Here is a 204,683-nt window from a genome sequence, read left to right as displayed (position 1 = left end):
CTCGCTCTCCCCCCGCTCTCCCCCCTCTCCTCTCTCCCTCTCCACAACCCCCCCCTCTCACCTCTCTCCACTCTCCCCACTCCTCCCCCCACACACTCCCTATCTCTCTCTCTCCCCTTTCCCCCCTCTCTTCATCTCTACCACTCTTCCCCCTCACTCCTCTTCCCCCCCCTCTCTCCTCTCTCCTCTCTCCCTCTCTCCCTCTCTCCCTCTCTCCCTCTCTCCCTCTCTCCCCCTTTCCTCTCACTCTCTCCCTCTCTCCCCCCTTCCCCCCCTCCTCTCCTCTTCCCCCCCTCTCTTCCCTCTCTCCCCCCTTTCCTCTCTCTCTCTCTCTTCTCCTCTCCCCCTTCCCCCCCTCTCTCTCCTCTCCCCCCCTCTCTCCTCTCTCTCTCCCCCTCCCCCCTCTCTCTCTCCCCCTCTCCCCCCACTCTCCCCTTTCTTCACTCTCTCCTCCCCTTCCCCCCCTCTTCTCTCTCTCCTCTTCCCCCCTCTCTCTCTCTCCTCTTCCCCCTCTCTCTCTCTCTCTCCTCTTCCCCCTCTCTCTCTCTCTCTCCTCTTCCCCCCTCTCTCTCTCTCTCTCCTCTTCCCCCTCTCTCTCTCTCTCTCCTCTTCCCCCGCCCTCTCTCTCTCTCCTCTTCCTCTCTCTCTCTCCTCTTCCCTCTCTCTCTCTCTCTCCTCTTCCCCCCCTCTCTCTCTCCTCTTCCCCCCTCTCTCTCCCTCCTCTTCCCCCCTCTCTCTCTCTCTCCTCTTCCCCCCTCTCTCTCTCCTCTTCCCCCCCTCTCTCTCTCCTCTTCCCCCCCCTCTCTCCTCTTCCCCCCCTCTCTCCTCTTCCCCCCCTCTCTCCTCTTCCCCCCCTCTCCTCTTTATCTTATCTATCTATCTATCTATCTATCTATCTATCTATCTATCTATCTATCTATCTATCTATCTATCTATCTATCTATCTATCTATCTATCTACTGCCCTGGCTTGCGTATGGACTGTGTACAGCGAGGGCACAACCTCCAAGGTTGACCCCCGACCAGTGAGGACATAGAGTGGTCTGCATGCTAGGCTGAAGATCAATGCTGAACATTATCAGCTTAAGTGCCTCTCAGCAGGCTGCTTCAATCGAAATCAGACTATTATCACTGACGTATGTCAGAAAATCTGTTGTTTTGCGGCAGCAGTACAGTGCAATCCAAACACCTATAAGTAACAGTAATAAATAAAGTGTAAGAAGAGAGCAGCAGAGTGAGGTAGTGTTCATGGACCATTCAGAAATCTGATGGCGGAGGAAAGACGCTGTTTCCAAACCACTGAGTGTCTCTCTTCAGGCTCCTGTACCTCCTCCCTGATGGTAGTATTGAGAATGAGGGCGTGTTCTGGGTGGTGAGGGTTCTTTATGATGGATGCTGCCTTACTGAGGCATCGCCTTTTGAGGAAGTTCTCGGTGGTGGGGAGGCTAGTGCCCATGATGGAGCTCTCTGAGTTTAGAACCCTCGGCAGCTGTTTCTGAACCTGTGCAGTGGTCCCTCCATACCAGACACTGATGCAACCAGTTAGAATGATCAGGGTGGGGAGAACGATCAGTCTCCTTGGCATTACCACTTCCGAGGATCTGTCCCTGACTCCAGCACACAACTGCCATTACAAAGAATGCATGACAGCACCTGTACTTTCTGAGAAGTTTGTGAAGATTCGGCATGTTATCTAAAACTTTGCCAAACCTCTGTCGATTCATGGTGCAGAGTATATCTTTGCCTGCTATGGAAACACCAATGCCCTTGATTGGAAAAGCCATATAAAAAGTAGTGAATATAGCCCAGATCATCACATGAAAGCAGCATCCATCATCAAGCCAGGCTCTCTTCTCACTACTGCCATCAGAAAGAAGGTACAGGAGCCTCAGTGCCCACACCACCAGGTTCAGGAACAGTTATTACCCCCTAACCATCAGGATCCTGAACCAGCATGGTTAACTTCACTCAACCCAACCATGAACGGATTCCACATCCGATGGACTCACTTTCAAGGGCTCTTTCGCGCATGCTCTCAGTATTATTGCTTATTTATTTATTTGTTTATTTTTATTTTTGTATTTGCACGTGGGTTGTTTGTCTTGTGTTTTTCGTTGATTCTGCAGTGTTTCTTTGTATGTATTGTGAATGTGCACAAGAAATTGTTTGTGGTGAGATATGTACTTTGATATTAAATTTACACTGAACTTTGAGGAATAGGCGTTTCTGCCCATTAAATCTATAAACACATCCCATATTTATTCTCTACGTCTCCTGACAGATTCTAATCTTCGCCTACACACTCAGGAGAGTTTATAGCAGCAGGCAAACCTTTCAGACTACATGTCTTTGGGCTGTGGGAGGAAACTGGACCACTTGGGGAAAGTCGTGCTGTCACAGCAGGGGAGATCAGCATAGAACCTGGGTCTCCAGAACCACGTGACAACAGCTTCACTAGATGCACTGTTACGTCGTTCTCACAGCTATGATCCACTTGTTGACATGATTGGATTAAAGTGTTCTGTGATTGTCAGCTGGTTGGTGTCACCCTCTGATTGGGTTAGAGCTCTGTGACTATTTTGCACATGGGTTGTTTGTCTGTACTTGTGTGTAGTTTTTCATTGACTCTATAGTGTTTCTTTGTGAATGCCTGCAAGAAAGTGAATCTCAGGGTTGTATATAGATAGATAGATACATACATAGATAGATATAGATCCCAAAGGAAATTACAGTGTCACAATAGCATTATAAGTTCACAGATATTATTATTAGAAGAAAAGTAGAAAGAATAAAGAATAAGTTACCTCAAATAGGAGGGGGGTCATCACTTCCCCGGCTATAGGTTGACTCACTGTAGAGCCTAATGGCCGAGGGTAAGAATGACCTCATATATCGCTCTTTGGAGCAGCGCAGTTGTCTAAGTCTATTACTAAAAGTGCTCCTCTGTTCAGCCAAGGTGGCATGCAGAGGGTGAGAAACATTGTCCAGAATTGCCAGGATTTTCCATAGGGTCCTTTGTTCTATCACAGTCTCCAGTGTGTCCAGTTTGATTCCTATAACAGGGCCAGCCTTTCTAATCAGTTTATTTTGACTATTGGCATCTCTGGTGTTGAAGCCATTGCCACAGCACACCACTGCATAGAAGATTGTATTGATTATGGTGTCAAATGTATTTTGATAATAAATTTACTTTGAATTTTTGATTTACTTTTCTGCAAAGGGAACACATAGAACATAGAATAGTACAGTGCATTACAGGCCCTTCGGCCCACAATGTTGTGCCGACCCTCAAACCCTGCCTCCCATATAACCCCCCACCTTAAATTCCTCCATATACCTGTCTAGTATAAACTTCACTAGTGTATCTGCCTCCACCACTGACTCAGGCAGTGCATTCCACACACCAACCACTCTCTGAGTGAAAACCCTTCCTCTAATATCCCCTTGAACTTCCCTCCCCTTACCTTAAAGCCATGTCCTCTTGTACTGAGCAGTGGTGCCCTGGGGAAGAAGCACTGGCTGTCCACTCTGTCTATTCCTCTTAATATCTTGTACACCTCTATCATGTCTCCTCTCATCCTCCTTCTCTCCAAAGAGTAAAGCCCTAGCTCCCTTAATCTCTGATCATAATCCATACTCTCTAAACCAGGCAGCATCCTGGTAAATCTCCTCTGTACCCTTTCCAATGCTTCCACATCCTTCCTATAGTGAGGTGACCAGAACTGGACACAGTACTCCAAGTGTGGCCTAACTAGAGTTTTATAGAGCTGCATCATTACATCGCGTCTCTTAAACTCTATCCCTCGACTTATGAAAGCTAACACCCCATAAGCTTTCTTAACTACCCTATCTACCTGTGAGGCAACTTTCAGGGATCTGTGGATATGTACCCTCAGATCCCTCTGCTCCTCCACACTACCAAGTATCCTGCCATTTACTTTGTACTCTGCCTTGGAGTTTGTCCTTCCAAAGTGTACCACCTCACACTTCTCCGGGTTGAACTCCATCTGCCACTTCTCAGTCCACTTCTGCATCCTATCACATCAACTACAGTTGGGGCTGGTGGAGGGAGAACAGGGGGTCTCTCTACAGAATTCACCACCTCTCTGTTGTCAGGAGCAAGTAGGACTGGAGGAACAGCAGGTGAACAAGCCAAACACAAACAGTCTTTCTGCGCACATGAACATTCAACATTTCTTAAGGAGGAAATCGTGAGGAGACATGAGTGAGGTATTTAAAACCATATAGAAAAGGCAAACAGCAGGAAAAAATTTGCCCTATCAGAGGTCCAAAGTTCAAATTAAATGTATGATCAAAGTATATATACGTCACCATATAAAACCCTGAGATTCATTTTCTTGGGGCATTCACAGTAAATCTACGAAGCACAATCGAATCAATGGAGGACCACACCTAGCAGGAGAGACAAACAACCAATATGCAAATACAAAAGAAAAAATAAATATTAATAATAATAAACAATAAGCAATAAATATCAAGAACATGAGATGAAGAGTTCTTTAACGTGAGTCCATTGATTGTGGGAATAGTTGAGTGATGGGCCAAGTGAAGTTACCGCCTCTGGTTCAAGAGCCTGATGGCTGAGGGGTAATAACCTGGTGGTGTGAGGCTCCTGCACCTTCTTCCTAATGGCAGCAGTGACCTGGGTGGTGGGGGTCTCTGATGATGGATGCTGCTTTCCTGCAACAGCGCTCCATGCTGAATGGTAGTGAGGGCTTTACCCGTGATGGACTGGGGCCGTATCCATTACTTCTTGTAGAATTTTCTGTTTCCATCCAGACTGTGATGCAGCCAGTCACTACACAAATTTAAGGCAAGGAGTAAAAGACTGAGAGGATTCTGAGGGGGACATTCTTCACCCAGAGACTGTTCTGTAGTGGCTGATCACATGGAGATACCACAGCCGGCGCAGAGAAAAGCTACACATAGAATGGGTATTCTGTCCTCGCTCGCGTTTCCCATTTTCTTACACTAGACAGATTGGTAAATTTCAGTCATGTGTAGTTGCAGTTTGGAGGTAATTTTATTACTCACCAGTGCATTACAGTACACAAGGAGCTGATGTAAAAAAAAGGTAGATTCACACAAAAGGTAGATTCAAATATTGATTGAAAGTCCTTTGTCTTCTAACAAATGCTTCTAACTACCAAATGAAATGTACAAATTACATAAACTGGTGGAACTGTTGATGAAAGCTAATCACTTAACAGAACAATGAGTAATCAACAACACAGTGAACTTACAATTAAGCAATGAGATCATTAGATATAAAATAACAAACCACATCAGGAAGGACATAACACTCCTCGCCTGATATCTGTAAAAGATGCCACCAACTGAACTCATGGCATTCACAGAAAAACAGCATTAGAGTCAATGCTCCTGATCAATTGATTAGCACAGGCAAATACTGAAGAATAATAAGACCATCAACTGGATTTGAAATACAGAAGTAAACTTCTGTGCTTCAAGAGGGATCACTACCCAAACTTTGAAATAAGTCAGTTAGTTGATATCAAATATACAACTGAGAATTCAAAACAAATCTAAAGTCTGTACATTGACTTTGTTTTTACAGATTTGTAACCAGAGTTTAGGTTTCAATTATTTTCCGACAATCTATTTTTCCATTTATACTGTTCGTTTTCTTCTAACTAAGTTCAGGACGTTTCTTGAGCCTGCATATCAGCCAGAAAAATGGCTGCTTGCTTGCTCACGGTTGACCTCTGTGCAAAGGGAGCATTTGGAGACTCATTACATTGCTTGAATACTTTGTGTACCTGCATGATGTCTCTTCCTAATAGGAGCAGGATCTCAGCCTTTGAGTTGAGTGACGGTATCTTACTGGCTAGGGACTTGAGGTGAGGGTTGCAAGTCGCTGTTTCTGGAGTGAAGATTTCCTTTGTCACACTCAATAAGTGTGAGGAGAGCTAAATGAGTCTTTCCATCAACAGATTCAACAATGAAGCCTTTCGCTCTTCATCCAACCATCTGTGACGCACCTGCATGTCTTAAGTACGTAAGGTGAGGTGCCATTGGTTATGTTGAAGATACTGAAGAAAGATGATTTAGCTAGTGACTTACTGTTCTGATTATCCAAGACAATATACATCCTCATCCTCTTCTGACGGTGGCATTGATGAGGCAGATCTTTGAACATGACTTCCTGGTGGAGTTTTCCCCATGGACTTCAGTACAGGAAAAGGTGGCAACTAGAGAGGAAGGGATTCATCTCCCTCCCTGCTCCGCCATGCTGTAAGGAGGCACAGTAATTGTGTTGATCTTACAGACCAGGTAGGTGGGCCAACATGAAGAGCTGTGATGTGTTTGTTGTTGTCACATTCTGAGCATGGGATGACGGCATTACAGTCCCTCGCCCGGCGGCTGGTTGAAGAACAGCAGCAGAATCATATGGAGTGTTCTTTAAAGAAGGCCCTTCGCTCCTCCAGAGGGTTCTCCTTGAAGCCTCCACACTTCCGATGTAGAGAGCATTGATTGTTAGGATCTTCTGACGTTTCAGAATCACCCCCTTGGACAGTATTGTCCACCTCAGTTTTGTGCACCATGACAGGATCTCTAACAGGTTTCTCTAAGTGGTGTTGAGCCACTGAGGTGGTCACAGCAAAGCTGGGGTCATTCCTCATTTCAGCTTCATCCCAGATGAAACTAGAAAAGGAGAAGGGTGGGAAGCTGATTCCACTTTCCAGTGGTTCCCTTTAACATCTATTTCCCCTGTAGACTAAAGAGGAGTTTCTCCAGGATGGGACTAATTCCTTGTGCAGTGTTGAGGTAAGACAAGCCAGGTAAGTAGCAAGTAGCCTCCAACTCCAATAGCAGGTCTCCTAGCTCTCACAGACGTTGGAGCTCCCTGCTAGAAATCTTGGTGAAGGACTCAATTCTGTTGAAGAGAGGAGGTTCCATTGCCTCCACAGATCTGTAGCACTCTTCCACTTTTTGCCAGACCAAACTGAGAGCAGCAGTGGGTGTTTGATGCGAACTGACAGAGATGTGGATGGATCAGGAACAGGAATGGTTACTTCAAGCCCTGGGTTTTAGATGTTTCAGAAAGGACAAGGAGGGAGGCAAAAGAGGTAGGAGCGTGGCACTGTTGATCAGAGATAGTGTCATGGCTGCAGAAAAGGTGGATGCTATGGAGGGATTGTCTATGGAGTCTCTGTGGGTGGAGATTAGGAACAGGAAGGGGTCAATAACTTTATGGGTGTTTTTTATAGGCCGCCCAATAGTAACAGGGATATCGAGGAGCAGATAGAGAAACAGATCCTGGAAAGGTGTAATAATAACAGAGTTGTCGTGATGGGAGATTTTAATTTCCCAAATATCGATTGGCATCTCCCCAGAGCAAGGGGTTTAAATGGGGTGGAGTTCGTTAGGTGTGTTCAGGAAGGTTTCTTGACACAATATGTAGATAAGCCTACAAGAGGAGAGGCTGTACTTGATCTGGTATTGGGAAATGAACCTGGTCAGGTGTCAGATCTCTCAGTGGGAGAGCATTTTGGAGATAGTGATCATAATTCTGTCTCCTTTACAATAGCATTGGAGAGAGATAGGAACAGACAAGTTAGAAAAGCATTTAATTGGAGTAAGGGGAATTATGAGGCTATCAGGCAAGAAATTGGAGGCTTAAATTGGAGACAGTTGTTCTCAGGGAAAAGTATGGAAGAAATGTGGCAAATATTCAGGGGATATTTGTGTGGAGTTCTGTATAGGTACGTTCCAATGAGACAGGGAAGTTATGGTAGGGTACAGGAACCGTGGTGTACAAAGGCTGTAATAAATCTAGTCAAGAAAAGAAAAGCTTACAGAAGGTTCAAAGAGCTAGGTAGTGTTAGAGATCTAGAAGATTATAAGGCTAATAGGAAGGAGCTTAAGAAGGAAATTAGGAGAGCCAGAAGGGGCCATGAGAAGGCCTTGGCGGGCAAGATTATGGAAAACCCCAAGGCATTCTACAAGTATGTAAAGAGCAAGAGGATAAGACATGAAAGACTAGGACCGATCAAGTGTGACAGTGGGAGAGTGTGTATGCAACCGGAGGAGGTAGCAGAGGTACTTAATGAACACTTTACTTCAGTATTCACTATGGAAAAGGATCTTGGTGATTGTAATGATGACTTTCAGCATTATGAAAAGCTTGAGCATGTAGATATTAAGAGGATGTGCTGGAGCTTTTGGAAAGCATCACATTGGACAAGTTGTCGGGACTGGATGAGATGTACCCCAGGCTACTGTGGGAGGCAAGGGAGGAGATCGCTGAGCCTTTGGTGATGATCTTTGCATCATGAATGGGGATGCAAGAGGTTCTGGAGGATTGGAGGGTTGTGAATGTTGTTCCTTTATTCAAGAAAGGGAGTAGAGATAACCCAGGAAATTATAGACCAGTGAGCCTTACCTCAGTGGTTGGTAAATTGATGGAGAAGATCCTGAGAGGCAGGATTTATGAACATTTGGAGAGGTATAATATGATTAGGAATAGTCAGCATGGCTTTGTCAAAGGCAGGTTGTGCCTTACGAGCCTGATTGAATTTTTTGAGGATGTGACTAAACACATTGATGAAGGAAGAGTAGTAGATGTAGTGTATATGGATTTCAGCAAGGCATTTGATAAGGTACCCCATGCATGGGATCCAAGGGGACATTGTTTTGTGGATCCAGAACTGGTTTGCCCACAGAAGACAAAGAGTGGTTGTAGGTGGGTCATATTCTGCATGGAGGTCGGTCACCACTGGGGTGCCTCAGGGATCTGTTCTGGGACCCTTACTCCTCGTGATTTTTATAAATGACTTGGATGAGGAAGTGGAGGGATGGGTTAGTAAGTTTGCTGATGACACAAAGGTTGGGGGTGTTGTGGATAGTGTGGAGGGCTGTTAGAGGTTACAGCGGGACATTGATAGGATGCAAAACTGGGCTGATAAGTGGCTGATGGAGTTCAACCCAGGTAAGTGCGAGGTGGTTCATTTTGGTAGGTCAAATATGATGGCAGAATATAATATTAATGGTAAGACTCTTGGCAGTGTGGAGGATCAGAGGGTCTAAGTCCACAGGACGCTCAAAGCAGCTGCGCAGGTTGACTCTGTGGTTAAGAAGGCATATGGTGTGTTGGCCTCCATCAATTGTGGAATTGAATTTAGGAGACAAGAGGTAATGTTGCAGCTACAAACGATATATAGGACCCTAGTCAGACCCCACTTGGAGTACTGTGCTCAGTTCTGGTCACTTCACTACAAGAAGGATGTGGAAACCATAGAAAGGGTGCAGAGGAGATTTACAAGGATGTTCCTGGATTGGGGAGCATGCCTTATGAGAACAGGTTGAGTGAACTCGGCCTTTTCTCCTTGAAGTAATGAAGGATAAGAGGTGACCTGATAGAGGTGTATAAGATGATGAGAGGCATTGATCGTGTGGATAGTCAGAGGCCTTTTCCCAGGCTGGATTGGTTGCCACAAGAGGACACAGGTTTAAAGTGCTGGAGAGTAGGTACAGAGGAGATGTCAGGGGTAAGGTTTTTTACTCAGAGAGTGGTGAGTGCATAGAATGGGCTGCTGGCAACAGTGGTGGAGGCGGATACGATAGGCTCTTTTAAGAGACTTTTAGATAGGTACATGGAGCTTAGTAAAATAGAGGGCTATAGGTAAGCCTAGTAATCTGTAGAGACATGTTCGGCACAACTTTGTGGGCCAAAGGGCCTGTACTGTGCTGTAGGTTTTCTATGTTTCTATGTCCTTAACCTGCTTGCATGCTCAGCTGACTTGGGCCCAAGCCACTTCACCAGAAGGTCGAGTTCTTCACTAGGCTTAAGGTTGAGGTTTTCAGTGGAATTGGAGAATGTGGACTTCCAAGCCCAGTAATTTTCTGGCTTATCATCGAATTTGGTGAGTCCAGCTGTCAGCAGGTCACGACAGGCTAGGAATCTTGCAAGAGCTGACACTTTACGATTAGGTTGGGGTTCATCTGGGGCGTGGTGCACCTTACTAGGTGGCCGAGCAGCGTCACCAGGTGTGTTATTCCACAGTACGTAGGAACCCTGGAGTAAACTACTACATGGCTGCATGTCTTCTTTGTATCTATGGGTGAGTCAGTGACTGGTCATTGGATATTTTTTGACAGTTGCCTGTTCAGGTGAGCATGTGGGGGAGGTGGTCTCTGTTCTGTCCCATTTGGGTAAAAGGTGTCGAGTTGCAGGGTGTTATCCTGAGAAAGAGGAGCTCCCCCATTTCAATTTTTAGTGGCTAGCCTAAGTCTTCGAGTCTGCTGGTGGCTGGGTATAAGCAGATAGATCTTGGTCATACTTCATAGTCCCCTCAGCTGAATGACACGATGAGATTAATCCAACAATGTCATTGTCCCCTGGCTGCTTGCTGCCCACCTCAAAGACTTTGACTTTGGCCAAAGTATGTTTATGTTACCATATGCTACCTTGAGATTCATTTTCTTGCAGACATTTACAGGAAAATTAAAGTAGTACAATACAATTATGAACTTTACGTAAACAAAGACGGACAAACAACCAATGTGTAGAAGAACAGAAACTGCATATAAAAATAATACTGACAATATGTGCTGTCAAGTTCTTGAAAGTGAGTCTGTATATCATTGAATCTGTTCAGTGTTGTGGTGAGTGAAGTTATCCAGCTGGTTCAGGAGCCTGAAAGGTCATAACTATTCCTGAACCTAATGGTGTGAGTCCCGATGCTCCTGTATCTTGCAACAGTGAAACCAGAGCATGGCCTGGATGGTGGGGGTCCTTGATGATGGGTGCTGCTGTCTTGTGGCAGTGGTCCTTGTGGATGGGGAGGGTTGTGTCTGTGCACTTACATGATGTGCTGCCACAAGTAGCCAGGGAGAGATGCTGGAAAACCACGTAAATATATAGGCAGGAGCTCCCATTCTCGTGTCCACCCACCTCGTTCAGAAGGGTGTGCAGAAAATAGCCAGAGAGCTCCTGTCTAATGTCGCATCCGGACAAAACTTGCCATGTGGAGTGGCATCCCCATAGTTGCATGAAGGTGGAAAGACATTTACACAGGGAATAAATGTGATCCTGCATGGTTCCCCAACATCAGACACTGCACATCATCTCATCTGAACTGGAATCCCTGATTATGTCACCTGGTAACCCACCACACACACACACAAACTAAATCGGTACTGGTTGTCCATTATATCCAACGGTGGCAGGAAACCTGTGCAGGGGAGTTTGTAAGAGTGGAAAAGCTGTTGCAGTCCCACTCGCTCAACCTCAGAAGTCAGGGTCCAGTGGTACAAGTAGTTGTCACAACTGGAGTTTTCCTTGTTTGCAGAGGATAATCATAACTTTTGTACATCGAGATGCCCTTTGTTCTCCACAGAGTGTTGAAGAGCCACCGTCCAGTCATTGGATCTCACAGTAGATCTCATCCCCTCAGTCTGCCAGAGCTGACTTTGCATGCTAGGACAGGCATCTCCCTATCTCACTGGGGTATGAAGCCTGCGAGCTACCCTCACCTGGTTTAGCCAGCCTATTGAAGTGGTGTGTCGTGATCTGGTTGCTGTTTCATTCAAACAGCTGCTTGGAGCCACAGGTGAGAGCTGAGTGTCCAGCGGAGACCAAAGGTGAGTGAGCTGCCCTAATTTAGACATGACCGCCCCTTCACCAGAGGTTCTACCCCTCCCTGGACAGCACACCCCACACCTTAATGAAACACGCACATCCTTGACAATTACTCACTGACACTCTCATTTAACTTCATTGACTAAGAGAACCCATTTACTCAGGTGAGATGATGGGCCGTACTTGTCACACTTTCTCCACTAATCTATGAGAACTCAGTGACCCTCGGGACAGCAGCAGAGATGTCGGCTCTTCCACAGATAGAAGTCAGATTCATACAACAGACCTTTCAGCCCACTGAAACTGTGCTAACCACCAGGGACTCATTTCAAATATTCAAGTACAATATCAAAGAATGAACAACCTTGAGATTTGTCTGCTCACAGGCAGTCGCAAAGCAAGAAACCCAAAACAAAACTATTAAAAAAAGACCAACCCCCAATGCAGAGAGAGAGAAAAAACACAAGTTACGCAAAAAACAGCATTCCAAACTGAATTGATTCCTTCGATCCGAATCCCCAGAGCAGGCCCAAAGCCCCGGTATCAGTTCATATTCACGGGGCAAATAGCTGCAAAACTCACAGGCATGAAGTACAGTACCCAGGGGCAATCTCACAGCCTCAGTGCCACAGAGAGAGAAGTAAAATCGGCCCACTCTCGCCTCAGATCCCGACACCCTGCCTATCCAGACCATTGTTTAAATTATCCAAACAGTGGACTGTGCTTTGCATTAGGACCTGAGCCACAACACAGCAAAATGCACCAGACCTAGACCGCGTGGCCCAGCGTTTCACTCTGGGTCTAGATTCCGCCGCCCAGGGCAAAGCTGTTCTCGACCTCTCAAAATAGATTTGGTGCTTACAGAAATCTAATCTTGCCTCCGGGTTATTTGGATATGCAACAAAACTCGTCTGCCTCAACTTCTCTCTCCAAATTGCTCACTCCATTGCCATTGATTTTACAATGTACCAGCATGGCTCAAATCCACTTTGCCTAGATCTTCCTTGTTTGCAGTGATAGTTGACTACAATTTACTTCAGAACAGACGTTATTAGTAATCCTGAGGTTAGAGACCTGTCTCTGTGAGTGAATGTGTGGGAGGGAGGGAGGGGTCTGTCCTGGGGTGGGAGACCTGTCTCTGTGTGTGTGAGGGAGGGAGGGAGGGAGGGGTCTGTCCTGGGATTGGAGACCTGTCTCTGTGAGTGAGTGGGAGGGAGGGAGGGAGGGGTCTGTCCTGGGGGTGGGAGACCTGTCTCTCTGTGAGTGAGTGAGTGGGAGGGAGGGAGGGGTCTGTCCTGGGATTGGAGACCTGTCTCTGTGAGTGAGTGGGAGGGAGGGAGGGGGTCTGTCCTGGGGTGGGAGACCTGTCTCTGTGAGTGTGTGTGAGGGAGGGAGGGAGGGGTCTGTCCTGGGATTGGAGTCCTGTCTCGCTGTGAGTGAGTGGGAGGGAGGGGTCTGTCCTGGGGGTGGAGACCTGTCTCTGTGTGTGAGTGAGTGGGAGGGAGGGAGGGGTCTGTCCTGGGGTGGGAGGCCTGTCTCTGTGAGTGTGTGGGTGGGAGGGAGGGAGGGGTCTGTCCTGGGGTGGGAGACCTGACTGTGTGTGAGTGAGTGGGAGGGAGGGAGGGGTCTGTCCTGGGATTGGGGACCTGTTGGTGTATGTCTGAGTAGGAGGGGTCTGTACTGGGGTGGGAGACCTGTCTCTGTGAGTGGGTGAGTGAGTGGGAGGGAGGGGTTTGTCCTGGGGGTGGAGACCTGTCTCTGTGAGTTGGAGGGAGGGAGGGAGGGGTCTGTCCTGGGGTGGGAGACATGTCTCTGTGTGTGAGTGGGTGGGAGGGAGGGAGGGGTCTGTCCTGGGGGTGGGAGACCTGTCTCTGTGAGTGGGTGGGAGGGAGGGAGGGAGGGTCTGTACTGGGGGTGGGAGACCTGTCTCTGTGAGTGGGTGGGAGGGAGGGAGGGAGGGGTCTGTCCTGGGGTGGGAGACCTGTCTCTGTGTGTGAGTGGGTGGGAGGGAGGGAGGGGTCTGTCCTGGGGTGGGAGACCTGTCTGTGTGTGAGTGGGTGGGAGGGAGGGAGGGGTCTGTCCTGGGGTGGGAGGCCTCTCTCTGTGTGTGAGTGGGTGGGAGGGAGGGGTCTGTCCTGGGGTGGGAGGCCTCTCTCTGTGTGTGAGTGAGTTGGAGGGAGGGAGGGAGGGGTCTGTCCTGGGGTGGGAGATCTGTCTGTGTGTGTGAGTGAGTGGGAGGGAGGGAGGGGTCTGTCCTGGGGGTGGGAGACCTGTCTCTGTGAGTGAGTGAGTGGGAGGGAGGGAGGGGCTGTCCTGGGGGTTGGAGACCTGTCTCTGTGTGTGAGTGTGTAGGAGGGAGGGTGGGGGTCTCTGTCCTGGGGGTGGGAGGCCTGTCTCTGTGAGTGTGTGGGTGGGAGGGAGGGAGGGGTCTGTCCTGGGGTGGGAGGCCTGTCTCTGTGAGTGTGTGGGTGGGAGGGAGGGAGGGGTCTGTCCTGGGGTGGGAGACCTGACTGTGTGTGAGTGAGTGGGAGGGAGGGAGGGGTCTGTCCTGGGATTGGGGACCTGTTGGTGTATGTCTGAGTAGGAGGGGTCTGTACTGGGGTGGGAGACCTGTCTCTGTGAGTGGGTGAGTGAGTGGGAGGGAGGGGTTTGTCCTGGGGGTGGAGACCTGTCTCTGTGAGTTGGAGGGAGGGAGGGAGGGGTCTGTCCTGGGGTGGGAGACATGTCTCTGTGTGTGAGTGGGTGGGAGGGAGGGAGGGGTCTGTCCTGGGGGTGGGAGACCTGTCTGTGTGTGAGTGGGTGGGAGGGAGGGAGGGGTCTGTCCTGGGGGTGGGAGACCTGTCTCTGTGTGTGAGTGGGTGGGAGGGAGGGAGGGAGGGTCTGTACTGGGGGTGGGAGACCTGTCTCTGTGAGTGGGTGGGAGGGAGGGAGGGAGGGGTCTGTCCTGGGGTGGGAGACCTGTCTCTGTGTGTGAGTGGGTGGGAGGGAGGGAGGGGTCTGTCCTGGGGTGGGAGACCTGTCTGTGTGTGAGTGGGTGGGAGGGAGGGAGGGGTCTGTCCTGGGGTGGGAGGCCTCTCTCTGTGTGTGAGTGGGTGGGAGGGAGGGAGGGAGGGGTCTGTCCTGGGGTGGGAGGCCTCTCTCTGTGTGTGAGTGAGTTGGAGGGAGGGAGGGAGGGGTCTGTCCTGGGGTGGGAGATCTGTCTGTGTGTGTGAGTGAGTGGGAGGGAGGGAGGGGTCTGTCCTGGGGGTGGGAGACCTGTCTCTGTGAGTGAGTGAGTGGGAGGGAGGGAGGGGCTGTCCTGGGGGTTGGAGACCTGTCTCTGTGTGTGAGTGTGTAGGAGGGAGGGTGGGGGTCTCTGTCCTGGGGGTGGGAGGCCTGTCTCTGTGTGTGAGTGTGTGGGAGGGAGGGAGGGTGGAAGGTCTGTCCTGGGGGTGGGAGACCTGTCTCTGTGAGTGGGTGGGAGGGAGGGAGGGAGGGGCTGTCCTGGGGGTGGGAGGCCTGTCTCTGTGTGTGAGTGGGTGGGAGGGAGGGGCTGTCCTGGGGGTTGGAGACCTGTCTCTGTGTGTGAGTGTGTAGGAGGGAGGGTGGGGGTCTCTGTCCTGGGGGTGGGAGGCCTGTCTCTGTGTGTGAGTGTGTGGGAGGGAGGGAGGGTGGAAGGTCTGTCCTGGGGGTGGGAGACCTGTCTCTGTGAGTGGGTGGGAGGGAGGGAGGGAGGGGCTGTCCTGGGGGTGGGAGGCCTGTCTCTGTGTGTGAGTGGGTGGGAGGGAGGGGCTGTCCTGGGGGTTGGAGACCTGTCTCTGTGTGTGAGTGTGTAGGAGGGAGGGTGGGGGTCTCTGTCCTGGGGGTGGGAGGCCTGTCTCTGTGTGTGAGTGTGTGGGAGGGAGGGAGGGTGGAAGGTCTGTCCTGGGGGTGGGAGACATGTCTCTGTGAGTGGGTGGGAGGGAGGGAGGGAGGGGCTGTCCTGGGGGTGGGAGGCCTGTCTCTGTGTGTGAGTGGGTGGGAGGGAGGGGCTGTCCTGGGGGTTGGAGACCTGTCTCTGTGTGTGAGTGTGTAGGAGGGAGGGTGGGGGTCTCTGTCCTGGGGGTGGGAGGCCTGTCTCTGTGTGTGAGTGTGTGGGAGGGAGGGAGGGTGGAAGGTCTGTCCTGGGGGTGGAGACCTGTCTCTGTGAGTGGGTGGGAGGGAGGGAGGGAGGGGCTGTGAGGCCTGTCTCTGTGTGTGAGTGGGTGGGAGGGAGGGGTCTGTCCTGGGGTGGGAGACCTGTCTCTGTGTGTGTGAGGGAGGGAGGGAAGGAGGGGTCTGTCTGTGATTGGCGACTTGTTGGTGTATGTCTGAGTGGGAGGGGTCTGTACTGGGGTGGGAGACCTGTCTCTGTGTGTGAATGAATGGGAGGGAGAGAGGGGTCTATCCTGGGGTAGGAGGTTTGTCTGTGTCTGTGGGTGGATGGGTGGGAGGAGTCTGTCCTGGGGTAGAATTGTCTGTCCTGGCATTTGCAGGCTGATCCACCACATCATTTCACTGAACATTTCCATGTACATGTGATAAATAAATGAATTGGAATTTAATTCCTCTGCCCTCAAAGCTGTGAGATCCCTCGGTCACCTACCCTTGCCCAACTAACCTTTCTTGTACTCTCATAACTTTGGGTAATGTGGCAGCCCATCACCCTGGGGCAGTGGTCATTGACAGTAGAGTACCAGTTCTCTATCCTGGGCCACTCTTTCAAGTTCTCCCCTGGTGTAGCCCATCTTCAAAGATCCTTCCTCTCCCAGGGATGTGGTCTTGGGCATTTCTGTAGCTCTGGGTTTTTAACAGGATGAGGTTTCTGGCTCCATGCCCAACCCTCCTCCGTTTGCAGCCAGGCTTGGCAGAGTTCACAACCCTGGTGCTCTGCTGTTCAACACTACCGAGCTTCCAACACACAGGGGCGAAGATGTGCAGTGTTTGTCACTAGCTCAACACCAGGACCTCTCGAGACTGCAAGAGGGGTCAGAGGTGTAGGCCCTTCTGTATGTTGTCCTTACCTGGGCTCGAAAGCTACGTTCGCACATCACTGCACTGGAGTTTCTATGTCATACCATCCACACGTCTGGCACACCCTGGGTAAGTCCTTGGCTCCCTTGCAGAGGCTTACACCGCCACCGGGATCCAAGCACCATGCTGCATAGGGGGTTGTGCCCTCTTGTTCCAACTCCAGCAGCTCTCTCCGTGATGTTCGGCTTCCCAACTGTTTTCTGTTATGTCCGCAGATTCTGATTTCTCCGTTGGAATGTCAAACCAGCATTAAAAAGCGATTATCTGCAAATCCCTTCTTAAACCTTCTTAACAGATGAAAATAGACGCTTTAAAACCTCGGGCACCAATCCGACCCACAGCAGGCGAAGAAACAACCCAGAAATCCCTCCAGCTCTGACCCTATCCCCACCTTCGGAAAGATGCAGAGCTGTGGAGCCTTCCACCAACCAGCTTGGGATAAGCTGTTTACCCCTGGGAAGGATCATTACACAATAAACCTGGGATTTTTAACACCAGGAGACATAGGAACAGAATTGGGCCATTCGGCCCATTGAGTCTGCTTCACCATTGCATTATGGCAGATCTATTTTCTCTCACCTTTGACAATCTAATGAAGAACTTTTCAAACTGTTTTAAATATACCCAATGACTTGGCCTCAACAGCCACCTGTGGCAATGAATCCAGATTCACCACTCTGGCAAAAAAAATCCTCATCTTTGTCCATGTATTCTGAGTCTCTGGTTCGAGACTCCCTCAATCTTTGATGTTATTCTAAACTCCAGTGAGTACAGGCCCACAGCCTCTCACTAATGACCAGACACGGCAGTCCAACTTTTTAAAAAGCTTTAACATTCAGAATGTGGCATCCTTGTTCAATGCCCACACTGAACTCGCATTTAAGTGTTAGTTGAGGTCAATTTCTTAAACCACTGCAGTTACTCTGAAGGTACACTTGCTGATTTATGTAGATATTTAGAGACAGCACAGAACAGGCCCTTCTGCCCCATCAAGCCGCCCTGATTTAACCCTAGCTGAATCACAGGACAATTTACAATGACCTACTAACTGGTATGTCTTTGGACTACGGGAGGAAACCAGAGCACCCAGAAACGGAACTCCACTGCTGAGCTGTAACAGTGTTGCGCTAACTGCAATGCCGCAACGCTATCGTGCCGTCTCCAGCTGCACATACTCCAGAATCTTTCAATGGGCTACAGCCATACTAGGCTGAAAACGCCCGATTTCAAAAATTCAAAGTAAATTTATCATCAAAGCACATGTATTTCACCACATACCACTAAGAGCAATTTTCTTGCAGGTCTTTACAGTAGATCAAAGAAATGCAATGGAATTAACGAAGAGCTACGAAGGCTGACAAGCAGCCAATACAGAAAAGACAACAAACTGCAAATGCAAATTAAAAAATAAACATTATTGACAGCATGGGTTGTCAAGTCCTTGAAAGTGAGTCTATCTGTTCTGTTCAGTGTTAACTTGTCTGCTCTCAGAATCGAAGCAGGATCATTCGTGCCTGTTTTGTACATCGATGGGAGATTGCCTGGGAATAGCAGTTGCTGTAAGCTTGTATTTTGGCAGTGGAATGTGTGGTGACATTTGCAGTAGTATTTCAGGTGAGTGATCTATAATCAAAGGCTTGGGGAATTGAAGGACTGTACAGGATAGTGTTAAAGGCATGGTGAGGAGGTACTACCCTCCATTATCAGTCTGGTGGTGTAGTGGCATCAGCACCGGACTTTGAGGTGAATGGTCCCTCGTTCGAATCTAGCCGGCTCCTCGTACGCTTTCCATCTGTGCTGGGCTGACTTGGCATCATAAAAAACAGTCAAATGCTACAGAAGCAGCAAAATGCTGCCTGATGCACGAGAAAGAAATTATCAGCTCAGATATACAGAATGAAAATTGAACACAATCAAGGCATATTTGAGAGTGCATTTGTAATTTATTGATTCAAGTTTTGAGTCCTATTGATCTTTTCCAACTGGAGGGTGAAGTCCATCTTTAGGAATCAGCAATGGTAACAAGCAGCACCCGTATATCACACCATCTGACCGGACCCCTTCCAACCCTGTCTACAAACAGTGGACAGTATTTAAACAAATGGACCTGTCCCGAGGTCCAACCTTGTTCACGTCGTTTCCCGTCTGTGGAATCCCCACGATCCTCCCAAGCATGTCCAGGGCAACCGCAGACAACGCTCGTGGCCTCAGTCTGTGAGAGCAATCAAGGCCTCTACAACATTTCCCAAATGCTCCCGCAAGCTGCGCTCAGCTGCAGTCCGAGAGATCTCCATCTCGTTCATCTGTGATAGAAAGGCAACATCCATCATTAAGGAACCCATCACCCAGGACATGCCCTCTTCTCATTGCTACTATCAACGAAATGGTACAGGAGCCTGAAGACACACACTTGACATTTCAGGGACAAGCTTCTTCCCCTCTGCCATCAGATTTTTGCACTACTTATTTTATATGTATATATATATAAAATTCCTTATTTTAATTTATAGTTTTAAAATTATGTATAGCACTGCACTGTGCCCGCAAAATAGCAAATGACATGACACATGCCAGTGATATTAAACCAGATTCTGATGCTTCATTGCTTTAGAACACTGCTGTTGTCTCTGAGTTGGCGGGTACACTACACGCTGAGTGACCCTGAACCGGCAGAGCATCAAAGGGCCAGCTCGATGCTCTCTGGGAGTGGGAACACTGCGGAGGAAACAACTGGGTTCACCCTTTCCAGGAATTTGAATGTCCTCAAGGCAACATCTGGGGCTCAGACCATAAGACATAGAAGCAGAATCAGGTTGTTTGGCCCACTGAGTCTAGTCCACCATTCCATCTTGGCTGATTTATTTTCCCCCTCAACCCCACTTGCGTGCCCTCTCCCCATAACCTTTGACATCCTTACTAATCAAGAACCTATCAACCTCTGCTTTAAATATACCCAATGACTTGGCCTCCACAGCCATCTGTGGCAATGAATTCCACACATACACCAGCCCCTGGCTAAAGAAACTTCTCCTAATTTCTGTTCTAACTCTAGCTTTGGTTTCATAGAGAGGGTAGGAGCTCGGAATTGAACAACCAAAACAAGAGGGGCTGGGAAAACGAAGGTTCAGATTGTAGAATGCCATCAACAGCACTGCTGGTCTAGATTAGGGCTCAGGTCCTGGGATGGTGCTTGGAGAACTTCTGGTGCACACAAAACCCATCACCTTATCTTGTGCTACTTCCCAGTAATGAGGGTTGAATGAGATCGGAAAGCATTGCCTCCAATCTGGCCCAAACTGTAATCCTCTACATCCTCAAAGTCATTGTGGACCAACTGCATACTGCACATTATACACCAACACTTACAATGTGCAGTTTGACTGCTGGGCTTCTACAAGCTACTCAGTCTTTGGCCTAGTTCTTCTATGGCCAATTCCCATACTGCGTGTGTATTTTATGTGTTTGTGTGTGTTCTACTCTGCTGCGACTCTGAACCACATCTGCCCATAAGGAAGCCCCTAGCAGGACCTCCAGAGAAAAGAATCTCTGCAAAACCAAAGCTGATCTTGACACGGGGCAAACTGAGGGCAAGTTTATGACCTTACGCGTGACTTACTATGAGTTCGACATCTTCTTTCTTTATGATGACTTTTGCCAGCTCCTTCTCCCTGCAAATCAAAAAGAGAACAGTCACTGTACATTCTTCGCCTATTCGTAACATTTCCAGGGGTGACAGCAATGAGAGAAACGGAACTGGATTGCAAAGGGGAAGAAGATCAGGCTTAAGAAACTTCTCATCTCCGTTCTGAAGGGACATCCTTTTACTTCAAGGCTGTGTCCTCTGGCACTAGACTCTCCCACCACAGAAAACATCCTCTCCACATCCACTCTATCAAGGTCTTTCAGTATTTAAAAGTGGGCTTTAAAAAGTGGCCCACTTTCAGGAGCGGGCAGCGGAGTGTGCAGCAGCAGAGTGCTGGGCTTTGGCTCAGCGGGCTTCGGCGCAAGAGGACTTTGGCAAGAAGAAATCAGTGAGCCTGAGTACGTGCTTTTCATTTATTCTGACTAATCTGGGATCAGGTAATGGGGGAGACAGTTAGAGCAGTGGTGTGCTCCGTATGCAGTATGTGGGAGGTCAGGGTCAACACAGTTGTCCCTGATGACCACACCTGCAATAGGTGCATCCAGCTGCAGCTCCTATCAGACCGAGTTAGGGAATTGGAGCAGGAGCTGGATGAACTACGGATCATTCGGGAGGCAGAGGCAGAGATAGATAAGAGTTATCGGGAGGCAGTCACACTGAAAAGACAGGAGGTAGGCAAATGGGTGACAGTCAAGAGAGGCAGGGGGAGCAGACAGAGAAAGAAGCACCCCTGTGGCCGTTCCCATCAAAAATAAGTATACCGTTTTGGATACTGTTGGTGGGGATGACCTACCAGGAACAAGCTGCAGTGGTCCTGTCGGACCCTCGACTAGGAAGGGGAGGAGGGAAGAGAAGAGAGCGGTATTGATAGGGGATTCTATAATCGGGGGGCGGACAGGAGATTTTGTGGGGAAGATCGGGAGTCTCGGATGGTATTTTGCTTCCCTGGTGCTGGGGTCCGAGACATCTCAGATCGGGTGCAGGTTATTCTCAAGAGGGAGGGCAAGAATCCAGATGTTGTGGTCCATGTAGGGACCAACGACGTGGGTAGGATGAGTGAGGGGGTCCAGCGTAGGGAGTTCAGGGAGTTAGGTGCGAAGCTGAAGAGCAGGACCTCCAGGGTAACAATCTCAGGATTGCTACCTGTGCCACGTGCGAGTGAGGCAAGGAACAGGAGGATTATAAAGATTAATACGTGGCTGAGAGGATGGTGCAGGAGGGAGGGCTTCAGGTTTGTAGATAATTGGGCTTTGTTCCAGGGAAGGTGGGATCTGTTCCGAAGGGACGGTTTACACCTAAACTGGAGCGGTACTAACATTCTTGCAGGGAAGTTTGCTAGTGCTTCTTGGGGGGGGGGTTTAAACTGAATTTGCAGGGGGCGGGGATCCAGAATGTGAGAAAGGATAGCGAGAGGAAGAATAAAGGACAGGTGGGGACTACACGGTTCCGGAATATTAAGTGTGTAGTAGAGAAAGGTGAGGCGGAACAAGTGATAAGGAGGACACATGTACAGAGGGATGGTCTGACGGAGCATGGAGTTAAATGCGTTGAAAGAATAAGTAAATTTAGGAAGGACAACAAAATTCTAGGGGCGTATAGCCCGATGGGAGTTCGGGGAGCTGGGTTAAGCACAATAGGCAGCGATTCAAACAGAGAGAGGAGAAATGGGCTAAAAATTCTATATCTGAATGCACGAAGTGTCAGAAATAAGGCGGATGAGCTTGAAGCTCAGGTGCAAGTGGGTAACTATGATGTTGTTGGGATAACAGAGACATGGCTGCAGGGAGATCAGACCTGGGAAATGAATGTACAAGGGTATACGTGCTATCGTAGGGACAGAAAGGTGGGCAGAGGGGGTGGGGTGGCCCTGTTGGTGAGGAATGAGATTCAGTCCTTTGCAAGGGGGGACATAGGGTCAGGAGAAGTAGAGTCTGTGTGGATAGAACTGAGGAACAGTAACGGCAAAAGGACCCAAATGGGTGTTGTCTACAGGCCACCAAACAGTAGCATGGATATTGGGTGCAAGTTGAATAGGGAGTTAACATTGGCATGTGGCAAAGGTAATATTGCAGTAGTTATGGGGGATTTCAACATGCAGGTGAACTGGGAGAATCAGGTTGGTGCTGGACCACAGGATAGGGAGTTTGTAGAGTGCCTACGGGATGCATTCTTGGATGCAAGAATCCAAGAATACAAGAACGGCTTGTATGAGAGCCGACCAGGGACAAGACTATTCTGGATTTAGTGTTATGTAATGAACAGGATTTGATAAGCGATCTTGAAGTAAAGGAGCCATTAGGAGGTAGTGATCATAATATGATAAGTTTTTATCTGCAATTTGAGAAGGATAAGGGCAGCTCGGAGGTGTCAGTGTTGCAGTTGAACAGGGGAAACTATGGAGCCATGAGGGAGGAGCTGGCCAAAGTTGACTGGACGGATAGCCTAGCAGAAAAGACAGTGGAACAGCAATGGCAGGTATTCTTGGGAATAATGCACAAGGTGCAAAATCAGTTCATCCCCCAGAGAAGGAAGGATTCAAAGGGGGGAAAGGGGCCACAGTGGTTGACAAAGGAAGTCAGAGATTGCATAGCATTAAAAAAAAAGGAAGTATGACAGAGCTAAGGTAAGTGGGAGGACAGGTGATTGGGAAGTTTTTAAGGAACAACAGAACTTAACTAAAAAGACAATACGGGGAGAAAAAATGAAGTACGAACGCAAGCTAGCCAGGAATATAAAGGAAGATAGCAAAAGCTTTTTTAGGTATGTGAAGAGAAAGAAGATAGTTAAGAACAATGGTGGGCCCTTGAAGAATGAATTGGGTGAAATTGTTATGGGAAACAGAGAAATGGCAGAAGAATTTAATAAGTACTTTAGATCTGTTTTCACTAAGGAAGACACAAGCAATCTCCCAGATGTATGGATGGGCCAAGGACATAGGGTAACAGAGGAAATGAAACAGTTTGACATTAGGAAGGAAACGGTGATGAGTAGACTGATGGGACTGAAGGCTGACAAATCCCCAGGTCCAGATGGTCTGCATCCTAGGGTACTAAAGGAGGTGGCCCTGGAAATTGCAGATGCATTGGTAATCATTTTCCAATGTTCCTTAGATTCAGGATCAGTTCCTGAGGATTGGAGAATGGCTAATGTTATCCCACTTTTTAAGAAAGGAGGGAGGGAGAAAACAGAACTATCGACCTGTCAGCCTGACATCGGTGGTGCGGAAGATGCTAGAGTCCATCATTAAGAATGAAATAGTGGCATATCTAGATAGCAGTGATAGGATTGGGCTGAGCCAGCATGGATTTACCAAGGGTAAATCATGCTTGACTAATCTGTTGGAGTTTTTCGAGGATGTAACCAGGAAGTTAGACGGGGGAGATCCAGTGGATGTAGTGTACCTCGATTTTCAGAAGGCATTTGATAAGGTCCCACATAGGAGATTGGTGGGTAAAATCAAAGCTCAGGGCATCGGGGGGAAGACATTGACATGGATAGAAATCTGGTTGGCAGATAGAAAGCAAAGGGTAGCGGTGAATGGGTGTTTCTCGGAATGACAGGTGGTGACTAGTGGGGTGCCACAGGGCTCGGTATCGGGACCACAGCTGGTTACAATTTACGTCAACGATTTAGATGAAGGCATTGAGAATAACATCAGCAAATTTGCTGATGATACTAAGCTGGGTGGCAGTGTGACATATGATGAGGATGTTAGGAGAATTCAGGGTGACTTGGATAGGCTGGGTGAATGGGCAGATGACATTTAATGTGAATAAGTGTGAGGTTTTTCACTTTGGGAGTAAGAACAGGAAGGCAGATTATTATCTGAACGGTGTAGAGTTGGGTAAGGGAGAAATACAAAGAGATCTAGGAGTCCTTGTTCATCAGTCACTGAAGGTGAATGAGCAAGTGCAGCAGGCAGTGAAGAAGGCTAATGGAATGTTGGCCTTTATTACAAAGGGAATTGAGTACAAGAGCAAGGAAATCCTCTTGCATTTGTACAGAGCCCTGGTGAGGCCACACCTGGAGTATTGTGTACAGTTTTGGTCTCCAGGGTTAAGGAAGGACATCCTGGCTGTAGAGGAAGTGCAGCGTAGATTCACGAGGTTAATTCCTGGGATGTCTGGACTGTCTTACGCAGAGAGGTTAGAGAGACTGGGCTTGTACATGCTGGAATTAAGGAGATTGAGAGGGGATCTGATTGAAACATATAAGATTATTAAGGGATTGGACAAGATAGAGGCAGGAAATATGTTCCAGATGCTGGGAGAGTCCAGTACCAGAGGGCATGGTTTGAGAATAAGGGGTAGGTCATTTAGGACAGAGTTAAGGAAAAACTTCTTCTCCCAGAGAGTTGTGGGGGTCTGGAATGCACTGCCTCGGAAGGTAGTGGAGACCAGTTCTCTGGATGCTTTCAAGAAGGAGCTAGATAGGTATCTTATAGATAGGGGAATCAAGAGATATGGGGACAAGGCAGGAACTGGGTATTGATAGTAGATGATCAGCCATGATCTCAGAATGGCGGTGCAGGCTCGAAGGGCCGAATGGTCTACTTCTGCACCTATTGCCTTTTTCACAGGTTTCAATGAAATCCACCCCTCCTCATTCTTCTAAACTCCAGTGAGTACAGATCCAGAACCATCAAACGCTACTCATACATTAACCCTTCTATTTCTGGAGCAGAGCAAGGTGGTTAACTGGGTGAGTGTTTGGTGGGGGGGGGGGGGTGGAAGAGGGCTGCTCGTTGGAATATTCTGGGCATTGAGGGGTGTGCGCATGAGGTGGAGTGATCCCAAGCACAGGTTCACAGTAGCTGAAGTTATTGCACTGACAGAGAGGTGGGAAGCACAGAAAGATTCAGAAGCGTTCTTAAGGTCATAGGGCTCAATGAGCAGAAATCACAGTCCTTGGAGCTGGGAGTTATTGGAGAACAGAAAACATATGGTGGAGGGCACGATGACAGAATGCTGATTTTAAATCAGTGCAAGACATAGTGAGGGAAGGAAGCAACCCGCTTCAGTGGTGGGAACCTGATGATAGGAAATGGATGAAGGTCACAGAGCAGAGGCTGCACTTTGTGAGAACAAGAATGGTTTCCAAGCTGAGACTTGCATTCCATTGCCCAAAATCATTCCTCTCCTCTCCCACAACCTGGAGATCAGCATGAGGCTCCTCCACACAAGCTACTTATAGTGAAGACCAATCACCCTGACAACTGCCTGACCTTTACACAGACAGGAAAACAGCAGATGGCAAAAAGTCAACACATTATGGGCCGAAGGGCCTGTACTGTGCTTTTCTGTTCTGTTTCTAACAACTTTCTACAGGAGCACCATCCAGCATCGAGTCTGGCTGCATTGTGTGGAACGGACGCTGCAAGGTACTGGAACATAAAACGCTAGAGCAGGCATTCCTAATTTGGAGTCCATGAACCCCTTGCTCAATGGTGTTGGCTGAAGACATAGAAAAAAGTACAAACCCTTGCCCTAGAGGATAGTAAAAACCTCTAAGGATCACAGTCGTTTCCACCCTCCCCCCCCCCATTGGTGACATTTACTGGGAGCGTTATATACAAAGGGCCCAAAGCATTGATGATTCCTGCCACCCATCCCACAATCTCTGACCGACTGGGAGGTACAGGAGCATCAGGGCTAGGTCTGCAGACTATGCAAGGTTCTCCTCTCAGGCTGTGAGACTAATGAATCCCCGCCACCACCGAGCTGTGCTGCACACTACCTGCACTCTGAATGATATCTTATTAACTTATTTCTGATAATATTTCAGTTTATGTGCTGTTATGATGTATGTTGTGTGGTCCTGAGGAATGCTATTTCATTTGGTTGTATATATGTACGGTCAGATGACAATAAACTTGAACTTGATGTTCATTAAGTCAACTGCAGATTCCAACCTTTCTTGTTTGGCTTTCTGTTCCCGGGATCTCCTGTCTCCAATGACAGACATTGCCTGAAGAAAAACAAGATGACAACTGATAATTACTCCCACATCCCACCTGGGTTCCCAGTCCATAGTCTCCCACCTTATCCCACATCCACCTCCTTCCCCAACAACAGAGTTTCTCTGCAGATCAAGCCTGCTCCACCATTCAGCATAAATTTACCTTTGCGTCATTCAGAAATTGTCGGGTTAAACAGAGGACAGTGAAGGGGAGGAATGGAGAGGATAGTGATGGGAGGGGAGGAATGGAACAAGTGGACAGTGACAAGGAGGGGAGGGATGGAATGAGTGGACAGTGACGGGAAGGAGAGGGGAGGGATGGAGAGGATAGTGATGGGAAGGAAGGAATGGAATGACTGGACAATGATGGGAGGGGAGGGATGGAATGAGTCGTGAGCTGCGGCTAAAAGAATGCCATAGGGGAGCTTAACATCAAAGGATATACTTTGTATCGAAAGGATAGGCAGGAATACATAGGCGGTGGTGTGGCTGTGTGGGTAAGAGATGGAATTACATCTTTAGAAAGAGGTGACATGGGGTCAGGGAATGTCGAATCTTTGTGGGTTGAGTTAAGAACCTGCAAGGGTTAAAAATCCATTATGGGAATCATATTTAGGCTTCCAAATAGTAGTCACGATGTGGGGTCGAGATTGCAATGGGAGCTGGAAAAGGCATGTAATAAGGGTAATGACACAATTGTAATGGGGTCTTCAATACGCAAGGGGATTGGGATAATTGTGTTGGTGTCAAATTGCAAGAGGGGGAATTTGTTGAATACCTATGAGATGGATTTTTAGAGCAGCTTCTGCTTGTGCCTACTCAGGGAAAAGCTGTCTCGGATTGGGTGTTGTGTAATAGCCCAGATCTTAACGTAAAGGAACCCTTAGGAGACAGTGATCATAATATGATTGAATTCATACTGCAATTTGAGAGAGAGAAGCACAAGTCAGATGTATCAGTATCACAATGGGATAAAGGGAATTACAGAGGCAGGAGAGAGGAGCTGGCCCAGGTGGATTGGAGGAGGATGACGGCAGAGCAGAGATGGCTGGAGCTTCTGGGAACAGTTCACAAGGCACAGGATAGGCATGCCCCACAGGAGTATTTCTCAAATGGCAGGGTAGGCAACTGTGACTGATAAGGGAAGTTAAGGACTTCATAAAAGCCAAGGAAAGGACATATAAGGTAGCAAAAGTGACTGGGAAGTTGGATAATCGGGAAGCTTAAAATCCAACAAAAGGCAAGCAAGCAAACAAGCTACAAGAAGGGAAAAGGCAGAATATGAGGGCAAACTAGCCAATAATATAAAGCAGGATACTAAAAGCTTTTATATAAAGTGTAAAAGGGAGGTGAGAGTTGATATTAGACTACCGGAAAATGATGCTGGTGAGGTAGTAATGGGGGGACAACGATATGGCAGCTGAACTTTATGGGTACTTTGCATCTGCCTTCACATCAGTGTTGTGCCAGAGGTCTGTGAGTGCCATTGCTATTACAAAGGAAAAAGTGCTAGGCCAACTCAAAGGTCTTTAGGTGGATAAGTCACCTGGACCAGATGGACTACATCTCAAAGTCCCAAGAGAGGTTATTGATGCACCATCAATAACTCTCAGAGACGGGAGGTGAACGATAGGCTTTTATTAGCAGCAAAAGGGAGCACAGCATCTTGGAGACTGAGGAGGGAGCAGTGCCTCCAATCGCCTTTACCCAGGGGTCTGTGGGAGGAGCCACAGGAGCAGTCAGCAGAGGGGCGTGTCCAGACAGGTATACATAGTTTACCACAGTTACTGAAGAGATAACAGATGCGTTGGTCATGATCTTTCAAGAATTACTTGACTCTGGCATGGTCCCAGAGGACTGGAAAATTGCAAATGTCACTCCATTCTTTAAGAAGGGAAGAATGCAAAAGGAAATTATAGGCCAGTTAGCCTAACCTCAGTGGTTGGGAAAGTGTTGGAGTCGATTATTAAGGATGAGGTTTCGGGGTACCTGGAGACTAATGATAAGTCAAAGTCAGCATGGTTTCTATATAGGGAAATCTTGCCTGCCGAATCTGTTAAGAGTTCTTCAAGAAGTAACAAGCAAGGTGGACAAAGGAGAGGCAGTGGATGCAATTTACTTGGATTTTCAGAAGGCATTTGATAAGGTGCCACACATGAAGCGGCTTAGCAAGATAAAATCCTATGGCATTACAAGAAAGATACTGTATTGACATGGATAGAGGAATGGCTGACAGGTAGGAGGCAGCGAGTGGGAATAAAAGGGGCTTTTTTCTGGATGGCTGCAGGTGACTAGTGGTGTTCCTCTGGGGTCAATATTGGGACTGCTACTTTTCACATTGTTTGTCAACGATAGACGGCTTTGTGACAAAGTTTGTGGATGACACGAAGATAGGTGGAGGGGTAGGTAATGCTGAGGAAGCAATGCGATTGCAGCAGGACCGAGACAAATTGGAAGAATGGGCAGAAAGTAGCAGATGGAATACAGTGTTGGGAAATGTAAGACAATACATTTTGGTAAAAGGAACAATAGTGCGGACTATCATCTATGAGGGGTGATTGATAAGTTCGTGGCCTAAGGTAGGAGTCAATTTTATTTTTCAACAGTCCCCTCCTACATTTACACACTTAGTTCAGTGGTCATGGAGCATACGGATCCCTTCATTGTAGAAGTGGTCCACAGCAGGGGTGATTGATAGGTAGAAGGAGATGAGTTATACCTCTTGTCACATGCACGTGCAGTGATTATGCAGAAACGCATCTCCTTCTACCTTAGGCCACGAACTTAACAATCACCCCTCGTAAACGGGGAGAAGATTCAAACATCAGAGGTGCAAAGGGACTTAGAAGGACTTGTGCAAGATTCTCAAATGATTAATTTACAGGTTGAGTCTGTGGTAAAGGCGGCAAATACAAGGTTGGCATTTATTTCAAGGGAATAGAATATAAAAGAAAGGAGATATTGCCGAGGCTTTATAAGATACTACTCAGGCCGAACATGGAGCATTGTCAACAGTTTTGAGCCCCATATCTCAGAAAGGATGGGTTGTCATTGGAGAGAGTCCAGAGGAGGTTCAAGAGGATGATTCTGGGAATGAAGGGGTTAACATATGAGGAGCATTTGGCAGCTTTGGGCCTGTTCTCACTGGAATTTAAAACAATGCAGGGGGATCTCATTGAAACCTACCAAATGGTGACAGGATTAGATAACATGGATGTGGAGAGGATGATCCTTATGGTGGGGGTATCTAGAACTAGAGGACATAGACTCAAAATTGAGGGTGACCCTGTAGAACAGAGGTAAGGAGGAATTTTTTTTACGCCTCCGTACCTCTGAGCAAGCAAGGAGAGTGCTGAATCTCTGGAATGTTCTGCCACAGACTGCAGTGCAGGCCAAGACCATGGGTATATTTAAGGCGGAAGTTGATGCCATCAAAGGATCCGGTGAGACAGGTGCACAGGGTTGATTGTGATCCGCTATCAGCCAGAATGGAATGGAAGTGTAGGCTCGATGGGCTGAATGGCCCATTTCTGCTCTTATGTCTTAGGATCATATGAGTGGACAGTGATGAGGAGGAGGGGCGGAGTGAACAGTGATGGGGAGGGGAGGGTTGGAGTGGACAGCAATGGGGAGGGAGGGAGGGAAGGAGTGGACAGTGACGGGGAGGGACGGAGTGGACAGTGACGGGGAGGGAGGGATGGAAGGAAGGAGTGGACAGTGACGGGGAGGGGAGGGATGGAGTGGACAGCGACGGGGAGGGAGGGATGGAGTGGACAGCGACGGGGAGGGAGGGATGGAGTGGACAGCGACGGGGAGGGAGGGATGGAGGGACGGAGTGGACAATGACGGGGATGGAATGAACAGTGATGGGGAGGGGAGGGATGGAGTGACAGAGTGGACAGTGACGGGGATGGAGTGGACAATGACGGGGATGGAATGAACAGTGATGGGGAGGGGAGGGATGGAGTGACGGAGTGGACAGCGACGGGGAGGGATGGAGTGGACAGTGACGGGGAGGGGAAGGATGGAGGGACGGAGTGGACAGCGACGGGGAGGGGAAGGATGGAGGGACAGAATGGACAGCGACAGGGAGGGACGGAGTGGACAGTGACGGGGAGGGATGGAGTGGACAGTGACGGGGAGGGAGGAATGGAGTGGACAGTGATGGGGAGGGGAGAGATGGAGGGACTGAATGGACAGCGACGGGGAGGGGAGGGATGGAGGGACGGAATGGACAGCGATGGGGAGGGGAAGGATGGAGGGACGGAATGGACAGCGACGGGGAGGGAGGGATGGAGTGGATAGTGACAAGGAGGGGAGGGACGGAGTGGACAGTGACGAGGAGGGGAGGGATGGAGGGACGGAGTGGACAGTGACGAGGAGGGGAGGGATGGAGGGACTGAATGGACAGCGACAGGGAGGGAGGGATGGAGTGGATAGTGACGCGGAGGGGAGGGATGGAGGGACGGAGTGGACAGTGACGAGGAGGGGAGGGATGGAGGGACTGAATGGACAGCGACGGGGATGGAGTGACGGAGTGGACAGTGATGGGGAGGGAGGGGAGGGATGGGGGACAGTGACGAGTAGGGGAAGGCTGGAGGGACGGAGTGGACAGTGACGAGGAGGGGAGGGAGGGATGGAGGGACGGAGTGGACAGTGACGGGGAGGGATGGGGGACAGAGTGGACAGTGACGAGGAGGGGAGGGATGGAAGGACTGAGTGGACAGTAAAGGGGAGGGATGGGGGACAGAGTGGACAGTGACGAGGAGGGGAGGGATGGAAGGACTGAGTGGACAGTAAAGGGGCCATCAACCTCCCACCCTCCACACCACTCCCCGGGCCTCACAGTCTCCAGGTCCGAGCTGAGGATCTCCTTCTCTTCGGCATAGTCGGTCACCCGCTCGAGGTCTGCGGCGCCGCTGTCATGTTTCCGCGGTTTCTCCGCCGGCCGCTCCGTCTCCTCATTTTCCAGGTCCAGGTCGCCGTCTGCCTCCGCCATTACCCACGCCGCCGGAAAGGCCTGTCTTGGCGCCGGCACGCCGCCGGAAGGACGTCAGCACGTACGCACCTGCCCTCACCGCTAGGTGGCTCTGTGGTGGAGGGAGGCGGCCTTGCGGTCCTTCCGCCGTTGCACACAACCTTTGCATTTTCTTCCTGAACTTGATGCAACAGATGTAACGCCCTCATCCACTTGAAGAAATCCCTGGCCCCATCACCACAGAGAGTGGATGAAGGGACAGTACTCAGATCCTTTGCTCTCCTTATTGAGTCCATGTGGAGGACTGGACTCAACGCCACCTTTTTGGCTAAACATTCGGCCATTCTATCGGACACCTCCTGCTCTATATGTGGAAAAATATTTAGGTCCCACAATGGCCTTATTAGTCACCTCAAGGGTCCTCATTGCTTTTGAACTCATTAACACTTTTCTGCACTGACAGCAGCATCCCTCAATTCTCGTAATAGTAAGGACTGTATTTGCCTTGAGTACACTCATTAACCGAGCCTCCAGAGTCTTCGTGGACAAATTGTTCTGAAGATTCACCACCATCCAGCTGTAGAAAATTCAATTTGTCAGGCCACATTAGAATTTTGTATGTTTGATGAAAGCTCTTTGTCTTCTCACAAAACCTAACATCCTTGGAAACATACACTGCATTCTCTCTATTGCAAGAATATACTTCCTTCAAAAGGCCAGGGTTGAACACAATATTCTAGCTGCCATGTAACCATAGCCCCACATAACTAGTTCATACCTTCTATATATTGGTGAGACCTGACACAGACTGGGAGACTGTTTCGCAGAACACCTACGCTCTGTCTGCCAGAGAAAGCAGGATCTCCCAGTGGCCACACATTTTAATTCCACGTCCCATTCCCATTCTGATATGTCTATCCATGGCCTCCTCTACTGTCGAGATGAAGCCACACTCAGGTTGGAGGAACAACACCTTATATTCCCTCTTGGTAGCCTCCAACCCGATGGCATGAACATTGATTTCTCTAACTTCCGTTAATGCCTCTCCTCCCCCTCTTACCCCATTCCTAATTTTTAATTTTTTTCCCCTCACAATAACTCCTTGCCTGTTCTTCATCTTCCACTGGTGCTCCCCTCCCCCTTTCTTTCTTCCAAGGCCTTCTGCCCTGATACTCCCCCTTCTCCAGCCTTGTATCCCTTTTGCCAATCAACTTCCCAGCTCTTAGCTTCATCCCTCCCCCTCTCAAATATCTTTCTTCCGTTAGTCCTTACGAAGGGTCTTGACCCGAAATATTGACTGTACTTCTTCCTATAGATGCTGCCTGGCCTGCTGCGTTCCACCAGCATTTTGTGTGTGTTGTTAGTTCATGCCTAGCTATTATAGCTCAAATTCTCTTGCAATGTCCAATAACAACTTTAAAATTTTTTTACCACTTAACTCAGGTGGAATTTACTTACAATGGCTAAATAACACGGAAAACTTGACCACCAAGGTTGGGATTGTACCCTCCGAAATGCAAGAGGCAGGAATGCTGATGACTTGTACTACAGTCTGTTTATCTCCCCAATTTCTTCCTGTACTTCTAAACTTTCATTGATCAGAGATCCAAACACTCACACCACCAACATCTTCCACACTGGAAACGAGACAGAAGTGGATGACCTCACATTTTCCCCAAACTATAATTCACCTTGACTTCTTTGTCTATTTACTGAAACCACAGATGCTTCACATCCTCCTCATATTCCAAACTGCCACAAAGGAATGTATATTATGAGCGAATAATAAACACAAGAGATTCTTTAGATACCAGAAATCTTGAGCAACCTACACATAATACCAGAGTCCCTCTAGTGATTTGTGTGTTGCAAGGAAACTGGGTACATACATATACACGATTCTTCCCATCAATTATTGATGAAGACTGAGCAGCTGAGGCCTAAATCTCCCCATGGCACCCCTCCTTTCACAAATTACCGATTTTGTCTTTCCTTAAATTTTACATCCATTGACACATTCTCAAATCATGCAAATACATTACCACCAATATAAGGTACTCTAGTTAAATAATTCTGTGTGGCACCTAGCAGACATTTTTCGAAACCCAGAGCACTAATTAACCGGTTTTCCTTGTCTGTCCAGAGGTGATCTCTCTTTCATATACCGTGTCCAATCCATCTGTAATAGCGTCGGTTAGACAACACTATTACAGCTCATGGCATTCTGCAGTTTGGAGTTCAATTCCAGCACTGTTCTGTAAGTAGTCTGTATATCCTCCCTGTGGAATGCGTTGGGGTTCTCTGGGTACTCTGGTTTCCCCCCACAGTCCAAAGACACACTGATTAGTAGGTTAACTGGTCGTAGTAAATTGTCCTGTGATTAAATTGGGTGTTGCTGGGCAGTGTAGCTTGAAGTGCCCCACAAGGACTTATTCCACACTGTACTTCAACAAATAAGTAATTACCCTGACCAACATGGCTACACCAGAAGAGTATCTGCTCCTTAACATGGAAATCAAATGGTTTAAGAGCCCATCCAACTCTGGGAATGACACAGGCCATTTCATTGAGTTGTCTAATTCACCCCAGGGCATTTCAACATCTCATATTGTTATCTCACCTCCCCAGAAGTTTAAACTTGTACCCAATTCTCTTTGGAGGATTACTACCTTATCTCCTTCAACAGGCTTCGGAAATCACCACTTACTAATTTTCCTCACACTTTTTACATTATGTTGTAATTTACAAAACTTATGGGAGCAGGGACAAAGCCAAAGCTGAATTCTGGGTTCAGGGTTGCCATCTGTCATGCAGAACTGAGATTCAGCTCCCGCAGAACATGGTAAAATGAGATCACATTAACAACTTGTGAACTTGTAATTTTTATCCAAGCAATATAACAGAAAGGAAAAAGAATACATGATTTACAGATTTATAAACACTTTAGAAAATAAGCTTCCTTTAAAAAAAAACAAGTTTAAATTATGGGTAACCAGCAAGTTCACTGGATGGTCAATACTACAATAGTCTCTAAAGCTTTAAGCTCCTCAAACTGCACGCACAATATTAGGCGTGTGGGACACAAGGTGGAACAGTTGCATCAGGGTTCTAGTGCTGGATGTAGAATGCACAGTCCGTGTGGCCAGAGCACATCCCACATGCAGTTACGTAGTTTTCCTCTTCTTGGCTGAAGGCCTTTCAAAAACATCCCGCACGCCAGCTGCTCGTTGCTTGAAGAACTTGCTATTCTGAGCCGATTCCTGAGCCCAGGCAGAGTCAAATGAGGTGGTATCTTGGTCAACCAGATGAGTGTATTTGGTCCGTCCTGAACGGCCAAAGTTCTTGACCTGATTGTTTGGAGACAGACAAAAATGAAACCAAGTTCAGTTTCAAGAGGGAATCACTTTATTCCAAAAACACCCAGTTGAACTTCACTCAAGCCAGCTATACACAACACATTGAATCTCACACCAGAAATCTGAATATATTGCAGGTTAACTTAACAGGTCTGAATTATTGGATTGCATAACTATTATCAAGCAGCCATCTGTGCTTCGGGTCCTGGCCTGAAATGTCAACTATTTATTCTCCTCCATAGATGCTGCCTGACCTGCTCAGTTCCTCCAGCATTTTGTGTATTAATCCCACAGTTCTTTCCAAAATCCCATCATTTATTTATTTATTGTATCTTGTAGTAATTTTTTTGGACAGGTGGGGCTCGTCAGCCTTGGACAGCAACCTGCCTAGAAGGAAAACTCCGATTTTAAACCTCCGCTGCCTTGCAGCCGTGCCCACCCATGGGAAAGGCTTCGGGAGTGAACCCCGAGGAAGAAATCCGGAGCCGGGGTCCCTAAGGCAGTCTGATGTTGTTTACAACTTTACTCTGGCAACCTCTGCGACGACACTGATGCCAAGCTGTATCGGTGCTTGCCCTTCCCTTGGCCTACATCAGTGATGTGGAGAGGGGGAACCTGCTGCATGGGCAACAGCCGGTTCTTCAAATCTTCCTGCCCAAGCTTGCACCCTGGAGAGGACACAGTCCACCAGATCCCCTGGGATCGACAGCTGCCTCCTACTTAGTAATTTTTATGTCTGGTACTGTACTGCTACCTCAAAACAACAAATTTCATGACGCATACTCAGTGGCTACTTTATTAGGTACACCTGTTCGTTAATGCAAATATCTAATCTTGAGGCAGCAACCTCAATGCATAAAAGAATGCAGACATAGTCAAGAGGTTCAGTTGTTCAGACCAAACATCAGAATGGAGAAGAAATATGATCTAAGTGACTTTGACTTTGGAAATGATGTTGGTGCCAGACAGGGTGGATTGAGTATCTCGCAAACTGCTGATCTCCTGGGCACATAACTGACTCTGAAGTTTACAAAGAATGGCGCAGAAAACAAAAAAAAACATCCAGTGAGGACAGTTCTGTGGGCGAAAACACTTTCTGTCAGAGGAGAATGGCCAGACTGGTTTAAGCTGATAGGATGGCTCAACAGTGGTGTGCTGAAGAGCATCTCTGAACAAACACCACAATGCGCCTTGAAGTTATGGGCTACAGCAGAAGACGACCATGAACACAGTGGTCACTTTATTAGATACAGAAGTATTGCGCCCAATCACTACACGTCAGTGATAATAAACCTGATTCTGATTCTCCTTCAACAAAAGGCATTGGACAACCTACAGTTGCCAATTAAGTTGCATGTCTTCAGACCCTGGGAGAATGTGCAGACTCTCACAGGATGGAACTGTGGCCGAGTTTCAACATCACTGTGCCCTCTCCTTTGGGCAAACACATTCCCCATGATGGCAATTCAACTGGGAAAACCTCTGAATATTGCCTTTCTCCTCAGTAAGTTTCCTAAATAACCCAGATTTGCACGGCTATAGCACATCACTTTACAGCGCCAGCAACCGGGGTTCAATTCCCGCCACGGCCTGTAAGGAGTATGTAGTCCTCCCCACGACCTCGTGGGTTTCCCTCGGGTGCTGCGGTTTCCTCCCACATTCCGAACACAGACTGAAGTAGGCTCATTGGTCACATGGGTGTAACTGGACGGTGCGGGTTCACTGGGCCGGAAGCACCTATTATCGTGCTGTATCTCTAAATTAAATTCTTAAAAATAAGCAACTTCAGACATATCCACATTTTTGCCATTCATTGAGAAAGATGACATCCTGATAAAGGGTGTCTCAGAGAAATCATTCTCCCCTTACTTGAGAGAGCATACTCTCTCTTTCTAAGCCACACATCTGCAACAAAGCAAGCAAGTCTGAATCCCGAGCCCTCCCTTTGATTTCATTTCCTATGGAAAACTCAGCAATACGTTCAATAACAATTCTATTCTTCGGGTATTGCTTACATCTCCCATCTCCCGCCACACTCCCACTCCCCATACCCATACCCCTACCCCAGACACATGCAGTAATATCTCAACATGCTTTTCCTGCACTGGGAATCCCCAGAAGTTCTTCCAAGCTTTATATGTCGCTTTGCTTCCCATTATCCCAGAACAGCATCACGGAAACACAAGGCCTCTGGCAACCCAGGCACACACCGTACCTGCATGACTTTTGGCAAAATGGTCTTGTTGAAATGGTCCTCCAGGGTGGGGGAACTGAAGTCCCGTTTATACAGATCCTCCTCTTCATCCTGTTAACAGAAAATGTGATGGCTCAGTTAGTCTGACGCACTCAAAGGAGATTCAAGACTGTTTCATGTTATTTCCTTTACACAAGGGTAAAAGAGACATAATAACTGTTATTCTGGTTCCTTTGCAACACAAAAATAAAACACAAGAAGAACACCATTAACAAAAAGAAACAACAAATATGAATATATAAGATAATTTATATGCATAGATTGAGTGCATGTGAATGAAGTGACACTAGGCACAGGCGTGACTGACAGGAAATGATAAAGTAGTAACACACACAAAATGCTGGAGCAACTCAGCAGGTCAGGCAGTGTCTCATAGATAAATAAACACTCAACCTTGCCAGCTGAGACCCTTCATCAGGACTGAAAAGGAAGGGGGTAGGCACCAGAGTAAAAAGGTGGGGTGGGGGGAAAGGAGGACCAGCTAGAAGGTGATAGGACCTTGTGTCTGGACAGTCAGGGATGTAATGAGTTCAAGATTGTTTAATGTCATTTCCTCTACACAAGTGTAAAGGAGAACAAAATAATTGTTACTCCAGATCTGAACCAGCACAAAAAAACACGCAATAATTTTAACAAAAACACAATAGATATAAATACATAACATAGCTTATATGCATGGATTGACTGAATGCCCATAAAGTGACACTAGGCACAGGAGTGTCTGTACACAGGGTGACTGACAGGAAGTGATACAGTTGTGGTCAGGGTGTGGAGAGGTGGGTTAGTGGGTGGAGCTGTTGATCAGCCTCACTGCTTGGGGAAAGTCACTGTTTCTGAATCTGATGGTCCTGGCACGGATGCTGCGTAGCCTCCTCCCCGACGGGAGTGGGACAAACAGTCTGTGCGGAGCACTGTCAGACAAACTGCGGCATTACTGGAAAGCTGAACAGTCTGATCTGGTTTGCTCTGCACGGATGCAGAGTGCTTTCAGCACTGAGATTATCAGCACTCACGCAAGCGTATAGTGCCAGTGATCGGGGCTCAATTCCTGTCGCTGTCTGTCAGGAGTTTATACATTCTTCCCCACGACCATATGGGTTTCCTCCGGGTGCTCCAGTTTCTGTCCACGTCCCAAAGACATACAGTTAGGGTTAGTGAGTTGTGGGCACGCCATGTTGGCGCCAGAAACGTGGTGACACTCGCTGCCCCCAGCACATCCTCAGACAGTGTTGGTCACTGACACATAGAAAGCATTTCGCAGTATGTTTTGATGTGCATACAATAAATAAAGCTAATCTTTTAAAAAATCTTACAGGAAGCAACCCCAGTTTCAGCCAAAGTCAGCCTCTCGCCTCCATCTCCTGAGGTGCAATTATAACAATCCACTCCCACCCGAGGCAGGAAGTCAGCCTGTCCCCTCCAGCTCCCAAGCTGCCACCATAGGCATTCACTCCCCCACCCTGCCACCCAGAGGCATTCACTCCCCCCACCCTGCCATCCAGAGGCATTCACTCCCCCACCCTGCCACCAGAGGCATTCACTCCCCCACCCTGCCATCCATAGGCATTCACTCCCCCACCCTGCCATCCATAGGCATTCACTCCCCCACCCTGCCATCCAGAGGCATTCACTCCCCCACCCTGCCACCAGAGGCATTCACTCCCCCACCCTGCCATCCAGAGGCATTCACTCCTCCACCCTGCCATCCAGAGGCATTCACTCCCCCCACCCTGCCATCCAGAGGCATTCACTCCCCCCACCCTGCCATCCAGAGGCATGCAGTCAACTGACTCTGCTATTGAACACAGGGCCAGTAGCTACTCCTGTTTCCACCCATGCCACTGAACTGATAAAGTGAGCACTTTAGATCAGTGTTCAGTTCTGGTCACCTCATACTGGAAGGTCAGAAAGGCAGCAAAGGAGGTTTATCAGAAAGATGCCTGAATCACAGAACAAGATTTATGAGGAAAGGTTGAGCGAACTAGGGCTTCTCTCTTTGGACCAAAGGAGAATAAGCGGTGACTTGATCGAGGTGTCAAAGATAAGAGACACAGTTAATGGACTTTTTCCCAGGGCAGAAATGCAAAAGAGCATAATTTTATGGTAACTGGAGGAAAGTATAGAATGTCAGAGGAAGCTTTTTTAAAAGAAAACAGAGTGGTAGGTGCTGGGTACACCCTGAAAGGGGTAGAGGCAGATACATTAGGGGCATTTAAGAAACTCTTAGATAGGCACATGGATGATAATAAAATAGAGGGGTAGGTTGAACTGATCTTGGAATAGGCACAACATTGTAGGCTGAAGGACCTGTAGTGTTCTAACAACCAGCTGTTGCATCGGAATTCCCTGGAAACCCACAGAATTGAAACATTTAAAACATCAGAACTCACCATGAAAAAGGCTCCTCTATGATAATACTTCTGCAGGAACTTGTACTTTCCTTTGCTGGCCTTGTTGGTGATTGATTTGCTGTTGGCCCGAAGCTCTGCTCGCCTCTCCTCCTCAGTCAAGTTGTGCATCCTGTCAATCTCAGCCTTCTCCTTCTCCATTCTGCACAACAGAGAGAGAATCCAATGAAAAAAAAACCTTGCTTCACCCACACAGGAGAGAACCCAGATGAGAGAACTCAGTTATCTACATGGGTGATACTCAGGCACCTCTCTACTGCAAAATGCAGCATCTCCTGGTGCCCACCCATTTCAATTCGATTTCCCATTCCCATATATCTTCCTCTACTGCCAAAATGAGGCCAAACTCAGGATGGTGGAGCAACACCTCATATTCCATCTGGGTAACCGCTAGCCTGATGGTATGAATATTGATTTTTCTGCCCACCCCACCTCTCTTTTCCATTCCCCATTCCGGTTCCCCTTTGACCCTATTCTTTCTTCTCACCTGCCCACCACCCTCCTTGGGTTCGCCTCCTTCCCTTTCTCCCATGGTCCACTCTCCTCTCCTATCAGATTCCTTCTTCACCCCTTTACCTATTCCACCTATCCCCTTTAGCTTCTTAATTCAACCACCCTTCCCCCACCCACCCACCTTTCCCCTCACCTAGCCTCACCAACCACCCACAGGCTTGAATTCCTTCCCCTCTCCCCAGCTTTTCCTTCTGGTTTTTACCCCCTTCTTTTCCAGTCCCAATGAAGGGTTTCTGCTTGAAATGTCAGCTGTTTATTCCCATGTAGATGCTGCCTGACCTGCTGAGTTTCTCCAGTATTTTGCTAAGTCAAAATTCCATACACACTCATACAGTGGACATACTGGACAATATCCTGGACCAACTCTGGGCAAAAGCTCTGAAGTGTTGCATTTGCCTGGGTGAGGGTTGGCTCAGCATTAATGTCTCACTGGATGACAGTTCTGCTTTCCTCGATAGGAGGCAATAAATGAAAGTTACACGTGAAGTTAGTGGTTAGTAGAGTTTTTCTGGCGTGGGGGTGGGTGAAACACACTGAGGATGGATACTCACGATTCCCGCTCCTCCCGGTCCCTTTTGATACGTTTAAGTTCCCGTACTTTCCACGACTCGTACTCCTCTTCATCATTCTCATCATCAGTGTTGAGTGCATCGAGTGCAGATAATGTCCTCCGCGACTCCTCAAACTCCCGCTTGGCCTCCTCCTCCACAATCTGCAAAATAGCATCAGTGGTTTTGATCAACATCAGGGTCCCTCACGGCATCCTCCACTGTCACCACCCCACTCCCAGCAGTCCTGCTGCTCTTGGACCTCCCTCTTCACCACTGAGAAAGTCCCACCACCCTCCTTCACCACTGGGACAGGCTCCACCACCCGTGCTGTTCCATTACTCCTCTCTCTTCCTTCACCACTGGGACAGGCTCCACCATCCTCCTGCTGTTCCATCACTCCTCTCTCTTCCTTCACCACTGGGACAGGCTCCACCATCCCCCTTCACCACTGGGACAGGCTCCACCATCCTCCTTCACCACTGGGACAGGCTCCACCATCCTCCTGCTGTTCCATCACTCCTCTCTCTTCCTTCACCACTGGGACAGGCTCCACCATCCTCCTTCACCACTGGGACAGGCTCCACCATCCTCCTGCTGTTCCATCAGTCCTCTCTCTTCCTTCACCACTGGGACAGGCTCCACCATCCCCCTTCACCACTGGGACAGGCTCCACCATCCTCCTTCACCACTGGGACAGGCTCCACCATCCTCCTGCTGTTCCATCACTCCTCTCTCTTCCTTCACCACTGGGACAGGCTCCACCACCCTCCTTCACCACTGGGACAGGCTCTACCACTCTCCTTCACCACTGGGACAGGCTCCACCATCCTCCTTCACCACTGGGACAGGCTCCACCATCCTCCTTCACCACTGGGACAGGCTCCACCACCCTCCTTCACCACTGGGACAGGCTCCACCACCCTCCTTCACCACTGGGACAGGCTCCACCATACTCCTTCACCACTGGGACAGGCTCCACCACCCTCCTTCACCAGTGGGACAGGCGCCACCACCCGTGCTGTTCCCCTAACCCTCTCCCCTCAGGACAGGCCCCTCTGTCCCCCTGGTATTCTCCCTCACTGGGAAAGGCCCCATTGTTGCCCTGGTTTTTTCTCATCCTTCCCTTTCATTCACCACTGCCAGTCCTCCTCCTCCTCCTCCCCTCTCCCCCTTCATCATTTGGACAAGCTCTAACTGCAACAGTGAGAGAATGAAGATGTCCTTGAACATTCCCTCCATTTGGTTGGCACAGGCTTTCAGGTTCAAGGACATCTTCAGTCTCTCACTGTTGTAGTTAGAGCTTCCCACCTGCTTCAAGAGGGTGACCCAAGAAGAACAGGGTGAGCTGCCTCAACAATCATCTCCCAATTGCACTCACATCTACTGTGATGAAGTGCTTTGAGAGGTTGATCATGGCCAGAATCAACCCCTACTACTGGACCGGCTGCAATTTGTCTACTGCCGCATAGGTCTCAGCAGATTCAATCTCACTGGCTCTCCACTCGGATCACCTGGACAACAGCAATACCCATGTCAGACTGCTTTTCATTGACTATAGCTCAGCATTCAACATAATCCGAGTCTCAGTTCCAATCAAGCTCCAAAACCTGGCCTTCCGTACATCCTCCTGCAACTTGGATCCCTGACACCACCAGACCAGACTGGAGATGACATCTCCTGCTCACTGACAATCAACACTGTTGCACCTCAAGAATGTGTGCTTAGCCCACTGCTCGACTCTCGCTACACCCACCACAATGCGGCAAGGCACAGTTTAAACACTATGGACAAATTTGCCGATGGCTGAACTATGGTTAGCAGAATTCCAGATAGTGATGAGGAGGCGTGCAGGAGTGAGACAAATCAGCTGGCTGAGTAGTGTCATAACAACCTTGCACTCGATGTCAGTAGTAAGACCAAGAAATTTTAGGAAGGGGAAGTCGACGGAACACACACCAGTCCTCATATCAGAAGTGGAAAGGAGCAGTTTCACGTTCTTAAATGTCAACATCTCTGAAGATCTATCCTGGGCCCAACGTATCGATGTAACCTTAAAGAACGCACGACAGCGGCTATATTTTGTAAGGAGTTTGAGGAGATCAAAGACTCTTGTAAATTTATACAGATGTACAATGGAGAGCATTCCAACTGGTTACATCACCATTTTGTATGGAAGGGCCAGTGCACAGGATCAGAAAAAAGCTCCGTCATGGGCACTAGCCCCCCAACTCCCTCCTTGCCAGAATTGAGGACACCTTCAAAAGATGATGCCTCAAAAAGGCAACATCTGTGATTAAGGACCCTCATCACGGCATGATCTCTTCTCATTGCTAACATCAAGGAGGTGGTACAGGAACCTGAAGACACCCACTCAATGTTTCAGGAACTGCTTCTTCCCCTCTGCAATCAGATTTCTGAATGGACAATGAGATTTCTTTTGCTCTCTTTTTGCACTACTTATTTTTGACTCAATTTTAAAAAATATTTCTTATTGCAATGTACTGCTGCTGCAAAACAATACATTTCATGACATATGCCAGTGATATTTAACCTGATTCTCATGCCTCCTCACCAGTTCAGTAATATTCCCATTGTTGACCTCATCCCCAATCCATCAACTGCTCCAGCAGGGAACTCAAATGAAAAACCAAATACAGGTACTGGAAATCCAGAAGGAGGCTCATTGATCTGAAATGTTAACTGTGCTGTCTTCACAAATGCCCCCTGACCTGTTGAATGTCACCAGCATTCTCTTCATGAATTCATTGTTTAAATTGTATTTATTTAGAGATACAGCATGGTATCAGGCCCTTCTGGCCCGAAGTGCCCACGACACCCAATTATACCCATGTGATTAATTAACCTACTAACCCATACGGAAGAAACTGGAGAACCTGGAGGAAACTCATGTAGTCACAGGAATGTACAGACTCCTTAAAGTCATTGGCGAGAATTAAACTCACATCACTGGCACTACAAAAGTGTTAGCTCAGTGCTATGCTACTGTACTACCTCTAGAAATGAGTCAAACATACAAACTCCTTACAGATAGGTATGGGATTGAACCTGGGTCACTGATTCTGTATTAGCGCTAACCATTACGATACCGTGCCACCCCAAATCCAACTGGGTCTCATTTAACACTCTGGAGGTAAACACACTATAAGACCATAAGGCACAGGTGCAGAATTGGGCCATTTGGCCCATCAAGTCACTTCTGCCATTCCATTATGGATGATCTATTATCCCTCTCAATTCCATTCTTTCTTGCCTTCTCCCTGTAACTTTTGATGCTTCGACTTATCAAGAACCTTTCAACCTATCAGCTCAGTCATGGCCTCACAGCAGCCTGTGGCACTGAATTCCATAGATTCACCACTCTCTGGCTAAAGAAATTCCTCCTCATCACTATTCTAAGTGGACATCCCACTCTTCTGACCCTGTGCCATCTAGTCCTAGACTCACCCACTCTTGAACATACCCTCTCCACGTCCACTCTATATAGGCCTTTCAACATTGCTAGATTTCAATGTGATTCCCCCCCCGCCCCCCACCATTTTTCTAAACTACTAGACCAGAGCCAAACGCCCATCATACGTTAAGTATTTTATTCTCATGATCTTTCTCGTGAACCTTCTCTGGACCACCTGCATTGCCAACACATCCTTTGTAAGACAGACAAAACTGCGGACAATACTCCAAATGGGCACTGCAGAGGGGGCAGGAGGGGAACGGCGGTGCACATCAGCCCTGCTGCCCACCTTCAGAGTGTACTTGCGCTGCTCCTCACTCAGGCGCTTCGCCTCCTGCTCCAGCTCCTTCTGTTTCAGGGCTTCGGCCTCTCGCTCCTGCACAGTGACCCGGTCCTTCCTGAGAACAGCAGACATGGAGGTTAGACACGAGAGCAGCTAGGTTTCAGGGAGAAACTTAAAAATCAGAGGTGGAAGCCCTCGTGCAGGATTTCCTAGAGGTTGACTTGCAGGTTGAGTCAGTGGTGAGGAAGGCAAATACAATGTTAGCAGTAGAATACAAAAGCAAGAATGTAACGCTGAGGCTTTATAAGGCATTAGTCAGTCAGTACTTGGAGTATTGTGAGCAGTTTTGTGCCCCTTATCCAAGGAGGGCTGTGCCAGCATTGGAGAGGGACCAGAGGAGGTTCACAAGATTGATTCCGAAAAAGGGTTTACATACAGGAAGCATTTGATGGCTCTGGGCTTGTACTCACTAGAGTTTAAGAACTGGGGGTAATCTCATTGAAGCCTATAGATTATTGAAAGGCCAAGATAGAGTGGATAGGGAGAGGATGTTTCCTATAGAGTGGAAAAGAGTGGGTGAGTCTAGGACTAGAGGGCACAGCCTCTGAACAGACGGACATCTATTTGGATGAGGAGGAATTTTTTGAGCCGGAGGATGGTGAATCTGTGAAATTCATTGCCACAGAGCTGTGGAGGTCAGGTCATTGGGTATATTTAAAGCTGACGTTGATAGATCCTTGATTATTCAGGGTGTTAAAGGTTAATGGGGTTGCAAGGGATGATAAATCAGCCATGATGGAATGGTGTAGCCGATCTGATGGGCCAAATGGCTAATCCTGCTTCAATGACTTATTGCCTCGGAGTTACAGAAATAAAATTGTAGAACACAAAACAGTGTAGTACGGGTCCCACTGCATGGGCAACAGACGGATCTCCATATCAACTCTGTCCTGGCTTGCGCCCTGGAGAGGCCACTCCCAGTGACTACCAGAGGTGCAGTACCCATGGTCGACCATGACCGATGGAAGCCACACGCACACACCCTACCCTAATATCAACCTAGCCTTTCCCTCCTGTGTTGCCCTTCAGATTTTTATTGTTCACGTACCTATCTAAAAAGTGCCCCCGATATAGCTGCCTCTACCACCATCCCTGACAATGCCTTCCAGGCACCCACCACACTGTGTAAAAGAATTTACCTCTGACATCGCCCCAATACTTTCCTCCAATCACCTTAAAATGATGCCCCATCATATCCGCCATTTCTACTCTGGGAAAAAGTCTCCGGCTGTCCACTCTATCAATGCCTCTTATCATCTTGCACACCTCGATCAACTCACGGTATTGGGGGAATTCAGATCAGACAGCATCTATGGAGGGAAGTAAATAGTCAATGTTTTGGGACCTGATTTTGGCCGAAAATGTCGACACCCCTCAATAGATGACGCCTGACTAGCTGAGGTCCTCCATCAATTTGTGTATGTGTATGTTGAAATAACTATGACATCTCAACACCCTTTCCAACTGTGGAAAAGTCCGCCAATCTGTGGACCTTGTGGCCAAAAGCAGTCAACAGCCTTTGATAAGGGCAGAAGCCACCTTGACATTCACCCCAGGGTGGGCACCAGGACTCTGTCTCCAACGGAGGTGCTGGGGTTCCTGCCTAGATCAGGACTTGTCCAGTGGACCTTCTGTGTAGAATGCCACAACCGCTGAGGCAGATCTGACAGAGGCAAACAACACAAGCTGTCTCTTGTGCTGACAACCGCACTCAACTAACGCAGTACTTCTCATCCTACAGCAGTTCCAGCTCCTCATAACACTTTTACAGTGCCAGCACCTTGGGTTCAATTCCTACCGCTGTCTACATGGAGTTTGTACAATTTCCCATGACCAGGTGCTCCCCTTTCCTCCCGCATTCCAAAGGTGAGTGGGTTAGTGGTGACATGGGTGTAATTTGGCAGTGGGAGCTCATTGGGTGAAGGGCCTGTAACCTTGCCGTGGTGTATATCTAAATGAATAAAAGTTCTTCAATTCGCAGACCGAATGGTGGTAATACTCAACAGGTCAGGCAGTATCTAGAAATGGAAACACAGTTAATGTTTCGGATCAATGAGCTTCCTTGTGGGTTTCTGGTATCTGCTGTACTTCTAAATAATAAAATACACAGGCCTTTTTCTTTACAATACTCCTTACAGACCCAGGCAGCCAGTGCCCTATTTCTGTCCAACTTCAGAGTTGTATCCAGAAACACCAGGCAATGTGCTCTCCTGGTTTAACAGGAGGAAGGCTGTGCTTAGGCAGCTTGGCAAATGAGCCGTACCTTCTGATAAAAACAGGCTTCAGCCTGGGTTCGGTTTCGTCCTCACTGTCTGTATATTCCTCATACTCAGACTCCTCCTCAGACTCTTCCCCAGACCTCCCTTCGTCCTCCAGCTCCAGCAGCTCCAGCTCCTCGTTCTCTCTCTCCTGGGCCCGCTGTCTCATCATAGCACGGCGACGCTCGATTTCCTGTTGGAGAACGGGAGAGGTACACCCATTATAAAGCGAGACAAAGCTGATGAAAAGGGAGGCGGGGCTCCTCATGTGAAAGTGTGGACAACAAACACTGGGCTGAACAGACTGTCTCCATCCCATGCCTTCCTCATTACAGTACTTGTCCTTCCTGCATCCTGACTACCCGACGCACTGACAGCCTTGTATACGTACTGCTGTTCTCAGTTAATCCCCTCTCAGTACGCTTGTGAATAGAATGAGGGCAGATTTGACACACATTTACTAGGGGTATACATGGGGTAAATGAAAGCAGACTTTTCCACTGAGGGTGTGGACGACTAGAACTGGAGGTCTTAAGTTAAGGGTGAAAGGTAAAATATTTAAGGGGAATCCGAGGAGGGTCTTCTTCACTCAGAATGTGGAATGAGTTGTCAGAAGCGGTGGATGTGGGTTCAAATGGATGGGCGGAGGGGTATGGAGGGCTATGGTCCGGATGCAGGTTAATGGGGCCAGCTGGGCCGTGGGGCTGTTACTGTGCTCAACGTCTTCAGTAGCAGCAGCTCGTGACCGGCGGAGGTCTGGGAGATTTTCACCACATCCTTCCCTCTCCATCTCTTCTAGGGGTTTGCATTTAAATCCATCAACAGAATCTGCCTCCGTTCCACAGGAAACAGTGGGTGAAGTTACAGAAGAGCCGGGGAAAGCTCAGACTGGTCAGCATGTGAAACTGAAGACACGTTAAGATTCAAAATTCAAGATGGTTTAATGTCAATTCCAGTACAGAAATATAAAGGAGAATAAAATGACTGCTGCTCTATATCTCTACAGCACAAAAATAAACAATAAGATAAAGAACATAATAAGAATGAAAAATACAATATAAATACACAGCTTATATACAGTGATTGATTATATGGCCATAAAGTGACTGTACGCAAGGTGACTCAACAGGAAATGATAAAATAGTGGTGGTTTGGGATGTGAAGGGCTGGGTTAGTGGGTGAAGGTGTTGATCAGCCTTGCTGCTTGGGGAAAGTAACTGTTTTTGAGTCACGTGGTCCTGGCATGGATGCTACATAGCCTCCTCCCTGATGGAAGTGGGACAGACAGTCCACGAGCAGGGTGGGTGGAATCCTTCATGTCACCTTTCTGTATATATGTCCTTGATGGCAGGTAAGCTTCTTAAACAGATTGAACACTGATAATTTTTAACTTCTCCAAATCCCTTAACTGCCCCAGACACAGGCATTACCCAATACTCATCACAGCCACTGAATGCCCCTCAGAGCATGATTGTACTCACCTCATCATCCACTTCCTCCTCCTCCTCCTCACTGCTGTCCTCACGGTCCACGTGCCACGCCTCGCCCTCCTCCTCAGACTCTGCCTCCATCACCACCTCTGGCTCAACGATCATCCGATGCCGAGCCAGCCTGCAGGAGGGAAAAGCATGGGTCTTTAAAGCAACAGATGTCGCTTCACAAACTCCAGCAAGGGAAAAAGCAGCAAGGGTTTGATGAACCAGCCCGTTCCCCTGTCAGATTACTCAGGGACTGAATATCAGGGAGAGCTCCACTGATTCACAAACTCCAGAGTAAAAGCAGCTGATTGATCAGCCAGCCTGTTACTCTGTCAGAGTGCTCAGGGAGAGCTCCATTGCTCTGCTTGAATATTGCCTATAGGACTTTTGACCCCAAGGACACCTGGTTTCCTGGTTGACGATTTCATCTGAAAGATGGCATTTAAAAGTCATATGGCAGATAAAACAGACCCTCTGGCCCAACAGGTCCAAGGTATGCTAGTGTCACCTGTCCATGTTTGGCCCACGTTCCTCTAAACCCTTTTACTACTCATGTCTTTGTCCAAGTGCCTTTTAAATACTGACTACTTTCCGGGTGAAAGGTTGCCCTTCAGGTTCCTATAAAAGCTCTCCCCTCTCACCTGTGCCCTATTCCCCAACCCTTGGACTATGTGCAATCACCCTATTAAAGTCCATTGTAATTATATGCACTTCTACAAGATCACTACTCATTCTACACTCAAATGAACTAAGCCCCAATCTGCTCATCCCTCAAGTCCCATCAACATCCTTGAGAATATCCTGTGCATCTTCCCAGCTTAGTGGCATTTTCCAATAACAGGGCAACTAAAACTGAGCACAGTATTCAAATGGGACTTACCAGTGTTTTGTACAAACACAACATAACATCCCAATGCTGTGACGGAAGGCCAGTATGCCAAAATCCTTGTCTACATGCAGGAAATCATGATCATGTACTCCTTGGTCCCTGTTCTACAACACTCACCTGGGGCTGACCATGACTATGAATGTCCAAGCACACAACTTTCCCAAATGCAACACCTCTCACTTACCCAAACTGAACTCTACTTGTCATTCCTTATCCCACTTCCCTGTAAATCTAAACAACCATCTTCACTGTCAACACCACCAACCATTTTAGGTATCATCTGCAAACTTACTAACCATGTCTTGTATATTCTCATCAACAGGTCTGAGAATCTATCTTGAGCTCAATATATTGATGCAATTACATTGAGTGCACAACAGTGGTGATATTTCATCAGGAGTTTAAGACCAAAGACACCCACAATTTCGATAGGTGTACTGTGGAGAGCATTTTAACCATCTGGCACGGAGGGGCCACTGCACAGGATCGGAAAAAGCTGCAGAAAGTTGTAAACTCAGCCAGCTCCATCATGGGCACTAGTCTCTCCAGCATCGAAGACATCTTCAAAAAGGTGGCATCCATCACCAAGGCCCCTCGTCAGGTACAGGCGCCTGAAGACACCAATGTTCCATCATCAAGGCCCCTCGTCAGGTACAGGCGGCTGAAGACACCGATGTTCCATCATCAAGGCCCCTCGTCAGGTACAGGCGCCTGAAAACACCAATGTTCCATCATCAAGGCCCCTCGTCAGGTACAGGCACCTGAAGACACACAAATGTTCCATCACCAAGGCCCCTCGTCAGGTACAGGCACCTGAAGACACCAATGTTCCATCATCAAGGCCCCTCGTCAGGAACAGGCACCTGAAGACACACAAATGTTCCATCACCAAGGCCCCTCGTCAGGTACAGGCACCTGAAGACACACCAATGTTCCATCATCAAGGCCCCTCGTCAGGTACAGGCACCTGAAGACACCAATGTTCCATCACCAAGGCCCCTCGTCAGGTACAGGCACCTGAAGACACCAATGTTCCATCATCAAGGCCCCTCGTCAGGTACAGGTGCCTGAAGACACACAAATGTTCCATCACCAAGGCCCCTCGTCAGGTACAGGCACCTGAAGACACCAATGTTCCATCATCAAGGCCCCTCGTCAGGTACAGGCACCTGAAGACACACCAATGTTCCATCACCAAGGCCCCTCGTCAGGTACAGGTGCCTGAAGACACACAAATGTTCCATCACCAAGGCCCCTCGTCAGGTACAGGCACCTGAAGACACACAAATGTTCCATCACCAAGGCCCCTCGTCAGGTACAGGCACCTGAAGACACACAAATGTTCCATCATCAAGGCCCCTCGTCAGGTACAGGCACCTGAAGACACACAAATGTTCCATCATCAAGGCCCCTCGTCAGGTACAGGCACCTGAAGACACACAAATGTTTCAGGAACAGCTTCTTCCCTCCACCATCATATTTCTGACTGGACAATGAACCCATGAACACTACCTCTGTATTTTTTATTCTCTCTCTTTATTGACTAATTTCATTTTTTATATATACTTGTTGTATAGTTTTTTAATTATGCATTGCACTACACTGCTGCCACTAAACAACAGATTTCACAACATTTGCCAATCACATTAAAGCTGATCCTGGTCTATAGAGGACAGGTAGCAATAGGCCACTCCTGCTCTAATGCAGACTATCCCAACACCTCCCTGTTTACCAGGCTCTCATCAGTAAAGTGTCCAAGGTTACCGGGAGAAGGCGGAAGAACCGGGTTGACAGTCGTGATGGAATGAAGGAGCAAACCTAATGGACCAAATGGTCTCATTCTACTCCTACTCCTTGGTCAGACCCCACTTGGAGAACTGTGTTCAGTTCTGGTCAGCTCACTACAGGAAGGATGTGGGAACAGTGTGCAGAGGAGATTTACAAGGATGTTGCCTGGATTGGAGGGCGTACCTTATGAGAATAGGTTGAGTGAACTCGGCCTTTTCTCCTTGGAGTGAGGGAGGATGAGAGGTGACCTGATAGAGGTGTAGAAGATGATGACAGGCATTGATCATGTGGATAGTCAGTGGCCTTTTTCCCAGGGCTGAAATGGCTAACACGAGGGGGCACAGTTTTAAGGTGCTTGGAAGTAGGTACAGGGGTTGTCAGGGGTAAGTTCTTCACACAGAGAGAGGTGGGTGTGTGGAATGCACTTGCCAGCGAAGGTGGTAGAGACAGATACAATTGAGTGTTTTTCAGAGACTCTTAGATAGGTACATGGAGCTTGGAAAAATAGAGGGCTATGCGGTTGGGAAATTCTATGCAGTTTCTACAGTAGATTACACAACATTGTGGGCGGAAGGGCCTGTAATGCGCTGTAGATTTCTATGTTCTATTCTTAAGGATTTAAGGTCTGAAGTTTTCAAATTCTTGCTCCAGCAAGAAGACAGAATACTCAATGCGGACCACCTCGACCTCCTGCACAATCACCACAACTTTTCCTCAGTACAAATAAACACGTCTCTCTGGCTTAATGCTCCATCTGTGATTGGGGGAGCTAAATCTTCCTGTTAGTCAGCCATTAGTGACAGCTGAAGCGGGCATTTTTTCTGATCTGACGACTGAGTGACTCAAACTCTGGCAGTGCGAGGGCCTCAAATTCTCTCACCTTTCCTCAACGTCCTCAGTCAGTCGGTTCTGGAGTCGCTTGAGACGCGGGTCGTTCGCCAGCTCTTCTTTCACTTCAGGCTCCACCTCTGCCTCCTTTGGTTTCTTAATGAACTGGAAATCCTCCTCCTCCTCGTCCGAGGACTCCATTGGAGCGTAATCTGGTCGTTTACCGGACACATAGCGCTTCACCTTCACCTTTTCCATAGACACCTCACCTGGACAAAGGGGAAGCTGTGTTCAGATAAATGCTTATACAACACACTCAAAGGCCTAAACCTCAGCACTACCAACAAATGGGCTGGGCTCCAGTATATGCAGTTTATTCAAGAACAAAATGGGTAAGCAAACTGGTTTATTACTGTCACTTGTGATTAAAAACAGTAAAAACATTTTGCTTGTGCGCCATCCAGACAGATTGCTCTGAATATACACTCAGTGACCACTTTATTAGGTACAGGAGAGGAATCCGGGGTAGACTTTTGCTGCTGTAGCCCATCCACTTCAAAGTTTGACATGTTTTGTGTTCAGAGATGCTCTTCTGCACTGTTGTAATGTGCAGTTATATGGGTTACTGTTGTCTTCCTGTCAGCTTAACCAGTGTGGCCATTCCCCTCAGACCTCTCTCATTAACAAGGAGTTTTTACCTAAAGAATCGCTGCTTAGTGGATGCTATTTTTGTTTTTCACACCATTCTCTGTAACCTTTAGAGACTGTTATGCATGAAAATCCCAGGTGATCAGCAGTTTCTGAGATACACCTCGTCCGGCACCAGCAAACATTCCACAGTCAAAGTCACTTAGACCACGTTCTTCCCCATTCTGATGTTTGGTCTGAACAACAACTGAACTTGCGACCATGTCTGCATGCTTTTATGTGTGGAGTTGATTAGATATTTGCATTAACAAGGTGAATGTGTACCTAATACCGTGGCCACTGAGTGCAAGTACATTTGGATGGTACAACAAAAACATGAAGCCTGCAGAAAATCCATTGACTCTTGACACCTCTTGCTGCTTTGGTAAAGCAGCCAACATTATCAAAGACCCCACCCTCCCCCGGCAGAAGCTACAAATGCCTGACGGCATGTACCACCACATGGACAACCGACAGTAAGATAAACTCTCGATCTCACAAGAGAGACTGCAGATGTTGGAAATCTGGAGCAACACACAAAATGCTGGAGGCACTCTGCAGGTCAACTTACTGACCATCTCTCTTCATTCGTTCCAGTCCTGATGTGCAGACTCAGCCCAAAATGTCAACTGTTCATTTCCCTGCTGAGTTCCTCCAGCATTCTGTGTTGTTCTTAACCTCATCGTCTACCTCTTTATATCATTGTATCTTATTAACTTATATGAGAACATAGAAATCTACAGCACATTACAGGCCCTTCGGCCTACAATGTTGTGCTGACCATGTAACCTACTCCAGAAACTGCCTAGAATTTCCCTACCATATAACCCTCTATTTTTCTAAGCTCTGTGTACTAATAGAGTCTCTTAAAAGACCCTGTTGTATCCACCTCCACCACCATCACTGGCAGTGTATTCCATATACTCACCACTCTGTGTGAAAAACTTGCCCTTGACATCCCCTTTGTACCTACTTCCAAGCATCTTAAAACTATTCCCCTTCATGTTAGCCATTTCAGCCCTGGGATAAAGTCTCTGGCTATCCACACGATCAATGCCTCTCATCATCTTATACACCTCTATCAGGTCACCTCTCATCCTCCGTCGTTCCAAGGAGAAAAGGCCACGTTCACTCAACCTATTCTCACAAGGTATGCTTTCTAATCCAGGCAGCATCTTTGTAAATCTCTGCACTCTTTCCACATCCCTCCTGTACTGAGGTGACCAGAACTCAATATAGTTCTTCAAATGGAGTCTGACCAATGTCTTGTATAGCTGTAATATTACCTCATGGCTCTGGAACTCAACCCCATGGTTGATGAATGCCGACACACCATATGCTTTCTTAACAACATCGTCAATCTGCGCAGCAGCTTTGAGTGTCCTATGGACACAGGCCTCAAGATCCCTCTGATCTTCCACACTGTCAAGAGTCTTGCCATTAATACTATATTCTGTCTTCAAATTTGACCTACCAAAATGAATCACTTTACACTTATCTGGGTTGAACTCCATCTGCCACTTCTCAGCCCATTTCTGCATCCTATCGATGTCCCACGGTAACCCTTGACAACCCTCCAGACTATCCACACACCAACAGCCCCAACTTTTACGTCATCAGCAAACTTACTAACCCATCTTTCTACTTCTTCATCCAGGTCATTTATAAAAATCACAAAGAGGAGGGGCCCCAGTACAGATCCCTATGGAACACCACTAGTCTCTGACCTCCATGCAGAATATGAGCCAGCTACAACCATCCTTTGCATTCTGTGGGCAAGCCAATTCTGGATCCACAAAGCAAGGTCTCCCTGGATCCCATGCCTCCTTACTTTCTAAATGAGCCTTGCATGGGGAACCTTATTAAATACCTTGCAGGATCTTCTCCAACAACTTGTCCACCACTGAATTTAGACACACTGGTCCATAATTTCCTGAGTTATCTCTATTCTCTTTCTTGAACAAGGGAACACTTGCAACCCTTCAATCCTCCGGTACTTCTCCCATCCCCACTGACGATGCAAAGATCATTGCCAGAGGCTCAGCAATCTCCTCCCTCGCTTCCACAGCAGCCTGGGGTATATCTCTTCCAGTCCCGACAATTTAACTTAATGCTTTTCAAAAGCCCCAGTACATCCTCTTCCTTAATGTCTATATGCTCAAACGTCTCAGTCCACTGTAAGTCATCCCCACAGTTGCCAAGGTCCTTTTCCCTGGTGAATACTGAAGCAAAGTATTCATTAAGTACCTTCGCTACCTCCTCCGACTCCATGCACACATTTCCACTATTGCATCTGACTGGCTCTGTTCTCACACGGCTCATCCTCTTGCCCTTCACATACTTGTAGAATGCCTTGGGGTTTTCATCTATCCTGCTCACCAAGACCTTCTCATAGTCCCTTCTGGCTCTCCTAATTTCATTCTTAAGCTCCTTCCTGGCACCCTTGTAATTTTCTAGAGCTCTAACAGTACCTTGTTTCTTCAACCTTTCATAAGCTTTTCTTTTCTTCGTAACTAGATTTTCCACATCAGTTGTACACCATGGTTCTTTAACCCCACCATCCTCTCCCTGTCTCAATGGAACATACCTATGCAGAATGCCATGCAAATGTCCCCTGAACATTTGCCACATTTCTGCCATGCATTTCCCCGAGAACATCTGCTCCCAAGTTCCTGCCTAATAGCATCATAGTTCCCTCTACCCCAATTAAATGTTTTCCCAAATTGTCTGTTCCTATCCCTCTCCAGTGCTATGGTAAAGGGGACAGAGTTGTGATCACTATCTCCAAATGCTCTCCCACCAGGAGATCTGACACCTGACCAGATTCATTTCCCAACACCAGATCAAGTACAGCCTCTCCTTAGTTGGCTTATCTTCATATAGCATCAGAAGACTTCCTGAACACACCTAACAAACTCCACCCCATCTAAACCCCTTGTTCTAAGGAGATACCAGTCAGTATTAGGAAAGTTAAAAATCTCCCATCGCAAGAACCCTGTTATTATTGTACTGTTCTGGAATCTGTCTCCCTATCTGCTCCTCAATGACTCTGATACTATTGGGGAGGGGGGGTAGAGTTATTGTCTCCTGATTTACCTGGTACTAGCTCAATGGTGCCAGAAGCTGTGGCAACACTTGTGGACTACACAAACATATCCTCAGACTTTGTTGACTGTTCATACAAACAACTGCACAGGATCAGAAAAAAATTGCAAACTTAACCAGCTCCATCTTGGGCACTAGCCTCCCCAGCAACAAGAACATCTTCAAAAGGCGATATCCATCATTTAGGATCCCACTCCCGTTACCCAGGACAGGTCCTCTACTCAGGGAAGAGGTGACTGAAGACACACACTCAACATTTCAGGAACAGCTTCTCCCCCTCCACGATCAGATTTCTGAATGGGCAATGAACCCATGTACACTACCTCAACATTTATTGCTCTCTTTTTGCACTATTTAAGTTTTTAAAATGCTTATTACAACAGCTTTTTAAATTACTGTATGTATTGCAATGTACTGCTACCACAAAGCAACACATTTCATAACATATACCTGATTACAATGAAGCATTTTGCTATACGTTTTGATGTAAATACGATTAATAAATCAATCTAATAAATGAATGAATGAATGAATGCATCATGTAATGAATTGATCAGTATGAACAAACAAGCTGTTTACTGTATCAGTAGATGTGACAACAATAAACGAATAATCATTACTGTACTACACTTTCTTTGTAACTATACATTAATGACACGATCTGTCTGGACCTCAGCTTATGTAATTATAAACCAATTAAGCCATTAACTCGCAAGAAAACATCACGGTCCCACCCTCAAACCCTTCCCTGCATTCGGAAACACCCGGATAGAGATCAGCTTTGCCAAACAACCCAGGACATGGGGACAGTGCAATCACAGCCCCAAAATCGAGCCCGGGGCTCGGGTCGCGAATAGGCCGCCAACCTCGGCTTTGCCTACAGTTCCCACCCGCCCTCGATTTACCCTTTTCATTGAGGACGGGCACGGCCCCCGCCGTGGACTGGATCGGGGGCTGCTTGGCGCTGAGGCTCAGCGGAGCCGCCATCCTGTCAATATTGGCGTCGGTGCAGCCACACAACAAGATGGAGACGGAGACGGAGCCCAAGCCAGGCGCAATTTGATGTCGTCACCAGTCGAATACTGGCCACACCCCCGTCTGGTTTCTATTGGCTGAAGGTTCACGCAGACAAGGGGAGGGCGGGGCTAAGAAGGCTGTAGTCGTCATAGACGCGAGCGGAGCGGTAACGATGGGCCGGTGTCAGCGGGAGGGGCGGGGCGGGGCGGGGCCGGGCCGGGCCGGGCCGGGCCGGGCCCGAGTGCGCTGTGGGAGGGGCCGTATCGAGCTCTGAACTTTGGTGCTTCTGAGAGACCCCCGTGGGGTGGTAGGAGGGAGCTGTACTGGGGGATCAGTGGGAGAGAGCCTCACTGGTGTGGGGGGGGGGGGGAGAGAACCGCACTGGGGGGGGTGGACAGTGACGGCGGAGAAACGCAATGAGACAGCCTGTTAGTGAGTCTATTCAGAAACTGGACAGGAAAGTTGGAATCCTTTGAGTCAGAGATTCCCCAGTGTTTAGACCTAGACCAGTATTAACACCGGGTGGTACATGGGAGCGAGGACCCTCTCAAAATCAAACCCAGCCATGGCACCTTGGCACATCCAGAACTCTCCTGTGATAAGCTGATCAGTGCAAGTTTGGGTTCAGAGCCTTTAGCTAGCCTTTAGAATCATACAGAAGGTGCAGGATCAGTTCATTCCAAAGAGGAAGAAAGATTCTAAGGGAAGTAGGGGGCGACCCTGGCTGACAGTGGAAGTCAAGGACAGTATAAAAATAAAAGAGAAGAAGTATAACATAGCAAAGGTGAGCGGGAAGCTAGAGGATTGGGAAACTTTATTTAAAGAGCAACAGAAGATAACTGAAAAGGCAATACGGGGAGAAATGATGAGGTACGAAGGTGAGCTAGCCAAGAATATAAAGGAGGATAGTAAAAGCTTCTTTAGGTATGTGAAGAGGAAAAAATTAGATAAGACCAAAATTGGGCCATTGAAGACAGAAACGGGTGGATTTATTATGGGGAACAAGGAAATGGCAGACAAGTTGAACAGGTACTTTGGATCTGTCTTCACTAGGGAAGACACAAACAATCTCCCAGATGTAATAGTGGCCAGAGGACCTAGGGTAACGGAGGAACTGAAGGAAATTCACATTAGGCAGAAAATAGTGTTGGGTAGACTGATGGGACTGAAGGCTGATGAAACCCCAGGGCCTGATGGTCTGCATCCCAGGGTACTTAAGGAGGTGGCTCTAGAAATTGTGGATGCATTGGTAATCATTTTCCAATGTTCTATAGATTCAGGATCAGTTCCTGTGGATTGGAGGGTAGCTAATGTTATCCCACTTTTTAAGAAAGGAGGGAGAGAGAAGATGGAATTATAGACCAGGTAGCCTGACATCAGTGGTGGGGAAGATGCCGGAGTCAATTATAAAAGATGAAACAGCGGCACATTTGGATAGCAGTAACAGGATCGGTCCGAGTCAGCATGGATTTACGAAGGGAAAATCATGCTTGACTAATCATCTGGAATTTTTTGAGGATGTAACTATGAAAATGGACAAGGGAGAGCCAGTGGATGTAGTGTATCTGTACTTTCAGAAAGCCTTTGATAAGGTCCCACATAGGAGATTAGTGGGGAAAATTAGAGCACATGGTATTGGGGGTAGGGTACTGACATGGATAGAAAATTGGTTGGCAGACAGGAAACAAAGAGTTAGGGATAAACGGGTCCCTTTCAGAATGGCAGGCAGTGACTAGTGGGGTACTGCAAGGCTCGGTGCTGGGACCGCAGCTATTTACAATATACATTAATGATTTAGATGAAGGGATTAAAAGTAACATTAGCAAATTCGCAGATGACACAAAGCTAGGTGGCAGTGTGAAATATGAGGAGGATGTTATGAGAATGCAAAGTGACTTGGACAGGTTGAGTAAGTGGGCAGATGCATGGCAGATGCAGTTTAATGTGGATAAATGTGAGGTTATCCACTTTGGTGGCAAGAACAAGAAGGCAGATTACTATCTGAATGGTGTCAAGTAAGGAAAAGGGGAAGTACAACGAGATCTCGGTGTCCTTGTTCATCAGTCATTGAAAGTAAGCATGCAGGTACAGCAGACAGTGAAGAAAGCTAAAGGCATGTTGGCCTTCATAACAAGGGGAGTTGAGTATAGGAGCAAAGAGGTCCTTCTGCAGTTGTACAGGGCCTGGGTGAGACCACACTTGGTGTATTGTGTGCAGTTTTGGTCTCCAAATTTGAGGAAGCACATTCTTGCTATTGAGGGAGTGCAGCGTATGTTCACGAGATTAATTCCCAGGATGGCGGGACTGTCATATGTTGAAAGATTGGAGTAACTGGGCTTGTATACACTGGAATTTAGAAGGATGAGAGGGGATCCAATTGAAACATCTAAGATTATTAAGGGATTGGACATGCTAGAGGCAGGAAACATGTTCCCAATATTGGGGGAGTCCAGAACCAGAGGCCACAGTTTAAGAATAAGGGGTAGGCCATTTAGAATGGAGTTGAGGAAGAACTTTTTCACCCAGAGAGTTGTGGATCTATGGAATGCTCTGTCTCAGAAGACAGTGGAGGCCAATTCTCTGCATGCTTTCAAGAAAGAGTTAGATAGAGCTCTTAAAGATAGCAGAGTCAAGGGATATGGGGAGAAGGCAGGAACGGGGTACTGATTGTGGATGATCAGCCATGATCATAGTGAATGGCGGTGCTGGCTCAAAGGGCTGAATGGCCTACTCCTGCACCTATTATCTGGGAGTTTTGGTGAAATATCAGCATTGTTCAACTTTGAATCCCTCCTGAATGTTCCCAAGATGTTGTCACAGTGAGATCAGATTCCTGTAATAGTTAGTCCACTGAGATCTGGACCTTTTGAACTCTTTGTTGGAGCTGGGAATTTCAATTCAAGTGAATGAAGAATTGTGGAATAAAAAAATGCTGGTTGCAAATGAGAAGTTTGTTATGAGACCACATCTGGTTCACTGGTGTTGTTTGTGTAGGAAATCTCTTGTTATTTCCTGACCCAGTCTGTAAGTGACTCTGGATCCACACCATATGGTTAACTCGTAACGGTGTCCTCAATTCATGGACAAGATGTGCCAAACAATAGTGTGGATAGTGAATGCTGAGATTGCCGGCCACATCTGCATCCTGTGAACGATGACAAAAACACTGTTTCCAGTGATGCGGTCTCTCACCCATGTGTACACTTGGAAAACAGAAATAAAGACCCACAGAGCCCCTGTATTTTAGACAGTGGTTCATTACTACTGTCATATTTCTTGAAATGTGTAGTTTTGACTTCAAGGTACATGCAAGACATAAAAATGACAAAAATAAAAATAACATTGTGAGGTGAGTAATAAACTGTTAATAATGGACTGTTCAGGAATCTGGCAGCAGAGGAAAGGAAACGGTTCCTAAATCACCCAGTGTGTGTCTTCAGGCTCCTGTACCACAAGGTAGAAATGAGTAGAGGACATATCCTGGCTGGTGAGGGTCCTTGTTGATGGATGCTGGGGAGGGTTGAGTTGGACCGAGACTGGGGAATGGTGGGTGCGTGGAATGCGCTGCCAATGGAAGTGGATACTATAGGGTCTTTTAAGAGCCTCTTAGGTAGGTACATGGAGCTTAGAAAAATAGAGGGCTATGCAGAAACGAAATTCTAGGCAGTTTCTAGAGTAGGTTACATGGTCATTGCAAAGGGCCTGTAATGTACATTAGATTTCTTTGTTCTTAAGACCCTTCATTAGTCCTGATGAAGGGGTTCATTCCAAAAATTCAACTGCTTATTCCCCTTCATAGATGCTGCCTGACCTGTTGAGTTCCTCCAGCGGTTTGTGTGTGTTGCTGTGGATTTCCAGCACCCTGCAGAATCTCCTCATTGAATGTTGCTTCATTGTGACGTGTTGCTGTTGGGCCATACTAAATGCACCTAGCTGTATCATTCTCCGCTCAATAGGTTGAGTTACAACAGACTGGGAGAGAAACTGGCCACCAACATTCCTGATACATGATGTGCTGCTGTGTGATTGACTTTTCCCCAGTGTTTCCCTTTGTATTTATTTCTGTGCAATTTCATGACAACTCTACACACCTTATCTCCTTGGGTTGTTGTAACACTAAGAAGACCAGAGCGACTTCGAGTTTCGTTTGAAGAGTTTATCAACATAATATCATGGAGAGTCTGCTGCAGTCTCCACCGCCACCAGAACTCTGATTTTTAGGTTTTAACGAGCTCATATTTATACAGCAAGATAAATAACTTCAAGTAACTTTGTTTAACATCCCAGTCAGTACTTGATCAATCCTTTAAAAGACATGTCAATTATCTCTCAACACAAGTCTAATAGTCCTCTTTGTTCATTATCAGGACTCATAATTCACCCCCAGACACATCCTCCCTCCTGGTTCCAGGGGCCTAGTATCTTGTTTATTTGAGTTCCTGGTTCTGCGCTTATCATCCAAGGTTATTCTCAACCATTTGACCATGGTTTTAACCATTTCGACCACACCACGCCTTGGGTTCGGACAGCTACAGTCTTCGAGGATCAACTGCATTTGCTCAACAGCAGTGACCCTGAGCTTCTGGTTACCGTCCCATCTCACTGAAACGTGATCTCCCATATCAACACAAACCTAATCTTCCAAGAAGAAACATGGTTCTCCTGAGGGGCTGGGTCCTGTGGAACATCTCCACAAGCAAGAGAAGGGTGTATTGTCCAAAGAGGCGATGTGTGTAACTCTGGTCTTCCTACATGGAACGTGTATGCTTGATGGCACTACATCTGAATAGACCTGATAGCATGAATGTATAGACACTTGGAATGTAATAAAAACTATGAACTGTTTTTGTATTTTTATTTATTTTGAGATCCAGAGCATAAGAGGCCTTTTGAGCTGCACCACCCAGCTACTCTCCAATTTAACCCTGGCTTAATGATAGGACAATTTACAGTGACCAATTAACCTACTAACCGGTACAGTTAAAACCTGTAATTTCATGGGGTAGAAGTACAAAGTCTTTACAGAGGATGCCAGGATTGAACTTAGAACTCTAATGCCCTGAGCTGCAATTGCATTGCGCTAACCACTACACCGGTTTCTAAGGTTGTCATAGCCGGGGTGGTAGTGGGTATAAGCTCTGATTGGTGTGTGTCACCAACAGTCTCTGACAACCAAGACCAACTCCTGGCCTTCATGTGTGGCTTAGCTACTAGGCCCAGCGGAACTGTTTCTACTGACAAGAGAAGGGGCAAAGGCGGACCTTTTCCACCTCAAAACCAGTTGCTTCGGGCAGGTGGGGCACAGCAGCCCACCTAGGAGAAGGAAAACTCCGATTTTAAACCTCCGCTGCCTTGCAGCCGTACCCACCCATGGGAAAGGCTTCAGGAGTAAACCCCGAGGAAGAGCCGGGGTCCCTAAGGCTGTCTGATCAACACGTACAAAAGCTGGATGAACTCAGCAGGTCCAGCAGCATCCATTGACTGCTCATTTCAACGGATGCTGCCCAACCTGCTGAGTTCATCCAGCTTTTGTACGTGTTGATTTGACCACAGCATCTGCAGTGTACTTTGTGTAAGGCTGTTTGATGTTGTTTACAACTTCACTCTGGCAACTTCTGCGATGGCACTGGTGCCAAGCTGTATTGGCGCTTGCCTTTCCCTTGGCCTACGTCAATAACGGAGAGGGGGAACCCGCTGCATGGGCAACAGCTGGTTCTTCAAATCTTCCTGCCCAAGCTTGCCCCCTGGAGAGGACAGTCCACCAGAGGCACAAACCCATGATCCCCTGGGATCGACAGCTGCCTACTACTAACCACTACACTACTGTAAGAACAATTATTTTTAATGAATAAAATTGATTTCTTAAATTAAAACAAAACAGTTCTGCTCCGGTGAATGTTTATTGCATTTTCTGGTTTTCTTGAGAAAACTGCACTGTCAGATATAACCATATAACAATTACAGCACTGAAACAGGCCAACTCAGCCTTTCTAGTCCATGCTGAATGCTTACTCTCACCTAGTCCCACTGGCCCACACTCAGCCCATAACCCTCCATTCCTTTCCTGTCCATATACCTATCCAATTTTACTTTAAATGACAATACAGAACCTGCCTCTACCACTTCTACTGGAAGCTCGTTCCACGCAGCTACCACTCTCTAAAGAAATTCCCCCTCGTGTTACCCTTAAACTTTTGCCTCCTAACTCTCAGCTCATGTCCTCTTGTTTGAATCTCCCCTACTCTCAATGGAAAAAGCCTATCCACATCAACTCTATCCCCCTCATAATTTTAAATACCTTTATCAAGTCCCCTCTCAACTTTCTATGCTCCAAAGAATAAAGACCTAACTTGTTCAACCTTTCCCTGTAACTTCGGTGCTGAAACCCAGGTGAAATTCCAGTAAATTTAGTAAATACAGAGGCTAGAATTCCCCCCCCCCCCACTGTGCAGACAGGTCACCAGGGGAGGGGGGCATCTCTTGTTCAGAGATAGAGAAGCCCCCAATCTAACCCATGGGAGTCCACTGGCCCACAGCTTGGTGTCCAGTGTTAACCACAACAGCCTTGGCAACTCAGACCTCAAAGGATGCCAGTGAGATGTCATAGGCTGACTACACTATCCACAACTCCACCAGACTTTGGGGGAAACAGAGGAATGGCTAGCACGAGTTACAAAATCAGTTGTTGATGCCCTCAGGTTGGAGACTGCCTCATACCCCTAACCTTGTATTTCTTCTGAGACAACCCATGGCACGAAGTTTCCATTCTATATTCCTGGATTAATATTTTCTATATTAAGAGTTTGAGAAGAATTGGTATGTCACAAAATACTCTCACAAATTTCTACAGATGTACCGTGGAGAGCATTCTAACTGGATGCTTCACAGCCTGGTATGGAGGGGCCACTGCACAGGATTGGAAAAAGTTGGCAGCAAGTTGTAAACCCAGTCAGCTCCATATTGGGCACTACCCTCCCCAGTGTTGAGGACATCGTCAAAATGTGATGCCTCAAAAAAGTGGCACCCATCACATGCCCTCTACTCATTGCTACCATCAGGAAGGAGGGAGCCTGAAGACACTCACTCAACATTTCAGGAACAGCTTCTTCCCCTCTGCCATCAGATTTCTGAATGGACAATGAACCCATGTACTTTTGATCTCTTTTTACATTGTATTTAATTTTTAAAAATATATTTCTCATTGCAATTTATAGTTTTTTTTATTATGTATTGCACTATACTGCTGCCACAAAACAACACATTTCATGACGCATGTCAATGATATTCTAATTCAGACTGCTTCCTGGAATCTTCCTATTCTGTATGTGACAGCCGGGTGGGGGGGGGGGGGGATTAGAGCAGGGAGTGAGGGTGAATAAGGAAAAGATGAGAAGGGATGGAACAGAATTCAAACTGCAGGAGGAATTCAGTGGGTTGGGTAGTGGAGGAAGAGAAATAACGGTCCCTGTGTCAGAAGGGGTGGAAGGTAAGTGAGGGGGCAGGAAGGAGGGAGAGAGGGTAGGCATTAAAACCTGGATGTTCTTAGAGTTTACAGCCCAGAATCAGCAAGGACACCTCCCTGACCACCTACAATCAGGTGAGTCTCAGAAAGAAAGCACGAAGGTCTGAGACAACAAGTTCCTTCCTTTGGAATTCCCCACCCTGGGAGGTAAGAGGCTTCCTGGCTGTATCCATTGACAAAAGATGGACAGATTGGGATAAGGGGATGGAACGGGAGCAGATCATCAGTCTCGAACCACGGACCAGCTCTCCCATGTTTTGTTCTCTCAATACTAATACTCCACCTTCCATTTACTGTGAAAACCAGATTCTTGTTCAGATACACTGGTTTCTCTCTCTCTCACACACACACACACACACAGTTCAAACCCAACAACAACCTTAAACAAAGGTAGGAAAAGGGTCAGAACTTTACCCAGTGGCTCTTGAAAGTGTTTTTGTTGAGCAGAGGGCCAGGGAGGCTTGGAGCTGGAAATTTCCCAGCATTTCTGCACTGCTTGGCCCAGAAGGGCCATGGGTAATTTTCAGGGCCTGGCCTGGGTGAGAGCACTGGTCTCCTGTGGGGCCTCGGCAGCTGATTTTCGGAAACATCAACCTGACCTGAAGTGCTGAGGCACCTCCCTTTCCTGGGTGGGTTTCTAGTGGTGATGGTGCCTCATTGGGACGGAAGGGCCTGTTATCACACTGTATCATTAAATAATAAAACCCTACAGCCCTCTTCTTAATCCCATCACCTCTACTGGGGCATTGGCAGCTCGCCAGAGTCCTCTGTGCTGGGCCAATAGAAATTCGATCGGTCCCGGAGCTTCTGTTCTCACCACACGACTTCACATGTTGTCTAGGTGAAGATTCTTCCTCTCCCAGGGAAGAGGTCTCGGAGCTCCTGTTGGTTATTTCTGTAGCTCTGGGTTTTTACTCGCCCCATGGCCACCCCTCCTCCTTTCGCAACACGGCCTGGGACCATCCACAGAGTTCTGCAGCCCTCCCCAACTTAAAGATGACCAACATGTTCCCACCATCACTCTTTTGTCTGTCCATTGATCTGAATCCACAGCAGTGGATTTTCCCCAATACTGCAAGTCTTTGTGAGAATGGTTTTCCATTGATTCTGTTGTATTTGTTTGTTCTACTGTGAATGTCTGCAAGAAAATGTATCTCATGGAGACTTATGTACTTTAATAAATTCACATTGAACTTCATTCAAATAATATCTGATGACCCTGAGCTTGTGAATTGGCGAGACCAGAGGCCAAGGCCTAGTGTTCGTTACTTGGCATGTCCAAGGGTTGAAGCCTGGAAGTTGAGTCCCATTGGCAGGTGCTGCGTCTGTGAATCTGAGAAAGTTGAAGATCAATGTCTGCAGGCCTGGGTTCTTGTCCACTGAAGGACAAAGAAGACTGCCTGTCCTGGGGTTAAAGAGCTTGTGTGTGGATGGGAGGGAGGAATGGTGGTTTTTTTTGTTGCTTGTTGTGCTTGTGTTCTGCTGATGGTGGGAGTGGTAAGCGGCACAGGAATGTGTGGTGACACTGCCTCCAGCACATCCCTCAAGCATCCCAGTTTGAATGCAAACGGCCCATTTGACAGTACGTTTCAATGTACACATGATAAATAAACTTGAATATTAAAACTTTGATTTAATGTATTTTATTTGAAAGACAATGCAAAAATGACACTTTACTAAAGGTAACACTATCCCATTGACAAGTCCTATTTAAATATCATCTGTACACTTCACAATAACTGAATTCATAAGGTTAGCACAGGAACAGAAATTTACTAGTTAATATTAATAAAATTAGCAGTACTTTAAAAAATGGATCAAGTAGTAATACAGAAATGGGAAACTGGGGCTAATAGTTCTAGAAGTCAGAATAAATTAAAGTAACTTTTCATTCAAAATGAATATTGACAAAATTCAACAGTAAGAGGGAAAACTGAAGAGCTTAACAAGCCAGGCATGATGTAACGAATCGAAGAATGGTTCACAATAGGTGCCAAGGAGGCCATTTCCAGTCACTGCAATCACCTCACACCTCTCGGACTCTCATATTGTTGGTGGCGAAGTGCTGCCTACCCTGCATGAGCAGCCATGTTTGCTTAAGGCTGAACCACCAGTCAGCAGCACACTGACCTCTGAGCAGCTTGTTCACAGTCTCTTTCACCAGGGAACCTTTAACCAGTTGGATCAATTCTACTTCCCGTGAACAATGGAGAGCCTTAAAAACTCTAGCAGATGTACTGAGGACAGCATCCGGACTGGTCTGGTTTGGATGCACCCATGCACAAGATGGGAAAAGGCTGCTGAGGGTTGTAACCTCAGCCAGCTCCATCGTGGGCACAACCCTCCCCAGCATCAAAGACATCTTCAAAAGGTGATGCCTCAAAAGGGTGGCTCCATCATTAAGGACATGCCCTCTTCTCCTTGCTTCCATCAAGGTGGTGGTACAGGAGCATGAAGACACATTCAACATTTCAGGAACAGCTTCCTTCCTTCCACCATCAAACTCATGAATACTTGTTCACTGATTTATTTTTCAGATACTCTTGTTGTTATAGTAATTTTTAAGTACCGGTGCCACGAAACAACCAATTTCAAGACAGATGTCAGTGATAATAATCGATTCAGAGGAGTGTGCAGGGTGTCAGGCGCTAAAGTGGCCTAGCGCTGGGACTATGGCTTGCTGTGGGGATAGGATTGTCTGTGTGAGGATGGTCAAGAACATTGGAGCTGAAATCCCCTATCATGAAATATCCTATACAAACATCATGAGAGACAATTGCTGATACAGCATAAATGGAAATGAGAGGATGAGAGGACACTGCAAGGATTCATGGGCCTGAGTTATAGGGCAGATTGGGACTTTATTCCCTGGAAAGTAGGAGATTGAGGGGTCAGCTTGCTGCACCGTCTGTGAGGAATTTGCATGTTGTTCCTGTAATGGTGTGGGTTTCTCCCACATTCCAAAGACGCACGAGATGAGGAGGTATTTCTCTAGCCAGAGGATGGTGAATCTGTGGAATTTGTTGCCACAGACGGCTGTGGAGGCCAAGTCATTGGGTATGTTTAAAGCAGAGGTTGATAGATTCTTGGCGAGTCAGGGTGTGAAAGGTTACAGGGAGGGGAAAGCAGGAGAATGGGGTTGAGAGGGAAATAGGTCAGCCCTGATCAAATGGTGGAGCAGACTCAATGGCCTAATTCTGCTCCTGTGCCTTATTGTCTTTTGGAGTTAGGGTCACACTTTGTTGGTAAGTGCGTTGGCAATTGTGGGCTGTCCCTAGCACATCCTCGAACTGTGTTGGTTGTTGAAGCAACTAACACATTTCACTGTATGTTTTGGTATACATGTATCAAATAAAGCTGATCTAATCTTATAGAGGTGTATGAGGGGCACAGATAGAGTCTTTTTCCCAGGGAAGGAGAACTGAAAACTAGACAGCATAAGTTTAATATGAGAGGAGAAAGATTTATCAGAAACCTGTGGGGAAACCTTTGTGCAGAGGGTGCTGTGTATATGGAACGAGCTGCCTGGGGAAGTGGCTGAGGCAGATAGAATAACAACATTTATAAAATGTTTGGATAAGTACACAGAGGGATGGGGCAGTGGTGGTTGGCATCGCATCGAGCAGAAGGAAAACTCTGATCTCAAACCTCCACTGCCTTGTGGCCACACCTACCCATGGGAAAGGCTTCCGGAGTAAACCCGAGGTAAAATCCAGAGCTGGAGTCCCTGAATCAGTCCAGCTCCATTGAGTTGGATGCTGACTGCCAAACTGTACCCATCTGTGCTGTTCCTTTGGATCCATCAGCTGCATGGGCAGAGAGAAGCCTGCTACAGAGGCAACAGCTTGCTCTCTGTATCACACTGCCCTGGCCTGCTTATCACACAGACAGCTCGGATGTAACCTCTGTGGTCAACCCTGACCGATGGAGGGCCTTGAAACACAACTCTGAGGAACTTCACTCTGTGTGAGATTGGACTAAGCTAATGTGGATGCACTTTTAAACAGCAAATGGCTGGTGAATTAGCTGCGATGCAGCAGGGAATGCAGTTCAGGGGCAATGAGGCAATGCTCCTACTGATCAGTCAAGCCTGAGACCAGTCTTCCCAACAGGCCCGACCCCCATTCCTCTCCTTCTGCTTCTGTCTGCAGATCAGGGAGCCACACCAGCGAATAACTGAATTACTGAGGTACAGGAGCCTTAGGACCCACAGCACCAGGTTCAGGAACCATCAGGTTCTTTCAGGACTCTTCATCTCATGTTCTTGATAGTTGTATATTTCTTTTTTCCTTCTTTCTTTTTGAATTTGCAGTTTGTCTTTACACATTAGTTGTTTCTCTCTCCTGTTGGGTGCGGTCTTTCACTGATTCTATTGCATTTCTTGTATTTACTATGAGTGGCCACAAGAAAACAAAATTCGGGGATGTATATGGTTGTAAATGTACACTGACAATAAATTTACTTTGAACTTTTCATTAAGAATATGTAGATATCCGAATTGTTCAAGAGAGAAGGAGAATTGATCCAACCACCTGCTCATTATCACAGATCACTGCAGCCTGGCACAATATCTGCCACAGATGCTCGTACCACCAGGACCCGTGGAGGCACAACGTCTGTCATACAAACTGCACCCAGCCACAGGCAACGTACAATACTGACCCACCTAGCCCACAGACACAGGCCTGGACTCTAGCCCAACCTGTGCTGAGAAAGAGAGAGAGAGAAAGACAGAGAGAGTAGTGCACAACATGGGAAGAGAAAGAAAGAGGAGGTAGCATGTCAGCACAAGAGCAAGATAGGAATGATAGTGCAAGTGTGAATACGAGAGGGAGGGGCAGGGCCTGAGAGAGAGGCTTGGGTTGCACAATGGTAAAGAATGGCTCTGGATATCAGCTGATGAACTGGGAGACACAGTCTGCCTCTCCATTCTAAAAGCACTGAATGGGAACATTTACGTAGCTTAAGACCCATTGGTTCTTCGTTGTCAGGCCAGCGGACGGACAGATTTAGAGCTGGTGCTTGTCTGGCAGAGCAGTGAGCGACCACAGTGTGAGCACTGCCTTCATTCCTGTAAACACAACCCAAACGGGCAGCAGAGCACAACTGGAAAGTGGCCCCTCTGAGAACCATCCATCCTACCAACATTCTGAAAATAACAGGCTGCAAGGGACAGGTTGCAAAGGCAAGTTTGAAATGAGCTTATTTTACAAAGGATAAACACATGGTGCCAAAGGCAGCGGGCTCCAGGAAGAGTTCCGTGCCCACGTGATGAAAGACATCACTCACAAGCTCCACTTTGGGCCAAGGTTTGACATAGGACAAAACATATGTAACAAGACCACAAATACTTCAAAAAAAAGTTATTCAGTACTCCTATCGAAGGGATATGTTGCTGCAGTCTGTAAATCGTGTTGGCACATCTCAAACACAAAGCCAAGGCAGCAGAATGACATTCAAGGTCTGTGGGAAAAGCTTTGATACTCTTTATACACTTCTGAATCAGACTGTTGGCAAACATGCAGACTTCAACCTTCCTCAAACAAACCGGAAGCAGCTTTTAAGGCGTTCAGATTCTTAACCTATACAGTATAGTGATTTAAAAATATAGAATATAGTTTTCCAACAATCTTGATATCAGTAATGCTGATATTTTATTTAAATTCCTCCCTATACAATCGAGGAATTATCTTGCAGTTAAAGAGATATAAATTTTATACACATTGTAAAGGGGAGTCAGTCCCCACTGACAAACTTGCCAGAAGAATTGGAGTTACTCCTAATGATATTATTTTAAAATCATCCATTTCATAATTAAAAATAACATTGGAAACTCATTACCATGTAATCTGTAGGCATTTATTTGGGAGAACACTGGCTTCAGTGTCTAGCGTCTGCCCACTGGCTTCCGTGTCTAGCGTCTGCCCACTGGCTTCAACACCCAGTGGTCACCCTATCTGTCTCCAGTGCTCAGTGAGCGCCCACCTAGCCTCAGGTCTAGCTGTCACTCTGTGGCCCCAGTGTCCAGTAGTCTGGCCCATGTCCAGTGGTCACACTCTCTGGCCCCAGTGCATAGTGGATTCTCTCCAACCCTAGTGTCCGTTGGCAATCCTGCTGACTGTGATATCCAACCACCCAGGGCCCAGTATCCATTGGTCAACCGGGCTGGCCCAGTGTCCACTTTCTCTGTCGCCTTGTCCAGTTCGGTCCCAGTGTCCAGCCACGCTGGCCTCAAGTACAGTGTCTCCTTTTCTGCTCCCACACAATCTCAATTAATTTCCTTCAATCAATGAAAGGACCAAGTCCCCATTTGAAAAGGAAGGCAAGCAGCCAGTTGTGCCCAGTGTCAGAGCCTCACCTGCTGCAGGGCTGTCGGTGCCAGAACAGGTCTACGCTCTTTGTGAGCGAGACCATGCGGTGAATATTGAAAAGACATTGGTCAGGATGGGCGATTGTGTTCCAGTTAAATCGTCCTCACATTCTGACGAGGTTTCTAGCCCAGGACACTTTTCTCTTTCTCTCCTCACCCACAGACTCCGAGGCAGATGGAAGCCACCCAGCTGAGCCCTGTGCGGGGGTGGCATAGGTTGGCCCACAGTCTCAAAGCCAAGGCCAGCAGCGAATTCCATCAGTGGCTTAGGATGACATAAATTTAGACAAACAGCTTACAGAACACTGATTTTTCTGGCGTTGATGTGCTGGGACTGGCCTTCTTCCTGACGACAATCAGTTTAAACAGAAATACATATCAACTGTAATCCAGATAAACATATGCATAAATGCACTGAGTTAAAAACCAAAACGGAAGCAATGGCTAGTGCTTTAACGATTAAAAAATTAAGTCGAGCTCCAAATGTGCCATTCTGTAAATGTTATTCTTCACTCTTTAGTGTCCAGAAATATTCTCACCCCATCCCACCGATTAGATTCTGTCTGTCCTGAATGTGTCTTCGATCGATGGGTCGGCCAGAATAAGGTCAGGGTCAGTGAGCATGCTCAGTCCATCCAGGCTCAGCGGCTCCATCTTCAGCTCATCATCCAACTGGAACTGGCTATCGGCGTCAAAGGTCGACTCTGGGACTCCAGAGAGAGCACTGCTGATGTCCTTGGACAAGCTTGGCAGAGAGTCCCCTAGGATGAAACAGGCTCAGAATGAAATAACATCTACTTTAACCAATTTTTACAGGAGCATTGAGAGTGCCCTGACCAGCTGTATGATCGTCTGGTATGGGAATTGCAAGGCATCTGACTGCAAGACCCTACAAAGGATTGGGAGGAATGCTGAGAGGATCATTGGGGTCTCTCTTTCACCAATTAGACACATTTATCAGGAGCACTGTGAGTGTAGGGCCCTTAGCATTCTCAATGATTCCTCCCATCCATCCAATAATCTCCTACCATTAGGCAGGAGATACCTTGGCATTAGGACAAGGACTGTTAGGATGGGAAACAGCTTCTTCCCCAAGACATAAGACCACTGAACTCCCAGCCACCATCCAGGTCTCCTCACATATAAAGAGCCAGCAGTGTTATATTTAAAACTTGCATCGTATATGCACCTTACTATTTGTTAATTTATTTGTGGTAATATTACCTTGTATTATGTGAGTTACATACACGTACTGCATTTTGGTTTGATCTATTTATTCTTTGAGGTACAGTGCAGTATAGGTTCTTCTGGCCCTTTGAGCCCTCTTACCCAGCGATCCCCGAATTTAACTCGCCAACCGGAGTGGACTGTGGGAGGGAAGTGGAAATCCATGCCATCATAGAGAGAATGTACAAACTCCTTCCAGGCAGTGGTGGACACCTTGTCTCTATTCACTGTGTACAGTTGAATGACAATAAGCTTGAACTGGACATCATCTGGAACATCCCCACTTCTCATTACTACTATCAGAGAGGAGATACAGGAGCCTGAAGACCCACGAGCAACACTTCAGGAACTGTTTCTTTCCCTCAGCCATCAGATTTCTGAATAGACCATGAACCCACGAATACACTATTTTACTCTCTTTCTACAATATTCATTTTTGAAATATTGCAATTTATAGCAATTTTTATGTATTGCGCTGCGTTGTAAACACAAAACAACACATTTCACGACATACAGTATGTCAGTGATGAAAAACCTAATTCTAATGTCCGGGGTCTCTGTGTGCTGGGCTGCGGATGTCATCATAATTGCTTTACAGCACCAGACTGGGGTTCAATTCCCACTGCTGTCTGTAAGGAGTTTGTACGTTCTCCCCACGGCCCACAGTCCAAAGACGCGCTGGTCGGTGGGTTAACTGGTCACATGGGTATAATTGGATGGTTAGGGCTTATTAATGTATTGTATCTCTAAATTAAAATAAAAAATAATACACCCAATTCTGACTTTGATCCTGATCTCCCTTCATGCATCACTCTTATCAAACCTGACCCCTAGCAGAAGATACAGGTCACTTTTGGACACCCTTGACCTCAGCCAGGACAGCACTGGCGAGAGGACGTGTTACATGCAATGTTCATGGCCCAGGCCATTTGGTCCCTCTGCTCTATGCTGCTGCTTTTTGAGTCTCCATCTGTCTCCATCCTTCTTTCCCGTTTGGGCAGCGCAGTGGGGAGAACCGCTGTCTATAGCTCCAAGAGCCTGACCTTGAGCGCTGCCTATGTGGAGTTTGCATGTTCTCTGTGATCATGAGGGGCTCCAATGTGCCAAAAGCCCTCTTTATGACCCTATCTACCTGTGATGCCACTTCCATATATTCCCAGATCTCTATGTTCCAACGCACTCCTCGGTGCCTTACTGGGCTGACTGTATGAGTCCCACCCTGGTTTGTACATAGCTCACACTTTAAAGTGCAACATCCTGCTACAAACTGTGATAACCTTCCTCGTGTGGGCTGGTAGGTTGAGGGGCAGCTGTAAATGGTCTCTAGTGTGTGAGGGGCAGATTCTGGAAGGATGTTAGAGGGGATGTGGAGAATATGTGGTACGATTGAAGGATAGGTACTCAATATTCAGAACGTAGGACCCGTTTCTCAGAGCAGCACGGTTCAGTGCAACACCATGACGTGCCAGTAATGCAGGTTCAATTCCCACTGCTGTCTGTAAGGAGTTTATACGTTTTCCCTGTGACTGCGTGGGTTTCCTCCGGTTTCCTCCACATTCCAAAAAGACATATGGGTTAGTAGGTTAATTGGGCGATGTGGGCCAGAAGGGCCTGTTACTGCACTGTATCTTTAAATACACTGATTGAACCTGACACCTGCTTCGGGCTGCTCACCTGTTAGCACGATGTTGGGGATGTTTCCAGTGCAGGTGGAGTATTGAAAGTTGGGTTTCAGCTGCGGCAACTGTTCCTGCAGATTTCCATGACTCCCGGTTGAGCCCCCTATGGTGGCCTGGGAAAAGTGAAGGCTGGAGCCCAGATTGTAGAGGCTGCTGCTACTGCTTATCGGCAAGCCACTGGGCAGCCGTTCCAACATGTTGAATTGATTCAGCTGGGGGGGGTGAAGGGAAACAGAGTCATAAAGCACTAAAGTACCAAAACAGGCCCTTTGGCCCACCTAGTCTGTACTGAACTGATATTCTGGCTAGTCCCATCGACCTGCACCAGGATCATAACACTCAATGCACCTCCCATCCACACACTTATCCAAACTTCTCGTAAATGCTGAGATCAAACCTGCATCCACTATTTCTTCTGGCAGCTCATTACACACTTCTACCACCCTCTGAGTGAAGAAGCTTCCCCTTAAACATTAACCTCTGACCTCTACTTCTAGTCTCACCCAACCTCAGTAGAAAAAGCCTGCTTGCATTGACCCTGTGTGTGTCCCTACATGCTCCTACACCCCAGGGAATAAAATCCTAAACTAGTCAACCTTTCCCTAATACTCAAGTCCTGGCCACATCTTGGTAAATTTTCTCTGCACTCTTTCAGTCTTATATGTTTCCTTTGGGTAGGTGACCAGAACTGCACATGATACTCTGAGTTAGGCTTCACCAACATAACATTTCAACTCCTGTACTCACTACTGTGATTTATGAAGGCTCTCTTTACCATCCTATCTACCTGTAACACCACTATCTAGGAACTATGGATCTGTATTCCCAGATCCCTCTGTTCTACAGTACTCCTCAGTGCCCCACCACTCATAGTGTGAATCTTACCCTGGTGAAGGGAAGACCACATTCTACACTGAAACTTCAGAAAGATTAACACCAACAGATGGGCAGATGTAAACACACAGGAGCATTACTGGTACTGGTGAGGATGACGAATGAAGAACAACAAGCTGACTTCACACAGTGATCACTCAGAAACACCACTGTGCAAAACGATTAGCATACCATAACCCGATCATACTCTGATATCCCCAGACAGCTGCCGATCTCCATAGGTCTGCTGATGGCAAACCGCCATACCTGGTGTGACAGAGGCTTGGACTGACTGGCCAGCAACTGCTGCTCAAAGTACGCATCACTGAAGAAATTGTCCACGGTGTCATTCTGTCAAATGAGACACAGGGGGTAAAGTGAAGGATCAGCATCAAACCCATAGGTAATATTCAACCGGTCCACTGCATTCTTCACATTGTCTCGCTTTATGTAGGAACGTTGGGCGAACTGATTGCTAGCAATGTGAAATACTTAATCAAAGTTAAATCTACCTGGTTATCTACTGTGGCTGCCATGTAGCGTGATACTTTCACAGCTCAGGGCACCAGAGCTCCGCGTTCAACTCTAACTTCATCTGTAGCGTCTGTACAGAACACCCCCCCGTGAGTACAAGGATTTCCTCACTTAGTATGCTAATTGGTCATTGCAAATGGTCCCATGACTTGACTAAGGTTAATTGGGGTAATGGCGGGGTGAGGGTAAACTCCCACTACCTACCTATTAAATGCTCCCAATGGTCTGCGTCTCAAAATAGCCTCTGACAACCACCTCCAGCTCCTGGTCTTCACGTGTAGCTTAGCTACTAAGCCTGGTGAAACCTTTTCTACTGACAGGAGAAGGGCCAAAGGCAGGTTACCGGCGCCTTAAGACCAGCTGCTTTGGGCAGATGGGGCTTGTCAGCCATGGTTGACAAGGAGAGAGAAAACTCTGATCTCAAACCTTTGCTGCCTTGTGGCTATACCCACTAAAGGGGAAGGCTTTGGGAGTAAAACCTGAGGAAAAATCCAGAGCTGGAGTTCCTAAGGGGGTCCTACGTTGAGTTCAACACTGACTGGTAATTCCTGTGACACCGCTCATGCCAAACTGTATCGGTCTCCTGTTTCTTTGGATTCATCAGCTGCGTGGAGAGGGGGAGCCTGCTGCTCTCCATGTTGTACTGCCCTGGCTCGCCCTTCTTGTAGGCAGCTAGGACGCTAGGACAGCAATAACCAGATCACAAAAGCCAATGGAATAAAAGAGCTTAATAGCTAGATAATATGTGAACACTTACATTGGGAGAGTGTAGCTGCGGCGGCAATGGTTGAGGGAGCTGATGAACAGGAGAGATCGATGACTGCCGCTGTGTTTGCTGCATTAGCTGCTGGGCCTGCTGCATGGACTGGAGGTGCAGGTAGTGCGGATAAGGTGGCAGATGTTCCATCGCCATATTGCTGGTATCCAAGGCAACCCCCTGCAAAAACAAGCCCAGAGTTACACCGTGTGCTGAGGATTCTTCCCTCCGGAGCTGGGACACCAGCCTTTTAATCTCTGCCCCTCCTTCAACCACCTGGGTGCCACTTGAAGAGAGATCCACGTTTCCACAGATTTATTTCCAACCTCGGCAGGGGTGATACGGCAGTGAAGCTGTTTGCGTAACGCTTGGCAGCGCCAACAACCCGGGTTCAGTTCCCGCTGCTGTCTGAAAGGAGTTTGTATGTTGCCCGTGACGTTCCACCGGCTGCTCTGATTTCCTCCCACATTCCAAATACACGTTTACATAGATTGCAGGAAAAACTGGTTTCCTCCGCACAAACAAACGCAGGTTCAAATTTATTCAGGATCAGGTTCGGATTAGTGTATCACATGTGCATGAAAAAATAAAGGATGTGCTGGGTGTCACCACACTTTCCACTGCCAACAAAACATGCCCACAATGCTTGGCAGAACAAGACAGGTGACAAAACAAACCCCTTTCCTCCCTCACATCCACCAAACAAGGCAGATTAGACATTAACCTGTCACATAAACCACGATACCAAGTTGACGAGCTGCCCCACAGTAATCCCCGCAGGAAGCCAGCTGTGAATCTCTGGAAATCTCTTCTCAATAAAAGGCCTGGATAGAGTGGAGATGGAGAGGACAGTCCCTACAGTGGCAGCGTCTAGGACCAGCCTCAGAATGTCCCTTTAGAACAGAGATGAGAAGGATTTTATTTTTAGCAGGAAGGTGGTGAAATTGTGGAATTCTCTGCCACAGATGCTGTGGAGACCAGGCTGCTGGAATATTTAAAACAGAGGTGATAGGTTCTTAATTATTAAGGGCATCAAAGGTTACAGGGAGAAGGCAGGAGAATGGGGTTAGGAGGGAAAATAAATCAGCCACGATCAAATGGCAGAGTAGCCCAATGGCCTAATTGTGCTCTGATGTCTTATGGTCTTATGCAGTACATTCAAGGGACTTTTGCACAAAAGAAATTGTGAGATCAGGGTCTTGGTGAAGTAAATGAGGCAGACTCCATCTTGCTGACAACTGGAGAATCTCTGAAACCTGCACACACTCCTATTTCTGAGTGTCTTACTAAAAGTGGCCATGCCAACTCACATCTAACAGGCTTTGAACGGAACTCACTCAGCCCACCTTATGTGAGACATGGCATTGTTACACTGGGACTGTGCAGCTTGTCGACAAAGTACAACCCACACCGAAGAGGGGTTATACTCACTTGTGCAATGGACGACAGCGTCGGCGACATTGTTGGTGAGAACTGCTTGTTCAGAGACCTCCGAGAGTCCATCCCAGGTGAGAGGGTCAGGGGACTGACTGGTGTCTGCCGTCGGCGGGGCGAGCTGTTCAGCGTGGTTGGGATGGACGGGTTGCTTAGCGACGGCCGTAGAGAGGACTGGATAGGGGTATTGCCAAGGGAGTGGTTGCTCAAAGGAGAGGGCACCATGGAATTGTTGAGTGAAGCTTGTATGGATGGGTTACTCAGCGAGCTGTGCAAAGAGGATGACAGACCTAGGCATGGACAGAAAACGCACAGAGCATTTAACATTCAACTTCGATAAGGACTGCAGTTTCAATATACATTTCCACAGCATCTCTACATCACTACGTTTTTACATAGGATCATTTGCAAAGATAGCACTGGGCCACAGCTGGAGATGGCAAAACACCTGGTTAAGGGGTGAGATTACAAGCAGAACGAGGTCAAGAGACCAAATCCACACTACTTGTTACTGTGAAGAACCTGACAGGTTTGACTGTGTGGGACGAGTGTGTGAATCCCATTCAGGGCTCAGACTGGACGGGCACATTCAATTGTGGTGATGTTCAACCATGATAGTCACATAGCACTATGGTACAGAAACAAGCCCTCCAGCTCGACTAGTCCATGTCGAACTGTTAATCTGTCTAGTCCCATCAACTTGCACCTGGATCATCGCCCTCCATACCCCTCCCATCCACGTACCTATCCAAACTTCTCTTAAATGCTGAAGTTGAACCTGCATCCACCATTCCACTGGCAGCTCGTTCCACACTCTCACATTCCTGAGTGAAGTTGTTCCCTCTCATGTTCCCCTTAAATATTTTACTTTTCACCCTTAACCTACGACCTCTAGTTCCAGCCTCACCCAACCTAAGGGAAGATGCCCCTCATAATTTTGTATAGCACTATCAGATCTCTGAGTTTGCTCCCTCACCTTGGGAACTGCTGATTCCCAGGTGTGTCATGGTGGCCGCCAGGTTGCCGGTGCTGCTGCCGCCACTGATGTTGGGGAAGGAGCCATCCTCGGGGTCCAGGGGAGTCGGAAGAGGCGATGGGAAGTGCAGATTCGTGAGGTCGGGCAGAGAGCCTCCCGTGTTCAATGACCCTTGAAAATGTGACAACCCGGCATTCTGATCCGGCGAAGGATAGATACTGAGAAACAGGAAACAAAAAATGTTTAGTTCAAAACAGAACGTTGGAAGTATGAGATCTGAATTACTGATTCAGCAAAGTGTCCATATAACAGACAATCCTATTGTCCATACAGCAAGATCCAGGGGCACACAGAGTTCACCATATCAGATAGAACTGGTGATGTAGCAGAGCGCAACTCATTGTGATTTTTGAAGAGTTTGATAACACAGCAACCATTTATTTATTATTTAAAGATTCAGCACAGTAGCAGGCCTTCCAATGAGCCCGCACTGCCCAATTAACCAACTAACCCATAGGTCTTTGGCACATCAGAGGAAACCTGGCCACCTGGAGAAAACTCATACGGTCACGGGGAGAACGTACAAACTCATTGCAGACAGCGGTAGGAACCGAACCCCAATCTTACAGGCTGGCACTCTAAAGTGATTGCACTAACTGCTATGCTGCCTGAATTAAATAAAATAAGAATGAACATAATTAGAACAAAAATACAAGTCTATTATAGAGCAAAGCAGTTAAAATGGACATAGTGTGGGTGCCAAGACAGTGTAGCTTTTAGTGTAACACTCTTCCAACTCGGGGATTGGAGTTCGGAAGTTCAGTCCTGGCGTCCTCTGTAAGGAGCCCCGTGGAATGTATTGATTTTCCCATGGTGATCTGGTTTCCTCCCACAGGTCCGGAGATATATGGGGTTGGTTAATTAGTCATTGTAAATTGTCCCGTGATTAGGTTAGTGTTAAAATTGGGGTTGTCAGAAGGCCAGAATGACCTACTCAGCATTGCATCTCTAAATAAGAAAACAAACAAATAATAACTAAATACTGAGGTAGTAATTAGTGTTGTGTAAGTGGGTTCAAGAACTGAATGGTTGAAGGGAATTAAGTAGTGGGGGGGTCACTTAGAGAGGGAATTCCAGAATAGCTGAGGACACCACTGCCATTAGAGAAGATTAAATTTGAAATGTACAGGAGATGAGGAATAGAGTTCAGAAATTTTAAGCAGATACGGAGTGGAGGGACCACACAGATGCGAAGTGGTAAGACAACTGAAAAAACTGCTGTAAGTGTGGGTCCTTCCCTGTATGGGAGCCAAGTGTGGGTCAGTGGGAATGGAGAGCAGGGTGGAATGTGGTCAGGAAAGTGTTGGGACAGGCAGACTGGGGGAAGAGGACGTACAGTCATGCGATGGAAGGAGATCAGGGTGTGGATTACACGGCTCCCCGTGGATAGAAGTGGACAGACCACTCACATGAGAAAATCTGCGGATGCTGGAAATCCAAAGCAACACACACACACATGATGCCGGAGGAACTCGGGTCAGGCAGCATCTATGCAGAAGAGTAAACGGTCGACGTTTGGGCCGAGACTCTTCCTCAGGAAGTGGACAGGGAATGGGTTTGGAACACACTCATCCCCATGTTGTTTCAACCACACCTTAGAGCTGAGTCACCTCATGGTAGTCCGTGCAATCGCTTTACAGCGTGCATGAAAGATACATGCACGCTGTAAGGAGTTTGAACGTTCTGCTCATGACCACCTGGGTTTCCTCACAGGCACTTCGATTTCCTCCCACCTACGGGTTAGGGTTCGTGAGTTGTGGGCATGGTATGTTGGTGCCAGACGCATGGCGACACATGGGCTGCCCCTGGCAGCTCCTCAGACCCTGTTGGTCACAGACACAAATGATGCATTTCACTGTATGCTCAGACACACATATGACAAATAAAGCTAATATTTAAAGCTAACTTTGTCTTGCAGTGAAGTGACCATTTTATTTTGTAATGCACTAACCACTTCCACGGTCATCATCAACTGACTGGATCAGAGGGCACAACAAGAGAACGAATCGACTCACCTGATACCAGGGACTTCACAGGACTTGGGACGTAATAACGATTGAACCTGAGGAAAACAAAAAGCGAAAAGGTAAAATCTCTGTGTGCCCTAAGTTTGCCTGAGCAACTTGGCCAGCTTGACGTTTCAGCAGCAATGGATAAGAAGCCAACATCTGCACAGGGTAAGTTCTGAACACGTTGCTTTCCAGCAGAGTTTAGCCAACCAATACAAGAAACACTTTAGATCCTTGATGAAGTCTCACCATGTCTCCCTCGAAATATTCTTTAGTATATTACTGGAGGGAATTCAAGTGGTTTGTAAGGGAAGGAGAGCTCCCAGATATGTGCACACCTACACAGGCACAGACATGTGTGTGTGTACAGACACACACACACACACACACGTATTTTGTATCTGCACAAAGAAGCTCTCCTCTGTCAGACCCTGAGCTCCAACTGTCCATCATTTCACTTTCAGGCAGCTGTAAACTCTTTAAAATTTAACATTTGATTCAACTGCTTAAGATACAAATGAAGAGTCATCTGTCCAAACACTTCCGGCACCTTCATGTGATTCCGAATTCCTACAAAGCTGGAGTTCTAACATCAAAACACAACCAACATCTCCATTAAAGAACACCAAGTGTGGCCAATACATCTATTAGCTACCACAACACGGCCAGCACACCCATCAGACAACATCAGAGTGCTGGAACCACAACACAGCCAACACATCCATCAGCCAACATCAGAGTGCTGGGACCACAACACGGCCAACACATCCTTTAGCCAGAATCCCTGAGAGATGCTACCACAACACGGCCAGCATACCCATCAGACAACATCAGAGTGCTGGGACCACAACACAGCCAACACACCCATCAGACAACATCAGAGTACTGGGACCACAACACGGCCAACACACCCATCAGACAACATCAGAGTACTGGGACCACAACACAGCCAACACACCCATCAGACAACATCAGAGTACTGGGACCACAACACAGCCAACACACCCATCAGACAACATCAGAGTACTGGGACCACAACACGGCCAGCACACCCATCAGCCAACATCAGAGTGCTGGGACCACAACACAGCCAACACACCCATCAGACAACATCAGAGTACTGGGACCACAACACAACCAGCACACCCATCAGCCAACATCAGAGTGCTGGGACCACAACACGGCCAACACATCCTTTAGCCAGAATCCCTGAGAGATGTTACCACAACACTGCCAACACAGCCATCAGACAACATCAGAGTGCTGGGACCACAACACAGCCAACACACCCATCAGCCAACATCAGAGTGCTGGGACCACAACACGGCCAACACATCCTTTAGCCAGAATCCCTGAGAGATGCTACCACAACACAGCCAGCATCAGAGTGCCTGGACCACAACACAGCCAACACACCCATCAGACAACGCCAACACACCCATCAGACAACATCAGAGTGCTGGGACCACAACACGGCCAACACATCCTTTAGCCAGAATCCCTGAGAGATGCTACCACAACACAGCCAGCATACCCATCAGACAACATCAGAGTGCTGGGACCACAACACAGCCAACACACCCATCAGACAACATCAGAGTGCTGGGACCACAACACAGCCAACACACCCATCAGACAACATCAGAGTGCTGGGACCACAACACGGCCAACACATCCTTTAGCCAGAATCCCTGAGAGATGCTACCACAACACAGCCAGCATACCCATCAGCCAACATCAGAGAGCTGGGACCACAACACGGCCAACACATCCTTTAGCCAGAATCCCTGAGAGATGCTACCACAACACGGCCAGCACACCCATCAGACAACATCAGAGTGCTGGGACCACAATACAGCCAGCACACCCATCAGCCAACATCAGAGTGCTGGGACCACAACACGGCCAGCACACCCATCAGTCAACATCAGAGTGCTGGAACCACAAACACAGCCAGCACACCCATCAGCCAACATCAGAGTGCTGGAACCACAACACAGCCAGCACACCCATCAGCCAACATCAGAGTGCTGGGACCACAACACGGCCAGCACACCCATCAGTCAACATCAGAGTGCTGGAACCACAACACAGCCAGCACACCCATCAGCCAACATCAGAGTGCTGGGACCACAACACGGCCAGCACACCCATCAGCCAACATCAGAGTGCTGGGACCACAACACAGCCAGCACACCCATCAGCCAACATCAGAGTACTGGGACCACAACACGGCCAACACATCCATTAGCCAGAATCCCTGAGAGATGCTACCACAACACAGCCAGCATACCCATCAGACAACATCAGAGTGCTGGGACCACAACACAGCCAACATATCGATTAGCCAGAATCCCTGAGAGATGCTACCACAACACAGCCAGCACACCCATCAGCCAACATCAGAGTGGTGGGACCACAACACAGCCAACATATCCATCAGCCAACATCAGAGTGCTGGGACCACAACACAGCCAGCACACCCATCAGCCAACATCAGAGTGCTGGGACCACAACACAGCCAGCACACCCATCAGACAACATCAGAGTGCTGGGACCACAACACAGCCAACATATCCATTAGCCAGAATCCCTGAGAGATGCTACCACAACACGGCCAGCACACCCATCAGCCAACATCAGAGTGCTGGGACCACAACACAGCCAGCACACCCATCAGCCAACATCAGAGTGCTGGGACCACAACACGGCCAGCACACCCATCAGTCCACATCAGAGTGCTGGGACCACAACACGGCCAGCACACCCATCAGCCAACATCAGAGTGCTGGGACCACAACACGGCCAGCACACCCATCAGCCAACATCAGAGTGCTGGGACCACAACACGGCCTACTCATCCTTTAGCCAGAATCCCTGAGAGATGCTACCACAACACAGCCAGCACACCCATCAGCCAACATCAGAGTGCTGGGACCACAACACGGCCAGCACACCCATCAGTCAACATCAGAGTGCTGGAACCACAACACAGCCAGCACACCCATCAGCCAACATCAGAGTGCTGGGACCACAACACGGCCAGCACACCCATCAGCCAACATCAGAGTGCTGGGACCACAACACGGCCAGCACACCCATCAGTCAACATCAGAGTGCTGGGACCACAACACAGCCAGCACACCCATCAGCCAACATCAGAGTACTGGGACCACAACACAGCCAGCACACCCATCAGCCAACATCAGAGTACTGGGACCACAACACGGCCAACACATCCTTTAGCCCGAATCCCTGAGAGATGCTACCACAACACGGCCAGCACACCCATCAGACAACATCAGAGTGCTGGGACCACAACACGGCCAGCACACCCATCAGTCAACATCAGAGTGCTGGGACCACAACACAGCCAGCACACCCATCAGCCAACATCAGAGTACTGGGACCACAACACAGCCAGCACACCCATCAGCCAACATCAGAGTACTGGGACCACAACACGGCCAACACATCCTTTAGCCCGAATCCCTGAGAGATGCTACCACAACACGGCCAGCACACCCATCAGACAACATCAGAGTGCTGGGACCACAACACGGCCAACACATCCTTTAGCCGAGTCCCCGCGTGCTGGCTCCACAACACAGCCAACACATCCTTTAGCCAATGGCTGAGTGTTGGCATCATAACACAGCAAAAGCACCCATTAGCCATTGGCCCCAGGTGCTGTCAGCACAAAACAGCAACACATCCATTAGCCAACACCCTGAGTACTGCCACCATAACACAGACAACACATCCACCAATGAACAACAATTCCTTGGGTGACATCTTCCAGCTAGCCAATCTCTTCCATTATTTCACTTTTTCTTCTTATTCTTTTTGTCTTGATTGCGTTTCAGTTGCTGTTGGAGCCTGTGATGTGCTGTTTGGAGCTTGATCGAATAATCTCGCGCTCTGCTGTCCCCGGATATAATGACCAGAGAAGGGGTGCAAGGCCAGGATCGACTCCATTTTGATGCACAAAGGTAAATGCGGAGGAGGTCAGCCGTCGCTCTCCATAGAGGCCAGGGGTAGATGGTGGTTAGCACGTTGGCAATATTCACAAGACTGCCTGTCTGTGGCATGTCAGTCACTCTTCATGGAATTCTGAGTTCAAGTGGTTGCACTCAGTTCTGACAGGAGGATGCTTTCAAAATTCTAACATTTATGTGATTATCGGACAGCAGTTTATATTGCTCTCCTTCAGTTTTCTGTGTTTTTGTTCTTGAAGCCGATTGGTGGGTTGGGTTCCTTGTGGGCGACGTGTTAGTGTTTTGCATGAGAGAAGGGTTGGGAATATGGGTTCTGATGTTCTTGTTGGTTTTTGTGTGCGAGAGAGGGTGTTGGGTGTATGATGGTATTGTGGTTTTGCGAGGGAGGGAGTTGGGGGTTCAGGGTTTTTGATGTTCTAGCTGTCTTTTTCTGGATGGGTGATCAGTGAGGGAGGAGGGATGGGGGCTTAGGGTTTAATGCTCGTTTCCCGTGTGTGGCCTGTTTGTTCTTTCTGTGCGAGGGAGGGGGTGTGGGGTTTGCCAGTTTTGTTTGTTCTTCCTTTTCATACAGGTAGAGAGGTTGATTTCCCTCCTTTCAGCGAGACCCATGGCTTTTCCGTATTTCATGGCCATCTGGAGAAGATGAACATCTTGAGTTGTATTGTGCACGCATACTTTTACAGTAAAACCTTTGAACCTCCATTGTACCACCACAACACACCCAAAACATCTATTAGATATCGCAGCGCAGCCAACACATCTGTCAGCAAACACGCAAAGTACTGCCACCAGAACACAGCTACACATCCATTAGCCAACATCCTGAGTGCAGTTACCACAACATCACAACCAACACATCCACTAGCAAACGCCACGAGTGCTGCCACCAGAACACAGCTACACATCCATTAGCCAACATCCTGAGTGCAGTTACCACAACATCACAACCAACACATCCACTAGCAAACGCCACGAGTGCTGCCACCAGAACACAGCTACACATCCATTAGCCAACATCCTGAGTGCAGTTACCACAACATCACAACCAACACATCCACTAGCAAACGCCACGAGTGCTGCCACCAGAACACAGCTACACATCCATTAGCCAACATCCTGAGTGCAGTTACCACAACATCACAACCAACACATCCACTAGCAAACGCCACGAGTGCTGCCACCAGAACACAGCTACACATCCATTAGCCAACATCCTGAGTGCAGTTACCACAACATCACAACCAACACATCCACTAGCAAACGCCACGAGTGCTGCCACCAGAACACAGCTACACATCCATTAGCCAACATCCTGAGTGCAGTTACCACAACATCACAACCAACACATCCACTAGCAAACGCCACGAGTGCTGCCACCAGAACACAGCTACACATCCATTAGCCAACATCCTGAGTGCAGTTACCACAACATCACAACCAACACATCCACTAGCAAACGCCACGAGTGCTGCCACCAGAACACAGCTACACATCCATTAGCCAACATCCTGAGTGCAGTTACCACAACATCACAACCAACACATCCACTAGCAAACGCCACGAGTGCTGCCACCAGAACACAGCTACACATCCATTAGCCAACATCCTGAGTGCAGTTACCACAACATCACAACCAACACATCCACTAGCAAACGCCACGAGTGCTGCCACCAGAACACAGCTACACATCCATTAGCCAACATCCTGAGTGCAGTTACCACAACATCACAACCAACACATCCACTAGCAAACGCCACGAGTGCTGCCACCAGAACACAGCTACACATCCATTAGCCAACATCCTGAGTGCAGTTACCACAACATCACAACCAACACATCCACTAGCAAACGCCACGAGTGCTGCCACCAGAACACAGCTACACATCCATTAGCCAACATCCTGAGTGCAGTTACCACAACATCACAACCAACACATCCACTAGCAAACGCCACGAGTGCTGCTACCACAACACAGCCAACACATCCTTGAGGCTGCCACCCAAACGCAGACATCACATTCATGACCCAACACCCTGAATGCCTGCACAACACGGCCAGCACCGAGTGCTACCACAACACAATGAGTGCTGACAGAACACAGCCATTTAAAAGTTCAAGATAAAATTCATTACCAGAGTGCATACATGTCATCACACACAACCTGAAATTCTTTTTCTTTTTCTTAGCAAATCTATAGGACAGTAACTGTAAACAAACTGTGCAAATACAGATAATAAATAAGTAACAATAAATAACGAGCATGAAATCAACAAGATAAAAGAGTCCTTGAATGAGCGTAGTTATCCTCTTTTGAATACAAGAGCCTGATGGCCGAGGAGTAGTAACTGTTCTTGAACCTGGTGCTGAGAGTCCTGAGGCACTTGTACCTTCTACCTGACGGCAGCAGCGAGAAAAGAGCATGGCCTGGGTGATGAGGATCTTTGATGATGGATGCAAGTTTTCTACAACGTATCATGTAGTTGTGCTCAATGGTTGGCAGGGTTTTACCTGTGATGTAATCCACTACCTTTTGTAAGATTTTCCAGTTAAAGGCATTGGTGTTCCTATACCAGGCCAGTCAGCACACTTTCCACCACACATCGACAGAAGATTGCCAAGGTTTTTAATGACATGATGTATCTCTACAACCTCCTGAGGAAATAAAGGGGTGGTTGTGATTTCTTCGCAATTACGTTTATATAATGGGTCCAGGACAGGTCCTCTGAGATGGTGATACACAGGAATTTAAAGTTATTGACCTCCTGATTCTCCAATGAGTACGGGCTCATGGACTTCTGGTTTCCCTCTTCTGAAGTTTTCTATCAGTTCCTTGGTCTTACTGACACCAAGTGAGAGGTGGTTGTTGTTATTACATCACTCAGCCAAATTTTCAATCTCCCTCCTGTATGCTGATTCATCACCAAACTTGGGCATGGTGTTGGGAGTTGTACTTAACCACACAGTCATAGGTGTAAAACAAGTAGAGCTGGGGACAAAGTTCACATCCCTGTGGTGCTACTGTCTTGATGGAGATTGTGGAGATGTTTTTGCCAATACGAACTGACTGGGATCTACAACTGAGGAAATCCAGGATCCAATTCCAGAAGGGGGTATTGAGGCCCAGGTCTTGGAGTTTACTGATTAGTTTAGAGGGGATGATGGTGTTAAATGTCTAGCTGTAATTGATAAAGAGCATCCTGATGTATGCATCTTTGCTGTCCAGATGTTCCAGGGTTGTGTGAAGAGCCGATGAGATGGCATCTGCTGTAGACCTGCTGCTTCAGTAGGTGAATTGGAGCAGTTCCAAGTCACCACTCAGACAGGAGCTGATGTGCTTCAACACCAGCCTCTCAAAACACTTCTTCACTGTGGATGTGAGTGATAAACTTAGACAGTTACCATGCTCTTCATGGGAGCCTGCTTGAATCAGGTGGGTACCACACTCTGCCGGAGTGAGAGAATGAAGACATCTGTGAACACACCAGCCAGTTAGTCGGCACAGGTCTGTATTACTTGGTCAGATACTCTATCAGGACCGAATTTTGTCCTTGGATTCACTTTCTTGAAGTCAGCCTGCATGTCATCTTTAGAAACTGAGACCAAAGGATCATAGGGAGACATGGGGGTGCATGATGTTCCCTTCCTATTCTGGTGGTCAAAGTGAACATAGAAGGCATTGAGCTCATCTGGAAGCAAAGCTCCACTGTCCCCTAAGTCACAACATTTGGCTTTGTAGGAGGTTTATGGCATTCAAACCCTGCCGCAGCTGTCGAGCATCCCTATTGATTCCAGTCTCGCCTGGAATCTTCTCTCCCTGAGAGAGATCATACCTGCACCTTTTGTAGCATTCTTGATCTGCAGACATGAACGCCTCAGATCTGGCTCTCAGCAGGTTCTGGATTTCATTGTGCATCCAGTGCTTCTGAATGGGGAGAACCCTGAATGATTTTGTGGGGACACACTTATGCACAGCTGCTTTAATAAAGTCTATAATGACCCCGGTGTAGTCATTCAGGTTCTCAGGTGAGTTCATGAACACAGTCTAGTCCATTGACTCAAGGCAATCCTGTGACCATTCCTCAACCTCCTGCGACCACCCCTTCATTGTCTTGATCTCTGGAACTTTGCGCTTTAGGCTCCGTCTGTATGCAGGTAGCAGGAGTACAGCCGAGTGGTCTGATTTGCCAAAATGCTGTGTTGGGAAGGAACGATAGGCATTCCTTATCGTAATGAAGCAGTGGTCTAGTGTGTTGGGACCTCTGGCGCAACAGGTTATGTGCTGGTGATAATTGGGCAGGATTTTCTCCCAACAGGTCCGGTTAAAGTCGACAACTATAATTGGAAATGTGTCGGGATGGGCTGTTTCTTGCTACAGATACCATGCAGTATCACGCGTGCTTGCTTATAACCAGCTACTGCTGGCATATAAACTGTGGTCGTGATCATGGATAAGAACTCTCAAGGCAAATAAAACGACTGACAATTAAATGCAGAACATTCGAAGTTGGGCAACAAGAAGTTGACAGAACCCCAACAACTGTGCACTAATGAGAACTGAGTGAAAAGCATTCGCCACCACCTCTTTGCTTACCAGAGTTCACGGTTCGATCCATCCTGAAAGTCATAAACTCTTTGGTCGTATCACTACATCTGGTGTATCCACATTTAACCAAGTTTCAGTTCAATAAACAATTAGCCACCATTCCCCAGTAGTACCACCGGAACACAGACAACAGATCCACTAGCCAACACCCCGAATACCACCAGAACACAGACAACAGGTCCACTAGCCAACACCCCGAATACCACCAGAACACAGACAACAGGTCCATTAGCCAACACCCCGAATACCACCAGAACACAGACAACAGGTCCATTAGCCAACACCCCGAATACCACCAGAACACAGACAACAGGTCCACTAGCCAACACCCCGAATACCACCAGAACACAGACAACAGGTCCATTAGCCAACACCCCGAATACCACCAGAACACAGACAACAGATCCACTAGCCAACACCCCGAATACCACCAGAACACAGACAACAGGTCCATTAGCCAACACCCCGAATACCACCAGAACACAGACAACAGGTCCACTAGCCAACACCCCGAATACCACCAGAACACAGACAACAGGTCCACTAGCCAACACCCCGAATACCACCAGAACACAGACAACAGGTCCACTAGCCAACACCCCGAATACCACCAGAACACAGACAACAGGTCCACTAGCCAACACCCCGAATACCACCAGAACACAGACAACAGTCCATTAGCCAACACCCCGAATACCACCAGAACACAGACAACAGGTCCACTAGCCAACACCCCCAATACCACCAGAACACAGACAACAGGTCCACTAGCCAACACCCGGAACACCACCAGAACACAGACAACAGGTCCACTAGCCAACACCCCCAATACCACCAGAACACAGACAACAGGTCCACTGACCAGCACCCGGAACACCACCAGAACACAGACAACAGGTCCACTGACCAGCACCCGGAATACCACCAGAACACAGACAACAGGTCCACTGACCAGCACCCGGAACACCACCAGAACACAGACAACAGTCCATTAGCCAACACCCCGAATACCACCAGAACACAGACAACAGGTCCACTGACCAGCACCCGGAACACCACCAGAACACAGACAACAGGTCCATTAGCCAACACCCCGAGTACAACACAGACAACAGATCCACTAGCCAGCACCCCGAATACAACACAGACAACAGGTCCACTAGCCAACACCCCCAATACCACCAGAACACAGACATCAGGTCCACTAGCCAACACCCCGAATACCACCAGAACACAGACAACAGGTCCACTAGCCAACACCCCCAATACCACCAGAACACAGACAACAGATCCACTAGCCAACACCCCGAATACCACCAGAACACAGACAACAGATCCACTAGCCAACACCCCGAATACCACCAGAACACAGACAACAGATCCACTAGCCAACACCCCGAATACCACCAGAACACAGACAACAGGTCCACTAGCCAACACCCCGAATACCACCAGAACACAGACAACAGGTCCATTAGCCAGCACCCCAAGTACAACACAGACAACAGATCCACTAGCCAACACCCCGAGTACAACACAGATAACAGGTCCATTAGCCAACACCTCGAGTACAACACAGACAACAAGTCCATTAGCCAACACCCCGAGTACAACACAGACAACAGGTCCATTAGCCAACACCCCGAGTACAACACAGACAACAGATCCACTAGCCAGCACCCCGAATACCACCAGAACACAGACAACAGGTCCATTAGCCAACACCCAGAACACCACCAGAACACAGACAACAGGTCCATTAGCCAACTCCCCGAGTACAACACAGACAACAGATCCACTAGCCAGCACCCCGAATACAACACAGACAACAGATCCACTAGCCAACACCCCGAGTACAACACAGATAACAGGTCCATTAGCCAACACCTCGAGTACAACACAGACAACAGGTCCATTAGCCAACACCCCGAGTACAACACAGACAACAGGTCCATTAGCCAACACCCCGAGTACAACACAGACAAAAGGTCCATTAGCCAACACCCCGAGTACAACACAGACAAAAGGTCCATTAGCCAACACCCCGAGTACAACACAGACAACAGATCCACTAGCCAGCACCTCGAGTACAACACAGACAACAGGTCCATTAGCCAACAGCCGGAATACCACCAGAACACAGACAACAGATCCACTGACCAGCACCCGGAATACCACCAGAACACAGACAACAGGTCCATTAGCCAACACCCCGAATACAGCACAGACAACCGATCCATTAGCCAACACCCCAAGTACAACACAGACAACAGGTCCATTAGCCAACACCCCGAGTACAACACAGACAACAGGTCCATTAGCCAACACCTTGAGTACAACACAGACAAAAGGTCCATTAGCCAACACCCCGAGTACAACACAGACAACAGATCCACTAGCCAGCACCCCGAATACAACACAGACAACAGATCCATTAGCCAACACCCCAAATACCTCCAGAACACAGACAACAGATCCACTAGTCAACACCCTGAGTACAACGCAGACCACAGGTCCATTAGCCAACAGCCCGAGTACAACACAGACAACAGGTCCATTAGCCAACAGCCGGAATACCACCAGAACACAGACAACAGATCCACTGACCAGCACCCGGAATACCACCAGAACACAGACAACAGGTCCATTAGCCAACACCCTGAGTACAACACAGACAACAGGTCCATTAGCCAACACCCCGAGTACAACACAGACAACAGATCCACTAGCCAGCACCCCGAATACCACCAGAACACAGACAACAGGTCCATTAGCCAACACCCAGAACACCACCAGAACACAGACAACAGGTCCATTAGCCAACTCCCCGAGTACAACACAGCCAACGATTCCACTAGCCAGCACCCCGAATACAACACAGACAACAGATCCATTAGCCAGCACCCGGAATACAACACAGACAACAGATCCATTAGCCAACACCCCGAGTACAACACAGACAACAGGTCCATTAGCCAACACCCCGAGTACAACACAGACAACAGGTCCATTAGCCAACACCCCGAGTACAACACAGACAACAGATCCACTAGTCAACACCCCCAATACCACCAGAACACAGACAACAGATCCACTGACCAGCACCCCGAATACAACACAGACAACAGGTCCATTAGCCAACACCCTGAATACAACACAGACAACAGATCCATTAGCCAACACCCCGAATACAACACAGACAACAGATCCATTAGCCAGCACCCGGAATACAACACAGACAACAGATCCATTAGCCAACACCCCGAGTACAACACAGACAACAGGTCCATTAGCCAACACCCCGAGTACAACACAGACAACAGGTCCATTAGCCAACACCCCGAGTACAACACAGACAACAGGTCCACTAGCCAGCACCCAGAATACAACACAGACAACAGATCCACTAGCCAGCACCCGGAATACAACACAGACAACAGATCCACTAGCCAGCACCCTTAGCTCTCCAGCCTTCACTTCAACAGAAATTAATCCTGGTCAATCTGCATAAAAACAGAAAGTGCTGGAAAGGGCAGCAGGCGTAGAAAGAAAATAAAACAAGTCAGGTCAGACTTTGTATCCAGTCTGGCCCACTAAAGATTTCCAGCTTTTTCTGTTTTTCTTTTACATTTCCAGCTTCCAGTTCTTGATGCTCCCGTTTGACCTAAGTCCAATTCCAATCCTTGGTGCCTTTTCTTCGCAAAAAGCTGGCCAGTAAATTGGCTGTAAGCAATGCCCATAGAGGAGGCTGAAAGATATGATCAGAAAAATGGGATAGCAGGGAAAGTGACTTTATTCATTTGATGAACAGAAAAAAAGTTTATTTTGTTTAAATGGACGAGGAATTTGTAAGTGTGAAGAGGAAAATGGACATATCATAATTCTGCTGCTGTCAGTAATGAATTTGTACATTCTCAGTGTGACTGCATAGGTTTCCTCCCACATTACAAAGATGTACAGTTTAGTAAGTTAATTAGTCACATGGATGTAACTGGGCAGTGTGTGCTCATTGGGCTGGGAGGGACTGTTACCGTGTTGCATCTCTAAACAATTATTTTAAAATCATGAGATGCAGAAAGTAATTTGGAAGCTGAACAGTATGTTGGTCTGAAATGCAAGAGGATAGAAGACTGAATTCATTTCCTGGGATGAATTAATCCAAGGAGCAGAGAAAGGATTTGATGTCAAGAGCAGTTTTCAAATTTACAGGCAATGCAATGAACTTCAAAAAAATCTATTCAGCATGGTGGAGTGGATGGAAAGCCAGCAGATAAAATTTACTTCTGAGAAATGCAAAGAGTTTCACTGAGAAATGCAGTTCCTACGAGGTGCAAAGGAAACACCCAATTGCTGAATCAAGATCTTTGGGTCAGACATCGCTTTGCATGGAACATCTGTCAGGATATCACCACCAGAATAACGTATACAAGTATGTATTTGACTTTCTGAAAAGCATTAGACTTTTTGACATTATTTGAGTTTTGTTTGGAGGGTGGGGATTTACATATGTAAACTTCCTGTACCTTTGCTCCACACTTCAACTCAGTAGGTGGCGTAATGCACCTTACATTGGTCTGCCGACTGCCATAAAGCTTACAGGAAGAACAAAGTGTTTCAGTTGGAACAGTGAGGAGCTAAAATAATGAAATGGGCACAACTGTAAAAGGGGTAAAAGACAGAGGGGGTAACACTGGGATGAAAGAGGAACAGAGAGGGGGTAACACTGGGATGATGGGGGAACAGAGAGGGGTCACACTGGGATGATGGAGGAACAGAGGGTGTAACACTGGGATGATAGAGGAACAGAGAGGGGTAACACTGGATGAAAGAGGAAAAATGGGATCAGTGTAAAGATAAATCACTGAAAATTGTGTGTCCTGTGTAGATGAGTGATAAAGACAAGATGGAGGGAAGGAATTGATGGAAAAGTGGAAGCACAAACTGGGATGAGTGTAAATGGCTGCTTGATGATCAGCATGCAATCAGTGGGCCAAATGGCCTGATGCCTTGCTGTGTGATTCTTTAATTGCGATTCTAACACTTGTTTGGATACCAAAGGATTCAGAGGAAAGTAGATGGAGAGTGACCTTCAGGACTGAGGAATAACATCACCTGCTTACATTTCCTTTTAATTCCTTCCTTCGCTCCAGCTCCAAACTTCTGCCTTCATTGCAAACTATTTCATCTGTCCGTTTAACCAATAATCGCAAAACTTCTCTTCTGTCACCACCCTCCAGCCCCCGTCCACCTTAACTCCAGCCTGTTGCACCAACTTATTCTCTCAAACTCCCTTAGCTTGCCACTTTTGGACTGAGACTGGCATAACATCTTTGATTTTCACCTTCCCAAGTGTCTAGCTCTCAAATCTCAAGCCAGAAGAACTCAGTTTTTCACTTCATAATCCAACATTAATAGACCAGGTATGTAATCCTTAAGTGTGCAATTAATACTGATAGTCTAATAAACTTGCAGTTTAATTTGTATGAACTCAGTCATTATTACAGTTGAGGAGCCAGCATTGAGTGAGAATGGTGTGAGGAGGCTTCACCAAAGGGTTATGGATTCCAAAAGAAAGGTGCAGAAACTTAAACAGTGGAGATGTTTGCTGAAGCAATCTGCCACTCACCTTCTTCGCTTCCCACAGCTGTTTTGGCAAAGGTTTGTTCAGCTTTAACAGATTATCTTCCGTCGTTGGAACCGGGAATGAAAAGACTGAATAAAAAGCAGTAATCTATTAATAATGCAATGAAGATGGAGAAAATAATAGACTGGAAAGAAACAAAATCCTTTAAAGAAAAATAAAATTAAATGATTAGGATAACATGAAACAATTTCATAATCGAACTTCAAATCGATTACTGAAATAATTAATCGATATCTGAATCGATTAATGGGGAACCTCTCTGCCTGAAGACATGACGACATAGTGTTCTGATGACTCAGGGGGTTTTAACCTCCGGGGAAACTATCAGCTCCCCAACAACAAATGAACTTCCAACTCTTTTGAAGGGTTTCTTCGCTGTAAACTTTTCAAGAACCTCAACTTGAGCAAGTGCAATAATTTTGGCAAGAAGCTACAATAAGATTCCAGCTGTAGGAATCTGATAGATCACAGTGGCAGTTTGCTATGAAAACGATTGGGACGTGTAGATATCGCTCACAGAAAGCATTCAGACTCTCCTCCATTGCAGAATATGGTTCTTCAACATGATCACTGCACTGACTTCCCTGCCTCTCCTGACACTCCAGCCATTTCACAAGTTAGATAAACAGATGCCAACATTGTACCTATACTACCAGGATTATTTAGTCCATTAGGTTTCAACTCCACATGAACCTTCTCCCACTCATCGCCATATCCTCTCATCTTCCTCCATCCCCATTCAACAACAAATTTGCCTTTCAAGTTTGATGTCTTCTCCATGAGTATAAAAGTTTCTCCTGAACTTTCTACTGGATTTTTAAATAATCTTTTTATACCCCGTTGACACCTTGCTCAGGTCTTGTCCACAAGGACCATCTTAAAGTCTACTCTGTAGAGTACCTCAATGTTGAAGACCTACATTTGGTTACTCCTCAATATATCCTTGTCTAGATCGCTACACAGTGCTCCAACAAGGGTTTCACCAAGACTACACACTGCTGAGCACAGGACCACGGCCCTCCAGAATGATCTGCTTATTGTTGAGAAAGAGGAAGCCTGACCAATCTTGTCCCACTCTGACCTGGAGCTGAGAGCTTGGCAAAGGTGGACTACTGCACTGCCAGTTCTGGGTGGATTCTCTGCATGCTGGGAACAGAGCTCTGGGCACTCCTAGGAAGCACACTGACATCTGGAAGATAGTTACACCCGGGAGGTAGTTATACATGGAGGGTACAATTACATTTGAAGACTCAGTTATGCCCTGAGTTTCTGGTGAGTTCTTTAAACAAATATAAAATTCAAATGAATGCCAGATTTAACATAGTAGTACTTAAAGTGAAAGGAAATGAGAGGACGTTTTAAGACTGTAAGAGGCTTGAGGGGAGAAGTACAATTCATTTGGTTACTACATCTTGTATTTATTTAACACTGTTCATGTCTCAAGGGATGTTGGTTTACAGACTAGCAGCTATTTCTATTGTGACATTTCTTGAGCAATAGCAATTTCCTGGACACAATTATACCCTCAACTTATGAGGTTACAGCTTAATCAGTAGTGATAAGATCACACACAAGCTAAGAGCTGGGACCCAGCCAGGGAATGGTCTCAGGTGTTGGTGGTTAGTTACTCTCAACCTTTCAGGCTGCATACAAGCTTGACACAAAACGATGCCAACCGGAACTCACCTTCCCCCTGAATGTCCATTTCATCGTAATAGTTCACTGCAAAAGGAGAAGACAATCACATTGCAGAGGGTGACACCAATCACAGAACACATTAATCCAATCAGGTCAACAAGTGGATCATAGCTGTAAGAACGACGTAACAGTGCATCTAGTGAAGCTGCTGTCACGTGGTTCTGGAGATCCAGGTTCTATGCTGATCTCCCCTGCTGTGACAGCACGACTTTCCCCAAGTGGTCCAGTTTCCTCCCACAGCCCAAAGACATGTAGTCTGAAAGGTTTGCCTGCTGCTATAAACTCTCCTGAGTGTGTAGGCGAAGATTAGAATCTGTCAGGAGACGTAGAGAATAAATATGGGATGTGTTTATGGATTTAATGGGCAGATAGGCCTATTCCTCAAAGTTCAGTGTAAATTTATTATCAAAGTACATATCTCACCACAAACAATTTCTTGTGCACATTCACAATACATACAAAGAAACACTGCAGAATCAACGAAAAACACAAGACAAACAACCCACGTGCAAATACAAAAATTAAAATCAACAAATAAATAAATAAGCAATAAGTGTCAAGAACATGAGATGAAGACTCTGAAAGGAAGCCCATCGGTTGTGGAAATAGTTCAGCATTGGGGCGAGTGAAGTTATTCCATCTGGCTCAAAGGCCTGATGGTTGAGAGGTAGGAACTGTTCCTGAACTTGGTGGTGTGGGCACTGAGGCTCTTGTACCTTCTTCCTGATGGCAGCAGCGAGAAGAGAGCATGGCCTGGGTGGCGGGGGGTGAGCTCTCTGATAAAGGTGCTGCTTTCCTGCGACACTGCTGAGCGGTAAGAATCCATTATTCAATGTATTAACTTTGATTTGGAGATAAATGAACAGGATGATTTATTGGGTGAAATGTCCCGTCCCAACCCACTGGGAAACCAAGTGAGCACACAACCTCCTCTTGGTTCTTTTCTCTCCTGACAACACTCTGGCCGGGCAGACTTTACTTGGCACAAGTGGCCGAGAGGTACTTCTGCAATCCTGTTCTACCAGCCTAGCCTGGGCCAAATAATTTGATGCAATTACAGAGAGTGCACACCAGCGGCAATATTTCATTAAGAGTTTTAGGAGAATTAGTATATCACCAAAGATTCACGCAAATTTCTACAGATGTACCGTAGAGAGCATTCTAACTGGCTGCATCACTGGTACGGAGGGGCCATTGCACAGGATCAGGAAAAAGCTGCAGAAAATTGTGAACTTAGCCAGCTCCCATGGGCATCAGCTCCCCAGCAGAGGACAGGCCCTCTTCTCAGGGAGGAGGCACACCCTCAATGTCTTAGGAACAGCTTCTTCCCCCTCCACCATCAGATTTCTGAATGGTCTATGAACACTATCCCAGGTCTTTTCTCTCTCTTTTTGCATTAATTATCTATTTTAATATATGCAGTAGTCCTTATTCTAATTTATAGTGTATTTTATATACTGCACTATACTGCTGCCATAAAACAACAAATTATGTCAGTGATTATAAACATGGTTCTGATTCTCCAGCAACTCAATCCAGAGCTCAGTGTTCACAGTGAATAACAATGCTGGCAGATTCATGCACTGTAAAAAGCGTCAAACCCAGTGGTGCTGTCAACCAATAACCACATACCTGTCTCTTCCTGCAGTTCCAGAGCACAGCCCCGCCCGGACTGTTAAAGATGCAGCCCTTAAGTTTGCCTCCCCGACAATAAAATCAGGACCGACTCTGCACCTCAGATCCACATTCCAACCTGATCACGTAGAGGCCCTCACTGGTCAGGGATAACCACAGATGTTGTGTCCGGGCTGCCTACGTAAGCCATCACACGAGCCAGGGTGGTACAACATGGAGGCAAGCTGTTGCCCGTGCAGCGGGCTCCCCCTCTCCACGCAGCTGATGAATCCAAATGACGGCAGGAACTGATACAGTCTGACACCAGCAGCATTACAGAACTCAATGCTGGATTGCCTTAGGGACTCCAGCTCCAAATACTTCCTCAGGGGTTATTCCCGGTCTTCCCTGTGAGTGGGTATAACTGCAAGGCGGCGGAGGCTTGAGATCAGAGTTTTCAGTCTCCAAGACGAGCTGCCAACTACGGCTGATGAGCCACATCTGCTCGAAGATGGTTTTAATACACCAGAAACCTGCCTTTGCCCCTTCTCCTGTCTGTAGAAACGGTTTCGCCAGGCTTAACTAAGCAATGCATGAAGTTCAGGGGCTGAACTGAGTTGTCAAAGGCTATTTGAGTTGCACGCCATTGGGAGCATTTAATAGGAAGTGGGGGAATATTCCCACTATCTTACCAACCACCCTCCTATGACTGCACGTTGCAATAACAACCTGATCACAACAGAAGGCTTAATGTATGAGGAGGGCTTGTTGGCTCTGAGCCTGTATATGATGGAGCTAAGATGGGAGATTTCTTGGAAACCCACTGGATACTGAAAGGCCTGCATAGAATTGAATTGACTTTATTTCTTACATCCTTCACATACATGAGGAGTAAAAATCTTTACGTTACTTCTCCATCTGAATGTGCAATCATAGTAATTTATATAGACAAAGTGTAATATAGACAAATCAGTGTGAGTTCATCAGTCTGATGGCCTGGTGGAAGAAGCTGTCCCGGAGCCTGTTGGTCCTGGCTTTTACGCTGCGGTACCGTTTCCCGGATGGTAGCGGCTGGAGTAGATTGTGGTTGGGATGACTTGGGTCCCCAGTGATCCTATGGGCCCTTTTTATACACCTGTCCTTGTAAAGGTCCTGAATCATGGGAAGTTCACAACTATAGACGTGCTGGGCTGTCCGCACCACTCATGTGATAAGGGTGTCTCCATCAGTAAGAGAGTCTGGAATCTCCAGCCAGAGGGTGATGAAAATAAGACAATTAAGACCATTTGATATAGGAGCAGAATTAGGCCAATTGGACCATCAAGTCTTTTCTGTCATTTCATCATGGCTGATCCATTTTCCCTTCTCAGCCCTAATCTCCTGCTTTCTCCACGTACCTCTTCGTGCCCTGACTAATCAAGAATCAATCAACCTCTGCTTTAAACATACCCAATGACTTGGCTTCTACAGCCGTCTGTGGCAATGAATTCCACAGACTCACCACACTTTGATTAAAGAAATTCCTCATCTCCATTCTGAAAGGACGCCCCTCTACTCTGAGACTGTCCCCTCTGGTCTTAGACTCCCCCACCATAGGAAACATCCTCTTCACATCCACTCTGTCGAGGCCTTTCACCATTCGATAGGTTTCAGTGAGGTCACTCTTCAGTCTTCTGAACTCCAGTGAGTACAGGCCCAGAGCCATCAAATGCTCTTCGTATAAGCTTTTCAATCCCAGAATCCTCTCCCTCAATGTTGTAAAAACAAAGCAGCTGGTTGTGGACTACTACAGGAGGTATGGAGACAGGCTAGGGGTGGGAGGGGGCAGCCTGGCGTGGGGGTAGGGAGGAGAGGGGGGCAGAAGGAGATTCCTCGATTATCTTAGAAAGGTATTAACGGACTGATTACCCAGGCTCTCTGCAGTGGAGAATCAGAATTGTTCAGCACAGAAACAGGCACTTCAGCCCATTACCTTCACTCTGACCATTCTGCCCATTCACACTAATCCCACTGGCCAGCACCAAGATCGAAATATCAGTGCCTTGCCTATAGCAATTCCAATGATTCACAGGCTGAGCAAAGACACCTCACTCCCCACTGTTCATCTTTCCTGAAGATTCAAGATGGTTTCATGGCATTTCTTGAACACGTGTGTGAAGAACAACAAAAGAGTTGTTACTCTGGATGCGATGCAGTACAAAGAAAGCCCACAAATGATAAAGAACACAACAATAATAAAAAAACACAACAAACATAAATACATAGGATAGCTTACATACACAGATTGATTGTATCTCCATAAAGTGACACTAGACTGTACATAAGGTGAATGACAGTAACTGATAAAGTAGTGGTGGCTGGGCATATGGAGGGGTGGAGGAGCTGATCAGCCTTACTGTTTGGGGAAAGTAACCATTTTTGAGTCTGGTGGTCCTGGCCTGAGCTTCCTCCCTGATGGGAGTGGGACAAACAGTCTATGAGCAGGGTGGGTGGGATCCTTCATGATGTTACTGGCCTTTTGCTGTGGCACCTTTCTGTGTATATGTCACTGATGGTGGGTAGGCTGATGCTGGTGACGTGTTGCCCTGGGATTGACTCACTCCAATCTCAGAATCTTATCCACTGTAATCCCACACTGGGGTACACAGGCCACCCTGCTCTCCCTTGCCATTCCAGGGATTAAGCCTAAGGGTGGAAATTTCCCCTCATCTCACCATGCCGCCGATCTTGCTGTGGGAACGACTGGCTCTCCCCCATGAAGGCATCCTGTGGACTGGGATTGAGAGCGCTGGTGTGCAGAGCAGAGTCGGAATTGGTCCTATAGAGGCAAAGTGGAGAGAGAGGGTAAGTGGGGAGATGACCCACTGAGTGGCAGCAGACAGCAGGCATGAGAAGCCAGCTGACACGATGCACATATCCTTCCCCTCCCAAAGGTTTTAGTGACCAAGTCAAAGGCAACATGGAAGACCCTTCCAATATGCACTATTCTTGCAAAATCACCTGCCACATTCTTCTTCACTATTTGTTTACTTTTACTTATTTGGAGATACTATGCGGGACAGCCCTTTCAACTCTTTTGAGCAAACTGCACCCACCGCCCCCCCTGAGCCAGCAACCTACCAATTTTACCTTAATGTAATCACAGGACAACTTACAATGAACAATTAATCTACTAACCGATGGGTCCTTGGACTGCAGGAGGAAACCGGAGCACTCGGAGGAAACCCATGCATTCATGGGGAGAACATATGAACTCCTTGAAGAGGATGCCGGGATTGAACTCTGGACTCCAACACCGAGCTGTAATAGGGTTGCGCTAACCACTGCACTACTGTGGTGCTCCAGTTTGTGAATGGTGAGAGAGGGGGGCATGGGAAAGATGAGTTTCTTTGAGTGGAACTGATTATTCTAATCAAGTTATTGTACCAACAGATCTTAGTCGGCAGCTCACATGGGGTCTATTGAACCTACAACTCCGAAACCCGCGTTGAAGTGCTCTCTCACTGATATGGGTGCTGCTGCCATTCACTGCCCCTCTGGGCATTTCAGAGTGCAGCTGCAGTGGAGGGGAGGACAGCAGACTTCCTCCCTGAACGACATGGTGAACCAGATGGGTCTCTACAACTACCCAATGGTTCTCTGGTTTCCTTTACCAGGAGGTGAATGTTATTAAAAACTCTGTTTAAATACTTGAGTTTTAATTCCCCAACTCATGTGCTGGGATTCAAGCTTGTCTCTGGATCAAGAGGCTTGGCCAGAACAACCACCCTACACCACACTCTTATTGTGCACACAATGTGCTCTTTGCACTGCTGATAGGTCAGTGCCACGACCCCCCTCATCCCGTCCATCCAACCCTCCTTACTCCGTGCTGCCGAATTTCCAATGTTACTAAAAATACTCAAAATCCTTGAACTTCCCACCTGAGTGTGGGATCAGAGCGTCATTTGGGACTTTGGCAACACACAATTTATTTCCACAATTTACAGGGTTTCCATTCTCTCTCTCTCTGTTTGCCTGATCCCATGAAGTGTCCAAATCCCCGGTAAACAGAACTCTGCCCAAGGCCACCACAGGCTCCTGGATCCTGAATTGTCATAGCCTCAGAGCAGGTTGGAAGCCAGTGGGTGGCCAGACGAGGAGGAGGGGCAGTGAGCAATAACACTGGCTCACAAGTCCGTCATAAATTGAACTGGAACAGCAGGAATCAATCCTACAGAGAAAAAGGCAGGTTGCAATCGTAAAGGCCTCAGCTGCTGAGGAGGAAGATTGTGAAAACACATCACCTGCTGAGTGCCGAGATCAGTCTCAATCGAGGTGGCTTCTCCTCACTGCCCCAGGGTGGGATTCTCCTTCACAAAGCAGAAACACAAGCTTTCAAAGAGAGGTCTCCATTGTTAGTGTGTGTGCATGTATCAGAGAGACTCAGAGAGTGAAGGTGGGAGGGTGAGTGAGGGTGGGGGGGAGGGAGGGGGTTGGGGGAGGGAGAGAGGGTGTGGGGGAAGTGAGGGCATGGGGGGAGGGAGTGAGGGCGTGGGGAGGAGGGAACGAGGGTGTGGGGGGGAGGGAAAGAGGGTGTGGGGGAGTGAGGGCATGGGGGAGGGAGTGAGGGTGTGGGGGGGAGTGAGGGCGTGGGGAGGTGGGGTGAGAGAGTCAGAGACAGAGACAGAGTAATAGAATTTACTCTGTGGAAGGTTGTGTTTTAAGCAGATGTGCAGAGGCACAAGACATGTAATTCCCGGTAATGCCATCACCCTGAGTGTATTTCAAACGAGACAGTTCCTCCCCTTGCAATGGGCAAAGGCGTTTGTTACACAAAATTCTGTGAGAAGTGCTGATGTGCAGCAGCTTGTGAAAATTTCAAATGAGCCCATGTTAAAGGTGAGGAAACACAACTGTACTAGTGAGGTTTGAGAATTTTATAATTATCAGTTTAGTTTATAATAGCCTTATCATTAGTCAACATAACCCCAGATAACCCTTCCCTTAACCAATCACTGAAATGCCTCATGAGGGCAAACTACAACCCAAACGTAAAGCACGTAAACAATGAGCTCCTCAATCCCAGCACTATTTAATCTCTGCACATCTCCTAGAGCTAAACCCACTTTTCCCACTGTTCTGTTTTTAATTTCTCATGGTGCATATACAGTTTTATCACTAACAGCACCCTGAATGGTCCCACAGACAACAGAGTTATATAGTCAGCAGAGGCTGGCAGCTGGATTGGATCATATCATGAACCAGTATCCATCAAACATGACCTACTTCTCCACACCCAGCATATGTAACGAGAACTGCCGTGGGGAACAAACCCAGTAGAGGGAGTTTTACTCTGTACCTCAGCTGGAAGAGAGCTCCTGTAATGACTGGGACAGCGTACAGCCATCTTCACTCTAACCCCTGTATTTATTTAGAGACAGCATGGAACAGGCCCTTCTGCCCACCGAACTGCGTCACCCAGCAACCCATCAATATTAACCCTAGCCGAATCACAGGTCAATTTACAACGACCAATAACCTACTAACTGCTATGTTATATGGCACCCAAGGTAAAGAGAACTACCACTGAAAATGGACCCAGTAGAGGGTACCTCAGCTGCAGTGCCCCTGTAATGGGAGCACGCAACGGAACACTGTGCAGCAATCTTCACTTTGTGTAACTCCTGTCCTCGGACTGTTGGAGAATGTTGAGGAAACTCTCCTACAAATGGAACAGACAGTGATCCATGCTCTGAAGAGTACTTCTGAAACTGGTTGTTTGAATGTAAATTTCCTCGGTTTCAATTGGACTTAGGTGTCCTCATGCAGGACTCTGTAAAGGCTACCCTGCAGGTTGAGTCCGTGGTAAGGAAGGCAAGTGCAATGTTAGCATTTGTTTCCAAAGGAGGACAAAAAAAGAGCACGGATGTAATGCTGAGGCTGTATAAGACGTTGGTGAGGAGGCCTCACTTGAAGTACTGAGAGCAGTTTTAGGTCCCATATCTAAGAAAAGATGTGCTGGCGGTTGAGAGAAGAGGTTCACAAGAACGATTCCGGAAACAAAAGGGTTAACATACAAGGCGTGTTTGATGGTTCTGGGCCTACACTCACTGGAGTTTAGAAGAATATGGGGGGGGGGGGGGGGGGGAACTCACAGAAACCTATCAAATATTGAAAGGCCAAGATAGAGTGGAGAGGATGTTTGCTATCATGGGTGAGTCCAGGACAAGATGGCACAGTCTCAGGATAGAGGGATGTCCATTTAGAACAGAGATGAGGAATTTCTTTAGCTCAAAGGTGTGGAATTTAAATCTGTGGAACTCATTATCACTGACAGTTGTGGAGGACAAGTCATTGAGTATACTTAAAGCAGAGGTTGATAGGTTCTTGTTAGTCAGGGCATCGAAGGTTACAGGAAGAAGGCAGAAGAAAGGGGTTGAGAGAGAGTAAATCAGCCATGATGGAATGGCAAAGCAGACTCGATGGGCTGAGTGGCCTCATTCTGCTCCTATATCTTATGGTCTGTTTCTGTGATCTATCTCTAGGTGGCTGTGCAGTTAAGTGACTGACTGTTGTGAACACATCAAAAGATTGGTGCATTCAACTGCCAGTAAGCCTTGGAGAAACATCACTGTTCAAGCTTTCCCCAGGGCACTATCCTTCAATTCGCATGCCTCTCATACTAACTGCTTCAATAGAAAAGTGAATATTTTTCTAGCAAATAGTTTTAGTTTATCTGCCAACACTTTCCACTGACTCACACAGAATTTGGGGCCACTACTGTGGGAGCTGAGGACTTTCAAATGGAAAGCCAACTGGAGTTCTTGTAACCTTCGAATCGCCTGCCAGTCTCTGTCTGGGCTGAATTTGAACAATGTTTCAGGGAACAAATGAATGTGTTTTTTTCCCCTCTGTGCCTTTTAAAGGGAGGATATCTAAAACTTGGGAAACAGGTTTTGGGATGGAGTGATAGAGCAAACACCTTTGCCTTAAGAATAAAAGTAACAGGGCACTGAGTAACAACAACTATGCACATGGTGAGGAAGTCAAGTTTGTCAGCAGAAGTTAGTACAGCTCATGACTAAATATCAGGGCATATCCAGAAAGACACCCTGGTTAGTAGAATGAGTTGGTAGCCAGCACCATCTGTATTATTTGAAGTATTTAATAGGATGTTGAGTAAAATTAAACACAAAGTTTAACATCTTCAAAAATAATGCACATTTTGCATCAGAGCTAAAGGTCTGTAAGAGCAACAGATTCCATAAGGGATAGCTGGTGTCCAAAACAACTTGGCAGATGTACAAACAGATGGACCTCTGCTTCCAGTAAGTTTTCTTTGATTGCTTGTTCCTGGAGCAGCTCGATTTGGACGTTACGAATCCCTGAGAAGAACCACATTGCCAGTTCCCACGAGTGTATTACTGGACTTGGCCACTTCCAGCAATATGGGCGTCCAAGCCAGCCCAACGAGTGGTTCACTGCACTTGGCTGAAACGGGGCCAAGTTTCCAGCACCACATCCCCTGCCCAACGTACTTGTCTCCCTCTCTGCACATGACAATACAGGAACCACGTTAACTAACCCCGACCACAGTTAATTAACCACCATTCCCAATTGACAGAAGAGAGCTAATGGCAGGGGTAGCTCTCTGTACCGAATCCATCCCTTTACTCTACTGTAGCGGTTCCTACTGTCAGAAGCACCAAAGATTGCAGGGAGCTCGCGGCTTTAAAATATGGAGGTAATTTTGTCAGAGATCTTATATACCCTGACCACTGGGCTTGGTTGAAATGCAGACTAAGCCTCAAACCGCAGGGTTGCCTGTAGCAGCTACCCCGGGGGGGGGGGGGGGGGGGGGTGTGAGGGAGAGACGCTGAAGGCAGTGTGGGAGAGAGAATAAGTGCAGCAGGCATGCTGGGGTTCATGCTGATTGGGGACGGGCCCCTCCTGTCAGTGCTGCCCTCCAGAGCTTACAAAATGGAAAACAATCTGGGTTGCATTCATTTGTGGTCTGCAGTGGGCTTGCTCTAACATCCAGGCACTACCAGTCCACAGGACATGGGCTATGTTATATTTTCCGTGTGTGTGACCGTATGTTTACTGCTATCTTTCATGGGCTATATGTGCCTTCTGCTGCGTATGACTGTTGGTACTGTGTTTTGCACCTTGGCCCCGGAGGAATGCTGTTTCATTTGGCTGTATTCATGTAAGGTTGAATGATAATTAAACTTGAATTTGAATATCCTTGACATCCCCAATTTCTTACAAATGGAAGGGGTGGAAACGTGTGTTTTACTGAATTTGAAGCAGCAATCTCACAGCTGCCAAGTAATAAAGGAGTTTTGAGCAACACACAGAACATTGGACACTCTGCGAATGGCCCAGCTCCTGAGATCAGATTAAGAGACACTTTGAAGTAATCGAGACAACTTTAATGCATCTCAGTGATGCAAGTCTATTGCTCTTTTGTGGACACTGTTGGAAATAAGAAGGTTTTCTGAAAGAAACAGGCAGCTCAGGGCAGCTGACCTTGCCTCCACATTAATTGTTAAACACACACCCAAGTTTCATTCCATCCAATTGAACGGGTCTAAGATATTTTACACCCTCCCAGGAGGGCTGGAACCTGGAACTGTCCTTCAGAATGCAGCCACACCAATGGGCAGAAATCAAAACATTTGAGGACAAAATGACGAATGGCAGGTTTGAACCCAGCAAACTTTTGTCTATGGAAGAGATTCATCAATTTAGAGGACACAGTGGAGACAGGCAACTCTGCATTTCTGTATCTTGACGTAGTGTGTTCATTTCTGGTCACTTCATTATTGGAAGGACGTGGAAGCTTCAGAGAGGGTACAGAAGAGATTTACCAGGATGCTGCATGTCCTATGAGGACAGGCTGAGCGAGCTTCACTTTACAGTGAAGGAGAATGAGAGGTGACTTGTTAGAGGTGTACAAGATGATAAGAGTTGACAGCTAGAGACATTTTCTTCAGAGCTGATATGGCTAATACAGGAGGGCATAATTTTAAGATGATTGATATAAAGATTAGGGGAGGTCAGAGGTCTTTTTAAAAAAAAATGCAGAGTGCGTGAAAAGAGGAACCTTGCGACCACAAGACAACGTGTTTGGCAAAGTATTTTGAGCTATATACCTATTTCGAGTGTTTTGCTTGCGTCCATACCCATTCCAAGAATTTCGCTTGCGTCTATGCTTATTCCGAGTATTTTGCGTGCTTAGCTATGCAATAGCCAATCAATTGAATTTGAATCGGTAACCATATTTGCGAATGTAGTACCCTGCTTTTGGGTATAACTATGACCTTTATAAACCGACAAATTGGGAGTTGGCTACCTTAAGCCCGAAGTGCGTGGGGCTGCGAACACCTCTCTGAATAAAAACCGTTTCAGAGGAAATTTTGTGTCTCCGGTGTTTTTCCTCAACTGAGCAGGTTAATAATTTCAGGTTGACAATTTGGCGAGCCAGCCAGGAGCCAAACGGTTGGCAGTTCAGGATCCGGTGTAAGAGATCGGTGGGCAGGTACGAGCGGGTTGAGATGGAAGGGCCCTCCGAGAGACTTTTCTCGGTCTCTCTCTCTCCCTCTCTGACTCCCCGTTCTGACCCCTTCGGCTCCGGCTGACCATCCTATGGCCTCTACGGACAAAACGGAGAACCTCAGTTGGGAGACACGGATAACAGGTAAGAATTGCATAGAGTTTGGGGTTCGAGTCCCCTGGTTTAAGAAGTTTGGGGTTCGAGTCCCCTGGTATAGGAAGCGGGGTTAGAGTCCCTGCGTGGGGTTTAGGGTTGGAAGCTCCAGAGCAAAACATATTTAATTTGATTAAGGTCTGGTTCCAACATCTAGCTGAAACCACATCCTGCCTTAGACTGGTTGTTAAGAGCAGAAATCTGCCACGCGAAGGTCAGGAAACTGAAGTGGATGCGAGAGTAAGTTACCAAAATGAGCCAGACTCTAGATAAATCAGGACCAAATGCACCATTATGGAAAATGTGTAAAGAATTCCCTGAAAACAAGACAGATTTACGGAGACTGAGTGCGCGGATGAATAAGAAGTTGGGGAATGAATTTTGGCCATTAGGGGGAACCTAGGATCTTAAGAAGTGTAAATGAGCAGAGGGACAGGTGTGGCGACAGAATGTCTCACAGAAATGGAAAGACCTAATTACGCGTTGGTATACCGTGGCCAGCAGACTTAATGAGCGCTCCCGCCAGACCTCCTGGGAGGTGAATGCAAGAAATAGAAAGATACCCATCAATGATAGTGACGGAAAACCCAGGGGCTGGCCGGTACTGAAGGCCTTGTGTGAGATCTATGATGGACAGCGTAGGATTGATGATCATAATGTAAAACTTGGTGATAAAAGGCCGGTACCGGATATGACTGGGCTGCAGACCCTATTTGACCCTAATGAGGACACTGAGGAGGAGGAGGAGCAGCAGGTCCCTTCGCCTGCGGGGGCTGCGGATCCCACCCCGCCTGTACCTTCGGAACCTTCCGCTCCCCCTGTGCCCTTGACCCACGATCGTCCTCCCCCCCATGCACTCCCGACCCCAAGTCCACGGTTCACCAACCCCATTGCGGCCCGTACCCGAGCTAAAACCAGGAAAGGGGACACAAGGTACTAAACCGGCGACCCCTAAGAACCGCATGGCTCATAAATGGACTACAAGACGGAACCTCTGTGTGGGTGACGGCCCTTTGATAGACCCCCAAGGGGACGAGTTTGACCCTGACTCAGACTTTACCACCTCCAGTGATGATACTGACCCCGAGGATAATCCTGACGCAGCCCTTGCTCGAAAGTACCCTGATTGGCCCTACCCCACCAAAGATCCGGGTAGATCTAAGCCCCCCCACCCGACAGATGCCAATGTGAGAGGTCCCTAACCCTCGTCACAATCCAGCCCAGGCTGAGGATGCTGTGCAAAATCCCTTGACGGTTTCTGTGTGTACCCCTGGAAGCCCAATGAAATGCCGGCAGTGATGCAGGGCGCCCCTGACAGAAAGCAGAAACCGGAGGAGTTTATTGAATATTTGCTGAGTACTATTAAGATCTACAGGGCGACCCCAAGGGATCTTTTTAGTTTCCCTGCATCAACCAGTGACAGTCTACTCTTCCCATGCGGTAACTGCCCTTCTAACCATGCACCAACTCAGCATCTCACTCAGGTGCGACTCAGCCGCTACGAGATTGCTCTTATCCATAATCCGTTGCTGACATTCGCCTACTGCACCGCACTTAACCCGGCTACCTTTGTGGATCAGCCGCCCGACCTTCTATCCGAGCCTCCCCACTCCTGCGTAGAGCGAAACCACTTCCTCATTTCCCCGCGGCCAGACCTCCAGGACATTGAGTTCGACAATCTGGACCTGATACTTTTTGTGGACGGCTCGTCCTCTGTCTCCCCGGACGGTGTCCGGCAATCAGGTTATGCCATTGTGACCCCACACACCACCCTGGAGGTGGCAGCCTTCCACCCACCGGTCTCAGCCCAACAGGCTGAGCTTTTCGCCGTCATTCGCGCATGCATCCTCGCCTCGGGTCAGACAGCCAATATTTACACGGATTCACGCTATGCATTTGGGCGCAGCGGGGCTTCCAAACGTCGGCTGGCAAAAGCACTGCCAACGGCCCCTACATTGACAATTTGCTCAAAGCCATCCAGCTCCCCGGTAAGCTTGCGATTATTAAATGTGCCGCCCACTTATCCGATGACTCTCCCGTAAGTAAAGGCAATGCCAGCCAAGCGAGCCTCCTCCTCTAAAACAGTAACTGTGGATTCGGCCCCACGCCTTCTGCCGGTTGATAGCCCAGGCATATCCGACATCGCGCGATTACAGGGGGACGCCCCTGCGACAGAAATTGATGTTTGGAAGAAGCATGGTTGTATTATTAATAACGCAACGGGCCTCTGGCAGACCCCAGCAGGTCAGACTTGTATTCCTGATACTCTCCTGCCTGTCCTGGTCGACCGCCTCCACTCTGACACCCACCTCGGCAAGGAGGGAATGTGTATTAAAAACATGGTGGTCCCCCAGTTTGAATGAGGCAGCGGAGAGACGGGCAAGGGGTTGCTTAATTTGCCATAAAGTAAACCCGGGTAAATCTATTAGATGTGATAAAGGGTGCACCCCAACCCCAGCAGGACCGTTTGACACATTACAAATGGACTTTATCGAGTTACCAAAGGTAAATTGTTATAAGTACTGTTTGGTTATAATCGACGTCTTTAGTAAATGGATTGAAGCCTTCCCCACAACGAACAACAAGGCTTCCACGGTAGTGCGGATGCTACTGAAAGAAGTTATTCCTCGTTTTGGTATCCCACAAAGACTCTCATCTGATAACGGCCCGCACTTCATTGGGAAAGTAAACAAAGAACTTTGCGAAATACTAAAGATTGAACAACAATTCCACTGTGCCTACCACCCCCGAGCCGCAGGAATCGTGGAACGTGCAAATGGCACCCTGAAGGATAAACTAACTAAATTGACCCTTGAAACAGGACTAAATTGGCTTGAAGTCCTTCCCCTAGCATTGTATCACATGCGCATTACACCTCAAACTGGTACTGGGCTAACTGCTGCTGAGATAGTTTATGGACGCCCGAATAGAACCCCATGGGGCAGTGACCAAAACCCCCCACCAATACAAGTAGATCTACAAATGATGGGCGAGGAATTGCAGTGTTACCTCAAGCATTTAACTTTGTCTCTTAGGTCCCTACATACTCAGGTGAAGGAAGCCTCAAGACCTGTTGAGCTCAATCACCTGACTAATGTAGGCCAACACACTATAAACCTTCTTAAAAAACCTCGCGCAGTGTTTCAGGGATTGAGGGACGCAAACCCCAAGATTCTTCTATTTCTTCACACTGCCTAAGAGTCCCACCATTATCCTTGTACTCTGCCTTCAAATTAGACTTTCCAAAGTGAATCACTTCACACCTTTTCAGATTGAACTCCAGCTCTACATCCTATCAATGTCCCAATGTAAACTTTGACAACTGACAGTATCCACATCACCAATGACCTTCACATCATCTTCCATTTTACTATCCCATCCTTCCATTTCCTCATCTCATCATTAAAATATGAAACCAGAAAGAATGATCTGCTGAAGACTTTTGGAACCAGTGGACAGTTCAGCACGATATTAACTGGACATAATGCAAGAGACTTAAATAGAATCACTAACATTACACAGGGCACAAACAGGCTGGATGAACTCAGCAGGTCGGGCAGCTCCGTTGAAATGAGCAGTCAACATTTTGGGCCAAGACCCTCCAAAGGGTTCTTCGAGTCCTGACGAAGGGTCTCGGCCCGAAACGTTGACTGCTCACTTCAACGGATGCTGCCCGACCTGCTGAGTTCATCCAGCTTGTTTGTACGTGTTGATTTGACCACAGCATCTGCAGTGTACTTTGTGATTACACAGGGTACGTCCAACCACACACTGTCTTACCGTCTCCAGCTGGTATCTGGTGGTGGTGAAAGGTAAACTGACCCGTACGGGGAACTGTCAAAGTACATACATTAAGGAAAAACTGAATTTTAACATTTGTTACAAATAGTTTTAACATCATCATACATTTCACACAATACAGAAGGACAAAAATGGGAATCCAGAACTAAAGTTATTCCTCATCATCTGTCTTTTCTGAGGCTGTGCCCTCTGGTCCTAGACTGACCCACATCCTCTCCATGTCCACTCTAAAAAAACATTCAAAATTCAAAGTAAATTTATTAGCAAAGTGCATATATATCACCCAGATACAACTCTGAGATTAATTTTCTTGTGGGCATACTCAATAAACCCATAATAGAATAATCATACAGGCACTCTTTCTAGGCATTTTAATATTTGACAGGTTTCAATGAGATAACACCCACACCAAACTGGGAACCTAATGATTGGAGGTACGTAAAGGGGGTATGTTAGAGGTAGATGATAATCAAGGGTTAATTTACAAGGAGAGGATACACAATGTAGGGTGTACTTAATGGATATTTGATTAAAGTTTACAAAATCTTAGGGAGAAAACAGTAAGATGGAGAGAAAATATCCACACAGGATTTGGGGATATGGGTGAAAGTTAAACGTCAGGCCCGTCATTTTTGGAGAAGTATGGTGATGCTTGCTGTTCACTTGCTTGGCCTGTGCTTCTCTGCAGATTAAAATTCTTAAATTTAAGGCAGAAAGGTATCTGTTACATGAAGTGAGAGAGGATGGAGGTTAGCACTCGGTCAGAGATGAACCATAAGGCCATACAATACAGGAAAAGAATTACACCATTTGGCCCATTGAGTCTCCTCCGCCTTTTCATCATGGCCGATCCATTTCCCTCTCAGCCCCAATCTCCCGCCTTCTCCCAGTAACCCTTCATGCCCTGACTAATGTAGAACCATCAGCGTCTGCCTTAAATATACCAATGACATGAACCATGATCCTGTAAAATCGCAGGACAGCCTGAGGGGGTGGAATGACATCCCCATGTTCCTAAAACCTTTGTCGATAAACAACAAAAATATTTTTGCCGGGAATGTTTGAAGTTACTGTGTAGAGGGAACTTTATTCTGTACCCAATTGATTCTGGTCTACATTGGGAGCATTTAACAGAATGGTGTAGAGCAGAATTTGACCTGCATCCAATCCATTCTGAATACCCTGGTGACACTTGCTGGAAGGACATTGAGGGAGCTTTATTCTACACTCAGTAACTACAATATTAGGTACGTCTGTACACCAGCAATGCAAATATCCAATCAGCCAATCATGCGGCAGCAACTCAATGCATAAAAGCCGCTGATGTGGTCAAGAGGTTCAATTGTTGTTCAGACCAAACATCAGAATGTGGAAGAAATGTGATCTAAGTGACTTTGACCATCGACTAATTATGGTTTGTGTATTATTCTTTATTCTGTGTCCAGTCCAGTCCATTCTGACTGCCTTGGGAACAATGCTAGAAAAATGTTGAGGGAGCTTTATTCAATACACAGTATTGTAACTGCCCTGTTTGGGTTTGGATTTACTTCAGGAGCAGAGGCACCATTGCGAGCATTATAACTGGTTTGTATCACCGTCTGGTATGGAGGGGTGACTGCACAGGACTGGAAAAAGGCTACAGAGTATTGTAAACTCTGTCAGCTCTATCGTGGGCACTAGGCTCCCCAGCATTGAGGATACTTTCAAAAGGCGAAGTCTTAAAAAGGCAGCATCCATCATCAAGGACCCCCATCAACCAGAACATGCCCATCACTACGGAGGAAGTCCAGGAGCCTGAAGACACACACTCAAATGATTCAGGAACAGCTTATTTCCCTCCGCCATCAAATTTCTGAATGGATGAATCCATGAATACTACCTCACAACTACTTTTTTTTTCTCTTTTTGTACTATTTTATATATTAATAAATAAACAACAAGAAATTTCACAACGTATGCCAGTGATGTTAAACCTGATTCTGATTCTGTTTTGCTCAAGCACAAACCTTTTTCTTGCAGACCCTGCATCTACACCTACTCAGGAACACAAGGAATTACCAAAATCCAAGCCCAGGGGTGGTTTGTACACAGCCCCAATTCCAGATACAAGCCCAGGGATGGTTCATACAAAGCCCCAATACCAGATACACACCCAGGGAGGGCTTGTATACTGCAGGTGTTGGTAACCTAGAGCAACATACAAAAAATGCTGGAGGAATTAAGCAGGTCAGGCTGCTTCTCTGGAGGGGAAAAAGCTGTCGATGTTTTGAATCAAGACCCTTCATTGACACTTACAAGACCTAATGAAGGGTTTCAGTATAAAACGTTGGCTATTTATTCCTCTCCATAGATGCTGCCTGACTTGCTGAGTTTCTCCAGCATTTTGTGCACCTTGATGTAACTTCTTTTCCAGAAAGTAGTTATTTACCGACCAAACTGCCTCACTATCCTGGATCTGAGCTAGCAGGCAGACAACTCATCATCGAAGGGCAGAGCAGGACTGACACTTTACCAAGCAGAAAAGGTGGCTTCATAAACACCACTTCTTCTGGTGTTTGACTAGGAATCAGAGTTGTGGGGATTTTCTGTGTTATTGGCTCTACTCTTGAGGACAAGCAGTTGCCCATGCAACAGGCTCCGTCTCCATGCAACTGATGAATCCAAAGGAAGGACAGAAACAGATACAGTCTGGCATCAGCAACATCAGAGAAGTTGCCAGTCAGCGTTGAACTCCATGTAGGACTGCCTTAGGGACTCCAGCTCTGGATTTTTCCTCAGGATTTTCTCCCAAAGACTTCCCCAGTGGATAAAGCTGTAAGGTCGTGAAGGTTTGAGGCCAGAGTTTCTCTTCTCCTAAATAAGCTGCCAACCACGGCTGACAAGCCCCATCTGCCTGAAGTGACTGGTTTTAAGGTGAAAATAACCTGCCTTTGCCCCTTCTCCTGTTTACAGAAATGGTTCTGCTGGGCGTAGTAGCTAAGCCACATGTAAAGTCCAGGAGCTGGACTTGGCTGTCAGAGGCCATTTGAGATACATGCCTTTGGGGGCATTTAATAGATAGTGGGAGCTTATCCTCATTACTCCAACACCTCACAACCCCAGCAATAACAACCTGATCACAACCCTCCAAACACCCGACCACCACGACCCCTGACACCACCTAGATAAGACCAGGAAACATCCTGTGAAAAGACTAACTACCTACCCACTCTATGCCTCTCTAACTTACATACTTCTGTCAGGCGGCCCATCAAATTTTGACACTCCGGGGAAATTCTGTCACATTTCCAATCAAGGTAATATCCTAGTGAAACTCTTCTGCACCTTCTCCAAAGCTTCCATATCCTTCCTATGGTGTGTGGACCTGATCTACACACGATACTCAAAACATGGACAAATCGAAGTTTTATACAGCTGCAATGTAAGTAGTTTCAGCAGTCGAATATTTTAGAATCCTCCAGGATCCAAGTAAAACGTTATGTTTCTAGGACCATCAGTTAAATGGAAGCGTGGGAAGAGACAAGAAAATGGTCAAGGATATTTGGCGTCCGTGTTTATCCATTGGAGACTGACGGCGGTGAGGAGACATTAGGTGACTTCGATCACGTTGAACCCTCTCCACCAAACCATGATGTCGTGTTCCTCGTGTAGAATCTAGCGTTGGATGCAACAAACCCTGACGGAAAGAGAGAAAAAATAAGTTTTAAATGTTGCCCACCATCATTCTATTCATAGACCGGAAGATCCAAGACAAAGAAGCAGAATTAGGCCCTTTAGCCCACCAGGTCTGCGCTGTCATTCAATGATGGCTAATTTATTTTCTCTCTCAACTCCATCCTCTTGCCTTCTTCCCTGTAACGTTTGACGCTTATCCTAATTAAGAACCTATCAACCTCTGCTTTAATTATACTCAATGACTTGGCTTTTATAGCAATCTGTAGCTGTGAATTCCACAGATTCATTACCCTCTGGCTAAAGAAATTCCTCCTCATCTCTGCTCTAGAGGGACGACCTTCTATTCTGAGCTGTTCCCTCTGGTCCTGGACTTTCCTGCTATTCAAAACATCCTCTACTCTATCTAGGCCTTTCAATAGTCAATAGATTTCAATGAGATCCCCCTCCCCTCAAACCCTTGATTTTCTGAACTCCAGCAAGTACAGGCCCAGAACCATTAAATGAATGGTTAACCCTTTCATTCACAGGATCGTTTTGGTAAACCTCCTCTGGACCCTCTCCAACGCCATCACATCCATTCTTAATGTGTCTGATCAATAGGTCACCATCAATCCACACTGCAATACCAGTTTCATCAGATGTCAAACTCAATGCACTGACAACATGACAGCTACTTCAGTGCAGTTGGACAAACTTCAGTGAAACACCACTCAGTCAGGCACAGGATCAGCTACCTGTACTTATACAGCAGCTGAAACAGGAACACAAACTGACATAATTTTACCTCAAAAGTCAGGTATCTGGATCGAGGATCAAACAGAACAATTTTAAGGAGCATCTTAAAGGAAGAAAGTAATGTAGAGAGATTGAGAGAGGAAATGAGAGACCCTAGGATGGGTGCAAACAGTGGAATGAGGAAAATGCTGGAAACATTCAGCAGGTCAGGCAGCATCTGTGGAAAGAAAATTGGAGTCAATGTTCTAGCTCCATGTTCATTGTCATTCCTGGGAATGAGGAAATCAAGTTAGTTTCCAGCAGCACTGAAGGCCGGGGAAGGGTGAGTAGAACAAAGAAAAGGCAAGAAGAGGAAACACACCCCAGTCCTCAGCGAGTGATCAGAAGTGGAAAGAGTTAACAATTTCAAGTTCCTGGGTGTCAACATCGCCGAGGATCTACCCTGGGCCCAACAACGATCGACAGCGGCTATATTTCATAAGGAGTTTGAGGAGACGGTACATCACCAAAGACGTTCATAAAATTTCTATAGATGTACCGTGGAAAGTACTCTAACAGGCTACATCACTGTTTGGTATGGTGGGGGGGCATTCCATGGGATCGAAATAAGCTGCAGAAAGTGGTAAACTCAGTCAGCTCCATCATGGGCACTACCACACTCCCCACCCCAGCATCCAGGACATCTTCAAGGAGCAATACCTGAAAAAGGTGGCGTCCATCGTTAAGGATTTCCATCACCTAGGACATGCCCTCTTCTCTTTGCTACCATCAGGGAGGAAGCATAGGAGCCTGAAGGCACACACTCAAAGATTCAGGAATAGCTTCTTCCCCTCGGCCATCAGATTGCCAGGGATGCTGTTGCAGTTCAGTGAGCTCTCCCTGGCATCGTGTGTATAGACACACACACACTCACTCACACACAATACTCACACACACTCACACACACACTCTCTCACACTCACTCAGTCCTTACTGTAATTTACAGCTTTTATTATGTATTGTAATGTACTGCTGCTGCATCACGACATAGGCTGGTGACATTAAACCTGATTCTTATTCCAATTCTGAAAGGGAGTATCTATGATAAGGCAAGGCCAAATGAGTCAAAATGGAAGGAAGATTTTATTTTGTCTAAGTGTTGGGAAAAGCAGGTCAGTGGAAGATGCCCACCAAGGCCATCTCTACTATCAGAAAACGAAAAACTGAGCCAAAATCATAGAAAGGTGTCATAAGCATAAGAAGTTGTACAGATGCTGGAAAACTTGGCACCTTGGTTCACTGGAGAAACTCAGCAGTTCAGGCAGCATCTATGCAGGATAATAAACAGCTGATGTTTTGAATTGAGACTCTTCATCAGGACTGGAAATGAAGAGGGAAGAAGCCAAATAAGAAAGCAGGGGGTGAAGGAGGAGTACAAGCTGACAGTTGATAGGTGAGAACAGGTGAAGGGCAAGGTGGGTGAGTGAGGAAAGGGGAATGAAGAGAGAAGCTAGGAAGTGATAGTTGGAAGAGGTAAAGTGCGAAGAGATATCAATAGATGAGAGGCCATAGATTTACAGAAAGAGAGAATTGCTTGAATTTAGAACAATGAAACTTAATTCTGATGGAGGATCTTGTTCAGACACATTAATGACAGTGCCATGATTTCACCTTCTGATTAGAATCAGAGATGGAGCCCTGTCAGAAAATGAACGCAAGGAACAATAGATGAGTGTCAGACAACACAGTCTATTGTTGCACTAACCTCTCTATAGTGAGCAAAAGGAGGGTGACAAATCCAGGGATGCTGTTGCAGTTCGCTGAGCTCTCCCTGGCATCTTATTGTTCTGAAATGAAAGATTGTCGTCATTACAGTCCTTCAGTTCGCAGCTGGGGGGGTGGGGGAGCAGCCGAGAGCCTCAGCCAACCCGTCCGGGAATGCGTGTCCTCATTTAACACCGGCATTCAGCAATTACAACACTGGACGACTCCAGCTACTGCTTCCGTCAAGTGATTGAAAAAATTCTCTCTGATGCTTAGACTGAACACACTGGTGTCACTTAGACCAAAGCCTCGGAATCAGAATAAAATCAGTGTCAGGCTTAATATCACTGGTACATGTTGTGCAATATGTTGTTTTGTTGCAGCAGTACTGCACAACACATGACAAAAAAATTACATTCAGAAATATATATATTAAATAAGTAGTGCAAAACAGCAGCAAAAAGGGGAAAAATAGTGAGGTGGTATTCATGGGTTCATTGTCTATTGAGGAACCTGATGGCAGACAGGAAGAAGCTTTTCCTAAAGTTGAGTGCGTGTCTTCAGCTGCTGGTATCTCCCCCCCACCCTCAGCCGTTGATGGTAGCAACAAGAAGGCATGTCCCAGATGATGGAGTCCTTATGATGGATGCACCTTTTGGGGTCCTGGCCTTCATGTGTAGCACCATATCACTCTTTCACACTCAGTTTTACACTTCTATCATTAAGGACCCACATCACCCAGGACATGCTTTCTTTCCATTGCTACCATCAAGGTGGAGGTACAGGAGCCTGAAGACACACAATCAACATTTTAGGACAGCTTCTTCCCTGTGGCCATCAGATTTCTGAATGGACAATGAACCCATGACGCTAGCTCACTACTTGCACGTCTTATTACTTTTTAATTTCTTTTAGTAATTTTATCATGTACTGCACTATACTACGGCCGCAAAACAACAAAGTTCATGATATATGGTGGTGCTATAAAGTATGTGAACCCTGTAGCATTTTCTCTATTTCTATGTAAATATGACCCAAAATGTGATCAGATCTTCATGCAAGTCCTACAAATAGACAGGGAACTCAATTAATTAAATAACACAAAAACATTTATAATGAGAGAAAAATGATCCAGTATTACATGTATTTGTTGGGAAAAGTATGTGAACTCTGGGGTAATCCCTTCAACAAAAGCTATTTGGCAACAGGCGTTCCAATCAATGATTTGCAGTTGGAGGTGAGGGTTGTAGAGGTGCCCTGCTCTAAAAAAAAAGATACACAAAGTCAGGTTACTGACAGAGCCTGCTCTTCTCAAGAAAGATCTGTTTATGTACACCGCGTCTCAATCAAAACAACTCAGAGGACCTTAGAAGAAGGATTGTAGAGATGTGCAAAGCTGGAAAAGGCTACAAAAGACCTGTGTGTTCATTAGTCCACAGCAAGAGAAATTGTTTACAAATGGAGGGAACTCAGTACGGCTGCTGCTCCCCCATGAGCGGGCATCCTGCAAAGATCACATCAAGAGCACAAAGTGCAATGCTGACGGAGGTGAAAAAAGAACCCAAGGGTAACAGCAAAAGACCTGCAAAACAAGATCTAGAACTTGCTAAAGTCTCTGTTCATATGTCCACTATAAGAAAAACAATGAACAAGAATGGTGTCCGTGGAAGGATACCACAGAGGAAACCACTGCTCTCCAAAGCAAGCAAACAAACATTTCTGTATGTCTCAAGTTTGCAAAAGACCACTAGGATGTTCTACAATGCTTCTGGGACAATGTTCTGCAGACAAATGAAACAAGCGAACTTTCTGGCAGAAATGCACATTGCTATGTTTGGAGGTAAAAGGCCACTGCACACCCACACCAATACCTCATCACAACTGTGAAGCATGGTGGAAAGAATATCGTGGTTTGCGGCTGCTCTGCTGCTCACGGCCTGGACAGCTTGCAAATGTCGACGGGACAATGAATTCAACATTCTATCAAGACATTTTACAGGAGAATGTCAGTGTAGCAGTCCGTCACCAGAAGCTTAACAGAAGTTGGATAATGCATGATCCAAAAGACAAAAATAAATCAACAACAGAATGATTTAAAAAGAAGAAAATTTGTGTTTTGGAATGGCCGAGTCAAAATCCTGACCTTAATTTTATAGAAATGTTGTGGAAGGAACTGAAGCGAGCAGTTCGTGCAAGGAAACTCACCAACATCGCAGAGTTAAAGCAGTTTTATAAGGAGGAATGGCCTAATATTCCTCCAAGTCAATGTGCAGAACTGATCAACATTTACCATTGACTTGCACCTGGACCGTAGTCCTCCATACCCCTCCCATCCATGTACCTATCCAAACTTGTCTTAAATATTGAAATCAAACCTGCATCCACCACTTCCACTGGCAGCTCATTCCACACTCACTACCCTGAGTGACCTCGTGTTCCCTTTAAACACTTCACTTTTCATCTTTAACCCATGACCTCTAGATCTCGTCACACCTAACCTTGTTGGAAAAAGCCTACTTGCATTTATCCTATCTATACCCCTCTTAATTTTGTGTCCCTCTGTCAAATCTCTCCACATTCCCCTACACTCTAGGGAATAAAGTCCTAACCTACTGAAGCTTTCCCTATAGCTCAGGTCCTCAAGTCCTGGGAACATCTTTGTAAAATTTTCTTTGTACTCTTTAAATCAGTTACAAACCAAAGGAGTGCACACAATGCTGACTCTCCCAGTGAGATGCCCCCTGTGGCTCAGATTGAATGGGTAGTAAATATGAAGCTTTCTCCAGCTGACAACACTAAGATCCATTAGGACAGCACAGCAACAACTGGAGATATTGAAGTGATCAACCCTTACAATGTCAGCGCCTCCCCATTGGGCACAGAATGCACGAGGCTCAGTAGCTTCTGAAAGTGCAGACAACATTCAGAGCAACACCAATCAAAGAGAGTCCTGGACTAAATGCTACATCACAAAAGATTCTCCAAAGGAATAGAACTTTTATCTTAAAAGCCAGCATCTTTGGAATATGTTTGAAAGAGAATAAATCATTGAATCCAGTTCATCAGCGCAGCTTCAGAACAGAAGGGCACCCCTTATGAACAGATATGAGCAGGAATTTCTTAAGCCCGAGAGTGGTGAATCTGTGGAAATCATTGCTACAGATAGTTGTGGAGGCCAAGTAATTGGGTATATTTAAAGTGGAGGTTGATAGGCTCTTGATTAGTCAGGGCATCAAAGGTTATGGGAGGAAGGCAGGAGAATGGGGCTGAGAGGGATAATACATCAGTTATGACAGAATAGTGGAACAGACTCAATGGGCTGAATGGCCTAATTCTGCTATTATATCTTCTGGTTTTATCAGTCATACCTCAGCCGGTATCTTCCATGGTTCAGTTGTGGCCCTAGACTAAATGTCACAGAGGTTTAGGTGTGATGACACTGATCATGTTGGCAAAGATTTACCAATAGAGGGCAAATTCCATTTCCTAGAGGACACTGAACCAACAATATTGGGTGTGACTAGAACAAGAAGTCATAAGTTGAAAGGTGAAACGTTTAAGGAAAAACCCCAGAGGGTGGTGTGAGTATAGAACTAGCTATCTGAGGAAGTGGTAGATGTTCATTCAAAGAGGCTCAGGGCGAGACATGGACGAGAGGAGTTTGGAGAGATATACGTAAATCTTCCCTTGGGTATAATGACCAGACCCATGCACCGAATTAGGACAGGTTTCACATAGTGAGAGCACGACACGTAGTGTAACAGTAAGTGAATCACTTTACAGTTCCAGCAACCCAAGTCCATTTCCCACCGCTTTTTTTTTAAAAAAAAGAAGTTTGTACACTCTCCCACGACTACATGGGCTTGCTTTGGTGCTCCAGGTTCCTCCCACATTTCAAATGTGTACAGATTAGTAAACTGTGGTCATGCTAAGTCAGCGCTGGAAGCAAGGCAACACTTGCAGACTGCCTCAGCTCAGTCTCGGACCGTGCTGACACAAACAACACATTTCACTGTACGTTTTGATGTACATGTGACAAAAAGTTCATCTATTACTTTACTCAAAGATCTATTTCTTGTACTAAAAGGTCACATCCTTCCCATTCACTTACCCAGCAAACCAATCACAGTCAACTATTGCATCTACCTCTCCATCATGAGCAAACTTACTCCTCACATTCAGATCACTGACGGGGCCCCAGCATCGATGCCTGTAGAGCACTCTAAACTAAAAACAAGCCATTTTTTCCTGCTTCACTTTCTCCATTAACCTATTCTCAACACATGTTGGGAAATTAAAGCTGCAACAACATCAGCCCTCTCAAAAAGTAAAACATCTGTAGGAACTCCCGTGTACCAAGCAACATCTGTGGGAGGAAATGGACAGTCGATGACTCGGGTCCAGACCCTCAGAACCAGAGGGGATAACTTCACTCACCCAAACACTAAACTGCTCTACAACCTATGGACTCACTTTCAAGGACCCTTCATCTCATGTTCTTGATATTTATTGTTCGTTTATTTTTTTTTGTTATTTGCACAGTTTGTTGTCTTTTGCACTCTGGTTATTTGTCAATCTTTCACTGATCGAGTGCAAGTGTGTTTCTTGCACTTACTATAAATACCTGCAAAAAAATTAATCTCAGGGTTGCGTATGGTGACATACGTGTACTCTATTAATAAAGTTACCTTGAACTTCACCTGCAGTTTTCAAAGACATCTACTTCTCACTTATGCAGTTGGAGATTCCCACCCACTTCAAAAGGGCATCAACCAGTGTCCAAGAAGAGCAGGATGAGCAGGGTGGCAGCCAGTTGCACTCTCATCTACTGTGATGAGGTACTTTGAGACGTTGGTCATGGCGGGAATCAACTCCTGCCTAAGCAAGGACCCGGACCTACTGCAACTTGTCTATTGTCACAATAGGTCTACAGCAGATGTAATCCCACTGGCTCTCCAGTCAGCCTTGGATCACTTGGACATAGCAGTATCTACATCAGGTTGCCATCTATTGCCTACACCTTGGTGTTCAACACCATTATACCCTTTAGTACTAATCAATAAGCTTTGGGTGGCAAGATAACGTAGTGGTTAGTGTAACACTATTACAGCGCCAGCAACACTGGTTCAATTCCCGCCACTGTCTGTAAGGAGTTTGCATGTTCTCCCCATCACCACGTAGATTTCCTCTAGGCGGTCCAGTTTCATTTCACATTCCAAATACATACTTGTTAGTAGGTTGATAGATGAACGGTCCTAATGAAGGGTCTTTGCCCAAAACATTGGCTCTTCATTCTTCTCCAAAGATGCTGCCTGATCTGCTGAGTTCTTCCAGAACTTTGTGCGTGTTACTCTGGATTTCCAGCAACTGCAGAATCTTTGTTTATGATTAGTACGTTAATTGATCACAAGGGTATAATTAGGTGGTGCAGATTCAATGGGCCGATAGGGAGTGTTAACAAGTTGCATCTCTAAATAAATAAATAAAACCCTTGGCTTCTCTATCTCCAGCTACAACTGGAGCCCTGCTCTCCTCATTGAGAGACCACAGCTGGTGGGGATCTTTAACAACATCTCCTCCTTGCTGACAATCACCACAGGTTGTGAGCTTAGTCCTCTGCTCTACTCTCTCTGTACTCATCACTGTGTGTCTGCCAGCACCACTGTTGTTGGCAGAGTCTCAGATGGCATTGAGGTGGTATACAGATCAGTTGCTTGAGTGCAGACACAACAACAATCTTGCTCTCACGTCACTAAGACCAAGATATTGACTGCGGACTTCAGGAAGGGTAAGTTTGTAGAACACACACCAGATCTCACTGAGGAGTCAGTGGTGAACAAATTGTCAAGCTCCTTGTCGTCATCAGCTCAGGGGATCGATCCAACAATAAACATATTAATGCAGTCACAAAGAAGGCAAGCCAATGGCTATACTTCATTAGGAGGCTTGAGGAGATTTGGTGCGCCACCGAAGACTCTTGCAGATTTCTACAGATTCTGACTGGCTGAAACACCGCACAGGATTGAAAGAGACTCCGGAGGGTTGTATACTCAGCCCACTCCAACACAGCCACGACCACCCCCACGCCCGCCATTGAGGTGAGACCTCAAGAAGGTGGCATTCATCAGAGGACCCTCACCATCCAGAACACGCCCTCTTCTCACTGTTACCATCAGGGAGGACGTACAGAAGACTAAAGGCTCACACTCAATGTTTAAAGATGAAAGATAAGCTTTGTTTGTCACATGTACATCAAAATGTCAAAACATAACAGGTGAAATGTGTCATTTGCGTTAACAACTAACAGGGTCGGAGGATGTGCTGGGGGCAGCCCACAAGTGTTGCCACGCTTCCGGCACCAACATAGCAAGACCACAACAAACTCACCCTAACCCATACGGCTTTGGAATGCAGGAAGAAACCAGAGCACCCGGAAGAAATCCATGGGGTCACGGGGAGAATGTACAAACTCCTTACAGACAATGGCGGGAACTGAACCCCAGTCATTGGCATTGGTAATAGTGTTAGGCTAGCCCCCACTCTGCTGCTCCTCCAACTTCTTCCCCTTGCTATCATAACTAAATGGTCCATAAACCCTACCTTGCCAATCCCCTTTTGTACTTTTTTTTTTACTGTAATTTATAGCAATTTTATGTCTTGCACTGTACTGCTGCCACAAAAATAACAAATTTCACGACATGTCAGGGATAATAAACTGATTCAACAGATATAACTTTAATAATCTGTGTGACACGTTGTCAAAGGCCCTTTGAAAGTCAAAATACACATCAATGGCTCATCCTTATGTATTCTGCTTGCTATACATTTTTGAATAGATTTATTAAACACGATTTCCCTTTTAGCAACAATGCCCCATTCTATTAGCATTCTCCAAGAGCACTGCCTCTAATTCCTTAAAATAGATACCAGCATTTTTCCAGCAGGGATGGAAGTGTAGCTGAAACCAAGATCACGATTGTAGTGAATGGCGGAACAGACTCAAGATACCGTGATTTGCTCCTGTTGCTTATTCACCCAGGAAGACCGTGAACAGTTCTGATCCTGAAGGCGCCATTTACTCATTGGACTATTGGAATTGAGAGAAATAAAGTCACACACGGCCTCAGGGTGTACTGATGTGTGACGCAGCCTGCCACTTACGTTTGAAGTTATCATTATTTGATGTATGGACCTTGGCAACCAATTTGTTCACAAGATGCCATGAAGAGAACATAGAACATGATAAAACAGTACAGGCTCTTTGGCCCATGACATTTTGCTAACCTTTCAACCTGCTCCAAGATCTAGCAAACCCTTCCCTCCCACTCTGGAACTTGAAAACAAACCTTACAGATAATTGTGACTGCAATATCAGCAAGAAGCTACCAAACATATAAAGAGCAGGATGCCACAAAAGGGTGCTAAGATGCAAGGATGGCAGAGGAAAAAAAACTTACATAGAACGCAAAATCCAATTGAAAAGAGAAACTACTGAAGCTAAAATACAGAACGTAGAACAGCACAGCACTGGAAACACCATTCGGTCCACAATATTGTGCCACTCGATGTCAATTCATGCTGAATGTCCTCTTCCTCTGCATCATCCATATCCTCCATTTCTTGCACATTAACATGTCTATTGAAAAGCCTCAAACTCTACCAAACTGCCTGATTCCTGGTAACACATTCCAAGCACTAACACTCTTTGCCCCTCACGTTGCCTTTAAACCTCACCCCCACCCAATCCACCTTAAAAGCAGGTCCTTTGTTGTATGACATTTCTACACTGAAGAAAAGAATATAAATAGATACAAATTGGAATAGACAATAGGTGCAGAAGTAGACCATTCGGTCCCTCGAGCCTGCACCGCCATTTTGAGATCATGGCTGATCAACTACTATCAATACCCGGTTCCTGCCTTGTCCCAATATCCCTTGATTCCCCTATCCATAAGATACCTATCTAGCTCCTTCTTGAAAGCATCCAGAGAATTGGCCTCCACTACCTTCTGAGGCAGTGCATTCCAGACCCCCACAACTCTCTGGGAGAAGAAGTTTTTCCTTAACTCTGTCCTAAATGACCTACCCCTTATTCTCAAACCATGCCCTCTGGTACTGGACTCTCCCAGCATCTGGAACATATTTCCTGCCTCTATCTTGTCCAATCCCTTAATAATCTTATATGTTTCAATCAGATCCCCTCTCAATCTCCTTAATTCCAGCGTGTACAAGCCCAGTCTCTCTAACCTCTCTGCGTAAGACAGTCCGGACATCCCAGGAATTAACCTCGTGAATCTATGCTGCACTTCCTCTACAGCCAGGATGTCCTTCCTTAACCCTGGAGACCAAAACTGTACACAATACTCCAGGTGTGGTCTCACCAGGGTTCCGTACAAATGCAAGAGGATTTCCTTGCTCTTGTACTCAATTCCCTTTGTAATAAAGGCCAACATTCCATTAGCCTTCTTCACTGCCTGCTGCACTTGCTCATTCACCTTCAGTGACTGATGAACAAGGACTCCTAGATCTCTTTGTATTTCTCCCTTACCTAACTCTACACCGTTCAGATAATAATCTGCCTTCCTGTTCTTACTCCCAAAGTTCTTACTCACACTTATTCACATTAAACGTCATCTGCCAAGTATCTGCCCACTCACCCAGCCTATCCAAGTCACCCTGAATTCTCCTAACATCCTCATCACATGTCACACTGCCACCCAGCTTAGTATCATCAGCAAATTTGCTGATGTTATTCTCAATGCCTTCATCCAAATCGTTGACGTAAATTGTAAACAGCTGTGGTCCCAATACCAAGCCCTGTGGCACCCCACTAGTCACCACCTGCCATTCCGAGAAACACCCATTCACCGCTACCCTTTGCTTTCTATCTGCCAGCCAGTTTTCTATCCATGTCAATGTCTTCCCCCCGATGCCGAGCTCTGATTTTACCCACCAATCTCCGATGTGGGACCTTATCAAATGCCTTCTGAAAATCGAGGTATACTACATCCACTGGATCTCCCCCGTCTAACTTCCTGATTACATCCTTGAAAAACTCCAACAGATTAGTCAAGCATGATTTACCCTTGGTAAATTCATGTTGGCTCGGCCCAATCCTATCACTGCTATCTAGATATGCCACTATTTCAATGGAAAGAAAACTAAAAATGCTCAGCAGGTCAGTCGGCATCTGTACAGAGAGGAGAAGCTAAACCTACAGCTCAGTGATCTTTCAATGCCGTCCAAACGCCTGAATGTTTCAGATGTTTCCTCCTTCTCCTTCACGGGCTCTCAGTCACCCACCAGAATAGCTCGGTGTGTTGGTAAACTCATCTCAGCAGAGGAAAGAGATGGGGCACAGTTTACAATCCCAAGAAAAAGCCCCCTCCAACAGGCTGCAGGACTCTGAATATCAGATCAGGCTCTCCACTTCCTGAGTGGGATTATCAAAAGAATACAGAACAGGAACAGGAACCTGGCCACAATGTTGTACTGAAACATTTAAATTAGTTATCAAATATCCAACTAAACTAATCCTTTCTGCCTACACCTCTTTCTGTATTCCTGGATGTTCATGTGCCTCTTGAATGCATCTATTATATCTGCCTCCATATTCCATGCACCCACCACTCTGTAAACATAACTTGCACACCTCCTTTGAACTTAAATGCATGCCCTCTGCTTTTAGACATTCTGACCCGTCTGTCTACCCGTGCCTCTCATTATCATATCAGACTTCCCCTCAGCCTCTGCCGCTCCAGAGAGAACAACCCACGTTTGCCCAACCTCTTCGTGTAGCACAAGGGCTTTAATCCAGGCAGTATTTCTCTTTTGCACTGTCCTCAAAGCCTCGACATCCTTCCTAGAGTGGGGTGCCCACAACTGAATGCAATTCTCCAGCTGTGGCCTAGAGAGAGTTTTATAAAGCTGCGATGTAACTTCCCTCAGTTCCTTGAGTAATAAAAGCAAGCTTGCCATACGCCCTCTTTAAAAGTTGAATGGCAACTTCCTACTGCCAAATGAATGAGATCACTGGGGGAGGCAACCTGGCCTCAGTAAACAAAAAGCCATCAGTTTCCAGTGCCTTTCAGGGCAGAGGCTGGAGTGTTGAAATCCCAGCAGCCGACGCTTGCAGATATTTCGATAATTAACTACCTACCTTGACAGAGGGACATGACGTGGAGATACAGAACACAAACAGAAAGACCTTGAACAGAACAAGCGAGCAGGCAGGGAGGACAGTAAACACAGATAGAGATGACACAGCTTGATCCCAGTTACCTTCTCAAGGACAGCGCTTCTGACTTAAAACCCAACAGCATTATCCTGTCGATTAAATTCCGCCAATGTCCCCTTACACAGAGAGCCAGCACATAATGGGCTTCCTTCACCCAGTCCCCACGTAGTGCAGGCCTAATGGCATTTCTTTGTGAACGTGCTGGCTGTTTGTCAAGCAAAAACTCAATGATTTCCTGATTGGTGCTCCTGCTCTCTGGCCCTGATCTGTTGTTAGGAATGAACTGCATGAATAAATGGCTACCTACCTAGAGGACAAATCCTCCTCTTGTTGAGCTCAAACTTCTGAGCTGGTAATGTCAACACAGTTAACTATATTGACTTCAGGCAAGCAACCACAGTTAGATTAGCTTTATTTATCATGTACATCAAAACATAACCGCGAAATGAGTTGCTTGCATTAACAGCTAACGCAGTCTGAGGGTGTGCTGGGGGCGGCATGCAAGTGTTTCCATGCTTCCAGCTCCAACACAGTTTATTAACATAACATATGTCGTTGGAATGTGGGAGGAAACCAGAGCATGTGCAGGAAGCCCACAAGGTTACAGGGAGAATGTACAACCTCTTTACAAACAGCGTAATAAAATCACTCAACAATGGTTTAATGAGTATACCCTCCAAGATAAGCAGACACTTTAAAAGCAACATAAAGGCCGGTCACACAGCTCAGATGAACCACTCCCTGTGTACACACACACTTGCTCTGTCCACCTCTTCAATCAATGAAAGTGGCAAACAGTAAGTTTCTGACAGAGGAGCCTTTCCTCAGTGGGCTGCTGCACCACGCAGTGGCCCAATCCAACCGGTCTGTTCCCATCTCTCAGCAGAGCAGTAACCTGAGACCCCTTATTAAAGTGCATGTTCATTGAACAATTCATTACAGCTCACTGTATCTGCACCTTCCACCAACTGGAGTACCATGGCTTTGTTGATGAATATATAAACAGGTTCTGCAGATGCTGGAAACATCGAGCAACACAAACTAATTACTGAAGGAATCCAGCAGGTCAGGTGGAATGGTATCCAGGAGGGAAATAAGCAGTTGATGTTTTGGGCCAAGGCCAAATAGTCTGCCTCCACCAATGCTGCCTGACCTGCTGAGTTCTTCCAGCACTTTACGCATTTCCCCAGTTAACGCCGTCACAACACAAATGAACAAGTTCTTGCCCAAACACCATCTTGTCTGACACTTGCTCCATCTGAAGTATTAATTAAAATCACACAGAGCAGGAACACAATGTCAGTGATACAACAAAACTTGTTTCATATTTCATCTAAACTGTCTACCTACCCTCTGGTGCTCCCACCTCTATTCGCTGTGACACAGCAGGGTGGGCAGTGCCCAGTGCAACTTCATGGCTTCTGCCTTCAGGTACAAGCCCTAATTGAGAGGGTCAGCGAGTCACTTTATTGTCACACGCCAAACCAGCTTATCTACGGCATCCTTCAGTACAGAAAATCACTGACAAGGCTTCACAGAAGCAACAATAAAATACAGTTTGATACAGAAGCAAATTAGGGTACATGACCAAAAAGGCCGTTCAGAGGGGTATATTTTAAAAAAAGGTGTTTTGAAATCAGGAAAAAAAATGGAGATTTGACGGAAAATTCCAAAACTGACATGCCTGCAGGGTGCCTTGGGACTGTGACTCTGGACATCTCTCCCATGTACAGCTCGCAAGGCCAGCGGCAATCTCCCAGCTCCGCACAGAGTGGGGGGGGGGGGGGGGGAAGACAAACCACCTGTAAACAGCATCCTCAGCTCTCACTGCCCCACTCTCCAATTCCAGCTCAGGTATTCCGTGCCTGCAACTTCGTGCCAGCTCGACTTTTCAGATTCAGCTTCATTTATTTATCACTTGCACAAAGAAACAGGGTTTCCAGGGAGGGGGTAGCACACTGGTGAAGGGGCTTGTCATGTCCATTCTGGGGCAGCTCATTCACCTCCAGTCCCCACCAGACACTCAGCTCTCACCTGTGGCTCCAAGAAGCTGTTTGAATGTGACAGCGACCACATCCCAGTAAATCTCTTCAACAGGCATCAGACCTCAGTGAGATAGGGACACGCGAAGTCACGTGTACAATGAAATGGGGTGTATGGGGATGTCCAGGAATGTGAAGTCAGTTCCAGCAGATCTAGTGAGATCCAACAGCCAGGAAGGCATTTCTGCGACGCTCCATGGAGAGAGAAGGGCATGACAAGGCACAGAAGTACCGTAGATTCCGGATTTTAAGCCGCTACTTTTTTCCCACATTTTGAACAGCTTTGAACTTTGCGGCCAATAATCCGAAGCGGCTAATACATGGTTTTTTTTCATGCCGCCTCGTAAACATTTTGCCTCGTAACAGTAGACCAATAAAATTGATGAGTAGTTCACAGAGGTCCAATGAAATTGTACGATAAATCAAGCGCACTTTCACAATTAAATTATTGTAAATCAGTCATTTGTACTCACCCTCATCAACATGGAAAACACTCGAAGCATTGTGCTACCTACCCTACTTAGTTTAAACTATATTTGTTTTCTGTACTACATCGCGGGATGCTATGACGACACACCCGGTTTCGCGGTGTCTTGTGGGAAAATGCCGTTTGCGATGAAACGGAAAGGAGGGGGGAGCGCATTACGCGAGCGGCTTTGGATCTGAGCGAACTCTGCTTTTAAATGCCGTTTGCGATGAAACGGAAAGGAGGGGGGGAGCGCATTACGCGAGCGGCTTTGGATCCGAGCGAACTCTGCTTTTAAATGCCGTTTGCGATGAAACGGAAAGGAGGGGGGGAGCGCATTACGCGAGCGGCTTTGGATCTGAGCGAACTCTGCTTTTAAGTTAAAGGTATCAATAACTTTTCCTGGTAGGCTGCAGTATATATATTTTTTACCAGTCGTTAGGAGATATTGGAATGTTGTTCAGTAAAGAAGTATACGCAACGTATATTTAAAAGTAGCCGCGTACGGGCACGGTTCGAAAAAAAGCATTTGCAATATGTATTTGTTTTTGTTACCATATGGATTTAATTAAAAGTTAAAAAAATCCTCACGTGTAATATCTTTCTGTGTAAATATCTCATATTACAACGTGGGACACCTGCGGCCGAAAATCCGGTGCGGCCTAAAATCCGGTGCGGCCTTTACATTTAAAAAAATGATTTTATTTCTAAAATTAGAGCCAGCGGCTTAAAATCAGGTGCGCTCTGTAGTCCGGAATCTACGGTAATCACGGTTGTCCACTGCATGCAAGGAAGACATCAGTTTGTGACGACTAGTCGTACTACTGCACCCAGATTTGGGAGGTCAAGAGACTGGAACTGCCCCGGTGCAATGGCCTTTCCACTTTGAAAACTCTCCCATTCGCCAGCATCTTCCAGTAAAGCTCTTCCGACTCAGATTTGTTACCATACAACAGCCATGTATTAGAAAAATACACCTGCTTCTGTTTCACCCTTTTTGCCAATGCACTGATGGCTTGGAGTTGGGGACTGGAAGGGGTGGGGTGATAATGTTTGTACTCTGGGTTCATCTTTTTCATGAATGTGAATTGTACATTTGATATATTTGTTATGCACTGCAAAATTCTCCTTTACACCATGTTCCCTTTATATAAAAAAAAATAAAAATATTGTCAAGAAAAAAAAACACTCTCCCATATAGGTTTTCTGTCATCATCGGATATGATGGACAGCAAACACGATGAAGCATATCGTTTGTGTCAATAACCAACACACCCCAAAGATGTGCTGGGGGCATCCTGCAAGTTTCGCCACACATTCCAGCACCAACATAGCATGCTCAGAACAACACAAGCAACAACAAAGCATCAGGAAACCAGGCCCCTTTCCCACCTACTCACTCACTCAGACAGGCCTCCAACACCAGCACAGGCCCCTTTCCCAACCACTCACTCACTCAGATAGGCCTCTTTCCCACCCATTCACTCACTCAGACAGGCCTCCAACACCAGCACAGGCCCCTTTCCCACCCACTCACTCACTCAGATAGGCCTCTTTCCCACCCATTCACTCACTCAGACAGGCCTCCAACACCAGCACAGGCCCCTTTCCCACCCATTCACTCACTCAGACAGGCCTCCAACACCAGCACAGGTCCTTTTCCCACTCACTCAGACAGGCCTCCAACACCAGCACAGGCCCCTTTCCCACCCACTCACTCACTCAGATAGGCCTCTTTCCCACCCATTCACTCACTCAGACAGGCCTCCAACACCAGCACAGGCCCCTTTCCCACCCATTCACTCACTCAGACAGGCCTCCAACACCAGCACAGGCCCTTTTCCCACTCACTCAGACAGGCCTCCAACACCAGCACAGGCCCCTTTCCCACCCACTCACTCACTCAGACAGGCCTCCAACACCAGCACAGGCCCTTTTCCCACTCACTCAGACAGGCCTCCAACACCAGCACAGGCCCCTTTCCCACCCACTCACTCACTCAGACAGGCCTCCAACACCAGCACAGGCCCTTTTCCCACTCACTCAGACAGGCCTCCAACACCAGCACAGGCCCCTTTCCCACCCACTCACTCACTCAGACAGGCCTCCAACACCAGCACAGGCCCCTTTCCCACCCACTCACTCAGACAGGCCTCCAACACCAGCACAGGCCCTTTTCCCACTCACTCAGACAGGCCTCCAACACCAGCACAGGCCCCTTTCCCACCCACTCACTCACTCACTCAGACAGGCCTCCAACACCAGCACAGGCCCCTTTCCCACCCACTCACTCACTCAGACAGGCCTCCAACACCAGCACAGGCCCTTTTCCCACTCACTCAGACAGGCCTCCAACACCAGCACAGGCCCTTTTCCCACTCAGACAGGCCTCCAACACCAGCACAGGCCCCTTTCCCACCCACTCACTCACTCAGACAGGCCTCCAACACCAGCACAGGCCCTTTTCCCACTCACTCAGACAGGCCTCCAACACCAGCACAGGCCCCTTTCCCACCCACTCACTCAGACAGGCCTCCAACACCAGCACAGGCCCTTTTCCCACTCACTCAGACAGGCCTCCAACACCAGCACAGGCCCCTTTCCCACCCACTCACTCACTCACTCAGACAGGCCTCCAACACCAGCACAGGCCCCTTTCCCACCCACTCACTCACACACTCAGACAGGCCTCCAACACCAGCACAGGCCCTTTTCCCACTCACTCAGACAGGCCTCCAACACCAGCACAGGCCCCTTTCCCAACCACTCACTCACTCAGATAGGCCTCTTTCCCACCCATTCACTCACTCAGACAGGCCTCCAACACCAGCACAGGCCCCTTTCCCACCCACTCACTCACTCAGATAGGCCTCTTTCCCACCCATTCACTCACTCAGACAGGCCTCCAACACCAGCACAGGCCACTTTCCCACCCATTCACTCACTCAGACAGGCCTCCAACACCAGCACAGGTCCTTTTCCCACTCACTCAGACAGGCCTCCAACACCAGCACAGGCCCCTTTCCCACCCACTCACTCACTCAGATAGGCCTCTTTCCCACCCATTCACTCACTCAGACAGGCCTCCAACACCAGCACAGGCCCCTTTCCCACCCATTCACTCACTCAGACAGGCCTCCAACACCAGCACAGGCCCTTTTCCCACTCACTCAGACAGGCCTCCAACACCAGCACAGGCCCCTTTCCCACCCACTCACTCACTCAGACAGGCCTCCAACACCAGCACAGGCCCTTTTCCCACTCACTCAGACAGGCCTCCAACACCAGCACAGGCCCCTTTCCCACCCACTCACTCACTCAGACAGGCCTCCAACACCAGCACAGGCCCTTTTCCCACTCACTCAGACAGGCCTCCAACACCAGCACAGGCCCCTTTCCCACCCACTCACTCACTCAGACAGGCCTCCAACACCAGCACAGGCCCCTTTCCCACCCACTCACTCAGACAGGCCTCCAACACCAGCACAGGCCCTTTTCCCACTCACTCAGACAGGCCTCCAACACCAGCACAGGCCCCTTTCCCACCCACTCACTCACTCACTCAGACAGGCCTCCAACACCAGCACAGGCCCCTTTCCCACCCACTCACTCACTCAGACAGGCCTCCAACACCAGCACAGGCCCTTTTCCCACTCACTCAGACAGGCCTCCAACACCAGCACAGGCCCTTTTCCCACTCAGACAGGCCTCCAACACCAGCACAGGCCCCTTTCCCACCCACTCACTCACTCAGACAGGCCTCCAACACCAGCACAGGCCCTTTTCCCACTCACTCAGACAGGCCTCCAACACCAGCACAGGCCCCTTTCCCACCCACTCACTCAGACAGGCCTCCAACACCAGCACAGGCCCTTTTCCCACTCACTCAGACAGGCCTCCAACACCAGCACAGGCCCCTTTCCCACCCACTCACTCACTCACTCAGACAGGCCTCCAACACCAGCACAGGCCCCTTTCCCACCCACTCACTCACACACTCAGACAGGCCTCCAACACCAGCACAGGCCCTTTTCCCACTCACTCAGACAGGCCTCCAACACCAGCACAGGCCCCTTTCCCACCCACTCACTCACTCACTCAGACAGGCCTCCAACACCAGCACAGGCCCTTTTCCCACTCACTCAGACAGGCCTCCAACACCAGCACAGGCCCCTTTCCCACCCATTCACTCACTCAGACAGGCCTCCAACACCAGCACAGGCCCCTTTCCCACCCATTCACTCACTCAGACACAGGCCTTCAACACCATCACAGGCCCCTTTCCCACCCACTCACTCACTCAGACAGGCCTCCAACACCAGCACAGGCCCTTTTCCCACTCACTCAGACAGGCCTCCAACACCAGCACAGGCCCCTTTCCCACCCACTCACTCAGACAGGCCTCCAACACCAGCACAGGCCCCTTTCCCACCCACTCACTCACTCAGACAGGCCTCCAACACCAACACAGGCCCCTTTCCCACCCATTCACTCACTCAGACAGGACTCCAACACCAGCACAGGCCCCTTTCCCACTCACTCACTCAGACAGGCCTCCAACACCAGCACAGGCCCCTTTCCTACCCACTCATTCACACAGACAGGGCTCCAACACCAGCAAAGGCCCCTTTCCCACTCACTCACTCAGACAGGCCTCCAACACCAGCACAGGCCCCTTTTCCACCCTTCCACCCACACTGATAGGCCTCCAACACCAACACAGGCCCCTTTCCCACACTCCCCCCATGCAAGCACACCCAGGCAGGCCTCCAAACCCAGCACTCAGTCATGAAGACTCACAGACCTCAGACACACCAACCAAGGGTCTTCAACCCCCAGATTTCGTGGTCCTCTGGGTATCGAACCCTGGACTTTGACCCATGGGACACAACTCCATGACTTGCCGATCTGGGGGGGGGGGGGGGGGGGGGGGAGAGAGGAGAGAAATCACCAATGTTCATCCACAAGGCCCACCAACCTCAGTCACTGACCACAGGGATCACTGGTTTTAGTCTTATTTCTGACTCATTACCAAGCTTCTCGAGCTACACATTGCCCAAAGTGAATAAGTGAATACTGAACCGCATAGCACAGGGAAAGGCCCTCCAGCACATAATGTCTATGCTAACCAACATGGCAAATTAAACTAAATCTATCAGCCTGTACATTATCCATATCCCTGTTTTCGCTGAACGTCCATGTGGCCACTCTGAGGTCTCTTCAATACCACTATTGCATCTGCTTCCACAACCAACCCTGGCAGCATGTCCCAGGCACCTACGCCTTCCTGTGAAAAACTAAATTAACCTTCTCACCTTCTAGCACTGGGCACTTCTGACCTATTAGGTCATCGCTCAGCCTCTGACGCTCCAGAGTAACAATCCAATTTTGTCCAATCTCTCCTTATGAAGCATACTCTCCAGCCCAGGCAGCACCCTGGGGTGACCCTCACAGGCACCCTCCCCAAAGGATCCCCATCCTTCCTGTAATGCAAGGACCACAACTGCATACAATACTCCAAATGCAATGCAACCAAAGTTCTATACAGCTGCAACAGAACTTCCTAACTCATCTACTCAATGACTCGACCAATGAAGACAAGCAGCCCATACACCTTCCTTATCTCCTTGCTGCTTTCGAACTGCTTTGGTCTTAAACCACAAGATCCCTCTGTACATCAGTGTTCCTCGGGGTCCTGCTATTTATTGCAACTTTCTCCTCACATTTGACCTCCCAAAATGCAGTACCTCACACTTGCATGGATTAAACTCCATCTGCCACTTCTCTGCCCATGAGTACAACAGATCTATATCATGCTATATTCTCCTTCACAATCCACAATTCCTCCAATTTTTGTGTAATTCTACATCTTCAACCAATTCATTTACATTTTACATCAGAAACACTATCAGAAATCAGACATATTATGCTAAGTATCAGAACAGTATGGTGGCATAAGAGCTAGCATAATGCTTTACAGCACCAGTGATCAGGGTTCAATTCCCAACACTGTCTGTAAGGACCTTGTACATTCTCTCTGTGACTGCGGGTTTCCTTCCATATTCCAAAGATGTACAGGTTAGTAAGGGTTAGTGAGTTGTGAGTACATTATGTTGGTGCCAGAAACATGGTGACAATTGCAGGCTGCCCCCAGCATATTCTCAGACTGTGCTGGTTGTTGATGCAAACCAACACCTCACTGTATGTTTCGATGTACATGTGACAAATAAAGCTAATCTGTTGTAGGTCTTTAATCTTCAACAAAGGCGCCAGCACTGATTCCTGGAAAATATCAGTGGTCAGAGACCTCCAGTCAAAACAACAGCCCACGGCCTCTACCCTGTCTTTTATGGCCAAGCTAATTCCGAATGTGATCTCAAGCATCTTAATCTTCTAGATCAGCCGACCAAAAAAGACCTTGTCATACACCCTACAAAACGACTCTGAAGATTTTTAGTAATAGAGATTATGGGCTTTCAATATTTCCCTCCAGAACCATCAACATCCCTACCATACTACAAACTCATCTAGGAGGAGGGCTGCTGCAAGAAAGCAGCTTTATGCAGGCCTACTCTCTTTTCGCTACTACCACGGGGAGAGGTACAGGAGCCTCAGAGCCTACACCCACGGGTTCAACCATCAGGCTACTGACTAGCATGGACAACTTAACTCACCTCAACACTGAACTGTTCCACAATCTATGGACTGTACAACTCATGTTCTCAGTATTATTTATTTATTTTTAAATAGGCAAAATGTGTCTTTTTTTGCACATTGGTTGCTTGTCAGTCTTTATGTATATATCTTTTCATAACTGCAGTTGCATTCCTTTATTTTCTTGTAAATATCAGCAAGAAAATGAATCTCAAGGTAGTATATGGTGACCTGTGCAAAGTATATTCAAGATTGTTTAATGTCATTTCAGAATACAAGTGTCAGGGAGAATGAAATTATTGTTACTCCTGATCCGACGCAGCAAAAAAACCCCACAATAACCATATAACCATATAACAATCACAGCACGGAAACAGGCCATTCCGGCCCTCCTAGTCCGTGCCGAACTCTTAATCTCACCTAGTCCCACCTACCCGCACTCAGCCCATAACCCTCCACTCCTTTCCTGTCCATATACCTATCCAATTTTACCTTAAATGACACAACTGAACTGGCCTCTACTACTTCTACAGGAAGCTCATTCCACACAGCTATCACTCTCTGAGTAAAGAAATACCCCCTCGTGTTTCCCTTAAACTTTTGCCCCCTAACTCTCAAATCATGTCCTCTCGTTTGAATCTCCCCTACTCTCAATGGAAACAGCCTATTCACGTCAACTCTATCTATCCCTCTCAACATTTTAAATACCTCGATCAAATCCCCCCTCAACCTTCTACGCTCCAATGAATAGAGACCTAACTTGTTCAACCTTTCTCTGTAACTTAAGTGCTGAAACCCAGGTAACATCCTAGTAAATCGTCTCTGCACTCTCTCTAATTTATTGATATCTTTCCTATAATTCGGTGATCAGAACTGTACACAATATTCCAAATTTGGCCTTACCAATGCCTTGTACAATTTTAACATTACATCCCAACTTCTGTACTCAATGCTCTGATTTATAAAGGCCAGCGTTCCAAAAGCCTTCTTCACCACCCTATCTACATGAGACTCCACCTTCAGGGAACTATGCACTGTTATTCCTAGATCTCTCTGTTCCACTGCATTCCTCAATGCCCTACCATTTACCCTGTACGTTCTATTTGGATTATTCCTGCCAAAATGTAGAACCTCACATTTCTCAGCATTAAACTCCATCTGCCAACGTTCAGCCCATTCTTCTAACCGGCATAAATCTCCCTGCAAGCTTTGAAAACCCACCTCATTATCCACAACACCTCCTACCTTAGTATCATCAGCATACAATAAGATAAAGAACACAATAATAAAAATAACACTAGGCACAGGAGTGTCTGTACATAGGGTGACTGACAGGAAATGAGGAAGTAGTAGTGCTTGGGGGTGTTGATCAGCCTCACTCCCTGGAGAAAGTAATGTCCGGTGGTCCTGACATGGGAGCTCTGTAGCTTCCTCCCTAATAGGAGTGGGACAAACAGTCCCCGAGCAGGGTGGGAGGGATCCTTCAAGATGTTACTGGCTAAGTAAACTTACATTGACTTTTGAGAAATGAATGAAGCTGTGGAGGCAATGGCAGCACGATTAACAACTGACAAGGCATCTCCTGGGATAGTCGGAGGGCTTTCATGTCACGTAGTGAAGGTTTCCCAATCAGTGTCAAACAGAACTACAGCTCTGGTGGCAAACTCAAAGGGAGGAAGGCTGCTTAGAAAAGGTGGATCAGGAAAACTGTGGGCTATGCTATAGTCTGAGAAATGGGGAAGTGAAGACCAGGGCAAACGAAAGAGAGGTAGAACAAACACAATCAGACTAACAATTAGCTACACATACAGTAGACATTTCTGAATAGATTTCCTGACAGCTGGCACAATGTCCGAGGTTAGTGAAAAGAATTGAGTTTACTAAATCGGATGAATATACATTTCACTGAAATTTCATCCACTGCGCTGTTTTTCAGCCAGTGTCACAAACATAGATCATAGCACCTCATTTAATGAACATTTTTCTTGCAAAATCTAACAATTGTAGGGTGCAGATTTTAACTGCAGACAGAACTGTGGAGGCCTGACATAGTTAAAGCAAGTAACTTAATCCAGGTGATGTCAACCCCCAGAGATAAAGTTAATAGTTCAGAATTTACATGTGATCCACAAAATGAGATTATAATCTTAAAATGGGACAAATATTCATACAAGTAAAAAGATTAAAACATTTGTTTAGATTCATTGCATCCTTATTACATTGCAGAAAGGTGAAATAATATATCTGTAATGATAGATGATAAACACCAGAGATTCTGTAGATGCTGGAAATCCTGAACAACAAAATGCTGGAGGAACTCAGCAGGTCAGGCAGCATCTATGGAGGGGGATAAACAGTTGCTGTTTCGGTCCAAGACCTTTTATCAGGGCTGGAAAGGAAGGGGGAAGAAACTTGATTCTCCTTCCCTTCCCCCCACACTATTCCAGCTTCATTAATCAGGAGAGTGATTTCAAGACCTGTGAGCTCTATAAAACCCTGGTTCGACCAGATTCTGAGTATTACGTTCAGTTCTGGTCTCCTCACTATAGGAAGAATTTAGAAGCTTTAAAGGTGGTGCAGAGGAGATTTACCAGGATACTGCCTGGATTAGAGAGTAAGTCTCAAAAGCGTAGATTGAGCAAGTTTGGGCTTTACTCTCCGGAGCGAAGGAGGATGAGAAGTGACTTGATAGAGATGTACGAGATGACAAGAGGCATAGATTGAGCCAGAGACATTTTCCCAAGGCGGAAATGGCTAATATGAAGGGACATAATTTTAAGATGATTGGAAGAAAGCACTGTGTGATGGCAGAGATAAACTGTTTTCTTTACACACAGTAAGTGGAATGGAATGGTTTGGAATGCACTGCCAGGGGTGGTGATAGAGACAGATACATTAGGGACATTCAAAAAACTCCTAGATAGGCAGATGGACGGTAGAAAAATGGTGGGCTATGTAGGAGGGAAAGGTTGGATTTATCTTGAAGTTGGCACATCATGGGCTGAAGGGTCTGTACTGTGAACATAGATACAGAAGACTATAGCAATCTCAGGTTTGGCAGACTACATTTCCCACTTGAGACAAGCCGTATCCTCTAAAGCACTAATGCAAACTCAGATTTGGAGAGTTGAAAAGCCAGTGGAGTGGGTAAGATATAGGCTCACGTGCAACAGCTGCAGCGCAAGGAATGAAAACCAGAGGGAAAGAGAAACCAACATACAATCAAGCCAATAAGCAGCCTCATGTACAAATGACATCACTGGAGAGATTACAGAGAAACAACTCCACCTGTAACTTCCACCAATGAAAATCAGAGGGAAAGAGAAACAAACATACAATCAGGCCAATAAGCAGCTACATCACTGGAGGGATTACAGAGAAACCACTCCACCTGTAACTTCCACCAATCTCACAATAATAAATTAGTTATACAATGATAAAACCAGAAACATCGTCACTCACAAGACCATACGACACAGGAACAGAATTAGGCCACTTGGCCCATGGCATCTGTTCGTCATTCCATCACAGCTGATTTATTTTCCCTTTCAACCCCACTCTCCTGCCTTCTCCCCGTAACCTTTGATGCCCTGAGTAGTCAAAAAATGTCACAAATGTAAAGGAGCAACTCAAGCTTGAGGAGCACAAATAGGGAAGGAGAAGTTGAGAGGTTAAGTGAGAGAGAGGGAAGGGAAGACAAGCAGGTCTGGATGAGTGAAAAGCAAGAGGCCACCACAGAAATCTGGGAGGAAGCTACTAGAATGCAGAACTGTCCTTCAATGCCTACCTGGAAGTCAGTTGTGTTGTTACCAATCTGATTGACGTTGGGTAACGATCCTCCATAATACTGAGCTCGAGTCTGTGCCAAACGCAAGTGATGCAGCTTGTGCAACTGGACCTAGGAATGAGTAGAAAATTATGTCAGCCTTGAGTTACAACAGTAATCCATTCAAAGAGCTTGATAGTTCATCCAACTATACAGACTAAAGAGCATTTGCCCTACTAGTCTATGGGCAGCCACACTTTATCCAAACCTCCTTCACTTTACTCAATGCAAATGTAAATGTCCTTCTACACTCATCCAGCTTTCCATTCAGTGAAGGTGCTTAAAGTGTATCATATCAGTTTGTGTGGGTCCAGAGTTCAAGGTTAACACGCCTGCTTGTAGTTCTGATACCACTGTGCGGAAGGAAATTTGCAATTAACCTTTTATCTTGTAGATTACTCATAGAGGCCTACAGCACTGAAACAGACCCTTCAGCCCATCTAGTCCAAGCCAAACTATTATTCTGCCCCGTCCCTTTGACGTGTACTAATCCACAATTCTCTTCAGTGTTGAAACTATTAGCAGCTTGTTTTCACTCTCACCACCGTCTGAGTGAAGACGTTCCCCATCATGTTTCCCTTAAACATTTATTTATGGAGATTCGGAGATCACTGGCAAAGCTGTCACTGAGGATGATGATGGGAAGGAATTTCTTCTCAAGTACTGTGAAGCTTTGGAATGCTTTAAACCCAGACAGCAAAGTCAGTGAAAGCAGTAATAGTCATAATTCCGGGAAATTCCAGGCTCACATGAACAGAACTAAGCCCAGATCAGATGAGCTACAAATGGATCGAGGGCCAATCTCTGCTCCAAACTCAACAGACTGACATGTTTCAGACAATTAGGTTAGGATTAGTTGTCACAGGTACATCGAGACATCCAGTTATTCAGTGAAATGCATAAACACAAGGAACTCTGCAGATAAAAGAAATCCAAAGCAACGCACACAGAATGCTGGAGGAACTCAGCAGGTCAGGCAGCATCTATTAAAAATGAATAAACAGTTGATGCTTCAGGCTAAGACCCTTTTTAAGGACTGAAAAGGAAGGGGGGGAAGACAACAGAATAAAAAGGTGGGGGGAGGGGAAGAAGGATAGCTAGAAGGTGATGGGTGAAGCCAGGTGGATAGGAAAGGTAGAGGACTGGAGCAGATGGAATCTGATAACAGAGGAGTGGACAGAGAGGGAAGGAGGATGATCCAAAGGGGAGGTGAGAGGCAGATGAAAAGAGGTAAGAAACCAGAGTGAAATGTGTTGTTTACATCAAATCAGCAAAGATTGTGCTGGGCAAGAATCACCCATGTTTCTAGCACTAACACAGCATGCCACTACTTACTAACCCTAATCAGTCTTTGGAATGTGGGAGGAAACTCACACGGTCACGGGGAGAATGTACAAACTCCTTACAGACAGCAATGGGAATTGAACCCTGAATGCTGATCACTGGTGCATCACTAACCATTACTCTACCTTGCCGCCCATTAAGACTGTCCAGCCTGATATTTAGTTGATTAAGAGTTAATGACATATCAGTCCAGAGTCACAAACAGACCTGGCCAGGTAAGTATTCTACCACAAAAGGTGAATGTGTGTATAATATAAAGGGCATCGTCAAAGAGGAATGAGAATGATGGGCAAAATTCCAACTGCTGAGTTTTAACTAAAGGTCAATAATTTCATTGTTGCCAGATCTATTTAATTACCTGAATTTGAAATTACCCAGCTGCTACAGCAGGATTTGAACTGATGGATCAAGATCAATATTTCAGACTTCTGGATACAGACCAACATCTACACCAGTACTCTGCCAGACCCTTCATTCAACACTTCAGACTTCCACCTGTCTCCCATCTCAAAGAAAAAAAGCACAATCCAAATTCCATAACGCTCATTCCCGGACAGACCAAGCACCCTGCATACCCTGAGACCCCAAATTAACATCACAGCATTTCATTCAATTCTTTTAGTGGAATTCTGCACTGCATGACAAAATGACAGCTGCATTTGTCTTGTCTACCAGGTTGTAGGTCGGTGCATACATTCCATGTACAGTAGAGTTTGCAGCAGCAAGACCACAAATGCAATGATGCGGGGACAGCAGCAAGCATCAATGCAACCCATTTAATATCAGTCAATGCTTGTTCAATAGTCACTATCGATACAAGAGGCAAGAATGTTGTCAGGCATCCTGACAAGGAGTCAAAAACTAATTCGGGAAATTGAGCAAATTAAATTTTTCCAATCGAATTCATCTTCCACTGGTTCAGTTTATTTCTGTTAATGCCCCTCCTCCCCTTCTTACCCCATCCCTGACATATTTAGTTGTTTGCCTGTTCTCCATCTCCCTCTGGTGCTCCCCCCACCTTTCTTTCTCCTGAGGCCTCCCGTCCCATGATCCTTTCCCTTCTCCAGCTCTGTATCACTTTCGCCAATCACCTTTCCAGCTCTTAGCTTCAACACACCCCCTCCGGTCTTCTCCTATTATTTCGCATTTCCCCCTCCCCCCACTACTTTCAAATCTCTTACTATCTTTCCTTTCAGTTAGTCCTGATGAAGGGTCTCGGCCCGAAATGTTGACAGAGCTTCTCCCTATAGATGCTGCCTGGCCTGCTGTGTTCCACCAGCATTTTGTGTGTGTGTTGTTGTTTGAATTCCCAGCATCTGCAGATTTCCTCCTGTCCACTGGTTCAGTAACCCTTTAAGACCAGTAAATATTTGTCAAACATTGGCTTCCTTGAAACACGGACAATCAGCTCATTCTCTCATGATAACGGGCTGTGATACCACAAGAAATAGATGTCCTCCTGTAACCTCATTCAACCGGGCATCAAAGAGGCATCACTCCCAAATCAGCCCCACATTCCCATGGGTGACTACAATGCAGCAGAACGGGTGACTACAATGCAGCAGAACGGGTGAAGTTCTATGACCAGAAAAAACACAAACCAAACACTCTTTCCCAGGAAGTTCAAGGCCAGTTTCAGCAACATCTCAAGATCTGATTTTGCAGCTCTTCACTGTATCTGACAGCTTAGGGCAATAGTATTTGGCATCAACTCTCAAAGAGATCTATCCAATTACTCCACTCTTGCCCATTTCCCTCACACTTACTTTCAACTCCAAATTCCCCAGGAAAGTTACAACTATATTTTCTTTTACAAAGTGAATTCCAAATTAGAAGAACCTGCACCATGCAACAAATTCTCATTTCTTTACATTCTGCCAATTGGGTTATTGTCTGGGTCTTTTGATTTCCAACCTAGCAGCCAGTGGAGTTTCTCCACATTTACTCTTTGAAAGCCACGGTTAATGATGAACATCCCTAACAAATCTTCCATTTGGTGATGAACAACTCCACCTTTTCCAGGCACACTCAGAAGGATTTGACAGGCAGGGTTAAAGACAATCTCAAGAGGTTCTTCAGTTACTTTGACAGTCATAGGCAAGTCCAGGCCTGCTTAAAGACCATTAAAGGTGCCCATACGTGAAGCCAAAGGAGAGGACGAAGACGACCTGTGACCAGTGGAGTGCTCCAGTAGTCAGTGTTGGGACCTTTGTTATTCATTACATCCTGTATGTAAATAATTTGCATGTGAATATGCAGTACATGGAATAATTAGCACATCTGCTGATGATTCAAATTAGGAGGTGTTGTTGATAGTGAAGCAGGTTACAATGAATTGCAGCTGAGGAATGGCAAATGGATTTCAACTTAGAAATGGAGTAAGGTTATGCACTGGACATTCAAACCAGGCTAGGAGTTACACAGTGAATGGCAGGGCATTGATTCTAGTAGACCTGAGGGACGACGTGGGAGTACAAGTGGATAGTTCGCGGAGTAGACAAGGTGGTGAAGCAGGGTTTTGCATGCTGACCTTCACCAGTCAGGGTGAACTTTAGGAGCTGGGACTCTCCGTTGCAATTATATAAATCAATAGTGAGACCCCATTTGAAGCGTTGTGTAGAGCTTTGGTCACACTGTTACATGAAAGACACCATGAAGCTGCAGTGGGTGCAGAAGAGATTTAAGAGGACGCTGCCTGGGCTGGAGGGGCTGAGTTGTTGGGAGAGGTTAGCCACGCCGTATCTTTATTCCCAGGAGCACAGGAAAATGAGGGGTATCCTCACAGAGGTTTATAAAAGCATAAAGGGTACAAATAAGGTGAACAGTCACAGCCACTTCCCCCAGGGATGGGGAATAGAAACAGGACTAGAGGACACAGAAACACAAGAGGGAAGAGACTTGAGAGGCAACTTCTTTACACAAAGGGCAGTGAGTACCAGAGGAAGTGGTCAAAAGTGGGTACAACTGTTGCATTTAAGAAGAATATAGACAGGTACTTTGAGGGGAGGGGCTTGAAGGGTTACGGCCAAACATAAGCAACTAGGACTTGCAGGGAGGATGCTATGGGCTGAAGGCCCTGCTTCCACTGTGCATCAATCTCTAACTCCAATGACTGAAACTGCACATCCCCCTATCCAAGGGAGCCTCTGACATCATGGCAGAGGACCAGAGCAGCAGAATGTGCTACTGTGCACAATACTGAAGTTCTCAGCTCTTTTTAATGGTCAACATTTGTGCCTGTGAACCCCCAGATTCCTGTCTCTGCACCCACTTTAAAATGACACCTTCCAGCCTACACCACCCTGCCACATCCTTGGTTGCGGAATGCACTCACCACCCCCCTTCAGGTTCAGCTGTAAATACTGGCCTTCTTCAGCAAAACCTGTCGACCACAAATGAATTATAAAGGGAAAGTGGAATGACTAAGTAAATGCTTAGAGACCACATCGAGAAAAGGAACTTTGTTACTCAATAATACATCGGGCACGGCCTGGAAAAGGGATAACTGCAGCGTCAGATTGAGAATAATGTGTAACCAATTCACCCATGAAGCAATCTAATCAGTGTTAAGGTTCTGCAGACTGAGCAAGCAATAGAGTGCAGGTAAAATCAGAAACCAATCCCAGTTCTTTGAAAAGATTTCACAAAAATGCAGTTGGTGCTTTGTTTTCATATTAAATGTGACCTTTTGCAAACTGGTAACTTGCCAAGAAGCTTTTCAGCCTCAAGATCGTCACGTTTGCGTAAACCCTCGGCTTTCTCAACTGATCAGTGCCATCCAGACATGTGACGCCAAACAAGCCAGAGACAACAATCAACCTCGCTCCAGCATAGTTTCAAGAATATACTTGCAGCCCTGCATTCACACTGCACGAGTCAAGAGACAGAGATGCCCAAGTCCAATGAACCCAAGGGAGAGCAGTCAACCCTGCAGGAACGCTGCACTGTCCAAGGTACTTTCCTTGGGAACCTGATTGTGTCAACCAGCAGCCCAGCCCCACCGTAGCCATCACCACCTCTGCTGCGTAGTGAACCAAGCCCTCTCTGCAAGCCTCCTACTGACTCACCCATTCATTTTGATGCCTTGTTACAGAACTGAGAATCCCACACAATATCCTTTTGATCAGAAATTGCCTGGTCAAGGTGACCTCACCCTGTGTTTCAGTTATATCCTACTCCAGGGATTTAAGTGCAAACAATCTAACACTTTGTGCTAACATGGAAAGAATGCCGAACTATCAGAGATTCGAAAGCAACACAAAAAATGCTCGAGGAACTCAGCAGGTCAGGCAGCATCTTTGGAAATGAATAAACTTCAACGGTTCCAGCGGAGACCATTCTACAGGACAGGAAAGAAAGGGGAAGGTTACCAGAGTAAAAGTGTGTGTGTGGGGGTTTCTCTCATCAGAATCAGATTCTGCCTTTCAGATAGTATATTGAAGCAAGACTCTAAATGTGCTAATACTAAAGGTTTCATGACACAGAGTAACCTGGCCATTATTTGTGCTTCTACCCAGTCTACCTACATAGTTAAAGACCGTGAGACATAAGTGTAGAATTAGGCCATTCAGACTATTGACTCTGCTCAGTTATTCCAACATGGCTGATTTATTTTCCCTCTCAACACCATTCGCTTGCCTTCTTCTCATAACTTTTAACACACTGATTAATCAAAAACTTATCAACCTCTGCTTTAAATATACCCAATGAGTGGCCTCTACAGCTGTCTGTGGCAATGAATTCCACAGATTCACCACCCTCTGGCTGAAGAAATTCCTCTTTATTTGTTCTTAAGGGATCCTCAGTCCACTGATTACCAACCGGCTCCTGTCTGACCCCTCCCCTCTTCATATCAGCTACCTTCCCTCTGCGCTCTCAGTTCTGATTCAGAGTCTCGACCTGAAACACCAGCAGTTCCTCTCCCCACCCCCCCCCAGAGAAACAGCTCAGCCCATTGAGTTCCTCCAGCAGATTGTTTCTCGCTTTTCATTCCAGCATCTGCAATCTCCTGTCTCCAAAACGCCTGGAATATCTGCTGATTCCCTTATCAGGTGCTGCTGGGAATTTCTAACAGGTGAGTGATGATGGTGCTCTAGATACAATCCGTGATCACATACAGAGTCAGAAGAAGCAGCTGGCACCAATCTATTCTCAAACTCAGCACACAACGCACCCACACCAGGACCTGAACACATCTCTGTTTCTGAAGTTGTATGGAGGCCTTCATCATTAGGCAAGAGGGTACAAGACCATATGACTTTAACAATCAAATATAGAAGCAAATTAGGCCATTCGGCCCATTAAGCCTGCTCTGCCATTTGATCGTAGCTGATTTCTTTTCCCTCTCAATCCCGTTCTCCTGCTATCTCACCATAATCTTTGAGATCTACTATTGAAAAGCAATCAACCACTGCTTTAAGTATACCCACTGACTTGATCTCCCACCGCTGTCTGGTGTTCTACTACAGTGGTGTTTGTGAGAGCTTTCAATGTGCAAACATTACAGCAACAAAAGCCCTTCACAAATACTTGACTGATTGCAGAGGCTGTGAAAAACACCAAGGAGGTAATTTCCATCCAGAGGAACACACACAAACTGCTGGGGAACTCTGCAGGGCAGGCAGCATCGATGGAGGGAAATAAACAGGCCAAATCTTCATCAGGACTGGAAAGGAAGGGGGCTGAAGCCAGAATAAGAGGAAGGAAACTCCGCCATAGATGGTCCCAAGACTGGCTGTGAAAGGAGAGGTGGACCTCGGGCAAGCAACCCCATCCTGTTAAAAAAAGTGCTACGGAAATGCCAACAGAAGCTCCATAGACCTCATCACTGGAACAGGAAGGATACACCAAGGTGGGCTAGACCTGGGAAAAGAACTGGTCCAGGACAGAGCTCCTGTTGGTGGCCTATGCCCAGAAGGGGTGATGGGCTTAAGGAGGAGGAGTACTAGCTGGCAGGTACGGAGGAAGGTAGTTGGTGGGAGAGGGTGGCATGAAAGGGAATGATGTGAGAAGCTGGGAAGGGAAAAATGAAGAGAAAGTACAACATATAGGTGAAAGGGCCAGAGGAGGAGGAATTTGATAGGAGAAGAGAGTGGACCATGGAATAAAGGGAACCAGAGGGCAGAGTGTTCAACGTGATGTGCAAGTTGTGAAGGGAAGAGAAATAATGAGAGGGCCACCTGTTTGTGCTGTGGGAGGGGGGGGGGGGGTGGTAGTTTGGAGAAGTGGTTACCGGAAGTCAAAGAAATCAACATTCATGTCAGCAGATCAGAAACTATGTGAACGGAATATGTGGCATTGCTCCTCCAACCTGTGCCCAGCCTCACTGTGGCAGAACAGGAGGCCACAGAAGGAACGGAAAGTGGAATTAAAATCACTGGCCACCAGGATATCCTAGCTGTTATGGTAGACCCAGAGTAAAGGTGTTTGATAAAGCGATTCCCCGGTTTGCGTCAGTTCTCACTGATGTAAATAAAAGAGAGCAAATCAGGGAAGAAACGATGTGGTGAGAACTCATTGGTGATGGCAGAAGTGCAGAGAATGAGATGTTGGATATGGAGCATCATGACAAAGGGAACCCTATCTCGGTTATGTACAGAGGGGTAAGGTACAATGGGGTGACCACAAACACGCCCTCTACAATGGAGGAAATACAGGAGAAGGCAGCATTGATAACAGTGAAAGGAAAACCCCATTTCTGGGGGGGAAATGGGGTCTTCTCAGATGTCCTGCAATGGAAATCCTCATTCTGGGAACAGATGCAATGGAGGTAAAAATTTAAGAGTAAAATTCAAAGTAAATTTATTATTAAAGTACATACATGTCACCATATACAATCCTGAGATTCATTTTCTTGAGGGCATACTCAATAAATCCACAGAATAATAACTGTAACAGAATCAATGAAAGACCACACAAATTTGTGCATTCAACCAGCGTGCAACTGACAACAAACTGTGCAAATACAAAAGTGGTTGGTAAGATGATGGAGAAGATCCTGAGAGGCAGGATTTATGAACATTTGGAGAGGCATAATATAATTAAGAATAGTCAGCATGGCTTTGTCCAAGGCAGGTCATGCCTTACGAGCCTGATTCAATTTTTTGAGGATGTGACTAAACACATTGATGAAGGTAGAGCCGCAGATGTAGTCTACATGGATTTCAGCAAGGCATTTGATAAGGTATCTCATGCGAGGCTTATCAGAAAGTAAGGATGCATGGAATTCAAGGGGACATTGCGTTGTAGATCCAGAATTGGCTTGCCCACAGAAGGCAAAGAGTGGTTGCAGATGGGTCATATTCTGCATGGAGGTCAGTGACCAGTGGTGTGCATCAGGGATCTGTTCTGGGACCCCTCCTCTTTGTGATTTTTATAAACATCCTGGATGAGGAAGAGGGGGGTTGGGTTAGTAAATTTGCTGATGACACAAAGGTTGGGAGTGTTGTGGATAGTGTGGAGGACTGTCAGAGTCAGAGTCAGCAGGACATTGATAGGATGCAAAACTGGGCTGAGAAGTGGCAGATGGAGTTCAACCCAGATAAGTGTGAGATGGTTCATTTTGGTAGGTCAAATATGATGGCAGAATATAGTATTAATGGTAAGACTCTTTGCAGTGTGGAGGATCAGAGAGATTTTAGGGTCCAAGTCCATAGGACACTCAAAGCTGCTGCGCAGGTTGACTCTGTGGTTAAGAGGGCATACGGTGCATTGGCCTTCATCAACCGTGGGACTGAGTTTAAGAGCTGAGAGGTAAAGTTGCAGCTATATAGGACCCTGGTCAGACCCCACTTGGAGTACTGTGACCATAACTTGGAGTTATGGTCACCTCACTACAGGAAGAATGTGGAAACTATAGAAAGAGTGCAGAGGAGATTTATAAGGATGTTGCCTGGATTGGGAAGCATGCCTTATGAGAACAGTTTGAGTGAACTCGTCCTTTTCTCCTTGGAGCGGCGGAGGATGAGAGGTGACCTGATAGAGGAGTATAAGACGAGAGAGGCACTGATTACGCAGATAGTCAGAGGCTTTTTCCCCAGGGCTGAACTGGCTAGCATGAGAGGGCACAGTTTTAAGGTGCTTGGAAGTAGGTACACAGGAGATGTCAGGGGTAAGTTTACACAGAGAGTGGTGAGTGCGTGGAATGGGTGGCCGGCGATGGTGATAGATACGGATACAATAGGGTCTTTTAAGAGACTCCTGGATAGGTACATGGAGCTTAGAAAAAGAGGGCTATGGGTAACCCTAGGTAATTTCTAAAGGACACGTTTGGCACAGCACTGTGGGCCGTAGGGCCTGTATTGTGCTGTATGTTTTCTATGTTTCTATGAAACAAATAATAATAATAAATAAGCAATAAATATGGAGAACATGAGATGAAGAGTCCTTGAAAGTGAGTCCATAGGTTGTGGGGACAGTTCAGTGATGGGGTGAGTGAAGCTGACTGAAGCCTTTGGTTCAAGATCCTGATGGTTGAGGAGTAATGGTTGAACCTGGTGGCATGGGTCTTGAGACTTCTGTACCTTGCTGCTGCCATCAGGAAGAAGAGAGCACATCCTGGGTTGTGGGGGTCCCTGATGATGGATGCAGCTTTTTGTGTAGATGTGCTCAACGGTGTGGAGGGCTTTACCCGTAATGGACTTAGCTTTATTTGTCATGTATACAGTTGCAAGAAAAAAAATTTGTGAACCCTTTGCACTTACCTGGTTTTCTATGTTAATTACTCATAAAATTTGGTCTGATCTTCATCTAGGTCACAATAATAGACAAACACAATCTGCCTAAACTAGTAACACTCAATTGTACTACTTCTCGTCAATACTGAGTACACCATTTAAACAACCACAGTCTAGATTCAAGGAAGCATCTGAACCTCTGGGGTAATGCCTTCTACAAAAGTTGTTTGGAGTCTAGTATTCCAATCAATGAGATGAGATTGGAGGTGTGGGTTGTAGAGGTGCCCTGCCCTATAAAAAAAGATACAAGAAGTCGTATTACTGACAGAGCCTGCTCTTCTCAAGAAAGATCTGCTTGTGTGCACCATGCAATCAAAACAACTTTTAGAGAACCTTAGAAGAAGAATTGTAGAGATGAATGAAGCTGGAAAAGGCTACAAAAGCATTTCTAAAGACCCGAGTGTACAGAGGTCCACAGCAAGAGATACTGTCTACAAATGGAGGAAATTCAGTACTGTTGCTACTCTCTCGGAGTGAGCATCCTGCAAAGATCACACCAAGAGCACAATGTGCAATGCTGAAGGAGGTGAAAAAGAACCCAAGGGGAACAGCAAAAGACCTGCAGAAATCTCTAGAACTTGCAAAAGTCTCTGTTCACGTGTTCATTATAAGAAAATCACTGAACAAGAATGGTTTTCATGGAAGGTCACCATGGAGGAAACCACTACTCTCCAAAAAATATTGCTGCACGTAAAAGACTACCAGTTCCACAATGCTTCTGGGACAATGTTCTGTGGACAGATGAGACAAACCTTGAACTTTTTGGCAGAAATGTATACCGCTATGCTTGGAGGAAACAGGGCACAGCACACCCACACCAAAACCTCATCCAACTGGTGGAAGGAGCATCATGGTTTAGGGCTGCTTTGCTGCCTCAGGGCCAGGACAGCTTGCAATCATTGAAGGAACAGTGAACACAAAAATGTTTATTTTATTGTCTAGGTACTGGCCCGTCACCTGAAGCTTAATAGAAGCTGGATGATACAACAACACAATGATACAAAACCAAGAGCAAATCAACAACAAAGGTTTAAAAAGAAGAAATTCGTGTTTTGGAAGGGCCAAGTCAGAGTCCACTCATTAACCCAATTGAGATGCTGTGACATGGTCTGAAGAGGGCATCCTAGAAATGTCAAATGTACTGAAACAGCTTTGAATGGAGAAATGGTCTAAAATTCCTCCTCCATGTTGTGCAAGTCTGATCAGCAGCTATAGATAATATTTGGTAGAGGTTATTGCTGCTAAAAGGAGGTTATACCAGTTATCAAGTACAAGGGTTCATATACTTTTTCCAGCTGGACTATGAATAATTAAACAATGTGTTCAATAAAGACATGAAAAGTACAACTGTTTGTGTGTTATTAGTTTAGACAAATTGTGTTTGTCTATTATTGTGACTTAGATATAGATCAGACCTCATTTTATGAGTAATTAATACAGGAAACCAGGTAAGTGCAAAGGGTTCACAAACTTTTTCCTGCAACTACATATCAAAACATACAGTGAAATGTGTTGTTTGTGATGTGCTGGATGCAGTCTGTATGTGACACACTGCATGCCCACAACTTACTAATCCTAGACATACTTCTTTGGATTGTGGGAGTTAATCGGAACATCCAGAGGAAACCATGGAGTCACAGGGAGAATGCACAAACTCCTGACAGACAGTGGCAGGAATCAAACCCGATTTTCTGGTTGCTTTCATTGAGGTAGTGTTACAATAGCCACTACGCTACCGTGCCAATGAAAGAAGATTATTGCATTCTTACAAGTAAGTCTGGGAAACAGTACCGTCAAGGTAACTACAGGAATCAGTAGGTTTGGAAAAGATCATTCAGACATCCTTTCTCATCCATGCAGACAGGTCAAAGGGCAGTGGTCTACTGGTCCTCTATCGGGAGGGGTTCAGCTCAGGGTTAACAACCCTGACTGGTCAAACAAAATTACAGAAACAGCAATGAAGAATCCTTCTACATCTGAGTGTGATGGCATTCCTGAGCCTCCGCCCAGGACTTGCATGGCTGACAGTAGTGAAAACGGAGAGGAAGCTACTGGCATGGTGAAGGAAGCCCTGAGCACTGCCAGAGATAGAGGATCTTCATTGCTGCCCTAAATGCCAGCAGCGTAATGGACAGTAAATCTCATTATTGAATCAGTCTGAACAAGATTTTTTTTTTAAAAGATACAGCACGGTAACAGGGCCTTTCCAACCCAATAAGCCGTCACTGCCCAGTGACACTCATGTGACCAAATAACCTACTAACCTGTACGTTCTTGGAGTGTCGGAGGAAAGTGGCCCATGCAGTCACAGGGAGAACGATAAACTCCTCACAGATAGTGGTGGAATTGAGCCTAGGTCAATGGCAGTGTAAATGTTACAGTGTGCAAGGGGCTACTTAGGTAAGAGTAGAACTGACCAGGAGGTGTGGAACTGACCAGTTCTGTGGTAAGACTTCTCACGTAGGTGTTCACCACATCCCACACTAGCTTCCTCAACCAATTGAATATCACCATTCAAGTTACAATTGATTTTAGAATGAAAAGACTATCAAAACTATTGCTGGTTCAACCCAGATTCCTTCTCTACATTCAACGAGCGAAATTGAGACTGTCCAAACTGACCAACATAAGACAGGCTTCAGGAAGGAAAATCTCATCCAGCATCCAGTGGCCATGAAACAAAGTATCTGTGTGCGGACACATCCGGTCAGGATCAGAATACAATCCTCCGGTTGTCAAAAATCTGTTGAGATGAGGGTCTCAGCCCAAAACATCGACTCTTTATTCCCTTCCACTGATGCTGCCCGACCAGCTGAGTTCCTCCTGCATTTTGTGTGTGTTAGCCAAAAATCTAGTTACCAAAAGTCACTCCATCTGTGTTGTGAAGATGGAGTGAGAAAATAAATTTGTAACACCCCCTCCCCCCCGCCATCTCAATTAGCTTCCTATTTCACAAAAAGTTTCGAAGACAAATAGAATACAAGTACATGGTGGCTGGGAGATGAAACGTTAAATTCAAATTTATTCTGGCTTCTGCCACACTCTTTCCAGTTCTGAAGAAGTATCTTGGCCTGAACATTGACTGTTTATTCCCCTTCATAAATGCTGCCTGACTTGCTGCCTTCCTCCAGCATTTTGTGTGTACTGCTCAAATTGAAGTTGTCACTCTCTCCTGAGTAACTGTTGACACTAATGGGTCCAATTTACAGTCACACTTTCCCTTTACCACAAAACCCAAATGTGTCATGAAGCAAGCAAGGCATCCGGATACAATCAGGAATGGCTTCCTATTAACTGATACACAAACACAAAGTTCTGTGAGGCACACTAGCACAAAGGTTCAAAGTCGACACAGACTGAAGGCATAAAAGACACCATTGAGAAAACAATTGTATGGGTTTACTGCATTTTCAGAATTGGCAACAATGCACAGTGACTGCACATCTGAATACTGTGCAATCCTGTTTATGTTCTTAGTACAACATGTTTTCTCAGACATATTCCTGTGGGAGCTTTAGTCTATGATGTTTATGAGCATTTGGTTACCACACTTAAGACCATAAGGCACAGGAGCAGAATTAGGCCATTTGGCCCATCGAATCTGCTTGCCATTCCACCATCAGATTTATTATCCCTCTCAACCCTGTTCTCCTGTCTCCTCCCCATAACCTTTGACACCCTTACCAATCATAAACCTAACAACCTCTGCATTAAATATACCCAATAACCTGGCCTCCACAACCATCTGTGGTAATGGATTCCATAGATTCACCACCTTCTGGCCAAAGAAATTCCTCCTCGTCTCTATACTAAAAGGATGTCTTTCTATTGAGGATGCGGCCTCTGGTCCTAGACTTCAGAAAGGATGCAAAGGTTTCACGGAGTAAAAAAGAAATGTCAGAAATAACACCATCATGGAGGATCATAGTTACATAAACTGAGTGGAAAAGTCTGGATAATTCTCCAAAGAGCAGGGAAGGCAAAGAGAATTGAGAGAGGCATTTAAGACCATGAGGGGCTTGATTCCAGAGGATGAATCAGCTGGAACAGATTCAAAGTAACTGGCAAGAGAGCCGGAGGTGACCCAATGAAAAACATTTTTCAATGTAGGTTACAGAATCAAGTTTATTAGCACTGATGAATGTGAAATTTGTGGCCTTGTAGCAGCAGTAGAGTGCAATACATAAACATACTATAATTACAGTACAGAGAGTCTTCTCTCCCTGTGCCGTACCCTCCCCCTGCATCTCATCCACTCACACCTGGGCACCGTGGCTGCATTGCGGTTAGTGCTCACAGCATCTGAGTTCAGAGTTCAATTCTGCTACCCTCTGTAAGGTGTTTGTACGTTCCTTCCCATGAACGCCATGTGTTTCCTCTGGGTGCTCTGGTTTCCTCCCACAGTTTGAAGATGTACTGGTTAGCAGGTTAATTGGACATTGTAAATCGTAAATAGATAAGTTGCTGGCAGCACAACTCAAAGGACTGAAATGTCCTTACTCCCAACCTGTTCCCACTCTCCTCTCTCCCACCCTCTGTCCACACACTCCCCCACCCTCCTGCCCTGGCCCCTCTCTTTCCACCACCTGGTGTGCTATCTCCCCCGCCATGACTCCCTCCTATACCAACTGTCCAATCTTGCCCCACACTGTGACCGCACTCCTGCCCCCTCCCCCAGTTAATTGATTCCCAAGTACAGTGGATTCCGATTATTTGAGACCCGTCGGACCAGTACACTTTGGCCCAATTTTCATTTGCCCAATACATTTTCGGCAAAGAGGCTGCTCCAATTAACTGAAATTTCATGGGTATAGTTAAAAAGGTATATAAAAAGTAAAATGAGTAACAAATTATGCATTTGAATTAAATATTGAACAAATGAGAACACTACCAATACTACCACAGCACTATAAAACTGAGCATTAGTTCCTAATAATTATTGATGGACGAATTCATTTGCGTCACATCTTTTGACTGCAAATGAACAAAACTAGCACAGACATCTAGTGTAGCTAATGGAATGCCTTCAAAAATTGAAAGATAATGACTGCATCCTCCAAATCTTCATTTTCATTGCAACATTCAAAATTCAAAAATTGATTGTCAATTCCTTCAAATTCTTCATAGTTTTGAACTTGTCAAAGTAGTGAAATTGTTTCATTTTCACTATCAACTGTTTCTTGCTTCTCCAAGTCTGAATGCTTGAAACTGCAAAGAACAAAACAGTTCTGAATTGTCCTACTGCTTACTTCCCGTCAACTATCAGTGACAAAAATCACTGCTTTTTGAACATACCAACAGATGCTAGCTAGAAACTGATCTGCAATAGACTCTGTCCCAATTAAGTGGCATAATGTCCCAAATAAATGAAGGGAAGTCCAGCTATTTTCTCAATTTCTTTTTTAAGAGTTGTCTCAAATAAGTGGCTGCCCCGATTAACAACTGCCCAATTAACAGGAATCCACTGTATATTTTACATATGTACAATTACAATAAAATTAGTGCAAAAAAGAGCAAATACAGGTACTCACGGGTTAGCTCACTGCCCGTTCAGAAATCTGATGATGGAAGGGAAGAAACTGTTCCTAAAACATTTAGTGTGTGTCTTCAGGCTCCCGTACCTCCTCCACAATGGTAGCAATGACAAAATGACATGTCCTATGTTATGGGCCTTAATCAGGATATTTGAAAAAGGTGGTAGGAATATTTCCAGCAGTGCAGAAGTACATAAAAATAGGGGACCAGCAGCAACAGGTCTAACTGGATGAGCTAGTGCAGACACACTGAGCCAACAGGCCTCCCCCTCCTTTCCTAGGGCAGTCTGTCGTCACTCCTGAGTTCCAAGTATTGTTTATCTGAAATGCAAGGCACCAACCTCCATTGTCTGCTATCACCGCAAGTATCCGAACAACAAGGGAATGATCAAAAACATTTTTCACAGTAATGGCAACCAATAAGCCACACCTGCGTACAGTAGAAATGATTTTCAGAAAGGCTTGGAGCAGATTATACTCATCTACTCTCATCCTTCACCCCTCAGTCCAACTATCACCAAATGGGCCCCTGTCTCACTCCTTCCTCTTTATACCAGTTACCTTCCATCTCCACTCTTAGTCCTGATTCAGGGTCTCCTCCCAGAACATCAGCAGTTCCTCACTCCACACAGTAACTGTTCAACCCATTCAGTTCCTCCAGCAGATTGTTTCGTGTTCCTCATTCCAGCATCTGCCAATTCCCACTCCGGGTGGGTCCAAAGGTGCCGCTGGGAATCCCTAACAGGTGAGTGATGATGGAGCTCTGGATAAAATCCGTGATCACACACACAGTCAAGGAGCAGCTGGCACCAATCTACTCTCAAGCTCAAGAGATCAAGTGCACCCATACCAAGTCCTGAACACATCTCTGTCTCTGAAGATAATAGAAGCCCTTGTCAGGAGGCAAAAGGCTACAAGGTGGTAAGTCTACGGCACGAACACAGAGCCATTGGCTTGTCGAATTTGCTCAGCTATTCCACCACGGTTGATTTATTTTCCCTCTCAACCCGATTCTCCTGCCTTCTCTTCATAATCTTTGACATCTTTACTGATTAAGAACCTATCAACCTCTGCTTTAAATATACCAAATGATCTGGCCTCCATAATCATTTGTGGCAATGAATTCCATAGATTTACCATCCTCTGGCTAAAGAAATTTTTCCTCATCTCTGTTCTATAGGGATGTCCTTGTAATCTGAGGCTATGCACTCTAGTCCCACTACTGGAAACACCCTCTCCAATGTCCACTCGATCTAGGCCTTTGGGTATTTGGTAGATATCGAAAGGCACTGGTATGCCCCTCTCCACCACAACACTAGTCTTTTACACCAGAATTCAACTTTTCCTTCTTCACCACAAAGTAATGAACACATCTATGTCATTTTAATAAATTGGAGGTAGTTCAAGCATTCTTAAGTTATCTAGGACTTGTGGGCTTCAATATATAATGAGGCACTGTTCCAAAGATTCCAGGAGCTTTATGGGACAATAGTGTGTGAACGTGACTCAGCAATGTTGTCCTGAGTCTGGGATAGTGCAGCTTATCTCTATTACAAAATCTGGTTAAACAGCACAAAATTCAAATGCAGCTGGCGGAGATTTTAAAAATCCACAAAGGTCGAAGGCTGAATAAAATATTCAAAGTACTGATAGATGTGATCATTTAATATTAATTTGACTCATGGCTTGTGAAGTTGAATACAGTGGCACTTTTGGAACCAAAGAACCAAGCCTTTCCTTCCAGTCCTCCCACACACCTCACACCTCCATCACACTGTTAACAAAACAAAAAAATCCCCCTCCCCCAGATTGCTTCACTGGAGTGTAACCGGAAAACAGTCAAAGTAAATCTATTATCAAAGTATGCATACATCACCATATACAACTCCGAGATTCATTTTCTTTCAGGCATTTACAAGGAAATAAATACAACAGAACATATGAAAAACTGTACATAACACAGACTGACAAACAGCTAATCTGCAAAAGAAAACAAATCATGCAAATAAAAAAAGAAAATAAATAACACTAAGAACATGAGCTCTCTGAGAACATGTGTGAGAGTGTCGGGGGGCAGAAGTGAGTGCCATTGCTATTACTAAGGAGAAGGTGCTTAGGGACCCGAGAAGTCTGAAGGTAGATAAGTCATCTGGACCAGATGGTGTACACCCCAGGATTTGAAAGAGGTGGCTGAAGAGATTGTGTTGCCACTAGTAATGATCTTTCAAGAATCACTAGATTCTGGAATGGTTTCCAAGGGCTGGAAACTTGTAAATGTCACTCCACTCTTTAGGAAGAGAAGGAGGCAGAAGGAAGGAAATTACAGGCCAATTAGCGATCAGTGTTGGAAAGATGTTGGAATCTATTATTAAGGATGAGGTTTCAGGGTATTTGGAGGCACGTGATTAAATAGGCCAAAGTCAGCATGGTTTTCTGAAGGGAGCATCTTGCCTGACAAATCTTATGGAATTCTTTGCAGAACTAACACAGGATAGACAAAGGAGATGTTGTTTATTTGGATTTTCAGAAGGCCTTTGACAAGGTACCGCACATGAGGTTGCTTAACAAAATAAGAGCCCATGGCATTGCAGAAAGGTTCTAGAATGGATAGAATATTGGTTGACTGTCAGGAAGCAAAGAGTGGGAATAAAGGGAGCCTTGTCTGGTTGGCTGCCGGTGATCAGTGGTGTTCCACAGGGGTCGGTGTAGGGACTGCTTCGCTTCTCATTGTATGTCAATGATTTGGATGAAGGAATTGATGGCTTTGTGGCCAAGTTTGTAAATGATACAAAGATAGGTGGAAGGGCAGGCGGTATTGAGGAAGTAGGGTGTCTGCAGAAGGACTTAGACAGATTAAGGGAAGGGCAAAGAAGTAGCAGATGGAAAATAGTGTAGGGAAGTGCATGGCAGAAGGAATAAAGGTGTCGACTACTTTGTAAGTGAGGAGAAAATTCAAAAATCCCAGAAGCAAAGGGACTTGGGAGCCCTCGTGCAGGATTTCCTAAAGTTAACTTGCAGGTTGAGTCGGTGGTAAGGAAAGTAAATGCAATGTTACCATTCATTGCCAGAGGACCAGAAGAAAAAAGCAAGGATAAAATGCTTTATAAGGCATTGGTCAGACCACACTTGGAATATTTTTGGACTCCTTATCTATGAAAGGATGTGTTGGCATTGGAGAAGACCCAGAAGAGATTCAATAGAATGATCCAAGGAACGAAAGGTTAACATACGAGGAGTGTTTGATGGCTCTGGGCCTGAACTCGCTGAAGTTTAGAAGAATCTCATTGAAACCGATCAAATATTGAATAGTCTGGATAGAGTGGATATTTCCTATAGTGGAGGGAATCTATGACCAGAGGGCACAGCCTCAGAATTGAGGGATGTCAATTTCAAACAGAGATGGGGGAAAATTTATTTAGCTAGAGGGTAGTGAATCTGTGAAACTTTTTGTTATGGACATCTGTGCACACCAAGTCATTGGGTATATTTAAGGCAGAGGTTGATAGGTTCTTGATTAATCAGGACAATACAGGTTACAGGGAGAAAGCAGGAGAATGGGTAGAGAGAGATAATAAATCAGCCATGATGAAATAGCAGAGCAGAGCAGATTCAATGGGGCAAATGGTCTAATTCTGCTCCTATGTCTTATTGTTTTACGAGATTAGGTTTAAATCAGGGAATGCTGTGCAGCGCAATGTGAAGAGCGAAAGAGGCCAATTCCATGCTCTAAGTAAAAGAATGAATAAAGAGTTGGATAATGGAACTTCAGAAGGTAGGGTAGCCACCAACAGAGAAATAGAGAGAGACGAGAGATGGCAGACACTCGAACTGCTGAAAGAACTCAGTGGGTCGAGCAGTATTTGCATTGAAACCCTTCATCCGGATGACCCGACACACCATCTGTTTATTTACTTCTGCAGGTGCTTCCTGACACAAGTTTCTCCAGAAGCTTGTTTAGTTAAATGAGGTAAAGAAATCTAGGGATGCACAAACACTGATAAATGCAGATGTTTTGCTGAGCTGAAGAGAGGGAGGGGCAAGAGTATGGAGCGATTTGAACTCAGGGCTGAGAATTTCATCAGCACTGTGAACAGGAACCAAGAACCAGAGCAGCTGAGTAAGTATCCAGGCCTGAGTAGGTGGAGAATTGGCGCCTAGTTCATCAGCCAACTAGGAGAGGTTTAGTGTTAAATCTGCACATTGGTGCTTAGACCACAGGAGTAAAGGGGCAGAATCAGGCCATTTGGCCCAATGAGTCTACTCTATCATACCATCATGGCTGATTTATTTTCTCCCTCCTCAACCCATTCTCCTGCCTCTCCCCATAACCTTTAACTCTTTTACTAATCAAGAACCTCGCAACCTCTGCTTTAAAGTATATCCAATGATTTGAGCTCTACAGCTATCTGTGGAAATGAATTCCAGACAGACAGACCACCCTCAGGCTAAGGAAATTCCTTCTCATCTCCGTTCCAAATGGACATTCTTGTTTTCTGACACTGTCTCCTCTGGTACTAGACTCCCTCCACTATTGGGAACATCCTCTCCACATCCATGCTATCTAGGCCTTTCAATATTGCCCTCCCCCCTCGTCTAAACTCCAGCAAGTACAGGCCCAAAGCCATCAAATGCTCCTTAAATGTTAACCCTTTCATTCTTATGAACGTATTCTGGACCCTGTCCAATGCCAGCACATCGTTCTTAACCTGGGGCCCAAAATTGTTCACAATACTCCAAATGCGATCTGACTAAAAAACAAAGCAAGCATTGCTTTCTTATATATTCTAGTCCTCTCAAAATGAATGTGAACTTTGCATTTGGCTTCCTTACTACTGACTCAATCTCCAAGTTAATGTTTAGGAGATTCTGCACAAGTCCCATTGCACAGTCGAATTCTGAAATCACTCGCTGCCTGGAAAATAGATTATGCCTTTAGTTCTTCCACTGAAGTACATGACCATACGCTTCCCTGCACACTATTTCATCTGCTATTTCTTTGCCCATTCTCCTAATCTAAGTCTTTCTGCAGACACCCTGCTTCCTCAACACTACCTGCCCCTCCACCTATCTCCGCACCGTCTGCAAACCTGCCCACAGGACCATTAATTCCTTCATCTAAACCATTAATGCATAATGTGAAAAGCAGTGGATCCCTACCTGCGGCATCTTGCTGTACTTTAAGAAGCTTCAAAGCTCTCATTGCAAACACAGTTTAAATAAAGAAATAAAACAATAGACAATCGACAATAGATGCAGGAGTAGGCCATTCAGCCCTTCTAGCCAGCACCGCCATTCACTGTGATCATGGCTGATCATACACAATCAGTACCCCGTTCCTGCCCTCTCCCCATATCCCTTGACCCCGCTATCTATAACAGCTCTATCTAACTCTCTCTTGAACGCTTCCAGAGACTTGGCCTCCACTGCCCTCTGGGGCAGAGCATTCCACATATCCACCACTCTCTGGGTGAAAAAGTTTTTCCGTATCTCTGTTCTAAATGGCCTACCCCTTATTCTTAAACTGTGGCCTCTAGTTCTGGACTCACCCATCAGCAGGAACATGCTTCCTGCCTCCAGTGTGTCCAATCCCTTAATAATCTTATATGTTTCAATCAGATCCCCTCTCATCCTTCTAAATTCCAGTGTATACAAGCCCAGTCGCTCCAATCTTTCAACATATGACAGTCCCGCCATTCCGGGAATTAACCTTGTGAACCTACGCTGCACTCCCTCAATAGCAAGAATGTCCTTCCTCAAATTTGGAGACCAAAACTGCACACAATACTCCAGGTGGGGTCTCACCAGGGCCCTGTACAGCTGCAGAAGGACCTCTTTACTCCTATACTCAAGTCCTCTTGTTATAAAAGCCAGCATGCCATTAGCTTTCTTCACTGCCTGCTGTACCTGCATGCTTGCTTTCATTGACTGATGTACAAAAACACCCCACTTTTCCTTTTCCTAACTTCCCCTTCCCCTTTTCCTAACTTGACTCCATTTAGATAGTAATCTGCCTCCCTGTTCTTGCCACCAAAGTGGATAACCTCACATTTATCCACATTAAACTGCATCTGCCATACATTTGCCCACTCACCCAGCCTGTCCAAGTCACCCTGCATTCTCATAACATCCTCCTGACATTTCACACTGCCACCCAGCTTTGTGTCATCAGCAAATTTGCTCATGTTACTTTTAATCCCTTCATCTAAATCATTAATGTATATTGTAAGCAGCTGCGGTCCCAGCACCGAACCTTGCGGTACCCCACTGGTCACAGCCTGCCATTCCAAAAGGGACCCGTTAATCACTACTCTTTGTTTCCTGTCAGCCAGCCAATTTTCAATCCATGTCAGTACTCTGCCCCCAATACCATGTGCCCTAATTTTGCCCACTAATCTCCTATGTGGGACTTTATCAAAAGCTTTCTGGAAGTCCAGGTACACTACATCCACTGGCTCTCCCTTGTCCATTTTCATCGTTACATCCTCAAAAAACTCCAGAAGATTAGTCAAGCATGATTTTCCCTTCATAAATCCATAGCATGGACTGATCCTTCTACTGCTATCCAAATGTGTCGTAATTTCCTCTTTTATAATTGACTCCAGCATCTTTCCCACCACTGACGTCAGGCTAACCGGTCTATAATTCCCTGTTTTCTCTCTCCCTCCTATCTTGAAAAGTGGGACAACATTAGCCACCCTCCAATCAGCAGGAACTGTTCTGAATCTATAGAACATTGGAAAATGATTACCAATGCGTCCACGATTTCTAGAGCCACCTCTTTAAGTACCCTGGGATGCAGACCATCAGGTCCCAGGGACTTATCAGCCTTCAGACTCAACAGTCTATCCAACACCGTTTCTTGCCTAATATAAATTTCCTTCAGTTCATCCTTTACCCTAGTTCCTTTGGCCACTATTACATCTGGGAGATTGTTTGTGTCTTCCCTAGTGAAGATAGATCCAAAGTACCTGTTCAACTCATCTGCCATTTCCTTGTTCCCCATAATAAATTCACCCGTTTCTGTCTTCAATGGCCCAATTTTGGTCTTAACTATTTTTTTGCTATTCACATACCTAAAGAAGCTTTTACTATCCTCCTTTATATTCTTGGCTAGCTTACCTTCGTACCTCATTTTTTCTTGGTGTATTGCCTTTTTTGTTATCTTCTGTTGCTCTTTAAAAGCTTCCCAGTCCTCCGGTTTACCGCTCATCTTTGCTATGTTATACTTCTCTTTTATTTTTATACTGCCCTTACTTCCCTCGTCAGCCACGGCCACCCCTTAGGATCTTTCTTCCTCTTTGGAATGAACCGATCCTGCACCTTCTGCATTATTCCCAGAAATACCTGCCATTTTTGTTCCACTGTCTTCCCTGCTAGGGTATTGTTCCATTGAACTTTGGCCAGCTCCTCCCTCATAGCTCCATAGTTCCTTTTGTTCAACTGTGATACTGACACATCCGATTTTCCCTTCTCCTTCTCAAATTGTAGGTTAAAACATACCATATTATGGTCATTACCTCCTAATGGTTCCTTTACCTCAAGGTCCCTGATCAAATCGGGTTCATTGCACAACACTAAATCTAGAATTGTCTTCTCCCTGGTAGGCACCAATACAAGCTGTTCTAAGAAACCATCTCGGAGGCACTCCACAAACTCCCTTTCTTGGGGTCCAGTACCATTCTGACTCTCCCAGTCTACCTGCATGTTGAAATCCCCCATGACAACTGTATCATTACCTTTGCAACATGCCAATTTTAACTCTTCATTCAACTTACACCCTACATCCAGACTGCTGTTTGGGGGCCTGTAGATAACTCCCATTAGGGTCTTTCTACCCTTAGAATTTCTCAGTTCTATCCATACTGACTCTGACAATGGCATTCCTCCATCTAGAACAACAGAAAGCAATAACAGAGGGTCGATAGTTAGAACTTGAGCTATTTGAGCTCAACACAGCTTTTCCTGAACTATATTAGCAACCTGGGTCTTGGGTGCACAGAGCTCCATTTCAAAACAAAGAGGGTAGTGCTCGAACACAAGAGGCTGGCACCATAGGCAGATGGTCCATATGGTGAGTAGTGATATAAAGGGCACAACGCTAAAGGGGGTGCCAGAACAGAGACCTCAATGAGCATCATCTCAATCTTCAAAGGAGGCAGGATTGGGTGAGAAGGCAACTTTAAAAAAAATCCAACACCATGGACTTTGTCAACAGGGGCAGGGTGGGTTTAGGTAAGAACATAAAACACAGAACCAGAATTAGGTCATTTGGCCCATTGAATCTACTCTGCCATTCAATCATGGCTGATTTATTTCCCCTCTGAACTTCATCCTCTCTGTAAGCTTTGATGCTCTTACCCAATCAAGAACATACCACTTTAAATACTATATTCCCAATCTCCACAGCCATCTGAGGCAATGAATTCCACAGATTCACCACCCTCTGTCTATAGAAGTTCCCCTTGTCTCTGTTCCAAAGGGAAATTCTTCCGTTCTGAGGCTGTTCCCTCTTCCTGGAGTCCAGCTGACAGATCCTAATCATTACCTTTGGCATTTATCTATCACTTAATGGCCCTTTCCTATCCAAGGATTCTTATTTTAATTAATCTATCTGTATTTAATATTTTGTTTTGCTCTTTAATCATTCAATTTCATAGACCTTCATTGCCTTCCCAATCATTTATCATGACCTCACAGACATAATTCCATGCACCCACTGTGCATGTTCTCTGTGAAAAATAAACTTACCTCTACCATTTACTCCAACCACCTTAAAATTATGTCCACACATATTAGCCATTTCTGCCCTGAGGACAGAAGTCTCTGGCCATCCATCAATGCCTCTATTATCTTGTATTTGGTATGTAAGGTTCACCCAGGCCACTCTAACAACTTTCTGCAGGAGCACCATCGAGAGTGCCCTGCCTGTCAGCATCGAGTGTACAGCAGCTGCAAGGCATTGGACTGCAAGACTGGATAAAGGATAGTAAAGTTTTGTTTCATCTGCTGTGAGTGAGATATGCTTTGTGCATTCACTGTAGTCTAGAGAAACGTCTTCTAATCCATTGGTGCTGTCTCTGACCACGCTCTCCACAGCTGTCTATGTATGAAAAGAAAGTATTGCCCTCAATTGTTCCCAAGTCTTTTAATTCATCCATAAAGACTCACTGCTGTTTAATTTGTCCTTTCCATTTTACCACAATATATACTCAGTGGCCACTTTATTAGATACAGGAGTAGAACCCAGCTGCTGTAGCCCATCTAATTCAAGTTTAACGTGTTGTGCGAGATCATCAGTTTCTGAATTAGTCAAACCACCCTGTCTGGCACCAACAATCATTCCAATCAAAGTCACTTAGATCACATTTCTTCCTTATTCAGATGTTTGGTGTAACAACTGAACCTCTTGACTGTGTCTGCATACTTTAATGCTTAAGAGTTGCTGCCACATGATTGGCTGATTAGATATTTGCATTAATAAGTGGTGTGCGGGTACATAATAAAGTGGCCACTGAATGTATTTTTCCTGTAGAGCAGCTTAAATGCTCCCAATGTCTGACAATATTGTTTACTTTATCTACACAAGATGATAAACTTTGAAACAAGTTTTTGTCAATCACATATTTTAGACTTGGGAATTCTTAAATCCTTTTCTACTTTCTTCATAAAATATGTGACAACATAGACACTATTGTCTGTCTTTCTAATCCACTTGGTGTCATTTCCCAAGATTCAATACCAAATCTTTCCTTGTTGGGCTTTGAGCTTTCATATCTCGGCGTAGGAAGAAGTACAACATACATTTCTTGAAGATCAAGAAATCTACAGAGTAATGGAGTCATAGAGCAATAAAGGCCATCGGCCCAACCAGTGCCTGCTGACCACCCTCTCCCAATTAAAGATAAAAGATGTGATCACACAAGTGTTCGATGAGAAGATTTATGAGAATGCTGACAAGCTTGGAGAGCACTGAAGAGAGGCTTTCTCCAAAATTTAAGCCATCTGGACAGGTACATGGATCGGAAAGGTGTAGAGGGACATGGACCAAATGCAGGAAAATGCATTTGGACTGGCTCATGGAGCCAACCTGGCCAGCATGAATGAGTTGGGCTGAAGGGTCTGTTTTCATGTTGCATAACTAACTGTGAACACACAACACTACAGAGCAGTACAGGCCATGGCCACGATGTCATGCAGACCTTATAATCTACTCTAGGATCAATCTAATTCTCCCCTCCTACATAGCCCTCCATTTTTATTCATCCACGTACCTATCTAAGAGTTTCTTAAATGTCAATAACGTATCTGCCTCTCCCATCACCCTTGACAACACATTCCATACACCCACCACGCCCTGTGGTAAAAACTTATCTCTGACATCCCACTACATACTACACTATCACTGACCTCATCAACTCTGGAGAATTCCCATTCACTGCCACCAAACTCAGTTCCCTTACCCCACACTGTCATTTCTACCTCCTACCCAAGATCCAGAAAATGTAAGTCTGGGTAGGCCTATTATCTCTGGCTGCTCCTGCCCCACTGAACTTGTGTCCTCATACCTGGATTCTATTTTATCCCCCTTGGTTCAACCCCTTCCCACCTACATCCGTATGCAACATTTCTTGTGCCCTCGTTCTCCCTGGTAAATTTCAATTCCCTGGCCCTGACTGCCTCATTTTCACCATGTATGTTCAATCCCTATCACACTCCTATGCCCCATCAAGAAGACCTCAAAGCTCTCTGCTTCTTCTTGACAAAAGAACCATCCAATATTTCCCCCCACCACCACCATCATCCTCCTCTATCTGTCAGAACAGGTCCTCACCCTGAACAATTTTTCCTTCGGCACTCACATGTGCCCCAGCTATGCCAGCATCTCCGTTGGCAATGCAGAACAGTCTATGGCTGAACCCTTTCCCAGTAATACTTCCCAACTATTCCTGTACTACACTGATGACTGCATTGGTGCTCGTCAATATCATCAACTTTGCCTCCAACATCCACCCTGTCCTTAAATTCACTTGGTCCATCTCTGACACCTCCCTCCCCTTTCTCAATCTCTCTGTCTTCATCTTTGGAAACAAACTGTCAACTGATGTCTTTTATTTACCTACAGATTCCCAAGGTTATCTTGACTATACCTTGTCACACCCTACCTCCTGTAAAAATGCTATTCACTTTTCTCAGATCCTTAACCTCCACCACATGTTCTCAGGACGTGGCTTTCCATTCCAGGACATCAGAGGTGTCCTCCTCCTACTGTTGATGATGCCCTCACCCACATCCCCTCCATTTCCCGCACATCCATGCTCACCCTATCTTCCTACCAGCTTAACAGAGTTCCTCTTGTCCTTATCTACCACCCCATCAGTCTCTGCATCCTCTGCAACTTCTGCCTTCTCCAAAGGGATCCCACCATTAAAAATCCTTACCTCCCTAACCCTCTCTCTGCAGGGAATCAGTCCCTCCCATGCTCATTTGTCCATCCCCACTAGTCTCCTTCCCAGCAAGCAGCTTAAGTGGAAGAAGCAACACCTTATATTGTGTCTGGGTAGCTTTCAGCCTGATGGCATGAATATCCATTTCTCCTTCCAGTTAAAAAAAATCCCACCCTCCCCATTCCTGACTGTGACCTTTTATCTTTTCTCACTTGCCCCTGGGTCCCTCTTCCTACCTTTTCTCCTCTGGTTCACTCTCCTCTCCTATCAGATTCCTTCCTCTCCAGCCCTTGACCTTTCCCCACCCACGTCCTCACCTATCACATTCCACCTGACCTCCTTCCTCTCCCTCCACCTTTTGATTCTGGCATCATCTTCCTTCTCAGTCCTGAAGAAGAGCCTCAACCCAAAATGTCGACTGTTTATTCATTTCCAAAGATGCTGCCTGACCTGCTGAGTTTCTCCAGCATTTTATGTGTGTGTTGCTTTTGATTTCCAGCATCTTTGTATTAGTTATTTACTCCCTGGGGAAAAGTCTCTGGCTATCTACTTGATCCATACCTCTTATCATGTTATGAACCTCTATCGTCACCTCTCATTCTCCTACAAGAAAAGCCCTGGCTCACTCAACCTTTCCTCTTAAGACATGCTCTCAGGACCAGGCAGCATCCTGGCAAATCCCCTATGCACCTCCTCTAAAGCTTCTACATCCTTTTTATAATTACATGACTAGATCTGAGTACAATATTACAAGTGTGTCTATCCGAGGTTTTATGAAGCTGCAAATTACCTCACAGCTCTTGAACTCAATATCCCAACTAATGAAGGCCAACATTCTAAACACCTTCTTAACAATCCTATCAACTTGCACAGCAAATTTGAGAGATCTATGGATGTGGACTCCAAGATGTCTCTTTCCTCCAGCTGTTAAGAATACTGCCATTAACCCTATAATTCTACCTTCAAACTTGACCTTTCAAAAGTCAATCACTTCACTGCAAGTTGCAGAAGACTTCATTTACTTTTTCATATAAATTCCGTCAGATCTAATTTTACTTCATATCTCAAATTTTTGAGTATTGATCTGAGAACCTGCAAGTGTGAATTATATTTAGAGATACTTCACAGTAACAGGCTCTTCCAGCCCAGCGTGTTGTGCACCACCTGCCTCTTCTCACCCAGCTCTGCATCCTGCTGGAACCTATGACAACCTTCTACACTATCTACAACACCACCAATCTTTGTCTCATTTCCAAACGTACTACCCAGCCTTTCCACTTCCTCATCCAAGTCATTTATAAACATCACAAGGAGCAGAGGTCCTAGGACAGATCCCAGTGCTCTGTTCCTGCCTGAACCCCGTGGCCTTTCAGGCATCAATGCTCCCTGCTGTCTGATATGCCTGAGACTTGGAACACCTACAGCAGGCATTTCAGGGTAATGGAGATACACCACTGACACTGTCTCGTCACTTTAGGAGAAGTGAACCAATATCTGTGGCCTTTCTCAGGGCAACACCACCAGTGCTGAAACCCTAATTATACTCGGTCAGCTCCTTTGGGGAGTCAGTTCTTTCACATGCCAGACAGCAGACTTCCGAAAAACACATTTTCCTTGTTTTTTTCACCCCAAAGAAAGGTACCACATAGTAACAGGCCTTTCTGGCCCAATGAGCCTATGCAGCCCAATTACACCAATGTGATCAATTAACCAACTATTTCATGTGCCTTTGGAATGTGGGAGGAAAGTGGAGCACCTGGAAAGTGAAGTCCCAAGAAGGTACAAAAATTCCTTACAGACAATGGCAGGAATTGAACCTGGGTTGCAATACACTAATTGCTAGGCTACTGTGACATTACTTGGGGTTCGGGGGAAGATCATCAGCAAAAAACATCTGTGACTTATTCTTGCTCCATCCCTGCCCTGCCTGGATTGCACCATGTCCATAGAGGTCTGCATCACAGGTACACGTCGGCCTAGCTGAAAATCTACAACAAAAATAAAGATTGGTGTTTCCAAGTTGAATTGCATGTTCACCCAAGTTGAACCCAGACTCATCAATGAGAACAACTGGGAGTGTGAAGTATCTCATATGCAAACAAGATCAGAGAATCAAAGGTAGGAAATCTCTTCAACCATCATCCAGATTTGATGTAGTCACAGGCGAGTGACTTTGTTGGCAGACTACACCATAAATTCGGGTTGGCAGGGTTTGTGCTGTAAGTGAGGTTAGCCTTCCCGGAAATAGCTGTGAGCTGATTTAGGCTATTTAATATTTGACAGAAGATCAAAGAGCAAACTGATTATCTCCGGGGACTTATTCAGCAGAAGAGGAATACATCTAGAGCTGCTTTCCAACTGTCAGTTCACCACACAAAAAATTTCTCCTACATTCCAAAGACGTACAGGTTAGTAGGTTAATTTAGTCACATGGGTATAATTGGGTGGTGCACACACGCTGGGCCGGAAGAGCCTGATACCATGAAGTATCTCTAAATAAATAAAATTCACACTTGCAGATTCACAGATCAATACTCAGAAGATTGAGATAAGAAATAAAATTAGATCTGACAGAATTTATGTGAAAAAAGTAAATAAAATCTTTTACAACTTGCATTGTTTGAGGCATGTGTGGATAACACAGCCTTGTGTTCTGAAAAGTGCAATACTGAGGGCTTTCTAAGAACGTGACACACCATCTTGTAAAACATACATAAAGTTCAGTGCTTACTGAACAGCAATTAAACTGTGGTCCCACAGCCTAGTGCCATCACTCGAGGCGAGTAAGAGGGTTTCTTGGTGGGTCCTCGGGTGTCTGTGAAGGCCAATCTGGGATGCACACATTCTGGGCACTGTGGGCAAGAGTCAGTGGTGGCTGTGGTTAGTGGTTGGGCCTTGAAGTTGTTCGGTCTCTCCTTTTGCAGCTGCTGCTTGTTCTCTGCGGCATAGAGGAGGTCACTCTCATGTAGCGTGTCTCCCCCTTGAATAGATCACCTCCAGGAACTTCCATTGAGTCCAATGTCTTCTCAGTTTTTTAATGCAATATTGAATTACAACAACACATCACACAACCACAAAGGGAGAAATCACCACAGACACTGGTAAAATTGAACAGCTCAGGCAACATTTTTTGATGTCAAGATAATAGAGATAATCAGAGGTAAAATGCTGGAACATGCTTGATCTGGACCATCCGCTCCACTCACCCCACTGATGCAGCATCCCGATGACCAAAGTCTCCGATTCATGAAACTAAAAATTAGATTCATGTATCTATCACAACTACATTAAAACATACAGTGAAATGCGTCATCTGCATTAACAACCATCACACCCAGGGACGTATCTCCATACTTGCACCAACATAATATGCCCACGAGGCTCAGCAGAACAGCGAACACAACCACCGATGAAAACAGGAACTGCAAAAACAAGCCCTTTTCCTCCCTCCCACCCACCCACAGACAGACCTCAAACCCCAGGTAAAAATAACACCAGGACTCCCGTTCTTTTATTCTGCACAATTAAATTTACCCTGTCTCCGTTGCTTTAGAGAGACAGAATCAGAAACAGGACCTTTGGCAAAACCCCATTTGCCAACATTTGGCCCATTTCCCTGTAACCTTTCCTATCCAAGTACCTGTGCAAATGTCTTTTAAACAAAGTCATTGTTTAACATCAGAGAAAATCTCTCCTTATTGCTACTGCTCTCCAAACCTGCCAACTTTCTCTTACATCTTCTCTGAACATAGATCGCATAAGAGATTGCAAAGTAAATTTATTATCAAAGTACATATTATAAAAAAACAATGGTGACATACATGTACTTTGATTAAAAAGAAATCATTTTCTTGCGAGCATTCACAGTAAATACAAGAAACACAATAGAATCAAGACAGACCATACGGGCAAACAACCAATGTGCAAAGATAACAAACATACAAAATGAGATTTAAAAAACCAATAATAATAAATAAATCAGAATAAATATTGAGAACACATGATAAAGAGTCATAGAATGTAAGTCCATAGGCTGCCGGAATAGTTCAGTGATGGGGTGTGTGAAGTTGAGTGAAGATACCCATGCTGGTTCAGGGGTAATAACTGTTCCTGAACCCACTGGTACGGGTTCTGATAAAGGATGCTGCTTTCCTGTGACAGCGTTCCGTGTCGATGTGCTGAGATCTTTTGTGTGAAAACCAGGATATTTAAGTTTCCAGCTATGGCTCAACACATCTTTCTCGCAGCCCTGCACACAACTTTCCTCCTCCTCCACTCTGTCTGTAAAGAGTTTGTAGTTAACTGCATGGGTTTCCTCCAGGTGCTCTGTACAGGTTAAGGTCAGTAAGTTGTGGGCATGCTATGTTGGGGCTGGAGGCAGGGCAACACTTATGGACCCACAGCACATCCTCCGACTGAGTTGGTCGTTGGCGCAAAAAATGCATTTCATTGTGTGTTCCAGTTTTGATGTAATGTGACAAATAAAGCTAATCTTTAAAAAAAAAGATTTAAAGATCTTTAAATCTTTCTACCCTTATCCAATAAATGCAAGTATCCTTCTCAGCCAAGTTAGCCACTATCCAACCAGTTCATCAGCCACTTCTTTGACTTGTTTATCGCCTTGCACTTTGTCAGACTGAATTCCATTTGTCACTTTTGTCTCCAGCTAACCAGTCCACCGATATTTATTTACTGAGATACAGCAGAACAGACCCGTCTGGCCACACTGCCCAGCAACCCCTGATTTACACCGAGCCTCATCACAGCACAATTTACAATGACCAATTAATCTACTAACTAGTACGTTAGGAGGAAACCAGAGTGCCCGGAGAAAACTCACAAGTTCCACAGGGAGGATGTAGAGACTCCTTCCAGATTTGAACTCGAAACTCTGATGCCCCAACCTGATTCCAGCAGTCGAATAATTGTGAAGTTTACAGCAGCTATGGAAAGGGACTTGGATCTCTCCACAGTAAAAAATAGTCAACTGGAGTCAAGCCAGCTTTGGCTGGATGAGAACAGATCTGGCCTGGGGAAATTGGAAGCAATGCTTGGCAGGCCGAGCCATCAATGAACAAAGGGAGGCTATTGAAGTGGAGATGTTTCTACTGTTCCCCAGGTACATTCCCATGAAGGGCAGGGAAATTAAAGTGAGCTTCAAGGATGAATTAATAGGGAACAGAACAGAGCAGATAGAGAGTCAGGCTGCAACCACAAATGAGGACCAAGCTAATTAGAGAAACGTCAGAGGGGAGGTTAAAAAAAGGATAGCGGAGAGGCAAAAGTAAGAGGATGAAAAAAGACTGGATCTCAATTTAAAAGGGAATGCAAGGAATTCCTATTGGCTTATTAATAGGGTACGGTAGCATAGTGGTTAGCACAACACTATTACAGATCAGGGCATCGGAGTTAAGAGCTCAATTCCGGCACCGTCTGTAAGGAATTTGTACATTCTCCCTGTGACTGCATTAGTTTTCTCCGGGTGCTCCGGTTTCCTCCCACAATCCAAAAAAGTACCAGTTAGTAGGTTAATTGGTCATTGTAAATTGCCCCGTGAGTAGGCTAGAGTTAAGTCACTGGTTGCTGGGTCGGAAGGGCCTGTTCTGCATTATCTCCAAATAAATAAAATAAATACCGTAGATTCCGGATTTTAAGCCGCTACTTTTTTCCCACATTTTGAACAGCTTTGAACTTTGCGGCCAATAATCCGAAGCGGCTAATGCATGATTTTTTTCATGCCGCCTCGTAAACATTTTGCCTCATAACAGTAGACCAATAAAATTGATGAGTAGTTCACAGAGGTCCAATGAAATTGTACGATAAATCAAGCGCACTTTCACAATTAAATTATTGTAAATCAGTCATTTGTACTCACCCTCATCAACATGGAAAACACTCGAAGCATTGTGCTGCCTACTTAGTTTAAACTATATTTGTTTTCTGTACTACATCGCGGGATGCTATGACGTCACACCCGGTTTCGCAGTGTCTTGTGGGAAAATGCCGGTTTGCGATAAACGGAAAGGAGGGGGGGAGCGCATTACGCGAGCGGCTTTGGATCTGAGCGAAATCTGCTTTTAAGTTAAAGGTGATCAATAACTTTTCCTGGTAGGCTGCAATATATATATTTTTTTTACCAGTCGTTAGGAGATATTGGAATGTTGTTCAGTAAAGAAGTATACGCAACGTATATTTAAAAGTAGCCGCGTACGGGCACGGTTCGAAAAAAAGCATTTGCAATATGTATTTGTTTTTGTTACCATATGGATTTAATTAAAAGTTTAAAAAAATCCTCACGTGTAATATCTTTCTGTGTAAATATCTCATATTACAACGTGGGACACCTGCGGCCGAAAATCCGGTGCGGCCTAAAATCCGATGTGGCCTTTACAATTAAAAAATTGATTTTATTTCTAAAATTAGAGCCAGCGGCTTTTAATCAGGTGCGCTCTGTAGTCCGGAATCTACGGTAATTGCTGCCACAGAAGAGAGGCTGCTCAGACTTAAAAAGGAAATTACTTGTCGGAGTAGGACATGGTTCAAGGAAGCATCAGCAAAGTAGTAAATAAAATTCTGGCCAGGCAAAAATTTGATAAAGAGGAGGTTGAGGGAAAGATCACGGTACAGTACTTAAAGTGGATAAATCAACTGGGGTAGATTAGGTTCACTGCAGGTTGCTGAAGGATGCAGAGTCTCTGGCTATAATCGTGCAAACTTCAAAGTAAATTTATTATCAAAATACGACTATGTCACCATATACAATCCTGAGATTCATTTTCTTGCAGACATTCACAGTAGAAATACAATAGAATCAATGAAAAATCTACAAAGATTGACAAACAACCAATGTCCAAAAGACAACATCTGATCAATTCATTAGTCAAATAAATAACCAATTAATTAATAACCAGATGGATGGATAGATGAATGAATTAATTGAACTGAGTTTGTACACCCTCGTTGAAGCCAATAATGATTGATCAGTCGATTTAATCTCAGTGGTGGATAAAGATTCAGAAATAGTAATCAGGACAGAACCAATAACCAATTAGGGAAGGGCACATTACTTCTAGAAAGCCAATACCAATATGTAAAAGGTAAGTTTAAATAAGATTTTGGAGCTCTCCTGGTGAGCAAACAGGACAGATACGGTAGATGTGGTAGATATGGACTTCCATATGTTAAAGAAGGTACAATAACAGTTCGAAAGCACGACTGATAGAGGACCTGCCACAGCATGAAGAGAAATTGGCTAAATAAAAAGAGACAGAGTAGCAGTGAGATTTTCCTAAATGTCCCTATTTGCAGATGGCACAAAACCATGAGACCAATTTCAGAACACCTGCTTCCCTCCATCCATTTTCTGTCATCCTGATCTACCCAGTTTCTCTTTCTTTCACTCACACACACACACACACAAAGCACCTTCCGCTCCAACACCGTCATCCAGTTTCATTCCTTATTCTACGCACACCATCTGCATATCATCCACCTACTCATCCCATCAGGTCCCCTCCAACCGCCACCCCACCTCCCTTACTTTGTTCCACGCTCCACCTTCCTTTCCCATCAGATTTCAGTACCTGTAGCCCTTTGCTGCCTCCATCTCCCGACCTCTTATATCCAACTCCACTTTTCCTTTTTCAATCTGCCATCACCCCTACTCACCTGGATCCACCTATCACCTACTAGCTCTTGCTCCAACCCTTGCCCTCAACTCTACACTGCGCTTCTCTCCTGTTCTTTCTGACTAGATGAAGGTTCTCAAGCTTGAAACGCTGACGGTCCATTTCCCTCCACAGATGCTGCCTGACCCACAGAGTTCTTCCGCAAGTTGTTTTTTTTTTGTTCCAGATACCCACATCTGTAGTCTCTCAGCACTTGGTCCACTTGGCATTTAAAGTGCATGTCTAAATACTAAATTGCGAGAGATGCCTTCCAGATTTCAACCACCATCTACATTAAAAATTTTATCCTCAAATTCTCTGTAAATCACCCACCCCTAATCTTAAACCTTTGATCTCCAGTTAGAGATAATTTTGGTTCCTTAAGACTGTGATAGCTGGGGAGGTGGCAAGGTGGGGGGGGGGGGGGGGGGAGGTTAGCAGTGACAAGCTCACACTACCTATGGCATGCATCTTAAGTAGCCTTTGACAACCAAGTCCAGCTCCTGGCCTTCACTACTAAGCCCGGAGGAACCATTTTTACTGACAGAAGAAGGGGCAAACCTTGGTTACTGCCACCTTAAAACATGTTACTTCGGGTAGATGGAACTTGTCAGCTGAGACTGGCAGCTCCTCTAGGAAAAGGAAAACGCTTCTCTCAAACCTCTGCTGCCTTGCAGCTATTCCCATTCATGGGAAAGGCTTTGGGAGTAAATCCCGAAGAAAAATCCAGAGCTGGCAGTCCAATGTTGAGTTCAACGCTGACTGGCAACTCCTGCGATGCTGCTGGTATCCAAACTATATCGGTCTCTGCTGTTCCTTTTAATCAGCTGTGTGGAGAGAGGGAGCCTGCTGCATGGGCAACAGCTTGCTCTCCAGATCATACCACCCTGGCTTGTAGACAGCTAGGATGCAACATCCACGGTTGACCCCGACCAGAGGCCAGAGATAATTTTACTAAGGGGAAATATTTCTCACTTTTTTTTTTACCCCATCTATGTATGCCCTTTATAATTTTGTATAGCACAAGCAGAAACCTCCTCAGCCTTTGCAGGGTCACAGAAAATAAACCCTTCCAATCAGATCTCTCCTCACAGCTGAAGTTCTCCATTCCAGACAATGTCCAGATTATCCTCCCGTTGCCAATGGTGGTCACACACAACCAGTCCGTATTGTCTCCCTGACCGAGAAGTTTATCCTCCCCATCACACACACTGCCAATACTGGTGTCATCATCAAACTCTATGCCAAAGTCACTACATTTAAGTCCAAATTCCACAAGAATCAACTGACCAAACGGTCAGATATATGGTTTTTGAGAAGGATTGACGAGTTATTCCTCAGTCTAGACAGGTTGGACCCGGAGTAGGAGCACACTTGGGATAATGGGGTAGCTGTTTAGGACAGTGATGAGGAATTTCTTCACTCAGGGGTTGTGAACCTTTGTGGACCCGAAGGCTGGACGCCAAGTCACTGAATCAAGGGTCAGGTCCGACGCATGGCCATCGCTGAGTGCTGGGGTCAGTCAGACAGTGAACTGGTCTGCAAAGGAAACCTCGACAATACAGCAGAATCTAAAGAGCCAAAACCAGGGAAGCCAAATCCAAACACAACAGGAACATAATGAAACATTTCATTAGGAGTCTGTTACTTCTTCAGTTACAGCCAATAAAAAAAAATCAGTGTCTGTTTAGTTAAATACACTTCGAAATTTTTGATGTTATCACATTCGAAACTATAACAACTGATATCAACATTTGTCGTAAATTATTCTATAAAGTATTCACGGAAGAGTTATATTCGCCTTATATTACCGATGGTGGATTAATTTAGTTGTGCTTTGCCAAGCTGCACAGGCCACGAAGCCTGGCGCTCTCGTGATTGCGGCGCCCGGAGGGCTGCGCTTCCTGATGCCACTTACCCGCGATACGCTGAGATCCTTCATCACCTCCTCAAAGGCAGCCGTCTCCTCGGCCTGTTTCTGGTTGTGCAGCGCGATCTTCTCGCTGAACTTACGGGGGTTGGAGGCGGTCGAGCCACCACTGGAAGGGCCAGGCCCGGGCCCGGGACTGGAGGCCGACGCCGAGCCGCCCGACGAGCCTCCGGCGCCGGGCCCCGGACTGCAACTACTCCCCGCCATTTTCGGAGCAGCAAGGGTGAGTCCGCGGTGAATCTCCTCCCTAAATAACACCGATCAACAAAACTTCTCCCGAAATAACACCACCCACTTCAAATAAAACACTAAAACCTGACCCAGTACTCCGTGATAACCAATAACTGCCCCAAATACCCAGAGTCTCTTCAAAATACGCGAAAACAAAAAACTTACCCCAAATGCTACCTAACCTTGCCCCTTGACGCCAAAAACACTCAACTCTGCGTTCACAGCCAGTCGTGACATCTAAAGGTGCCCCTAAAATACTCTCCAAAATCTCCCTAAAACATATCCCCAAAATCTTCCCCTAAAACTAAAATCTGATCGCAAAAATCAACCCGAAACCCTGCTGCGGTCACAGGACCAACACACAACCATCCTGCAGCAATATTCAGCGGGCTTGCCGCTCAGGGGCACTTCTTCTCCACTGGAAAAATTATAGTTGTCGTACTGTCTTCTTCAACAGTTGGGTGAGTGGCATCCAAAACAGTCAGCTCCTTGTCTATTGAGGCACTGTTCCCTCAGTAAAACTCGCCGTCTTCTATCCTCCAAATACCAGCCCTGGGTCTCCTGGCATCGCCAAAACACTGAGACACACACGGAGGAAGGGAAGAAAAACAAAATGAGAGGAGGTAAATTGAATGTTCCTTCTCAACTTCACCACTAGAGGAGACAAGAGGGCAGCTCACAGAACAAATCATACAGTGACTGAACTCATTGGGCTGTCGTTATCCCCTCCCCTAATGGGATGGGCATACTTCAAATGATCCAAAACAACAAATTTAGCATATGCTAACCTCAAAACTTTATATCAAGGAAAATCATATGAAGTCATAAGCTTCAATATGAGGAAAAAGTTTGACGAAAAATTGCAATTGCATTTAAATCACACATTCAGATGTCTACCAGAGGGCATCGTGAAACAAAATTGATCCAAACTGATGTCAGGCAAATTGGGCAAAAGAACAAGAGATTGGTCAAAAAAAGTTGGTGTTTAAGAGTATCTGAAAGCAGGAAAGGGATGTGGAGACACTGAGGCTGGGGATTTCACCCTTTAGGGCTTTGGGGGCTGAAGAGATGATTGGCAATGATGGAGTAATTAAATTTGAAAACAATCACAGGAGCAGAGATCTAGATAGATAGATAGATAGATACTTTATTCATCCCCATGGGGAAATTCAACTTTTTTCCAATGTCCCATACACTTGTTGTAGCAAAACTAATTACATACAATACTTAACTCAGTAAAAAATATGATATGCATCTAAATCACTCTCTCAAAAAGCATTAATAATAGCTTTTAAAAAGTTCTTAAGTCCTGGCGGTAGAATTGTAAAGCCTAATGGCATTGGGGAGTATTGACCTCTTCATCCTGTCTGAGGAGCATTGCATCGATAGTAACCTGTCGCTGAAACTGCTTCTCTGTCTCTGGATGGTGCTATGTAGAGGATGTTCAGAGTTATCCATAATTGACCGTAGCCTACTCAGCGCCCTTCGCTCAGCTACCGATGTTAAACTCTCCAGTACTTTGCCCACGACAGAGCCCGCCTTCCTTACCAGTTTATTAAGACGTGAGGCGTCCCTCTTCTTAATGCTGCCTCCCCAACACGCCACCACAAAGAAGAGGGCGCTCTCCACAACTGACCTATAGAACATCTTCAGCATCTCACTACAGACATTGAATGACGCCAACCTTCTTAGGAAGTACAGTCGACTCTGTGCCTTCCTGCACAAGGCATCTGTGTTGGCAGTCCAGTCTAGCTTCTCGTCTAACTGTACTCCCAGATACTTGTAGGTCTTAACCTGCTCCACACATTCTCCATTAATGATCACTGGCTCCATATGAGGCCTAGATCTCCTAAAGTCCACCACCATCTCCTTGGTCTTGGTGATATTGAGACGCAGGTAGTTTGAGTTGCACCATATCACAAAGTCCTGTATCAGTTTCCTATACTCCTCCTCCTGTCCATTCCTGACACACCCCACTATGGCCGTGTCATCAGCAAACTTCTGCACATGGCAGGACTCCGAGTTATATTGGAAGTCTGATGTGTACAGGGCGAACAGGACCGGAGAGAGTACGGTTCCCTGCGGCGCCCCTGTGCTGCTGACCACCGTGTCAGACCTACAGTCTCCCAACCGCACATACTGAGGTCTATCTGTCAAGTAGTCCACTATCCAATCCACCATGTGAGAGTCTACTCCCATCTCCGTTAGTTTGTGCCTTAAGATCTTGGGCTGGATGGTGTTAAAGGCACTAGAGAAGTCAAGGAATGTAATCCTCACAGCACAACTGACCCCCTCTAGGTGAGAGAGTGATTTGTGCAGCAAATACGTGATAGCATCCTCCACTCCCACCTTCTCCTTATACGCAAACTGAAGAGGATCCTGGGCGTGCCTGGTTTGTGGCCTCAGATTCTGTATTATCAGCTGCTCCATGGTCTTCATCACGTGCGACGTCAAGGCAACAGGTCTGAAGTCATTCAACTCCTTTGGTTGTGGTTTCTTTGGTACCGGGACAATACAGGATGTTTTCCACTGTCTGGGTACTCTTCTCTGCTCCAGGCTCATGTTGAAGATGCGCTGTAGTGGTTCTCCCAGCTCAGTCGCACAGGCCCTCAGTAATCGTGGGGAAACTCCATCCGGTCCAGCCGCCTTGCTGGTACAGATCTTCCTCAGTTGACCTTCCACCTGTGCAGCCGTAATCCTGGGCGTGGGCAAGGTCTCCTGTGAGTGGCTATTTTCGTGAGAGAAGGTCACAGGGTTATGGAAAGGCAGATATTCTAACTTAAGGTGAGAATTTTAAAATAAAGGTATTGCTTCAAAGGAAGACGCTGCATGCCAATGAAATCAGGGTTAATATCTCACAGGCAAGTAGTTAACCCAGCTCCGCGGTGGACGGACTTAAGCCCGGCTGCAAAAGGAGGAAGGTTGGGCAAAGGGCTAGCAAATCCATCCTGTAAAAACCCAGAGCTACAGAAACTCCAAAGAGCGCATACCTGGGAGAGAAAGAGGCTTCATCTAGAAGATGAATGAAGTTGTTAGATTAGATTAGATTCAACTTTATTGTCATTGTGCCAAGTACAGATACAAAGCCAATGAAATGCAGTTAGCATCTAACCAGAAATGCAAAAGAATAGTGTTGTTTACAAAATAGCTGCAAATAAAAAGTAAGTTCTACAGCATACAAATAGGGGGCAATGCTGTTTAGCGCTGTGATGTGAGATTCAGCAGGGTAACGGCCTCAGGGAAGAATCTCTTCCTGTGCCTGCTGGTGTGGGAGCAGAGGCTCCTGTAGTGCCTACTGGATGGGAGGAGAGTAAAAAGTCCATGGTTAGGGTGAGATGCATCCTTGATAATGCTTTTCGCCCTGCCCAGGCAGCGTTTATGGCACAGCTGTGCGGTGAAAGTGGAGCCACAGGGCTGATCTATCGGCCCAGGACAGACTCTGGTGAGCTGCAGTCGATGGGCTTAAGAAGAAGAAGAAATAGTCAACTTCCAGATTACAGGAACAGCAGTCTGTCCACAGTCTATGGGTTTTCCTGAAGTTGCCAAAATTTGATGTACAGAGAGGCTCAAGGACAGTTAAGATCTCTTTGGTCAGAATGACTCGGAGACTCAGCTGATCAGACTTTTGAAATGCTCATGAATCCATGAACACTATTTTGTTATTGCTTTTCCTTACAATAACAAGATCTATTTACACTCAGTGACCACTTGAGTAGATACCTCCTGTACCTAATGAAGTGACCACAGAGTGGATGTGTATTGTCTTCTGCTGCTGCAGCCCATCCACTGCAGGGTTCACATGTTGTGCATTCAGAGTTACACTTCTGCACACCACTGGTGTAATATAGCCCTTACCATAACGCTGGAAACGGAAAACTGACCTCAAACTTCCGCTACCTTGCAGCTAGAGCCACTCATGGGGAGTAAACAGAGAAAAAATTCGGAGCTGGAGTCGTGACAGCAACCCTACATCGAGTTCGACGCAGACTGGCACCTCCTGCGACACTGCTGGTGCCAAACTGTATCAGTCTATACCATTCCTTTGGATGCATCAGCTGTGTGGAGAGGGGGAGTCTGCTGTGTGGGCAACAGCTTCCTCTCTCTATTGTAGTTGCCTGGCTTGCGGATCACGTAGACAGCTGGAACGTAGTATCTGTGGCTGATCCCAACTAACAGAGACCTTCAGCGTGACGCTGTTTCAGCTTGGGGCATTGGAGTAGAGAGTTCAGTTCTGGCGCTCTCAGTAAGGAGTTTGTACTTTCTGCCCATGACCATGTGGGTTTCCTCCGGCTGCTCCAGTTTCCTCCCACAGTCCAAAGACGTACCAGTTAGTAGGTTAATTGATATTGTAAACTGGCCTGTGATTAGGCCAGGGTTAAGTCAGCTCGTTGGGCTGGAAGGGCCTGTTCACAGAGTATCACTAAATAAACAAATAAATGCAATGAATCTCCGGGTAGGTGTATGGTGACATATACAGTACCTATAAAAAGTATTCACACCCCCTCTGGAAATTTTCATGTTTTATTGTTTTGCAACACTGAATCACAGTGGATTTAATTTGGCTACTTTTGACAGAAAAAGAAAACAGAAAATAGTGTCAAAGTGTAAACAGATTTCTACAAAGTGATCTAAATTAATTACAGGTATAAAACACAAAATAATTGATCGCATACGTATTCACTCCCTTTAATATGACACACCAAATCGTCACTGGTGCAGCCTGTTGGTTTCAGAAGTCACATTATTAGTTCATGGAGATCACTGTGCAGTCAAGGTGTTTCAATTGATTGTAGTAAAAATACCCCTGTATCTGAAAGGTCCAACTGCTGGTGAGCCAGTATCCTGGCAAAAACTACACCATGAAGACAAAAGAACAGTCCAAGTAACTCATCGAAAAGGTTATTGAAAAGCACAATTCAGGAGATTGATACAAGAAAATTTCCAAGTCAGTGAATATCCCTTGGAGTACAGTTAAATCAATCATCAAGAAATGAAAAGAATATGGTACAGCTGTAAATCTGCCCAGAGCAGTCTGTCCTCAAAAACTGAGTGACTGTGCAAGAAGGGAATGAGTGAGGGAGGCCACCAAGAGACCTATGACAACTCTGGAGGAGTTGCAAGTTTCAGTGGCTGAGATGGGAGAGACTGCGCATACAACAACTGTTGCCCGGGTGCTTCACCAGTCACAGCTTTATGGGAGAGTGGCAAAGAGAACGCCACTGTTGAAAAGAACTCTCATGAAATCTCAGCTAGGGTTTGCCAGAAGGCATGGTCTGAAGTCAGCTGGAAAAAGGTTGATGAAATTGAAATTGAGCTTTTTGGCCATTAGACTAAATGCTATGTTTAGTGCAAACCAAATTCTGTACATCAACAAAAATACACCACCTCCATCGTGAAGCCTGGTTGTGGCTGCTTCACTGCAGCAGGGCCTGGAAAGCTGGTGAAGGTGGAGGGTAAAATGAATGCAGCAAAATACAGGGAAATCCTGGAGGAAAACCTGATACAGTCGGCAAGAGAACTGCGACTTGGAAGAAGATTTGTTTTCCAGCAAGACATTAACCCCAAGCATGAAGCCAAAGCTACACAGGCACAGCTTAAAAATAACAAAGTTAATATCCTGGAGTGGTCAAGTCAGAGTGCAGACCTCAATCCAATTGAGAATTTATGGCTGGACTTGAAAAGGGCTGTTCACTCATGATCCCCATGCCATCTGACAGAGCTCGAGCAGTTTTGTAAAGAAGAATTTCCTTTGTCTAGATGTGCAAAGCTGATGGAGACCTAGCCACACAGACTCAAGCCTGTAATTGCTGCCAAAGGTGCATCTACAAATACTCACTTGAAGGAGGTTAATATTTGTGTAATCAAGTATTTTGTGTTTTATATTTGTAATTAATTTAGATCACTTTGTAGAAATCTGTTTTCACAAAAGTTGATCAGTGTCAAAAAAGCCAAATTAAATCCACTATGAATCAATAAAACAATAAAACATGAAAACTTCCAAGGGAGATAAACACTTTTTATAGGCACTGGATGTACATACTTTGATAATAAATTTATTTTGAACTTTGCTTTGAGCACCACCTGAAAGCAGCCGTTTTGAGCCAACCTTGTAGCTGGCCCTGACCGATGAGTATTCATACCACAAGGTCTCAGGAGCGAATGCTTTCCCTACCAAACTTCTATGAGTGAGCTGTAAACACCTTCACCAACGAATCCACAATCACATCATCCAGATCTGGGAAGAAAAGGAAGGATCATGGCTCATCGAAGACTCTGTAATTTTGAGGCCCTCAGTTAGTCAAGGTCATCCGAGGATCCTCTGTGATAGCTGCTGTGCAGTATGCAAGCCAGGGCAATGTGATACAGAGAGCAAGCTGTTGCCCTTGCAGCAAGCTCCCCTCTATGTGCAGCTGATGAGTCCAGAGACTGATACAGTTTGGCACCAGCAGCATCGCAGTAGTTGCCAGTCAGGTTGATCTCAACATAGGACTCCCAGTTCTGGATTTACGCTCAGGGATTACTCCTGAAGCCTTCCCCATGAGTGGGTATAGCTGCAAAACGGCAGAGGTTTGAGATCAGAGTTTTCCTTCTCGATGAGCTGCCAACCACAGCTGACGAGCTCCATCTGCTTGATGTAATTATAACCTTCTTCAAAACCAGAGATGGAAATAGGTGAGGAATCCATCGAGAGGTCTCCCTGCTGTCTGCCAGAAGGAAAGTCATCACCAGGGTCCTTCTCATTCACTCCTTCTGAAGAAATTACTCCCCAAATAATTAATTGAATTCTGTGCACATGGAGGCAGAGTGGACATGACTGTCACCACACCCAAGCTCCAAGAGGAATGCAGCAATTAGTTTCAGTCAGTACACGACTCTACCAATCTCACTGAACCCTTGGCAGGGAGGGATTAGACCACAACAGATAGAATTAGACAATTCAGCTCATAGGGTCTGCTTTCCCATTCACGGCTGATTGAAAGCCCCCTCAACCCCTTTCTCCTGCCTTCCTTCCGTAACTTTGGACACCCTTTCCAATCAAGAACCTGCTAATCTCCACCTTAAATATACCCAATGTTTTGACCACCACAGCCATCTGTGACAAGGAATTCCACGGATTCACCACCCTCTGACTAAAGAAATTCCTCCTCATCTCTATTCTAAAGGATCATCCCTCTATTCTGAAACTGTGCTCTCTGGTCCTAGATTCTCCCACTGTTGGAAACATCCTTTCCACGTCCATTCTGTCTGGGCCTTTCAACATTCAATCTGGTTCAACGAGAGCCCTCTCAGTCTCCTAAACCCTAGTGAGTACAGGCCCAGAGCCAGCGACCGCTGCTCAAACATTAACCACTTCATTCTTGGGATCATTTTTGTAAACCTCTTCTGGGCCCTCCCCAATGCCAGCACATCCTTTCTTTGACGTGGGGCCCAGAACATCGAAATCAACAGCACAGTTCAGGCCCTTCAGCCCACAAAGACCATGTAACCTACTCTAGAAACTGCCTAGAATTTCCGTACCGCATAGCCCTCTACTTACCTAAGTTCTATATACCCCTCTAAGAGTCTCTCAAAAGACCCTGTTGTATCTGCCTCCACCACCATTGAGAGCAGTGCATTCCACACAACCCCCATTCTGTGTGTGAAAAACTTACTCCTGATATCCCTTCGGTATCTATTTCCAAGCATCTTAAAACTATGCCCCCTCGTGTTAGCCACTTCAGCTCTGGGAAAAAGCCTCTGGCTGTCCACATGATCAATTCCCCTCATCATCTTATACACCTCTATCAGGTCACCGCTCATCCTCTGTTGCTCCAAGGAGAAAAGGCCAAGTACACTCAACCTATTCTCATAAGGTACGCCCTCCAATCCAGGCAACATCCTTGTAAATCCCCTCTGCACACTCTCTATAGTACCCACATCCTTCCTGTAGTGAGGTAACCAGAACTGAACACAGTACTCCAAGTGGAGTCTGACCAAGGTTTTATGTAGCTGTAACATTACCTCATGGCTCTTGAACTCAGTTGATGAATGCCAACACACTATACACCTTCTTATACTATACACCTGCGCAGCAGCTTTGAGTGTCCTATGGACAGGGACCCCAAGATCTCGCTGATCCTCCACACTGCCAAGAGTCTTACCATTATTATATTGTCTTGAAGTTTGACCTATCGAAGTGAACCACTTCACACTTATCTGGGTTGAACGCCATCCGCCACTTCTCAACCCAGTACTGCGTCCTATCAATGTTGCTCTGTAATCTCCGACAGCCCTGCAGACTATCCACAACACCCCCAACTTTTGTGTCAGCAGCAAACTTACTAACCCACCCTTCTACTTCCTCATCCAGGTCATTTATAAAAATCACAAAGAGGAGGGGTCCTAGAACAGATCCCTGCAGAACTCCACTGGTCACCATCCTCCATGCAGAATACAAACCATCTACAACCACCTTCGGTGGGCAAGCCAATTCTGGATCCACAAAACAAGGTCTCCTTGGATCCCATGCCTCCTTTCTTTCTGAAGGAGCCTTTCATGGGGAACCTTATCAAATCCCTTACTGAAATCCATATACACTACATCCACTGCTCTACCTTCATCAATCCTCAAAGAATTCAATCAGGTTCGTAAGGCACAACCTGCCCTTGACAAAGCCATGCTACCTATCCCTAATCAGATTATGTCTCTCCAAATGCACAGAACTCCTGCCTCTCAGGATCTTCTCCAACAACTTACCCACCACTGAAGTAAGACTCACTGGTCGATAATCTCCTGGGTAATTTCTACTCCCTTTCTTGAACAAGGGAACAACGTTTGCAACCTTCCAATCCTCTGGTGCTTCTCCTGTTCCTATTGATGATGCAAAGATCATCACCAGAGGGTCAACAAACTCCTCCTTTGCCTCTCACAGTAACCTGGGGGTGTATTTCATCTGGTCCCAGCGACTTATCTAACTTAATGCCTTGGATGGTTCAAAGAAATACCTTCTAATTCCAACAAATTCCAATGTGTTTCAGCCATTGCTTCTAATCTTGTTCCATCCCATTGTCCCAGAGATCAGACACAAAGATCAGCCACCGGCTGCCCCATCCCATTGTCCCAGAGATCAGACACAAAGATCAGCCACCGGCTGCCCCATCCCCTTGTCCCAGAGATCAGACACAAAGATCAGCCACCGGCTGCCCCATCCCATTGTCCCAGAGATCAGACACAAAGATCAGCCACCGGCTGCCCCATCCCCTTGTCCCAGAGATCAGACACAAAGATCAGCCACCGGCTGCCCCATCCCCTTGTCCCAGAGATCAGCCACAAAGATCAGCCACCGGCTGCCCCATCCCATTGTCCCAGAGATCAGCCACCGGCTGCCCCATCCCCTTGTCCCAGAGATCAGCCACCGGCTGCCCCATCCCATTGTCCCAGAGATCAGACACAAAGATCAGCCACCGGCTGCCCCATCCCCTTGTCCCAGAGATCAGACACAAAGATCAGCCACCGGCTGCCCCATCCCCTTGTCCCAGAGATCAGCCACAAAGATCAGCCACCGGCTGCCCCATCCCCTTGTCCCAGAGATCAGCCACAAAGATCAGCCACCGGCTGCCCCATCCCCTTGTCCCAGAGATCAGACACAAAGATCAGCCACCGGCTGCCCCATCCCCTTGTCCCAGAGATCAGACACAAAGATCAGCCACCGGCTGCCCCATCCCCTTGTCCCAGAGATCAGACACAAAGATCAGCCACCGGCTGCCCCATCCCCTTGTCCCAGAGATCAGACACAAAGATCAGCCACCGGCTGCCCCATCCCCTTGTCCCAGAGATCAGACACAAAGATCAGCCACCGGCTGCCCCATCCCATTGTCCCAGAGATCAGACACAAAGATCAGCCACCGGCTGCCCCATCCCCTTGTCCCAGAGATCAGACACAAAGATCAGCCACCGGCTGCCCCATCCCATTGTCCCAGAGATCAGACACAAAGATCAGCCACCGGCTGCCCCATCCCATTGTCCCAGAGATCAGACACAAAGATCAGCCACCGGCTGCCCCATCCCCTTGTCCCAGAGATCAGACACAAAGATCAGCCACCGGCTGCCCCATCCCCTTGTCCCAGAGATCAGACACAAAGATCAGCCACCGGATGCCCCATCCCCTTGTCCCAGAGATCAGACACAAAGATCAGCCACCGGCTGCCCCATCCCCTTGTCCCAGAGATCAGACACAAAGATCAGCCACCGGCTGCCCCATCCCCTTGTCCCAGAGATCAGACACAAAGATCAGCCACCGGCTGCCCCATCCCCTTGTCCCAGAGATCAGACACAAAGATCAGCCACCGGCTGCCCCATCCCATTGTCCCAGAGATCAGCCACCGGCTGCCCCATCCCATTGTCCCAGAGATCAGCCACTGGCTGCCCCATCCCATTGTCCCAGAGATCAGCCACCGGCTGCCCCATCCCCTTGTCCCAGAGATCAGCCACCGGCTGCCCCATCCCATTGTCCCAGAGATCAGCCACTGGCTGCCCCATCCCCTTGTCCCAGAGATCAGCCACTGGCTGCCCCATCCCCTTGTCCCAGAGATCAGACACAAAGATCAGCCACCGGCTGCCCCATCCCCTTGTCCCAGAGATCAGACACAAAGATCAGCCACCGGCTGCCCCATCCCATTGTCCCAGAGATCAGACACAAGGATCAGCCACCGGCTGCCCCATCCCCTTGTCCCAGAGATCAGCCACCGGCTGCCCCATCCCATTGTCCCAGAGATCAGACACAAAGATCAGCCACCGGCTGCCCCATCCCCTTGTCCCAGAGATCAGACACAAAGATCAGCCACCGGCTGCCCCATCCCATTGTCCCAGAGATCAGACACAAAGATCAGCCACCGGCTGCCCCATCCCATTGTCCCAGAGATCAGACACAAAGATCAGCCACCGGCTGCCCCATCCCCTTGTCCCAGAGATCAGACACAAAGATCAGCCACCGGCTGCCCCATCCCCTTGTCCCAGAGATCAGACACAAAGATCAGCCACCGGCTGCCCCATCCCCTTGTCCCAGAGATCAGACACAAAGATCAGCCACCGGCTGCCCCATCCCCTTGTCCCAGAGATCAGACACAAAGATCAGCCACCGGCTGCCCCATCCCCTTGTCCCAGAGATCAGACACAAAGATCAGCCACCGGCTGCCCCATCCCCTTGTCCCAGAGATCAGACACAAAGATCAGCCACCGGCTGCCCCATCCCATTGTCCCAGAGATCAGCCACTGGCTGCCCCATCCCATTGTCCCAGAGATCAGCCACCGGCTGCCCCATCCCCTTGTCCCAGAGATCAGCCACCGGCTGCCCCATCCCATTGTCCCAGAGATCAGCCACCGGCTGCCCCATCCCATTGTCCCAGAGATCAGACACAAAGATCAGCCACCGGCTGCCCCATCCCCTTGTCCCAGAGATCAGACACAAGGATCAGCCACCGGCTGCCCCATCCCCTTGTCCCAGAGATCAGCCACCGGCTGCCCCATCCCATTGTCCCAGAGATCAGACACAAAGATCAGCCACCGGCTGCCCCATCCCCTTGTCCCAGAGATCAGACACAAAGATCAGCTACTGGCTGCCCCATCCCATTGTCCCAGAGATCAGCCACTGGCTGCCCCATCCCCTTGTCCCAGAGATCAGCCACTGGCTGCCCCATCCCCTTGTCCCAGAGATCAGACACAAAGATCAGCCACCGGCTGCCCCATCCCCTTGTCCCAGAGATCAGCCACCGGCTGCCCCATCCCCTTGTCCCAGAGATCAGCCACCGGCTGCCCCATCCCCTTGTCCCAGAGATCAGACACAAAGATCAGCCACCGGCTGCCCCATCCCCTTGTCCCAGAGATCAGCCACCGGCTGCCCCATCCCCTTGTCCCAGAGATCAGCCACCGGCTGCCCCATCCCCTTGTCCCAGAGATCAGCCACCGGCTGCCCCATCCCATTGTCCCAGAGATCAGCCACAAGGATCTTTGTTGAACTACCTGTCAGACAAATAAGCCCCAATTTGGTGTTGGAGGCCAAACTGCACAACGTTGCCTGGGTGTGGCCTCAACATACACTGCACAATCTCCTCATTCTTGCCTTCAAACCTCCAGACAAGGAAGGTCAACATTTCACCTGCTTAATGCTGCAGTCTGGTCAGAAAAGCTGCTCTTCAATCACTTGTCAATGGGGCAAGACCTCTCTCTGTTGAGGCTGTGTGTTGGCTGGTGTCGAACAGTCACACCCATACTGGCATAAATCACTCTCACTGTGGAATGAAGTCATTCTCACCCACCGGGATTTCTCACTGACTCACAGATACGATTGAACCTGAAGACACACACATTTCAGGAATAGCTTCATCCCCTCTGTAATGGGATTTCTGAATGGACACTGAACCCATAACACAACCTATTTTTCTCTCTCTCTTTTTGCACTACTTACTTATTATATATATAAAATTGTAATTTATAGTTTTTAAATATGTTTTGCAATGTACTGCTGCTGCAAAACATCACATTTCACAACATAAGCCAATGATTTTACACCCATCATTGTGAACCCGCACCCATCAGACTTTTAACCACTGCCCCATCACTGAACTGTTCTCACCACCTACGGACTCACTTTCAAGGACTCTTCATCTCATGTTCTCCATATTTATTGTCCTTTTTCTTTTGTTGTCTTTTGCACATTGGTTGTTTGCCCATCCTTTTGGGTGTGGTCTTTCAATAATTCTTATGCTTCTTGGATTTACTGTGAATGCTGGCAAGAAAATGAATCCCAGGGTAGTATATGGTGACATATATGTACTTTGATAATAAATTTACTTTGAACTTTGATTCTGAGGTTTCTGCAGAGGAAACTATGAAAACTATGATAAAGGATAACTGGCTTGCAGCAGCCAATCATTCATAAAAATGTTGCCTTTTGATCCTTCGATGTTGACTCTTCCTGTCATTGTGAGGCAGAATTCACCAAGCGCTGGACTGTTCACCCACTAATAGGGAAAGTGAGCGGGGTTTAGGCCATCATGAGACAGGTTAGTTCTACCCTACTCATGATAAGTTGTTGCAATACTAATGGGAGATGAGGTTTACACAGACCTCAGTAAGTCTTCTGACATGGTTCTGCTTGGTAATGCAGCCTAGAACGTTGGAGCACCAGCCATCCAAGGCAAACTGGATCCAAAATCAGATGGGTTATAGGGGCAAAAGGGCAGTGGTGTCCTATATAACCATATAACAATCACAGCACGGAAACAGGCTATTCCGGCCCTCCTAGTCCGTGCCGAACTCTTAATCTCACCTAGTCCCACCTACCCGCACTCAGCCCATAACCCTCCACTCCTTTCCTGTCCATATACCTATCCAATTTTACCTTAAATGACACAACTGAACTGACCTCTACTATTTCTACAGGAAGCTCATTCCTGCTGGCATTACCGTTGTTAGTCATGTATATTATAATGGATGAGAATGTTGGGTTTCTGATTATTAGTCTACAGATGTCACAAAAACGGGTGGAGTAGTAGACAACACGAAGAGTGGTAGATCGTGGAATTTAATCCATACAGGTGCAAGGTAATGTATATCAAGGTGTCAAATACTAACAGGACATGCACCGTAAATGGAAAGGAACTCACAGAGGGACCTGAGAATTCAAGTTCATTGCTCTTCATTGCTTAGGATTCAAGTTCATGTGGCATAGAAAACACATTGCGGGCATGCAATTTTGTTGCCAGAACATGTGACGATATTTTCAGGCTGCCCCCAGCACAGCCTGAGGTTGATACTGCAAACGATGTATTTCACTGTATGTTTCAATGTACATGTAAAATAAATTTGTCAAATCAGAATGGGAATAGGCTAGTGATGAAGACATTTACTACACTTGTCTTCACAGGTCGAGACACTGAGCATAGGAACTAGGATGTCGTTTGGTCAAGCCACACGGAGTAATAGTACTGGTGTCCACAACAGGAAGGATGTGGTAGCAGTTGAGAGAGCGTAGAGGAGAGTCACCAGGTTGTTTCCAGGAAAGGGGGGCAGTAGTTAAAAGGAGAAATTGGATGAGCTAGCTTTATTCTCACTGCCACAAAGGAGGCTGAGTTGGTGACCTTATAGAGGATAATAAAATGATCAAATGCAGGTAGATATAATCACATCTATATGGTGTTACGCCTGTGCCCCAACTCTGAGGGGCCGGAGGGTACAAAGTAGCCCCCTCCTTTTTGAGAATCGCAAGATCGCTATTAATTCAGGTCAGGAGACCCAGGAAATGAGAGAGAGAGACGCAGAATCCACCAAGATCGCTATTAATTCAGGTCAGGAGCCCCAGGAAATGAGAGAGAGACGCAGAATCCACCAAGATCGCTATTAATTCAGGTCAGGAGACCCAGGAAATGAGAGAGAGAGACACAGAATCCACCAAGATCGCTATTAATTCAGGTCAGGAGACCCAGGAAATGAGAGAGAGATGCAGAATCCACAGGGGGTTTGGAATGTCCTGGCCCCTCAACGATACAAAGCCACGGGAAACGGCCATTGTCTCTTGGAGACGGAATTGTGTATTGAGCACTGTGCTATTCATCGACGCCCTCAAGGAATGAGCAACGTGGGCTGGTTGGGGGGCGGGGGGGGTGGCATCATCCCAACCTGATTGACATCTGAGACCCCGTGAGTAAGGATAAAAGAAGGTCTGGGGAACAACCCCTTTAGACACACCAGGAGAAACGCTAGAAATCCCGTGACAGCGTTTAATAGCGACAGCCAGTGGAGGGTCCACGTGTGTCCTTTCCCGTTGCCCGGGATTGAGGCCTTACCACGGAAGATGGCTTAGCTAAAGAGATCACCACCGACGACATTTCGAAGGATCGACATCATAAAAAGGAAAACGGGCAAGTTCTAAACTCCGTCTCTCTCTCCAACCAAAAGCTGCAGCCTGAATGAACTTGAGTGACTTTTATATTTCCATCGGACATTACATTATCCCCTAGACAATGATAGAGCTATTTCTTATTGATTATTATTATACCCGCGCTTTTAGATTTAGTATTGACGACGTATATTATCTGTATGTTTGCATTGATATTATTTTTGTGTATTTTATCAATAAATACTGTTAAAAATAGTACCATCAGACTTCAACGGACCTCTCTATCTTTGCTGGTAAGTGACCCAGTTACGGGGTACGTAACAACTTGGGGTTCTCGTCTCGAGATTTGACACCAAATTGGGAGGCCAGTGAATCGGGCTTGTAAGTCCAAACTTGGATCTGGTTACGCGGGTAGCCAGACGGGAAACCAGCAAAGATGGACGTGGATGAATTTATAGAAAACCCGACTCTGGAGGCGCTAGAGGCGGCCACCAAATCGGACTTGATAAATATGGCGAAGGGGTTAAACCTCGCAGAGGTGAGGTTGTCAATGAAAAAGCAGGAGGTGCAAAGGGCCATAACTCAGTATTATATTGAGAAGAATGTGTTTGCAGCTGAGGTATTGGAAAATATCCCTGAAAAGGTACCAGCTAGTGGGACGGCTCAGTTAGAGTTGGAGAAATTAAGGTTGGAACATGAAATTAAATTAAAGCAGCTGGAAGCAGCTGAGAAGGAGAAAGAAAGGGCTGAGAAAGAAAAGGAAAGAGCCGAGAGAGAGAAAGAAAGGGCCGACAAGCAAAGGGAGCATGAGCTCCAGCTAAAGGAGTTGGAGGTGAAAAGGGAGCATGAGCTCCAGCTAAAGGAGTTAGAGGTGAAAAGGGAGCAGGAAAGAGCTGAAAAAGAGCAGGACAGGGCTGAGAAACAAAGAGAGCATGAAATGCAGTTAAAACAGCTGGAAGCAGCTGAGAAAGAGAGGGAGAGAGCCGAGAAGGAGAGAGAGTATGAGGAGGCAGAGAAACAGAGGCAACATGACTTGGAGATGGAGAAGTTAAGGCAAGAGCGAAGAGCTCAAGGGTCAGACCAAGAGGAGCAGTTTAATGTTAGTCGGGAGTTGAGGTTAGTACCTCCGTTCGAGGAGACGGATGTTGATAGCTTTTTCTTGCATTTTGAAAAGGTGGCAGTGAGTCAGAAGTGGCCCAAAGAGCAGTGGGTGGCGTTGTTACAAAGTGTGTTAAAAGGGAAGGCAAACGGGCATATGCGGCGTTGTCCATGGAGGAGGAAGAGGCGGAGAATTATGCCCAAGTAAAGGAGGCCATTCTCTGGACTTACAAATTGGTACCTGAGGCGTATAGACAAAAGTTCAGAAATTTAAAGAAAGGGTGGAATCAGACGTATACCGAGTTTGCCTATGAGAAGGGTGTGCTCTTGGATCGCTGGTGTACAGCAGAAACAGTGGAAGAGGATTTTTGGCATATCAGGGAGTTAATTCTGATTGAGGAATTTAAAGGTTGTGTTTCGGAGGATATCCGGATGTATTTGAATGAGAAGCCGAATAAGTCCATCTCCGAATTTGCTAGGTTCGCAGATGAATATGCCCTAACCCACAAGACAAAGTTTTCCTTGAATAAAAGTTCCCAGAGAGACCGTGGGAACGGTAGAGAAAGCCCGCCGGCTGAGGCAGAGGTCCCGCCGGGAGCTAGTGGTAAGATTGGGGAGGAGAGGCAAGACGGCCAGAGATTTCTGGGCTTGACCTGTTTTAATTGTGGAAAGGGGGGACATATTGCATCTAGGTGCTTTGCTCCGAGGAAGGAGACAGGAAAAGGGAAAGCAGCAGTCCCTATTGGATGTGCCGTGGTAATCAGTAAATCGACAAGAGAGCCCCGGGTAGACAGAGTACGAGAAGGGTCTGAGACTTGTATGTCAAACAGAACCGTGTCTGAGAGAGAGGGAGACCCACCAGTTCCCGTGCGAATCTGGAGAGACACGGGGGCTGAACTATCATTGATTAGCAGTAAGGTACTGGATTTTGGTCGCAAGACGGGAATGGTAGCTGTGAAAGGAATAGGAAAAGGGACGGAAACGGTGCCCTTGCATAGGATCATTATGAATTGTGAGCTAGTCTCTGGACCAGTTGAAATGGGGGTGCGATCAGAATTCCCAAGAACTGACCCAGACGTCCTTCTGGGGAGTGATTTAGCCGGTGGTAAGGTTTGGTCAGCAATGACGATGACAAGTCAGCCGGTGGAGCTCCCGCCCCTAGATTCCAAGATCTATCCCGCATGCGCGATCACTCGCAGCATGTCGAGAAAGGCAGCTGAGAGCGAGAGTAGTTTAAATCCGGCCAGTATCGATTTGGCCGAGACGTTTGTACCAACCCTGTACCACGAGGGTTTAGACGGTGGTAAAACTAAGAGTAGTAAAGTGAAAGAGAGTAAGGGAGAGGAGGTAGACCTTCTCTTAGCGAGGAGAAAAGTTCTAGAGGCACGAAATAAAGATGAGAAGCAGATACATCTGTTAAAAGGTCCAGGGTTGAACATGGATGATCTGTCTGGTTTGGCAGAACTGTTTGAAGAAGTTGAAAATTCTAAAGGTGCTCCCAATAATGAAATGAGGGCAGTCCTAGATGAAAAGGGTGCCCTTACCTTGAAGAAGTCTGCTGGGTTGGCAGATGAGGTTGTTTCAGCCTGCGGGGTTGAGTTTACTCCAGAAGGGAGTTGCTCAGAGAGTAGCTGGGAGGGTCAGGGGAATTTAGAATTTGAACCGGGTACGGGTATTGAAAGCCTGGAAGAGGCAAATGTCCCGTTTGAGTGTGTCCAAGATGTGGATGCACGTGGTACTGAACCTAGTAATGGAGCTCAGAAAAAGTCTGAGGTATTTGATTCAGTTGAAAAGGAATGCAGTCCTTGTGGGTCAGATAGACTTGGTTCAGTGAAGAAAGGGTTAACATTGGTAATAGTGGGAAGTGAGAGTTCCCAGGTGTTTGTGCTCGAAGGTGTGTTAAAAGTTAGTGAGGAGATCAAAGGTGGTGAGGTGAATATTATTATTGAAGGAAAAGGGAAAAGTGTAGTTCCCAAATTGAATGAAGAAAATTTAAAGGCTGGACTGATATCAGAAGCAGCAACCAGGCTACAGAGAAAATGGCTTGGTACCACAAAGCCTGTGAATCAATTACAGGTTGAGTTGGAAGGTAATGGGGCCCCACATGCTATTGTTATTCCAGAGTGTGGTGTGAAACCACAGAATTTGAAATGCTGTTTGAACAAAGAGGGATCGCTGGCATTGAGACCTAACAGCCTGAAGGGTCCTGAAGAGAAAACTAGCAACTTGCGTAAAATTAAAGAATTGTGTGGAAATTTGGAAGATGGTCTAAGTTTGGAACACATTGTTGATAAAGTAACTCCTATGAAAGGAGTGGGCGAAAGCCTATTTCGCCAGGGTAAAAGAGGCGAGGGTTAATGGGACAGCATTTTTAAATAGCAGAAGCCGGTTTTAAGGGATTTCGACAAAGCATGTGAATAATAAAGACAACCCCCCATGGAAGCTTGACTGTTAAGTTTGAAAGTAACATAAAGAGTAGTATTTGCATGAACTTTTGTAGTATACACATAAGCTAAGATCACAACTCTTTAGTTTTTGTTTGCTGAAGGAAAGAAAATAAAGAAATAAAAAAAATAGGTGGTTATTAAATTGAAGTCTGATGCTACAAGACTTTAGTAAGGTACAAGATGTTAAGATGTTAAAGGAAGTGACAATGTAATCAGTAACTATCTAGAGGCTGAATTGAATGTATAACTGTATTACTCTGTAGTGAAAAAAAACTTTTGTATTGTGTTAGATTCTAAAATCCTGCAAGACTCTGTATTACTTCGTTTTTACCGATGGTAAAAAACGCGTTGAAGAAAGGGGGTGTTACACCTGTGGCCCAACTCTGAGGGGCCAGAGGGTACAAAGTAGCCCCCTCCTTTTTGAGAATCACAAGATCGCTATTAATTCAGGTCAGGAGACCCAGGAAATGAGAGAGAGACGCAGAATCCACCAAGATCGCTATTAATTCAGGTCAGGAGACCCAGGAAATGAGAGAGAGACGCAGAATCCACCAAGATCGCTATTAATTCAGGTCAGGAGACCCAGGAAATGAGAGAGAGACGCAGAATCCACCAAGATCGCTATTAATTCAGGTCAGGAGACCCAGGAAATGAGAGAGAGATGCAGAATCCACAGGGGGTTTGGAATGTCCTGGCCCCTCAACGATACAAAGCCACGGGAAACGGCCATTGTCTCTTGGAGACGGAATTGTGTATTGAGCACTGTGCTATTCATCGACGCCCTCAAGGAATGAGCAACGTGGGCTGGTTGGGGGGGGGGGGGGGGGGTGGCATCATCCCAACCTGATTGACATCTGAGACCCCATGAGTAAGGATAAAAGAAGGTGTGGGGAACAACCCCTTTAGACACACCAGGAGAAACGCTAGAAATCCCGTGACAGCGTTTAATAGCGACAGCCGGTGGAAGGTCCATGTGTGTCCTTTCCCGTTGCCTGGGATTGAGGCCTTACCACGGAAGACGGCTTAGCTAAAGAAGAGATCACCACCGACGACATTTCGAAAGATCGACATCATAAAAAGGAAAACGGGCAAGTTCTCAAAACATCGTCTCTCTCTCTCCAACCAAAAGCTGCAGCCTGAATGAACTTGAGTGACTTTTATATTTCCATCAGACAATACATTATCCCCTAGACAACGATCGAGCTATTTCTTATTGATTATTATTATACCCGCGCTTTTAGATTTAGTATTGATGACGTATATTACCTGTATGTTTGCATTGATATTATTTTTGTGTATTTTTATCAATAAATACCGTTAAAAATAGTACCATCAGACTTCAACGGACCTCTCTATCTTTACTGGTAAGTGACCCAGTTATCCAGTACGTAACAATGGGGTGTTACGGATTCAGCAACGATAAATATATGAGTGAGGCAGGGGTTTTTATAACAAATAAAACATTTATTAAACACTGAAAAACAAACCCCCAAAAGTAAACAAACCACTAACGTAACCGGAAATCAGCTGCTGTGCGGCAGCTTAAACAGTTCTTAAAGCGATGTTGCAAAAACAATTCTTCAAAGTAGTACTGCAAAAGTTCAAAATGCTTACAGTCCATTAAAGGAGAGACTTTTTAGACGATTTAAATTCTCTTTCATGTCGTGTCGTTGTGGTTCCCAGTCGAACTATACTTTTCCCACGGAGAATTTACGAAGATGAAAATGAAACGGCTTAAAGGCACTGACCTTTCCTTGACAAAACTGTACCCAAACCCTTTCTGCTATTCACAGGGGGTACCACGGGCACAGCCAACGAATTCCTTCCGAATGAGAATCAAACAAGGTCGAACCTGTTTCACCGTCGAAATTGACTTTCCTCGATCTTTTAACTCCCGAACTCCGATTTTCACTCTCCACTGATTTTTAACTAGTAGTATTATAAAGAAACTGCTGGCAATGACCTTTTAAACTTTAGGCATTAAATAAAACTCTATCTTTCAACCAAACTGCGTCATAATATTGAACCACGCAGTGGCATGGAGTCAAAATGGCAAATCCAGCCACGAACTGCCCCTCCTCACAGGGAGGGGTCCTCCTTTTACACCCTGTAAAAAAAACCTGTCACATGACCTCTACTGGCAGGAAAATGACGTCACTCCACCATCACCAGACCACTACCTTAAGTCCAGTATAGCTTCAACACCACTGTCACGTGTCACGGGTACGTAACAGGGGGCAGAATGGACTGTCACCGTTCTGGATGAAGGGGCTCAAGTTGAGATGTTGACTGTCCCTTTCCGTCCACAGACCCTGCCTACCCACTGAGTTCCTCTATCATCTTGTTCATTACATGGGACGATTAGGTGGGAAACAGGCCATTCAGCTCAAAATGTCTGTGCTGGCCATTTGGTAAATTTTACTTGTCCCCTTTTTTCCCAGCACATCTCCGTCAGATGTCTCGTCTGAATATATCTTGAGTGCTAGCCAGCCCTACTAGCTCAGGAAGTTTGCTCCAAATTTCCATTACTTCCACCATCAGAAAAATGTTTGCGAAATGTGTCTCCAACATTAAACATGTGTCCATTGTTGAGAGACATTTTGGTGAAGGGGGAAAGTATCATAAAACCATAAGAAATAGGAGTAGAATCAGGCCATTTGGCCCATCAGTCTGCTCTGCCATTCTATCATGGTTGATTCATTGTCCTCCTCAATCCCATTCTCCTGCCTTCTCCCTGTAACTGTTAATACCCTTATTAATGAAGCTACCCCCCTCACTTTAAATATACCCAATGACCCAACGAAACCCAATTTCCCTCGGGATCAATAAAGTATGTCTGTCTGTCTGACTTAGCCTCCACAGGTTAACCACCTTTTACCTAAAGAAATTCCTTATCTCTGTTCTAAGTGGGCATCCCTCTATTCTGAGACTGTGCCCTCTGGTCCTAGATTCTCCCACTACAGAAAACATCCTCTTCACATCCACCCTATCCAGGCTTTTCAATATCCAATATGTTTCAATGAGATTTCCCCCTCCCCCCACCATTCTTCTAAACTCCATTGACTACAGGCTCAGACCCATCAAGCGTTCCTCATATGTTAACCCTTTCACTCCTGGGATCATTCTCATGAACCTCCTCTTGACCCTCTCCAATCCTTTCTTAGACAGGAGGCCCAAAACTGCTCACCATATTCCAAGTGCAGTCTGACCAATGCTTCAGCATCACTTCCTTGCTTTTGTATCCTCTGGAAATGAATGCTAACATTGCATTTGCCTTCCTCACCACTGACTCAACCTGCAAGTTAATCTTTAGGGAATCCTGCATGAGGACTCCCAAGTCCCTCTGCACCCCGATTTAGCTTTATCTTTATTTAGAGATACAGCATTGAACAGGCCCTTCTGGCCGCCCAGCAAACCACCGATTTAATCCAAACCTAGTCACAGGACAATTTCCAATGACTAGTTAACCTACTGACCAGTATGTCTTTGGACTGCGGGAGGAAACTGGAGCACCCGGAGGAAACCCACGCGGTCACAGGAAGGAACGTACAAACTTGCTTACAGAGGATATTGGAATTGAACTCCAAACTCTGACACCCCTAGACGTAATAGCTTTGAACTAACCACCCTAAACTTCTGAATGTGCTCTGTTTAGAAAATGGTCTGTGTCTTTACTCCTTCTACAAAAGTGCAAGGCCATACTCTTCACTACACTGTATTCCATCTGCCACTTGTTTGCCCATTCTCCTAATCTGTCTAAGTCCTCTGCAAACACCCAGCTTCCTCACCATTCCCTGCTCTTCCACCTATCTTTGCATCACTTAACCATCTGAACTATCTTGTTGCCATCTGAGATTCTACCACCAGCCATGGTGTCATCAGTGGATTTATAAATGGCTTGCAGACTTGAAGACTAATGGCAAAGGGAATTGACTAGCATTTTGGTTTATTTGCACTTGCTTGTTCATATACTCTTCAGCCCATTTGAAATTCTCTAATCAAAGCCACAGAAAAATTCAGTTCAATGATGTCACCACGAACCAGCCAATGAGATGGTAGTAAGTGGATGACATCCCAGCATGATTTATTTTCTTGTAAAAGTCAAATGAAAATTTATTATCAAAGTCGTATAAGTTACCATATACTACCTTGAGATTCATTTTTATTGTAGTCACTTATAGGAAAAATAATGGAATACAATAGAATTTTGTCATAGAAACACAAAAAACCTGCAACACAATACAGGCCCTTCGGCCCACAATGCTATGCTGAACATAAACTTATTTTCAGAAATTACCTAGGGTTACACATAGCCCTCTATTTTTCTAAGCTCCATGTACCTATCCAGGAGTCTCTTAAAAGACCCTATTGTATCTGCCTCCACCATCGTTGCCGGCAGCCCATTCCACTCACTCACCACTCTCTGCATAAAAACTTACCCCTGACATCTCCTCTGTACCTACTCCCCAGCACCTTACACCTGTTTCCTCTTGTGGCAACCACTTCAGCCCTGGGAAAAAGCCTGTGACGATCCACACAATCAATGCCTCTCATCATCTTGTACACCCATAAGGATAAGGTTTCAAGGTCTAGGAGACACACGATAAAATGGGCCAAAGTCAGCATGGTTTCCTTCAGGTGAAATCTTGTCTGACAAATCTGATGGAATTCTTTGAAGAAATAACAGGCCGGACAGACAAAGGAGAATCAGTGAATGTTGTTTACTTCGATTTTCAGAAGGCCTCTGACTAGGTGCCACAGATAAGACCGCTACACAAGATAAGAGCCCTTGATACTACAGGACAAAGGATTGGCTAACCGGTAGGAGGCAAAGAGGTCTCTTTTGCCATTGATGGTGGTGTTCGGCAGGGGTCAGTGATAGGTTTGCTGCTTTTCACATTATAGGTTAATGAACTGGATGACAGAATTGATAGCTTTGTGGGCAAGCCTCCTGAAGGTACAAAGATAGGAGGAGGGGCATGGAGCATTGCGATACAGGGGGTCAGCACAAGGACTTGGACAGATTAGGTGAATGGGAAAAGAAGTGGTAGATGAAATACAGGGCAGGGAAGTGTGTGTTCATGCACTTTGGTGAAGGAAGAAAGGCATATACATCTTGTACACATCAGTTTTGTTGCTCCTCAGCCTTCTCTAAAGATAAAAGATAAAGATTAGCTTTATTTGTCGTATGTACATCAAAACACACAGTGAAATGTGTCATTTATGTCAATGACCAAAACAGTCCGAGGATGTGTCCACAAGTGTCGACATGCTTCCTGTGCCAACGTAGCATGCTGATGCACCATCAATAACTCTCAGAGACGTGAGGCGAGATATAGCCTTTATACAGGGGTCTGTGGGAGGAGCCACAGGAGCAGTTAGCGGGGGGGGGGGGCGTGTTCAGACAGGTAAATATAGTTCACCACACATGCCCACAAAGGAAACTCACATAGTCAATCCCTTAACTGAAACCCTCCATCCCAGGAGATATCCTTATGAGTTTCCACATCACCCTCTTCTGTGCAATCACATCCTACCTATCACACAGTGGCCAGAACTAATGTCTTGTATAATTCTGTCATAATAATTGGATTGGAAACACCAATGCCCAGGAATAGAAAGTCTGAAGAAACTTGTGGATACAGCCCAGTGCATCACAGGTAAAGGCCTCCCTTCCACTGAACACATTTACATGGAGCACTGTTGCAGGAAAGCAGCATCCATCATCCAGGCCACGCTCTCTTCTCATTACTACCAAACCTTAGGTTCCAGAACAGTTATTACTCAACCATCAGGCTCCTGAAACGGCGTGGATAACTTCACTCACCACTACTCTGAACCGATGTACAGACTCACTTTCAAGGACTACATTTCATGTTCTCAGTAGTATTATTTTTTGTTAGCAGTTTGTCTTCTTTTGCACATTGATTGTTTGACTGTCTTTGTATATGTTTTTTGGAGTCTTTTGCACTTCTTTATTTTTCTGTAAATGTCTGCAAGAAAATTAATCACAAGGGAGTATATGATAACGCACACAAAATGCTGGAGGAACTCAGGACTGGAAAAAAAGGGGGCAGAAGGTGGGGGGAGTGGGAAGGAGTACAAGCTGGCAGCTGATAGATGAGTGAGAAGGTGGGTGAATGGGGGAGTGGGGAATGAAGTATGACGCTGGGAGGTGATAGGTAAAGGGCTGAAGAGGAAGGAATCTGATAGAAGAGAGTGGACCATGGGAGACAGGAAATGAGAGGGGCACCAGAACGTGAGGAGAGTGGGGGTACAGAGGGAGCCGGAATTCAGAGTCAGATTTTTTTTATCTTGTTAGTGAAGGAAAATATCCCATATAGCTTCCGAAATATGTTCTTTGTCTGTGTTTCTACCTTCAGGGATCCTTACACATATCTACCAACGTTCCTCTGCTCCTCCGTACTTCCCGGTCATTGAGGGTCTAACCATCTGCTGGAGATGGACAATAAATACTGGCCTTTCTTGTGACGTTCAGGCTCTGGAAACTGGATCAGGAAATACCTTCCACCCGACAACACCTGGCTCCAATGCATCTGCCCAAGGAATAAAATGTTTTTTTACTTCCTCCTTAGAGGTTGACAGGTGGCAGAGATGAGACAAATTACGATCTTGCCAAGGAAACGGAAAGCTGAGAAGAAAATTGCAGGCTCTATGAAAGGCCATGAGTCTGTGGCAGCTTCATGTTCAATTCCTGTTCCTCTCCTTTGGTTTCCTGGAGACTGAACAACTTGTATTCTGCTCTCACTCAGTGTATCATTCATTGTATCTGTGTATCGACCTACATATACATACAGAGAGGGCCAGTAACGTGACGGATACAACCCTCCCGGCTCATGGACTGTTTGTCCCACTCCCATCAGGAAGGAGGCTACGTCAGGACCACCAGACTCAAAAGTTACTTTCCTCAAGCAGTAAGACTGATCAACAACTCCACCCACTAACCCACCCCTCCACACCCCAGCTTTATCATTTCCTGTCACAGTCTGTTTATGTACAGGCACTCTTGTACCCAACGTCACTTTATGGACAAACAATCAATGTGTTTATAGTTGGTATTTTTTTTATTATTGTTGTGCTTTTTAAAAATCTTATTATGCTTTTTATTGTTCTGCATCAGATCCAGAGTAACACATTTATTTCATTCTTTTACACGTGTACTGCAAATGACATTAAACTACCTCGAATCGGCAGCATCCCCTGAGCCTCGACCTACGTGATGACTAGCTTGAACTAATGAACATCACCACTCAAATGTTGACCAATAGGGAGCATCACCCAGGTTGACTAATGATCAGAATGACCCATGCCTCAACCAATGGACAACCCCAGCCAAGCTTTGACCAATAGGAAGCATCACCCAGGTTGACTAATGATCAGAATGACCCATGCCTCGAACATGGGCAGCCCCAGCCAAGCTTTGACCAATAGGAAGCATCACCCGGGTTGACTAATGATCAGAATGACCCATGCCTCAACCAATGGACAACCCCAGCCAAGCTTTGACCAATAGGAAGCATCACCCAGGTTGACTAATGATCAGAATGACCCATGCCTCAACCAATGGACAACCCCAGCCAAGCTTTGACCAATAGGAAGCATCACCCAAGTTGACTAATGATCAGAATGACCCATGCCTCGAACATGGGCAGCCCCAGCCAAGCCTTGAGTCAAGTATAATGTAGATTTCCCAAGTAAAGTTTCTCTTCATAAGATGAGGGAGAGATTGAGGGGAGAGGCAGCTGGAAATAGATGATATGTGGGTGATCATGCAGCCCATGAAACAACTTTGACATCTGGTTCTGCTCTTCAGGGGAAGGGTTCTTAACCAGGACAGCTCCCATTGAAACTAAAACTTCTTCCACCGAGGGAGGTGCCTGTAACTGAGAGTTAGGGAGTTCCTAGTATCCACTGAGACAAGAAATTACCTCCTCACCCCCAGAATCAGGCAGATCCCCCCACCAAACCTTCTCTACCTTCCTCCCTCTCCCCTATTCCCCACTGCCGACAGTCCAAATGCAAGGTGCACTCACCTCACAGAGAAACCACCAATCCTTTCTCCTGGGAGCAGCTTCCAAAGGTGGGACTTCCCCGTTTCCCACTCCCCTCGCTAGAGGTTTCTGCACACCACAGATGGGAGATGCCTACCAGCCAGAGCTGTTCTTATTCCAGAGTGTGTGATGTGATGGTGCGGGGGACCGTAACTCTGTCTGACCCCCGGAGTGTGTGATGGGATGCTGGGGGGACCGTGACTCCGTCTGACCCCAGCAGTGTGTGATGTGATGGTGTGGAGGGACTGTGACTCCCGTCTGACCCCCGGAGTGTGTGATGGGATCGTGCGAGGGACATTGACTCTGTCTGACCCCCGGAGTGTGTGATGTGATGGTGCGAGGGACATTGACTCTGTCTGATCCCAGGAGTGTGTGATGGGATGGTGCGAGGGACCTTGACTCTTGGAGTTAGAATGAGTGATGGGTCGATGCTGAGGGAGCTTCATTCTGTGTCTGACCCCAGGAATGTGTGATGAAACAATGTGGAGGGAGGGTGTCTTGAGACAATGTGGAGGGAGCTTCACCCTGTCTGACCACAGGAGTGTGTGATGTGATGGTGCGAGGGACATCGACTCTGTCTGATCCCGGGAGTGTGTGATGTGATGGTGCGGGGGACCGTGTCTCCGTCTGACCCCAGCAGTGTGTGATGTGATGGTGTGGAGGGACTGTGACTCCCGTCTGACCCCCGGAGTGTGTGATGGGATCGTGCGAGGGACATTGACTCTGTCTGACCCCCGGAGTGTGTGATGTGATGGTGCGGAGGGACTGTGACTGTCTGATCCCGGGAGTGTGTGATGTGATGGTGCGGAGGGACTGTGACTCTGTCTGATCCCGGGAGTGTGTGATGGGATGGTGTGAGGGACTGTGACTGTCTGATCCCGGGAGTGTGTGATGTGATGGTGTGGAGGGACTGTGACTCCCATCTGACCCCCGGAGTGTGTGATGGGATGGTGCGAGGGACATTGACTCCGTCTGACCCCAGCAGTGTGTGATGTGATGGTGTGGAGGGACTGAGACTCCCGTCTGACCCCCGGAGTGTGTGATGTGATGGTGCGCAGGGACCTTGACTCTGTTTGATCCCGGGAGTGTGTGATGGGATGGTGCGAGGGACCTTGACTCTTGGAGTTAGAATGCGTGATGGGTCGATGCTGAGGGAGCTTCATTCTGTGTCTGACCCCAGGAATGTGTGATGAAACAATGTGGAGGGAGGGTGTCTTGAGACAATGTGGAGGGAGCTTCACCCTGTCTGACCA

The 204,683-nt window shown here is 46.4% G+C and overlaps 4 protein-coding genes across 6 annotated transcripts in view; all 4 read right to left on the bottom strand.

Moving 5' to 3' along the window:
- The window catches only part of serinc4 (serine incorporator 4), a 40,864-nt gene extending 30,778 nt beyond the window's left edge, over nt 1-10,086 (bottom strand). Inside the window, 3 exon segments of the mRNA XM_073025804.1 lie at nt 6,308-6,404; nt 6,534-6,686; nt 9,764-10,086. Of these exon segments, the coding sequence (XP_072881905.1) occupies nt 6,308-6,404; nt 6,534-6,686; nt 9,764-10,086 (573 nt within the window).
- Nucleotides 10,087-18,579: 8,493 nt separating this feature from the next.
- hypk (huntingtin interacting protein K) lies at nt 18,580-31,296 on the bottom strand. Its single transcript, XM_073024768.1, has 4 exons — nt 31,104-31,296; nt 26,211-26,266; nt 20,273-20,324; nt 18,580-18,959 (listed from the first exon to the last, which is right to left on the bottom strand). Exons 1-4 carry the CDS (start codon nt 31,254-31,256, stop codon nt 18,864-18,866), a joined length of 357 nt encoding a protein of 118 aa, XP_072880869.1. The 5' UTR covers nt 31,257-31,296; the 3' UTR covers nt 18,580-18,863.
- A 2,805-nt stretch (nt 31,297-34,101) lies between these two features.
- On the bottom strand, nt 34,102-56,229 carry mfap1 (microfibril associated protein 1). The gene is made up of 9 exons (XM_073024767.1): nt 56,071-56,229; nt 51,426-51,642; nt 47,872-48,001; nt 46,396-46,583; nt 44,079-44,187; nt 40,318-40,478; nt 39,236-39,395; nt 36,807-36,896; nt 34,102-34,582 (listed from the first exon to the last, which is right to left on the bottom strand). The coding sequence occupies exons 1-9, from the start codon at nt 56,150-56,152 to the stop codon at nt 34,400-34,402; spliced, it is 1,320 nt and encodes a 439-aa protein (XP_072880868.1). The 5' UTR covers nt 56,153-56,229; the 3' UTR covers nt 34,102-34,399.
- Nucleotides 56,230-65,331: 9,102 nt separating this feature from the next.
- Nucleotides 65,332-177,584, bottom strand: crtc3 (CREB regulated transcription coactivator 3). 3 transcript variants are annotated; one of them, XM_073024764.1, is made up of 15 exons: nt 176,696-177,584; nt 140,015-140,125; nt 114,217-114,351; nt 110,655-110,716; nt 101,467-101,532; nt 99,895-99,998; nt 95,555-95,590; nt 93,851-93,936; nt 79,630-79,676; nt 77,555-77,772; nt 76,576-76,868; nt 75,145-75,324; nt 74,121-74,204; nt 72,976-73,192; nt 65,332-70,835 (listed from the first exon to the last, which is right to left on the bottom strand). In XM_073024764.1, the coding sequence occupies exons 1-15, from the start codon at nt 176,912-176,914 to the stop codon at nt 70,627-70,629; spliced, it is 2,067 nt and encodes a 688-aa protein (XP_072880865.1). In that variant the 5' UTR covers nt 176,915-177,584; the 3' UTR covers nt 65,332-70,626. The 3 variants fall into 3 exon arrangements, with proteins under 3 accessions (XP_072880865.1, XP_072880866.1, XP_072880867.1); XM_073024765.1 differs by lacking the exon at nt 95,555-95,590; XM_073024766.1 differs by lacking the exon at nt 101,467-101,532.
- Between the last annotated feature and the right edge of the window lie 27,099 nt (nt 177,585-204,683).

This window comes from Hemitrygon akajei, chromosome 21, assembly GCF_048418815.1.
Source record: "Hemitrygon akajei chromosome 21, sHemAka1.3, whole genome shotgun sequence".
Lineage (NCBI taxonomy): Eukaryota > Metazoa > Chordata > Chondrichthyes > Myliobatiformes > Dasyatidae > Hemitrygon > Hemitrygon akajei.
The sequence above is the reverse complement of the archived record's forward strand: the minus strand, read 5'-3'. Positions and strand labels throughout refer to the sequence as shown.

Bases quoted from the DNA above. Each gene is read 5' to 3' on its own strand.
- hypk (XM_073024768.1), bottom strand. From the start codon at position 31,256: ATGGCGGAGGCAGACGGCGACCTGGACCTGGAAAATGAGGAGACGGAG. The intron at 26,267-31,103 runs GTGAGGCCCGGG...GTTTTTCTTCAG, and splicing joins TCAGCTCGGACCTGGAGACT to GCAATGTCTGTCATTGGAGA. The intron at 18,960-20,272 runs GTAAGTCACGCG...TTTCTATCACAG, and splicing joins AAGAAGATGTCGAACTCATA to ATGAACGAGATGGAGATCTC.
- mfap1 (XM_073024767.1), bottom strand. From the start codon at position 56,152: ATGGCGGCTCCGCTGAGCCTCAGCGCCAAGCAGCCCCCGATCCAGTCC. The intron at 48,002-51,425 runs GTGAGAGAATTT...TCCCTCCTGCAG, and splicing joins ACTGAGGACGTTGAGGAAAG to GCTGGCTCGGCATCGGATGA. The intron at 44,188-46,395 runs GTACGGCTCATT...TGCTGTTCTCAG, and splicing joins AAGCCTGTTTTTATCAGAAG to GAAGGACCGGGTCACTGTGC.
- crtc3 (XM_073024764.1), bottom strand. From the start codon at position 176,914: ATGGCGGGGAGTAGTTGCAGTCCGGGGCCCGGCGCCGGAGGCTCGTCG. The intron at 114,352-140,014 runs GTAGGCATTGAA...TCTTTCCGTCAG, and splicing joins ACAACACAACTGACTTCCAG to GGTTTGTTGCATCCAACGCT. The intron at 73,193-74,120 runs GTATGGCGGTTT...CACCCCCCCCAG, and splicing joins CCAAGCCTCTGTCACACCAG to CTGAATCAATTCAACATGTT.